At 44.4% G+C, this 254,687-nt stretch overlaps 15 protein-coding genes across 29 annotated transcripts; 8 read left to right on the top strand and 7 right to left on the bottom strand.

The window, feature by feature from the left end:
* The first annotated feature begins 27,431 nt into the window (after window positions 1-27,431).
* LOC143357679 (uncharacterized) lies at window positions 27,432-104,014 on the top strand. The gene is made up of 10 exons (XM_076794213.1): window positions 27,432-27,530; window positions 91,461-91,550; window positions 95,843-96,661; window positions 97,079-97,419; window positions 97,675-97,919; window positions 98,324-98,597; window positions 100,133-100,587; window positions 102,109-102,406; window positions 102,777-102,902; window positions 103,132-104,014. Exons 2-10 carry the CDS (start codon window positions 91,469-91,471, stop codon window positions 103,288-103,290), a joined length of 2,799 nt encoding a protein of 932 aa, XP_076650328.1. The 5' UTR covers window positions 27,432-27,530; window positions 91,461-91,468; the 3' UTR covers window positions 103,291-104,014.
* Window positions 104,015-104,281: 267 nt separating this feature from the next.
* Window positions 104,282-121,673, bottom strand: Ir93a (Ionotropic receptor 93a). The gene is made up of 22 exons (XM_076795058.1): window positions 121,495-121,673; window positions 121,261-121,419; window positions 121,081-121,176; window positions 120,623-120,772; window positions 120,308-120,531; window positions 119,548-119,712; window positions 119,231-119,398; window positions 118,926-119,141; window positions 118,622-118,801; window positions 118,311-118,541; window positions 117,817-117,964; window positions 116,799-117,150; window positions 116,574-116,705; window positions 116,136-116,296; window positions 115,802-115,895; window positions 113,501-113,610; window positions 112,209-112,510; window positions 110,646-111,675; window positions 110,095-110,300; window positions 109,587-109,772; window positions 108,413-108,626; window positions 104,282-105,752 (listed from the first exon to the last, which is right to left on the bottom strand). The coding sequence occupies exons 1-22, from the start codon at window positions 121,583-121,585 to the stop codon at window positions 105,613-105,615; spliced, it is 4,755 nt and encodes a 1,584-aa protein (XP_076651173.1). The 5' UTR covers window positions 121,586-121,673; the 3' UTR covers window positions 104,282-105,612.
* Window positions 121,674-123,155: 1,482 nt separating this feature from the next.
* Dok (docking protein homolog) lies at window positions 123,156-127,575 on the top strand. Its single transcript, XM_076794199.1, has 3 exons — window positions 123,156-123,966; window positions 124,620-124,793; window positions 124,870-127,575. The coding sequence occupies exons 1-3, from the start codon at window positions 123,895-123,897 to the stop codon at window positions 126,307-126,309; spliced, it is 1,686 nt and encodes a 561-aa protein (XP_076650314.1). The 5' UTR covers window positions 123,156-123,894; the 3' UTR covers window positions 126,310-127,575.
* Window positions 127,576-128,410: 835 nt separating this feature from the next.
* Eca (transmembrane p24 trafficking protein eclair) lies at window positions 128,411-129,753 on the bottom strand. The gene is made up of 4 exons (XM_076794208.1): window positions 129,499-129,753; window positions 129,192-129,412; window positions 128,904-129,050; window positions 128,411-128,830 (listed from the first exon to the last, which is right to left on the bottom strand). Exons 1-4 carry the CDS (start codon window positions 129,629-129,631, stop codon window positions 128,681-128,683), a joined length of 651 nt encoding a protein of 216 aa, XP_076650323.1. The 5' UTR covers window positions 129,632-129,753; the 3' UTR covers window positions 128,411-128,680.
* An 8-nt stretch (window positions 129,754-129,761) lies between these two features.
* Window positions 129,762-131,219, top strand: Ddrgk1 (DDRGK domain containing 1). The gene is made up of 2 exons (XM_076794200.1): window positions 129,762-129,914; window positions 130,240-131,219. Exons 1-2 carry the CDS (start codon window positions 129,830-129,832, stop codon window positions 131,028-131,030), a joined length of 876 nt encoding a protein of 291 aa, XP_076650315.1. The 5' UTR covers window positions 129,762-129,829; the 3' UTR covers window positions 131,031-131,219.
* Window positions 131,220-133,108: 1,889 nt separating this feature from the next.
* On the top strand, window positions 133,109-200,911 carry Rols (zinc-RING finger and ankyrin repeat domain-containing protein rolling pebbles). 2 transcript variants are annotated; one of them, XM_076794194.1, is made up of 19 exons: window positions 133,109-133,324; window positions 133,690-134,112; window positions 134,179-134,370; window positions 134,994-135,495; window positions 144,559-144,707; window positions 191,497-191,867; window positions 192,385-192,499; window positions 192,649-192,792; window positions 193,668-194,300; window positions 194,409-194,743; window positions 194,825-195,103; window positions 195,232-195,675; window positions 195,758-195,964; window positions 196,217-196,483; window positions 196,802-197,097; window positions 197,282-197,730; window positions 197,966-198,267; window positions 198,393-198,812; window positions 198,940-200,911. In XM_076794194.1, the coding sequence occupies exons 5-19, from the start codon at window positions 144,611-144,613 to the stop codon at window positions 199,240-199,242; spliced, it is 4,662 nt and encodes a 1,553-aa protein (XP_076650309.1). In that variant the 5' UTR covers window positions 133,109-133,324; window positions 133,690-134,112; window positions 134,179-134,370; window positions 134,994-135,495; window positions 144,559-144,610; the 3' UTR covers window positions 199,243-200,911. The 2 variants fall into 2 exon arrangements, with proteins under 2 accessions (XP_076650309.1, XP_076650310.1); XM_076794195.1 differs by lacking the exons at window positions 133,109-133,324; window positions 133,690-134,112; window positions 134,179-134,370; window positions 134,994-135,495; window positions 144,559-144,707 and adding an exon at window positions 165,149-165,704.
* Window positions 200,912-201,191: 280 nt separating this feature from the next.
* Window positions 201,192-210,965, bottom strand: Ringer (tubulin polymerization-promoting protein ringmaker). Of its 6 annotated transcripts, none has more exons than XM_076794205.1 (4): window positions 210,590-210,936; window positions 205,195-205,567; window positions 204,601-204,733; window positions 201,192-203,775 (listed from the first exon to the last, which is right to left on the bottom strand). In XM_076794205.1, exons 2-4 carry the CDS (start codon window positions 205,557-205,559, stop codon window positions 203,593-203,595), a joined length of 681 nt encoding a protein of 226 aa, XP_076650320.1. In that variant the 5' UTR covers window positions 205,560-205,567; window positions 210,590-210,936; the 3' UTR covers window positions 201,192-203,592. The 6 variants fall into 6 exon arrangements, with proteins under 6 accessions (XP_076650320.1, XP_076650317.1, XP_076650321.1 ...); XM_076794202.1 differs by having other exon boundaries at window positions 210,532-210,908; XM_076794206.1 differs by lacking the exon at window positions 210,590-210,936 and adding an exon at window positions 208,511-208,783.
* Window positions 210,966-213,273: 2,308 nt separating this feature from the next.
* P53 (p53) lies at window positions 213,274-214,890 on the top strand. 2 transcript variants are annotated; one of them, XM_076794940.1, is made up of 3 exons: window positions 213,274-213,412; window positions 213,701-213,968; window positions 214,048-214,890. In XM_076794940.1, the coding sequence occupies exons 1-3, from the start codon at window positions 213,330-213,332 to the stop codon at window positions 214,771-214,773; spliced, it is 1,077 nt and encodes a 358-aa protein (XP_076651055.1). In that variant the 5' UTR covers window positions 213,274-213,329; the 3' UTR covers window positions 214,774-214,890. The 2 variants fall into 2 exon arrangements, with proteins under 2 accessions (XP_076651055.1, XP_076651056.1); XM_076794941.1 differs by having other exon boundaries at window positions 213,277-213,412; window positions 213,730-213,968.
* A 284-nt stretch (window positions 214,891-215,174) lies between these two features.
* On the bottom strand, window positions 215,175-216,972 carry LOC143358067 (uncharacterized). The gene is made up of 4 exons (XM_076794939.1): window positions 216,728-216,972; window positions 216,443-216,659; window positions 215,492-216,355; window positions 215,175-215,421 (listed from the first exon to the last, which is right to left on the bottom strand). The coding sequence occupies exons 1-4, from the start codon at window positions 216,970-216,972 to the stop codon at window positions 215,185-215,187; spliced, it is 1,563 nt and encodes a 520-aa protein (XP_076651054.1). The 3' UTR covers window positions 215,175-215,184.
* A 52-nt stretch (window positions 216,973-217,024) lies between these two features.
* Window positions 217,025-218,853, bottom strand: LOC143358069 (oxysterol-binding protein-related protein 11). Its single transcript, XM_076794942.1, has 2 exons — window positions 218,450-218,853; window positions 217,025-218,271 (listed from the first exon to the last, which is right to left on the bottom strand). The coding sequence occupies exons 1-2, from the start codon at window positions 218,682-218,684 to the stop codon at window positions 217,919-217,921; spliced, it is 588 nt and encodes a 195-aa protein (XP_076651057.1). The 5' UTR covers window positions 218,685-218,853; the 3' UTR covers window positions 217,025-217,918.
* An 89-nt stretch (window positions 218,854-218,942) lies between these two features.
* On the bottom strand, window positions 218,943-224,890 carry Vret (vreteno). 2 transcript variants are annotated; one of them, XM_076794934.1, is made up of 15 exons: window positions 224,476-224,890; window positions 224,113-224,170; window positions 223,671-223,936; window positions 223,384-223,569; window positions 223,190-223,322; window positions 222,932-223,098; window positions 221,531-222,856; window positions 221,015-221,231; window positions 220,762-220,929; window positions 220,543-220,651; window positions 220,289-220,476; window positions 219,979-220,213; window positions 219,736-219,902; window positions 219,425-219,665; window positions 218,943-219,356 (listed from the first exon to the last, which is right to left on the bottom strand). In XM_076794934.1, exons 1-15 carry the CDS (start codon window positions 224,526-224,528, stop codon window positions 219,169-219,171), a joined length of 3,702 nt encoding a protein of 1,233 aa, XP_076651049.1. In that variant the 5' UTR covers window positions 224,529-224,890; the 3' UTR covers window positions 218,943-219,168. The 2 variants fall into 2 exon arrangements, with proteins under 2 accessions (XP_076651049.1, XP_076651050.1); XM_076794935.1 differs by having other exon boundaries at window positions 224,113-224,167.
* Window positions 224,891-224,990: 100 nt separating this feature from the next.
* On the top strand, window positions 224,991-238,988 carry Mbc (dedicator of cytokinesis protein myoblast city). Of its 6 annotated transcripts, none has more exons than XM_076794929.1 (22): window positions 224,995-225,443; window positions 225,989-226,230; window positions 226,395-227,140; window positions 227,554-227,710; window positions 227,795-227,965; window positions 228,237-228,617; window positions 228,812-229,027; window positions 229,101-229,423; window positions 229,595-229,943; window positions 230,912-231,010; window positions 231,270-231,460; window positions 231,538-231,888; window positions 231,956-232,232; window positions 232,305-232,552; window positions 232,635-232,766; window positions 232,845-233,124; window positions 233,360-233,583; window positions 233,688-234,294; window positions 234,777-234,886; window positions 235,423-235,530; window positions 236,214-236,472; window positions 237,037-238,988. In XM_076794929.1, the coding sequence occupies exons 1-22, from the start codon at window positions 225,395-225,397 to the stop codon at window positions 237,499-237,501; spliced, it is 5,985 nt and encodes a 1,994-aa protein (XP_076651044.1). In that variant the 5' UTR covers window positions 224,995-225,394; the 3' UTR covers window positions 237,502-238,988. The 6 variants fall into 6 exon arrangements, with proteins under 6 accessions (XP_076651048.1, XP_076651047.1, XP_076651044.1 ...); XM_076794927.1 differs by having other exon boundaries at window positions 235,405-235,530; XM_076794933.1 differs by lacking the exons at window positions 236,214-236,472; window positions 237,037-238,988 and adding an exon at window positions 235,706-235,957 and having other exon boundaries at window positions 224,991-225,443.
* A 260-nt stretch (window positions 238,989-239,248) lies between these two features.
* Window positions 239,249-241,432, bottom strand: LOC143358066 (uncharacterized). Of its 2 annotated transcripts, XM_076794936.1 has the most exons (6): window positions 241,207-241,429; window positions 240,637-241,006; window positions 239,945-240,556; window positions 239,694-239,762; window positions 239,527-239,610; window positions 239,249-239,389 (listed from the first exon to the last, which is right to left on the bottom strand). In XM_076794936.1, exons 2-6 carry the CDS (start codon window positions 240,991-240,993, stop codon window positions 239,387-239,389), a joined length of 1,125 nt encoding a protein of 374 aa, XP_076651051.1. In that variant the 5' UTR covers window positions 240,994-241,006; window positions 241,207-241,429; the 3' UTR covers window positions 239,249-239,386. The 2 variants fall into 2 exon arrangements, with proteins under 2 accessions (XP_076651051.1, XP_076651052.1); XM_076794937.1 differs by lacking the exon at window positions 239,694-239,762 and having other exon boundaries at window positions 241,207-241,432.
* Window positions 241,433-241,765: 333 nt separating this feature from the next.
* On the top strand, window positions 241,766-244,879 carry Nelf-a (Negative elongation factor A). The gene is made up of 6 exons (XM_076794134.1): window positions 241,766-242,014; window positions 242,372-242,804; window positions 242,876-243,292; window positions 243,366-243,562; window positions 243,855-243,954; window positions 244,033-244,879. Exons 1-6 carry the CDS (start codon window positions 241,781-241,783, stop codon window positions 244,263-244,265), a joined length of 1,614 nt encoding a protein of 537 aa, XP_076650249.1. The 5' UTR covers window positions 241,766-241,780; the 3' UTR covers window positions 244,266-244,879.
* Window positions 244,880-245,106: 227 nt separating this feature from the next.
* Tpx-3 (thioredoxin peroxidase 3) lies at window positions 245,107-246,546 on the top strand. Its single transcript, XM_076794135.1, has 3 exons — window positions 245,107-245,474; window positions 245,622-245,842; window positions 245,913-246,546. Exons 1-3 carry the CDS (start codon window positions 245,430-245,432, stop codon window positions 246,367-246,369), a joined length of 723 nt encoding a protein of 240 aa, XP_076650250.1. The 5' UTR covers window positions 245,107-245,429; the 3' UTR covers window positions 246,370-246,546.
* Window positions 246,547-254,687: the final 8,141 nt, after the last annotated feature.

The following is a 254,687-nucleotide window of genomic DNA, read 5'->3' as shown; positions in this document are numbered from 1 at the left end:
ATTTTTCGGTTTTATTGTATTGACCAAAAATCTGTATCGTAAAAAAACTGAGCTTCAGTAAATGAACCTTCACAAAATACTGCTCGCTGCCCCATATTTTTAAGAATAAAAATGATAACTCTGTGTCCAAGCTAATAAAAATTTCTCTACGCATCAGGCACATTTACAGTTGAAAACTGTTAAATCTTGTTGATCTTGTCCCGAGGCAAAGCCCATCCCAGTTGTCCGAATCGTTGAGCGCAGGTTTGCATCGTTTCTCTCCGGAGAGGGTGGGGTCCGCGAATAATAGTGATTTCAGAGAAAGTATCCGGCCGGTTTCCCGATCCAGAATCCCGCGGGTATTAAAGGAAGACATTGGGTCAGCCGATTGCCGGATCGAGGCCTCCTAATATTTCACGCGGCGCGATTCAATTTGCAGTGGATTCCGCTCGGCGTAACCAATTTGTAACGTTCCGCGAGGCGTGAGAAGGCGAAACCGCAGTCCAAGTGCAGTCCGGCGCAGCGCGTTGCAGCGCAGCGCATTAGCCAACGCCAAGGAGAAAAAGAATCTATTGATTATTACAAAACGACCGGGTAATCTCTCTCTCTCTCTCTCTCTCTCTCTCTCTCTCTCCCTCCCTCTCGCTCTCTCTCTCTCTTTCGCCGCCTACTTACCTACTTATCGGCCTCCGCGGATTTCGAGCCTGCCACGAAAAACTGCCAGCCCCCTCTTTTGTTCGAGCATCTTGTGCCAACGATGGGCTCTGTCTGCTTGGCTACGAGATAAAGAACATTAGGCGAGTCGCCCGGGGGCCATGGTTTTCGTTTAACCTGGAAAATTCGATTCGAACGAGCTTGTAACACGATGGAGATAATGGTGGCGGCATCCAGGTGACCTTGATGATGCAACTGTGGCCGACTTCTTCCCTGTTCGTCTTCGTGCCCCGGGGACCATTGTTAGTCCGCCATTGTTACTTAGGGCCACGAGTTCTACAGCAACGATTTCTTCTAGACGAATTTTAGAAAGCGTTTTTGCGTAAAATTTAGACAAAAATTCGAAGACCTTCCAGAACAAAAAGGGGAACAGAAGGTTTAATATTTGTAGGCGAGTGATTAAAAAATGTAGGAATTGTTGGTCCCACGAAAAGTCATTACCGCTTTGTATTTTTCAATAGCTTCCCGTCGACAGTACGATCGTTGTCGTGTTCGTAGTGGTTCGACGCAGAAAATGGCCACACACGGCCAATATTTTATAGATCGTTTATCGGCGGGTAAGCCTTTAGGCTCAAACCAAATCCCATTAAAAAGATGTTCGCGTTTCTCTCTCGGCGAATTGAGATCGGCACTAACTTTAAACCGAGGAAGTTTATGGCAGTGTTAAGGCTCAGGGATGGCTTTACAGCCTTGTCCACGGAATCGTCGGACAAGTTCTACGTCAATCGCGCATGGAACGGGGAATGACGAATGGCGCAGAGCGTTGCTTAATTAGATCGGTTAATAGTGAATCCTTGAACTCGGTGATTTGTATACGTAACACCGGTACGATTAAATTGTAAACCGGTGTTTATAGAATCGTGCAAAACGGCGACGAAAATTCCTTTCGATTGCATCGGTCACGTTGAAATGATACGGTGCAGACACCACGGTGCATGCTGCGCGAACCCGGTCGTTCTACGAGACATAGAAGATTAGGGTCAAGCATATTACATTTTGAACCTATCGGGAGAGCCGCGTCGAGCGCCAATCAACGATATGGGACACGCCGCGACTAGGCTCTTTGAGCCTGTGTACGATATGTTTGGGCCCTTTAATCTGAGACCCGGTCGGCTATTATTAGGCGAAAACGCATTGTCTCCGGCGAAGGTGGCCGTGTAATCGACCGCCGAGGTGAGCGCTAATGGAAACTCGAGAACGCCCACGAAATCGAACCCGTTCCCCGGGAACTCGGGATCCGCGAACATAACCTGTAACGGTAATTGATTGTCCGCCGAGGGTTGCAGTCACGCGATCTCCATCGATACTCAAAGCCGAACCGAGCCACTGGACAAGGATCGAATATGCTAATCGGGAACCAGCGGAATCGTCTGTTTGTCGTCTGGCGTCCGAGGACGCCATAGATCCCGGCAATCGGGTCGATCGGCGGCCTTTGAGGCCGCTCGATCGAGTGACGTGCTCGCTTTAATTTCCCGTTGAGTTTGAGAATAATTTTTCTTGTTTTTTTGCTATCCAAAAATTCTTTATGTACGCCATTATTCTAGTACATTAATAGTACGTGATATATTCAAATATATCATTTCCAAATTTCGCAGCGGATATTCCCTCAAGCCGCCCTCCAAGAAATTTCGTACAATGAATTGAGAGATAGAGATTACGAAAATAAAACAATTTCAAGACGCTTTGAAAAATGGGCGATTGTCCTGGAAGAAGAATTGAGCCGTTCAACGCTAGGTTTACGGAGCACTAAAGGTGACTATTTTGCATTACTTTACAAAAATAGCAAGGACGTGCTGCCCAGATTTTTAGCAATATTTTTAAAATAATATATTCCCAAAGAAATAAATTTGCTAAACAACTTCTCTTGCGTCCTTAGAATCTTAATAGATTTAAATTAAAAATATCCCGTAAACCTAGTGTTGATGTAAAAGTGGTGTAAATATTTCTTTAGTTGAGCAGTAGATGTCAAGGGTTCGAGTGGTAAAGCTGCCCATGCAAAGACAATTGAATGATAGGAGCTTGTACAATAGTTCTGAAATAATAGGGAGAAAGGGAGAACAGTTTGGACCGCAAGGGGTTAAACGGCTCAATTATCGTAGCAGATGAATTACTATGGCAGAACGACGATTGTGTTCTGGCTTTCTAAAGTCGGGGGGAGCACAGTGTGCCGGAGAGAAATCAAGTTCAAAATAATTACGAAAGCGTCGCAAGCTGAAGGAGTCGATCTTCGGGATCACGACAGCAGCCGATGTGCCGAACCAGACGATTTGCGGGAGTCGAGGCCCGGTAACCGCAAGGTTTCACTAAAATCAGTATGATTTCAGTGTATATATCAAGGTGCTCGCTCGGATCGCTTGACACGAATTACTCGGTCGCTCCGGGGCCGTTCAAGAAACCCAAATTTACTTAACTGTCGTCCCATTGACTTTGCGCGGCTCCCGTCGAGAAAGTTTTTACGGGCACCGCGGCCGCGCGCCCCGCGAAATTAGGTTCCTTTAGGAGCATAATTAACCGCCGGATAAATGATACGACTCGTGCACGAGAGGACGGTCGTGACACCTGGGAACGTCTCATTTCGCATCGCGTGCATCGGTAACGTAATTGGATTCCGCGTCGTGGCCGATTGAAACGTTTGGCAATCGGCGCCCCTGCTGGGCCGAGTTCCCAATCAGCTGAGTATGATAAAATTTCATGGGCTACAGATTTGACGCTATGACCGTGAGAACGCGAGGTCGCCCCTGCGAGACCGATTTAAGACGAAATAACCAGTTAATGAAACCTTAACGCTTTTAATCAGCCGGTGATTTATCGAAGCTCTTACTCGGTCCCGAAAGTGTATGTTTTCATAACTGTACAGGCGCGACATCGTGATGGTCGTGAATCTTCGACTGCGGATTTTATGCATTTATGAAAACATCGGGTAGATCGAGTAAAAACATTTTAAAATATGGGAAATTCTCGATATATGTCAACAACTCGGGTCTTGCCAGCGTCGTGTATCGTCCAGGAGACGTACCAGAGCTTCTCGAGCTTCGGGGCTCCTCACGGGCTACACCCCGCGGTAGTAGGGATAATTCCGCGACGTTTATCATCCAAGCCGTGGCGACATATACAGAGAAATCACTGTACTGCTGTATTATTTCAACCCATCATTATTACAGCCTCTGTACGTTGCAATTAATGTAGACAATTTTTATTTTGCATAAAACCCTGCCCAGTGGATTAAGAACTATCGCATAAAGACATTAAAACTCCACTGTTACAATTAGAATGGAGCGATTCTTCGTATCGCCATAAGCATCGAACGAGTCCAAATTATTCTCTAATTGCCAGAAAAATCTGTAGCGTCGATGAACCCTAAAAAAATTATGTCAATGTACAGAAAACTTGTGAGAAGCCTCTGTTTTAATAAATCTGTAAGGTGTCGATGTCTGCACTCGTAATCTTTTCGATCGACCTACGTTGCAGAGTTCCGCAGAAATAATTCTAAATTAGGAACGCGAGTGCATTCGAAGTTACTAATGATGATCCACCGAGTTCAATTAGATACGAGGCGACTGAAACGCGACGATCGAGAGAGCTCGTCTTCCAGCCCTCCGTCGACCGTCCGACGGTGTTTCCGAGATGAGAGGCTTAGATTGCCGAGCGCTCGCATCCGAAACGCATCGATTTTATGGAAATACGGCTGTTAGCGTATTCCATTGTTTGCGCCCGCTAATTTTCGAGCCGTGCACGGGCTAGCTTTGTTCGCTCGCGGACGTGTTAACAGCACGCCTCCATCGACCGTCCCCGTTTCGTTGCCACGCCGGCCACGAAATGTCGAACCTCCTCTCTTTATCTACGCCGAGGCTCTGTCTCGCCTACGCCACGGCCACAGCTCGCAGGTAGCAACATATATCCGAGCTGCCAAAGAGGAAAATAATGCGTTCCGCGCGACTTAACGCGCCGCGCATGCTTCCACCGATTCTGTGCGTCGTATATTCCGCGGACGCTGCGTGCGACCGTGAAAAATAACGCAGGATGCTCGGGGATTTCGGTCAGGATAGACAGTTCTTTCCTCGTTCGGCGCGCACAGAGAATTTTCTGTGTTCTTCCTCTTCCACGAGACTCTTCAATATTCGTCCGCGTCGCTGACCGGTCTCCAGCATTTTCAAATATTCAGTGAGAACCTTTGATATCGACTTTACGCTCGAAGATAAGCCAGCAACGGCAAACAGAAAGAAGGAAAAAGCTAAAAATCGGGCACGAGATCGAAAAGAAAAAAGATGTAGAGAAACCCGATACTCTGCTTTCACGGGCGCGCGGCAACGGGTTTAAAGAGTACTTAAATTTCTGTATCCGACAACGGTGTCATAAACATGGCGCGCGCGATTTCAGGTGTATCGTGCGTGCGAGAGCGTATCCGGTGCCAAAATATCGGTAAAAGGATACACGCCGGAGGTTCCCGAGCAGAATCTCCCGTCCCATCTCGAAGGCATCACCGCGTATTTCACGATCGAAGCCCGGATTTATCGCCCCGTGAGGATCGCGGCTCTCGGCGCCGCGTAGCTCGTAAGTTCTCGCCGAAAGCTCGCCTCGCAGCTAAACACGTACACGGACACGCAACACATACACAAACGCGTATACATACCGCGCACGCGCGCGCCCCTATACACGTACACAGGGACAACGGTGTATATTTCCCCCGTGTTGATCCCGTGACACGCTCACAATATACAGTTACGAAAGTTGCGTAACAGGAGGGTCCGGGAGAAGATCGGTCTCGGCGTAAATATAAAAAAATAACGGTACACCGGGTATATTGAGCGGCGGACACAATGTTCGGTTACCTACGGCCTCGTTATCGCCGGCCAAGCTGAGTCGATACTCTGGTTTGTGGTTAATTAACGGCCGGCTTTTCGGATTACCCGGCGACCCCCGTCCTCGTAAATCCCGATAGAGGCATCGGGACGCGAAGATTAATCCTTTAACGGGCGGACGCGTCGACGGGATACGTATCCGTTCCCCGCGGATAAAACCGACCCTGACGAGCCTTTGCTCTCGAGAATATGGATTTTGAGAAGCCCGAGGAGACGGGGACCCGATAAACGTCGTAGAACATTGATTACACGAATTTTTCTATTGGGGACGCGTTGGATTATTCGACGCGAGAGGGAAATTTAGCGGCGATGCACGCTGCTTCGGTCCCGTTCGAATGTGCTGGGGGAGACCGGGCTCGAAAGTAACAATTTCGCTTTGGATCACGCTAGAATATTTACGACGAAAGTTTTTTTCAGAAAATGTTACCTAATCTGACATTATTTCACCCTTTGCAATACTAATAAAATCTTAGGAGGAGAAAGTCTATATTTACAGTGATTTTTCGATATATGTCGCCGAGGCCTCGATGATAAACGTCGCAGAATTATCCCCACTACCGCGGGGTGTACCTCGTGTGGGGCCACGAAGCTCGAGAGTCCTCGAATGCCGAAGAGTGTCAACATAACACGGCTCGAGTATATCTCCTGCAAAGGAGATCTTCAAAGAATCTGAACAAATTTTGGAATGCGTATCGAAGTCACTATGTTGATATATAATCGTTGGAACGTCAAATTTTTAGAGCACTGATGAGAAAAAATGAATATTGCGTTGATAAACATTTTTAAAATTCAGTGTTCTGTTTCGTGAAGCTTCGCCTAACATTGTGTTCGGCGTTATGTGTTTCTCGGGAATAGTGGTGTACGAGATACTAGGATGCTACTCCTCAGAAAATGACGTCTTTACATTTCGTATTAGCGGATTGTGCTCACGTATATTACCCATTCATAATTCTATAGTGCAACACTTTCTCGAAAAAGATCGTTTTACCGGCACGAAATGGGCTGTTCCTCGGCTATAGCGTTTTCTACTCTCATTGAAAACCAGCATGTTTTCTCCAGGATATTCGAACCCGCCCCGAGACAAAGATTTTCGTTCTCAGCGCTCATCCGCGCGACGAATGCCAGCGCATCTCGTCTGCGTGCAAACTTTCACCACTGTCCATTGTCTCTATCATTATGCTAACTCGCACGCGCCGCGGACGCAACCGAGGCTTTCGTTTCGCCCGTGACAGTCTGTTCATTCAAGACCAAACAGAGCGAATTGCATCGTTGCATCGCGGCACGGGCCTGTTTAATTTCCTAAAAGATTCTAAAACAATGCTTAGCCTTCCAATATTCGTTGCGATTTTTTCCGGTATTTCTATTTCTAAAAATGCCAAAATATAAAATTCTAAAAATGCTGTTGTGTAGTTTCCATTTTCACACAATTATTGACATCATTCTCTGTGTTACAATTAATGCAGAAAATTTTTATTTTCCCTATAAATCCCCAAATTCTATTCACAGAATAATCCAGTGATTTGACTTCTCTTGACTTCTTTGTCTTCTCCGAACAATGGAAAGCTAGCTCGAGCACCTACCAATTTAATAATACAATTGTGACGAGAAAATATATCGAATCAGCAAAAATTGCTCGCAGAGAATGCAAATTCGGCGGTGTACGAGAAGGATCGTCCGATGTCAGAACTTTCTATTTCTAGCGTCTGTCGGTGAATATTCACGGTGCCGTCTGTCCAGGGACCGTAAAACGTCCAGACAGCGGTGCCGTTCTTTGAAACAATCGCTGCATCCGCGTAATTGGTGCCGTCGAAACGGCGAAAGCAGCGGAATCGAGAGAGCCCAGGTGTCTCCGCTCGCGTGCAACGATGCAATTTCGGGGATGACAGCGATAACTGCAGCTCGTTGAACGAAACCTCTCCTGGCCCCCGAAGGTGAGCAGTTACCATTCTCTCGGAAATGGCTAGCCGTTCGCGCGTGAGAAACGAGGCTGCCGCGTAGAAACGCTTCGGCTTTTGTCAGCGTGCACGAGATAAACCGAGACAGGGATCCTCGGAATCTTTTGGAATTCTCCGCAGGATCAAACTAGCGACCGGCCGGGATCTCTGGATTTTGAAATGCTAAGCAGCTCGCTCGAGATCCTGCCATTTTCTTGGCCCCCACAGTTGAAAATTCCTCTCGTTTCTTCTTCGCTAGGTACTGCGAAAGTTCCAGCTAGTTTTAACCCTAAGATTAAACTCGATTTTTACCATATGCGTGCAAGTAGACGAATTTATTTAATATATTTAGAGAAAGATACAACTTTTGTAATGGTAAAGTAAAAATTTAGAAATTTTGATTTCAACAAGAAAATTTAATCTCTTTGTGTGGGACGAGTGTACTCGCTGTGGAATAGAATTAACCTGCCATTTGCATTAAAATTTTTCGCGAAAATTAATGATTCCGAGTGAAAGAAGGTGTTGTTGTTCTGGATATTGTGGAACGTTTGATTTCTATCTATTTCTGTTGCAAAATCTATTTCTTCTTTCCCGAAAATTAAATCCGCCCTCGAACTAAGCTCGCGCGTTCTGCTACGACCTGCACGTGCATGGAAATGCAGATTGCATCGGACAGACGTAGATTGCAAACGACCGTTTAGACTTACCTCGAAAATTAAAAAAAAATGTAAATGGCACAGAGAAGCTTGATTGTCCGAGACGAACGTGGCTGCGATAACGAAAAACCTGGGTATCACGGTGCGGCAGGATTTATAGGCGGTAAATCATCGGGCAAAAACATTGTTTTGTCATCGGGCTGGTCCGCTGTCGTGTTTAACAATGCAGCAGAGCCGCGATTATATTCGAAGGGACCTCGAATAAATGAAAACTCCGCGGGAACACGTTGATGTACGATGCGTGGCGATGGATCTGCCAGCCTTAGGCCGCGTTTCCATCGGTGTACGACACGATTGGTGATTAAGTATTGTAGAGACTCGAATTGCAATAATATCTCGGACATACAATGTGAAAACTTTGGGACCGAAATGCCATTTGCTCTGTACGCGTTATTCTCTTGCCCTGGGGTTGAACCGATAAATAGAACTTTGTTTTCAAGGATTTTTTTCATGGAAATTTTACCAATATAATCGTGACATTGTTCTGAACGAAATGATACCAAACACGATGCAATTTGGATCATATTTACTCGTTCAATCCACGATTCGGTAGAACCTCGATTATCCGAACGTCCCCCACACGTATCGAGGCATTACTGTGAATCGTGGGCTCTGTCAAAAGAATATTATTTACGAGTGTTTGCGGAGACAGACGATGTACGGATGGATGAAATATTTTCCTCGGTCGTTTCGGTGAAAGGGCGGCTTTAAGACGCGATTATCCGGGGCCATTGAGGGCGAGGCGAGCCTCTTTAACCGAGAACCAGCCGGAACTTCGAGCAATCGGGTTCCAATTGCGACAAGCTTTCTCCGGTGGTTTTGAAATCAGCCAGTCCGATTTGAAGATGCTGCTCGGGTTAATGTAACAATTTTTGTACAGGGTGATAAACATCCGGCGGTCCATTCATAAAATTCTTTTATCGACCGTAGGGTTAACCGACCGTAGGGTCGTCAGAAAACTCGAGGTGAGTTGCTTATTGTCCGATCTGTACAGGCTGTTTCATATTCGCAGTATTCAGAAATCAAAAATGGAGAAAGTAACCTTTTTTTTCTGAAAAAAGGGAGAAATTTATTTATTTCGCAAATGCACAGGACGTTCCATATTCACAGCAGATCGAAAAACGAAAGACGGTGCTCCCTGCAAATGTTTATACATTTACGAGAGCTTGACCATTCGCACGTATAATTTATTCATTGCGCAATACCTACAGCAAGTGTCATGCTCGTAGTCTCATTTTGGGAACCAGAAACGACGGATTCGAGGTTACAGGTTCCCACAGAGAATCTTGTTTCACAAGTTCAACCTTTCCAACTCGGCACAACCTTCCAGAAGAAGGCCACGATTATCTCGGCACCGATTGCCATTGTTCTCTTCGTTCGAAAACACACGTTCGCACTTGCGCACAGTCTCGTAACATCGAGAGCGCTGCCCGTGACAAACAATGGCAACTATGGTTACGACTTCCTTCATACGTATCGTCTTTTCTCTTTTCTCTCTCTCTCTCTCTCTCTCTCTCTCTCTCTCTCTCTTTCTCTACACTTCCTTTTCTCGTGCCATTACGAAACCACGTTGTCGCGTCGAGAAACACTTTCATTTCTTTTTCGCGCTGGCGATCCCGTCGTTCGTGAAATTGCTGGGCTTTTACATAACGCCTCGTCGGCGACAATCGCGCGGAGGAAGTGACCGGCGCTATCCGTTCACAACGGAGACAATCAATTATCTCTCAATTATGTCCTCTAATAGATTCGTCGACGCGTTCGTTAGGAAAATAAAAGTCCCGAGCGAATAAGCCACTTAGAAGGACCGTCACCACCTTCGGGTGCTTGCGTGTGTTGATGATGTTCCGCTTCCGTGAGACTGTCCACATTGTTCTGCCGTTATACTCATTCTTTGTGAACCTCCTTACGGCAGTACTTTATCAAGAATTTATAGAAAACTGACAAGAAAATTTGGAGATTCTGAGGACGCATGTATCAGGAATTACGCAATACATTTCCCTAGACATATAAAACTTGCTAAAAATCCGAGTAAACACATGTTTATTATCTTCATCAAGTATTGTGAAATAATCAGTTTTAGCCCTTTGCACTCAGCACTCTATTTTCATTCTAAAACTAAATTTTTCATCCGTCTTGGAATATTTTCATTTTATTGATACGAAACTGATCCGATTTCCACATATAATATCTAAACGTTTAGTAATCTGTTGAATACAAATTTTGTAATGTAACAAATACATTGTAATATTTCTTGTAATTTCTTTGAAATAATGCGACAACAATTTCTTGTGGTGCTTCGGAGTCACCAGTCGAGTGCAAAGGGTGAGTATTTAAGGGGTCCGTATCACTGGAGAAGAAATACGTCATCGAGCCGGCGTAGTAGAAGCGCAGTTGCATCGCGGTGCCTCCGATATTGCATCAGCGCGTTACAGCTGTTTTCCCATGGTGTTTTGTTAAAACGGCGGTTAGGGGAAGAGGAGAAAAATGGTGGCTGGATTGTGTCCGGTTCCCCCGTATTTCAGCGGGACATCGAATCTGCGAGAGTTCGCGAATATATCAGGCTCGCTCGTTCTGAAGGCTTGCCAAAGGCAGGCTCTTGCTGGAAGCCGCGATAAATCCTCGGTTTTGTACGTGTGCGCGCGGGAACCAACAGAGAGAAAACGGATAAAGGCAGGAGAAAGAGGGAGCCAAGAGAGCACGGAACGAATGGTGATTTTACAGCCGAATGTTGCGCGGAGATCCTTACTGGGCCAATGCGGCTTTACAGAACGGAACGGAACGTTTTCTCGTTTCCCACTTTTTAATTGGCCGGCCGATGATAAATCCCGGCGTTGGCTTTAATTGCGGACAGGTCCTCTCCTCGCTCGTGCAGTTAACACTTAGTCCGGGCCCGGTGATATTATTTTCGAGACGGGCGGACGATCGGAAAAGAAAAGGTATGCGGCGTGCCCGTTCCGAAAAACCCAGCGGAGAAATTCGGATCAACACGTTTGGTCTGTTCAGTGCAGACTCATTTCACTTATATGACAAAGAGCACGATTATGTTCTCGTAATGTTGTACACGTGTACGTATGTGGTTTATTCGTGTACTGTTTCGTCTTGGGAACAGTTGTTGTCATTTTTCGAATGGGAGATACAGTCTGATTAATTCATTTCGGTCAATGTATGCAAGAAAGGTGTGGACTCTGCTGTCTTGTCCGTCTAATACAGACTTCTTTCACTTCCTTGTAGCAAAGTGCACAGCCATGTTCATTTTGTATCAGTTTTATTATACAGAATAAAAGATACAGCCCGGTTATTAATATTCTGTGAGATCTGAGTCGACGTGTGCAAGAAACGTGTGGACTCTGCTGAGACTTCCTTTACTTCTTCTGAACGAATTGCGCAACAATGATCATTTTGTACTTGTTTTGTTATATTCTGCTCTCGTTAAACTCTGTAAAAGGCCATTCCCATCAGAAAATGGGATGCGCAGGCTCATTAGTCTCGGAGTGATGGTAACGTGATATATTATACCCTGGCAGTCTCTCGGAAGAAATGGGACCAAGTGTCAGTGAAATATAGAGATAATAGGCTGCAATTAACATTAATGGATACGTTACGTTACAATCAAGCTAAAAATCTTTAAATGGACAAGGGAATCAAGAATAAGCTGTAAATGTAGATAATGTCTGAGTGATACAGCGTCGGAGTTATACCGTCCGCCCCGGTTAGTAGGTTAATTTCCCCATTAACTGATGATATCGTTAGGATTCTCATTAGTATGTACTTGGTCATTTTGTTAACGCTGCGTATCGCATTCCCGAGTGGCCCATTGATAGTCTACGACCATTAATCCATCGTTTGAAAAATTTCAACATTCTATTCAACATGTTGTCGGCCGTATCAATCATGCGTGGCTGACACTATTCTTTGTCCAGGCATAAAAGTTAATACCTAACGATCTATAATACGCGAAAAGAGTAAAACAAGTAGCCGCCGCTATAAATCACAATTTTTCAGTCGACGTTTCATTGAATAAATTGCTTTTAGATTGCTGCGAGATTTTATTTGTACTGACTCCGCTGTAAACATGTTGCAACCATACTTCGTCTCCCTCGTATCAACTTTTTATTCACAAAAATCAAAGAACAAATTGCAGCGATTTCTACAAATGATCCCTAACAATTCTAAAAAGGCCGTTTCAAAAACAGGGAGAACAACTCCGCCAATTTTTAATATTTTCTCCTGAAAAAAAATGGAGTACGAAGCTAAGAGCTATGTTGATGTCATTGTAAAAGACAAAAATTTTTCACTTATTCATTATGAGAAATAAATTCTCGAAGGCAGGACATTTTTTAGTCTTCTCCCATAATGAAGAAACTTTCCCGATTTTCAGCTTCTACGATAAACAGGTTCGATCACGGCAAAGAAAGATGGCGGGGGCCCGTTTTAATATCGGGCCCTGCAGCGGGCCCGTTTTTGTTCGACGTCGGACTCAGCACCGCCGAGACAAATTAATATCCCCGCTGGGAAATGTTGCTCGTCGTATTTATTATCATTCCGTTCCTCGGGGGGCCCCCCCTCTTGTTCAGGGGGCCCGTCCAAGGGGCCCGCTCATCGCAGGAGCGGGGGACCAGCAAAATGCCGCTAGAAAATGTGTATTGCGACCCAGTGACACCACGAAGAGATCCCGGCAACCGTTATCGCGTGCTGCCGCGACTTTTTCGCCGCGTACCCGCGACACGTTTCAGGAATGCGAGAATGTTATCGATGCCTGGATAGTGGTTCTTGATCCCAGAGCCCCCCTAACAGATGGCCAAGCGGCATGCTAGCCCCCGGGAAACAACCGCGAGAGTCTCCCGGAACAACGACTTCATTCCGAATCCGTGGGACCGTTCAACCTTGCCGTGGAATTTCTCATTGCTCCCTGATCCTGGTGTGCATCGGATTTGTCTATCGCTACCAATAATCTGGGACCATGGAACCTCGGGTTCTTTATCCATGGAAAATGGCCCTTTTGTTCCCGATTAAAGGGTCCTTAAAAAGATCCTGGAAGATTAATTCTTACGTTTTAGAAAGTGTCTTTGATCATGGTCTCCTTCGTTATCTGGTCGTATTTTCATATTGCAAGATATTTTGCGAAACCTGGAAAATGGCTCATTTCTTTCAGATTGAAGGTTTGCAAGAGGATCGAAGAATCGCATTTTTTGAATGTTTCCACTGATCTATTGCATTGTCAACTGCCTTTTTACGAGTCGCATTCTTTTGCATTGCGAACCAGGGAACGTTGAGAAGCAATAAACCGGGGGATCAAAAAATTCAGAGTTCTCGTCGAATTTACGAAGGACAGCGAAAGAAACGTCGGAGGAGGTCGTCTTCAGAGGAGGATCGCAACCGTGATGTCGATTTTCCGAGAAGCCCCGACGTCACTCGGCATTCCCAAACGTCGACGAATCGCATTCCCCGGACAGCGACCGCCGGTTCGAAAGAAAACGCTACGCCGTCACCGGCTAACTGTATTTTAATTGTATCAAAAGACGCCAAGGCGAAGGCGGTCATCGTTCCACCGGAGTTAATTAAAATTTATTGCCGAGTACGCCGGCCACGCGTACGTGTTTGTTGAGTTTAATGGAAATACAGGCGGGTGGAGACTGCCGAAGGGTGGCGGTGTATAGAACGCGGCCATAATTCTCGGAGAAATTAACAAGCATGCTAATTCAACCCTTGGTACCCATGACAAACGCGTTTCCGAATTAATTTACGTATCTACACTACCAAAAATATTCATTTTGTTTCATCCCTTAAATCGCGAACTTCCATTTTACAACTTATCTGTCAGGAAAAATTCCACCGTTTTTCAAAAATTGAAGATTGACAATATTGAGATCTTCTCAGTTCATTTTGACCCAGAATTACAATCTGTCTAAATTCTTCGTTGTAATAAATCCGTATTATAATAAATTTAATGAGAAAATCAACGTTCATCTGGAAGTAGTAGGTTGGAAAATATGCAGAAAAAGAAGAGCAGGATTAACATAAGTATTTGAATGGATCTAGGCATGAATGCCATGAATCATGTATCTGTTGAGCATTATTGGTGATGATGCAAAGCTATTAGTTGTGATACAGAAGCGAACTTGAATGGATCGATAGGAAAAATGAGGAGAGGGATTGCAGGGGGTTGAAGGTTTGATCGAGATCGATCGATGACGGTGCGCAGGAGTCTTCCGGAGTCTTCCCTGTCCTTGAGAAGCAATTAAACGCAAGTGCCTGACCGCGAAGGGACCGAAGACACAACCAGAAGCAGATGCTCCCGGCGACGTGGCCGATAATTAAGAAGAGAGAGTCCCCGGGCTCCGGTTCGCCGGCTATCCGGCATTATGCCCGCTCCACACTCACCGAAACCTCGATTCGAGTTACCTAACTGACTCACGGATACACCTTCCAACCATATTTTAGATCAAAAGCCACAAATTTTCTATATTCTTTTTTGCTCCTCTGAATTTGATTGTTCTGTTACAATTCACATATTTAATCAAAACACCTAGACTTTTGAAGTACAGAAGCACCTCGCTGCTTGAACCTCGTTGATCGCATACTAGCGGCTCCCATCACGAGGTGTTCAAAAGTAAAAGCTCCTGTATTCGATATTAAATAATTAAATCAAGAAAGAAATTCCCGTGGGGTCCAGTTCCCCACAACAGATGCACAAAAATTTTTATTCTGCGTACAGATCTACGGTGAAAGGTCATAAATCTGACCTTCTCAATTTTTATTTCCTATAAAAATTAATTGCTCCGATTTTACCTAATTTTTACGGTTACCGAATTAGCGAGGAACGGTCGAATTAGTTTCGTTTAATTCGGCTTTATTTTTCCGAGGGTTTTTTCTGATACGTAGAGTTATCCCAGGCTGGAATAATACTCTTCCAGTTAAAACACGAGCGCACCGGCGATGCATGGTCGCAGAATCAATCTCGCCGAATAACATCCTCGACGGTGTATAATGCAAGAAAAGCACGCGCGCTCTGGGATAGATCGATTAAAATTCACCGGGTTGACTCAGCTGCGGAACCGTTTTGCTATTAGTCTTTGGGAACGTCGGGGGGAGGGGGGAACAAGAAGATACCCTCGAGTTAGTTGTCTTTCTCTCGGCCTCACCAGTGGCAGACAGTTTTAATTGAATCGTCAAGAGCTTAATCCATATCGAGGATTCATTGCATCGACATAAACGACCGTGGCTCCGGGCGTTCGTTTGAACTCGTCTTCCGCGATTAAATCGACGCGACCGGTCATGGAACCGTGTGTAACAGTAAAACGCACTAAAAAATCTTTATGCAAATTCGCCGGCCCATTGACAGCCTTAAAAAAGACCCGGCGAGTCGTATTTCCAAACGTGATTCCCAGTAAAATACGCGCGATGCAGAGTGACTTTATTGCTCCGAGTATCGATCACGTCACTGATCCCATCAATATTCGAAAGTGCAATTAAGGTGGACAATTATTGGAAATCGTGTACAAATACTATCACATTATTCCTCACCGTTTACGTGCTATCGAGTAATGGAGAAATTAAATTTCGTCGGTTCGGATAAGCGAATATATCCTGGATTACACAGGCAAATATGCTCAGAATGATGTCGTGTTGGGTATCATTTTAATCAGAATAATGTCACGCATATGTACGTGCAAGTTTTACGAAACAATAATTAAAAATAAAGAAGTTAAAAAAAGACAAACATTGGTTGTTCAAACTTTTCAAACATTGCTCAAACACGTTCAAACGTTGTAAACCTTATAACAAAAATATACCATAATATTTAGGAGAGTCTGCAGAATCAATCTACGTAAGAATCATTCCTGTATTTATTTCGGTTGATGCGTCAAAAATTCTCAAAGTTGAAGATGTGCCTATCTCTTTCAAAATCAAAGTTTCACGAGAACCAAGTGTTTCAGCGCATCAAAAATTTATATGAGAATCGGCCGTCGGTTACGAAGAGGCGGGACCGATGTTTTGATGATGTTATATTCAATGTTTTGCTCGAGCAGTAGCGTATAAAACGGCGTCACCACCGGGCCCCGGCCCGAATTTTCGTGGTCGTCCGCGCGCCCCTAATTGACGCGGCCCCGATGGCAGCTTTACGGTCTCTTAAAGGAAGATTTCCACGTATAACGAACATCGTTGCGCCGAGGTTTATGGACGAGGCGCAGTTAAATCGCTCCCTGTACGAAACTCGCCGCGAAACGATTCCGATCTCCGGTTTTACGTCGCTGTGTTCTTCCCTTTCCTTCGAAGCCGCCTCGGACCCCTCCCCGTCGACATTTTCGTCTATCCTGCGGCTGTATCTTCCTCGTCCCTCGATTCACCGATGGAAGTGGGTTACTTGGACCATGGCCGAGGTGCAGGGACAACCTGAGTCTCGCAGGTGAATCGAATTTATTCGCAGCGTTGGCAATTGGGCCCGATATCGATCAGGCCCCACCCCATTTCACGAAATCCGCTCGAAAACCTGGACAGAATTGAAAGAAACATATTTTCGGTACCATCAAATTGTCTGACGAAACAGGGATAAGATTCAAATAAATTACGAATGGATTGCGGATTTTTATGCGAAATAAAAATTGTCTACAGAGATTGTCAGGGACAGAAATTGAGTAAAAATGTCCTTTTGCTTTGAATAATTTCAGTGGGCTGAGTACAGTGTAATAGTGCTTTAAAATCCTTTCTTTGAATGCATAAAAGATAGAGAAAGATAAATTAAAAAAATAATGGCAAATCCTCAGTCTTCGAAAACGAAGAGCTTTAAAGAGCTTTTTAAAAGAAGTGTATTTTCCTGTCCTGGTAAAAAGTAAATCCAGAATCATATTATAGGGACAAGGGAAGCCCTAGGACTGCGTTGTCCGTGGCAAGTAACGCGTAATTTGCAAATATATGAATTTGGCGCAGGTTTTTGTGCAAATTGGCCGCAGTGCCTCGTTACTTCATTCTTCTACGTCTGTCTGTCCGTTCGTTTTCCTTTCGCGTCCCCCTCCGAGCAGAATTCGTTCAAAGAGAGTCTGTTTATCGATTCCGGAGCGTCCGCCACCCCTCGAACGGCTCCGTTTGTCCTGTCCTTTTGCATCGGAGCCAAGAAAACGATGCACGCTCGTTTTCTGCGCTTTTACGTCCGTGGAAGATGGCCGACTCTCCTCGAACGTAATAAGTGGGCCGCTCATTCGGTGGGACAACGGCTCGTTCCGATTACCAATCCAATTTATTTGTCACTGGCAAGCTCGCCCGTAATACCGGCCCCACAGAGGAGCTGCATTCTTTTAATTAATTCGCGTGCCTGTCGTGGTCCTTGACCCTAATGTATAATAAAATATCGATATTCATTCCTTGATCTTTTATGAGATCATTTGTACACGGGTTCGAGCAATTTTTACAGAGTTCTTTAGGAGACGATGCTGGGCATTTTTTCTGTAGAAATTAGTGGACCTCCTTCTTCTTAATCAAGTACAGTAACGTTTCGATACATGCGATACGCGAACATCGTGTGAACAATTTGAACTCATAGGAATTTTTCCTGACGAAACGAACGGACCCTTTTTCTTTTTCAGCGAGCACAGTAATGCCTCGATATATGTGCAGGAGATGTGGAAAACGATTTTGACGACAGTGAATAATTTGTTCTCGAAAAACAAGAAGTTTGAATGTCAAAACATTTTTGTTTCTAATTATTTCATTACCGAATCTTTTACCGATGGGGCTAACGATTGCAATGTGATTGCACTTGGTAGAGAAATGTCGGCTACTGACACCAGGATTAAGAAAACGATCTGAGCAGAATATTTCAGGACCAGGTACACAAGGGTGAGCTCGAATCCGAGCGCGCGTGTCCTGCGCGAAGCCCGGCGCGATCCTGCGCTTCGTTTTTTATTTTTATCCGGCGGTCTTATAACGAGCTGCAATTAACGAGGCCAGGCGGACCAGCAATTTCGAGTATTCGTGTAACGAAAGTTGGCGGCCGTTCCAGAGGGAAGAGGAAGAGGGAAAAGAGGGAAGGGTCGTCTAAGTCATCGGACGTGGCGTGGTAAATTCCATGGCTAATCTAAAGTCCCTGGTGTATCTTAGATGAGCTCGGTCCCCCGCAGAGGTTTTTTGATATAGCAGCAGAAAAAGACGATATTTCATTTGCACGAATCGATAGCGTAACCCTCCATAGGCACACTTATCTATCGTAGGCAGTCGTTTATACAGTTATATTTTGGCTTTCAAACAATCCGTTATCAATAAAGAAATAAAAATGGACTAAATCCTGGAAATTGAAGGTCTCCCCTTCTCTACCGTTAAAAGAGCTCGAAATGGAAATTTTCCTCTAGATATAAACCCAACGTGCCCACTGATAAAAACCACTCGTACTGTTCAGTCTCTGTTAAATAATTGTAATCGACAGCAATTCCATCAGGATCGATAGAAAAATTATCCTATAAAAGCTACCGCGAAAACTACATGTCAGAGCATTAGCAAAGACCGCTGCAAATATTCTTGAAGAATATCAATTGTGTAGCTGTAAAACTGGTCCGTTGTCCGAGGGTGGAATCAATTCCGATGTTTACACAATCCGCAGCCCGTGGACTGTTAAATAACTGTTCCTCCGTGACGCACTGCTGCGTTAATACTCCTCGTGATTCATCTTCAGTATTCAAGCAATGAGCGCGCACTCGATCTCCCAAGCAGAAGAAGAAGCAGAAGAAGAGGAAGAGGAAGAAGAAGAAGAAGAAGAAGAAGAAGAAGAAGAAGAAGAAGAAGAAGAAGACGAAGAGTAAGAAGTTAGGCTGCATCTAGCCGGAGGAATGCAGGACGGTAATTGGATTCCGAGAAAGTGCATTTTGTCACGTAGGTAGTTTTCGGAAGGGATCAATTCTGGGAACAGCTGGGACCGATGCCAACGGGCGTTCAACGAATCAAAGAGTTCTCCCGGGCCGAACTGCGGCTCTCCGCCCGATGCATATGCGTACGTACTGTTATGAAACACGATCAGATAATGCCCTTAGAATGGAGGAAAAGATTAGAGCCGCGGGAGGGCCCGTAGGTTCGGGCCCCTCGACCAAATCTTTATCCTCATCGTTCACCGGGCCCCTCGGAGGCCGGCAATTGTTCACCGGATAAACCACCGGTGGTATCAATCATCCATCGACCCTAATTTTCACTCGTAGAGTGATAAGCGACGAACGAGGCCCGGGCCCCAATTACCCCGTAATTGTATCGCGCGAAATCCCCCGCGATATTAGAGCATAAATCGCGGGCCCAATCTCGGGTCGAGGCTTTGCATACGTTCTGCTGGAAATGAATGGTCCTTCGCGAATTTATCCTGGACAATGTATTGCGCCAATTTTATTCAAATTACGCAGACATTTTTTTATGCAAAATCAAACTTGTTTGCATTCATTAGAAGGTACAGGTGCTACATATACACGCAGCTCTTCTCTTAATCGTTTATAAGCATAACATTTTTAAGTAAAATTTTTTATGTTTGGAGAGTCCTTTAAGGAGTTTTATATTTCTGAACCTGGAAGAATTGTGAAAGGATTTTTGTTTGTCTTTGGTAGTTATTTTTGGACCATTTTTGGAGGTAATAAAAGGTGTAAAAATGCCCTTTGGGGGACTATGAAGGTCGAATTATGGCAGATTTCCTTAAAGAAGTCCTTAAAGGACTATAACTGTGAACTTTCTGAAACAAGAATATCGACCGCAGAAAATCGATGGGGATCAAAGATTAATCCTTGACTGGATCAGTTATCAGATGAAGTAGAAGAATGAGTGTACAAGTATGATGCGTGTTGCGTGTTGCGCAGGACACGTAATCCTTCCTCGACATCTTCGATATTGTCAAAGAGGTTTCCCTCTAATCCGACCTGTTCCACGAAACCGTTCGACAAAAGCCAGGCTCGATAACTTAGTGACAAAATACTGCGACGTCACGCGAGCGCAAGCGATGCATCGGGTATGCACCGAGACGCCGACTGCATCTCCGGCATTGATCGCGTGAGCTGGTCGGCGTCGAACGTACCAACGTACGAACGAACCAACGTACGAACGAACGAACGAACGAACGAACGAACGGACCACGGTAAAAAGAAAGCGATTGTCGACGCGAGGAGAAATTCCATTTTCAACGAGTCCTGTCGGGACCGCGCGCTGTCCGACTGGAAACAATAGAATCAACGGCGGCCGCGATGTATGCGGTGCAAGTGTACCGTGAAAAGAAAATCCATCTCGAACGCGGATTTCGTTCTCTTTCAATTTCATGCGCTCTGCCGTTCGCAGGATAAATGACACGGTTTCTTCCTAAACACCGACAAACCACCATGCATTCCTCTGTACAACAATGTTTTCTAGGTGCAAGGACATTCGGGACGAAATTTTAATATTCTACAAACCATCAATAAAACCATGATGCATTGTATTATTCTCGTAACATTTTCTAGATTCAAGGACATTCGGGACGAAATTTTAATATTCTACAAACCATCAATAAAACCATGATGCATTGTATTATCCTCGTAATATTTTCTAGATTCAAAGACATTCGGGACGAAATTTTAATATTCTACAAACTATCAATAAAACCATGATGCATTGTATTGTCCTCCTAATATTTTCTAGATTCAAGGATGTTCAGGACAAAATTTTCATATTTTTCTAAACACCAAGAAATCACCTCTGTCTACCAATTTGTTCTATAGTCAAGGACATTCGGGACGAAATTTTAATATTCTACAAACTATAAATAAAACCATGATGCATTGTATTGTCCTCCTAATATTTTCTAGATTCAAGGATGTTCAGTACAAAATTTTCATATTTTTCTAAACACCAAGAAATCACCTCTGTCTACCAATTTGTTCTATAGTCAAGGACATTCGGGACGAAATGTTCATATTTTCCTAAATATGATACCAAAAACTCTACAGTTATCTTATCGGCTAAAATTTAGAACGGACTTTCGAGTTTCGCGTCTCTGGTGAAGCCAACAGAATTTCCAACAAAACACATGTCGACACGTGCTCGAGGATCTCTGATCTTACAAGGTTCCCGAGTGCACGGGCAGCAGTGAATTTCAACACTTCCAGCTCGTGAATGCCCAATTTCTATTCCTCGAGATCCGTGCTTATTTAATCCAGCTAATTTACCGAGCGTCGGGTTTCTATAATAGAGAGATGATAATAGGAGATTGCAAGTGAAACTTCTCTTCGCGGGCTAAGCGGAAGGGAGAGACGGACTAGGTGGAAGCCGCTCGAAGAAGGACGGAAATTGGGTTAATTAATCGTGTCAATTACCCATTTACCACCCGGAGAAAAAAATCTCGGTTTCATTAGGCGTTTACGCGCATTTCCAGTCTGAATCGCCGGACTCTTGCACACGGCGGGATGCCATGCGAGCCTCTTATAACGCTTCCTTCTCTCTCCCTTTCTCTCTCTCTCTCTCTCTCTCTCCTTTCTTTCTTTCTCTCTTCTTCCGTATCTAGCTCATCGTAATATATCTCCCGGCTCACGCGTTCGCAATTAGTGGACGCGTTTAATACAAAAGCGGCTGCTTAATTAACAAGGCGATTTCCACCGGGCCGTGCCAACTTATCGGTAAACAAAGCTGCAACGCTTCTCGATGAAAAAGTCGAACACAACCCCACCCTCGCGACAAAATTCACGCGCCACACGCGGGTTTAACAGTTACCCGCGATAAAAATGCAACGATAACGGGCAACGGTATTAACGAATTGCCGGCGTGGCGTTCGTTATTTCAACCATTAAGCCGGCAACGTTTTGCCTGAACACTCGTAATTTCTTTTTTCGGCGAATTCGATTTTTCACGGAAACCGAAACAAAAATTTTATCAATACCATTATTTCGATTTCTGTAGGACAAACTTCTTCTTAATTGCATTTTTCTAAGGACATTTTTCTAAGGACAAGGAAAGATGATTTTGAACTTATTTAAATTATCGGGAAAATCAATCAATTTTTCAACGCTGCCAAGATCAATTCACTATATTATAGATTCCTGGAGCGCATAAAATATATTTCTAGCCTCGACGCATGTTTCGTGAGGCAAGAAGAGGAGCCAAAAAATTTCTCGACGAATCTGCCATCGAAACATCATCGGTCTACGCGGAATTGGCCATTATTCCTGCAGCGAGACGTACGCACCAGTTACGAGCTGAGAAAGGAAATGCACTTCGCGTCCGGCTGCGCTCGATACACACGATGCATTATCTCGTCGCGTCTGGTGTCCGTTGCATCGCGTCACCTTGTCACGTCGATCGTGTGGCATCGATCCTCCCCGTTGTCTAATTCTCTGGCAATCGGACTTGCTGCACAGTCATCTCCGGCTGGCCGTCTATTCAGCTGCTCGGGAACTCCGGCGATACTTGCTAATTCGCTAGTGCAAATTGTCTCTTTACCACTGTGTTTGCTCTCTCTCTTAGACAAACTCGGCTGTGAGTCACTCGGATAACACGGACGGGATTTATTTCGACCATGATCGCTGGACCTGTGGATTCAACGCTAAACCTGCTACAGTTCCCGATAATCGAAATTATAAAAATTCATTTCTGGAAAATAATGGAACACGTTTCCTTGTTCACGCATGTATTGGAAATTGGGGATAAGCTCAATAAATGTAGCTTTTAATGCTTGGTACGTGACTCTTTTACAAAAGTCTAAAAATGTCCGTGAATATCTAGAAATATCTATAAACGTCCAATAGTGTCTAAAAATGTTCAGAAATGGCTAAGAAATCCTTGAAATATATAAAAACTTGTAAAAAATGTCCAAGCCCAGAAATATCTAAAATATCAAGAGCCTGACTGCTTTCACAATACAGAAACGAGGTCTTTCTCGATATATGTCAACAACACGGATCTTGTCAGCGTAGTGTATCGTGTAGGAGACATACCCGAGCCGTGTTATGTTTACACTTCTCGGTGTCCGAGGCTTCTCGAGCTTGTGGCCCCTCACGTGGAATACCCCACAATAGTGTGGATAATACCTTGACGTTTAGCATGCAGGCCTTGGGGACATATATCGAGAAATCAGTGTACCGTGAATTACACGAGCAACTACGAACCGAACTACCGCGTGCGTGGTGTCGTTTCAGTCAGAAAAATGTCGGGAATCTGTCGATGAACGTTTCGAGGGTGCAAATGGATCGTGGAGGGGTCACGGTTGCGAATCGTCGGATCGAAGCGGGCCGTCCGCGTTTCGTTTTCGATGTCCCCGACGGACGAATTAGGATCCGAAAGTTCCGCGGGAAAGCGTAAAGTGCCGGGTTGACTTTCCTCTCTCGGTTGACGAGGAAACAAGGGGACGTTTGTTCTAGAGAGCTTCGAGAAATGCACTCTGTTGGGTGGATAAGTGGGACTGTAGGTGGGCGCTGGGAACACGGCACAAGCGTAGTTTGTTTAAGAAAGTAATTTGTCCGGCCTCCGCCGACTCACGAGATCGGGTAAGTGCCACGTATACTCGTTGTTAATTAACGTAATGACAAGCCGAAAGGAGCATTAACCACGCGGTCGTTACTAATAGCAGACTCTCCACTCGGACGGAGGTAGGAAAGGAGAGTTTCCGCGGAAAACGAAACCGAATAGAGATCATTGTTATTTCAGCGCGGCTGAAGATTTCGCACAATAGATTGTGTACACATATCGAAGTTTCGTGGTAACAGGCAACGGACCCGGTTGATCGTCGGGCCAGAGCTCTCGGCCAGCCACTCTCACCAGTTTTTGAAGTTTTCGCTCTAGTTCGCTGGTCTAACGAGCTACGTCTTCCGCCAACCGGCAAGGAGAAGAAAAATTCGATACGCCCCGCGCAAACACGTCCCCGTTTAATTGCCCCGTCGGTCGTCGTGCGATATCGGAGCTCTTTAAACGATTCGAAGACCCATCCTCCGATCATGCCTTTTACACGGCGAATCTCTCCGCCGTGTTTGTAGATCATTCCGTTTAACGGTCTTCTGTCTTCCAATTAATCCTTCATACTGTGTACAGCGGATCTTCGCGTGGATCTTCACGAAAACAGTTCTTCGGCCCAGAATCGTTACATTAATAATTAGACTGCGGTCTTTCGAACAGTAAACAACCCGAAAGAATTTAAGCATTATTTTCAACTAGTCGAAATTGTTAAAGATTAATAATTTTGCTATTTATCGAGAAACACGTGAAAGAAATTTTAACAAGAAACTGAAGGTGACGCGGGGGTTAACGAGATACTAATTTTTGTTATAAATGCGTCTGTTAGTTAATAATGGGGAACACAACGTTACCTCGTGGTTAAGTGTCGTAGGAGGTGACGGAGGAATCGTCAAGGAGGTAACGAAGTTCCACGGTGGCAGCGATGACCGCGCGACCTTCTCCGAAGGATGAGGATCGAGCGATCCCGTGTCAGCGGCTATTATAATCGGGCTAGGCAATGTCCACAGAGGGAGGAGACGCAGGACTAGACGTCGGACGAGAGGCAGGTTGCACGAGAGGAGGCCGTCGGCCTCGACTGTTCTCCGAGAGGTCGACCCACTTCGCCCAAAGGCGAGAGGGACCGTACTGGTAGGCAGTTACGTACGTGTACGTGCACCGTACATACGTAAACATATCTACGATCTTCTCTTTGCGTCGTATAACGGCCTCCCTCGCCCTCTCCCCGCCCCTCCCATCGTGCCGTTCGTTCTTTCTCCTCCAATCTTCTTTTTCCGCTTCTTTATCCGTCTTTGTTCGGCCACAGGAATACACCCCCGGCCATAAGTATTTCGCGCAACTCACCTGTCCGACGACTTTTCTCTCCAAACATCAATAAGAATTGTCACTTACCTTATCTACAGACAAGGATTTCTTGTCGCTACAAGTCAATGTAGAAACGGATAGAAAACACTGCGTCGATGCCCCAACATACAGCAACGGGACAATACTAAATCACGGAAACAACTTTGTGGTTTTTCAAGAGTTTGGTGATAAAGGCCTTCTTTTCATATTTCCTTATGATGTAAATGGGTTCATTTTCTTTATGGAACCGTTACTGCCACATTCGCGACACTTGTCTGATTGGAAAGACTCCAAACACGACACAATTTGGATCTTATTTACTCGTTTAATCCGCGATACAGTAGAGTCTCTGTTATCCGAACTAGTCTCCACTCGCTAATCACGGGAACCGTGTTCGGATAATGGAACACCTACCTACAGTGCTAGATTAAATTGTTACTGATTTTTACGTTGAATCGTGCTGTATGTATATTACTTTTGATCGAACTAATCTGCGCATTCAGGTAGCTACGGTTCGGATAATGGAGGTTCCACTAAAACGTCAATGCTTCGAAGCGTGTCGTGTTGGGTATCGTTTTAATCAGAAAAATGTTAGGAACATGTCCATGAAATTTTCATAAGAAAATTAGACAGAACAACAAAGTTTCGTCATCAAATTCGCATTGTACTCGAGGGAGACACGTCGCGGTAATGGATTTAAATTGTTCACACCGTGCAGGTCTCTTTCCCGCGTATCAAGGCGCACAGTCACGTTGCTACAGTACAAATGAATAATTGCCGCGAATTAGCAAGATGCTCGGATAGTTCTGGCGACGAGTGTACGTCTCGGAGGAAGCATTTCGCCCGCGTGTATCGAACAACTATGCCGTAACGCCGGCTTGATAAAGCGTTTCCTTATCGTCACGCTCGATCAACCCCGGGAAAACACGAACGCCACCGTTTTCCCGGTTCGGCCGGCAGCGGAACGTAATTATCCGGCGGTAATTTTCCTTTCTATCTGATTGAACTGCAGCGAAAAGATCCGTCGCGGTTAAGTTGATTATTCACGGGTGTTTCGTGCGGGTATATATGTGTGCGCCCGTACACACGTGGCTCGGCGAATTACTAACCCATTTTTCACGGCCGGTCCCATTTGGGGATTCCGCGCGGCTGCTCGGGCTCTGGAATTATTATGTGATGACGGTTGCCACTTTGCCGTGTAATTCTGGTGAGTGGACGCCCGCCGGCTTTGGGACACTTGTCTAATGCGAAATGGAGTAGCGGGGCAGTTTTTCTGCGCGGCCTGACAGTATGAGTGAACGGTGTTGCGCGACGCAAATGGGATTTAGCCGGCATCATTTGTCTATTTACTATTTTCAGGCTTTTAGGCAGTGGTGGCGCGCGAAGACCAAGCGCTAGAAGATGGGGACAGGGACGGGAAGCGAAACCGAATTTTATTTTGCTGCAGCAATAGTTTTTATCGCGTTTCGTCTTTTTATTATTTTCAGGCTTTTAGCAGTAGAGAAGCGGTAGCAGACGGGGACGGAGACAGGAAGTGAAACTGAATTTTATTTTCTACAGCAATATTTGTATCCAAGAAACTGATAAAAATTTCAATATTGTAAGTACGAGTAATAAACTGCACAAAAGGAGGTTTATCTTATAGACAATGCAGAGGGTTAAATAGAATACTTGGAATGAGTTGTCGGAAAGAATGGCGAAAAACTTGGTGGCGCAAAGGGGGCTGATCCTGATAGACGAAACGCAAGCCTAACACCCGAATTAGTCTCACCGTACCCCCACCCTGGAACAAGACAATAGTCCAGGTGGGTCGAGTGTCGGCCCGCGTGAAATTACTCCGGTATTCCTGGCGGGAGACGACACGTGGTTTCTGCAGTAGCGGCTGGCAGCACGCGGCTCCCTACTCTGCGCTGTTCGCCGAGTTCCTCGTCCACGCTGGACGCAATCAGCCGATCCTCAAAGCCCGACCGGTAGTCGAACCGCGTGCACGTGGAGCCCGACGTGGCCTCTGCCTCCGTGGATCTCTCGCGATCTAACATCGTCCCGATCAATCGATCGCCGGAGGACGCGTGCGCGCGCGCGACGTTATCCTCTCATCGAACCGTCAACCGCGCCGATCGAACCGTCCTCCTCCATTCAACCTTCTTCGCCGTGTAAACGATTGCAAACGCGGCGTCGATCCACGATCGATCTACACAGACACACACACACACACATATACATATAAATATCGGTTGTCCGAGCCGAGTGTCCTCGATCTGCGTTAACGAGTGTCCTCGATCGGTTACCAGAGAATTTCCCGGTGAATCGATCGGGTCCTTTTGGACAACGATCCGGGTGGAGTCTGGACGAGAAAAGAGGATTTCGATCTTCAGGAAGTTCAGTGGCACATGTGATCCTCCGGGGCAAGAAGAAGATCGACAGTGTCTCTAGTCGGCTTCTCGGTTGGGACCATCGCGGTTTTTTGCTTCCTGTGCGAGGACCCGGGTGTTCAGTGGTGAAGAATGAAGGAGGGGTGAACGGTCGACAGACAGTGAACGAGCTGCTTCAAATCGGTGAGTCGATTTTTGCACGGTGGCCTTGCTCCTTCGCTGCCCGACCGAGAATCGCGGGCTCTCCTCGATCGATCCTGCGGCTGCCGCTGCCATACCGTTGCCGTTGCTGCTGGCAGCCGCCGCCGCCGCCGCCAACCGACTTCTCTCTGCCAACAGGTTCTCGCTTGCTCGCGCGCACACGCTTTCTGTCGTTTTTGTTCGTCGAATGTGTTATTTTGCTCCGGGGCCCCTCTATCGCTCTTTCTGTTCTACCTGCGTGGAAATCCTGCCGCGAGCCTTCGAGAGATATTGTGAATTGAATTAGAGGCTCGCGCGCGCAGAGCAGACTCTTTTTGGAACGCTCGCTAGCTTGCTCGCATGATCGGTAAGTCGGGCGGAGGCTGGTCCCTCGATCTGCGGGATGTGCTTTGAGATTTTATACGATTCTCTACCATTTGGGTCAGTTCTCTTAGAGGTTAGGACCCGGGACCAGTGGAATTTTTGAGATTACGTGGTTGGGGAATTTAGAATTTAGGGGCGATCTTTTTCCTAGATCTTTCGCCTAGATCTGTTTTTTAGAACTAGGGACTTTTTGATAAAGGGAATTTAGTATTTGATCAAATCTTTAGTATGAGGGGGTTAATACTATACTGTCATATGTATCGGGTTGTTATACTCTAGTTTCTAGATTCAGAAGGCAGAAGTGTTAGGAAATTGTTTTGATCTTAAAGGTTCGTTCCGAGTCGATGCTGGAATCTGTTCCTGTAGGAATATTTAAATGTTCGAGGGCTTAAATTAAAGATGGAACCTGGCACTTTATGGTAGGTTCATTTAAGCTTATAGAAAAATTGGATATCACATTGGGAAATCGGGAAACCTCGTCTAATAGCTCGGGCAAAATTGAGTCGATTTTAAGAGGTCCCCTCGACGCGATTGTAGAAAGTATTCTCGTGGGAATTTTTAAATATTTGAGGGCTTAAATTAAGATCGAAAGAACGAACTTTGTGATAGAAATATTTTAATTCCGTGGAAAATCTAAAAAATAAACCATAAAAATTGTTAAATCCCGATCGGTCGGAGAGAAATGATTGTGTGTCCAAAGATTACTTTGGAATGTGTTCCCGTAGGAATGTTCAAACTGTTGAGGTCTCAAATTGATGCAGAAAGAATTTCCCAGGTGTTTACATAGAAACAGGTCTCAATATTTCGAGTGCCAATGAGAATCGTCACGTCCGAAGCGCGGCTTTATCGCGGAGCGGATTGAACTTCGCGGGAAGAGCAGTATGCCTGTGCGGCTCGCAATTAGAATGTTTATTAGCGGCGTTGTCCGCGGATACTTTTGAAGGAAGCCGACCTACTTGACTTCCGAATCGGCGACCTATTCTCCGCCAGAGAGGTCTCAGCCAGCAGAGTTTCGAAACGAGGTATCTTCGGATCCTCGGCTCCGGAGTTCGCGAACCCCAGGGCAATTTCCTCTCCGGCGTTTGACATGGATCGGGATGACTGTTATAAAACAAATTACACGTCCGGCGCGTCACTCGACGACTCGTGCATCTCCTCGGCCGGTCATTAGTATGCCGGTCGCCGGCCCGAAACGAAAGTGACTTAATTTCTGTGAATCGGTACACGGCGCGTCCCTCGAATAACAAAAAATCGGACGGTCTCAGCGTTAAGTAATGGGAATCGCGGGCCCTGACGAAGACGTGACCGACCATCGCGCATAATTACACGCCTATTCCGTGAAGCTGTTATTCGGATTCAATCACCCGGATCATTCGGACGGATTTCTCGCCGCTCGACTTTCGTTTGCTCCTGTTGCCGAGCTTGATCACCGATAATCCACTCGATCGGCTTTAGACAACTGTTTTCCCAAGCTTCTTTGTAAAAATTTCAGAAAATTTCAGAAGTTACTGACCCCTTGCAGACGACTGTCAATATTTTGCTATTTTTATCTATCCATTTTCGACCACAAATTCAGCGCGGTCGTGAGAAACAGTTATTTTTATAAATTATTCCAAGGTGACAGCCGGCTGTCTCATTGCCACGATTCGCGGAACGATAAAATTTTACGCGGATCCTTGAGGGAATTGTGGAGGATTGAGGATTGTAGATCGTGGATCGATGCTGATCGGCGACGGAAAAGTGTCGGGCGACTCGAGCCAGGTGATAAATCGCCGGCGATCGTTGTACCCGTCCATAAACGCGTCCAATGAATATCTATTGTCTCCGTTACTTTCTCCTGATCGCGACGGCGGAACATCGTGTACTCAGAGAGCCCCTCTGGCGAACGGAAGCCACGTGTTCACTGTAACTACATGCTGACACCTGTTCGATCGGTGGAATCGGTTCTCGGGGACGAATACCAATTTTTTCGGGATGCGTCGAGTACGTTGGAAAGTTCGATTTACGGACGGATTTCGGAATTTTAGAATTTTGTGGGAAAGTGGAGAAACGTAGAATCTCGTTTGCTTCGAGTCGATTTTAGAATGTGTTCCGGTTGGAATTTTTAAATGTTTGGGGGCTCAAATTGAAGGTAAATGATGGCACTCTATGATAAGACCCGGGAGATTTTTAAGGAATACGAGAAATCATCCCACCCTTCAGTTCGGACGAAATTGATCGGATTTTAAGGGTTTGCTTCGAGTCGATTTTGAAATGTATTCCCGTAGGTATTTTCGAACTCTTGAGGGCTTAAATCGAAGCTGAAAGAACGCGCTTTATGATAGATCCATTTCAGGTTGAAGGAAAATTCGATTGTTACTTCGACTTTTGAAGTGTGTCTAGACGTGGTAACGAAAACAGGCAATTCATTAAATCCCCACATCTGAAACGGTATCGAAAGGCACAAAAAGGTCCGAAGAGAATTTTACGATCCGAGGATCGAGCAAGCAGAGCGTAGGAGTAACAATGCCTAATAAATCCACCCGCCGTAGTTTCATCAACCGATGGAAACGGTTTTAACGCCGGCAACTTTATTAGCAGGACACCGGCGGCTAATTCAAGAACGTTGTTCAGCTTTCCGAGGGCTGTCGAGGGGGTAGGTTGGGGTTTGGGAAGTTGATGTAACAGGGCAAGAAGGAACGAAGGTAATCGAGGAAACGGAGGGAGAATTTAGTTGCGAGTCTTTCGCGGACAGTATTGTTGTAGCCGGGGCTCTTTTGTGCGTCACGTTGTGCGCCGGAGTGCTCTTCGGGGGAGAAACAGACTTTCGAAAGTTGTCCCGCCCCTCGGAGGCATTGTTGCGAAAGTCTTCTGAAAGTTTTCTGAGTGCCGGGGATAAAGGGGAGTCGCTGGATTTCCACCCCTTGCCAGCCGATGCGATCCTACGGGAAGCTAGATTGACTCCTGGCCTCCGGAAAAGTGGCCGTTGGAAATCGATTCGCGGCGAGAAGACTAGTTTTCAATTTTCGAGTCCCGCAGGATGCCGATGAAACCGGGAAACTCCGGTTGTATCGTGGCAAATTGAAATGGAATTTCGTTACGTTCTTTCTTACTATTGCTATAGGTACAACGAAACGAATTACAGTTGGGAGACTGTATTCTCAAAGACTAATATTCTCAAATTTTACTTCGAACTGCACAGTGTATAATAATTTAAGATATAAATACTGTATTTATTTCGAACTGCACAGTGTCTAATAATTTAAGATCTAAATACTGTATTTATTTCGAAGTGCGCAGTGTCTGATAATTTAAAATATAAAAATCGTATTTATTTTCAAAATGCACAGTAATAATTTACAGTAGACACGAAAAGATATAATAATATAACAGATATAACAGACCGGAACAGAGATGCGCACAAAATTAATCTGGTTAATGGTTCACAAAATTAATCTGGTTTCTCGGTCTGGCCAAGACAGACCGTTTTCACTAGCAATCTTCCGAGGAGAGTCGAATCGGAGCCAATAATGTTACACTCCGATTATTCGAGGTTGAAGCGGCGTCTCCGGAGTGGAGCCCAGTGTCCAATCTTCTTAACAGCATTCTCAAATGTCTCGCTGAGAAAGTGGCGTGTTACCGCAGTTAACTGTAAAATCATCGTCTCGCTAGCCAGATGGCAGGAACGATGCGACCGAGAGCCAGGCTGATCAGTGAAAGTGCCACACGTCCGGCCGGTCGCGTTCGTTTTGAAAATCGAATCGACCCGATTCGATGCATCCGCGCGACGCGACGTGCCACTGCATTGATTATGCTGGCTGTCTGCTGGCATAATCACGTGAGGCTACGTGTCGGTGACGATCCAAATACGGTCGTGTAATCATCAATTTTATTACTGAATTCTCGAAGGCAAACGGACGTCTGGCTTCTTTCATCGATCTTTCAGTTGTTTCGTGGTACTTCATTGAAAATAAATAAATAAATATATTCATCGATTTTATTGGAACAGTTAAAGGTTCGAAGCTTTTTAAAAAGTGCGAGGAATCGTTTTAATCGGTGAACTTAAAAAATAATTTGAGATACTTTATACCAAAGTGAAATAATGAATATGAAATAGTGAATATAACAAAGTTAAATTGAATTAAAGTGGAGCCGCAGGATGTTTGTGCAACTATTTTTGGGAAGCGTTCGAGAATTGCAAAAGGTCTGTTGCAAGAAGCAAAATCGGGGCACAGTGTATGGCAAATTAATGTCCGCCGAGCAGATTGAATGATAAATAATTGTATTGTGGGTCGAAAATGATCCGGGTACGCCTTTTATCAGGCTGTCAAGCAGTTTGCAATCAGATAATTGATCTCGATGTGCGTTGAATTAATATCCATCGCGTAGCCGCAACCTGAGACCATGTTTTTGTCATTTTACTGTCACGGTATTCTTAAGTAGGTTAGAGCAGCGTGTCCTTATTCTCCTCCCGATCGCCTACTTATCTTGTAATCGTTCCGAGATGCAATCAAGCAGACGATAATCGACGTATACCGCCGTGGATGCTTATGCAAATTCTTCTTTTATTAGGAAAAGAGAGAACACGGAGCAGAAATTTATTTTACACTTGATCGGATTATCTTGAACCGAATACATTAATTTGCTATTATGAACCTTGTCTTACGTGTGCAACCGGTGCTGCTGGGGTTTGCGAATATTATTGAATTTAGTGAGCAATAATGTGTATGCTGTAATGGCATACGAAGCCTGCGGCATTTACTGCATTCCATTAGCTAGTCGGAGCAACATTATACTTACTTTGAATTCAGTTGCAATATCTTGCGGAAGTATACATTGCACGGTAGTCAAGATTTAGACTTTAAGGGGTCACTTTGAATCGATTTTAAAATATGTTCTCGTGTAAATTTTTCAGCTGTTGAGGTCTCAAATTAAAGGCAGAGGTTCGCTCTTCGCGATAGGGGCACTTAGGTTTGAGAGGAAATGCGAAATCATATAGAAAAAATTGAGGAAGAATGTGTAGATCTTAAGGGTCAACGTGACCAACCCCTACCCATGATCTCATTTGTCATGTAACCTAAAGAAATCCAGAGTCGTAGATTTCCTAAAAAAAATCTAATTTCTCCAGCCCCGAGGATCCGGTCGTCAGACCCGCGTTTCGCTGTCCACTTTCGCTCATCCCACGATCGCGAGACGATAATCTCGGGCTTGTATTCTCATGTTTCCACGCGGGAGGAGATACCGATCGATTCCGTTTTCTAAATTTCACCGTGTCGCGTCTCGTCGCCGAGAAATCCTTTTGTTCGGGCGTAGAAAGAAGGCGAGCCGAGCTCTCCGATGGCGACCGAGAACGATCGGAAGAGATCGTCGATACCAATGTTTCGCGATGGATTTGCGATCGGATCGCCTCCCCCAGATATCATGCTCGAACTATTCGAGTTCCCTCTCATCGAAAGTTCCAGGTGTTAATTTCATCCTGACGCCTCCGCCGCGCCGCCCTCGCGACGACGCGACGCTTTCCTCGCGACCGTTCGTCGCGGTTTCCTTCCTCAAGTTCGCGGAACCGGCCTGAAATCGCCAGGGTCGCCTGAGCATCGCGATTCCGCTCCAGTTTCGCAAGGATTGCCGATTCGGAACAAATTAGAGCCACTTTTGCCAACACCACGCCGCCGCACGATGGATTTCCTTCCGTTTCTCTCTTTCTTTCTCGCGGCCCCTTTCGCCGGGACAATTCCCGACACAGCCGTTAGACCGTTTCGTCGTCATGGTACCACGGCCATAACAGATCCTGCGATCCGTCCTCCATGCACCGACGATCGACCCAAAATCGCGAATCGCGATCATCAACCGCAACTTATCGAGATCTGAAAGTGGCGTGCGTTACAAAAGTGGTAAAATTGGATTCATTTAGGTCTTGGGCTATTTTTCTTTTTGTTGTAGTGCGTGCTTGAATTAACAAATTTCTTCAATCATTTCCTGTGGGAAGTGGGTAAACTTATAGCCAGAACGTTTAGTGTTACGGGGTTGCATAGGTTCCAGTGAACGATTGAGAAATAGGGACAGTTCAACAATTTGTTTAATATACGAAATTATGCTCCTTTAAAAAATGAATATATACATATTATTGAATGATATTTCAATAGTATTTCCTGAAAATTCTAGCTAAATATCTTAAACCGAAAGGACATGGTAGCCATTTTCCCGGAACCATTTCTGCGAAATACCAACATACCCTGTAGCATGCTGATCTAAATTTTCATCCTCGTTCGTTTATAAAAAAAAGGGGGGGGGGGGATAATTGTGGGACTCAAAAATCGATTAAGAACCACCTTCCCAATTTCACTAAAGAACCAACGAAACGAAATCGTTTGTCGACATGTAAGAGCGCTTTCGACGGTCTGTTTATAACTGAAATTGATGTCATCTGACGATTAAAAAGGAAGTTTCGAGATTGATGATTGAAGATGTAGATCCTCGCGATCGCACCAGCGGAACCAGACTTGTCGTCTGGAGAATTCTCTCGAGTATTTTTCGCAGACCGTGTAAAATGAGTTTGTGAAATTGAGTGCCTCTTGTAATTAAGGATTTCACTGGGTGACCACCAATTTCACCGTAATCTCTGTCTTCGACCTTAATGCACGCGTTCGAGAGAATTTTGCTGTGGTCGTGACGCTGCTGTTTCGAATTATGATCGAATTCTGGATTGTTGGCGCTGATGCGAATACGTACGGTGGTTTTGAGAGATATGCTTATTACACATTATCCGTGAAAGGATCATTTGCTGCGATCGGTCATCGAGTTTGGACTCCGTGCTGTACCTGATCTTCTAAAGTTTATTTTAAAGAAGTACAATGTCAAAACGTTAAGAAGAGGCCACGAACGGCCGCCATATTGGCTTCGACATTTGGAATCAATTATTTCCCGAGGATTAGGGAGGAGCGGAATAAAATGTTAGAAAGTGGGCGTACAGGGAAAAACGGTGGTGCAGTTTACATTCAATTACATCGTTAGCCTAACGACCGTGCCGGCATCAACGTAAACAACGTAGAGACACGTCGCAACTGCAGGATGCAACGGTGGTGTGTGTAGTTTGTCACGTACAGTCGGAGTCCTGCGGCGTGTATATAGTAACGTCGTCAATTACACCGTGAAACGAGTAGATCCGCGAGGAATCGAGCGAAATTACAAGCGATTCGATTCCTCGATCAGAAACGATGTGTTTCTCCGTGGAAACATCCGGCGCGAGATTGAGATCGTTTGCGAGCACGGCCGACGCGACGGAAGCACGAAATTCCTCTCTGTTCGTTTCCCTGTTCCGTCGATATCCACGTTTTCTTCGAAGTTAATTAGATCGCCCCGTGGATCTATGCAGCGAGGTTTAACGCTCGGTCTGTAACGAAGTTTTAATAAAGTACGCCGAAGTTGTTGTTCAATTGCGGACTTAATGAAACTCCGGCGGAAGTCCGGAAACTTGCGTTACATATTAACCTGGAATATTATTAGAACCGGTAATAATCAAGTTGATAATGTTCCGAAATAATCCGCTAGGTTTTCACCGGTTTAATATTTATATTCCGGTGATTAGCGCTCCGTACTACGTTAATTAAATTGATCTTCCCCTTTACAATCTTAAGTCGGAAACAGGCGGGAAAGTGGCTCAAATTTAAGTTATTTTAGAGCGCTGTACGGACGATGTTGTTTTTTTTTTTTGCGAGGATAAATATTCGGTTACGGTTTGATCGATTTAACAATCAGGGTAATTAGGTTTCTGTACCGTAGTGAGAAAATTAGACACTGTTTTTCGCCGTCTTTACGATTACAAATCGGAAACTGGCGGGAAAGTAGTTCGAATTTAAATTACTCTGTGCCGAAGACTATGCGGTGGACGATGTTCTTTTGCCGTAATAAACAGTATGCTGGGTTTTGACCGATTTAATAACTACTTTCGGGTAATTAGACGCCGCTTTAATAAAGTTGGCCAGTGTGCTTCGCACATTCTTCGCGATGTTACAAATCAAAGTAGACGGGAAAGTCGTTTCAATTTAAATTAATTTACGTAAAACACTACGTGGACGGTGGTTTTTGCATCGATCAATGTTCTCCAACGGTTTTATAATTATTTCGAGATAGCGAGGCGTCCGTGTCGCATCAATAATGTCAGCTTTAATAGTTTTCACTTTGATAATTTTAGAAAAAGGCGAGAAAGTGGTTTGAATATAAATTACTTCGCGTGAAACACTACACGGATGATGTTTTTTGCATCGACAAACGTCGTGCAACATTATAAACGATTTTATTTCGCGGTAGTCGAACGTCCGCGTCGGTTAAATAATGAACATCACTAGTTTCTGTAAAATTAAATGCAGAAAAAAAGCGACAAAGTGGTATGAACTCCAATTATTTTACCTAAAATATTGCACTGATAATTATACTTTACACTCATATGATTAGGGGTCTATAGCTTCCATAAATGCCAGATTTACTAGTTCTCACTATTTTGAAATCAGAAAATGACAGGTTGGATTGAATTTAAACCACTTTGCGCAGGATATTACGTTAACGATATTATTCTTAACGATAAAAACTCGCTCACATTCTAACCGATTTATTAATCATTCTTAGACGATCGTACGACTTCGGCAACGTTAATTCCGAGGTATCTTCGACATATTAAAATAAAAGAAAGGCGGGAGAACGGTGCGCAAATTGGAATAACTTTTCTAATTTGCACAAAGCAGATTCGCAACAGTAAATGATTTTACTTCCCCGTAAAGACTTCAACCTACTTAACATTCGCTTTTAATTACTCGTTTCGCGGTCGTTGCGATAAAATCGGCGAATCTCGCTGTTTTTAAGTCGTAAAAAAGCCGGGAAAGTGGTTCGAGTTGAAACCGACTGGCGGAATGTCTAACAAACGGCGAATTACCGATTCGCGCAGCCGGATCCGCAAGGGGTTTAGCCAGCCATAATTCGCCGGGCACCGGCGATATTAACAGATGCACCGCTAATTGCACCGGTATTCAGCGTGCGGCGTGCAACGCGCAATTTCGAGCATCCGACGCGGAATTTCAATGCGGATTATCGGACGGGCTGGGTATCGATCGCTCGCTGGAACCAAACAGCCATACTCGTAGACCATAAACTGAGCAGCTGACACGGGCCAGCTACGCCCTCGAATCCGTGCAACAATCTTCGCATAACAAACCTCGTTTTTCACATAAAAAAAAACATTATATTGTGAAAATCTACACAGTAATCTATTATTTTATTATTTTTATTTTAACCTTCCCAGCCAAGAGAGGAGCTAACCGAGCAATATTGTATCGATTTTTCCGTCAACTCGAATAAATGATCACCGTCGATACGGTCAGTAGCGACCGCGACCCTGTTTCCCCGTGGCAATCGGTGAAATTTATCGATCAGCGAAACTCTCTTTTCCCTCGCGCCCCGCTGACAAGATCTAATAAATGGAGCCGGGGAATGATACTCTTTCCGATCGAATCGTAATATCACCGGGGACGGTCTTTCGACGCGTTTCCGCTCGTAAACCATGAAAAATGGCCGTGCGAAATGAGCCATCGGGTAACGTCCCCGTGAACTAATCCCGGGCACGAGCGAATGGGATTGCCGTGCCGGAGAGAAATTAAGAGATAAACGCGCCACTCGATGCCGGATATTAATCTGAACGGTGTTTCGTCGGTACGGAGCCTAATATTGGAAATTGAGGAGACGATGTTCTGAATGAAGAGTTTACGATCCAACTTGGATTGAATCCAACTTGAATGTTGGAGTAGTCTATTTTAGTTTCTCTATCAGACATGTTCCTCTATAATAATAACAGGATTGAATTTGTTCAGATTTCTCACGGAAATAGATGCGTATGGATTTGACTCTATCTAGCCATGCTGTAAATATTGCCAGACGACTTCCTATAATTTTCGCATGAATTTCCGTGGGACACATCGGTCGAAACAAGGTTGTAAACGAAGTGTTTCCAGACATTATCGCTGTAACCATAGCTCTCGATGATATAAGTGGCCACTGTCACGAACGAACGGAACAAGAGATAATTCAAGATTCAATTTCAGTCGTGCCGGTGGTCTCGGAAAAAAAGGAAAGTCCCGAGGCGCGAGGCGACGGAGAGAATTTCCCGCGGGGCCTCTCTTCAGCTACTTGTACACCTTGTTCACGCAACTGCCAATCAAGGAACGAGAAACGATCTCCGTCGCGATTCGAGTTCGGTTCACGATCGCGAAGGGATCGCGCGCTTAGGTGAAAATGCGAGGTTCGTTCGGGGCCGTGCCTTCCCACGAGTCCGATGTGTCTCTCTCTCTCTCTACCGTTTCACTTGGCACACACTATGCGATGCGATGCGATGCGATGCGATGCGACGCGACGCGATGGCAGCCCCGGCCAGACGAGATGTTAATTATTCACGATGATGCACGTGTTATTAGCCTGCGAGAGCAGAACGGGGCCCCCCGGAGCCCTCGGGCCCCACCTCTCCTCCCCCGGTTGAATATCCGTTTCATGGGAAATGGCCGAGTTCTAGGCCCCGGGGCGCCATTTCACGCTCCATTTTTAGTCGTTACAGTCACGCTCGTCCAGCCGACAAACCTTTTAGCATATAGGGCTTGGGTTAGGTCTGGGTCGACGGGACTCGGGACTGGGGACTCGGGTTTCCCTTGCAGAACAAGCTCGAATCGTTAACCGGATGATCTCGTTATCGGGGAATCTGATTGTGATCTACTGGGTCTGGAAAAATTAGGCTGAACAGTTCTGGTGGCTCCGACACGAGGATCTAGGTTGGGTTGAATCAGGCCGGACGGAATTTGTCCTTTCTATGTCACAGTCGTGTCACAAAAGGTTCCGAATTATAAACTTTTACTGTGGAATCTAACTCGAGCTAGATCTGGGTTAGCCTTAGCGATAGGATCGGAACATGTGTTAGGTCTCAGGTAGGTTCTAAAGGTCCCAAATTACAGACCCAACGACTTAGTTAACAGAAAATCGTATTACAACCATCTAAATTCGAAAAGACCAAAACCGGAAGTTGTCTCGTGCCTCGAAGAAATGTAACTTTTCTCTTGCGTAGTCAATATCTTCGTTAGCAGAAAATCAGGCCATCCTAATTGAAAAAGTCGATGTTAGTTGTAGCTGGGTACCACAGCAGATTGTTACTTTGAGTTAGGGCCGAATTAGGCTGAAAGCAGCCACGTGGTAGACTAGCTCGTTCAGTTTACCGAGCCTCGCCGCCGGTAACCCTGTTTTACGGTACACGCTGCACTGCCACCGGACTGGCTTTTATTTACAGTGTAACCAACCTGACAGAGGGACCGCAAAGGGTCAATGGTTGCAGCCCGTTAAAACCGACGCGGCAATAAATTCTGCTCGCCGATTTCACTGGGGACCTCTTCACAGAAAAAAAAAAATGGCGCCGCTTCGCCGTGGGGAAATGAATATCGTGGTTGCGACAGTGCTCGAACGAAACGGGGCCCGATCATTGAAAAATATATAATATCGTTCGCGTACTCCACTGCGATTCCTCTTAACGGTGACGGAATTATTTGTCCGGGTTCCGAAATGAATTTTTGCGTTAATATATTGAGCGTAGCAAATTTAATTGGGGTCTGCGAAACGCTGGAAGGACGAAAGAGCGTGTTCTTAGTATCACACATCTTAATTTTAGATTTCCCGAAGGAGTACTGGAAAACTAAAAATCAATAAGAAAACTATAACCGTTCGCCAGTAAAAGCATAGAACGGTGCCATAAAGTCCAAGCCCGAGCTGGCCCGCGGGGAAAAATGCTCGCGGACCAAACAAATTACGTCCGCCAGGCAACACGATTACAATTGTAGAAATTGGTAATAACTACATCCTTAATTAACAAGTTTACTATTTCAGTTTGTGTTTTATTTTTGCAATCGTCTAATGCAGCCCGATAATGTACGAGAAGAAAATATTAAATTTCCCTGAGAGACACGAGCGAACCGCTGGAAAACTAGAAATCAATAAGAAAACAATAACCGCTCGCCAGTAAAAGCGTACTATAAATGCCATAAAGACCAGGCCCGTGCGGGCCCGAGGAGAAAAATGCTCGCGGACCAAACAAATTGCGTCCGCCAGAGGACGCAATTACGAGGCATAATCACGCAGCTCGTCGCCCGAACGGCGTAATATTTCAACGCGTCTAACTGTAACGAATCGACTCGGCTCGAGCAAAGCGAGCAGGACAACAGAAAAGCGTAAAAGGCTGGCGCCAGCGAGCGCGCCGGGTTAATTAGACTAAACCAGCGATCCGGTGCGCGCACGGCCTGTGGAACACGAAAAAATCGAATCCGACGAACCGGTTGAATCTTCCGCGAGCTACTCCGAGTGTGCCGGGCCCCGATTGTAGTCCCGAAGGGGCCCACCGCCGAAAATCACCGCGATAAACCACGAGAGCGCACGATTACCCGACTCCGGGCCCCATCGGGCTTTACCACCGGATCGTTAATTTCGCGGCTCGCGCGTAAAATGTCCGGAATTGATAGTTAACGGCGCGGAATTTTTCCGAGTATACCGTTCCACCGATCCGAAAGCGTTGAACGAAGATAAGAATTTTCGGGAACGCGGATGCACGTGTCACTACGATTTTTTGGTTGACGAGCGTGTTTTCTCTTCGGGCCTGGTCGGGCCTGTCGAGCTCTTCAACCCGAATCTTTAACAGTTTGTAGTTTACAGCAAGTTTCTATGAAGTTGTTCAAGATTCTCTGGAATTTCCTGTATTAAATTCTTTCATTTTGGGATATTTCTGGACTTTTTTCCCCGCTAATTTTTCGAACTTCTCGAGCAAAGGCTGGTCCACTTTCGAACGAGTTCTCTGTGACGCTACCCACTGCGTGGGACACGGGACAGTGAATGTGTTAAATAAACAAGTAAGCATATTTTCGGTAAATAAGTGTAATTTTGGGTGGTTTCAGCGAGCGCCGTCACGCAGGAAACAATTAGCGAGCTCGGTTGCAGACGGGGTCCGAATGTGTGTCAATCGAAAGCCGGTTTCTAGGTGGCGTCCCCGGTCTCTCGACGGCCGAAGATTTTCAGCGTGGAATTAATGGCGGATCGTTAATGCCGCGGCGTAATTACGCGTTTTGCATGGGCCCCGATGTTAACGCACGGGCATTAATACGGCCGCGTGTAATAACGGGCCGAGCGCGTTCCATTGATTCATCGAGTCGTCGCCGATCGACCGGACCGTCCAGGGATTCTGATTTATGGTCTTCGGGGTTGTGCGAATGTTTGCCTCGGGGGTGGGGCAACAGTCTCTAAACAAATCGGCCGATCGTTCTAAATTACGATCTAAACGCCTTCGGTGATCCCGCGTGCGTTCTGCTTGTTAGAACCGTTGTTTCGCTCGTTTTCTACACGTGTGCAGAAATGCACGTGTAAGTCTTTGCAATGTGGGGGTGGCCGGTATCGATTCGACATTCCCGCGAAATTCTCGGTCTATGTTTAGAAATCGATCTTGTTTTTGCTCTTGCCCGTCGGGGATGTTTCTTTCGTTGTTCCGAGTACTGAAAAAAATACAAGCACAAAACACGAGCACAGTGATCTTCGATATGCATAAAAATCGTATTAAAACAAACGCAATGCTTTCAAAGCATTTATGCGCGCTGTCGGAAACATTAAAAAGTTGGCACGATGATTGATTTTTGTTCCAAGGTGTGCGATAAAATGTATCGCTAACACGGATGGCCAAATTGATAAAAGAAGATTAAATTGTCGCCTTGGAAACGATAGCCGAGAGGAATTTTTTTCAATGGGCGGTATGATCGATCGAAAATGAATTATCCGAGGAAAAAAGGGATTGAAATTTATGCAAAAAGGTTGAAACGTGGGCGAACGTACGCGGAACCCTGTAAAAATGAATGTAACGCGCGCATGCAGGCACGCCGGTCTCGTGCACGGACCAAAGTGGGTCACTTTTACCCCCCGTAGCAAGCTGGATCGCGAGATCGCGATCGAAGATCGGGATCAAGGCCCGTGTGATACGAGTCGATCGCTGCGGTGTTGCGTGGCGTCGAACGTGAGCTGCATCAACGATGCCACGCGTGCATACAGGTCGTTGCAGCCCATTTTCACGGTGCTATCCTAAATGTTCCTCCTATCTGTCTTGATCATCGAACGCAACGATCCATCCATTAGAAAATCGTTTCGAACCCTCCACTATACAGAATAACGTAATAGTGCTCTTCAATTCTTCTAATGTCTTCGCAATTTTGTATTGTGCAAAATGTTCGTCACGTCGATCTTATTTGTCTTACGCTACGTTTTATTTGTCGTGCTCCCTGAATGTTCACGACTGAAAAATCACAGGAGACATTACGGGATCTAATTTTTCAGATCGCAGTTAGCACGTAAACGGAAAAATCGAAAATCGTCAAGTATCGGTTCATCGAGCGACAACGTTGGACTCGAAATGAACGAAAAAGTAATGGCAACGTGTCGATAGCTTTCTCAAAAGCAGAGCTGAAAGATGTAGATGCCTATCTGGTCACAGTCCACCGCGTTGACACCGAACCCGCATTTAAACGGGTCCCGTAGAAAGGAACAGACCAAACAGTAAAATCATCGTTTCCGAGGCAGATCGATTCGTTCCGCGAGATCCCACGTCGACGATGGCGTGTCGAACGATTTACGACGGAGGTACCCGATCCCGATGGATCGAATGCAATCGTGATAAGTCCAATTATTATCGGCGTGCTACTTCATAAATTTGCGATCTAGCGGACGCGGTGCATTTGTCGCTATCGATCGTAGATCCGACCGCGAGATTCCCCGGTATCGTTTACATTGTCGCCGGGGACCCGTTCCTTGATCAAGATATCACCGATCCGTGTGGATCGGCGATCGTTGAAAAATACGAGATACGAGCACTATCCACGCGAGAACGATAATCAGAAGCTTGGTAAAAAGAGGAGCACTCTAATGATATAGTGGCCGACGTCCCTTCGACTGTAAATCAATGGGAAATTGTTAACCGATCCTCCCTTCCGAATGCAAACATATTCGAACCGTGTCCAAGTAGGAACATTCACAATTTATGATCCGCTTTTCTTATAAATATCCTTACAGTAATTCATAAAATTAATTACTTAAATAGGCAGGTCTGTATCATTCTAACTCATAGAATTTTTACTTTCTAAACATTGTACATTAACCCTTCGCACTCGAAGCCATTTTCATTCTAAAAACAAATTTATTTCTCTTCTGACCTGGACTACTATTTCCATTTTATGAAACCGATTCAATTTACACGTACAACACTTAAATGTTGAGTAATTTGTTACACACAAGTTTAATAATGTAAAAAATATTTCGAATAATTGTATGAACAAACAATACAGAGTGAACTCGGTGTCGAATTTTTGTTCGTGCCGCCGAACGAAAACGATCAATGAAGGGAGCAACTTCTCCAATTAATTCGCTACAGCGGAGTTTACACAACCATCCAATTTGCCGAACACAGCCGTTTCATCCTCCCGTTTTCAAAGGCCGTTCGCGCTCGCTGGAAATCAATTTCCATAATTCCGGGCAGCAGCAGCAGCAGCAGCAGTCGATGTCTTTCAAAGAACGCGCGGAATTAATTAATTTAATGGTTCTTCCGTGAATCCCGATAAACAATGCGAATTCGCTGCTGCCGTTTCTATTCGGAGTTTCTGTTCGAAAAGCGGATAGAAATTTCTCGCGAACGAGAGAGTGAGATGGATAGAAGAAAGAGGAAAAAAGATCCACGCAATCCGGGGGAATGAATTCAGCCGAATGGAGAGACTCACGGTGACGAATCATCGCATGATTCTCGCGGCGCGAGAAAACGCGGCGTGCCACTATAATTCTCGTGGCGTAACAGCGAGCCGAACCGGCCCCTGTCGCCATTAAAATGCATCGTACGTCGTGGAAACACCCTTTCTAACAGTTATAGACCGCCCGCCATAAATTTTACCGGTACGAGCAGCCTGCTCTAAATGGCCACGCGAGATTTCTACCGGGACAAAACGGTCGCCACTTAGGAGCCGGCCTTGCCAATCATCGATTCAAATACCCAATATCACTCCGCGATCCAATTCCCGGATGTTTTGCCTCGGAAACCACCTACGAAGCGGCGATCCGACCATTTTGCCCTTTTTTTTACCGACGATCTTGGATCTTGCCTTCCGTTTTATTCTCGCAATCCTCCCTTTTCCGACCCCTTTTCTTTCGCGTTGGTCCTTTTTTTCTTCCCGGTGGAGGTCTTTGATCTTTTTCCACCGATTTATCCTTCTCCCTTCACAATATTTGCCTTCTGGCCATTTTTCTGTTCTTTCTTCTCTCCATTCGACAATATTCCCTTTGCACCGGTGACCCTATTGATTTTTGTGATCTTATGATCTTTTAATTCTTGCTTTTCTGCGCTTCCAGAGCGGTTATGGCTCCCTCTCGCATTTTCCCGGTAAGTTTCCGAGTATTTTTTGCTATGCTAGGTGTTATCTATCCTACCGAGGATGCCGTCTCTGCTTTCTGCTGTTACCTTTTCTTTCAACCATCTATTCCTCGCTCCCGACGTTCACTTCGCTTTTTAACGTTGACTTCCTCTTCTTCCGGCGATTTATTATTTTCTTCCAACGATCGTTTTTGTTTCGCGGTCAATCTCCTCTATCTTTCCATCCATTGTTGCACTTCTTCCATTGTTTCTTTTCTACCGCCAGACTTTTTTCGTCTTCCGCTGGTCTTTCTTGCGAGGCAGAAATTACTTTGTGCACTAATTCGAAGCGGAGTTTCTTGCGAGCGTTTCTTATCGACGGCGAAACTCAAAATTGATATCTCCCATTCAGAGTATCGAAAAGAACAATCGAAAACTGCGATTCTCTCGCCTCACGTGTTGCAAATCGATACTCTTTTCTTGTCAGATATTTTTCCATCTCGTTCGCTAACGACTCTGTCTTTCCGGCTACGCTCTAAGACTTTTTACAAATCAATTTTCACAGACTTCAATTCCCCTGGCCCCTAAAAAGAACAATCAGAAACTACTCTGTCATCGTCGTTTCCGTGGCTACGTTCCCTTCGCAATAGTTTTTGTATTTCCTATCAGACACTTTCCTCGTCGGTTCCTTCTCTCTGGCGCATCAAATCGATTTTTTCCCCAACTATCCGTTCTTCTGCACAGCGATCACCGACGCCCATGTCGTGTGGCGTTCACCCGTCGACCTTCTTACGAGAGATCCGTCGACTTTTCCATCCGTCGTCCTCGATCTTGCTTGTCTAAACCGGCGAGGAACCGGGGGATCGGCCGATCGCGAGCCAAGCACCTCCAGGCCCCGTGATAGATGACACGCTTCCGATAACGAATGACACGCGATGATTCCCAGGCGATACCGGCGATTCCTCCTCCAATATCCTCGCCTATCCTCGCTATTCTCCTTTCTCTCTCTCTCTCTCTCTCTCTCTCTCTCTCTCTCTCTCTTTTCTATCTGCTCTCCTCTCCTCTCTACTCTCTGTGAGTCGGCGTCTCGGAATAGCCGGTTGTTCTCGAGCCTTGTAATCTTCACCGTTCGAACTGCTTCTCTGCCCGTGATCTTGATCGCGATTGAGCACTCGGACATTATCTTTCATCGCGTGCCGGAAATTAGCTCCGCGGTTTCGTTCCCCGGCCGATGAAAATCCGCCGATTTCCACACTGTTTTCTGTGTCACCTGTGACCGGTGTGACGGCCGACTCTGATTTTCTGATCCGTTGTGGGAGACACCGGGAGAAACTCGGCGCTTCGGACTTTCTACAGATAGTTCGTTAGGTCCGTCTGCTGTCCGGCTTCGAATCTTCCATCGTGACCCCGCAAATTGCAATTAACCCCCACGGAGAATCGCAAGTCGAGCCGTTTGTTTCGAAAGCCGCACAGTGTCGCTCTCTTTCGGTCCCCGCTCCTTTTTGGTAACAATAGGCAACGTTGATCAATTTTCCTTAAAAAAAGATCATCAATTTATGCCTGTTTGGAGACATCCAACCGAATATCACTTTATCGATTAACACCAATGCTAATTTAATGAAATAGCTCTGTTGCTAATAATTATATCTTTATGAAACTTTTGCCAACATATTCGTGACACTTTTCTGCTTGAAATGATACGCAACACGACCTCGTTCGGAGCATGTTTGCCCGTGTAATCCGCGAAACAGTAGAACCTCGCTTATCCGAACCGACGCTGAATTTCTTCGTTGTCGGAACACGGAGAAATCGCGGGGTCGAAGAATGGTCTTCGTACACGATATAAATGACAGTTCAGTCTTCGAGTACTCGCATGTATCAGGACATGATGGTAAACCTAGTCGCATTTTTATGGACCGTATACTGTTGTTGCCCCATGAATATCCCAAAAGGTGCTTACCATCGAATTCACTCCATCTGACGCAATTCTCGATGTCCTCGATGCACCTGCACTAGGGAATCATAGATTACAAGCCAATAGTATGCAACGATTGCGCGATTGTTCTTCGGGGAGTCGCTCTTACGAAAACGATCTCTGTTTGCGGTAATCAACGGCAATTATCTCGGTTGTCCAGCAACCTGGTAGCCAAGTGCAACGATGCGCCCAGTTAGAAAGGAGCCGGACGGCCGTTGAACGATTGACGATAAAGTGTCCACGGGCTTACGAATCGCTCGGCGAGGTCATAGGTGATCGATCCTATCCGTGGAAGCGGCCGTGCGCTGGAAACAGGTGTGGCGATACGCGGAAACACCTCCGTCGGTATTTTCTTTTCGCCATATACGTCGAGCCGGAATCGAGGCTCGCCATAAAAAGGTCGCGCGAATGCTCGCGCGCGCGTCACCTCGCGAAATGCATTTCTCCGGCAACCTTCTTGCTTCCGGTTGCGCGGAAAAATCGCTTCTCCGTCCAAGAAAAACGGACAAGTTGCACTGGAACTTTTCTGGCACCTGGAACTCTTATTTTTTAAGTACGTTTCTTATTTATAGCTTCCTCGCGCCATAAATAAAACAGTATCGCAACAATTGGCGGCGTCCTCTTGCTTCCGGTTGCTTAAACCAATTGCTTCCGCATTCGAGAAAACTTTTCTGGCGCCTGGAACTGTTATTTTTAAATGCGTTGTCGATTTATAAATTCCTTCTGTCTTAAATAAAACAATATAGTGCTCTTGCTTCCGGTTGCAAAATAAAAAAGCTGTTGTATTATTTTCGTCTGATTACAATTAGTAAGAGAAGAAATAAATTGAAGATGATCTTGAATTGATGACATTGAAGATGTTTGCGTACGTGTTGCGAGATTTCAGAGAATTGACAATGAAATATTGTTGGTCTGAAATGGTCTTTCACGACGCCTCCGATCGATCATCGAGTCGATTATGCAAACCAAGTATGTTTTCCGCTAATTGCGACCGGAGGACGTCGAAGATTTCTCCTTTTCCAGCTGGCCTCTAGTCTGAGCGCGATTATTCGACTCTCGTGAAAGCTCGCGTGCCTGCCGGAACGATTTTTCCAGCCGCGCGATGATATTTCGCATGCACACACGCCTCGGAATGCGATCCGCGGCGATCGCGATGAGAAAACGCGATAAAACGTTGACCGACCACCGTTTATTAATAATGTATTAATTTGTTACGCCGCGCGAGAAGAACAACCGAAACAACCAGATAAACAGGAAAAAACACGTAATTGGACTGGCAAAAACGGCTCTGATTCTGATTTCAACGGGTTCGAGAAACCTTTTTCGCTACCACAATTAAATAAGCGAGAAAATGATACACTCCAAAATTGTAACGGATTCAATTCAAATGGCTATTTTCCCTAATACGTTCATAATTAAACAAACTTGTCTGTTGCATCGACGATTTTAGTCATTTCATCTAAGGTACATACAAGGAAAATATAAAATCGACAACACGCTTAAAAAATATTCCAAGAGTCAAGAAAATTCAAATACAACTTGGCTATTTTCTTCTTCTCGTGATAAAATACACAAAGTTTAAAATACAAATATATTGTTGTCTTAAATACTTGTGACACTTGATGTACTCGCCGTGGCCGCGTATCTGTGAGATTTCCCATAAAGGTCCACGACCCTGTTCGGAGGACATGGAAACGTTCAGTTCGATGCGAGAGTGTCCCGCACGAAATCGCTTTCTTCTCGATCTTCGGAGGAAACTGGGTCGTTTGTGACCCCCGCCGATGTTCTTCCCTCTAACGGAAGCTTGAACGGTTCGCGTCGCGTGGTAATTCTGTAGAAAGTCGGCGGATACAACCACCATGGCACGCGACGTCTCGGGAATTTGTTGAACCACGATTATTTCTTAAATCTAGTACGTGTGCATACAGTGAAGCTCGCTTGCCATTCTGGTCAAACAGCTGGCATCGAGTAACATCGTATTTAATCGTCAACGGTGGTTGTCTAATCAAATGTTCGGTCTTGCGATTCTAAATGAAATTGCTGGGTGGTTTCTAATTACTCCGTTGAATGGCCGTGGAAAAAGACCGTGTATCTTGTGAAAATGATTTGCGAGAGTCCTGAAAGGGACGGCCCCGACGGTGGCGCCAAGGAGTATACTTTTCATTTCGACGATCACGAACAAAATATGTAGCCCGTCGGCTTCCGATCTTTCTCGAGACGGGCAATTTTCCGAGTCGGTTTTCCCCCGTGGCGTTTCCAGACACGCGAGCGTGTCTGGTCGTTTCCATGGCGCGTCTCCTCCCATCCAACAATAGGCACGAAAGTAAAAGGTAAACGGTGGCGGCAACCCTATCTAATGCGAGCCAGCGAGCAAGCGTCTGCCGGCGCGGCGTTCTGCGGCTAATTTGGAGAAAGTTGGAGGCATAACGGCGATTATCGGCGCTGAATGGACACACGGGGGCCGTGAACGACGAGCAGCGGCCGTGCGGCCTCCACTCGCGGGATTCCACTTTTTCGCTTGCGAAACGGCCCCGAAGGCTCGCTCGCCCGCGTATTAAGAGCAGATCGCTCGTTAGTTCCGTTTAGGCGATGGTATCGCGCGCGTGCACGCACGCCAACGCGCGTCCGCCAGCTTAGAGAGCGCGGAAAAAGGGCAGAGAGAGAGAGAAAGAGAGACACGGAGCGCAGAAAAATAAAGAAAGGGAGGCAAAGTGCGCAGAGTGAGGAAGAGAGAAAAAGAGCGCAGGGAAAGAGAGACAGAGAGAGAGTGGGGGGAGATAGGGGCTGCACCTTTCTTTAATTAGCGTCGAGAAGAGGGGGCAGAAGAGCCGCAATTAAATCCGCCTCGGCAACCCGCCGCGCCGCGATAAATTCGTTGGGCAAACAATTAGGGGCCGTGCAAAAGATTAATAATTTTAATCCGGCTCTCGGAGAGCGGTAAACGGGAGGGAACGATAACTACCACGACCTCGGCTATATTCCGTTGATTCCTTCCTGTTCCACGCTGATTGGGGGATCAGCGAGCACCGATCGAGGGCGTCGGTTATTTATGCGATTCGTCGGCACTACCGCTACGCTGTTGCGTGTTCTTGTCCCGACAAACCGAACCCAGACCAAGAACCCGACGACGTAATCATTCAGTGATCGGGGCGGATTGATCTATCGAGGCTTTTGCTCGGTTGGCTCTTCATATTCTATTCCGGCTCTTTTTAAAAGATCCTTCGGTTGGAAGAAGATCCACAATGAAAAGTATAATCATACGAGTGTCAAGGTGGTCCACAATGGACTTTACCGATCTCAAAAATTCTCTAGAGACACCGACCACCAAAAAATAATCCACAACGGATCCACTTACTCTCCAAAGATCCACACCATACCGTATCGGTTGCAAAGCCTTTGCCACGCATCCTATCAATTTCGAATCCATCCACACGTCGAATCGGTACTCGAAAAAATCGATCAATCGTTTCGACCCTCCTTTCGAGCACGTCTATATCGATTTACATCCCCCCGAAGGACTCGGTGTCCGCGCAACGGTGCGGCCACGCTCGGATCGGCACACGATCCTCGGATTTGCATAAAGCGTGGGCATACCCGTTCCCCGTTGGCGAGGACGCCGCTGGGCAGACGCACCGGGTCGCGACGAACAATGCAAGGAGAGAATGCGTGTACCGGTGCACCTGTCCGTCCCGCTTCGACGTAACTTTAATATGTAACTTCCGCCCACGCGTGCCCGAGTCGAACGATCGTTTCGCGCGCTCTGCTCGTTCTGGCTGCTCCTCTCAGTGAAAGTATCGCCGTTTCCGGCATGACACCACTGATTCACCGGTTTCCGCGATTTCTGACGAATCAGGGAGTCCCCGCCCCAATATACACGATGACGCGCACAGATCGAATAAAACAAAAGCATCTTACCGGAGGGAGTCTTTCTTCTTCTGGTCTAGAGCGTCAGTTTGCAGGGTTGGACATTTTTGTAGAAATATCGGATCATTGTTTTTTATCGAGGTTTTATTCGATAGAATTTTTTGAAGTAGAAATACTGAAAATTGTGAGAGTTCCTCGAAGTGGCGAATGAAGTAACATTTTGCCGAGTACCGAGGACCATTTTGTGATAGTTACAGTTTATATTACAAAATATAATGGATGGAAAATATATGTATTATTTCTCGATTGTTTAAATCATTGAATTAAAGATTTGCAGTTATCAGTGAATTTTTCATATGTTCCTGCAAAAACGGTACTTCCAGCCCTGCTCTGAAGGATTCTACGTGGCCCGATGCAACGATGGCCGCGCGATTGTTTAAACATGAGCAGGAAATTCTGAGATGAGCACAGATATCCTGTACAGTCGGTGAACGAAGTATAAACTACTGTTTCGTATGTCGTCTTTAGAAAACGGTAACGTTATTCTTCGCACTCGTTGCGTCTTGCTTTCCGAGACTGTGCGCCGTAGTCTGTAAATTTAGATTGTCTTCGGATAATTCACCGAAAGTAGCAATTTAATACAGAGTTGCTTATTTCAGTAACAATCTCGAGGAATTAGAAGCAAAATGAAAATTTTATGGGTGGCTCGTTAACATATCTCTCTCTTTCTCTCTCCGGGTTTCCGTGCGCACGCGGATTTATTATGATTGCGTACATAGAATCCAGCGGTCGGTTATTAAATTTAGTAGAATAATGTCCGTAATAAAGCTGAATACAAACTACTTATTTTCGTGTCCGGAGAAACTGCTTCTCCTCGTACATGATAAATTACAAATTGATTCATAAAAATGTCAGCGAACGGTAGCGCGGTCCGACAATTAATTCGCCCATTTACACTAATTGGCTATTACGGGCAATTTCAAAGACGGGGCGGACCGTATTTCAGTTTGTTACAAGTCTATGAACAATCAGGACGTATTAACGAGTACAATAGTGTGCTTCGCGGTGTTTTCACAAAAGTGTTGAGTAAAACGCTTTCTCTCGGGAAAGAAACGATTCGACGATTTGTCGGCTTTCTGCTGAATCGGGGCTGATGAACCAACGTACGTTCATTCTCATTATCTGGAAATATACAAAAAAAAAAAACTCTGACAAGGATATGTATCGAAACCGCTACGAGCAGGCTGACAAATTCAATATTTTCAAAGTGGCGAGTGAAAACTGCGATATTCTCAAAATGGCCCTCGAACTTGTTCCTCTGTAACTACAAACTCGATGAATTTAACGTGGTATAATTTTGTAGAGATACGTCTATTAAATGTCGATTGAATTAAAAACCGAATTCTATTTATTGGGACATTAGACATTTTTCTTTATAATCCGGACGCTGGGGGGTATTAGGATCGTGGAACAGCGACGCGAAACAACCGGAGAGGCTTGAAAGTAAACTGAAAACATGACAAACGCATTCGCTGTCAGCCCACCGGGGCGTCCCGCAGAAAGCTTCCGTTTAATGGCGTCTCCGGCGTGTTATTACGCGTGATTTCACCGTCGAGTGGCCATTAACCATCGAAGTCGGTCATGAACGCGACTGGCAGCGCGTCCTAAATCGTTCTCTCGACCGTCGAAAATACGGGTCGGAATCTTGACCGGGATGATTTTTCGGCGATCAACCATCCGGCGCACCCGGAGGGCTCTCGTAACCGCCGACAAAATGTCGGAGGAACCATATTCGAAATTTCATTCCCTCCCCGAGCGGTTCTAAAGCTGAGAAAGGGGCACTCGCGCGATAATTGCATCGAGATCGCCGGAAGCTCCGCGAACTGCCTCGCTTTTAATTAAAATCCCCGGCCGTTAGGCGCGGTTACTCTCTGACTCACCGGCGGATTATTTAGTCGCGAGTCGTTACCTCGAAATCGCGACACCCTCCCTCCCCCATCCCGCCCCCGTTCCGTTTCGTCCCCGTGGTCGGACGGTGAAACGTCGGGGAAAGTCTCCTGCGAACCTCTGTCTCTGAATGGCAGCTTTTCAGCCCGACGGAAAAGCTCGCGACGACTCGTTAGCCGCGATTTCGAGGGAACTCGGGTTAACCGGCGCTTCAAAGGCTCTTCGGGCCTAAGAGTTCCCCGGGATACTTCACTTGTTCATAACCGGAAGACGAGTTGACTCGTCCTTTACCGTGGACTCGTACCCCGCATTCGGAACTAATCGCTGGCATGGGCGACGTTTGTGCCAAGCAAACATTTCACGCGCTACGTACGCACCCGTGACGATCATGCGGATCTCTATGCAAAATAAAAATTGTGTGCATTAATTGCAGGACACTCGGTTTTCTAGTTTTTTACGATTGTAAAGAATGCGTTTATCTACTCAGATTCCTTCAATCTTTCCACTGCTTGAGGTTACCCATTCATTTCAGTCATAAAATCCGCACTGATCATTGTAATATTCTGCACGAATTACGAGAAGGAGAGATCACATAGACATTTCATTAATTCTTCAATAACTTCAATAAGCTAGACATAATTCATCGGTATTTTTAAATTGTTTTGATCGTGCCAATTTTTTAAATTATACCCACTCATTTTGTTCATAAAAGCGTGAAGTCCGCAGTCTATACATTACATTGGCACTCGTTCCAGAGGAAAATCCATTTCAGAAAATTGAAACATGCATACGTACTTCTTCTAGGCAGTTAATTCTTCAGCAGATCGAGGCGGAGTGAAATAAAACAAATGAAGAATCAGTGATGTATTAGTGCAACCATGGAACGTGCCCGATTTCACATTAAAAAAATGCAACAAGGAATCGGACGAGAACATTTGCAGAGATCTAATATTGACTAAAGAGTTTCAAACGAGGGAAATGGAACGTAATTACGACGGATGCAGCCACGATCGAGTCTCGTCCGATCTCGAGCGATCCGGATCGTTCTTGACTGAAAAGTTTCCAGCTTTCCTCGATCGTTTCCGTGTTCGATTTTAATTAGCCGGCGGTGGTTCGGGACGCGCGTGCGTGGGCGCTTTTCGATAATTAATTACGCGGGTCCGGGACGGGGCGCGGACGCTGAAAATCGATACTCGAGAGAGGCCGGAGCGTTCGAGAGAGCCTGTAGAACGCGCGCGAGATAGGAGTACGCGCTCGCTTGTAGAAATACCAACGGAGTAAGTCGTTTACCGTTACCGTTAATCGATGTCTCCGAGCATTACGTTTTACTCTTACTAATCCGCAACGAAAGTACGCGCGCAGCGCAGCTCAGCATCGCGCAGCACTGCGCAGCACTGCGCAGCACAGCGCAGCACTCTGTGCGCCGAGCGGGCAATTACCGGATCGAACGTCCTTTGCCGTCGAGTTAATAACTCACGTTTTAAGAGTCGAACGCACCCGAACGAGCCTAACATCGGTAAATCCCGTCGCGACCGATCTACAAACGATTTCCTGCTTCCGCTAGCCGGATAGCAATCCTTGATACTCCTGAGTAATCCAGTCTCTCGCACCTTGGCCAAATATTATTCGCCGTAGATTTTTCTTCGAGAAGAATAGACTGCGGATTTGTATGCGAAATAAAAGTTGTATTCATTGCAAGGCGCAGAAGACACACAACACAGACTCATCTCTCTTCTGAATAATTTCAAGTTGAAAATAGTATAACGGTGTCTGATGATTTGTTTTTGTCATTAATGCGATTAAATAACATCTCTGAATTCTTCAGAATTTTTGAAAATTGTAAAGATGTTAGAAGGATTTTGGGGTAATAATCTCAACTTATGAAAATTATTGTAAGAGGAAATGCAGTATCACCTCTGTTTGGACAATTTTTCAAAATTCCACAGTTTGGTTATTAAATTATTGTCGACTAATTAAAATTATTGGAAGTAGGCATACATTTTCACTTGACTGAGCTCTCTTACGGTTGACTTGGGAAATTTCATACAAATTCACAATCTGGACTAGCAACCAGGATTAGCAGTGTTCAGCGGGTTCTTTTGCTCGGATCGTTCGTGCAACGCGCATGAATTAAGAAGCTATCGACGAACAGCGAAGCAAAATGAGTAAAAGCGGTTCGGCCGGGCAGTTTCGTGGGAAAATTCGCACGATTCCGGTAGATTGTTGCGCGGAGAACGCGCTCAGCATAGGAATCGTTCTGCCGTGCTAGGAAACGTTTAATTTGTATCGACGCTTATCGCCGGCTTATCGGCACCTCTATCGAACCGGTGGCGAGGAACTTTAATTACGGAACAAGTGATACGCGGCGCTGCCGAGCTATGTGTCCGTGTGCTATGGCTTTTATCACCGTTTCCCTATGATATATCGTAATGCGATCTATATTTAAACCGCGATCGGGACTCCGGGAAAACGTTCGTTCCGCGATGGCCAGGGGCGTCGACACTATTAAAATCGGAATTCCATTGGCCTAACCGGCGATAAACTTTCCGCTGCTACCAGTTGACCGGCCACTTTTAACCGGTGCCCGATGGAAATCGTTGGTTGTTAATGGGAACCGGCGATCGCGCTTTTCGAATCGCTATAGTTCGCGCCGTTCCGCTGAATTATTGAACGTATTTAATCATGCCGTTGACTTACCGGCGAATTAATTTTTGCCGATTTATCCGCGAATCCGTTTCCCTGCTTATGCGCCAGAAACATTGCCAGGGAAATCGGTTTTATCGTGACTGAATTATGGACCGGTCGGCTGGGTCTCGCGTTAAATCAATATCTTGTGACTTTACCGATTAACGAGATTTTTCTGCAAATTGTTTATTAGCTGTACAACGACTGAATAAGTACAGGGAAGAATATGAATGGTGTGAAATCATTTTTGGATCGGTGTCTTCCGTGATGCACAATGGCTATAGGAAGCAGTCGAACCGATTTTTGGAAATCGTCGATGTTTAATCTATCGTTAAAATTTTTAAACAGGAATTGCACATATTTTGAAATATTTTTTCAGTGTTAATCACTTCGCAAAGTACCGATTTTGTCTACAGATAAGTGAAGCAACTTGAACATTTTCATCGCCATCCTTTAGACGGGAAATGCACTAAGATCTCCGAACAAGAGACTTTGGGACAAAATGAATTGTGGAGTGTGAAAGTAGAAGATTCGCCCTTTAAAATGAGCACAGATAGAATATTCTCGGATTTTTTTTACACAAAGTTACAGCAGTTCAAAGATCGCGGGACGATTCGTCGACTATAATTCGATGTTCTTCTTTCAATTCCTCGAATTAGAATTTTTTGGTGCTTCTAACGAATTCCTACGAACTCTAAAAGTGCATAAAAATGCACCACGGTCCAGTAATAATGATGCACACACTCGGGACGGTTTGATTCATGCAAATATATTTTAAGGCCCAAAAGGAACGCTCGTAGAGCAAACAAGCTCTTGTTCGAGAATTCCTCGGCCGGCCCCCTCGATCACATCAAATCGGGCCCGGCAGATTTACCGAGGAATCATGCAAATCACTCGTGGCCATCATCGCTTTCAGGTATTTTCTCACGAGGCTCGACGGGGGTCCCGAAAAAATTAATCGAAAACTAATTTCGCCCGCGTCTCTCGTTACTCGCCACTTTCACTCGATTAGACGAAGGAGCTGCTACGGGGAATAAAAAGAAAGAAATTAAACAAATCAAAAAGGGAAGGAGAAAAAACAGTTAACGGATCGTGGGCCCTTCTCTCTGTGTGTACATATACACTAAGGAGGTCCTTAGAGGGGGACCGAGCCCTACGAGGGGGGCCGAGGACCCACTTTGCGAGCCGTTTTGGGAAGAAGATTTAATTCGCGATAGCAACCAAGCTTTCGCTACGAACACCATAATCACTTCGACACGTTGATGTATGGAGCCTCTTGGCTGCGCATACTGCTTTAATTATGGGCCTGCCTTCGTACTTCCTGCGCAGTCATTGAAATTTCGGATCAGTACTTCACAGAACAGACCTAGCGCAGCGTTTTTGGAGATTCTTTGATCTAATGAGTAGATTGCAAATTTCTATGCAATTATGGTCAAAATGGGTAGATGAAATTTTGTGGCAACTCGCGAAGACACTTTTTATTTTGCGTGAAGAACCACAGTCTGGTAATAAGATGCGAAGTCCAAAAGTGGAAGTTATAGTGCTCGAAACGAAATGTAGCACAATTTCTCCATTCTTGTTCAAAGAAGGGGGCCAAACCTTTTTTATTTTGTATCTGCTGGCAGGACCGTCCCGGCATAAAAAGTTTGTGTCCTCAAAGAGCCCATCAAGCTGGGCTCCCGAGAAACCATCAGAGTGCCTGGTTTTTGGGGAGCGCAGCGCTAATTTTACGAGCACCTTCGCCGAGAATGGAAGCCTCAAAATTTTAGGGCTGCTAATTTGACTACCGATCGGCCCGAACGTGTTTCCACAATTTGCATCCATAAAACTCGAGCCGAGATGTTCCGCCATTAACATTCCGTCGTCTGTTATCTTCGAAGTCGCAAGAAATATCGACCCGCTGCACTTTTTCACCGGTAAAAATACCTAGCATGGTTTCAATCAGATTACAAAAATAAGGGCTAAGTTACACACGCTGTACGTTTGATTACAGAAGGAAAAAACTGAAGATCATCGGTGATTTCACCGAGCTGATTATACCTCGGTCCCGCATATCTAATTGAATCAGTTCGATTCACCGTTAATTGCGCGTCGGCGAGCAAGGATCGCGCTGCGATTTTCCGCGCAAGATGTAATTTAGGAAAAGATAGTGCACAGATCGAGGTGTATAAGTTGTCGGGGATGGATTTTAGTTCAATTATCCCCGAAGGCGGGACGCTCGGCTAACCTGGAAACCCGAACAGCTCGGCGTTTCGCCGAAACGAGACGATACAGAGAGATATAACAGATACAGAAGAGAAAGAGAGAAAGACAGACAGAGAGAGAGAGAGAGAGAGAGAGAGAGAAAAGTATACTGGAGGCAGTCGCCAGTATGTAAGCCACTCGGTTAACCCAGAATATCTCTTGTTCGGGCAATGACTAAGCGATCCGAGCAATTAGTCCTGAATCTTAACGATGCCCCGCGCGCATCAACCACGCCTAAGTTTCGCGGGCAGATTCCCCGATCGCCCTCGATAGCAATCGATTTTATTACCGCATACCGAACCACTGCGCAGATTACCATCGGCGATCGACGAGATTATCGATGCGAGATTGTTAACTCGCGCCTAGAACAAGAACTTACCGAGAAACAAGAAAGAACTCGAAAATATTAATTCGTAACTGCTTCAAAAATCGCTGCCAGATGAGACGCTTAACTGTAGCAAGCCGGATTGTTCCGAACATTTTCTTCGAGATTAAAATTGATTTTCTCAGTGGACCTGATACAAATGGCTGACTTGAACATGCTGCTGGAAAATTAGGATTTGGGTGGAATAACTCTGAGCCAATATGGATCCAAGTCTTGCCTAAACTATGGCTCATTCTGTTTTCTATTGCTTGGGAACTAATGGAGAATAAAAATTGTCCGAATAAGGTTTAACTATTTTCTATTGCTTTGTTTTTTTATCGAAGCATCGTTTTGAGATTTCCAAGCAGTGTTACCATAATTTTGGGCAACTTCTTTGGAACTCTCACCCCGCACACATCCTCTCTCTACTTCCGGGGGTTGAGCTCCTTCCTCACGTTCTTTTCCGACCACTCAACTCGATAAATTGCGCGAACAGCTTGTTAAACATTCTCGAGCCTCTTAAACAGCTCGACGCATCCATTCGACCGGATTAAATTCACATATTTAGCATTTAGGAGTCCTCGGATCGCATTTTAATGGTACCATACATCGAGCCAGAGTTAACAATAAATTTTTCCACGGTTTACGACCGGGTTTCGAAGCGATCGCAACAGCGTTTCCAGCGATCTCCTCGCGTAGATCGCGTATATCCGCCGCTTTCGGTGCTGGTACGCCTTTAATCAAAGATCATTATCATAGCCGCGATACTCCGCGCCGACCACTACTGGCTGCGGCCGTGGCCACGTGGTAGGGTGCCTTTCTTACATATTTACTATTACAGCAGTTGTGTACCGTACAGGATCATAACGCGGCCCCGGCGTAAATTATATCGGCCGTTTCATTTCGAGAGAACGGCCTCCTCTCGTCCCTGATGACGAGTCAATAGCGCCGGGATTTGTACCGTTAATCTCGATCCTACCGGTCGATCATTGGATCCGTCGTGCTGACAATGGACCACTGAACGATCGTTGGTTCTCGATGATCGATCACGCGGCGATCGCTTTCGAGAGACTTTGTTGCTATCGAAAAGATAGTGACACGTGCGCAGTTTTGTGCTCGTTACTTGTCGGAAGCGGTCGAATTGTTTCTCTTCGTGGTATCGATGACCAGTGTTAATCGGAAAATGGTTAATTGGCAGAGAGATAGCAGGTACATTCTATTTTGGCTGGGAGTGTACATATTCGCTATGCCGTACCCCGTGTAACTCGGTTAATTGGTTCCGAGTGAGTTCCACACTATAGAAACTCGGTGCATTAGGCAGAGAAAGTTGATACTTTATTATATACAATGAATTACTCTTTTTCTTTGTTCCGCTGAATGTATGCCTAATCGACTTTTAATCGCATTACCGGCGATTAACAGGGTGGAGCTGTTCCTGCTTTCCACTTTCACATTTGTTTCAGAATTATCGAACGGACGTTCGTTTTTCGCACGTTCTCGGACGATCACCATTGGCTGCTCCTAATCCTCCAGCCAACCCCTATCGATTCCTCATCGTCCCTTCTTGCTACCCTAAGTTCCGCTCGAGCACGACATCCCCCGAGATTAATGCGAATCCCGAATTCATTTCAAGTTCCTCGAGCTCGAAACTGTGTCGGAAGTGCGACCCCTTCGGCATAGTCAGCGTTTCAAGCTTACACTGTTTTTTAGCGTACTCAGGAAACGAGTAGTGTGAACATATCGAATACAAAACGGTAGAAACATAAAAAAAAATTCAAACCTGATCATTAGGTCATCCTATGTCTTAAAATGACGGGTTCTAATATATTTAATTTACAATTATTAAGGTTCTAAAGACACATCCACGAAGAATTATTCAACAAATTTATTTCTTTGGCTATATGTTATTAAAAAGAAAATGGCTAAAAATTTGGGCAGCAGATTCTTATTATTTCTATAAAGTAACGTAACGTAGTCACTTTTAGTGCTCCGTAAACCTGGTGGTAATAATTTCGAAGAACAATTTCAAACTTATTTCACATTATAAACCATGTAACGTGTTACTTGAAATAATATTTCATATAATGTTATTTCAATAGTGTTCACAGGCATGGAGGTAATTACTAACACGTTATTCGAGTGTTTCAAATAATTTCATTACGGTTTGACACATTCAATTTTCGTTTCTGAAAATCGTGCACCAGCACAACCATCCCGCGCATTCGAGCCGATAATTATTCGCGGTAGTTTCGCAACGAGCCTAATCGCACACTAGGATTTCGCACAGGCGTTTCCACGCGAGCCAGTGATTTCGCCCGGTGTATCCCACCGGAAGACCGCAGAAACGTTATTCGTACGGCGAGCTTCGGCAGTTAAAATATCGCGGACGGTTCCGCGGCGCTAAGCGGAACAAAAACAACGATTTCCTGCTGGCAGCCGTTTCTCACAGCGGCGGCAACGATCACGATCAGCCAGCCAGCCAGCCGATGCCAACGGAATGCGTCGATCGAGACAATCGACGAACGTGAAATCGTTTCGAGAACCGAGCCCGGTCATCGTTCGATCGGCTTGGCTCGATTCACAGCGGCCGTTACTCGAGAAATACCTCGGAACACGCGAGATGAGGCTACCCGAAGGAAAAACTCGACGGAAGACACAGCCCGGGACGATGCGATGATTGATCTATCGACAGGAACGGAATGCCATACCCCCCTCCCCTAAGCGACCGGCACGTACCCGCCACTCTCTAATGACAAGCCTCCATCTTTCCGCCTTCTCGCGCCTAAGATTGTCTAGGTGGCTTCTGAGATACAGCCACTACCTCCCTAGAGGATCTTAGGGACCATGATACGATCCAGGATCCATGTATCCTAACATTGATGAGACGTTGATGGTTCGGGAGAATTGGATAAAGACACTCTGGATCGCTGGCGAGCGCTATGATGATAGCGACGATCAGACTGCGGATTTGTGTGCAAAATAAAAATTGTCTGTATCAATTAAGAGACACGGGAGCTACATTTATTTCCTTTCTTCAGTTGGGAAAACTACAGTGCAGTGAATTCTCGTTACGAGTCAGTGCCAACCTTACAATTTGGAGTCAGTGGAACTACCCACACCACCGCGGTGAGGGGCCGAAACTCGCTTAGTAGTCATAGGCTTTTATGACTTGTAGACGGACATGACTCTTAGGTTTCCAGCGTGGCCTGTGTATTTCAAATGCGGCGCTCGGCGACAACCTCAGATTTTGTCTAAGAGTCAGTCACCAGAACGGCGCAACTGACTCGTAACGAGAATTCACTGTGGTATAATTGTTTAAATGTGTGTGCTTAAGATTGGTGTGCTTATTTTAATAAAATCCGCAGTCTAGGGGTAATGGACGATTTTTAGTTGAAGCGGAACAATTATGTAAGAATTATTGTGAAGTTAAGGAACATCTTTCTTTGTATCTTTAGGGTCCAGCACACAAGGAATGTCTTTCAATTCTGTTCCGCATAAAATACTGTGCACAATTTGCCTCGGTGCTGTTCCTTCTAAAATTCTCTATGCAGTTTCTCTCAGCGATTTCTCCCAATTCTGTTGTTCATGAAATACAGTGTCCCTCAACATTGAGCTCGACAAAGTGCTCTACAAAACCGGAAACCCGTCCGAAGATCTAATTATTGCCGACCCGTGGACCAAGAAAAGAAGACGGAGGTGCAAGGGTATAAGCGAGTTCCCTTTGGCGAGGCCATCTGCAGCGCGATCCGCTGAAAGCGTGTGCATCGTATGCACCGTATGCACCGCGCGCTCGCGCGAGCCAACGCCAGCTGAGCGCGAGTGCAGATTAGCGGTAACTCTCTCGCGGAGGAAGAGTCGTGGCCCATTGAAGTAAAGGCCAGTTTGCACGCGAGTTTCCTCGTCCGGCACGCCCGGTCATCTTCGTCCTGAACATGTGAACAGTGAACACTATACCTGCGGGAGGAACGAAGGGAACGAAGAGAGCAAAGAGAGAGAGAGAGAGAAGAACCGATAGGAGGAGAAGTTATCGAGAAAGTTATCGCTCGGAAAGACGAGTCGCATAATGAGATCGCGATCCTCTCATCGGCGCGGTACTCCCTTTTTTCTCTCTCTCTCTCTCTCTCTCTCTCTCTCCCTCTTTCTCCATCGTTAGAGGAAATAAAAAGGAAAGAAGAGGGGAAAAGGAGAGAAATAAAAAGGGAAAGAGGGGCGGGGGAGCTTGTTTCGTTCGTAGCTGGTCGAACGATACGGGCTATATTAATTAATTGGATGCGCATCGACGCGTGACGGTGATACGCCATCGAAACCGAGCCTATCGCCCGAGATCCGAGAGAACTTGAACGGTTTTCAACATCGGACTAATCATTCGGGGACAGCACGTGGGCGCAGCAGGTGCTGCACTAGTACCAGTCGTTTGTATAATTGTAGAATGGAACGCGGAGCTTTCGTTCGGTTTAATTAAAAACGGCGAGCGCTTTCGAGGACTAACTGGTCTCCTAATTGGATGAGTTTTAGACTGGCATATTATACTGGTGTGCTTGCAGACACACTGGTCTCTAAGAAATTGAAGTTACTCATTCTTTTAGCTACTGTCGATCCAAAACGTATCCGAACACTGCATTTCGGATTCTCGAAAAATTGTCGATATTTAAATTGTTACAATTTCGTGAAAACAAATAGTACTACCATCAGCCTAGCCTCGTTTTGAAGCTTGAGGCCTCTACTTTCGCGAAACAGTGGCGATTTTTGTCAAAGATATTTTCACATGATATAACGGATGGGGAAACTGGAGACCTTTTGGAAATGTCCCCAAAAACTTTCAAAAATTTTTCTCGAAAATGAAACTACCATAGATTTGAAGATTGAAGCCTCGTCTTTCCAACGACTCCTTAAAAATCGATGTACGACTTTTATTGACTGCTTCGTGGAATAAATTCGGTCGTGACGAGGTTCCCTCATTTTGTTTCAACTTTTCTAACTGGGCAAAATTAGCCAGCGACCTGGTGTATCAAATTTTGGAATCGGTACAGTGTACGGATGTTGTCTCTGTGGGGTCAAGAGTGTGTGTCATGACTTGTTCGGCTCGGTAGCCAAAAGTTAGGGTTCACGAGGTCCGCTCGTTTTGTTTCGTCGTTCTGTAGGGCGCAAAATTGGCCAGCGATTTTCGCCGCGTCTAAACGTTCCGTAGGAACAAGAAACGACCGCCATGCAACGATCCTTGCAATCTTAATCGTCGGCGGAAGCGTGTTCACTGCCGAGGTTACGTTCGGCCGAACAGTTATCGCGGCAATTCAGCGGTCGTTTCGAGCAACGAAAGCGCCGCTGTGCCACGGTCCGCGGGGCTGACTATGAGCCCGAATCAGACAGCGTGACTGGACAAAACGCTGTGCCATCGCTTGGCAGCGAGTCGGTTTCGCGGATTCTATGCACGTACCGAAAAACGGAACAGCGACCGGCACACGCGCGAAACGCGAAACTACGCTCGAGACAAGAGGATTCTCGAGTTCAGCCGGAACGAGGCCGAACGATTCTCATTGTGCCCGATGCGCACGTCTGCCCGGGGTAGCGTCTCTACGTTTCTCGCGAGAATTATTAACCCTTTCACGCCGGAATAATGCACCGAGGATGCGTCGTAAACTTTCTCTTCCGCTTGTCCTGTCCTCTCCTCGAGAGAGAAACACTGTTTTTCTCGGTTTCGCGATCTGTTTTGGGGTTCGAATTTTTCCACAATTTTTGCTATCCAAAACGAATATTTTAGCTGAATTTAGTTAGAAGAGACTGGCGCGGAGGGTTGTTTTTTCAAATTTGACAACGATTTTCCAATTTTTATCAGGATTTTGGATGTATCTTGTCTGTGAAAGAACGGTTTGCGAGTCAACGAGATTCGAACTCTGTCCATCCGCTTGGTAGTCGAGCATTCTACTGATTACTCCACTGAGGTCCCCCATTGTCCGAGAATCGTCAACTACTAAAGTGCAGCTACGCATTGCTATCTGTACAACCATGAAAGGCGTAAACGGAGATTCGCACAAAATTGTTGAGGAAGTATGTCTGAATTGTTAGAAAGCAATTCGAACCTAGCTTGCTCTTCCTATACTGGGTCGTTCATACAATATTAAATAATGATAATATCGCCCCCATTGTTCACGACGAAACAGAATATTGATAACACGAGGTGAAAGGAAAGTTCTGCCTAATAATCTGTTCTACAAACGAAAACCCAGAACAACGAGTTTCCGCGAACATGAAAGGAAGGGAAAAATTAAAATAAGGAAACAAGGGGAGCAGAGGCATGTTCACAAATCGATAACGAGTTCAGCAGGAAGATGAGATACGAAATAATGAATGAAGCAGCGCGCTACAAAATGAGAATACGACTAAATAAATGATAGCACAAGCGAAAATCAAGTACGAGAAATAAAGGTAGAAAAGAAATCAGAGGAAAAAGAACTGGAGCAGAAAAGTTCGAATCGACGACCATACGACCAGGATGGAAATTCAAGTAGGTGCGTGCAGGGATGCGAACGAAGGGAAGAGAAATTCGGCGGATCGTTCGAAGGGAACAAAAGCGCGAATAGAAGAAAATAAGTAAAAGCGAGTCGAATGAAAAACATTGTGAGAACTAACCCCGAAAGTACGTGATAAAACGAGGTCCTCTCGAGTGGCGACTCTTCTGGAAGCTCGCGAGCACGAACGGACAAGAAAGCGGATTGCGGGCGTGCGAGAGGACACGGAAGGAGGAGCGCGCGAGGCGAGAAGAAACGGAGAAAACACGGGGCCGCAGCCCGTGACGCAATTAACGACCAAATTATTTCCACTAATTGCGAGAGCCAGCGCCGGTGACGGTGTTCTGCCGTCGCGAGCACCACCGGTTCCTTCCTCGACGGACTTCGTCGTTGTTGCGCGTTTTGCACGCGAATTTTCCACGCGACCAATTTAGCCCCTTGCGCTATAACATCGAGACAGATTAATCATCCAACAGGATCAACTAAATATTATGATTTCTCTAAATATGTCGCCAAGGCCTAAACGTCTCGGAATTATCCCCACTACCGCGGGGTATACCCCGGGCCACGAAGTCTGTTCCGTCGTAAAAACCCTCTGCAAAGGGACGTCAGTACAACCGCGAAGGTCAGTTAAATTAACCACCCGCGGCATAATGACCATGACCGCCATGAAAAACCTACCGTAGTTTGGCGTAGTCAAAAATCCGAACAACCTCAGCTGACGATCACATGTTGACCTGCGAACCGTTAGCGTACCGAAATTTATAGTTTTATAGTCGTAGCCGCCTGTAACCAAATGTATCTTCCACTCCCACTCTTCCTAATTTTCCACCACTTCCAAACACATCCTTCAACCAATCATAGACAACTTCCTAAGACCACACCCACATCCGAGCCTACCTTATTCCAAAATATTGTAACAACAACAGAACTGTCTGATACACCAACCTGACTACTAGTACACCGAGTTGTCTAGAGCTATCGAGAATTCGAATTCCTTCGAGCACCGAGCTGCTTAGAAGCTACCGAAGGCAAGCCGAGTCTTGCATTTTAGAAATAAAGACTAGTTCTCCGGAGTTTGAATTTACAATCATTCGCCGTTAAACCATTACCCAGTCGCGAGCCGATTCTCCCCAATTCCGGGATCGACGCGACACCACAAAGTCTCCTGGACGATAAATGACGCTGGCGAGACCCGTGTTGTTGACATATATCGAGAACTCAGTGTAACTCGTTGGTATCGTTGAGGAAGTTCCTCTGAAATAGAAAATTCGAGAAAAAGTCCGGTTTATGTTCGACTGACCCTCGCGGCGTCTCTCGTTCGCAGTGGCGAAAGGGTTAAAATGGCGAGGGGGGCAAATCGTGTCACTGTGCCGTTGTTTCGCGTACCGGTACATCTCTCCGGGGCTTAAATTCCGAAAGAAGGAACGGGGCTGGCTCGTCTGTGTGTTGCGGCTTCGTCCCGTGCACCGTCCTGGAAAACCAGATCCGATATCGAGCTCTCGAGAGCTCGAGATCCCGAAAAAACCGCGAAATAGTCCCCGAGACCGAGCTAATCCTCTCCAGGCCTGGCGATAGAACCCGAAGAGAGGCATCCGCGTCGTTGATCGTGTCGTCCCGCGTACGTGGCATACCAATGCCGGCTTTTTAACTAGCGCCGGATAGGAACGATCGGCCGAGTGGAACAATAAATCAACCGGGGAAAACGCGAACGCCAGGATCGCAGAACTGGTCACGGGTTTTTCTGGCTCTGCCGACGCTGAAAAATCCCGGGATTCGAGCTTCTGCTCGCTTAGGTGAGTCATCCTGAACCGGTGGCTTATCTGGATCACACTGTCCGCAGGGCGTTTCCGGGACCTAACTAATTCCTGTGAATCGGACGTTGTTACGGTTCCATTTGTTTAGGAGAATAGCATTCTTATTATCGCCTCCCTCCGAGTAAACCTGCGAATTTTTTTGCTTTTTACTCTCTGGCCTTCGGGGTCTGATATCGTTTAATTTGCTTCAATAAATTACAACAAGAACTCATTCTTAAGTCCGGTCTGCCTACGTAAGACGAGCATAATAGTTAACGCGTTAAAAGATTGCTTTATGATTCGAAACTGCACGTCGCGCGTGTATTCTTTTATTTCAAACAGGTTGTAGGTAAGCGGCAGCTAAAAACAGTTAATTGGCTACGTTCTGGTTTCAAATGTTTTAATTTCGAGGTGGACGCGAACAGCAATTCGGTATAATCACTGTTATCATCGCTCATTCGTGATGCTATTTTTATAATATCGTAATATTACAAGAGCACCGCCGATGTTTATGGAAATTCCTATTTCTCGAAAAATCTCTATAAAATCGCGAACTGCCATAAACTACCGGGGTCTGGTCACACTCGGCACCCGATCGGACCTCGGTTGCAGGACAGTCGCGTCGTTGAGTACGGCAGCGCGTGCCAGGCCGGATTTTGACATATTTCCGCGCGATGACCTTGAATAGCCGAAGACGCAGCGTCGGATCGGAGCGGTAAGAAGGACGAGTGACGGTGGCGATAGTAGTTAGCGGTAGAAAAGAAGAGGGTGAACGAGAAACAGGAGAAGCGAACGCCGGGAGAAAGGGAGAAGGAGCGAAAGAGGAGTGAAGGAGAGAGAGAGAGAGAGAGAGAGAGGAGAGGAGAGGAGAGGGTCTAGCAAGGAAGAGAACACCAGGCCAAGAGAGAAGGAAGGAGACAAGGAGGGCCGGGTGATGGCTGCGATGGTGATGGTCAGTGGTTCTATACCGGTTAAGCCGTTCAGTGCCAGGCCGGCGTCCGTCACGGTTAAACCTCGACCACTTCGTCGGCTGACTCGAATCCTCCGCGTCACCAGGACACGTCGTGCTACCACCTGGATCCTGATACCTCCTCGGGTTCGTTCCCCGTCGTCGACGACACCTGGACATCCGCGGAGGACCGTGGCAAATCAGCGGTGACCCGATGGAAGGCCCACATTCAACGTCTTCCAGGTGTCGGGCTCCTCGATCAGCTGTTTAGAAACACAGTGAACTGACGAACCGAAGACACAGTTAGCTCCCAGGAAAGTGGATAAGCTGGATATTCCCAGAAACTGGAATCTCACGCGCCTACATCAGCTGTTCGGAAACTGTTTCGAAACACTTGACTAAATAGATCAGCTGAAGAGGTAGATAAGTCCCAGAAAAGTGGATAAGCCGAAGAATCTTCTCAGAAACTGGAGCCTCACGTGCCTACATCAGCTCTTCGGAAACAATTTCGCAAATGGATCAACTGAAGACGTAGTTAACTCCTAGGAAGTGGATAGGCTCGAGGATCTTACCTCGGAGCCCTACATCAACGTTGTTCAGAAGTTCTCTTGTGAGTTAATTGATCGAAGACGTAGTCCTCGGCAAGCGGATGGGATCCTGGTTGAGTCCTTGGTTAGGGGAGATCCTCTCAAAAATTGGAAGCTTCCAGTGCCGCGATCAGCTGTTCATCCGCACGCTGAGCTGAGTTACCGAAGGTAGATCCTGCCGATAGGTCCACGGGCAAGTGGATATAGTGACTCGCGCCGCTCCTCCGCGAGGAGGAAGCGATCCAAGGACGTCGATTAGGTCCCGTACACCTGGGGACCGTGTCGAGTGCCACGGTCTTCGGTGATCTAATTCGGGAGCGGTTAGGACTGTACAGACTAAGATGAACGAGTGATTAAAGGGTTTTTGGAGGTTCGCGTATCAGAATGGCGACCGAGCCTCTCGCGATCGCCACGGGCACCGGGAGCCGAACTAGCCAGCGAACGGGACATCAGGATTCGGAGCCAGCGAACAGGCGCCGATGAAGTAATCACGAGGACTGACCAGTCGCGGACCTGTCTGATCCCACGGGACATCCAGGTATTCCTTCCGCGTGGCTATCGCTCTATGGGATTTCTTCGGGAAACCCTGTCCGTCCTTCAATTTGTCATTCCTCTAGAGAAACCCTCTTTAACTTGGAGAACGTTTAAAGACACCATCAATCCTTAAGAGGAGGTCAAGGGTCGTGGCGGATTTTTACCGACTAAAATCCCATGGTGGTCCTACAACCTTCTACAATACCCACAGTAATCCTACAAACCAAACAGGGGTCCTACAACCCCCTATAGTCTCCAAGATGGTCGCACAACCCCCACGGTGGTGTTAGAACCTTCTGCAACCCCCACACTGATCCTAGAGTCTCCTACAAGTCCCACAGTCATCTTCTGCAACCCCCACGGTAGTCTTAGAACCCATTGTAGCCCCCACAGTGCTTCTAGAACCCCCTATAACCCCCCAACAGAAAATCGTCATAGTGTTATAAGAATAACAATCATATCACAGAATAATCCTGAATTTTCCTGATCTTTACATATTGCAATTTTCGACACTCCCTGAGGAATTTTGAAAATATTTTGAGAAAGTAACTTTCGAGTGAAGAGAATAAACATTGACGCGGTTGAAAATGATCTTGTTGCGACGTTATAACGTCATCCCGTAGACTCTATGGCGTGGGCAGGGGAACATAGCCGGCATTCCGGGAATCGGTGGCATGGTGGTTGCGACCTGTGGCTAGGGGGATGACATACGGGCTCGGTTTTCATGTATCGATGGCTTCTTGGTTCTTTTTCGATGCGACTCCGGGCTATATATTGTCGCTGTTCTTATTATTGTAGCTTTATTATTCCCTGGAAGATATACGGCTAGACTGAGCTCGTGGTGAGAGGAGAATAGGGTGGATTTATGGGGTTTGTGGAGAACGATCTTGGTTTGGAAATGTATAAAATATTTTACCGAGGGGGTTGTTGGGTTGAGTAGCTTTAAAACAATAAAAGTTTCGATGAACCGTTGAATAGTCTCGTCATTTAATGACCATGTCATCCACATTTGAATGGCGGAAGTGTTTACCTACACTTAAAAATTGTCGCGCCATCAAATTGAGTGCATCAAATTAGCGTACGATCTACAACATGCGGGAGAATTAAAAGAGTAATTAAGGTAATAAATCTCGACCTCTCGGTGTCCATTTTATTAAATAAATTGCCTCAATTCTAAACAATTATCGTGGTCGCTGGGTCCGCGTAGTGAACGTGTTAAAACAGCATATCTAATTGCTCCCTTATACTGACATTTATAAAATAATCCGTGAAAGTAGGACTTTAGCAGAAGTCCTTTCCAATGTACATAATTAAATTAGAACAAAATATTCCATTTCAAAAAAAAAATCCTCACTCTCGGAGGGTTGAAATTATTCCATGAAAGAAGTCAAGCACAATATCTTAATCCGTGGATCTAAATCGTTGAATTGATCGACGGTCAAAGAAAAGTAAGAGCAGTTCAAGAGGACAAACTCGCAATTCTTGTTCCTGAAGCGTTACGTTTCGGAGCTGAGGAAGGGGCAGGGAAGGAGAGAGAAGAAGAGGAGAGAAGCGAGAGAAGAGGAGAGGGTCGAATCTGCTTGGCGTGCACGCGCGATAAAGCGGCAATTCCGCTACCAGTTACGAGTCCTTGATGGCCGATCCTATGATTTCTCCACGTTAGCTCCCGGGGCCAGTTGAATACCGTAACGACGCCGAACGTGACTCCGATCGAAAAACCCGGCGCGATACGTCCCGTGCACGGGCGTCCCCGGCGTCGATGCTCGTTTCCAGTTATCTATTACCGTTGTCATACTTCCGTAATACTTCTTCGACGGCCGTTAATCGTGCCACCGGCCTTATGCCCGCTCCACACTCCAAACGCGTCCCGGGTCTCCTTTAACCCTTTCGATCACGAACCTCTCCGACGCGAGACACTTTTCGTGGCTCCGATCCACTCCACTTGCGAAACAGGTTCGTTGATCGTGATCTATGATCTCCGCAACGACGCTCTTCGCGAACACTTTCGTACGATGGTTGTTAGATTGCAAACTTTCATACCTCCGAGTACCTCATCTTTGCTCATTCGAAGGAGATTGAGAGGATTTCTGAGACTCCGTTAATGTTGATAGTTTGGCTTTATTCAATCTGTAGTTGGTTTTATTTCTTTGGGCCTGTGTGTGTGTGTAGATATACTTGGCCATTTTGATAGCAAAAGCACCATTCAGTACAGAGTGAGCAAGGGTTCCCAAGTGCTGAGATAGAAGTTCATAGTTTCTGGGGTTCTAGACAGTCCTGACACCGGGAGAAAGGATGTCAAAGTTTCTAGGACCCTCGGGGGTGTTAGATAGAAATGTTGAAACCTCGGAGAGCGGCTAGGATCAAAGCAACCATGTCCACCATGAGGTATTGTGCAACCTTGTCGGTCGTTCTCGCCGAGCTCCACTTCCGTCTTTCGTGTTCTACGGCGACGGAACTTGTTCTGTCCTTTGGAACGAGGTATTATTAATCTATAAACCATCTGTATACCTCTTACTTAAACTGCACACTACTGACGATATTTATTGTATAGTCAAACTTAATTATTTTCGGCGATATTTATCGTGTCGAACGATTTCGGATAAAATGATGCTAGCAAACGATGACAATAAAATGATAACAAGCTACTGTACAGTGGTTTGGCTGCCATAAAATTATCAAAACTATGTACAATTATTAGTCAATTGGAATTATTTACACAGCTTGAACCGATGAAGCAGACATGAATAATAGAGAAAGAAAGCGAAAGTAAATCTGACAAATGAAGCGGGGGAAATAGTTGTTAAATACCATTCCATACGGAACATACAATTTTCTGTGACGCTAACGAAGCTATGCGTGCACAGAGGCTAATTTCCGTGGTTCTCGCGCGGAAGTACTTTCTGCCTCAGAAACAGGACTGCGCAAAATAGATAAGAAATTTCACGTGTGCCGAGTTCACCGATTATTTCTACTGGACCGTGTCCCCCGGTCACTTTTCATTTCTCTGTTCGCGTGCCGATACAGAAATTCCATTTAGCAGAGATTATTCGATTCAAAGTGCAAATTACATCGCGTTCGTACTCATTCCGCGGCAAATTGCATCGGATCTCGCGTTTATCCCGCCGTAATCGCCACAACGTAGGCGTTTTACGATCGAAGAATCGGCCGATTAGCTGGCTAATATCATCCTCTCGCTAAATAAATAGCAATAACATCGCAATCTCGGGGGAAAAAAGCAGCCCCGACACGTGTTCCGGCGATAGAAAACGCGTACAGAGAAAAACAAGCCGCGAAAAGAATCTCATCCATCGGTCTCAATTAAATTTCCCCGGGCGACGACAGACGATCAGGTTCCGAAATACTTGTTCCCGACGGAGCGATCGTTTAGGCGATCGTTAGGCGACTTTCTAACCAATTATCGACAACTGGTTGCGCGTACACGTCGTTTTGTATCCGGCATTACGCACCGCGGTTGCATCTGCTCGTGTGCAGCGAAATCTGCAGGTGTCAAAACGTTCGTGTCGATTGCTATGCAGCATGGTCGAGAGTTGTGACCCTAGACTGCAAACATCTTTCGTTCTTTTAGCACTTCGACGATGGAGCCCATAGAAAGATATATTTCTCTATTTTCCCTTTTTTTAATAATTGAATAGGGATACATTATTCATTAATGTTATAATAGTTTTTGTATGAAATCACGTGATGCGAACTTCTAAACGATATTAAATATTTATTTATTATTTCGTCTGCACGTATCGCGAAAATTTTTTAACATATGTTCCGCTTAGAATTGGCTACAATTTTCTGTAGTAAGTCGTTTGTAAAAACACATTAGCCGTAGCATTATGAGTCGGGTGCATTGTCATCGGGTCCGTTCGACGCAATGAACGTGGCCGTTCCAGCATGCAATTACTTCAGTTACGATTATTGAGCAACCGTTAGCGTTCACGAAACAACGTTCGATATTACAAATCGGAAGCAAACGATATTCGATTACAGTGTTTCCATTATAAAACCAGAGGTTACGGTCTGTTTCGCTGGAGCGTGAACGCAACTCCGTCATTTTCAACAATCTTCATCTCTTACAAAAAGAATCAATAAAAGAAATAATTCAGGCAATTTTTACTTTGCATGAAAACCTTCTATCTATCGATCATCTGCTACATCTCCGCATAAAAATACTCTTTGTACAGCAGGTTAGTTGATGGCTGCCATTCAAATTTAATGCAGACAATTTTTATGCGAAATAAAAATGTTCTAAAGCGATGGGAATCATCGTTTTCAATCATTTTAACGAGTCGAAAATAATGTAACATTCTTCCAATATATTTATAGTTTTGTTTCATTCTCAGCCATTTTGCCTTCCATTAAAATAATAAAAATACCAAGTACCCTCCAACAAGAATAATACTAGTATAATCTCACCCTCGTTGTATACCAAATTCCACACACACACACACACACATACTCAGCACGCACTATTATGAAACAGCCTGTACAGTCTTCGACCTTAGAAATCATTCCGGAATCGGGTCGATAAACCTCACACGGCTGCACTTGCCGAGTCATCAACGATTCGAAGAAAAAGAGCGAGAGAGAAGGAGAGGTGGAAATGAGAAAAGCAAGAGAGAGAGAGAGAGAGAGAGAGAAAAAAGAGAGGAGAGACCAGCAGCCTGTCTCTCCGCGTTAGCGAAAGCTCGCAATCTCCTCTCCGCATCGAAGGACAACCGACCGCGCGTCCCCTTTTCACGGGCCGTCGTGCTCGATCATTTCTCAGCTCGGCCCCCCGTCCGCGTCATCGATCGGGCCCCGTGCTAGAATAAAGGGGGGCCCGATGATCGCGCCACGCCGCGCCGGGCCCTCTTCTTATCTTCGTGGCGTACTCTCGGGCACGGGCACGGGCACGGGCACGGTCTCTCTTCCTTTTCGCCGGGTTCCGCGTTTCACGCAACGGGATCCGAGCACGACAAGACTCGCATAGCCAAGTAATTATAATGATGATAATAACAACGAGTTTATTGCGTCACGGGCAACCACGAGTGACCGAGATATTTGACCGTGCTCATGCTGGCTGCTGTTGCTCCTGCTGCTGTGCCGTAACTGCTAACCGGAATAGATTGCAGATTAACGCGAATACCGGTCGAATAAAATCTGTCGTTTTTCTAGAAACTCGAGTCACAGATCAACAAGACCAGCGGAACTTATTTCTTTTCTAATAGGGAAATAATAATAATAACATCATGTCACGAATAACTTCTTCAAGCTATAAAGTAATTTGAAGACATTTTTTAATTTCCAAAAGCGTGACCGAAGAGTACAATCGAACAATGGACGCCGTCTTTGACACGTTTTCGTCCAGGTGATTGCTAAACCGCACAAAGAACTGCAACAAAGAACAATGTCTTGAAGTCCATTGAAACCGCTGGAGTTACTAACTTGAGAAGAACTGCAAGAGAGGCGACTTCGCTTGTTTTCTTGGTTCTGGCATTTTTTTGCGAGAACAGTGTTTGGACAACGAATTGACAGCGTGTTTGCCAGGTGGTTCGACGTGTCCCGCCCGCGGACAGGGCCAAACGAAGGCTCTCTTCTCGCGTCGCTGGAATTTATTGGCCAATAAAACGTCCACTCTCCGTCCCGCTAATGAACGTCACCCTCGTCGTGTAACCGCGTGAACCTCGCGTTCGTTGCACGCGGTGTTCGAGCGATTCCGCGCCGGGCTTTTTGCGACGGTTTAATAACTGGTTCTGTCGCGGAGTAATTATATTAGTCTGCGCGTAACGGGAACGGATCGAACGTTCCCGCGGAGAGCCTTTCGGTTTTGCTGTGCTTGCCTCGTCGTTCGGGTGTCTGTTGTATAGATGATGATTTAGATCGTGTTCGCAGTCGACGAAGCCCGCGTCACGGTTCTTTGCGGCAACATGTTTCCTTTGACAAGCTTGCCAACGTAGTCTTTCATTGCTTTAAATCACGAAATACTTGCCTGGAACGCGTAAATATCAATAACGATGGGAGAAGACACGCCTGAGTGTTGTATTGAATGAAGATGGCTGCCGTTGTCCACGAAATTTCTCACCTCGCGATTTTAATGAGCAATTAAAAATCCTAAAGTGGACGTATCATCGAAAATGGATAGGAAATGTTACGTTTAATTGTGAACAAGAAGAAATACAGGCTTGAAATATTTTTTAATTGAGGACGAACTATTCATTATAAAGAACATCTGAAGCTATTAGTTGGAAGAAAGATGGCTGCCGCTCGCGGCCATTGTTTCTGCTTCAACCTCGCGACTTTAATAAGCAAATACAGAGCTCTGAGCGAGCATGTCGTCGAAAATGAAAAATGAACGCGAAGCCCCAGAGTGAACAAGAAGAATTCTGTGCTTCCAATGGACTATACAACCTAGAAGAGCTCCCAGGTACTAAGAGCGGTTAGACCTTGCGTCGGTCAGCTTTGAATTCGAAAATCGTCGGGAAAAGTCATCGGATAGCTTCCGCAGGTCCCTTAACGGCAAGCGGAAGGTCAGAGATCGCGGAACAGTTTATTAGCCGTTCGTATTATCTGGTATCGGCTTGGCGAGTGTGCGCGGATACCGAGCTGTCAAGCAGAAAGCGCGTGCGTGCGCGCGCGTTGCATTCGTGTTCCGAACATGTACGGTGGAAACTGGTCGCCGCGGTTCGCTATGAATAGAATTAATGGACGGTCATTCTGCGCTTAATCGATGCCAAAGAGGATGGTAGAACCGTGAATGACGAGCCGAGATGTCCGATATCATTCCGCCGCAAGAATTTTAATTGTTGCCCGCATCGGAGCGTGGCGGTCCGATCGAATTAGCGCCGCGACTGTTGCCTTTGCTACGGCTCGAGTTTTCCGCGATAATCGAGGATTTATCGTTTCTGTGCTGTGGTCGATATCCGTCGCTGGCTCTCTCTCGAGAAGGAGGAGATAACGCGGTGTCGCAGACGGGCGACGAGTCGCGCGTCTTTCTTCAACGCGGTAGCTAACTGTACATGAACGAGCGAGCAGCCGGAAGATAGATGCACGTCGAATCGAACCAGAGCCGATCGCGAGAGCTGCGCCTCGAAAGACGGCCGTGTCTCTCTCCTCGGCTCGCCTTGCCTCGCGATTATAAATACGAGAAGAGTTTATTAAGAGGCATAAATCGCGCAAAAACCGGCGGCCAATTACGATTCGCTCCAGTTCGCCCGGCATTCGCACCCCTCGAGAGTCGATTAACCGGACTCGCGGCCGATCGAGGAGGGTACCGTTGTCGCGAGACCGACCGATATCTTCCTATCTATGCTCTTAACGATCTGGAACTCATCGAGCTCGAAACACACCTGCTGCTACCGAGCTGTCTGCGAATTTTCGTTACCGTGCATCCTCAAATTCACAAAAATTCAAACATCTATTATAACATTCTTCAGGCTCGTTGACCTTTTTCACGGATCACCGTGAGAATCGGCAATACCCGAGATATAATAATGAGAAATCGTTGGTCGCAGCACACTCGAAACACGGAGCAGGGGTTTTCCCATGGCAGCGGTAACAACCAAATTCCAGGCTGACGAACCACTGTTCCCCCTTAATCATCCTCCATTTCCTGCAAGCTCTGCTACGCCCGCTTGTTAAAGCGCTCCTGAACGCGCCAGGAAAGACATAAATTATATTACCGCGGGATCGGCATCCCGCCTATAGGAAATAATCCGCGAAACCATGGAAACCGATGATTTTCCCGAGGCGTCACGGAAGATTGCCGAGTGGGAGAAACTAGCGATTTGGATTAGTTTTAGAGGTTCCGAGAGGCTGAGGATCTATGGGAGCAACTGGAACGTCTGTATCGATCGCTGAAGAAGTCATTTCGATGGGTCTTCGAAGACAACAACACGTTCGCATTTGTTTCGCTAATTACAATTTGAAAACTATTCAGCAAAGAAAATTATACTACATTGTACGATTTTGAATAACACAAAATTAATTTTACTGGTTTCCTGTAGACGATGAGACTGTGGACGTCACTTATGTGTAGCGAATGTTTTAATCGTTGTCTCGAAAAATTGGCAGAGATGGAGGAAAACTGATGTTCCCGAATTATAATGAAATTTCTTTAATGCGCAACTCATTGCACTGGCAATGTGAGTTTAATTTACTTCGAATTGAGTATATTACGAGCAAAAAAGTAATCTAAAGTGTGCTTGAATTTCATGTGCAATTTTCAGAAAATGATTAAAGTTCTAGAAAGATGAAAGCCAACTCCCCGCAGGAATCTAACCTTATAAAAAAAATGATCTAAAATAAGTTTCCATCGCGGCTCAGCTAAAGCTCGGCAATTTTTCTTGATCACCGAAGTCTCCGTGATCCTGGAGCCAAGGTATCGCGCGAGATTGGATTAATCCAAAAAGAAAAACCGCCCGGAGAAGATCTGGGCCAATTTGGAAAAGTCGAACGGATCAAAGTGTCGCGTCGATATTTGATTGATAACGAGACATCGAACAGTTCGAGAAAATCAAGATGATAAACGGACGGGTAATCGCTAACGAGACGTATTTACTGTCCCACCGATTCCCGAAGGTGTTAGGGAACGATCGCGACTGATTAATGAAGCTTGAAATCGAATTAATGCGTAGCAGAAAATGCTCGAGGATAAACGGCTCGGTAAATTTCGCTCGAAGTTCGTCGATCACACGGGCCAGAGACCCTCGTAAAGAGTCTCAATCAAGGGTTAATTAATTTGACGACCGTGTCATGGGACACCTACGAGTTGCTCGATGTCAGCCGTCGCTAATTACAATCCGCCGCGGATTATTAGCTGCTGAATAATGGCGTTACACCGGGGAAAGTTGCAAGCGGGTTCGTGAACGATAATTCACTGGCCGATCCTTGGTCGAGACGCGGGATCGAACGATACTAACGATGCAAATTAACGTACCCATTATTCTCTCGATCGAATCTGTATTTACCGAACGGCTACCTGCAATCACGAGGATTCGATTGGTACGGAATACGAGCTTGATTCGATTTTACGCAACGATAAGACTGCACTCTTCATACTTCCATCTCTGGTCTTTCATGCAGATTGTAGAAATTGGAACTCTCTAGTTTTGGAAAGAAATAGAATTATTGTCCATCTGTGTACTTTATTCATTTCTACACTCAACCCCTTGTGCTAGAACAACGTTTCACGTTCGAAAATTTCGAAAAGTACACGGTTTGGTGTCCGCGTGTAAGTGCTTCAGTGAAAAGGGCAGTAGTAGTCAGACAAATTCTGCCGCAATAAGAGAACCCGCGAGGAGAAAAATAAATCACGGTACGATCATCACAGTATAATCGTGTAAACGAATAGAGATAATAATAATAACAATTTGAACAGACTACACAGCAACAATACTAGAAAAACATCAAAAAGAGCAATAATTGCCCTCGGGAAACAGCTTTACAAAACAGGCGAGACGATCGATAGCGCAAACAGGAAGAAATTCCGCATCTCCCTCAAATCTGACTGTGCGATATCCGCCAAAATTATCATATATATTAAAAATATGCAAATGAAGCGAAAAACTCCGGAAAAGCGACGCGCCACGGTCTCTGATAAAAATGCGGCGTAAATGCTAAACATTCTCGAAAAAATTCCCCGGTGCACGCGTTCGAGTGTCGAACCCCGGCGCTATGTCCGTCCCGTTATTCGAATTAAATAAATAAATTCGTCGGAGTCGTTTTGCCGCGCGTCTCGTCACCCCGCAAAGAAACGTTCCGCAACGGAGTAGCGGTTATCATAGCGACTCGTTCCCGTTCCAGCTTAATCGTTCCTCCTAAGCGAATATTTCTCGAGATCCCGTGCACGGGAAGTCGCAGAATTCGCGGAACGAAGCGTCGCAACTGCAACAGAGGCTGTGGCCAACTGCTGCTTTCCATTGTTGTGTCGAAGAGGTGTGCACCGGGGTCGGATTTCAGACCGCAAGTTAACCTCTTTACCACCCCGCAGGACACAGTGATACCGCGGCTGTTGATTAAGAGGAAAGAAGCCGTCGTCAATTAACCTACTAACCGACCGATTAACTGGCCCCTTGGCCGAACGGGGACAATGTCATTTCGAGGCCCGAGATAAACTTGAACGCCGATTGAACAGCCGCGCCGCGCCGCGCCGCGCCGGCCACTGGAAAACGCGACCGACGTTTCTCACGAGTCATTTCTCTGTCCCGTGTCCCATCATCGATCTAGGAATTCCTCTTGGTCATTAACCCTTGCTCACTGCTCCGGAAATCGCTGCACCGACTCTGGAAACTATCTTCTTCCACCGAATTCTTCGAAGTGGTCTTCTGGTCGAAAGCTTCATTTTGTAGACCTTGTTTGGACATTTTTTTTTAAAGCATCAGCTGACCCTTTTTGAATTGAGGTTTTGCGGACTTGTTTGCTATTACTTGAACTACACGGTATCATTTTTTCACGTCAAAATATTCAAAATTGTTCGAGTTATAGTTCCTTGAAGAGGGACGTGTAATCGGTCTAAAGCGTCATTTTGTAGGTCTTGCTCGGAAATTTTTCTAAAGAAACCAGACGACTGTTTCGTATTGAAATTTTGCAGACTTATTTTCTATTATTTGGACCAGACAGTATAATTTTTTGAAGGAAAAATACTCGAAATTGTAGGAGTTATAGTTCTTTGAAACAAGTGCCTCGTTGGTTGGTCCAGTTGTTCTATTGGTCTGAAACAAGAGTAACAGAATTTTGAATTTTGATTTGTTAGGCATTTTCTCCACAATTTGTTGAAGCTTTCCGTACGAAAATTCACAGTCTAATAATTAGTATTTCTAAAAAAATGTTCGGACGTTCGAGCTTCGCGGAAGAGCGTTTAATTATTATTTCCTGAGGCCCGGGTTCGGTAGCGCCGGAATAAATTAAAATCGAATATATCGGCGCGCGTATGAATAATGCATAGGGAAAATTCCCTATGAGTCTCGCGGGTTCGTGTTTGTTTACGTCAGCCACGGTGACCGAAAATGCGCGAGCATAAATTTTAATGGCCACGCAAGTCCCCTACACTCGTGGAACCTCGTCACGTAGAGATCCCGGCACGTGTTTAGGAAGTCGCCGGAGAGCGTAGACCCACGAGCATTATGAAACCACGTCGCGACTATGAATGTTAATGGAGGCTTACCCGCGGCGACGTTTACTATCGCCGTTGCAGAAAGTACAAACAACATCGGAGTGCATCCGCGCCTCTGCTTCTCGAGTCCCCGGGGGCTTCGGCCGGTCCGCCATCTTCTTTTTCACCTTGGACTGTCATTAAAATCACTACAAATTCATCCAGTACAATTCCTAATTTCCGTCCTCAGCCACCTGAATATATAATATCATAGTCTGAAAGAAGATTAAATGGAAACTCATTGAACCAGTTCTGAAATTCCTGGTCGTATACAGGGTGTCAGAGATATTTAGAGCGGATTGGAAACAGAGGTGACTAGTGCGTATTGCTCGTACAAACATAATAATAATATTCATTTGTTTCTATTTATGTTTATTTCTCACTCATTCCTATAACTCCTTCCATTTTCGTTCAATACTTTTTATTTTTAACTATTTCTTTATGAAACTGATATCAGCGTATTGGTGACATTCTGCTGATTAAAACGAGACCAAACACGATACAATTTGGATCATATTTACTTGTTTAATCCACTAAACAGGAGTACCTCGATTATCCGAACTGACCAGAGGGGTATGGACATTCGTGGATTACACGAGTAAATCTGATCCAAACTGTGTCGTGTTTGGTATCATATTAATCAGAAAAGTGTCGCGAATATGTTGCCAAAAGTATAAATGACTCGTGTATAGAATAATTAAGTTGTAAACGGTAGGTAAAGGATTCAGAAGTTAAATCGAGAATAAGGCGACTAGAAGCTGAATTTTTGAACTCAAAATTGTCCGAATGGTGACGCTCCGGGAATTTCCGAGGACAGGTTGCATTCTAACGGGGCGGGATTTAAAATCCGCGATCAGTAGGTCGTCGGTTGTGTCTGCTAGCGCAGGAAACGCCGTCCAGCGACAGTTTTATACTCTTTGCTTCTTGACCTTGCCCCAGAGAGGCCACCGATCGGAACACTATTCGAAGCATGTAGGGTAGAGCAGTAGTTTCTTTCTCGCCGCTGGACGCTTAACGGTCTCGGTCCAGGCCGATCGAATCGGCTCGGCCGTGTATCCTTGAGCTATCTTCGAGTGACCGCCGCGAGGACGAGGGAGGTGTACCTGTTCCCTCGAATACACCTGAGTCTCCGTGACCATTACGCCTTTTTCTGGCTCGTTGCAACACGTTCACGGCCTCAGCAGTCCCCATAAAAGTTACACGCAATCGGAGCAACTAATTTAATCATATAAAAATAAACAAGACCAGATTTATTACCACGACTATTTTTGTATCCTCCTTACACCTCGTAGACGCGAAACAAGCTTAATTTACTTAACTCTATCCCACTTCGAGCTATTTAATCTTTTTACAAGAATCCAGATATTTCTTCCTAGATTATTTAGTCTTAGTCTATATGTCTCTCAGTCTCATACGCATAAAATAACACTTACAATTATTAATTCAAGACATGTGGATTCACCAATGTAAAAATCATTCTAACGCGTCTGGAAGTTGTAGCGTTGATTAATTCACGTCGTTTTGCTGCAACAACGTTTCCTCGAAAATATCGACGAGTTCGTTAACGGTCAATCGAGGATATTGAAGCAGGGGACCGTGTCCGATCAGCTAATGATTCTTTTTTTAATCTTCGCTCGCGTGGCTGAGGCTTCACGGGTCGCCGGCTTTGCAAATAAAGGACATTTCAAATTCAGGATCTACGAAGTTGAGGATACCACCTCGGTTTTTATAGCTCCGAGTATTGCATTCTTTTTCTCATTCTTCCTTGAGCGTTACACTTTGCGAAGTTGGAATACGAACGCGAACCCTGAGGAATCTCGCAAAATCAAAATAAACTTGATCATAGCGATTGTTGCAACGTTCCAATTCTTCGGCATTCGAAAAATCTAGTAAAATTTATCCTTCTCGAATACCTCACGACGAAAATGAGTTTCTTGACTTAGCCAAAAAAGTCAAGACGGAGCTGAAGGAGTCAAAACAGAACCGAAGAAGTCAAGTCCAGTCAACGGTGTTAAACGTAATAATTTTGATAGTTGGACTTCAAGTACCCAATATTGCGAGAAATGTGCGGGAAGGGTCGAGGTTGTTTCCGAAGGATAAGAATAGGAGCAGATCGCAGGAAAGTCGCGTTCACAGCTCCGTTCTCAGATTCCTGGAGGAACTGGTCTGGCCTGGTTGAGGGACTCGGTCGCGATCGCGAAAATCGTCCGGCGGATATGTTCCGCGTGCTCGCGGTCAGCCGAGTTCTCGTTCCACGTCGTCCTGAAATATGTGTCACTTTTTGCGGGCGCTCGTGCGCCATAAGGGAGACGAGTAACGCGAGACCACGGCCCAGTTCCTCTGCAACCGCGGGGGACACACGCACCTCTATTCCTCGAGGTCTTCGCCTCGTCTTGCTTCCTTTTCTATTCGGTCCTCTTCCTCCACCGATCCCACCGTTTCTCGCTCTAGGACAGACTCTAGGTCGTCCGTCAATTCTCCACTCGAGGATCCTCTGGAACGTATTGATAAAACATTTTGTTCCTAAGCCAGACTGATTACTTGATCGCATAAAATGCATTTTATAGACATCCGTAAGATTTATGACGAAATTGAATAGGCAAAATTTAAGATGGTAAAAAGGATTTAAGAATACCAGTATATTGCGTGTTGAAATGATGAAGAAATGAAAGACTATTTGCTCCCGTCTCTCGCAGTCGGTGAAAACTATTTTTCTTTCGCGTCGAGATTCTATTAACTAGTCGCAGACGTTATCTGGTAGCATGAAAGATTAGAGGATCCACGGAGAGTCCGTTTCGAGATCTCGCGTCGCGTCCGCGTTGTCTAGAACACGTTCTCGCGGTTAGAAAGTTTCGATAGCAGTCGAAGCGTTCCGCAAACAAGAGGAGGAAGAAGACCGTAACTCGAAACAGCATCGCTCGGATCCGACGGATATTGTTCTTGTTTCCGACCGGGGTACGGTCCCGCGCGTACCGCATTAACCTTTGAACAACCTCGTGCCGTTGCTTTCCTTTCACCTGTGCCTTTCCTAGCACATATACACCGGTCTGTGTGAGTGTATGTGTGTGCTCCACCTCCCCACCCACGCACGACAACCTGGTCGCCCATCTTCGTCGTCGTCGACGTCGTCGTCGTCGTCGTCGTCGTCGCGGAATTTCGATTTCTATTTTTCTGCGCGGCGCTTATCAATCGAAACCGAAAGTCCCTCTGCACGAGAGAACCCGCTCCTCGAGCCCGGTTGCGTAACAGGATATAGAACGAAATTTGAATTTTTATGGGAAACATCTAGCGGAGGAGGGAATACTCCGCACGGAATACCAAATCTTGGACGAGCAAATGCGATTTCTTTGCATCTCGGCCACGCGAACGGAAAACCCGCGGGGAAAATCGTTGCGAAAAATGTTGGTGAAATATCTTCTGCTTTGGAAATTGGTACCAGTAGTGCACACTTAAGTGTCCGTCGCTGTCCCCCGCAGTTCTATTGTTGCGACAATAGATAATCGCAATAGATTAATCGCACTTGTTTTTAAGTATAAATTGATGTAGTACTCGCTGAAATATTCACCGAAACGTTTAACTGAAATATTGAGTAGATCGTTTTATCGGAGAACTCAATCTTCATATCATTAGTTCGTGTTAAGTAAATTATTAAATGCATCGTATTCTGGTGCAGTTAATCTAATATTTATTTATCTAAAAATACAAACCTTCTACTGCGGTTCCATTCATTCTCCGTTGTTCATAGAATTGATTCTAAATATTGCTAGATCGATATTCTATGGACATAATATCGTCTACCTAATTTCTAGACTGCGGATTTTATGCATTTATGGCAAAAATAAGTGGCTGCAAAAAAAACGAATAGCATCAATACATTATTGTCGACCTAGTAAAATTATTAGAAAAAGGAAAATGTTCTTAAGTGGCTCCCACATCTTATAACAAATGCAGAACATTTTTATTTCGCATAGAGATACAGCCCACAATGCTGTGGCTAAATTTTTCGCAAATATCGTGTACATCCTTGTCACGTACATCGAGGCATTACCGTACTGAAAACCCGACACCGCAACAGATCCTTCGCGCAGGACCCGCGCTGCAGACGACTTCCGGAAACGAAATTGATGTTTGCTTGCCACTCCTCCGGATGATCGAAACGTGTCCCTCCAGTGATGCAGCTCCTCTCCGTCAAGTGGAAGAGGAAGGATGCCGGTGTGCACGGTCACGGTGCATTTTCTCCTGCAAACAGGAACATCCTCGAACGTTAGCTCGCTCGCTCGCGTGACCTCGCGTACTCCGAGGCGTTACCGAGTCGGCTCGGATCGGGCAACGAGATTGCGAGTTTCAGAACGTGCCGGACCGCCTATCGGCCCGACCACCCACGCGCGCGAAACTCGCGAAATAAATTATCGGCGAGTCGCGCAACCCTGTCCCGCTAAGCCCATCGCGAAACGCGCGAATCCTCGCGGCTTCGACGCTAATTGAAACGGGAGCCGAACGGTTCCGATCGATGCTGTTCGAGATTTTACTGGATTCCTAGAGAGTGCATTTTTTCACATTTTTATCAAAAACGGTCTAAATTAATTTTTTAAGAATTTTAATCAGTAGAGTAAAGAGTGAAGTAGAGTAGAGCAGAGTGCGAGTGCGTATCTGAATTTATTGCAAGATAGAGGGACTGCTCATATATTTAACAATGCCATTATTTCCAATTAATTACGACTATTGAAGGAAGAATTTTGCATAAAGATCCGCAGTCTGCTGATGGTCATTTCGCGGATTCGCGTTGCACGCGACGAAATAGAACAATAACAATGCGAATCGATGCACCGGGAGCCCAGCAGCCCGCCGAGGAAAGAACTCGTCACACGGTAACGGTTTAATGAAATGTGCGATTGCACAGGACCGTTCAGCCGTGCCTTTGTACTAGAAAGCTTTCACGGGATTCATAATTTTTGCGCGTCCGCCTCTTATGAGTCCCCCCAGCGAGCTAACCTGAATTCAATGCGGCGTAATATTGCGCCAGCGAGAGGTCGCTATACTTCTACACATCTCTAGTAGAACTTCTCCCGTCGAGATCTCCTCGCGAGAGAGTTCTCCTCTCCTCGTACCGGAGTCTGTTGGACTTTTAATTAAGTTGCTCGTGAGTTGAATATCAACGCGACGCCGTTGTTTTGAATATTATTAACCCTCCACGGCTGCCATCTTTACGGGACGAGCACCGTGTTCCTGGAATATTTATTCTCTTATTAGACTGTCGCCCCGTGTTTTCTTCTTATATACAAATTCTTATTGGAATTCTATCTCGTGGAGAAATTTATTTTTAATCGGATGTGTTTGAAGAATTATTTTAAATTGGAAAAAAGGACAGTGAATTGCGGATTTTTATGCATTTTTGTCAAACAGCGAAAGATTAGAAAAACCTGAGAATGCTATTATGTTGTTCTGGACGTAAAAAAAATTATTAATCGATGAAATGAATTTTTATTTAGCTCCTGTTTCCGAAAATGTTTATTTTGTCTAGCTGTCACCTTTCTCCTTCGTCCCGCTGGAAGTCTAACCAAAAAATAAACACGTCGCGGGGAATGCCGGGAATTTGGCCAGGTCCTCGAAGAACGGTTCCCGAAGAAAATGGCGGCTGGAGGAGTGCTAATTGCGAAACCCGACGCCGGGTTTTCGGCACGCGGCGCGCGTATCGAGGCTTTCTTTTCGAACTCGAAACGATCCGTTGGAACGGGAATACGTGGGGAGCAAGTTGTTACTCTGACCTTGAACTTCAAGGTCCCGTAACGGCCACCTTTTTTACACCCCGGTTAAGAGAGAAAGAAAGAGCGCGAGAGCGGAAGGAGGCGCCATAAAACGAATACCAAACGGAATACCACCCGAAACGATCTACCGAAGCTCGTCTTAAATATCACTCCGTTATTAAATGAATTACCCTATAAACGCGATAAATGCTGCGCATTACGTGTAGCTCGGTGGTCGATCAAAAATCGAATGTCCGTCGGAAACCGACCGTACCGACGGAAAAAGAGTGCGGTCTGACATACAGTCCGGCCAAAAAGTTCTCCGGGCACGATTTCGAACGGGAATTTGCTTAAAAATTACTTCGAACGATTCTTTTCGAGATGTCAGGAAATTAGTTTACTAAGTGTGCAAAGGTTTGTGTGTTCGAAAATTTTCGAAAAAAATAGCTCGGTTTCCGCAACATTTTTATTTATGTCTCTAATGTAAAATTGAACAAATTTTCGGTTGTATCAGATTGGTCCAATTCGCGCCGCAACAACTCAAAAATCGGACAATTCGTAAAATTAAACTTTTTGATTTAATGCAAATGAAATCGATCGGATTCTCTCTCCTCCCGAAATTGTCCGCAATTGATTCGCAAGAGAACGGATTTGGTAATGTAAGAATTGCTGTGAATTGTATTTTCTAGGGGCGATTATGGTACGAAGGGTTGGCGGCGGGAGACTTTTTCGACAGACTGTAGGCATGAATGGGCGAGCGAACGGGAACCGGCGAATAGAAACGAGAGGAGAGGAGAGATTAAGGAGCGAGAGAGCCGTGTAAACGGTCCGCGTTGCTTTTACGACGGGTCATCAGCGACTATTATGCAAATAAAAGAAAGAACGCGGTTGTAAAACCGCGAGATATCGTGTAACGCTTCATCGCGGGCAGCTGCCCTAGACGCGCACGGGCATCGATGCTCCGGGCACCGATCATGCCCGGAATATTCATGGCTTTTTGCTCGTAAACGTGTTTGAAACTAGAATAAAAGAGTCGAGAGAAACTTAAGCTGAAATGTGTACATCATTCTTCCTAGTGAACCCGTCGAAGCTGATGAGTCAGAAACGGAAGGATAGACGGATACCGCTTTTTCGGGAAATCTGCAACATTTCTATAAACTTCAGCAACTCTCCGAATTATTCTTAGCATTTTTATCAGTAGCGACGTTCAGGATCACCGGATTAAATATTTCTTTTCCTTGACCAACTATTTTAGCGTAGGACACTAAGAATTTCTCTTGGCATTTTAATCAGTAGCGACGTTCAGTATCACCGGATTAAATATTTCTTTCTCTTGACAATTTTCGTGGTTCCCGTGCCAATTTTTTTCGGGACCTCCATGAAGATTCTATGGGACCTGGATATTCTGAAAATTTTCAAAGGATTCCTTTGTCTACCGTGTTTTGACTGGTGCTGCAATTTTTGCACCTTTTTCAGAACCTCGGTGAGGATTCTGCTACTCCGAGCATCGCATTTATCGTTTCCCGGTTTGCGGAATGGCGCACGGCAGTAGAACGGTGTAATTCAATTAGCGGGACAGGTGCAGGAGGGCCGATGAGAGAGAAAAACCTCGAGTCATCCAGTCACCGAATTCTGGTTTCGCATACCGGGTCATCGGGGAGACTATCGGGGCTTTCTCGGTCGTTTTTTCGGGCAATTTGTCGCGCTGGCACCGATTCCAGGCCCTGGGAATCCCCGTGGACACCTCTCGCGCTTTTTACATCGGCCAGACAGCTTTATCGGGGCCCAGTATTTCAACGACACCGGACAGGAGAGAGTGGACGGATCCGGTTGATTGCCACCGAGACAAAATCGATACCACGGTTTTGCAAAGTATCGCGCGACCAGACAGGAGATGATCCTTCCGTCCTTCTGTCTCCTGTCGAGCCGCCATCGATTTTTCCGACCCTTTCACGGACCTCCGCGATTCTATAGCAACTTCTGGCTAGCTGCGAATAAAGAGGACGACGGCGCACGCTGTTCGAATAACTTTGTCACAATGGACGTCGCTCGAACGGAACTGCCTTTGATATTCGATTGGAATACTTCCCGATGAAAAGGGAACGAGATTCTGGGATGGCGAGGGGCGAGCGGGCCGAGGGGAGGACCTGGAATAGTTTTCCACCGATTGGTTCCAATGTGTTTCGCGGAATGCTTCGAACAATTTTTTCGAATTTTTCCTTGGCAAAAGCAATGCAAGATTTCCAATGGACTTCCAGTTGTTTGTAACACGGAAGATTATTATTGAAGTTCTTCTGGGCGTCTGTGTCAATTTTCACATATTTTGATTCTTTCAAAAGTGTCATACTCAGCTTCTTCTGATCAATTACCAATTGAAGGCTCTGCAATTCGGTGCAATTGGAACATTAATGGTTGCTAAATAAAATACAACTGATAGCTAAAACTAGACTAAAGCTAAAACTTAACTAGACGGATAAAAAGTTTTACCTTGTCCAGGTGTTAATGGACCGACCCTTCTCCATTGTCAGCACCCTAACAGCCTTCGGAACGAGGGTCTCTATCAAAAAGCATTGTTCCGGAGGTGTTACCGTGGGTCAGAGAACGGTTTCGCTTAATTTCTCCCGTCGAGAGGGAAAATGTGACCTCTGGTTCGTAGTTTGGCACGGCACCAAGGCACGCGAGGAACGTGCGGCATTAGGCATGCTTATTAGTAACAGAAGCCGAGAGGCAGCGAACTCTGTTAGGCCGAAGGAAACGGGACGCGGGGCGAGCTGGCTGGAAATGTATCTGCAGCAGCACCTGTCTCTCTATCCGTGCATCAGAAATCACCGGCGTGGCGGAAAAGGCAATGTATAACCCGGAGGACGGCGCACAGGTGTAACCACGATACGCTGGACGCACGCGTGCCTCCGCGCTGATGGGATTAGGGGAGTTTTGTTACCGGTGGCTCGCGCGCAGCTATTTGCATGATTCGAGGAGATTAACCTTGGACAAGCAACAATACCCCGGCTCTGTTGCCCCGCGGAGGATTATGCGAGCGATTGAAACGTTCGGCTTACCCGGCGACTTGTGAATCGAGCGGATCAGGCGGTTAGGGTAAAGGAAGTACGTGCAACGAGATCGTTTTCGATTTTGGACGGGTACATTTCAGTGACGAGAACTCTGGGTCAAAGTGGACCCAGATCCCACCGTTCACGGGTTAAATGGTTCAATCTAAAACAATTTTTATACAACACAGTTTAGTATAGAGCAACCATTGAAAATCGAACACCAGACATAACAAAATATTTTAGATCCTGATCAAATTGTCGCAGGTTTTATTAACCGATGAACGATAAAAGAACCTCCTGATAGCCCACGATAGCACCATCATCATCCTCGCTTCCTATCCCGCGTCCCCATGAATTATGCGATCTGCTCGGATCGAGCACCATATAATATCGATCTCGAGCGGGTTTTACGATCCCGATGCGCCTCGTGATTTTTCCCCTGGATAAACCTAGTTTTCCCGCATAAACGAACGATCCGCATAAAAACAACAGCCATTCGAAAGAACGAACACGGAGAACACGGGATCGTTTCGAACGGGTTCCCCGGTGTCGGAGAAAGATCGTTGGAAAGCGGATCAGACAATTAAGTATTCGCCGGGACAAAAAGGGTATCAAGGCTACCCATAAGTCATTTAAGGTACTGCGGAACATCGGAGAAGCCGATTTCCCCCAACTTTCGGCGGCGCTGTCGAGGGAAGACGGATGTAAAGCAGTCAGGACGAAGACACGGGGGGGAACCGAGACCTGAATGCAGTTGACTTATTGCACGGTCCGAGCCTCTTTATAAGTCGATCTCGGTGTTACGACCTACATATCCACGCTTTTTCCGGATCGAAGAATCAACCGTGCTCGCCGAGCAAACGAGGGTACACGCGTTTTCGGTTAACCATAGGCTTCGGACGGTTTTCGAACCGTTCCGGGACTCTTACTTTCTTCCCCGACGCTCGAGCGCCAATTACGCCTCGAAAAATGTGACGAGGAACACTCTTCTTATTCGGCTCCACGTGAAATGTCCAATTTTTGACACTCTTCTCTGTACAGAAATATTCTGTCGTTGAGAACAGAACGGAAATATTCTTCTCTTCGTTTATAAGTAGACAGCGAATCTTTACGGGAAATAAAAATAGTCAACAAATTCATTTTTAATGTTTTCGATCTGCCGAAACTAACAGATCATAGAAAATGAGACCACGGCATTTTTAAATTCTTGAAATGTTCTTTCTATTTTATATAGAAATTCTATTTTATATTTTATATTTGACAGAGAGATAGATTTATAGCTCTATGTTTCGCAGTCACAGCGAATCTTTACGCAAAATAAAGATGGACAACAAATTCATTTTTCCTTTAATGTTTTCAATCAGCCGAAACTAACAGATCATAGAAACTGATACCACAGAATTTTTTAATTCTTTAGAAGTTTTTTCTATTTTATATAGAAATTCTATTTTAAATTTTATATTTGAGAGAGAGAGATAGATTTATAGCTCTACGTTTCGCAGGCAGGTCAAGTAGACAGCGAATCTTTACGCAAAATAAAGATGGACAACAAACTCATTTTTCCTTTAATGTTTTCAATCAGCCGAAACTAGCAGATCATAGAAAATGAGACCACGGCATTTTTGAATTCTTGAAATGTTCTTTCTATTTTATATAGAAATTCTATTTTATATTTGACAGAGAGATAGATTTATAGCTCTATGTTTCGCAGTCAGGTCAAGTAGACAGCGAATCTTTACGCAAAATAAAGATGGACAACAAATTCATTTTTCCTTTAATGTTTTCAATCAGCCGAAACTAACAGATCATAGAAACTGATACCACAGAATTTTTTAATTCTTTAGAAGTTTTTTCTATTTTATATAGAAATTCTATTTTAAATTTTATATTTGAGAGAGAGAGATAGATTTATAGCTCTACGTTTCGCAGGCAGGTCAAGTAGACAGCGAATCTTTACGCAAAATAAAGATGGACAACAAATTCATTTTTCCTTTAATGTTTTCAATCAGCCGAAACTAGCAGATCATAGAAAATGAGACCACGGCATTTTTAAATTCTCGAAATGTTCTTTCTATTTTATATAGAAATTCTATTTTATATTTCATATTTGAGAGAGAGATAGATTTATAGCACCACGTTTAGCAGTCTAATTATAATCTAATAATTATGGTAATGTCATTCGAAGTGTAGCAGGTGAACAACCGGATTATCTTAATCGGCTGAAGACACGGAGAGCCGGTCTCGACGGTCGCAGCTCGATCAGCATCGCGTTACAGTATTATACTTATTCTCCGAAGACGATCGCGCCGAACGGTGCCCGGTTGATTAACGTGGCGTGAAACGCGTCGACGTCGGTGCTCGGATCAATGTTTTCAGAGCAAACCCCATTCTCCGGGGGAATCAGAGCCGCGAGATCTTGATCGCGGGCTCCTGATCTGCTTAAAATGATAATGAGGCAACGGTCAACGCCGGAAAATATCGGTTTACGGGGTGCTTGTGGCCATTCGCGCGAGACCCAACGCGCGATCGGCAACAGGTGAGATTCTCTCTCGTTTCGACACGGCCGCGAATCGAATTCGGAACGAGATCGTCGAGGTTTCATTGTCCCCGGGACAATTCCGGGACTGGTTTCTTGCCGGCGACACGTACGCTCCGCCGTTTAGCTTCCATAAAATATCGTTTATGCTTGGGATTCATACTAAAGTCGCTATCAAAGTTGTACGACACGTTCGAAAGTGCCGCAAGTAGATCGGGACTCGTTTAATCTGTTCGTGGCGCTGTTAACTTCCAATAGAACGAGCGGAGACCTTTTAATGACGGGGGAATCGTTTATTATACTCGCGCGAGAGGGTAACATGTGTTCTCGGAGAACGGTCCGAGGCTCAGCTCGATCGGAGAGGTGTAAAAGTTCGAATTGATGAGGTAAAACTATGGTAAAACTCGGGGAAAAACGTAGTTCATGGCTTGTCGCGCGTGGTACTAAATTGCCATGCGAAGATAAATTATTAATGCATAAAACGTTTAGATTTACTGAATAGAATTGTGGTGAATAGATATGTTGGATAGCGTATCCTTAAGTCGGGAGCATTAAAAGACGTAAAAGTGCTGGAGACTATTACCATACTATCGGGGAAGAAGAATCTACTGAACACCTGTCTGTTGTAATAGAACATTTTTCTTTCGCACGAAGATCCACAGTCTAGCAATAAATTGTTATATATATATATATATATATATATATATATATATAAACATCGTCTTATTTCTCGGCTCGAGACTTAATTGGTCGATGCAGTTTAGTCTAAAGAAAAAATCTAAAAGACACGCATAATTTAATACATTCGCTATCGCAAGTCTATTAACGGGATATTCTGGTTTTCGAGGCGGTTTCTTCACGAATTGTTAGGAATTTTTTTTTCCTACAAACTATTAAACCTTTTGCACTGGGATTTTGCACACGTATTTACTGGCGTTCGAAGTACACGCGTGATTTTGTTCAACCAAAATTAATCAAAATTACGTGAGTTGGATATTTTTTTATAGAACATGTTTTGAAAAATGTTATTTAAATTCACAAAAGGGTAAGAAACCGTACCTATGCTTGAAGTATAGTCATCGTAGCTATATTCGAAGAACCACTCCCATCGGTGCGTGACTTCGAAGATTATGGGGGGCGGTAGAGGGTTAGGGGTTAACAGGAGGAACAGGATTCGGACGGTGGACTGACGGGTACTTTTCTGATTTCAGGGATCAGGATGCGGTGGATCGGTTACGTGGCCACAATCCTCTGGTGGTCGGGCATCGCCAGGTCCCTCAGCACGCTGAATCGAGGTCACAGTCAGTAATGCTCGTTTTGGTGGCTGGAAGCGCGAGTATTTCAGTAGCGACGTTCGCTCCCTCTCGCGCGAGAGCGTTCAATTTCCTTCTTTCGTACGGTGTCCTACGGTGTCCTACGGTGTCCCCGGGACACGGTGGACATTCTTCGGGTTCCCGGCGTTGATCCCGGCTGACCCTAGATGGATCTAAACACCGCGGCTCGCGACCGTGAAATCAAACAATCTTCGCATCGTCCCCGAAGGCAAATTTAATACGCGGATCCGCGAGAAGGCAGCTATAGCGCGGCCGGCCACAGGAAACACCATGGTCATTTATTATTTTCCAATCGGTTCCCCTTTCGATGTAACCATAGACGGCCAGAGGCGATCGATCCAATCGAATATCGCGCGCGCGAGCGCGAACGCGACCGCGAGCGGCTCACCGTCGAAAAGATGATTAACATTCAATGACCGGAGCGAACCAGGCCGCCTAATCGTCGAATAATGATCGCCGATAACGCTATCGGCTTCCCGTTACTCGTTCGCCGAGAAACGACGAATTATTCGAAATCATTGCTTCCGAGCAGCGCTTATTTATCGCGCGAAATAACAGTTATTTGACGATCCGGCCCGCTCGCGGATAATTATTTATCTCGGGGTTCGCGCGGGCTCTCCTCTCCTCTCCTCTCCTCTCTTCTCTTCACTTCTCTTCTTCTTCGAGGCTTTACTCTTTGTTCCACTGTGAAACGCGACCGGTTTCTCGGCTGTGTTAGGGGTTGGTCGAACTCGTTAGTTTTCCGACCTTTTTTCAACGATTTAAAAACAAATGAGTATTGATCTTTTGCGCAAGAGTACAGTAGATTCTCGTTATCGATAAAAATAAATGATTCAACTGAATGAGTAGCAGCTAGATGAAAAACCATAAGATTAATGTGTCTACAAGAATTACTCCCAAAAATATATTCAGAGAAATGATTACACGAAGCTGTGAACGGTCCTAAGCACTGTCAGTAGTATAATTGTGAAAAGGGTCAGCCCTTCGAGGCTCGAAACGTTCAATCTTGAGATACCAGTGTCAATCAGAAAGTAGGGTTTCGTGAACAAGCTTTTCTCTTCTCACCTCAAGAATTTTTTCACTTTTTTCAGTTCTCGTGCGGGTTCTCCTGAAACGCGTGAACACCTAATTGGCCCACATGTACGCGGTCAAGGTGCAATCGGTCGTGGGAAAAGAAAAGCAAGGTTCGAACGCAGGGGAACACGCCTCTTTTTCCAGCTACTAATCCCCTTACACGACCGCCGCTGGGGTATCAACTCTTCGAGAATTTATTTCTCGTTTAAGCCGTTAAGCGCCGCGCTATAGACTCCACCTGTTACGATCGCGCTCGAGCTGCGAAATTTATATCTTGTTTACGGTACCAATCGGAGTCGAAATGGATTTGAAATACTCGCCTTTCGGCCACCGCTACGGCTATATTTTCATCTAACTGTAACGCGGTTTCCAGCACTTTTCTTAGCGCTAACTGTACTATACACGGGAACCTAACGCACGCGTGTGCATATTCAGACACTCGGGCGATCGCGAGGGAAAGAGTTTTAGGAAAATGTTCGCCCTTGTCGAAGACATTTATATTTTTTTACGGACCACAATCGCTTGCTGTTGCACGCACCGAGAAACACATTCTCGAGTGAAATACAACGAATTCACTTGTGTATTCGCAAAGCGCAAGCTGTTGATCCTCAAGATCACTTTGCTAACCGGGCTCAGACCGTTTTAAAGAAGAGAAAAGGGGTTCAAAGGAGCAGACTACCCCCATAGACCCGTGAGAAACCCCTTTATTCTCGGATTAACAGAATTTCCTCTGAAAACGCTTCACCCTCTGGCACAGACGACGTGGTCCCGTCAAGTGGCGGACACCCAGGCGGCCGTTCTCGCAACCCCATTGTTCCCCCGGAGAGGTACGAACATCGGACGCGATAAAGTTTTTCTTTAATTAACGCGGTCGGGGCCCCGGGAACGCGATACGAGCATATTTCTAACGGAGAAAGCGAGACCGTGAAGGTAGACACACCGCGAACCGCAAGCAATTTACGTTGCAGTGGCCATACGCGGACTCGGTTAACGACCTGGCCCAGGTCTACGTACTCGTTCCGCGATTAAGTTTCGTTTTTCTCTTCTCCCATCTATCTCTTTCTCTCTCTTTCTCCACCAGTCAGAATTTTTCGTTTTTGCTTTGGCTACCTCGGGCCACCACTTTCACCAGGAACACGGGGAGCCGGTAGATCCGATCTGCAAACGCTAACGACGTCCCAATTACCGGACCTGGGCCGAGGAATCGTTCGGCGATCCCCTAATTAGCGGATCCACGAAAATCCCACAGACTCGCCTCGACGGCTATCGATCCGCTTCCACGGGAAACCGTTCGGAGGAAACAGCCTCCACGAGATGCGAAAGGATGCTAGCCGATTGGTCCATCCGGTGCCGAGTTAATCGCTGCAAAAAACCTAAAGCAGTTTTCAATCAGTTCCACTCCTATTAACCACTTAACTGACATGCATATATTCTGCACGCCATTTTTTACTTTTTTAAAATAAAAAACTATTATGTATTGGTTATATCTTAATAGACTTTTTGGACCACTTTCTCGATTTCCGTACATCACTTGACGGTTTATGAAACGAGTTTTAATAAATCTTCGCGAAACGTTGTGTCCATCTTCAAGGATCTTGAACTGACCATACCTACCTTCAGTTAACGGTTGATTGCGCTTAAGTGTAGACTAAAATTCAAATTTTCACTCAGATTCAATTTTCGACAAATTGTCGGTTCCCATAAAAGTAATTTACCGCAACTCGGTCAGTTACTTCAGGGTAACAGAGGCATCGAAGAGAGTAGCAGGCATACTCCATCCCGAAAGAACTCCAATAAAACCCGTTCATCACTCATATTTCAAATCGTCCCTCGGCAATCCGCGGACATTTAGCGGTCAGTGTGACAATCAGTGGAACACAGTTACCTTGACGTACAGCTGACATCATTGGCCGCGGTCGAGGTGTTAAAAACCGGACCGTAAAGCGAGCGTAAAAATCATCTACGGTGAATTTACGGGGGTCGACCTTCGGACGCCGCGGGTATTGTGAACAAGAAATACGGGGTACGTCGGACATTTATAGACCCATCAGGCAATCGGGCGATCGAATTAAGGGTCGAAATGTTAACTGGCAGCGAATAGAACGACACACGAGTCCCACAAATCACCTGGCGATGCGGCTCGCGGCAGCCACCGACTGCTCGGCTGATTGATTCCCCTTCTCTCTCTCTCTCTCTCTCTCTCTCTCTCTCTCTCTCTCTCTCTCTCTCTCTCTCTTCAGCGTCTCTGTTCTCTCTTACTCCCTGGCTTTTGCCGTTCGCCAAGTCCCCCGTGGCCGCGAGAGCTCCGGGCCCCGAAGTAGGCCAGCGAACATACAATTAAGCCTGCCGACTAATGGGAGCATTTACGTCTAGATTAGAATCGATTCTTAACGACGCCCGGCTGCGATCTCGGGGCCACGAGCAACAGGAAAATTGTTTCGCGCGGAATCGTCCGCCGCCGACTTACAATCTGCTATCTTACATGCTCGCCGCGGGAGAGAAACGCTTAGGCGAGCCGCGCTGACTATGTGTGACCCACATCGTCGTCAACGATAAGCTACCGGTCCTGGCCACCCTTTGAACGCGCGTAATTAACCCTACGGTCCACTCTCTTTGCTCGATCTTCGAGGAAACACGCTCTTCGTGGTCGCCCTTTTCAGAGATTTTGAACTTTCTAGCTTTGAGAGGCTTTTGGCCGCGAACTATCTTCTTTTGGAATTTTTGTCGCAGCGTTCCGTAAGCAGTGCTAGCTTCTTCGGGGGTCAGAAGACACGCTAAGGCTGTCTTTCAGTCTCAAAGATACCGATAGTTGAATTGCGGTGCACCAATTTTATGGATTGATGACAGAAACGGATAGGTCTTTTTCTTACGATGGACCTGGACAATTTTAATTTCGTATCACGATCCGCAGTCTATTCGTTAATATAGTAGACCTAGCTCCCAGTCCTTCTAATTGGTCAGATGAAGAATTAAAGAACTGAAGAGTTAATCAGGTTATCAGGTGGTTCATAGTCTCCAACGTTTCGTAGTATATTTTGGAAAAATACCCTTTGCAAGATGATCTTCAAGGAACAGCAACGCTTGAACACGAAAAAAGAGAATGACGCTAATCGGACTAATTTTCCAATAGCTAACCGCTCGGACATGTCTAAGCTATCGTACCATCATGGTTATTTGGTGCGCAGGTTACAAAATCACCCCGAAGCCCTGCCGAGTGCCAGGCCTTGAGACCAAGGAGGGCACGTGCATGTTCGTCTGGGAGTGCATCAAGTCGGAGGGTACGCACGTGGGCGTGTGCGTGGACACGTTCATGTTCGGCAGCTGCTGCGTGCACAACTCGACAACGAACTCGATCACCGCGTCTCATCAGCAACACCATCATCAGCAGCACACATCCTCCGACCCGCTGAGACCAACGTTAGCGGAAGCGTTGGGCAACGAGGCTACCAGACCAACGTTAACCTCGTTGTCCAGCTTCCTGGCGACGGATTCGACGACACCGAGGCCTAGTCATCATCAGCCGAGCTACGACTCTCCCGGAGGGTCTGGTAGACCCCATAAACCGCTCTCAGCAGGGTCCGGGAGGCCGTTGCAGAAGAGGCCGCACGCGAAACCGACTTCCGATCACAAGGACAGGGTGCAGGCGTCGTCCAGTTCGTCGAATTTCTGGGAGAAGGGCTCCCAGAGCACGAAGAGACCTGGGTCCACTGATCACTGGGAGAAGGGAGCTCAAAGTACCAGGAGACCAGGGTCAGACCTCTGGGAAAAGGGTTCGCAGACCACGAAGAGGCCATCTTCGACTAATCTCTGGGAGAAGGATGCTCAGACCACTAAGAGACCAGGGTCCAATCACTGGGAGAAGGGTCCACAAACCACGAAGAGGCCCTCTTCAACTAGTCTTTGGGACAAGAATGCTCAAAGCACCAAGAGACCAACGCACGATACCTGGGAGAAGGGATCTCAGAATACTAAGAGGCCTGGGACCATTGAGACGTGGGAGAAAGGTCCCCAGGGTACCAAGAGACCCTCTTCTACCTCTTCTTTTTCCTCGTCTACCCAAACTACCAAGAAACCCTCGTCCTCTTCATCTACTTCTTTTCTTTCTTCGTCTACCCAGACTACCAAGAAACCCACGTCCTCTTCATCTACTTCTTCTCTTTCTTCGTCTATCCAGACTACCAAGAGACCCTCTTACTCTTCTTCCTCTTTTTCCTCGTCTACCCAGACTACCAAGAGACCCTCTTACTCTTCTTCCTCTTTTTCCTCGTCTACCCAGACTACCAAGAGACCCTCTTACTCTTCTCCCTCTTTTTCCTCGTCTACCCAGACTACAAAGAGACCCTCTTCTACTTCTCATTCTACATCTTCTTCTTCTTCGTCTACCCACACCACAAGGAGACCCACTACTATTTCCTGGCAAGAAACTCAGAGTACCAAGAGACCAGACGGTCAAAGTCTTCAGCAGAAGACTAGGCCAGACGATAGTCAGCACACGGCTGTTAAGGAGAAAGAGACTATGCACGAAGGGTTCCAGGGGCATCACCAAGGATTCAAGGACAAGGTGGACGCTGGACATAATCCGTCGATTACAAGACTGCCTGGTAAGGAGCACGCGCCCAACGATGACGAAGGTATTAGGCCGAATAGGCCGAGCAACCAAAGACCGTTCGAGACGAGGCCGGATGAGGGGAAGACAGAGGACGCTGATCTGAATGTGGAGGAGTCCGTTCATCGACCTAGCGTTAATTCGGTTAATGAAAATGTACGGGATCGTCCTTCCCGCTTAATGAAAAACGTGGCTTGGTCATCTAGAAATATATTCTCAACGACAGGAGAAATGTAGAAAATCATTGCCTGGTTCGTCAAGATAAATAATACAGTAAGAAAATTGGCGTTCAAGGTCACTTTAAGGTCATCGGATCGATCTTTGCCAAATATAAACGAGATATTCAAGTTGGTCAAGTCACGTTCTTTTGACAATTTTTATGGTAGCTAATGGTGGTTTGTATTACTCCAGGCACCCGTCACGGAGCCTCTCTCGGACCTGAACTTCATCCACACGGAGCGTCCGCAATGGGCGACGAAGCCAGTGTCGTCGAAGCCGACAACAGATTTCTCGAAACCGTATTTCTCCATCAAGACGACTACCTACAGGCCGACGTCGATGAACGATTCAAGGCCGAATTTTATCTCGAAGCCGTCGAACACCTCGAACACGACTACGACATCAAGGCCAAGTCAGAGTGGCCAGTCTACCACCAGGTATTCGACTATGTCCTTATGTTCCATTTGTAATCGTAACGCAGCAATTCGTTTATAGCTTAAGTAGATGAGGAGTTCAGGCGTCGATCCTTCTATATTTTAAGTAGAAAAGGAGTCTAGGTACGGAGAGTCTAGGTACCAGGAGTCGAGGTATCAGGAGTCTAGGTATCAGGAGTTTAGGTCTGGCTTATCCAGCAGGGACTCCGATAAAGGATCAATTTTGCAATTAGCTTTAAAGAAAATTGTGAAGTTGAGAGCGAATAAAAAGTAAGTGTAGGTGACGATAGTTTATCGAGAAGGGACTCGGAGAAAAGACCAGCGTTAAAATGAATGGCGATGTCGGTGGACAGATAGGAGAAGGAGGCAGTTCCGGGCGACAGCTTCAATCTTTTCTTTCATTCTAGCGCAGCCGGATCCGTGCCACAGACCTCTCACTGGCAAGTGACCACAGAGCCGGCGTTCATCACCAAACAGAGGCCGTCGTCGTCCACGAAGCCGTCGGGCTCCTTGGAAACCGCTAAACCAATGCCAGCCAGCTCCCATTTCTGGTCGGACATCAGCTGGACGCCGCCTAGACCGTCCTTGAAACCGCACTGGACGGACAATCCTAGTCTCCTTCAGAACGGCCCTGAAGCGTTCCCCCCGCGACCCAGTTTCAAGCCCACGGAACCGCAGGAAGTATGTTCAGTCAATGACTTGTATCACTTGCTGAAAATAGCATCACTGGAACCATCATTTCGCCTCTCATTCGAGTATTCATTCGAGTATAATTACAGTAACACCCAAGTGTACTCTAATTGTACTCTTCGGTGTACTCCGAGTTCGAAGATTTTCGAAGTACTCGGTTGCCTCGATAGTAGTCTCGCCACAAGCCCGAAGTAATACTCTATAATGTCTCGTTGTCAATTTGCTAGGCTTGGATAGTGCTTAAAACGCATAATGAACAGGTGATCTACACGCCTCAATAATTGTCACTCTACGGTCCCACCTGAGAAGCAATTATAGAGGCAATGCGACACTATAGTACATTTCTAGCCAGTTTAACACTTGTTCATGGATCCTGGACACTAAAAACGTTCAACACATAGATGAATCTAGCTGGAACCGTCAAGTCTATAAAAATATATGCATGCCTCGATAATTGTCGCTCACCGGTCCCGCTTAAGGAGCAAGTACAGAGGTCTGACACCTCCGCAAGCCTGTCAATGATCCAAAAACGAGCAAGATACGGAAGATACAAGTTTTCTGTAGAATCGCACGTTTCAGTGCCCCAAGTATTTTCCGACACGTTTCCCTGCACCCTGTCGTGAATATTCGTAACTGTACACCGAACAACGCCGGCATCCGCATTATTCGAATAACACACGGTCCCCTGGCTCCGCTATAATTCACGCGGAGCCGGGGAATATTCGAATTTCAATTCGAACGAACGGACGCGGTCTCGATCCGGAACAGCCACGGAATCCGTAATCCTTGGGCGCCTCTTAACGCGCGGTTGCCCATAGCTCGCAAAAACCATCGTTGGTTCCCCTACTCCAAAACGGTCCGCGAGAAGGTATCTAATCGAGGGATCGATCCTGCGCGCGAGGGGAACAGCTTTATCGCAGTAACATCCTTCTTGATCGCCGAGTGATCCGGCCCGGTCGGGACGTTATTAGATCCGATCGGTATGTAAAAGGAAGGCCCAGGCTCGATCGAATCGAGTCGAATCGAATCGACACGATGCTGAGTCGAGCAGAGCCGCGGCTTCGAGATCTGCGTCAGGTGTTTCTGCCGCGGTTACCCGTGCATCGCGACAAAGAACGCGGGCCCCGATAAGGCCCGGCACTCGATTACACAGTCCATTGAGCACCGCGAACCACTACAAAGTAGAGGGAACGATCGGCGATTTATAGAATTAATATAAAACCGCCGATCCCTCGATCGGCTAGCCGGTAGCCAGCCTGTTCAACAGGGTTCGACGGTTTCGCTACGATTTTTCTGAGGTTGGATTTGTCGAATTGGAAAACCGGTCTGTCGACTTGAAAGACTCGGATGCTAGAATAACTATAGAAAAATTCGGTAATTGTTTAACACGTCCGATACCGACACTTTCTTTCTCTGCTCTACTTGAAATGGAAGCTTCCGCGTTTTGAACGGAATTTAGTGAAAATTTCTGCAACTCTTCGGATCCGTAATATTTATTGAAACCGTAATATTTACTCGTTCCGCAGAGCACGGAGTTCCACAAGCCGCTCGGCTCTGCCCACTACATCACGACGTCGCACTTCGAGACGTCCGCCCGGCCGAGACCCACGAAGAAGACCACGACCTCCACCACCACGACCTCCACCACCACGACCACCACCACCACCACGACCACCACCACCACGACCACCACGCCGAGACCAGACACGATCGTTACCAGCGGCGAGCTTACCAAGGCGACCGGATCGGTGCTGACGGTTTCCGCGGCCGACGAGAGCAAAGGCACCCAGTGCGGCGTGCCGCCCCTGTTCCCCAGGCCGGAAACCAGGATCGTCGGCGGCAAGGACGCGCCGTTCGGACGATGGCCTTGGCAGGTGTCCGTCAGACGGACATCCTTCTTCGGGTTCTCCAGCACTCACCGGTGCGGCGGCGCCGTCCTCAACGAGAACTGGATCGCCACCGCCGGACACTGCGTTGACGAGTGAGTGGGAGCAGTTAGTAGAACTAGCTTTAGCATGAAGAGACACTCTCCTCGTGATAGCCGCGAGCTGATTCTCTTCAAGAACTGAAGAAATTCTGGATACCGGGTGTGGCTTTAGATAGTCTTAGCGGGTGGTCTAGTTTAAATTGCTGTATTTTAGCTGTCTTTAGGATTTTTTTATATGAAAGTATGAGAGCTTTCGGTATGGGACCTGTGTTGCATTTTTCATTGATGTTTTAGCTAGGCACTTGAATTTTTAGACCACTGGAAAATCAAAACTGAGCTCCCTATGTACAATGAAAGAAGGGTACCATAGAGTAGTCCAGTCTAAAATCCTGAATTTTTGCTAGCTCCGTGATTTTTTTTTTTTTTTTAATGAAAGTACAATAGTTTTTGATATGGAATTGTCTCGTACTTCTTTATTTATGTTTTAACTAGATCCTAGAATTTTGACTGGAGGAATATTAGAATTGAGCTCACTATAAAAGAAGAATCCAAAACATAACGAAACAGTAAGCTTTTATACTTTATCCAGCTTCCCAATTTTTTTTTTTGCAAGCAAAATACAAAAGTACAAAGAGAAAACTCCCGATCAGTATTATGAACGTAAAGATTGCTCCACCGTTTGAAAATTTATCCGAATACCACCCATCGCGTTCAGAACCATCCTAATCACCGGCGTACGCGTGGAAGCGGCGCGAATCAGCTCGCCAGATCAAACAGTTGGTAATCGCCTAATCAAATAGGGCTGTAGTGAGTCATCAGAAGTGAGAAGCGGTCGGAAGAGAGGTGGTCGTGAAAAGTTGAATCGAAACCGACGACTGCGCATCAGCCGCGGTGGAAGTGTGAAGTTCCGCTGTCAGCCGAGCAGCGAAGTCCCTAAATAAGAGCAGGCAGACACGCGGAATGACTCGATAATAGTTTCCGTCGGCGGCGGAGCACGCGTGAAGCGCAAAAACCGATCCTGTTATCCGTATTACGCTCAGGCTACCCGGGATGTGTCTATTAATTAGCCTGGATGCTGAGACGATAGCGTATCGTGGCGTATCTCGCGTTTCACCTCCGTAGCGTCGCTCCGCGGGCCCGTATCGTGCGCCTATCGATATAAAATGAGACTCAACATGACGTCACTTTGATATTGTGGACTAAACAAACAAATACAAGTATAGAACCTCGATTACCATTGACATCTGAATTGTACAAATCAGTAACACGCACATTGCGGATTAAACGATTAAACACGATCCGAATTGTGTCGTGCTGGGTATCATTTTAATCAGAAAAATATCAGCGATATACAAGTTTCATTTAAAAAATCAGTAGAATTAAACAAGCTTTAACGTTCTTTGAGTTCAACGCTAGAGGAATCAAAGGGCGATGTCTGTAGAGGATGCAAGCAACATTTCGGTCCCGAAGTGATCAGATATGCTGAGACAAGTAGAGAGCGGAGCTGGCATCTTATTGCGACGGTCTGCTCGATCAGAATACAGGAGTCAGTTTATCGTTGATGGTGTGTTCCAGCCTGCTGACTTCGCAGATCCGGATCCGCGTGGGCGAGTACGATTTCTCGTCGGTCCAGGAACGGTTGCCCTACGTCGAGCGAGGTGTCGCGAAGAAGGTGGTCCACCCCAAGTACAACTTCTTCACGTACGAGTACGACCTGGCCCTGGTCCGGCTGGAGAGCTCGTTGACGTTCGCGCCGCACATCTCGCCGATCTGCTTGCCAGCCACCGACGACTTATTGGTCGGCGAGAACGCGACCGTCACCGGATGGGGACGGCTCAGCGAGGGTGGCACTCTGCCCTCCGTGCTGCAGGAGGTAAATTACCCTCGTAAATTGCGACCCCGACCGCTGACACTTGCCCCGGAATTACCCGAGAAATCTACCCGGCGCGTTCCGCGCCGCGGAATCTCGCCGCGCGAGACTCGGATTGCGGAATTGCTCGGAGACCGGCGACTGGGTCGGGGCACCTCAACCCGTTCGAGATTAGAAAATTTATTAGTATTCAGCTAACGCGTTGCGTTCCTGAAATTATAAACGGGTCAAGCATACATCCACGTCGGTCAGCTATGATGAAACTTGAAAATTAATTTTTTCTATTTTTACACTCGACACGGTAACGAGAAAGAAGAATCGTTTCGTATGCGAATTAATGGCTGCATTGTTTAACTGCCGATTGTTGTTCCAGGTTTCCGTGCCTATAGTGAGTAACGATAGATGTAAGTCAATGTTCCTGAAAGCTGGTAGACACGAATTTATACCAGACATATTCCTGTGCGCGGGATACGAGACTGGGGGTCAAGACTCCTGTCAGGTAATCCATGAAATTATCAATTGTCTACTGTGTCAATCTCTGTCTGTGGATCTGAATAAGTTTCGTAAAAAGAAATCACTCAAAAGTAGTAGGTTCGCGATTGAAATTGTTGTTGGTGTTGAAGGAGCTGTTAAAAAGTATTTAGCCCTGGACCGTAGATTTTGAATAATTAGTACTCTAGCTCGCTAGAGAGGGTAGCGAACTAAATGGAATTCTGTTTGGATAATAGGGAGACTCCGGAGGACCGCTTCAAGTCAGAGGCAAGGACGGCCGGTACTTTCTGGCCGGGATAATCTCCTGGGGGATAGGTTGCGCGGAGGCGAACCTGCCGGGCGTGTGCACGAGGATCTCGAAGTTCGTCCCGTGGATCCTGAAGAACGTGACCTGACCGATCCCCGTTCGGGTCCTCTCGAAATCTTGTTCACAGCTCGCCGAGACGGTACTCCTCGTAGCCTGAACATCGCGTTTCCTCGGTGCTCTGTCGACGGCCGACTCTCCCCGAGGACCCTTTCTCCTCCGGGAGAAAGCGAGCAGATCAGCTGGATCATGCGGATCGCTGGCAAACACACACGGGACTCGATCCTCGACGATAGAAATCGCGGATCGAGCGAGAGAGCCACGGAAAAACGATACAAGAAAAACGGATTCACTCGGATCCCGTCCTGAAGAGAGGTCTTCCTCTTCTTCTTCTCCTTCTTCTTCTTCTTCCTCTTCAAGGTCCTCTTCAGGGCTTTGAGCCGATGTCTCATGGAGCTTGCATCTCGAAGACTGTCGCTGAAAGCGAAGCCAATCAAACGCGAGACTGCGCCGAGTCTGGGATACGTACTTGCGGGACCAGGATAGTCGTCCTTGCTTCTGAAACGCAGGACTGTATTTATATATAAATATAAATATATATATAATATACATAGAGAGATTTTTAAGTAAGATAATAATATATTTGCTGTCACCCTGTACATGAGTAGAGAGAGGAGAGCTGGCTCGGCGTCGGAAACGTTGGATCTAGATCCACGTGGTTTTAGTTTGTTTTCTTAGATCAGGATCTTGGCTGTTTCGACGCCGAGCTTGCTCGATCGCGGTACGATCTCTGTAAAAATATGATTGCGAATCGCTGAGATCTGATTTTGTTGGGGATGGAGCTGTTGAGAGTGATCGTTTTGCTGAAATGATCGGAAAGATGTTAATCGATGATTAAAGTTGCGTGGACGATCAGTCTTTTATTTCGGTTTAATAGATTCTATTCACTGACGTTTCAATTGAATTCCGTTTAATGTGGAATGACGAGATGATGATGCATAGAGTGCGGATTGCATGCGTTTGTGATAACAAAAAGCAGGCGAAATATACGAAAGAGTATAGAGAATTTAAGAGCGCACAAAATGGTAGTATGGTTGTAGCATAGTCTATTAGTCTTTTATTGCAGATTTAAAAATTTTGCTGACTGACGTGTTTCGACTTGATTACATTAACTGTGAAGTCGGAAGTATTGAGAATGATTGATACCAGTGGTAAGAATGATGATAGGGTATGAGAGCCAGCAAGATAGCGATTTTATGATACAAAAACTGAAATATGATCACAGCATAGTTTATCAGTCTTGTATCTTAACGTGAAAAATCTTATTGAATGATGCTCCAATATAATTTTATTTCAAAATGGCGTGAGTACTCGGTGTGATTGATGGGGTATAGAAGCTAGCTTAACGATGATATGGCTATAGTATGAACGATAGTATAACAGTGATACCGTTCTAGTATGATCCATCAGTCTTTCATTTCAGTTTGACAAATTCTGCTGCGCTCGACGTAATATTAAAAATAGAATGAGAAAGACTAAGAGTGATTGATAGAGTATAAAGCAAGGCAGTGATATGACTGTAGTCGATCAATCTCCTATGTAAACCCGGCAGCCATCTTTGACTCGAAGAACCGTCCACAACGAAAGCTCCAACAGCTGCCAATCGTTTTAAGAAGACATTAAGGATTAGACGCTGTAAGAAAGCGTGAGCAAAAGTGTTTCTAGAGAGAGCTTACTGTACATTTATTCACCCGTTGTATAGCGAAGCCTGTAAAATGCTAAGTTCTTGCCCATCGCCCGTTAGTAATCGTCAATTAACAGGAGACTAATTTAAAGACACTGTCGCCTCTCCGTTCGTCTCTCTCCTTTATTTACAACATACGGATTTTTTGTACAGACATACATCGTGTACTTAAAGGTAGGTGTGTGCGAAATAGGAATGATCTAATAAATATAAATATATATAATTGTTTATAGATTATATCGATATTTATAAGTATGCCGAATAAACGTATATGTTTATTACTATCCCCGGACTTGTGTCCCTTGTGTCCCAGCCGTCGGTGGGTCTTCCCAGACCCGGAAAAACGGAGAAAGCAAATAACTAATGTCCTGTGAAAATCGAGATGCGGTTGCGTAAAATGCGTTTCAACGCGTTCAGTGTCTAATTACTATTGTAATTCTCTAAATACTATTGGTCCGAAGCTCTTTACACAGATTCCCATTTTCACAGTTGATTTGATAAACGCCAGAATAAAAATAAAAAGAGTTAAAATAGACTCTACTCTGCGGAATAAAATATACTCTCCTTTGGAACGCGGTATTAATTCGGACGTCAGGTTTTAATCAGCGGGCCTACGATGACACAGCGACGACTGATCCGGCACGTTCATCATCGTCGACCTTGCGGAGGCTAAAGAATCCGTGAATTCAGGGGGTCGTTCACGCGACCAGCGATTAAGGCCACCGAGGTTTCGGCGTCGACGATGAAGTAGAGGAACGGATGGACGGCTGTGAATAGCACTGGCCCGGCTCTTTCGAACAACCCGTTGCCTGCAAAGACAGAAACCTTAATGACGTTTCTTCTTTTCGGTTGGAACTTCGCAAGGTGCATAATTCTAGGTGGAGCGAAGGCGAAGTTCGAAAAACGCCTGTGGAGCTTCTCCTTTTACTTCGCGAGTTTTACGGAACATGGCCAGGCTCTGTACCTTGAATTAATGAACACCCTCTGCAGTATCATTAGGTATACCAATGAGCTCACTGTTATATTTTAATCAATTCAAGAAATTACAATTGTTTAGTTGGGGGAGCTCTTGAAGGGTTGCAAGTTCGTTCTCTTCGAAAATAACGGAATGAAATACAGTGGAGCTTATTAGCATACTTGTTCGAATTAACAGATTGACCACTGGAGCTTGCAAAGTTACGAAATTTACAATAATCATGAAGTTAGAAAATCGTACTTTGAATAGTCCAAGCGAACTCTTTACCTAGCAGTAATAATTTTAATAATTCAGTAATAATCAGTAATTGAAGAATTTCTTATCACCGTGATTTTTTAACAATTGTTAAGCCATCACCGGTAGCCAAAGCGTTAATTCATCAAACACGTTGACTGACATGAATGTCCAATTTCCACACTATGCCAAAGTCTGAAAAATTCCACAAAAATGCATTAAAAACGACAGAGAATGCACCGAGGTCAGTTAACTTTGTTAAAAAGCTGAACAGTCAACTTGTTTCGTTAATACACCGAACAAGTGCGAATGACGAAGGAAGACTGAGTCAGGGGAACAAAGAGAGGATAGACAGAGCGACAGAAATTAGTAAGTAGCAGAGTAATTAAGTTCCAGAGCGGCGATAGAGGTCGGAGTCATCGGAACGGGAACATTAACGAGGAGCATTCCTCTCTCGCAGTGATTCAAGAGTTTCCTAGTAGACTCGGAGATCGACCGCAAGGTCTTTTTATTTATTTCCCTCGGTGAGTCAGTCTGCAGGATATCAGCGATTAAATCCAGCGAACTTTATAACAATACTGAGAATATTCCCCGATCGTGGACCGGCGTCAATTACAATAAGCCGGAAACAGCTCCTCGGTGTGCAAACAACGACTCGAGGAGAATTCGACATTTACCGATCGAGGAAAAAATCGCCATTATGCAACCCATTGCTGCGGGCTCGAATAAGCATGAATGAGAACGAGATTCGCGACGATTACCCTCGGAATCTGGACAGATCGTGACCAGATTTATCCAAATTCTCAATATTAAAAAAAGCTCTAACACGAAGAAGGAAATATTTCGGTGAATCAAGAATATTCAGAGAAGGTTGTACAAGTTTTCAATGAGTTTTCAGCGGACGTTCAATTAACAATCGAGCTTCAGGAACAAAGTGATAAAATTTCGAAGACGATGGGATTGCGTAAATTTTTAAGAGAGACGACGATGAAACCATCGTTTCGAGTCCAGGCAGAAATTCACGGCAGAACGCGTTTCGACAGCAAGTTGCAAGTCAGAAAGGCAACAAAATGCCTCGGCGACGGGTTGCCCAACGTCCCCGAAGCCGAAGATCAACCGGAAGTGACAACATCCCCTTGAAGAATCGATTGAATCCGACGGGACTCGACCTTCGCCGAGATTTCTAATCCAGCGTGAGTCCTCGAGGAAGGGAGCCGGAGCATTTCCGACCTTCGTATTCGCTGTTGGAGCGTGGAATTTCGTGTCGGGAACCACGCGTCAAGCTCCTTCCGACGTGACGAAGCGTGTTCGTTCGCAGAGCACCGTCATTAACGACGCTAATGAGGAGACAGGAGTGGGGGAACCCGCGAGAACGTGACCGAAGAAAAAGAGGGATGATACGCGCCAGCAGTAATGGACGACCGTCATCGGACGGATGGTGCACTATCACTTTGTCGTTCGCCTGCACCAATCGTAATTTCGCTCGGTTGCGTCAGGCCGATCGTCGATAGTTGCGATCGTTTCCTCCCCCCCCCCCCCGGAACGGCTCGAATGATCCGTGAAATCCTTTTTTCAGGTGCTGAAGGATTCGAGGATTTCCGAGAAAATTCAAGCAAGGTTCCTGCTGATTCGACGACACTCGTGAAATTGAGCCTTGAAGCTGCTAACCTGCATTCGTCGATTTTAACGCTGAAACTACCGAGCGCTAAATGACATTGACTAATGCGAACACAAGCTATAGTTTGTACTATAGGTACGATTAAGTGAAAGAATCATTAATCGAATTAGAAAGGAAATTGAAAGTTGGTGAGAGTCGACAGGGAACGCTATGAATTTAACCTTACAATGCGCTCGCAGTAGAATAAGACAACCTACGATGCTAGTCAGACAGAGGATACAGGAATAATTAAGAGACACTGCATAGAAGGACTTAAAAGTGGAAATATATTCAACCACCAATGTTCTTTCAGCTATAAATTAACAATTAATTAAATCTATGTCTCATGCTTAGATTTTGAGCATTTTTAGAAAAATGCGGAGAAATTTGAAACAGTAGAAAATTTCTATTTTGTTCCTACGGTGGAGATTTTTATTTTGCATAACAGTATGCAATCTACCGACGAGTGTTAGCTTCGAGATGCCTTCAAGACGGTAATAGGAAATGACAAGGATGACCTGAAGCAAGAGGAAGTGACTTTTGGATGCTGAAGGCAGGAGAGGACACAGTGCGCTAGTACGTAGAAAGACTAGAGTAGAAACCTGGATGATAGTATCGATAATAGTCCCGTCGAGGTGGAACGGTCAAGGGAGGATCGGAATTGGGCGACTCACGAGAGTGGGTTCGATCTGGCTTCATGTAATTCCTGATGTTCACGCCGATGCTTTGCTGCACGTCCCTCGCGTATACTCCCAGATCCGGGGTCATCAACGACAGGTCGGCAGCCCTTGGCTCGAAAACGTCCACGATACCTAGCTGTGAATCAAATGAACATCGTTCAACCACTATCGGATCAACTTTCAACTTGTGATAACAATGGACACATCTATGTCTGTGACACAATGGTAGTCTACTAACATCGAAGCATTAAATTCAGACAGTATTCGATTTTATGTTTCTACTGCACTGCTTCGCAATCAATGAAATAAAGTTTAATCGTGGATATCGATAAATAATCAATTGAGAAAGATAATGTAAAAATCAAGTAGAATAAAACCGAGTCAAGTAAATTCACGTCGTAGAATAAATTCATTTAGGTCTCTGCTGCGGAAACTTTTTTAATAAAGTAAATTGTGGCATCACAGGGGATCAGTTGCACAGCTGTTCCATCAAACTGAAGTCCCATGGAGGTGAAGCCTGCTATTTCAGCAGTCGTCTCATCAGCATTCGAGTTCAGAGTCGGCCAGGGAGCCTCCTCGCGAAGACAAAGAATGCTTATTGCCGCCGGAATCGTCCGGCGTGGCATCGTAAAACTGGCTCGAATGGTACCCCTGAATTACGACGATTAGAACAATTCCCCTGTTGTCTGTTGTTGTTCTTTTCTTTCCTCTTTTTGTCTCATTGTCTCTCCGGTTGTTCTTTTCGCGTTGCTCGGACCGCGAAGCTTTCAAGCTTGCTTCGGAATTATCGTCAATTACGTGTCGTCAAGGAAACCACCTATACCGATATCTTTGTTCGTGGAACGGCAGCCGTGACGAGAGAAGCGGAAAGTGCACTCAAGATCTCGACTAACGCGATTAAGTAATTAGGAGCTTAATGCCCGAGACTAATGGCGAAATATCGAGCGTCGCTCGGAAACGCGATTCGACTGCCGCGCTTAGGGGACCGTTCGCGTTCGCCAGGCCGGATCGAATTGATCCACGGGTGAATTATGGCAAGGTGCTGGGACTAATTGGGGACTGACGAGGGACCCGAAGGCGTGAACCTGCTCCGTACCCTTTGCAGGAAGGACGTCAAGGTGACGAAACCGCGCAACATGAACGACGGAATCGTGGCCGTGACCCAAGTCGCCTGTAACTGCTTCCTCAACAGCCTCAACGACTTCCCGCCGAGATCTTGAGACAGCCGATACGTGTCTCGACGGTCCGTCGACATCACCAGCAGAATGTTGTACCTGGGATCCTGCAACGTCCATGGGGAAATGGGGTTAGACACAGACACGAGCAAGATTTGCAAAATGTGAGGAAGGTAACTACGTCAAAGAGATGTGCACATTACTTGTGAACAAATTAATGAAATTGGCATACGCTATTTTCACAGAAAGTTTGCCCCCATGGTAACAAATGGCTGTGCTATCTGATTGTGCATGACAGAGAATGAAAGAAAAAGAATTGCTATTCTTCAACTGAGTGGGAAAGAGTAAAGAATTCGTAAAAAAGGTTTTTGCTTCGAAACGAAATATATCTTGATAGTTATTCGTAGAAATACTTGTTGTTCGTCTTACGTCCAAAGGAAACTCAAGGGCGACAGCGTGCAGCGACGGAAAATGCGCGAAAGGTAGAACGGCGAAGTATCTGGACGCTGTGACGGAGGACACGTCGCAGCCGTTCACCAGGAACGATATCTCCGTCGAGTCCCTGACGGAAGCTTCGCTTAAACTCGTCGGATAAGGATTCCAAATGCCCAGATCCTGCATCCAGATTCCCTCGTCTGCAATCCAACAATGCTACAGTGAGAAAAATCAACGAAACCCTGTGCGATCGCAGATCTTTTCAATCGCATTTACAAGACTCTCGTTTATCGAATTCTATCAGAAGTCAGATTGTGTAACTCAAACGTACTCGAGACAAGATCAATCGATTAAAAATCTAATTTTCGAAGTATCGACACGAGGCACAAGCGAACGTTAAGAACCTCGTAAAACGCATTCTTGACCTCTCTAAAAAAGGAACATTCCAAAAAAAAAACCACCGTTATCCTCAATTATTCAACTCCGCCAAATCGATCAATCAATCAGCTAGACCAACATCTAAAGCTAAAAAACTGGTTCGAAACCTGGGTAGCTCGAGAAGAATCCCCTGGGGCTCCTGGCGGCGCGTTTCCTCCTCGTCATCGAGTCAGTGACAGTGGTCGGTGGAGTGGTTGGCTGTCCATCGGACCCGGTTTCGCTTGCCGCGGTTGTAGCTGGCGAATCTGTAGATCCCATCTCGCTGGTCTGATTCTTCATCGCCTCCGTTGAAACGGTATTCTCCTCGGGTGGTCCACTGCTGGAACTAGCCTGCAGATTCGCTGGGACAGGGATCGTTGTTGCCTGAGCAATGTTACTGGCTGCTGGAGTAACCTCTGTCGCAATCATCGTTGCAATCGTAGTGGCGATGGTGGACTCTGTAGCGGTGGTGTCAGGACTAGCATCCTGGAGGACGGTCGTCGATCCAGTTGTCGTTGGCTCTGTCGCTGCTTCCGTTAACACGGTAGTGTCTGTTGCAGCTGGTAAATCGGTGACAGGGCTGATAGAAGCTGTCGTGGTAGCTAAACTCTCCGTCCCTGCGCTCTGAGTGGCAGTATCAACCATAGTTGCTGGAGGAACAGAAGCAGTAGTAGCAGCAGAGGTAGATGCATCAGTGACAGGGGTAGATGCATCGGTGGCAGAGGCTATCGTGGTGGCAATCTCGGACACAGTAGACGTCGACACGGTTGTAATCTCGCTGGGCATGGTAGCAGGTTTGGTAGCCTCTGTTAGGATCGTAGAAGCTGAAGTTGTCTGCGTTAATCTGCTCGAAGCTTCGCCAGCTGTCATCGTCATTCCTAGCAGCTCCACGGGAGGAGTTGTCGGTGGCGTTGATTCGGTGCTGGTTTCTTGCGCCGGTTGCATAGTGGTTGCATCGTCTGGAAGTGGAGTCTTAGCCTCCGTTGTTGGTTGATTTGTGGTAGATTCCGGAGCACTGGTGGTTGCGTTTGTCTCCTCTTCAGGGACCGTTAGGTCGAATCCGTAGAACCTCAGGATGTCCTCGTACTCGGGACGAAGCTTGGTGTCCTCCTGATTGAGAATTAGACCTCCGAGGAACCCGTCGGCGTTTAGGTATGTCTGGAAATGCGAAGGCGATTGACTAGAAGAAGTGGATGGAAGGAGGGTAGGTAGAACGACGTATTGAACGATGTGAGAATAGGAAACACAAGATTACAGGTGCCAAGAAAATTCGATGTTCTGAATAAATCGTAATAGAAATTGATTATTAAAATTGACGAAGCTTAAATCTCCAATGAATTACAACATTAAGCAACGGTTTTAGCCAGAGTCTTAACAGCTACGATGATCGATGAACTCTCCCCATTTTCCCATAAATTCTCTGAAACCCTTTTCCTAAACAACATCACCCTGCCCAATGACTCCAGAGGCGTCACGGTTTGGATCTAAAACAGTCTACGAGAATTTTTAGAAAGATCGATCGACCGAGAGAGAAACTGGCACTTAGGGAAGAGAAATTGCGCGTTCAAGCTGCAAATTAGCTGCTCGGACCGCGTCCGCGGCAAATTCTCCGTGTCCCTTTCGTTAATCTCTGTCAGAATTGCGTAATATTTCCGAGGTTTCGTCATTCCTCCGATTTGCCAGGTGCTTACCCTTAGTCTGCGATGGACGTCGCGAAAACCGAGCCTGGTGATGTCTCGGTCCCGAGGCAGGCCTAAAGCATCGGAGATCTGTTGCCTTCCTCTGCCGGCTGAGCCCTCGTACAACGCTGTCAGGACGAAGCCAACCATTGCCGGCGAGAATGCCACGTTCCCGGGAACCGTGTACTGCTGCAGAATCCGCACGCCCAGGTCGTTAATAACGTCCGTGATGATGTCGACCGGCTTATGCGGAACCGGTTGATACCAGCCGTCGAACCCCACGTTGTCGTAGCCTCGCACTAGCGTGGGCAACACTGTTGGAAAATTTCAGGGAAGATGCATCACTGACCATTGCAAACATCGGCCGGGTGCAATCGTACTACGCTGCTCCACAAAAATAAGTAGATAATTCGGGACCTTGATGCGACAACCGGGAAAGTCCATTTTTCAATAAAATGGTACTTGGTGTTGAAATATTTTCAAAATCTGGACTCAGTCGGTTTTTCCGCCGAGGTCTTCAATTTTTGAACCGCCAGGCAGATGATTCCTCGATTTTAAATACTTCTAAGAATGCGAGGCGAAGCAAATGGAACGTTCTATTCAGAAAAATCTTACTTCAGTCTTCTAATTTATTTTCTCACGAGAAACTGTCCAGTTAAATAGTAATATTAACACCGGTAATAAATAATTCTGTACACACACCACAGTATATTATCACATTTACGAGCAACGGCGTGTGCTCCTTTTAAATTTCTCTAAATTTCAAAGCACAGTGCAAATCATTCTTTGATTCCTCAAAAATTTTCATGAAGCTGTATCAAACGAATAATAAAAATGCTCTGCATCGCAGCAGCGGAAAACCTCTCTAAATCTAGAATCAACAACATCAATGAATTACAAACAAAAATGTGTAATACAAAGAGATGCCTTTACATGCTCCAGTTCCTTAAACAATAAAATAAGAAAAACAAATACAATCCTTATTAGAAACCGTTTAGAGTCGTCATCCAGAAACGTCACTTGACTGAAATGAAATGCCTAACGAAATCAGATGCCTAACAAAAGAGAAGAAAATTGCCTGAACACTGAAAACCCTCCAAAAACAGTTTCGCAGACTGAAAGATGGATCAATGAAGAATGCAGCAAGTTCGTTGAATTTTTCGCAGGACTATGGTACGTACAGTGAAGCAGAATGGTCCAGGACACGGTCGTCCCCATGTTGATCTATAGATCGCTGTCAGAGGTTGGAGGCCGGCCGACGTGCATGGAAACCACTCGCGGACTGTTTCGAGCACGGTGTGTACGCGGTTTTCCGACGCTATTAGGACTAGTTAGTCCTAGTCGTCCGCGCTCCACGTCGGAACTGGCTCGTGGATGGTGCACGCCGCCCGCTCGAGGCCCAGCCTCGACCACTCTTGGATTTTTTGAACGGCAAGGTCGTCAGGTAGATAAACCCGTGTCTATGTACGCCGTCATATCGCCCTTCCACTTCCAGCGGCCGCGGGATCCTCCTCGGCGGGGTTAGGTTCCCTGGAGAACGGGAACCACCGCGGAGAACGAGCCTCCGGAGATGAATTATTCAGAAGATCGCCGGGAATTCGTTTCGCGAGGAACACGATCGCAATTTAACGCTACCCGGTCTGCATCCGCATTAAACAGCCATTCCTTCAGTCGCCTCTCGAATTTTCGGCTACGCGAACCCAATTACAACCTTGCGATCTTTCAAACTCTTCGGCACGGTAGTTAACGAATCAAATTAATATTACACACGCTGCCATGCCAAAAGAACATAGCATAATATTTAGGAACTTACCGGCTTTACCATGCTAAATTGTTTTAATATTTTCCGAAGAAAATTGCATTCAATAAGATATTTTGAAACAAATGGTGGTAGAAAATGTGTTACTCGCCGCGAAGATGCTTTTAACGATTTTTATTGTAGAAATAAAGTACTCGATATCCGAGAATTGTGTAAAAGAATCGAATTTGTTACGGCCTGATTTACGCAGATCGGATCACGTCTTTATAATTAATACCTACGAGCCCAGGATCGAGATGCAACGTCTCGACCTTTCTACACTCGCGTTCGCACACATGCAACTCCCATTCTTCTTAAGACTGTGATCTTAATAAAGTACCTAGTTGTGGCAACTTCCACCGCAACGTAACAAGCAGAGTTATACGTGTCATAAGCGTTGCTCAATGTTCACGGTCGCAGTTCTTCGCGGAGGATAATCGCACGACGAAATTTTCCGATCGATTAGAATAACAAGGCACCGTTAACGTCGATTCTCTTCATTTTCCGGGATTGATTTCTGCATTGCGGGATACACGATCATGATTTCAAGTCTCGTTTGTTGTGGCATAGATACCTGATTCCTTTCATTATGTAACACTCGTGACTTTTACCGCGAGATGCTTCCACAGATCGTTGCCAAACACGTCGGGGATTAACATTCAACAATGAACAGCTTCCTCTTTCTTCCAGATGATGGTTCGTCACTTAATGCTGGAATTAGCGAGCATGAAAAGCGACTGATCGTACAATCTTATAAAACTGGTCAAATTGCGTTAGTTGAGATGTGTAATCGGGTAATGGTGCAAGACGTGTAATTAGAGATGCATATTTCAGTGGTAAATTCACATAATCGTTACTGGACTGCAGATTTTAAGCATTTATGACGCAAATGTAGAGATGTGATTTAAAACATTAAGAGAATTTGAGAACGTCCATACATTATTTTCGATTTATTAAAATGTTTAAATATAGAACGAAATTTTTATATGGTTGCTGCGACTTGTAATTGACTGAGAAAATTTTTATTTCGCATAAAAATCCGTAGTTTAATCGTCACCCTCGAAGTTGCCTTTTACTAAAAAGGAACAGAAAAATGGTTAAATCAGCTATTTTTTATTGTCTGGTCCATTTTGTGCCGTGTTAATTCAACCTCGTCATTTTTATAAGATAATACGTACCCATTAGTCGTCTTTACTGCTCGACAGGTCTACCGTTAATTAATTCTACGAAGGAGGCCCACCGAAGATTCCCATCCCCGTGTCTCATCTTCACTCACGAACTGACTGACACTTTGCCAGCGGGCAGGCATCGCTCGGAAGGATCGCTCGCTGTCCGAGGTTGCGTGGATATCCGCGCAATATCCGGTGCCGTCCGCAAATTAGACGTTCGTGATGGTAATTGTAAACGGCCGGTGGACGTCCGTAAGCTATCGTCTTGTCTCCCGTTCGGCGAGAATCGTTTCACGCCTATCTCCCCGAGCCAATTAACACCGAGAAAACAGGCCGCTTACTACCGTTTCGTCGTTTTCTCGTGCCATTCACCGGCCGTCATTCCGACGGATAATGAAGGAAAGGTACGAGAACGAGTTAGGATTGTGCAACGTGATCTTTTGGGGGCTTCCGGTGGCAATGTTTTGCCAAAGCGAATATCGGACAGGGGGAGGAAGGGAAGAAATTGCAGCCGGCAAGGTGCGGGAGTAGTTTGTTTATTCGCGAGGAGAAATCGTCGTTTGTACAGTGAAGAGCTGGCGTGAAGAGCGAAAGCAATTTGCATGGGCTACGGAACGTGTCCTAGGAGCTCCGTTTACGAGACGAACGGACGGATCAGCTTCCGCTCCTTGGACACCTTGCGCCTGTGCCAGTAGAACTCGCAGAACAGGAAGAAGAAGGATAGCGTCACGCCTGAAACGCGAGACACTTTGTTAATCCCTGAATTATACAGTGAAACTCTGTAGAACTGAAATTGCAAACTGTACGTTTCACAGTTTACGCTTGATGTATTGGGTTGGCCCACAAGTTCGTGCGGTTTTGTCAAATCAGGAAAGTTCCGTGTTTTTCAAATGTTTAACACGAATTAATATATATTTAAACAAACTTACGAACCAACCCAATAGAAACGATAATAGTAAATAACAATTCTACCCATGAAGAGGACGAAGAAAATCCCTTGCATATCGCCTACGTTCACTTTCCGCTCGTTCACCACCTGATTGTTGCCGGCGATCTCCCAGCACTTGTCTCTGATCGGCATCCTCTCCGTGATCCATTTATGCATCAGTCCTGACTCCAGCATGCGACGCAATCTATTCCCCAATTAAGAAATCTCGGTATTAATCTCGCTGTTAACTTCCTGGTGGTGAGAATTCGCCCATTTTCTCTCTTAGACTCCGTAAAACCTGCTTTTCTTGTAGGATATATATTTCAGTCAAACGTGGCATTATAAATGAGGCGTAATTCGTTGATGTAAAGCGCACAGCAAATGAATGAAGAGTATTATCCTAGAATCTTCTATGCAACTGTTCCCGAGGAGAAGATGCGAGGGGTTAATACACTCTGAAATTAGCTCGGCATGTAACTTACTCAGCGTTGATTACAGACAGATAGGGGCTGTCTTGTGGGATGATCATCGCGATCGGTTCGTTCAGGAACTCGTCCTGGCTCAGGGAAAAATGGCAGCCTCCGGTCAGCAGTAAATCTTTCCTCATCAAGAACCTATTTTCGCAAACACCATCTTCCGATAGAGACTCTTTTCCTTTTCTCTTGTACGAAAGTTGAAAAACCGCGAAGAACATCAAGAAGAAATACCTGAGAGAACTTCTCCAGTCGATCAGTGCGTGTTTCCCTTCCTTCACGCGTCCGATCATTTTCTCGTCTTCCGTGTTGTTGTACTTCTCCGCGCGAGCCAGTAGAATGTGATACTTCGTCTCTTCTGCGTTCTGCAGGTATACCTCGAGGAAACTACCGTTCAGAAAACCCCATGTCATCCTGTCCTTGCGGCTGATCAAGTCCTCCACTGTTAGGATCGACGCGTCCATTCTTGGAAATGTTAGGAAGGCTACCAAACTTCCGGAATATGTCGCCACGATCACCATGACGATCAACCACCAGACGCCAATCAGGAAACGGGCGCTGTCTGACTGCGGTAAATACAATCCGCCTGGAATTTGAAAACCTTGACAGTTTCTCGGATCCGAATTCAGCTTTTCCTTGGCTGGCTTAATTGTTAACTACAGGGTTACTTCGATTGTTCACTTTCTTGAGTGTTAATTCTACTGCTTGGTTCCTAATGTTGTTTCTGTTAGGCTGTTAAACTTCTTAAAGTTCCCAATATTAATATTACTTCTTACTATTCTTAATAATTTCCTCCTTGACACCATCAACTGTTAAACAATTTGTTGTCTCTTGTCCTGTTAACTTGTTTCAAGTCATTGATAACACTCTGTCAATGTTATTCCTAACATTATATTGTTACTACGTGAAAGAACATCTGCTACCACAACACGGTCACCCATCTTAACCCATGTCGTGACCAACGTTGCTTAACTTAAATACTCAATGCTAACATCCTTCGCGTCTGAACCCACCAGTGTCCCAACAATCAACACCATCATTTCTCCCATATCGCTTACCCTGATTGCCCAGTGAACGATGCCCAAACGCTTTTAAATTCCGCCATTAAAAGGCGAAACATTCGCAAATGGGCACGAGCCATTAATTCAGCGAAGTCACTGCCGAGAAGAAGAAGGGGATTCCGGATCGCGTGATCGTTTTACACGAGAAGAGAAAGAAGAATAGGGTCGAGGAAGGGCCAATGAAATCGTACCTTGTTGAAGCAGAGCCCCGTACACGTACCACACACACTGGAACGACGAGTTCAGGCCCGAGGTCGGCGTGCTGTACGGACTGCACTTGTGAATCATGTACAAGATCGGACCCATTATGATAGTGGACACGGCCAGGCAGGCCCACGTCTAAAAGCCAGGCCTGGGTTAGAGGTATGCCAGCTCGGAGGATGCCGAGCTAAACGACCGCGATCTTTACAGTTCTGTCATCAGAAGCTATTACACCTTCGGTATGTCGGAACGTTAAGGGACGAAATACTTTGCTCTTAGCATGACGACATCGATTCGCTCCTTCTTTGCTTCTCGATGAGTAAAATCAAAAGGTCGTTAACCACTTAAGCTGCAATGCTTACGTTGGAAAATGATTGCAAAGGGACTTATAGCCGAAAGCCTCAACAGTAAAACTCGAATGACGTCTAGCTATGAAAGGCTCTCTGTAAAGATGAAGGAAATGGTGGATTCCGACTTAGCAAACCTGTTCGGTGAACGGCGAGGCGAATAATAGGGCCCTGGACAGTTGTCTGGGCCTGGCAGTTAGAAAACTATACGTCTGCACGTATATTGGGACCGTGAAATTGATCGCATTCTTGCTATCCTCGTTCACGGTGTAAGCACACGCTGCTAACAGGACCTTCTTCTGACGGACCAGCTCGATCACCTCCTGCGGCATCTGTCTCGTGTTCGACATCGTCATTCCCTTAACTTTCTGCGCAAGACAGTAGCCCCACAATTATTTAGGAACATTGTAAAGAGAACAGAGGGAAAAAGGGATCAGTGTGTCCTTACGTCTCCGAGCTTGTCGAAACGAGAAACGACCCAGGAATTCGCGCTCTTGTTCAATTCGGGTGCGATCACCGTGTAGGTGAAGTTCAGCTTCTTGCCTAGATGCTTCACCACGTCGAAGACCAGGCCTTCGTACGTTTTCTCGCCCGTGCTGCTGATTGTGATCACCTGCCACGGTGGATTCTGAAAGGATTCCTTGATGATCCACAAGCGGTTTAATCCTTCACCCACCTACAATTACTTAATCGTCTTCTAAAAATTAATTAAGCTGCATTTAATTGTAACGACATTCTGGTCGTCTACGCACAGGATAAGTCGCGATGGGCAAGGAGATGCCACGGAATCCATGAGCAATGTGAGGGAAAAGTATGTCCGTCAAATTAACACTGTATCCTGGCGTCCACATCCCGATATCTAGCAAGTGACCTTGATTCCTGCCACTGGAGAAGAAATTGCCCCAGGTGATCGCAGTGGTGAACTTCCATGAGAGACATTCCTTGTTCTTATCCTCGGCAGCGTAGATCTGATGGTATAAATAAATTGATGAAACAGATACTTTCAATCTCCTCATATGAAAGATACATATTGATCGATTGACCAAAAACTACTGACCCTGACGTTCTTCAGGACCTCGTGACGCCTCTCACGCTTCGTCAGCCTGACGATCTCGAAATCCTCGTCGCCGATCCTCTTTAGCAGCTCGATCTCCGTCTTCACGGAGCCCTCTAACGCTCTAGCTACAGCCCTGACCAGTCTCTTAATGTATCGCGTCAGTGTCAGCTAATAGAAATGTCAAACCAAAGGGAATACTAATTTAGAAATGTCCGATTTTAGAATTCAAATGACGATGTCCAAATGAATAAAATATCGACTCGAATGAATAAAATGAGTCTGATTCCGTTAATTATCGACGAGCATTCGATCATTACTTCGCAGAAGCCGTCGGTATCGGTCGTGTTGTACACGAAGGCCACGTTTCCACCTTCCGCCAATAGATCGACGAACGCTGTCATGTTCGTCGTGTTTTGAGCAGCGCTGTCCGTGATAACGTACAACCACTGGCTCCCAGGATGCACCATCTTCAAGGACCTCGCCTTTAAAACGAAAGAAAGTTGTGTAATCGGCTCTGCCTTCTCGCTTGTACCGGCCCTGCCACCTCAATTACGCTTTTAAGTGGACTTAAATCATTAAAACGCAATTTGTGGCAGGATGTGTCCTCGACAAGAAGCTTCGAACAAGATTGCTGAAGAGGCTGAAAACGATCCGTTTCTTCCTATTAACACCTTCTTCGATCGTTTTGTCATACTCTGCGAATTACGTTCTCTATTCGAAGAAGAGGTAGAAAAATATTTCGTAATAAATTCAGGACGTGGAGATCTGTTTTACATATTTTTTGATCGACTCCATTGATATCGACATTAATCCTCTGGTTGAAACTAGCTAAGCTGCACGAATAGTTAATAAGTTAACTCTACTGTGTTCTCCAGGGCTATATGGCCCACTCACAGTTTTTCATTTACAATTTTTCAGCTAGCCAAGTCTGCATTTCGTTAACGTTGATGCTGTACCTTAGACAAATGTGAGAAATTGTTATTAGCTGTTAGGAATTCAAAATTTCGACGGAACGTTTGCAACCATGGATCAAAATGGACCTAGGTCCCGGCATCCAATGATCCAACGAATCCTCACCACTTCCATGACATCCGGGACGATGTCAATAGTCGCAATCACCAAAAAGCAGTGTCCCAGCTGGTCCACGTGAAAGTCGCTCAAAGTGTTATGCACCAGAGCCTTCCTAGCCCTGTCCGTCTCGTTCTGTTTCAGAGTGAAGATCGACCTGGAGATCAGATTTACGTGCTTGGTGGGCAGCTTGTCCGAGATGGCCTTCATCACTCTGCTGACCATGTCTCTGTCTGAAACGATCCGCGAGCAAAACACCGGCCCGGTTAGATAATGGGGAATAGATGAACACGGTGTCGAAGACTGGTATGCTCGTCTTATCACCGAAGGACTCGTCGTGGAGAATGTTGATCGCGTTCCAGGGCAGGATGTCCATCATCCTCAGGTCGAGGAAGATCTGGGAAAGTTCCTCGCCGGGCTTCATCACCGGGACGGTGATGCCGTCGGTGTTCGTGAGTCTGGGACAGTCTGCATCTTTCCGCGAAGAACATTTTACAATGAATTACTCAAGATGTCAGAAACATCGATTAAATAAGAAGGTACGATCTAGTACAAGAGAGGGTCTAGAGCAGCAATGACGACGTTGTGCGACGAATAATGGCTGAGACAGTCCGCATCTTTTAGAAAAGGACATTTAACAATGAATAGTCCAGGACGCCAGAAGCATGGATAAAATTTTAAAAAAATTGTCTAGCGGAGTGTCGTCAATCGATCGATTTGTCTAGTTGCCCCCGGTCCAGTCGGACTTCAAACAAAAGGATGCCTGCTGAATGATCTCTTACCGGTTATCGCGAAATGCATGATATCCTCGTTGCGCGCAGCCTCGTGCAGCCGCCAAGTTAGGTAGCAAGTCGCGACAGACAGAAGTATCGTGTAATCTTGGTGCATGCATCGAGCATTTGTAATCAGAAGGTTGAATGACGACGATTAATTAACCTATTGATCGGACCTCGCGCGCTTACCTTGCCGCAGATTGACGTTCGTGTCCTGGAAAAGATGAACCACGATTCCGCCCACGTGCATCTCCTTTTTCACGATGTGTGTGATCAGATCGCGGATCGACACGACCGCGCTTTGGTGTTCTCCTTTGTTGCCGAAGAAGCTTTTATCGATCACGACCGCTACCGAAGGTAGTAACTATTCTTTTCGAGTGTTTTCGGTATTGTTTGATATTTTTTGGAGAATTTGAATCGTACCCATGGAGGCGTTAGCGGTCGTCAAGGACGGAAAATCGTTGTAGCCGCTCCCGTAGTTGACGCACGAGAGTAGGAACAGGACCGGTAACATTTTTATTGGGAATAACACCGGGACGGTATCGCCCGGCCGATATATAAGCCGAGGACACCGGTGAATAATGTATCACTTCATTAGTTTCGCCAATCCGTTATTACAAGCCCGGTCAGAACGCAATCATCGAGCCGTGCGCCGGTCAGGCCTAATGTAAACTGGATGCACCGCGAATCGCAGGAAAGGTCAGCTATTCAATAACTTATGGCAGACCGATCGAATCCCCGCGGAATTGGAACAGGACATTGTTCGGTCTAGTTACGTGTGCCTCTTCGCTGATCTTGAATTTAAGCTGCACGTAGGACTCGTACCTTTCCAAACTTAGAGGATCTCGCCTGAGCGCAGAACATATTCAGCCATCGGTAGGATTCTAACCGATCTAAGTTTTTACTTACCTTTTTATTAATAGTACAATAGTATAATTAGACTGAAGAAGAATTCTTCATGGAATCTACCTGCATCTGTTCAGGAAATTTTGCGATGGTTAGTCCAGAATGTCAAAAGTCTTGATAAAATAAAAAGGTTGTGAATAATTTAATAGAAAAAGAGGAACTAGAACTAGAGCCTGGGACATTGAAGAGATATAATCAGAATGGAATGCTGCTGACAAATGTCGGATGTTGGTATGACTAACTGAAAAGAAAAATTTGATTTAGTACAAGGAGGAATGTAACATGCTCGCATGCTAAATATTTCGGTTAAAATTCTGTCTGTAGCGTATACAATAGATTGCTTTCGATCGCCGTGCATGTAAGACATCAACAGTTAGTGTCGCTGTCTGTCAACGGAAGAGACAATTGTATTGTTTCATATCGGCCGGTGGAACGCAGCGGTATACCACTTCCGTGTAGCGAAATCAGAGATAAAGCCGATGGCGTTGCATTATTACAACCTACGCGCGGTCGTCGTCGTTAGAAAAATCAGACATTGTTACATTTTTTAATCGTTCGAATCTCTTGTTGTTTGTTATCATTGTTCAGGATTTCTTTCATTGGTTGACTATCGATCCGTATTATTAACTGATCAATACAACTCTGCGAGTAAAGTAAAAGCTAATTCTAGTTGAAAATAATAATTTATTAAATATACGTTGTACTAAACTAGAGCTTCTGTGTTTATTCAGCTATTGCATTTTGTCCTGGTTTATGTCACTTTTACGATGTGTACGTGGACATGGTAATCTTTAGCAAATGTACAAACGTTTAACACTTCTGTATGCAGTCATTCTTTATCTTTTATATTGCTCTTTTATTCTACTTTTTATTTGCTAATTGTTGTATCGTTTTTTATGTTCGTGTGGCATTGTTTGCAAGTATATAGTGTGTATAAACAGCCCAACACTTCCTAGCACTGTTGTGTGTAGTCGTTCTCTATGACTATGTAATCTTCTCTATGACTATTTTATTGTGTTTCTAATCTGCTCATTTTTGTCTAGCTTTGTATTCCCTTATGATATTATTTATAGGTCCATTTTCATTTCTACTACTTCGCAGAATCGATAAGAATATAAGAAAACGTTGACAAATTCAACAAAAACACCTGAAAACGAAGAAAATGCTAGGGAAAGGTTTGAATTTCGAATCCACCGAACACCCCGTAGTTCAATGTGGTCCCACCACTTCCGGTTGAATGGAACCTGAAGAACATCCACCGAAAAAGGCGGAACAAAATTCGAACGGTGCGGACGTGCGGTATTCAAGACGTGTTAATCGCGAGCGCGATTCCTGTTGGGTCTGTGCAAGAATAACAATGAACGATAACAAATTCGAGGCGGACGATGTTCGCCCGGGAATAACAGTGTGCGCGAGTTATCTTGCGGGGCTATTCTAGTTCGTGACGATTCGGGTGACATCGTGCGGTGCGCGGCTCGTACGTGCACGGCTCTATTACAGTCTCGGAACAGTTGGCTCCGAATGTGTCCGAGAACCATGCAGCGACTGTACGCATGCATGTGTAGATCTCGTGGTACACGTAATACAGGCATCGTCGGACGATATATCCAGCGGAGGTCCGGCCGAAGTTGAACTCTCTCGCGAGAAGACCGCCGAAAAATCATTCCCCGTGCAATGTCAAGCAACGTACAATATGATGGGCTAACCGTCTCCGGGAAAACTGACAGAAGCAACGCGTACGAGCGAGCCGCACGGTTAACGAGCCTAGGCGAACCACCAGTGAGAGGAATCGCGCCCTGGGGGAAAAGTGGGAGTGAAAGTGGAAAAATCCCGTTTTTCGAAATTGCACGGGGCACGGGGCCGCGCACCTAGTGCAACAACCCACACGGGGTACTCTGCTGATGCTCCGCGGAAACGATGGAGCCCGAGGAACCGTTGCTGCAAGGGATTCTGCTGTTACCGCCGCAAGGAATGCTAGGCCAACTCAAGGTTGGTTCACGTCCCGCACAGATTTACGATCCCAACAACCGTGCATTCTATCCCGCGACGTTCGTTTCGTGCCCATTGTCTTCATCGCCGGATGCAAATGATCCATCTCTCGTTATCAGTCATCGTCACCGAGGAATAACCTACAAAGCGATCGAGTTACAGGACGTTTCACGGGCTCGCGCTCGATGCAACGTGATACACGTCACTCTTGATTCACGGCAATATTTTCGTCGAAATTTCAATGCTACGCCACGGCGTTCCTCAACATTTTTGCAGAAATATGTTCGTTTGAAATTGTTTGTTTCCGATTGTTTATAATATAATGTTTTTATGAACCTGCTACAACAGTATCAGTATTGAATATAATCAGTTTATGCATATTTGACAATAACGTTTACGTGTGAGAAGTAATATTCGTTATTATGCTTCAAATTTTATGTATTTGTGACGAAAAGGATTAGCTGCAATTTAGAGTACGCAAGATTTAAGAATATCAGTATCAATATCATTAGAATTATTAAAATAAGATTGGAACTTCTATTTGTCTTTGTTTTAACAATAAAACTGGCTGTTTCAAAGTTGTGAAATTGATTAAAATCACTTTGACAGAGCCTGTATACTTCTACATGTTATGCCTTGTTGCTCCATTACAGAAAACCTGGCACAAAAGGTTTTGCCAACTGTTCAGAACCAGCAACTATGGGATCAAGCGTGTGGAGATCTACGACAACCAAGAAGAAGCTATTCTACAGTTGCACACACCACGCATCATCACCTTGGATGCATGCATCAAAATTGCGCCTAGCAACCAATCCCATGTATTTACTGTAAGTAATGCATCGTTGCGTTTAAAATGAATCATACCGAGGTGGGTTAATACTTTGTCTTTATTGTTTCATGTAGGTAGTAACCAAATCAGGAATCCACTATTTTGGATGTTACTCCGAATCAGATATGAGCCATTGGATTACTGCTTTCCAGTTGGTAGCGTTCAAAGACAGCGTTTCTAACCAGACGATAGAAGAAAACAATGATCTGTATTGTACCAGTGGAGAAGGTGTATTTTCAGTCAGAGTTGTAGAAACAGACGCATCCAAACGATGTGGTCTTGAGACTAGAAATTATACTCTCGTGGTGGCTACAGCTGATATTAAATTAATGGATGGTGATATGGTTCTGTTCACTTGGCCGTACAGATATATTAGAAGATACGGCTATAAAGATGGCAAGTTTATCTTCGAAGCAGGCAGAAAATGTGAGTCCGGAGAAGGCTCTTTTCGCATGGAGCACAGCAGCCAACAAGAGATATTCAGGTGCATGTACTCCAAGATGAAGTCTATGAAGAAATTAATGAACGAAGAAGGTAATCCAGCGATCGAGTGCAACGATGCTCAATATCACGCAGCCTTGTCTATGGAAGCAGGCTCCAGAGCAGCGTTACCTCCCTCCCCAAATAGTTCTGGTAATTTAATTGACATTGACTTTTCAACTCCACAAAATTCCCAAAAGCAATCAAACTCGTCTACAAATACGGACGCTAATTTATCTAGTAAACCTTCCTCTTCTCTTCTCAAGTCTAAACCGGCGAAACCGCCACGGAAATACGCGTTCCAAGGTTTGCCGGATAAGAAGAACGCAGACTCTGAATTATCAGACCTGTCTGCGTGCGGGGAATACAAGACATTGAATCGCGACAATTCCCCGGAATTGTCCCAAAAGACGATAGGGAGTTCGATATTTGACGACGAAGAAAGACACTCATACGATTTAGTGGAAGTAAGAAACGACGCGTGGAAAACGCACGGTATCGATACCATACATCACACAGAGCGAGCTAACTCGTTGTTGCACAGCGACAAAAGTAAAGAGAACGAGGACGACTTCCAATACGAAACTGTGATGCCTCTTATATCATCCCAAAACTCATCTAAAAGTAAGTCTAGTATTTCTGATAATCCGATAACGACGTCGACAATTAATGCGTCGAGTAAACCCATTGACGAATCTGATTACGATAAGTTAGAGCATTTCGGATCTGCGAGCAAAATCAATCAAAAAGGTACATTTAAATTCGGGAACTTTAGCAACGCCTCTCAGAATTCACATTCCAACGTTTCGTTAAATAGTTCCGTAGTCGACACAACCACTGCCTGGTCTAATTATGATATCGTGGAGGATATGTCTGCTGTTAGATTGGCGGATGATAGTCATCTCGGGTACGGTGTTATTAGAAAGAAAACGAACCATTCCGATTCTGGTTCTACCAGCAGCACAGTGGGTCCAAAGCATAAAGTCTTTAATAATAGTGAATATGCAATTGTGTCAAAACCAAAAAGGGTATAAAAGATCCAAAAGAACTTCCGTTTCGTAAATATATTAATTATTCTTCATTCAGAGATTCTCAGTTCTCCGAAACGATTAAAATAACACTAGTCTGCATTATGACTAGAATAAGCTCATTCCTACCATTTTCTGTATAACGAAACAGTTGTGTTGATATTTTACAATTTTGTTTATATAAATATATATATGCGCGGAAATGAAACGTCATTCGTCTTCTGCAAAGATTAGTTTAAGAAATACTAGTCTTTTTAATCATTGTCAATTATCTAGGAATAGTTAATTATATTAGAAACGAAATGAAATCATTTTTACAAAAAATCGAATTTTTTTTAAATGTACAACTGACTGATTGCAACGAAAAGATATAGGTGCCTTATATCGTGAAATTAGATAGGAAAGTCGAGATAAATTTTAGTAAAATCTCTGCAAAGTTTTAGAGTTAAATTTGCATGTTATTCGAATATCTGGTGTACTTAGAGATATTTAATTATTGTTATTCTCATACTACCATTAGTTCTATATATTACAGTGCTACAGCAACATCGATTAGAGTTGTGCCTTCAGTAAGATGTTTAAATGTTTATGATAACACAAAGTCTTCAAGATACAGAGTTTATATATTTATAGATATATATACGTGATAAGTGAAAAACAATAAGTCATTCCCCATGTTTCTAGTACATATATTTTATAGATTTATGTACTATATATACACACTTATAAAGGATTTAACTATGTACCATATTATTAAGTGAAACATAGTTTTATAAGCAGTGTATCATACACATGCATACTTGATAGTTATTTATACAAATATTCATATTTTGTCAATTAGAATTTGCCATAATACGGTAACTTCTACTTCATGTGCCAAGGTCTGCCATTCAAATTTATTGATATTAAATCGTATAATAGTAATAAGCCATTTGCACACAAAAGAAAGAGTTCAATTGCATAAAGAGGCAAATCTCATCAAATTTTTATACGATCTGAGAAATGTTTTTTAAACCTGTGTATTGTCTACCAAATTGTACATATTAGTAGTATTATTTACATTTAATACAATCTTAAAAAAACGTTCGAAGTATGCATAACATGGAAAGAACATTGTTCGTTCTAGTATTTTTAATTTAAAGGATCAAAAAACAAATCTTTAAGTCTTTCGATACCGACCAAACTTCCGATATTATTTTTTACGTATATGATAAGTTACACGTAATATAAGAACTATAAGTGGTATACAATAAATTTCGAAACATTTACATCAGCCTAAATATATTTTTTTCTCTATTTGTCCTCTGAGGTTCCTGTTATTTTCTTATCACTATTCGTTTCGCCTTGTTCTTTAAGTAATCGTTCCTTATTCCTTCTATTGTGCTCCAATAAATCGAATTCCGCTTTGGCCATGACTTCGATGTAGCCATCGACGTCATTTGTAATTCTTAAAACATTCTCTCCTTTCGACAATAGAAATTTCTCTATATTCTTTGTGTTCTTCATTTCCTCAAACCATCCTAGATTGTCAGCGATCAAATGATTATTTTTGCAGCCGTCGCATCGAACTATAACTAGTCCTTTCTCGTACGCAACTTTTGAAATAAGTTTGCTGTTCCTATGGTTACACTTTTTACATGTAAACATCAGCTTTAACTTTCCCTGAAGCTTGCCGAGTGGCTGCTTGATATCTTCATGATTGTCTTGCGGTGAATTAGAGAGATTCGTTTGCGTCCTTGCAAAGAATTTTTTGTCAAAATTCATATTAAAATCATTTTTAGACGTCAATAATACCCGATGTAATTTTGTAGACTGTTTTGTCAAAGCAAATCTACTTGCACACCGGATTGCGTGACGAAACATGACGACTTTTTATAGGTGTTCTTCTATATGAATTTTAATCACGCATTATGACTTTTTAGCAATTAAAAATGATTTTTTTCTAATAATTATTTCGAATATACTCGCTGTGTCACTGCTAAGAATCTTTTTCTGACACTTCACGTGGTCGAGCACAACCGTCTGAAGGTGAGTTCACATGTATCCGGACGCCATTTTGTTCAACATTGGTATCGTCATATAACCTGTTATATAAATTTACAGGAAGTTTTTTAAAAATCATGACAGAGTTTATTTCTATGGAAAATCGCATCATACATCGTTTTTGTTACACTATAGAATCGTTCATTTTGAATGAATATATGCTTGATAGAGGAACATCTGTGGACACGCCCACATTGTTGTTGAAAACAAACCATCATTCTATGCTTACAATCTTTGACTTCTTTTTTTTTTTTAAATAAATTAAATCGAGTTTCATACGATGACGAAGGATAATTTAAAATGCCTAATACCCTAGGAATAACTCAATCTTATTTTATACTAGTTTCTTTGCTTCGAAGAAGTTCTTCAAATGTTTCATTTGCCATATACCCAAGGATAACAAAACCACAGACTGTGCGAGGGACCACCAGAACACACGTCTGTGCGTGCTCTCAGATGTTTGCCTAAAACGTTCCTCTCGGTACTGAAACAGAAATGATTCAAAGATAATTCAAACACAAATGGAAAATAAAAAAATGCAAAAGAAAACCGGTTACCCTTTGATAATTTTGTTCCTTGGTGATCTGTTCCACTTGGTCAAGAAGCTGACGTATTCTCAGTTGCAATTCAGTGAACTTTTCCTTCTGCGCTATGTTGGCATAGTCAATGGCATGTTCACCCACTTGGATGTCCAGATGAACTCGCTGGACATTCAAAGAAACAAGTCACATCGGATAAATAAAACAATTTGCGGTCAAAGAAATAGAAATAATCATTGGTAATCAAAATCTTTTGATCCTGTGTATAATTAGCTAGAAGTGCTTGCACAGCTGTGGTTCACGTACCAGCTGAGTACCACTGAACCAAGCGCTGCTGTTAGAATAAAGGCAAATGATATGTTCGCCAGGTGTGTGAGAGGTGAAAGAAATTCGTCCCTCTGAACTGTACACTCTTGAAAGAATTGTTTTAAAATCTGGATCGTTGACTTCCACATGCATCCCCATTCCAGGACTGCTGGGCATGAACCCATTTGTTCGGGGGTCGAATATTTCGACCTTGTAATTTACTAGAAAGAAAAACGAGAATATAAAACTCAGCATGGCGAAAGATGAATAAACAGTATTTTTATTAATTTATTAATTTCATACACACCTAAGACTGTTGTTTCATCTGGAATTTCCTCGAGGAAACACTTTCGCTCTGTTTCGCCGATGTGAAAGTATAATCCGGTCCCATACTCGAGGATGCATAAAAATACGAGGAATACACCTCCGTGTTTTAACATGATTATCTACGGTGCGGTGCTTCTGATAGCACGCCGAAATTATGAAATTGCGAACAAAATCCTGCGAACGACAGTACACAGCACACGTCACCTATGTACGAAAACAATTTGTGAAATTCACGCGAGCGGCGCCACTGTGTCTCGTCGATATACACCTTGCCACCTTGCCGATAATGTGTAGTGTATGAAAAATAAAAAATGGATGTCACCGTGTTAGCTTTCCTGGCAATTGTAATATTGCTTTTGATCGTAGTATGCATGATATTCCTGAACAGAAGATCCGGTACGTCCTTCACCAGTCAATCATACTTTTTTTCACACATTCCGATAAGACAGTCCCTGCTCCAAAATTTGACACGTTCCTAACCTCTTGGTTTATTTTGAAACGGTTGCTTTGACAGTTTTTCTTGAGATTATTATGCTAACTTTTTTTGGAATGACACGGAATGCTAATGAAGTTAGCTATTTGTATTATTTATTGATTTATTACTCAAAAACACGATAATAGGTTAATTGTAATATTCAGAAATTGAAGGTAGTATCTAGAAATCGTAAATTGTAAGGATAAATATTAATTCAAACTGTTCGCTACTTTGGACCGATTATAGTTGCTAAGAAGAGGCCATCCGATGCACAGGGTGTTCAGGAGAAGAGGATAAGGAGGGCAGCGGGTCAACGAACAGTCAGGCGTCGTCTCCAAGCAACTGCCATTGCTGCACAGAGTCAGGAAGATGAGGATGCATCGGGGAACGAAGCCAATGATGAAGCAGATGAGAAGCCAGATGTGTCCGATCAGAAAATGGGAGCCAAGAAGAAGGCGAAGCTAGCAGCTAAAGCAGAGAAGAAGATGCAAAGAGAAGTAGCTGAGAGGGATAGAGAAGAGCGCAGGAAGAGGGATCAGTTGATTCAAGAACAGAGGGACAAACAGTATGAAAAGGAACGTGAAGAGGAACAGAAGCAGGAAGAAGCTGAGAGGAAAGCCAGAGAAGAGAAAGAGAAGAAGGAGTACGAAGAATACTTGAGGATGAAGGAAGCATTTAGCGTAGAGGAAGAAGGCTACGATCAGGACAAGGAAGAGGACGAAGAAGATCTATTAGAAACATTTGTACAGTATATTAAAGATAACAAAGTAGTAGTATTAGAAGACTTGGCTGCAATCTTCAACCTGAAGGCTGCAAGCGTTGTCGACAGGATAAACGAGTTACAATCGAATGGAAATTTAACAGGGGTAATCGATGATAGAGGGAAATTCATTTACATCTCTCCGAATGAGTTCGAAGCTGTAGCAAAGTTCGTAAAACAGCGAGGTAGAGTCAGCATCACCGAACTGGCCGAGAATTCGAATCGTTTAATAAATCTAACACCAGAAAACAAAGTCAACATGGTGGAGGCAAGATAGATTCTATCTGAACTGTAAAATACACTGCAATAAATTGATATATTACTGTAAATGTGATACAAGTATCCATGCGATATGAAGGACAAACGGAAGAATTATATACATGTTATATTATACATATAGAATTATAGACAATTTATTTAATTGTACATCAGAACTTTTTTAAATATAGTACCTATTTACATTACACGTTATTGCGTTCATTCAGGATTACCAGAAGCAAATCTAGACAATTGAAACGGTATCGATTATTAATTTATGGAAATACACGTATTTTTTATGTTGAAATTAATATTTTATGAAGCGGATTATCTTTCGAAGAATATGGTAATTTTAGTGGAATCTTTCATCAGGAAGGGGAAGGGGGTTCGCAAGGATCGCTATAGCGATTTAAAATCATTAGCATTTCCGCGGATAATCAAGAAAATTGCATAAAAAATGTTTCTTTATATATTATTGCGAAAAAAATGTTGCTCTTGGCCGGCTTTTTCTCAGATAAAACGTCTTGTTTGCTTGAAAGCAACACCTGATGACACCTGGGAGCGATGTTGCGTCAGATTCTAGTTTGTAGTTGGTTGTCAGCTGGTCGGTTTATTCTTTATTCGTCCCGGGATGCATAATTTACACGTTTGGGCACGGCTCGCGTTATTATGCGATTGAGAGAGAGCGTAAAAAACGAAGAACTAGATAAACCTAATTACTCCCCGTAATCAAGATCACGTGAGAATCCCGAAAAAAGATTGATGCGCCGTTGATTTACGCGGAGGCCGAGGCGAGGCCCTTTACGACCATTAGGTGTCCCATTCCTCACCCTAAAGTTAGTTCAGCAGCCACGGGGACTCCGAAATTTTCGGTGCCGAGAACAAACGCGCAGTTTGTTTTAGCCCGAATGATAATAGTCCTCCCTATTGGCTCGCACCGAAAGAATTATAGCTGCCGGCGCTATATTCGATGTTTCTTCTCGCCGATCATTCTCCAAGAAACAGTGTAATACACCGAACAATCATCCAAGAAACCTAAGGAAAATTTCTGAAATCTATTTTTCCCGGAGTAGCAGGTCACCTTCATTAATTCATCGTCTGACGCGACGATTCGATTTTTGCAAACAAACAAGTTTGGAGGGACGCATCGAGGTGACACATCGGCGATCTAGCTAATCATTCAGAGATCGGAGTGACCTAGTAGATCTAGAAATAAGTCTTCATTGGCTCGCCCCTAATCTGCCGCGATCATTCGAGACGCTTCTATGAAAATTCAGATCGATACTCCACCCAACCTGCGATCAAGTCACGTTTCCGAATCGCTGGATCGGTTAAAAATTCCGCCGACCGATCAAGGGAATCGTGATCGGTCCCCACTCGATTTCGCGAGAAGAAGGGGACACGCAGAGCCTATGTAAGAGCCACGGGATCGCCTGGACCCTGCAGTCTTCCTGAAGAGCTAGCTTGTGCGACGTTCATTTGCTAACTTGCAGTTCATCGTCTCAACATTCGATTCACGACCATAGGATTTGAGATCAAGACTACCGGTTCAATCCTCTGAGAACTTTACGACCAGTGTGTTCGTGCTGATCGAGAAGATCTATGTGTCGATGAGGTGCAAAGTCTTAGATTGCCAAGGCAACACCCCGACCTTCTTGCCCAGTGTCAGGTAAATAAAAACTGGTTTCTACTTTGCTCCCTGGTCCTCTCCGAAGATCAGGGAGGGCCAACGCGAATAATTGATCTGAAATGATCACTCGATCGGTTTCACTACCGGTGCGTTAGCATATCAATCTCTGATGACGTGGAGCAACCGCGCAGCGGTGCAATAAACGGTTCTGAAACCTGTTCGCGGAGACCGAAAGATCTCGATCAATGTCTAGCAATCGCATAAGTCAGTCTGATCATTTTTCTCGATTTTCGATGTACAGACTCGCTAAAAACCTTCGGACTCGCAAGGGCAGCCGACGTGGTAACACTGCAAACCGATTAGAACTCCTTGTTCTGGTCCATCTGCATCACGTACCATAGAGTGAGTATATCGCTAGACCTTGAATAATGGAATAGGTGGTTAATGAACGTGATTGTTCGCTTTAGCGATAAATCGAAGCGACCTCTTCATTTTGGTGGTGCCTCATCGCATCGGAAAACAAATTCTGGGAATCTTCTTGGAGTTTGCGCTCATTCATTCGAATCCGTAGAGGGAGAGTGAAGGTCGAAGTTCGAGGAAGGAAGAGGAGACTCGAAGAGAATCAAGATGGTCTACACTAAAATCGCCAGCTCGACTATCAAGGCTGCTTACCCGGACATCAAGTATGATACTTATTGCTTTGAGTTATTAATCCCTTACCGTATTGTTTCTTCTCTTCACAGTTCTGATTCGAATATCGTTCTTAATGATTTCCTAGGAAAGGAAAATTTGTATTTTTTGAATGTCGACGTTCATTTTATTTGTAGACGAGGATTTTTGAAAATACTAAAAATATTTTCCTTTTTCTTCTTCGACTGTTCTCAAAAGGTTATTGCTTAAATATTGATAGCAGAAGAATCAAATTTTAGTTCGATCGAAATGTATATTACTACGTTAGTAGGCGTTATACAGGAACGGGTTAAATTCGAGCTTCTCTGAAGACAAAATTGGGTTAATCCTAGCATTTTTTATTCTGTTTGCTCCACAGGAAGGACAAGAATGCCCAGGCATCGTCCGTGTACCACCAGCAGACGCAGCAGTCGCCGAAAAACGACAAGTATGGCTCCTGGGGTCCGATTTACAAGAACAAGCAGAACTTCGTGGACATGCATATCTGCTAACAGCCACGCACCTCGCAATATCATAAGCTAATAACAGTTCCAGCCGCATCTTCAGGCACACTCTAAAATAATCACGCATCCGGAAATCGCGATCATTCCCACACATTGGAATTTCGGCAAAACTGGCGGCTGGAGCTCGGGCCATCAAATGCCAGACAGCTTCGAACATTTTATAATGTATGAATAAAAGTATGCACCACCACGTTTGGACCATGTTGAACCTCCACTAATGATAAGAAAATATTCCTATTTGAACAGCAAGATGATAGGACGAAGTTCCAAGTCCTTCTGTAAGTCACAGTTACGCCAGAATAAATTTTTCTTTCTTTAAATTAATGTTACACTTATAATGATAGAGCTTGGAAGAGGGTTAGGCCGCGGTTGAACCAGATGCCGAAAAAAGTGCATCGAGGTCTAGTTCCGGCGGATACGACGAACACAAAGAACTTGGTGGAAAAAATAGCCGGCGCTGTTCCCTAAAGACTGGATGTCTGAGATGACGCGTCGGAATGGAACACATACCACCGATTTCTACATCATTGGATAAAGTACCAGCACCGCATCCTAATTCCATAAACATATCCTGTATATTTTCCTATAATAAGCGGTGTATATTTTCCTTTCGGCCGTTTCGAAACTGTAACGCGGTCTTCGGACGCTTAAGTAGATACTTCCGTCTTGGTCAGACGTTCCGACTGTTGCTACGCGTCACAAAGACTTGGAGCTCCACTATGGTCACTGGTGACTGACACTGTCCAAGTAATTACAGTATAATTAATCATTCCATGGACAACAGGGGCAGTTGCACAAAAGTTCTACACTCTTGTGGAAATTCCAAAATTTATTCGAATTTACATTTGAACATATTGGGTTCTTTAGAACTCTTTAGAATTGAGTAACTATTTAAATTATTCTATTACTCTGTTTCAAATGGTGTATTTATTTGTTGTAAACATCCGACTAATACTTCTAAAATCTCAGGACAAGCTCAAATCGTTTGAAATTATCTTCAAAAAGTTATTGTACGCAGTTTTAAACGGTGTACTTTTACATCGTGATTATTTTGACTGACTGTAAGCCGCATAAGGAAAATATACAAAACTTGTCCAAAAATACCCGCACAAAATCTGCAATCTGTTCAAGGCTCGATAAAAATTTCCCCCTACTCCAGGAAAAAGCTGCGAGGAACTTCATCGAAATCCCATCTTCCACTCCGGTTTCTTGAAAATAGTAGGGGGAAAGCCCGGGCTGGTTAGGTGGGGAAAGCGAGGTCGAAAAAAAGAATGCTCCTGGACAAACGGGAGGTTCGTGTCTCGGGGAGGACGAGTGCAACGTGGTGCAGTCGTTGAAAGCGCGTCGACTGGTTCGGTCTTCCTCTGAATGGAGGGTCGGGGGAGGAACCAGCCTACGAAGCCCGCGTATCTGCCCACCCTTTAATTTATTTATTTATTCATATATATATATAAAATACCGTAAAGAAGTAAGGTGTGTCAAAACCGGAGGACTCCTCGCGAGAAATTGAATTTTTGCGCGTGGTTGTGCAAGTCGAAGACGACGGAGAGGACGACGAGACAGAAGAGGAGAAAGAAGGAAAAGTGTCGTTGCTCTGTGGAACGCGAGATACCCGAGAGTCGACGTCCCGACGCTGCTATTTCGAGGCTGAAACACAACCGGTAAGCTTTTGTCCGATAGTCTCGCGGCCGGCTGCTCTCTTTTCGCCGGCGAATTTCAAGTGCATGACTCGCGACCTTTCGTTTGACTTTGCAACCCCATTGCTGAGGAAAACTGGCTCCTTTTTCGGGGCTCCAAGCCGTTCAATATCCCTGGTAGTTCTTCAGGGTGGTGATCGTAATTTTTCCTTAGAAGCTCACCACAAACCCGAAAACCCCCTATTTTTTCGATAAAAATTTTTGCCCCGCGGTTTCATCTGATAACAATTTTTATCTCTATATTATCGAGACCATCGAAAAACCATTATTTTATTTAGAAAGAATTTTCGCACCACGGTTTTTAATTTTGAGATTGTTGATAATCCCTTGTTTTTTCAACATTGAATAATTGAATTTTAATTTTTGGTGCAATACTATGCACCGAAGAAATGAGTAATAACTACTTGAATATTGCACAAGAGTTCGAAATGATGTCCTGACATCTGGGAAACATAAATCTATTTTCTTCTTAAAACGATACTTAACGATCGAACAAAAAGTATCACGTTCTGAAGATCGTTTCAAGTTGAACGCCCTTAAGTGTTCTCTTGTGAGTTGGAGAGTTGCATAGTCCGCAAAGAACACTGTCAAAAAATGTTTCTCATCGTGATCAATTCAATCAGACGCTTTTATAGCATCTCGCACTACAATCAAAAACTTAAAAAATTTTTTAAACAAAATTTCCACTGCATTTTCAACTAATTCAATATTCAAGTTAGCAAAGTACTATCGAAGTCTATAATTAGAATGTCTCTCTCATTATGATAAGTTCCACTAGTTGCTATTGCAATATATTATACTACAACCGGAAACTTTGATGATAAAGTTTCTGTTTCAATGTATCTTCATCTAATTCAATTCTAAAATTAGTGTAGCAGTTTCCGCGGCTCCGACTGTCTTCTTATTAGTAGGATACTCATACGGTTCACATAAAACAGGAAAGTCTCTCTCGCCACGACAAGCTTAACTAGCAGTTCTTGAAAAATATTGCTACAAGAAAACGACCACATGTAGCACAATACTCTTAAACAAGGTGTTTGTTTAAAAAGAAACTCCAGCAATCTTTCGCAGAAAAAATTGTCAAAACAGATTGCTCAAACCAGTTTTCTCTTATCACTTCGCATTGAACATTGATTACATTATTGAAACTAAAAAAGCAATGCGCAAAGTTCGAAAGCGATACAGATCTTTGTAAGAGATCAGAAGAAAGTTAAAATCAATAATAAATATCCAAAAATAACAACGATCTGTGCATAAATGAAATACGAGTCTGTGCTTTTATCTCTGAAGTCTATTTATGTTCGATGTCTGAACGCTTGAAACCGCTTTATTAATTTCTCGAAAACAAAGGGCCACGCATTAAAATGTTCTGCTGCTTTAATCGATGTCGCATTAATACTCGTCGGTATTTCCAAAAAAGGGGTCGCGTGCCTAGGAATTCGAGCGAATCAGGAAGCCAGAGTCGGAAATCGGGTCGCCGTTGTTCCCGAAAGGCTTCGGTCGGGTTCGCTCGTATTCTTATCGGTCCATTCATCATTTTTCCACGAGGACACGGGCTAATGAGGTTCCGGGCACGCGCCGAGTGCCAAGCAAGAGGGTATATCTCGACAGATATCTGCTGTCCCGTCTCCGGCTGCTCGCAAGAGGGTGTCTACCAGCAACTGTTCGGCCCGCCCGACAAAAATAGCGGGCTCCGGAGAGAGTGCGTGGTACCTACGGATGCAACGAGCATTACCATCGACAGGGAGGAAAAGGAAAGGGAGAGAACACGTCGGGATTTAGACGTGACGGTCGCCCTTCGGCACGCGAAGGGACGAGGCGTTTGTTCCACGTTCGAGGGATCATCTCGAAGGAAGCTCTATTTCCGGTCTGCGCGGACCCGTCGATTATCGCGATAAAAAACACCACCGAGACTCCATCTCGAGAACGGATCTACGTTTCTGCCGAGAGTTTTACCAAGACCGACACGGCAATTAGGCGACGAACGACACGCGAGACACCGGCTTCTGAGTTTCATAATAGCTGGACTCCCGATATCGGACATTTAAATCCCACTCTCAGCTGACTGCCGCCGGATTTCCTTCGGGATACCAGCTCTTCCAGCAATTCGATGCTGGCAAAAAATAGATTGCGGGATGTTAGAACACGGTTAATTTGCTTCGCGTTAGACGAAACTTCGAGACAATACGAATCTGGAGAATGTAGAGGGTTGTACGAGGAATGCTTCGATGCTTATCTTTGTCGTTGAAATGTTTGACTAGCATGTTAGATTATAGAAGGATTGTTGTTGATTCAATTTCTTCACTTCTATACATTCGAAAAGTTCGTACACGTTCCTCGAGACAAGCTGTCCTAAAAGTCTCGGAGCGAACCGCTGCAGAATTTCTCAAAAAGAACATGAAAGGGCCGCAAAAGTCGCGTTATTTTTAGCGTTGTAAATCTAGAACACCCCGTTTACGTTGATCACCGGATACAGGGCCGATACATCGGATCCATCGGTTGTCGCGGATTCCAAGGGTCGTAGACGTCGGAAATTCGATCCTCTTCGGGGACTAAATATAACCAGGAAGTACTGTGTCGGTGGCAATTCACGGGTACGTTCTCGTCACCTTGTGGGCCCGGGCCTCGCATAAACCACGTGGCAACAGGCCTCGGCCCTCTTTGGTTATTGCATTAGCCCCGGGGCCACGTGGACGCGTGGGTGCCAAAAGGGCAGAGGTACATCGTGGGCAAAGTGGCGTCGAGGTGGCGTCGAGTTCGTTCAACTCCACCGAGGGGTCGTCGAGGTGACACGGGACACCCATCGCACCGGGATTCCGGAAATTTATTGGACTTTGTTAATCGGAGCGCGGTGGGTCCTTGTTCCTCCTAAATACTTCCGGTCGATGACGAGTCTTTCCGAGCCGCGCCGAGCCGTTTCGTAAATCCTTGCGGCGCAGTTTATGCGTCGTCTATTTTCTTTAATGGCCCGCCTGGCTTGCAGCAATCTCCTCAACGCGAAACGCATGGTGGAACGAAATAAACGACTTGGATATTGAAAATCGTCGATGTTTTGTACTGTAGACTCGTTAAATCTTTGTTACTCGATCTTTTCCTATTAAAGCTTGTCGCCGGCGACGAAGCTGAAAAGGATAACAGGTAAAAAATGAATCGATATTGGTGCACCGCTGAGACAAATTCAGTTATAACTTTTTTATTTTTAATTATTTTTTAATGAAACTTTTACTAGCGCGTTCGTGACACTTTTCCGGTTAAAATTATACCCGACACGACGCCATTCTGATCCTATTTGCTCCCTTAATCCACGCTAAAGTAGAACCTCGATTATACGAACGGATCAGTGGAGAATCACTGTTTGGATAATAATATAGTTGCTTAGCTACGGTGCTAGATTAAAATATTATAAGTTTTATACAGTGCATATGGACCCATTGAAATAAGAAATAATTGGTTTTTTGAAGATGGAACCTAGGCTTTCTGCCTTGAAACATTGGCCCGCTTTTAGAGAACAAATATAGACCGAGTTCAGGTGTCCCTAGCACTCCGGGGACTTTTTCACCGAAGTTCCTCTCTCTCTCTTTCTCTCTCTCTCTCTTTGGCCGACCCTGCTCTTTTTGTCTTCTTGCTCTTCTTCTTCTGGGTTCGTAGCTCCCTAAACTCGGCTTCCCCCGTCTTAAGCTCCCCCAAGCCCCGGTGACTTGAACGCGGGGCACGCGCGGCTCCGGGATGACGGACACGTGCGCGGCTGTGTACGCAATTGTCAAACTTTACTTACGCCCCCGCGGGGAACACGGAACATCCGTCTGCATGCTGCGCTTCTCGTCTAGCACGTGATCAATCCTAACACCCTGAAACGAGACGCGTGCTCCGGCAAGAACGAGCGAGAACGGGCAAGAACGACTACTATACTTTTTTGTTCAGGAGGAAGTTTGCGTCCTCCTAATGGCAGAGACGCCTCGGGGACGCTAAACTTCCGGCTAAGTGAATTAAATGCGCGTCCGTATCAGGATGTCGGAAAAAGCGTCTTGCTATTAGGCTTCAGCCCCTTGATATTTATTTACGGTCGGTAATGTCCACGTATAAAATCTTATTCAATCGGTATTGAATTTTTTTGTTGTCATTTTTATCGAGGGCTTCATTCCTAGACAATTCCTAACGACCGTAGATCGTCGCTGTCTATTTGGAATGCTCGGGACGTGATGTCGTTTTAGTGGAAGACGTTAATGGACATCTCGGAGATGAACTATGAAGATCTTCTCCTCGTGCTATAGATTGATATTTGCGAATGAAGCTATAAAAATCGCGTAATTTTTATCGCTGACGGAATAACTGCGTCTCGTGAGAACTCGTTGACAGGATGCTGACATATCCTGTCGTTAACTTTCCCGGTTATACGTCAATTATACCGAAACGCGTGCGATCGCATGAATTATTTCGTTCCCTGAGCTCTGTCGCTCTGGTCGCATAATAAAGACTGTCCATACTCCCTCAATTTATAACAATTTCCCCCAATCCTTCTTTAACACTTTGACGCCAGAGTCTGGGTCCACTTTGACCCGGTATTTCAATAGCTTGCACTTTCTGCTCTGTTTTATGAACTTTTCGAGATTTCTAATCAAAGTATTAAGTTTGGAAATAGACGTTTACCCAAGTGGAGCTAATAATTGAAATCTATAATAATTGTCGACAGTGTTCACAGATGTCCTATTTGGAAAAATAATTTTCTGCGTGTACCGCTAGAAACATAGACAAAATCGTTCAGACCTTGGACTCACAAACCTTGGTTCTCTCTGCCAGACCAGACCTCACCCCTTCCGCCGACATAGTGAATGGAAAACACGTGAGTCAGAGGGAATCGTTCGATAAACGTGCACCAGTTTATGATCGAACCGTACAATTTTTCGACGCCCTCACGAAAATAGACTCCGTGACTTGACGGACACCCTGTATTTACACTCGGCCCCCGGGCTACGTTTTCGGGGCTACGTACCGATCGCTTCCGTCGTTTAATTTTAGCAACAAATCTCCCGTAAACGTCCTATATTTACCCTTGTTCTGGAACAGAGGGACCAAAGAATTTCCGCGATGCCCTTTTCGCGGCGAGAATCGCGCCTGTTTTGAAACGGAACGCGACACTATGCGACAACTATTTTTCGAACGCTCCGAGAAAACCTCCGACAATTTTTAGAACAAGAATTCGGTAAACTTTTTGGTAGAGAAAGTTGCTAGACTTAATACACAGTGCAAACATTTTTATACAGTGCAGGAAAGTACTTTTGGCGAGAGCAGAATTTTCCGTCATTTTGACTTTTATTCAATAAACTATGGGTACGGAAATTTGTGTAAAGATGTGCACAGCGTGCTAAGAACAATTATTGGTCGACGAGACTGGGAAAACGACTCTGGACAAAGAAGACAATTTGTAATAATAGATTTCTAAGCGGAGCGCAACGCCGACGTCCCAACACGATTCCGTTTCACCGGGCGCCGCTAATGCAACAGAAACAGAGACCCCAAAAAGACGAGAAAAAAGAGGAAAGCACAACGGACACCGACAAGAGAAGAGGAAAGAAAGTGCCGGCGGAGGAGATGGAAAAAGAAACACAGCGAAATCGATGATTTCCTCCCGTGAAACGTAACCGAGAGCAAAGAAACGGTGGGGCGAAGTGTCGCCTAAGAATAGAAGAACTGTTTTCTCTGTTCTTCCGCTACACAGTGGTCAGTTTGCCCGAAAATCTGAAGAAAATCGAACATAAGAAGCCCCTAATTCATGGAATTTAATTTATTACTGTGTAGGCTAGAATATGTTCATTAAGCACTGGTTTCTTGAAATCGTATTCTAACTGAACTAAGTGTTACGAGAGGATCGTTACAGAAAATATGAATTTTCTTCGCGTCTGTAGAAAAAACTGACTGCGCGTCTTTGTCGATTGTTGAAGAGCCGCGGTTGTCTGTGTTGGACATGGAAAATTTGCTCGAGGAAGTTGTTTTCCGGGCGAGTTTGCGGCCGAACGAGGATTTTGGCTCGAGACGAGACTGCGCTCTCTTGGATGCAACAGTTTAAAAATATCGGTTCCTGGAACGGATCGCAGAAATCGAGCACCGAGATATTCGGTCCTCTTCCTCCTCTTTGTTCCATGTATAACGCCGCCAGACCCCCCGCGAAACCTAAAGGCGTGGTTACAACCACGGAGACGCGCGTTTATACGCACGCATCCGCCTGGCTCGTCGCGAAAGCGCCCCGGCTGAATTATACGACTCGAATTAACTTTCCAAAGGAAGCCCAAAGGATACTTTGCGCTAGCTTTATCTAGGAATTCGGGAATACATTCGATTTCCCCCACCAACGTGTTAAATCGTCTTTGACAAACGTGTCGTTGTTCGAACGTGCTTCAATGATTTTTCCGTTCATTTCTCTGTAGACATTTCGCATTAACTTTGAATAGAATTAACCAGCTTAAAATTTCGGAACCGAAATGTCTACAAAGACAATGCTAATTCAATAATACACTTTTATATTTTTGATGATTTCTCTATGAAATGTTTTTCCCAACATATTCGTGACATTTTTCTGATTAGAATGATACCAAACACGACACGATTTGCATCGTATTTACTCGTTTAATCCACGATAAAGTAGAACCTCTATTATCCGTACTCATCAGTTCGAATAATCGCGGTTATACTGAACTGTTAATTGCGTAAGCTAATGTACTCCGAATTAGGTCGTGTTTGGACTCATTTTAATCGGGAAAACGTCGCAAATTCTATAGTAACAGTGTCATGAACGAATAATTAAAATTGTTCAGCTGCTAAGTCTCTCTTTTGATTGATATAGGAACTAACTTCACTACGTAGTGTACTAGGACGATAAAATAGAGTGTTGATCTAGAGAGGCGTCTAGATTTTCATAGTCTATTGGTAAGGTAAATTGTTTGAACGTTCGAGGAAAGCATTTGGCAAGTTCATATTTTGCGGTCGGGAATGGCAAAGCAGCGATACCCGATGGGTAAATTATATTCCCGTTCGTCGGAAAGTCATGTACCGACAGCTGGTAGCGGATTCTCAGACACGAGCTCGTTCCTCCGGTGATCGCATCTCGGAAGAATGACGTCTACCGGTGCGTCGAGACGGCGGCGGTCGTCTCACCCGAAAATAGATCCTTGGATCCTGAACGTGGATCTAAAGACGCGAGGCGAATCCGGCTGCGAGGCGTCGCGACGCCAGGGGAACCGGTTGCTAGGGGAAAAACGAATCCCTCGTTTCAATCAGTTTCCCAACGATTAAATTACCGAGATACCGTAACGCTCATAACGCCTCGCGATGCAACTCGAATACACCTAGATCCAGCGGAAGATCTACAGATCGCGGAGAATGCGGTCACGCTTGTGAAAATCGAGATTTGTTGCTTCTGTTTCCTGAAAGGATTCGCATTTTATGAAAATTATGTTCCCTGTTCTGTTTCCTGAAAAGATTAAGCACTTTATGGCACGATGTTGAATAATTCACGATCTTCCACTTTGTAAATGTAGATCATTGTCTGGTCATGGGAGTTGTGCAAGTAACTGTTTGTTGTAATTACTAGACTGTGAATAACGCATTTATGGTGTGTATCTGATGAAGTACAAGGAAACACTTTTATGATTCGCTTGAGCGAAATTTAAGTTGTTTTAGCAAATAGTGTTTCATGCCTGTGTGATTTCTGTGGTAAATCGAGATATAGTAAGAATTGATTTTTTAGCGTTCGAAGCGGGTGTTTCGGGCCAGAGGGAGCAGAGACTCGGTAGCCGGCTTGTTTGACTTAAATTCGAGAGGGGTCGCCATTTCGGGTACAAGGCCGCACATGTCGGCCCGTGGGGAGTACAGGAAAGACATATGGGACAAGGGGCATACGAGCAAATAAACTAGACCTTTATTACCTGAAGACATTTTCAAGCAATCACCCGCAACCGCTCCGCTTCCGCTCGGCTCCGCTCGCTCGTCGGGTATCTGTTACGCTCGAGCGGCGGAACGTTCGATTTTAACCATACAATCATCATCTAGCATGCAAACGATCACTGGCTCGGCGCAACGAGAGAAATTCTTCGGGGTTAAATATCGCTACGAGCGCGAATCGAATATGTTTGCTTAACGCGCATCCCATTATGCGAGCTAACGGGACCGGTAAAATCTCAGCGATCCGTTTCTGCAAAAGGGATTTCGAGTTTACGGTAACCGCCGCGAATTATGCTCCATTTCGCGTCATCGGTACTCGTAGCATTGCCGAGTATCATCGAGTATCATTCGCGATACGAAATACCGAACGGAACCCCGGCGATTTCGGTAAATGGCCGAAGCCACTTAGCAATATGGCGACGGTAGAACGATTTTTAATAGCATTAGAAGTGTTCGCCTGTTCCATTCGCAATTGTAGAAGTATTCCAGGCGGGATGTGGTTTGCTCAAAAATCCAGAGAAATCCCGACGATCACTATATTTGGCCTTCTGACTCATGGCGTGGTTGCGCGGCCGACGCGCAAGCTTTGAATTCTACCGCGCCATTTTGTCTTCTGCAGCATCAGATTCTTCGAGCGCCTTCCCGTTTTTTCTTCTATGTATCTTCCACCGCCTCTCGGGAAGTGGAGTTTCTGCCCGAGGCTATTTATTCGAATCGAGCCGGGGCAACAAATAAACTTACGTCTGGTCTGAATGTTTCTGGTTGCGGTACTGTTCGATGAAATGATCGGTGCTAGCCTGAACTCGATATGCCGAGCGAAAATTCTGTTTAGCGTTAAGCTAGTGGACCGTAGAGATATAAAATAAATGTTTAGATTATTTTCAGACTGAAGAGCAATTTATGTCTTTACTGTTTAAAAACTGGTACAACGTAGAACAATTTAAAAAACATAAAAGCACAGGTTGGCTGTCATAAAATCGATGGTCCGTTGGTTCAACGCCATCAATACGACATCGTGCGAGAAACATAGAAAGTCAAACACTTAATTTCCTTCGCCATGGTAAAATATTAATTAGTTAATGATTTTTTCAGCTGACCGGCGAATGCACCGTCAGGAGCCATCGTCAATTTAGAAACTAACAAAATGAGGGCGCGAGATTCCATGGTTTACACCCCAGTGTCCCTAGGACCGGACACAGACGACGAGGAAACACTAGTCAACGCAGAAGTTTACATCAATGGTGAGTCCCAATCCATGCATGTTCCAATAACATCTATATTTTCTTAAATTACAACTCTCTGATAAATACATCCTGATAAATTAGATCTCTCGAAACGATTTTACCAACGAACGGTAAGTCAGTTCTCTGTCACTGCGATTAGGGTTACTGGCCTCCGAGAGCCACATAGTGAATCTTTCTCGTGAAAGATTCTTCTTATCTGCTTAATGTTGCCTGACGACATTAATAGCGTTTTGTGGCGAATTTTTATGGGACTCGCTTGAATTCGTAGGGGAATGACTGAGATGGGAAATGATCGATTAAATGATCTATGAGATATTCTTTGTATCATATCGTTAAACAGTTCTTTTGAATACAAAAGTGTTGAAATATAATTATTTAAAGAAGAGTGTTCACTTGTTAAATAGTTCTTTTGGATGGAAAACTGATAAAATATAATTACTTAAAGAAAATTATTAAAATAAAGAGTCCAGTTTACACTGGCTGATAGAAGATGGTAAAATGTTCAATCAATAATAAGGTGCGACCGGTACGACTTCATAATAATACGATTGCTAGGCGTTACGTCTCGTTTCTGAAGATGAAAAGAACAAGATGGCAGACATTGTGATGGGCCCCGATGCCATCCAACATTTTTCCCAATTGAAATTCCGATTGTTCTCCGAGACAAGGGTATTCCTGACCAAGTCAAGCCGGATACGATTGGAAAACGAAGACAGTCGGTTCTCTGAGTCAGAGGAACACCTACACGACTTCCGAATTCGAAGTTCGCGGTTATGTGGCTTATGTAGGATAGAGGCGGGGGCGTGGCGTATGTACGCAATAACCGGCGAGAGAGCCGGCCGCGTCAGGCTCCGTTTTTGGCAATGATAATACGCTCACCTGGAAGAGCATTGTTTAATAGCTTATCTTCCTCTCCGGAGAAGTGACGGAGTCATGGGAAACAGACACGCGATAATCCTCCACAAATATTGGACGCGCTTCCCAGAATCCTAAACGTAGCTCGACAACTTCGGTCACGCCACGTGTAGATATGCAGAAACAATCGAACACCCTGGTGCAAAAAATCGGGCAAAAAAAATTCATTTTTTAGTCAGAGTTTACTCGTCGAAATTTTATATACTTTTAGGAACTTTTTCGTTAAAAGTCTGAATCTCTCCCGGTTCGATCCTTGTCGTATTCCAATGATAGAACATTTTTCTTTATAATTATATTTTCGTGAAACTTCTACCAGCACATTCGTCGCATTTTCCTGATTAACATGATACCAAGCGTGGCACAGTTTGGATCCTATTTACTCGTTTAATCCACGATATAGTGGAGCCTCGATTATCCGAACTGGTCAGTGGAGGATAAATGTTTGGGTAATAGAAATTATATGGTACAATGGGTATCATCTCAACTAGAAAAAAAGCCACAATCTAACATACTGCCAAACAAAAAATTATGTTGAAATTTGTTAATAAAATACATTCAAGTCCAAAGGAAGCAGACTCGGTGACCAGTCTGGTGACTCATTCGATTTCATTTTTCAAGGAAACGAGGGGGCACGCGTGGAAAAAAAATCGTATCCCACGTAATCGATACACATTCGCGACAATGATCGTCTGGCCAGGTACGTCAAGGTGTTATCGCGATTTTTCAAGTGACGATTCTAATCTGCGTCGCGTCAGAGGTTCGGCTAAATATACAGGAAACCGACGACGCATCCAGCGCGAGCAAAATGACATCCTGATTTATACGGGGCTATTGTTGCCGGTCTCGAGATTCCACGGTGTTTCGCCTGGTGAACTCGACTCGGGAAAGATAATCGGTATTTGTGCGCCGTGCGATAACAGCTCGCGAAGGAGGAGGAGCACACCCTGAGGATTGTCCACTCGGTACTTCGATAAGTATTATCTGGGTCTGGCGCCGTCTGGCAATTTCCGTTTTAATTTCCCAATCCGTGAGAGAGGAAAACTCTGACCGGCTACCTTTCCGCCGCTGAGGAAACATAAATTGATCGTCGGATGGCCGCCGATTGGCAGCCTTCGGGGCCTTTACGATCGATTTCCTGCGAGCCGCGGAGAAAGTCGCCCGTAGAAAACTGCGGTTTAGTTTAATTATGTGCCCCGTTAAGTGTGGGCAGCGCAAACATTCATTTCTTCCACATACCGTTCTCCATGAAACCCGACGGAGTCGCGTTTATGGTGTATCGCCGTGTGTCTGGAAATTAATATCGATCCCCCACGATAATAATCCTGTTCATTCTAGACTACGTCTGTCTGAATCCCAAAATTATTGTTCTTCCGATCTGGTTTACCTTTCGCGGAAATTAATTAGTTAAGCGAATGCTTCCTTGACTCGCATTCTTACGGAAATCGTATGATAAAGTATCGGTTTTATTGTGACCGTAGAGCGCTGCATTAATTAATTCGTGAACGGAAGATTGGGTCGCGGTTTCTAATGGGAATGAAATTCTGCTTTGTACGAGTGGGTTAAGTTTCATGTGGCTTGTATATTTTTATTATAATTTAGTCGGTTCTGTTTATACTCGTATGGAATTATCGGGTTTAATGTTGATAGCTGGCGCTGATGTTGACTTCCTCTTTAAAGTAAAAGTAACCCAGTCTAATGATCTTCGTTGTATAAATACACGGCGATTTCTGCGTGACAGTATAAAGTAAATAACGGTTACTTTACTAAATAAATTTCTTGATACTATATTTACCTAACCCTCCAGTAGTACAGTATTTGCTCAGATTACCAGTTATCGTACTAGCACCTTCCTGAAATTCTGTACAAATTTTCTCAGGCACCTTCGAGTACACGATTTAAGACGAAATAATCCAAATGTTCTGCAGAAGTTAAAGAAACTTGATATTTGCAATAAAGTAGATTTATTGTACAGAAATTTTGTACCACGGTATAACCAGTTAACATTTAATTTGAATCAAGCCCCAATTGAACTAAACGAGAATTTCTTTTGTCTACGTATGCCTGTACATTCTATCGTCGTATCGCGTTACATTGCGATTTTCCCGAAGATCTCCGTGAAACAAAACAATTCATTGAGACCTACCAACCGCCAGATAGACCGCATTCTGTATGCACTGACCTCCGCCAAAAAGATAACGGAAACCGAGTCGATATCGGCGTAACGGGAAGACAGGAAACGAGTCAAGATATTACGAGAAAAAGGTGGTGCGTAACTTAATTACAATTATCCACGAAAGCTCGTAAACGGTCGGCAGCGGATCGTTCCGTTTATTGCTTTGTTATCTGCGTCCGGATGACCGCGGATTCGGATTACTTGGGAACAAGCCTCGCACCCACCGGCCCAATGAAGAGATCATTGTGACGCACGTACGGAGATAAACGTACGCTGAAACGCGATGAAAGACGACACGGAGAAAGCTCTGCTCGAAGATCGACAAGAGGATCAGCCTCGAGTCTGAAAAGCGTCTTGCTCCAATCGAGAGTCCGATCAGCAACCTCGTGTAGTAAAAGTGAACCTTTGGGCAGGGTACGGGATGATTGTTAACCTAATCGAAGTGGTCATTGTCGTTAAAAATTCACATTTACAATGCTCTGTAGAGGATGAGCTTTTTATCCGAGTGAATTCAAAACGCAGTTGTGTCGAGCGGATTAATTAAATCTTCCAAACTGTCATTGTCATTTTCACACTTTCCCAGTTACTAGTCGGTCAAGCGCCTCCTCTTTCCGTCGGAAATTTTGCCCACAATGGTGCGATTTTCGTTGTGAAAAATTCGGTAAGGGCCAGAAACGAGCGTCCCCAAATAAACATCGGTATGAAAGGACGCGGTTGCGCAACGAGAACGGAACTGACTCGAAACAAGGCCGCGTTACTCAATGAAGGTAGAGGGTCATCCGAAACGGTGGACGTTTCGCGGACGTTTCGCGACGTCCAGACGCAATCTCGCGATCTATCGGGCCCCCGGTTTTCCCGGCGCGTTATGCCGGACACGTAGCGGACGCATGCCACGTACGTATCGTGGCCGCATAAAATAAAACGGCGAGGCCGTGCCTTTCAGCGCCCTCGTGAGATCCACGATCTCGGGCACGTATAATCCCCCGGCGAAAAAACCGTACGGAGCCTAGGAGCGGCTATACGTGCAGCCAGAGGATATACATGTAGAAGCTTGTAGCCAGGCGGCGGAGATGGTAATCTTGGGGGAGCTTGGAACGGTGGTCGGTGTGTGCCCGTCGTGCACCGGCGACCACCGATCGTAACGAGCCGATCCCAGGGGTTTTTCTTCTTCCGTGGGAATAAGGGCCGATACGCCTTCTCGCTCCCGCAATTGCGGTGAAACGCCGCCGAACACGGGACATCCTGCCGGATCGGGTTTTGTCTTCTACAATGCCGAATGTCCAGCGAAATTTTCACTCCGTTTCGCCTTGCTGGCCACCTTATGCCTTCAATTCGACGTTGTCTCCATTGTACTGGACCTCTGAGCATTTTTCTACAATTTTAGTGTACCGTCAGTGTCAATCTTCTTTGGACTTGTAGGGCGTTAGGAGTTGTAGCATCCTTCTATTACTTTTCTGTGTCTTGATCAAAAAGGATAATAACTTTTTTATGAAACTTTTACCAACACATTCCTGACACTTTTCCGATTAAAACGATACCCAACACGGCACAATTTGGATCGCACGAAGTGTCACCTCTATTATCCGAACCGAGCAACCCGGACTTCACAGTGTGATAAATCACAGTTGAAATATGGAACGGTATCGTGTTTGGTGTCATTTTCATCGGGAAACTGTCGGGAATATGTTGGTAAAAAGATCATAGAAAAATGATTATAAATAAAAGAGGGATTACCAGATTCGTTTCAACGATACTATCGATCAACGACCTTAGTCGATCAAGTGTTGGCAGAAAAATGTGCGAAAACTTGAAACGCGGTTAATCGATTTAGTGAACGGCTTATACATATATCGAGGCATTACTGTATTCACGTATCAGTGCACGACTTTCAAATTGCGCGAAGCTATAGTGGGTCAAGCCGACCATAGAATCGACCAATTTACGTTGACGTAAGGGTGGAGTAGTGGATGCAAAATTTACGCGTATCCTTTCTTCGCTGTTTTCCATTGGACAAGCCAGGGTTAATTGTCGGGGAAGGTTTCTCTCGGTTAATTGGGTCGCAGCGAGCGCAACGAGAACCGTGAAAGTAACTTCCACTGTTTCAAGGCGAACGATATTTAATCTCGAGGAGTGCGCGAAAAGATTGCAACCCGAAGTTACGCGACGGAGAAAGAGAGAGTAGCAGAGAGAGAGAGAAAGAGAGAGAGAAGAGTCGGGCAAGAAAGATTTCGGGCAAGTATTCGAAAAAGAAAAAACACGAGCGAGTCCCTCCCGACGAATAAATGGAAGATGCATAATAAAAATCTGCTGGTACGAGTTTAAAACATAACGCGTGAGTTGCAAGCGGTTTGAGCTCGATTGCACCACTTGTTGTCGAGCTGCTTGTGCAAATTATCCTGGTCAGGTGTATCCTTTGTGCCGGTTTTCGAGTATAGCGATCGAGCAGAGGCACACCGAACGAAAATTGCCAGAACAAGTTCTGTTCATTAGACCATCAATAAATTTAATTAACATAGCTCGTGAACGTGTTGCGTGAAGGCGCCGAGGTTACCGTAGAATTTAGTTCAACGTAAAACTGAAATTAAAATTCAATCAACGAATGAAGGATGAATGAAGCTTCAATTTCTTATCGTTTCGTGTTTCAACCACTCGCTTTCCCCATAAACGCATGAAATCCACACTCTAGTGAAAAATCGCAAAAAATGGGGATAAACGAGGACGATGTGATGCTTGCACGTGGACGCTTTCCGAGTGCTTAAGTGCATAAAAATCGGCAGTCAATAATTTGATGGAAAGCACCGCAAGCAAGAAGCAGGCCGAAATTTACTGGCAGCGCGAGGTGGAGGGGGCGGTTAGGCGGAATCGTTCGAATTAATTAAGGAACACAAGCGACGCGCACTATGACGAGGACCGGGGTCCGGTAATGGATGGCCGTCGGCCGACTAATTACGCGAAAATTATATACCGTTCGGCCGGTTAATTCGCCTGAATGGCATTAACGGTCTCACCTCGGGGCCCCGACTCTCGCTTTTCTACGGCGTCGTCGTACCCTTCGAGAGAGAGAGGTTGCACCAATCGTTCGGAGCCCGGGGCAACGATCCGTGGTGTGTTGCCCAACTTGGAACGTGTGCATTTATCTGAGAGGACCTGTAACCCGGCGCGGCGACACCTTCGCCGACCGATAATACGGGTACACGTGTCGTAAAATGTAATCGAGACCGTTATTGTTACAGATCGTCGCGCGATATTAACGGAAAGCAATTTGTTCGGTGCGCCGCGCCGTGTCACGTTCGACCGATGCTTTACAGGCTGGCCCGGTTTTTGTCTTGTTCTCTCTCTCTCTCTCTCTCTCCCTCTTTCTCTCTTTCTTTCTACATCCTTCTCTGTTGGTGTAACACGCCGCACGATCACGCTGTCGATCGCTTCAATTCAAATCGGTCGACGCCGCGAGCGCGTACGTGAGCCCGATTTTATCGAAACCCGAAAAATACGGCAAACCCAGCAGATTGCGTGTGCCGCTGTTCTCGCCAACACCAATGAGTAACCCGTTCTATTCAATACCAGAACCACCGGGGTCTGTCTCTCTATTCTAACTTGCTGTTGCAATTATAATATTTGCCATTAGGCAAAATGAGTTGCAAGATTGAAATGATTATCAACAGATCCGTGACATTTTTCCGATCAAAATGAGACCAGACACGACGCCATTCGAAGCGTATTCGCCTCTGCAAGTGACGATTTAGTGGAACCTCGACCATCCGAACTGATATCGTCGGTTCTAATCTTCGATAATCAATGGTACAGCAGCTAATGTTTATCCGCAGTCTAGCAATTACGGTATTGCAAACAGTTAATCGGTCGATGGAACTGGACCAGTCGATCCACACGCTCGGCGCGCGAGTTTCCCACTTTCCGCGCGGTGTTAATTAATCGCCGCGAGCGAACAGTGCAGTAATTATCGGCGTTAATTTACGCGAGCGTGTGGTTCCCCTCCCGAGGAACCGTGAGAACCGCGATGCTTTCGGGACACCGGTTAACCGCGGTTGCACAAGGGACGCCGCGTAAGTTTCGCCTCCGATAATGCGACTCGCATACTCGTTCGCTCGTGTACACTCGCTCGCGTGGCTATCTACGAGTCGCTCGTACACGCCGCTGCGATCGAAGTGTATCGGGCCTTGAATGAAAGAAGGATTCGAACGACTGAATGAACCGAAGAACGGCCGAGAGTGTCGCGCCGCGTGCGTGCAACTTGCAACCAGAGACAGAGCGTGTAGGAGCGGAGCGTGGGCGAGAACGCGCGCGCGCACGCGCGAGAGAGAACTCGTTGCACCGACATATGCATCCCCGACACATGCACCGGCGACACTTGTGCACGAGCGCACGAGCTCTCGCGATTTTATGGCCGACGATGCGCCGGAGCCTCTCGCAGTTAACCCCTTGCGGTCTCTGCAACTTTTCCCGTTTCGTTCCGGCTAGTCCGCGTTCATTCGACCGTTTTCGGACTGCATCGTACGGTTTCACTGCGTTTCAACAATACAGTGTATTATTTTCACGGCACAGTATATTCGCTTGACGTGAACACATCAATTATTTCTGTCAGTGATCAAAATTGATTTTATCAAAGATGATACGATGTGGTCATACGTGATGAAAAACATAGCAACTGTACCCTGTAATTAATATAATTTTTATTGTGCACGAAAATCCGCAGTCTATTTCTTTGACGGCCCGGGTTCGGATAGCAGAGGTTCCACTCTATCATGGATTATACGAGTAAATACGAACCAAATGGAACCGTGTTTGGTATCATTTTAATCAGAAAGGTGTGCCGAATGTTCCAATAAAAGTTTCATACAAAATTAATTATAAACAAAGTTCTGTTACTAAACGTCTCCACTCCCACTCTTTCTCATCTCTCCGAGCTTTTCCCTCGTCTTCTCAGTACCACAGATCAAAAATTCCTGCAAATTCGCGACTTGAATGCAACCATTCGTATTCTCAGCTTTAAAAATCCTTCCGCCCACTCCAAGAGGAACGGGCCCCTCGGAGCCTATAGGGCCCATCGTATCGATCGGCGTGGATCCTCGGCGTCAGCCGGGGACCATTGAAAAGCGAACGTTGCTCTCGCACACTTCCTCGTGCATTGTGTTGCAAATGAGTCGCCGGCGACGGGGCACGGGCGTGAAAGTCGCATTCACGGGACCCCGTGAAACACTGAGGGGACTCGGGGACCGAGGGACCTAGCTTTCACGGGGCCCCGGGACGCGTCGTTCCGTGAAATTAAACGGGGGACGAGCGAGTCGCAGCACCGCGCCGGGGCGTCACGCTCATCGATTCATCCCGATCGGCACCGTCCAACCGATTACACCCACGTGACGGGCCCATTCACCGTAAATCGCGACCCGACACGGGGCCCGACGACACTCGCGTGTCGTACGTTGTCGCATGGTGTTCTTACAATACCGTACAAAATTTTCCCGGACCCTCACTCTGTCGCTCAAATTAATATTTCGAACACGGTAACTTCTTTAAAACCGTATCAAACGCCATGGACATTTTTGAAGATTTAAAGGCATTACAGATGAAATACAGGGTGACCCAAAAGTGATCCGATCATTCCGCACGCTCGGATCATTCAAAGATTTTCCGTTCGCACTATTTGATGTTTTAATGATTGACTATAATACAACAGTATTTCTAAATTCTTTTAATATTTTAAACATTAATGTGTTCTTTAACATATTAATCTTTTAATGTTTTAAAACTGTATATTTTGGAGGGAAAAAATCATGAAAAATTGGGATTTTCATAGCAGATGAAATTTTCAGGGAGTGTATAAGCGACACGTATCCGCGTCTAAAATACTTCTGCACGGTAGTGTACATACTCACGGCCGGAGACAGGCTTAATTCGTGGTCGCGCGCGACTCGCGTTCAGCTCGACTCGACTCGACTCGACTCGTTCATTCGGGCTCATGAATGCAGCCCGCTGGAAAACCGGTGTCTCGTTTCCTTCTTCGTACCCTGCCCCCTTTGTTCCCGCACGCTCGCGAAATTACGTGCCCGTGTGTATGCTCGTCCAGGGACCGGTACCACGTGGGCGGACTAGGTATCCGCGTTATTGGTCTGCCGATTCGACGGTATGTGTTTCACCGGGTCGAGGGGACCGGTGGCTGTAAACTGCAGGTAGACTGCCGTTCCCCGTTTCGCGAAGGTTCGCCGAACACCGAGGATAATTCGAGGATCCTTTTACCCGCTGATCCGTCTGTCTGATCCGTTTATTAACCCTAGACGACTCGAGCCACTCTATCATTTAGGCAATGTTAAAAAGTTGACCACAGTAACGCTTCGATCGAGATTTCCAATGCAAAACATTCCTGTTTTTGATTATACTTTTATGAAACCTTTACCAACTAATCCGTGTTTTCTCTATATATGTCGCCAAGGCATGGACGATAAACGTCGTGGAATTATCCCCACTACCGCGGGGTATACCCCGCGAGGGACCACGAAGCTCGAGAGGCCTCGGACGCCGAGGAGTGCATGTGTCCTAGACGATATACGACGCTGGCAAGACCCGCGTTGGTGACATATATCGAGAATTCACTATACAATGATATCGAACTCAGTCGTTTAATCCACAATACAGCGCAGCCTTGACTATCTGAACGGATGAGAAGGGAAGATAGTCGTTCGTAAGAGAATCTAGAGATTTTTCTGCATGGAACCTTTGTCCATTTACCACGCTGGTTCTCTCGCAAAAGTAAGTGCTAATTACAAGAATACCGAGACCCGCGTCGCAGTCAGGCAACAATCACTTTCACGAAGTTCAACTCGTTTCCCCTAGACCTCGCGCAGTAATATCGGTGTAATTACTATAATCGTTACGATCCAACGATGCACACAATGCAGCTATGTGCGCGGGTATACACAACGCACAAAAGTATATAGGCACACCATCAATTGCACTTTCGAGGCTCGAATTCCGAGCATCGTTCGCTCTCGAGTTGGATGCATCTTTTACGGTGCAGATTTTTCGAAGCGTTTTCCCCGTTCGCTTTCACATTTATTAACGACCAGGCGACGCAGAAAAACGGGACGGGAATCGCGCGAATCCTCCGAGAGGAAACTCTCTCCTCCTCTCTCTTTTCCTCTCTGTGGCTGGGCCCGAGCGGACCGTTTATTAGGAACTCGTGAAACGCTTCGACGTACCTATTCATTTCGTTGTTACCGCGATTTATGCAGTCACGAGGCACGATGATGAACGACGATTAAGCCCGGCACTTTTGTCAAGGTAATACACGGTGCCCCAGCCCCGCAGATGATTATGATCGCAATTAATTAAGCGTTTCTCGACGATAGATTATTGATTCTGGCGGATTGGCGCATGCGATGCTCCAATGAAACAATTGTTTCCTTCGTTGAGAACCTCTGAAGTGAGTTAATATCAGTCGACGGTTGCTAGGGAATTATGTTTGATACATGAAAATTCTGACGAGTTAACACATTACACATTATTCTTAATAGCTTTTTACTGGTCGAAATTCTTCTTATTAAATATAATTAAAAAACTGGTGATTTTTCCCCCTAACCACCGTTCAAAAGCTGCCTACTACCATCCCATCCCCTAAACACATCCCCCAAGATCCTGTACTCACTATCCATCATCGGTTACCATACAGTAATTATCGAGCGTTCCGGCTCGTAAACTCTCTCCTCCTTGATACACGGATACTTTTATCGATCTCGCTGGAAAAAGGATCCAAGGGGGATCGTTTAACGATCGAGCGCCGCGAGGGTCTAAATAAATTTTCGGCCGAGGTACATGTTCCTGCCCGTTCGAATCCGCTCGGCGTTCACGCGCGTGCACGCGCGCCGGTTGTAATTCACTCGCCCGCGAGCATATCCGTATAGTGGCCTCGAGAGAACGATGAGGTGTTATTTCTTCCTGAAACACGGTCGCGCGCGCGCGCGCACTCGCGCTCACGCTCGCGTCCGCGTTCGGCAATCGTAATTAGTATCTTAGCCGCTCCGGGGATATTAAATGCGGCACACGTTCGACGCCGATACCGTACCGCTGCGCGCACGCCTCGTATTTTCGACTCGGTTTTAGCGCGTTTTATACTCCGCGAACGCCAGTTTATCTCCCGCTGTTCCGCGGCCGTTTGTCCGGGCTCGTTAAGAGCTTTATGCCTCGGACACCGAGACTGTCGCTTGTCCAGTCTGAATTATTCCCGATGATATGTTTAACAGCATTTCACTCCTTTCTTCCTGATCCGGTGGTTAAACGGAAAACAATGAAGAACGAGAATTTTAGACGAATGTATCAAGTTTCTGTGGAATCATTCGATTTGATGAGTTTATGACAATAATCGGTGCGTAACATTCAAGGCAGCAGACGTATTAAACATATTTAAAGACATCATTGGATTCAGCTTAATAAGATAATTTCTGTTTAGTCTAAAATTTGTGAAACTGGTGGTTGTTTGTGCACAAGGGCACAAAGAAGCGATCGACAAGGCCTTGAAACTTCGCAGGGAAACCGACGGAGTCTGGTTTCTTTCTTCGATGATACCACGACAGAAAATGATTCTGCGAGAAAAACCGAGTGCTCGGAGGGCATCATGGTCTCCGGTAGCGGCTGAATCGGTGCGGCCAGACGTGAGGGGGTTAATGACGCGAAAGGGGAGCGAAAAAATGCGGCTAGGCCACGTCATTCGACAGGTAGTTGCCCCGGTGAGATCGTAGACGCTCAGGAATCCTCCTCGGCGCTCATGGAAACCCTCTCCGAGCTGAGGTTCTCAGTCGTCGGGCTCATCGAATCGGTTTCACGAGCTTGAGGTCGGCGGACCGAGTCCGTGGAGATTCGTTTCGGAAGATAGAGGAGACTGCGAGAGACTGGGAGCGGGAACCGGCCGTAAATTTCCGTAAATTTCGTGGCCCGAAATTATTATCTTGCTGTCACGTTGCATCGCGTTGCGGCGCGTTGCAGCGCGTTGCACCGGCGACGTAGAGAAATGCGACCGGCCCCCGAGATTTAAATGAAAATGCCCCGAATGCCTGGGGATATCTCGGGACCGAGGATCTTGCCATAAATTAGCCCCATGGCGGCCCAGAATTGTCGAATTTATGGCTCGTTCGATTGCAACGGTGTCAACCATGCAACGGCTGTTATCATTCTGTAACAAAGAAACGCACGGCTGTAAACCTGGACTTATTTCCATCTTCGAAACTTCTATCTTGATACTACATTATATATTATCTTTTAGGATGACACTTTTTTGATCCAAAGTGTCACAGCTTGAAACGTCTGTGAAAACATTGAAAAATTTTTCTCGGGGTCGAAACCACCGCAGATTTAAAGATCGAAGCTTCCCCTTTACAATGAATGTTTACAACTTCGTCTGCGAATTTTTCTAATCGAGTTATTACGACTCGTCGCTCAGACAAATGCGCATGTGTGTGCATTAAACGACAGTTTAATTGATTCGCCGGTGTTCTTTGATGGTCCAGGCCCAGGTCCCGCTGGCCGAAACAGCCATAAGCTCGTCGCCGTGCGCAGGAAACTCGTGCGTGGGCGGGCAATCTCGTCGCATCGTCTTCTATCGCGACGAACGATTTAACGTTTAACATTGCCCACGCAACCAATTGCGCGTAATGCGTCGGTAGAGGTTCAAGTAACGCGAATAATTTCCTCCCATCGGCCCTTCGGAATGTCGGCCGGCATCGCTATAAATAGTCCCGAACACTTTTGTTTCGGCGCGCTTTTCGGCTACTCGACCGGTCACGTACAAGACGAGTCGCATTCTTTCTACCGGCCGGCGATCAGGCCGCTCGATTTCTGCGTGTTCTGATCTCGAAAACGCCGGAGAGCGTGAGACCTTATGCGCGCGGGGCTCTCCTGAGAAATCACTTTGCTGCTCCAGATGACTAACAGCTCGAGCATGCTCGCAGAAATTTGCATTTCCAAGACCAAAGAGCGAGCATTGGGAAAGAATCTATTTTTAATGTACAACGAATCCTCTATCCTCTAGGTTAACAATTTTATTCTCACGCGTATCGATTTTAACGCTTAAACGGTACATGGGGGTCTCTTGTGACCCAACAGACATTTCTGCTAACTTTTGCTATATAATATGAGACAATATATACGGAATGTTAGAGGTAAGTAAACAGCTGAGTAAACACTGTATCGCTTAACGGGTTGAATATACCGTATAAATTTTCAAAGTAACAATCGTCTCGGTCTGGTCCCAAGCTGGCAGACAAGCCTACAGGAACACCTCGATAAAAACCGATTCGGAGAACGGCAACGGCGCCGTGGTCGAACCACCTCTGGTCCAAGGGTACCCCGGTGAACATCCCATAATTATTTACCAGTGGGATCCTCTCTGGCTTCTATCCGGCATAGAACTCTGCAGAGAGCCAGCCAGGAAGTTAGTGCACTCGTCTTCGGAACGGAAAATCTCAACCCTTTACGAACGACGATTTTCCATTTCCGAAATCCGAATTTTATACGCTTCCGAGGAATATGAGTAGATCAAATGCGACACAGTAAAACAATTCAACCAACTCGTACAAAATTATTAAGGGAAAAAAGAAGAAATTCGCAATCTAACGATGTCGAGTGACTAAATGATTTATTGGCGACTCGATAAATCGGAATCGCATACACACTAGCCTGTTATTATCGATACGGCGAGGTTGATCCGCAAAGGATCGATGCAGAAGAACTTCTAGGCAACTTTTTGACTGTCTCTCGTACCTGCGTTTTACCTCACCACTTTCGACGGCGGTTCGCGTCCGGCAGCCGGTGCAAAAACGCGGAATATTCAATTACCCGTGGTTCCCCGTGTAATGGAACCGCGGAGGACGGTACGGTATCGTGCGTACCGGTCCGCGGGTACCGTCCGAAACCGTCCTGGCCGGACATCGCGGCGCAGGGGGTTCTTTTTGTTGGGCCCAGAGGCTGGAACCTTGTGTCGGGGGCCCGTATAAGGACCGAATTGCACGGTACAACACGCCAGGGCCCTGGGCCCCCTGCCTTCCCAGTACATACGATCCGCTATACCCGTGTGGTGTACCGATATCCGGCTATCTCCTCGCAGGATCATGCGTAGTTAATTTGTCGTAGCTCCCTCGGCCGGCTGCTGCCGGCTCATTTCGCCAAGTGAAATACTGGCCGGGTTTCTGAAATTAAAGAATGGACCCATCGGTAGCCGCTGAGAAAAACGCGGTGACCATCCGGACCCTGGAAACCGTGAACCGTTCTCCTCTTTCATCGGAAACAAACTTGCAGATCTCGATCTGGCTCGCAGATTCATTTAGTTGGCTAACTAATATGCTTTTACATCCATTTTATTCGTGACATTTTTCTGGCTACAACGAGCCCAAACACGACACGATTCGGTGTACATTTGCCTGTTCAATCCGCGATTCAATAGCACCTCCGTTATCCGAACCGTTTACGTCCGAATTCTCCATGTTTCGATCAATGGTGTCGTGTTCATAAAGAAATTTTCATAAAAAAATCTTTGTAAATGTTCGTTTGAAGAATCACTTGTTCCTTGAAAACGACGTAGTTCACGGACAAGAACGTGTCCATCATGGACTGTGTTTTAAATCACTATCCCGAACCTGAGACCTCTCAGAACGTTGAACGCCGAGCAGTGTACCGTGTGCAGTAGCAACAGTAAAAGACAAAGAGCACATAGATTCGCATATCCGGCAGTTAACGTGCTCATGCTAACGTCTTGGTCTCTTTGACGACACCGGCGAACCAGGGAAAGTCCGATTAACCGTGAGCCTGGGACAGCGTTGCTCCAGATGTCGCTCAGCTAAGAGAATCCTCCAGAGATCTCTGTATCATTTGCCAGTCGATGATCTTCTATTTACCAACGATCTATCCATATTTCTTTCCCCGATGTACCGAGCACAGTCACTCGAGAAAACGGTTCAGACCGACATCAAAGAAAGTTAGAGATCAGGCGAAAACCCATCTCGTTCCAGATAGTTAATTGCTATTCCTCGGATCGAGGCTGTCTGTCCAAAAAAATGCGATAAACTATCGAAACACGCGGTTGGGTTAATTGAATTGTAGGTACATTACGAATCGAAAAGCAGCCGAGTTTGCAAGGGTTGATTTCACCCCCTTAACGTGAATTTTGGCCGCAAAAAAAGTCATGTGATATATACTTTCATATGCACTGTATGTCCCCAAAGTTTCACAATTTTTTGAATTTCCGGAACCAGTGTGACAACTACAACTTCTCAATTTGGTTCCCTCTTAATTCGTCATTTTAATTCGATTACTCGGTAGCAATTGGACGATCCAGAAATTGCAATTTGAGTAAGTTGCGATTGAATGACTTTGGAAGAGTTATTGTTGAAGCTGTTTGACGGTAATTATGCAGAATTGTGGCGAGGGAAGGGGCAGAGATTCGTGGTTGAAAATGACGAGACCGTCGGGCGAGGTGCTCGTTTAATTACCGATGCTCGTTGCAGCGTGGGCTCCCTGCACACTGCACTCCGTTGCACTGCCACGGGCCCGAGCCCGGTCCGCCCACCCGCATCCGCCACACTGCACTGGCCTACGTGGAAAGGTGCAATATACACCTATGTGCTCATACATATGCTCATATGTAACGACCGACCTGAAGCGGGCCCGTCCACCGATCCGCGCCGGTCTTTGCCTGCGCATTTTTCCAGCCGATCTTTTTACTTTCTATCTTACGCATTTCGCACCGTTTCGTTCGAACGGCCAAAGAAAGCTGACACTGTCGATTACACCGTTCAACACGCGCATGATCACCCAAAGTTACTTGGATCTAGCTGCCATACAATCTTAAAAAGTATCGATCCTCCATCAATGGATTATCCTAATCGTCTAGCAGTCAGTTTCACCAGTGGATTAAAAATGACAAGAAAAGGAAATTTGACTGGATCGAAAAGTTGCCATAAAATTTTCAAAAGCGCCCAGCATCCAAGAGTTAAACAAGAAAAGTCTCAAAATTAGTTCCTTCGGCTTCAGATAAAATTTTTCTAAAAATTGGTGCAGCTTCCATTGCCGTTCATCTCTGCAATTGCTGCAGAGTTTCTGCGTCTTCAGGTTGCTAAAATGGAGCGGCAGCGCGTCGCAGTGCAGCGCTCGAGGGAAAAAGGCCGTGAGGAGACGTTGTTCCAGGAAAGCTGGCTCTTGCTCGGAGCGTTTTATCCTTGGTCTAGCTGCCGATCACGATCCACGTCGATCCTTTCCCGCTCGGCTCTGTTCCTCGAGCAAGACCGATGCCCCTCTCCGGGGTGACCCGATCTCGAGCGCGACGAACAGGTTAAGGTAGCTAACTCCTCCTGTGCCGCACAGCACCGAGCACACACAGCCTGCCTTACTACCTTACAGCCTACCGGTCGTATTATTACGCGTCGGTTTACAGGTCCACGACTGCCAGTTGTCCGGGCGCAGCGTGTAACAGGTTCCCAACACGAAAGGATACGCCATTCGCGCGGGAAAACCGAATCGTGAACAGGACCTCGCCGATCTGCAGTAATGCCTCGAAACATGTCGAAATTAGGGGACCGAAATGTCGCTTTGTACAGACTTTACTCATTGATCCCTTACCGGTAGCGTCGGGCGTTGAAGAGAATAGCGAGCAAACAAAGAATCGACACCGGTGTATCCTTGAGACATATCCAGTAATAACTCTGTTATTTTTAACTGTTTTTTCATTCAACTTTTCTCAGAATATTCGTGACATTTTTCTGATTAAAACGATATCCAACACGACACAATTTGGACCGCATTTGCACTTTTAATCCACGATAGAGTGGAACCTCGACTATCCGAACCGAATTACCCATTTAGGATGAAAAATCCTAACAATATTGTTTTAATGAATCTCTCGGAAGAACACCTGCGCGCAAAGAGGACATCTGGTCTCTTCTGTGAATTCGTTGACCGTTCCAGGGTTCTCTTCGGTCATTTCAACCATTCTTTGACATCTACCTGACGCGGAAATTGCAAACACGTGTTGGGTTTACCTTGAATCCTTCAAGTAACACGCCGAAAGACACCTGGAGGGCTTTTCGAACGTTCCTCGAGGACAATGATGGGAATCTTCAACGGAACCGGGGTTCCACTATCATGCAGATCGACCGGAAACGGTCAGCTGCGTCTTTTCGCACAGGGTCTCCCGTCGGGTCAGCGTTCGGCGAAATGTGGGAGACGCTGTGTGAAAAGTTGCCTAAGAAAAGAATTGACTCAACAATCCGCAAACCATTTCCCTCGACCCTCTTCAGGTTCTTCAGGTTGTAGAGTCGCTCATCTTCTGTTTGTAGATAAACTTCCTAATGGTGTCTTCACGAAAAAATACCACTGAATCAACAACGGAAGAAAGATCTGAAATCCTATCAAAGCTTACTCAATCGTATTCATTAGCAGAAATTAATTGCAAGGCACAGTAGCTACGTAGACATTTATTTATCTTTGAATGACTTTACCGAGTTATAAAAGTTGCCTGAATTGATTGCAAGACAGAGGACCTACTTAGACATTCATTTCTTCTTTCGATAATTTTAGTGGGTCGTAAAAATTGTCTGAATTAATTGCAAGACGCAGGAGCTACGAAGACATTTATTTCTTTTCCGAATGACTTTAGTCGGTTATAAAAATTGTCCGAGTTCGTTGCAAGACGCAGGACGTACTTTAGACATTGATTTCTTCTCTCAACGATTCTAACAGAAATATATTTGATCTAGCCATTTTTACCATAAATGACGAACGATTCTCCGTCTCGCCACAAACTAATCCACGAGGAGGAACAAACCGTCGACAATCAATGTTCAAGTTTTGACCTATTTTTACAAAACGGAGCACTCTGCGACGTCTTCATCGACTGAAACCCTTCAGGTTGAACCCGATCAGGCACCGCAGACATTGTGCACGCCGATGTGAAAGTAGAAAGTGCTGCGGGCAGGATTCTAAACGTCGAATCGTCCGTTCGAGGTGTACGTAGGTCTACACCTGCTCCGTAGCAGTCGAACGGTTCACAGGAGCGGCGTCGTCTTCTCGAAGCTTTTGCGCGGCCTCGATTTCGGCGCGCGAACGGAACGGCGTGGATATCGTCGATCGAGGATCGAGGATCGTGGGCACACCGTGGATCGCAGACTTCGCGGCTCCGTCCGCTTTGTTTCGCGAGCGAGTTACGCGTCGGGGCTGGGTGGGCGTACGCGCGTTGCACGCGTGGGTCGCATAACGTCACGCTGCGAGTACGCGTCCTTTCAACGCTACTTCCTCGGAATAATCGCGTGGCTGACACCTTGAGCGCTGTGGGCGCTGCTGGGCTCGTTATTGAGCCTTGCTTTAGGACTCTTGGGCCTTTTCGTGCTGCCCCGAGTAGGTGGTGTACGCAAAAATTGGCGATGTATAACAAGCTAGCTGGAGAGCCAGGACCGAAAAGTTTACAGGATCACCGGAATCATGGTTGAACCAAAAGTTCACCGATGTGCTTTCAGGACTCTCCTGGTCACCTTGATTGAAATAGTGACCACGCGGTTTAGGTGTAGCATAAAGTAGAATTAAGTTAATCTTCCCACAGTTTTAGAATAAACCCACTCATTTTTATCATGAATCATATAGACTTGCGTCAATGTAAAATCAGTATTCAATGAATCCTTTTAGACCTACAGGATCGAATAACTATTTAAAGTAGCACCGAGTCCAACCTGTTGGCCAGAGTCAGTGTCATCCTGCTCCAGTGATCAGTACCAAAGAACCCTCATCTACTAGGCCCATATAGCCAGTCGTAACACAGGACAGGTATTTAAAGTGTCCCCTTGAAGGCACATCGGCAGGATCAAATGGCACTTAAAACATCACACGGCACCACTTTTTGTCTGCACTCAATATCATCCTGCTTCGCTGATCAATGCCAGGTAGCCTCCATCTAGACTCACACAGTTCCACATTAACACAAAATCATCATCCAAAAGAATTCCCTCGAGCCTCTTTAACCGGGATCGAATAACGTTTGAAGTAGCACATAGTCGAACCTGTTGGCCAGAGTCAGTGTCATCCTGCTCCAGTGATCGGTGCTAGCTAACCCCCATCTACTAGACCCATATAACCTGCCATAACACAGGATAGCTATTCGAAGTGTCCTCTCGTTTCATTGGGATCGGATGACGCTCAAAGTGGTAGAATCGGCCGTCGACTTGGGACAGTGTCATCCCGTTTCACTGATCGGTAGCAGGTAGCCTACACCCTGCGGACCTAGGGTAACGGTAAGAATCGCAGAGCCTTGGGATTAGCGTACGCCGGATCGAATAACACCGGCTGGTTTGCAAATCCTCCGCTTAGGGAGGAGGGGGGGGGGGATTAGTCTCTCCCGGTGTCCTGGTTGTTGATGCGTGCCGTGCAAGGACTCCGAGGGGAGAACTTTGCATGCACACGTGCTATCTAAATGCATTCACGCCTCGCGGACAAACTGGCTTGCTGGCCGCGTCAACTTCTCTCTCTCGGACAGCTGAACAACAGTAGCGTTCCCCCGGAGCGCGCTATTACCCGCTCTCGATCTACATACACTGTACATGCACGGGCGTAACTTTGTTTTATTAAATAAGCGGGCTTGCATAACCCGGTTGTGCACACTTTCTGCGCCGCGGACTCCGCCGTGTCTCACCGACCACTTTCAGAAACCTCGAGACGCAATTTTCGCGCTGCGCAAAACGACCATTTTCTTGCCGTTTGACCTCAATCGGGACAACCGGAGCCTCTAAACGATGATTGAAGCGATCCGGATCGGAGCCGCCGGCCGTAATACGCGTGACGCGATCGAAAGTCCCCGCTCCTGTTGCTCGTCGGGATCGAAAACAGGTGGGACCGCCACAGGTGCCCTAATTCGGAAGGACTACCACCTGACGGAACGGTGTCGTTTGTCACGGGGGCTGGGGTCAACCGTTCCGATGACCACAGGGACCAATCTTTACACTTCATCTACCGAAAGCCTGTCAACACGCTCACTGCCCCATCAATTTTCGGTGTCGTACGAATCTTGCTTATTTTGTTCGTATAAACCGCCAGAGTTATTATTTGCACCTCATAATTTAGTTGATGTCGAAGGAGGACGTAAAAGAGCTTTGGAAAAGGACTCGAGAACATTCAAAAACATAGTCCTGTTAGTCGGTTTCCTGAAAGGGATCAGAAGAGTGCTGGAACAGGCTCGGAAGGGACTCGAAGGACTCCGAGGGCGTATGTCTCCCTCGGTTCCCACCGCGGCGGCAGAGGACTATGGTCCTTCAGCGCGCATGCGTCCGCGCTGGCGACCGGCCCGACCAGACAGAAAACCAGCGAGGAAGAACGACCGTGAGGCTCGGAGGTTCGTGTGGAGAGCCGAGGCGAGCGGAGTCGAGTCGTCTTGTCGAGTAACCAGCGTCTATCCAGTCGAGCCAGTCGACCCGACCGGTCGGCCAATCAGCCAATCAGGCGTCACGCGAGTCGACCGGTGCCGAGGTGGCGGGTACGCCTGGCAGTCAGTGCTCGAGCGGCGTCCGCGAAGAGCGCGCGTGTGCAGTCTCCGCTCGTAAAGAAACGCTTCCCCCTCGCGATCTGCTACGCTCCGCGATCGACGCTTCGCGAATTCGTGAAGATGACGAGCCTATACCGCGTGCCCGTCGCGCATCTTCTGAAAATCACCGGAAGCCCGCACGATCCCCGAGGACCGTGAGACCCCCGAAGAACAACCACTGTCATCGAGAACCAGTGACAAACCGCGCGTGACTTGTGAGTGAGACAGAGACAGTGCGATGAGAGAACCCGACTGCAGCCTGCTGGATTAAATCAACCTGCACCTATGGCGCCCCCAGACAGGCACAGGCCGCCCAGGCCTGGATCCGGACTCAGCCTATCCGTGCTCGGTGAGTCCTCTCGCAGGATCCTCTCTCGATCTTCTCTCCTGACGAGTCACTCAGCCCGGCAACCTTTCACGGAGGTGTCGGCTAGATCTTCTCGAGATCGGCTGGATTTTTCTCGACCAGTTTTCCCAGGCTCCGGAGATCGTTGATAGCGTCGTTGCGCGTGCGATCATCCGGCTAGGGTTTAGGGGATCACGCGAGATCTGTTCGAGAGCAGTCTACTGGCACTGATCGGATCTCGCGGCGTCTAGCTGGGGACAAGGGATGTTAGTTGTCGTTTGAAAGAGGAGCTTTTTCTTGACTCTGGCGGAGTCTGTGAACGTGTGTGCTGGGGCTAGGTCCGAGTCTTCTTCAGGAATTTTGGATCTCTGTGAGGATGCGGAGGCATTTGTCTGTTGATTCTGGTTGCTAGTCCTGGATCTATTTTAATGTAGGGTTCTAAGCCGTCTAAAAGTTCGTTGGCCATTTAACAGTATAACGCTTCGGTGGCATCGTAAAAGCATCGTATTCACATTATTTATGTTTGTTTTAGTAAAGGTTGGTCCATTTGACGGCAGCACACCATCGATATTCCTCTTGCTTCCTTTTTGCTTTTTTCAGACGATACTGGCCGATGCTGTTCAGGTGCTACGCTGTTAAATGCGCGACGACCTAAATTTTAACATTCTAATAGCCAATTCAACTGTTCTGTAGCTTACTAGGTACACCGAAGTAGCCATTTGATTGCAAAGTAGCGACTTCCTTTAACATTTCTCTCTTTTGTATCACATACTAAAAGATCTTAAATAGCAAAACTTTGCAATTTTGATTACAGTAGAATCTCCCTGTTTCGAACCAAGTAGTCTGAATAAGTACCAGGTTCTGATAATAGATGGTCCCCAGCTATTACTATCATCAGCTGGTCCCAGTAGCTCAACCTAAGCACTCAGTTTCCCGTAGAAATCAATTTACGTGTGCCTGTGTTCGTATAATAGAATGCAATTCAAATAATAGAGGCTAGACCGTAGCTTGAATGATAGAGACTCAATTGCTGTGTGTATATTAGATTCAATAAGAGTATCCTCATTGATCTCGAAGAAGTAGGTTCAAAAACCGAATCAAAGAAACCCGTATACGTTCGACAAGCTAATAAATTAGTTGAATGCCCAGCATAAAATTGTCGAAAGCCTCGCGAAGATCAACAGGACGCGATCTCGCCCGAGCAACTGCCATAGATGACTTATCTCCTTCTGGATCATCCTCCGCCATGGGAGTAGAGATTAAGTCTAGCCGCTCGGGAGACTTTTCAAGAGCTCCCGGATCGCGAGTAGTTTTAATTAGTCGGGAATGCAGGGAGATTCGACGACCGCAGGAATGCAGGGCGTATCGCGTGTCCACATACGCGAACTGGTTGATCCAATGGCGCTTAGATTGCGTCCGTTATCAGCGCAGCCGCGATTATCGCGAGGCGAGTTTCTTCAAATCGAGCAAGGTCGCCATTAACGCGTCCCTCGCTCCCGATAATCGCTCCAGATGAAGCGAACCAGGCCCCGAAGTATAATTATTATCGTGTTCCTTCGTCTCGGTGCTTGTCGAATGGCAGGAGCAGCAGGAAGCCTTATTTCGAGGGAGGAATACCAAAATGGCGGCGCCGGGCTGTTGTAATGAGGGGTTGCTGCACTCGATTTTCTCAGATCACTGTAATCTTTCCGTCTGGCGTCCTCGTCCCGGTTTAATTTGCTTGCCGAGACTTCGGTGCGTTCAGTTCGCAGAACTTTGGAAACTCTGGCAGGTTGTTCTTTCGCGAGATCGAGCTGCTTTAAGATTCGTTGAACGCACCGCATGAATCTTCTGGTTGACATTAATTGCTGAAAGTTTTAGCGTCGAGCAGATGAGAGCTCTACAATTGTGATGCCAGTTGTTTTTCTTTGGAATAGCTTGTTTAGAAGGTGTCCAATCATATTTCTGAGATTAGATTAGAGCTATCAGTTCGAAGCGTCGAAAAAGTGCAGTCCAGCTTCCACCAGCGTTTCACCAGTGAAAAAGTAAAAGTAGTGAAAATAGTGAACACAGTGGGTTGTGTCTATGGGTTGTAGTTCGAAACGAGTTCTTTTCGACCGGAAGTGGTTCAAGCCTGGTTGCAACAGAACACCCGGTTACGTGTTTATTCGATTCCCATACTGCGGGACGCGATTACTCGTGCGTTACGTCATGGCGGCAGCATTTCGGTGGCGTTATCGCGACAAAATCATCCCGCGAACGCGACAAGTGAGTCATTCGAGGGACGAACTGTGCACGAAGTGGGACCGTATGCTACGCAGACTGCAACATTGCCCCTGAATGCGAGGGAACGGTGTTGCGTCGCAACATCCGACGAGTTGGCCACCGGCATACGATTATTTTCCAAACGACACTGTAGAACTTCCGATAGAAACGCAAGGAAGATCAACTTCAATAAATACTATACACTTCCGCTACAATTTGAACAAAGTTTCACCGCTCAAAAAGTTCTACGACTTCGTCACGGAAATGGTCAAATGGTCCTGTTACGTGGTTATCATCTCGTTCAATCCAAACTCCGTTGTTTCTAGACAAATTCTGTGACCAGATTCAGATTCAGCGTGTCAAAATCTATAAGAAGAGGTTTGTAGCATGTTAAGAAAAAAGTTTTTATTTTTTACTCGACCGTGTTTATCTTACTGTTTGTTTTTCCCTTGTACTCGAACAGTTCCACTACAATTTAAAGAAAGTTTCGACCTTCTAGCTCGGTTTTATCAAAAGTTCTGCGACGTTGCGACGAAAATGGCCCCGGCGTGCGCAATGGCGGAAAACTGGTCGCGTAGACAAGGAGTCGCGCGCCTCAGCGACGAAGTGGAACCGGCCGCTTCCGTTTTCGGAGCGCGCGCGTCCGACAGGTTCCCAGGAAACTTATTATTTCGAAAAAGGGGCAGCCGCATGAAACGCTGCCGCAGTCAGCTAGCCAGCCAGCCAGCCAGCCGGCAGGCCACCTGTTGCACCCAATTAAATGGCGTAATTGACGCTTGCTTTTTGGAGCGTGACAGAACGCTCGCCGATAGGCGATCATTATTTTCGTGACCGATCGGACTTCCTTTTTTCTGATCGATTTCTAAGCGACAGCAGATCTTCGCGGCCTACTTTACTCATGCCGATTCGAAACGGTTCGTTCGATACTTAGTGAGATTTTTTTTTCAAATTAGCAAGTTTTCGTATGGTTTTTTGGGAGTGGTCTTTTTGGCGGCCGTTTCGAGGCCTTTAGACTGATTTTTAGCACGTCACAAGTATGAAAGACCACTTTATACTGTTTTATAACGAAAATGAGTAAGAGAAACATACAACAATACAGTCATTAGTCGTTAGTGTAATATTCACAGACTGCATCATTTTCTCCTAATAAATTGTTTTAATATTTTGTGAAGTAGGTGAGCTGCATTTCAAATAAAACATTTGACAGTGAAGGCAAGCAACGAAACAAAAGAAAGGAAATAAATTTCTGCGTTGCTGCAGTTTATTGAGACTGTACTTTGTTTTTTGGTGATTTTTAGAATAAACTTTATTCTGAAAACACAATACGGAAAATATCTTCTGAATCGTAATTGATAGCAAAGCAAGCAGGAAAGCAAGTTTACAATCGTATTCAATTTATCCACGGTATCATTGGATAAGCCCGGACAATCGCGGCTCGAATTGCAAAATGGCGACCGGTTGCCGATCGACAACCGACCCACACGTATTTTTAATGGATGCGTTCACGGCGCGCGTCATCGACAGGAACTAACCGGGAGAGCTTCATTGAAAATACAACGTTACGGTACTAGTCGGGCCTGTTCGGGCCTCGGTGCTCGTCGATGAATCAAGGCCCGAGGATCGACAAGCGTTGTCGATCGCGAGAAGCGTTCACCGCGCTCTCTGGAAAGGATTCCCGGACGATCGTGAAACCCACGTGTCCTATTGCAAGACAATGAGACCCGGGCTGTCTCTTGGCACATCGGTTCATCCTGTTCTCACCTTCGACGTCCGGTTACACCTCCGTTCGGTGACCGGGCGTCGCGGATGAAAGACGGAATCGGGTCATCATCGATCGGCATCCGATTTCTCGTTTATCCGTCTCGGATTTTTCAACTGTTTACCCAGCTCAGATTCTTATCGGCACCCTTCGCGATACGGAATCGTTCGACTCTCTCGTTCGAACTCTGTTATCGCCGGTATGTGCATTGTCGATTTTTGCATCGGTGCACATTTTTACGGGTTGTCATGAAGGCGGTGACACATCGGTTTATTTTTGTCGCTAAGGAAAAGCGTTCGTTCGAGGAACTGTGGTTTCTCTATTTCAAAATAATTTACTCGCCACTAGACTGAGCACTTTTATAAAAATTGTCTGCCTCGTGTAGAAGACATTAGTCTGCAGCAGCTGCATAGACAGTTGTCCTTTTTTTAAATGGTAAGACTAGTTAATAATAATTTATTCGCAGTTATACAATTTGGATTGCCCCTGGCGGCGTGCAGCTTGTAGCATAAATCAATAACGTGCGACGTTAAAATCGATATCGTAAATTTTCACGTCGCCCCCTTCTCTTACACACGTTTCATTTTCAAACATTCTCATTTAAATCAGGGAAATTCCACGCATTCTCTGTTCCAAAGAACGAGCCCTTGAACCTTAAATTCGCATAAAGATGTAAACGAACCTGATCATCAATTTTTGGACGCTGCGGACAAAATTCCTTTCGATCTTCCTTTTCAATGGACTCAAAGACGTCCTGCTGGCTGAACATCAGGTAGCACGGTTCAAACCGGAGCCATTCGTGCGTTTGTATAACGGAGAGTCTCGGTTTTGTTTGCCGAGGATCCACGGCCCCTTGCGAGGATCTATTCAAACAACGTTGTCCTGCGCGGAGGAACCTGTTGTTCGGACAGAAATACGTGTCCGGCGAGATTTATGTCGCAATCAATGGGACCGGACAGCCCGTGACAGATTGCGAATCGAGCGTGGACCAGTCGTACAAATTAAATCATTCAGCTCGGTCTTTCTCCGAAGTCAGGGAGCCAGTTACCGTAACTCGCTCGAAACGCTCGCCATCATTCATCGCGCGCAGATTTTCTTTCGCGTAACCGCGAACCGGGATCCTGTTTCTCCGACTTCCTGCTTGGACTGTTTCTCTTTTGGCTGTGTCCCCTGTTCTTTCTTTTTCCGCCACCCCTCGGCGTTATTTAAGACTGTACGGGTCCTCTTGGACCGGGGAGTCAGCTTTCTTTCAGCCATTTTCTTCCTTTATCCTTTGTGGCGTTAAAGTGTCACTTGTAATTTACCGTCGGTCGTGTTGCCACGTTGTTTTTGAAACACGAGTATTGGGTTGGACTGTGTTGTGAAAAATATTGGACAATTGTTTGAGCTAATCGTGTTCTCAGAAACAAATCAGATATTAGATGAACTAATGTATACATTGGCCCAATGTCTTTACTTTACGTTTCCTAGCGTGAAATCGTATAAAAATTCTTTCAAGAACAGAATGGAAATGGCACTAGTTTTGTAAAATTATGAATACAAAAGTTCTCTAAAAGAGACAGGGAGGCAGGTATGCTTTAAATGTTTAAATCCAGGATAAGTGTCTGGAAAGCAAAGGGCACAGAATGGAGTTTTGAATGCCACATTGACAAGGTGTGAGCCTAAAAAGGCTCGACGACGGCCGATCGCGTAACGGCACGAGCTGCGAGTGTTAATTGCCATTCGACCGAGCGGGGATCATGAATGAAACGATTAGGGGAACGTGGAAATTTCAGCGAGCGTTTCGTAAGGAGGCTCGCAGACACGCTCGACGTGTTCCAGCCGGGTTACATAACCGCCACGAACGTTTGGAAGTTCGATATTCCGGCTGGCTCCGGCGTCGATTCGAGGTCCCACGCGATCTCCGTTGCGATACCGATACTTCGCGGCTGTTATTATAGGTCACCGTTATCGATCTATGAATCTCGATAACTGCGCGCCGATAAAGGCCCGCCGAGGCCGCGAATCCGCCTGCCTTTGATAATCGTGCGCCTCGAGATCCATTTAAATCTCGGAAATCCATCATTCCTCTCCAAAGTTCATAACTGGAACTGATTCTTTAACGAAACTTATGAAAACAGGGTCTGGGGCAATTGTGGGCCCTGGGAGCTCTGGATTGCCCCGTGGGGCAGCGGTCTGGGGCACTTGATTTTGTCTGTAGGTGTCGAAAATTGGACATTATCTGCGATAGAAGAAGATGTAGTGTATTTTCTGTGAGTGGGCGTGGATAGAGTGCTCTGAGCGGGCGTGGCTTTGTTGCGGACTTCTGTGGAAGGAGCAGGATTGGCTCTAAATCATTCACACTTGACAATGTCAGGCTCCGAAGAATATATTTTGTTTGACATTTTAATTTAACATTGCTTGTGGTAAAAGAAGATATATGTGTTTTGTGTTCTGTGAGTGGGCGTGGTTAGAATGCTCAGAGTAGGCGTGGCTGTGTTGTATACTTGTGTGGAAGGTGCAGGAGTAACTCTAAATCTTTCAAACTTGACAATGTCGACGACAGAGGAAGGGATACTTTATTTTCTCTGAGTAGGCGTGGTTAGAATGCTCTAAGTGGGCGTGGACTCGCCGTCCACTTCTGTGGAGAGAGCCGCCAGGTCATTGTCTCATAGGGCAAACTATATTCACGCCAGTGCTTGCCAAGTCATTGATTTTCCTGAAATGGGACAAATCATTTCACTTTCCTTAAGGTAAAGTACTTTCGGCGGGCGTGTATAGTTCAGAATATGTCCGTGATTGGTTCAGAGTGTTGATTTTCATGCTCAAGTTGCAATAAACGTAAAGAACTGTGAAACGACATAAAATAGTTAAAAGAGCCATCTATTTTGTTTTCTCTTTGCGAAGAGAGCTCTGAGTGGGCGTGGCTCGTTTGCTCCCGCTATCTTAGAAGCCAATGTTCTTTCAGGCAGTCTATTTTGAATCAGAATCGTTAAAAAACAGAGCCTCGCTTTAAAGTGTAGCTCAAGGGTTTTGCAAACACGAGGTATAATCTACAATTTGCACCCAGTGTAATTCCAAAACCAATTACCGCGTCTCGAGGCTCCTTTAAAGAGCCCGAAGAGAACAGCCTTGGAACGATAATTGTGCCGAGCTGTTTCGAGGTCTGTTCAAACTTCCGTGGGTGGGTATTCCAGTCTCTTTGGTTTCTTCTTGAATGTTGAAAGAACGTTGGAAAGTTTGCGAAGTCGCCAGCTTCAGATAAAAACTCGCGAACTCACGGTTCAACCGTGTGAGATAAGTGGAGATGTAGAAATTCGGAGACGAGCGAACGAACGGGGCGGAGAATGATGAAATTCAGAAACCGAGGATGATGAGGAAATTGGAACCGCAACGAGAATGGCGTTGTTGCTCCTTATCTAGGTGCACGGTCTGTTGCAGCGTGTTTATAGACAGAGGTGTATCGGATTTCATTGGCTGGCTGTTCTTAACAGTCGTCGCCACGACTGAGAAGTATCGGGAGAGATTGATAGCATGAGAGGGAGCGGGACGTGAATGCGATCATGACATTCCATGTGAAACGGTTCGAGTGCTATGCGTCTTGCTCGGACTATGCTGTGCGGCGGTTTCTCTCCCCCCAGTATACTTTTGAATCGCGCGACAATTCCGTCACTGTCATCTGCGCGTTCCTGCCGACTTTATCACTGTTACTGGAAGAATTTATTCCCTGCAAACGTTTCATAGAATTGCAAATCGAGTTTACATTAGAAGGACGGGGCCTATGGAAAGGGAAGAAGCTACTCGAATTTTATATTTTATATGAAATTTAGGGTATAGAAATTGAACCTGTTATCGTGCTTATTAATGTACGGGTTCACCGTCACTGCGTAAAAAATGGCCCAAGCGATGGTCATGCAATTAAAAGACTCGAGGTCCTTAAATTCTCGTTTTTATGGGAGTTGCGTACCAACCCCCTGCAGCGTCTCGAATAGTACCCTGTCATTTGAACTCACGGTGTTCCTGTTTCGCTAAAAATTAACTGCCTGTGTTTGTTATTAACGACACCCTCGAACGAACATCTGTGTAACAGTAATTTACGATGTTTTTCGTTTAATCCTCGTGTTCCACTTGCAGGCCTTGTTTGCAAATTTTTCTAAAGAAATCGGACGACTGTTTTGCATTGAGGTTTTGCATACATGTTTTCTATCATTTAGACTGTACGATCAAATTTTTTGAAGTCAAATCACCTAAAATTGTAGGAGTTATAATTTAGACTTCGTCGGGTGCTTATTCTAATGTGTGCATCTTGATGATTTAAAGAATTGTAAAAGAATTGAAAGGTTTCCATTATCCGAAAATGTTTCGTATGGAACAGCCTAATACAGTAGAATTCCAGTATTTCGAGTGCTGTGGTCCGGGAATCCTTGAAAGCCGAGCTGAAACCGATGCGTGCCGGATAGGGGCCGTGCGTTGCCCTTCAGTTTCCCATTTCAGCGAAGCGGGAGCAGATCCGTGGATCTCGCGAGCGTCTCGCCAGAAGATGCCAGATGAGCTCCGGCGATAATGCTCGGAATTAAAGAGTCCGCGGGCGCGCGTGAAACGCGTCCGCCGCAAAAACTGGTTTAATCGGGACGGAACCGAGAGAGCCGAGAGAAGAGAGCGCCGAGATATCCGGCGCACACGGGGAATTAGGGAGGCCGGGATTCGCGGGGCCATTCTCGAGAGAAGAGAGGCCAACGGTCGGACTTCCTACTCCGGCGGGTAGATCGGCTATTAACTCGGCAGGTTTCTCAGAATGGATGTCCCAGACGAGACTGGTAGGACTGGTGTTCGTCTCGCGCTCCACCCTCCGCCTCTATTCTCGTGTACCAGCGTGACAAGACAGGCCCCAACAGGCCCCTCGCTGCTCCGTTCGATGTATTTAGCCCTGGCGCGAGGGTCAAGGAAAGCTGCGGAGCACGGGGTGACAATTCCCAACTATTATTGCCAGTTAGAATAATGTCTTGACAGGTGCGAAAGAGATGTAAACGGTATCCGTGAACAATTTATCCCCACTACTGCAAAACGCACCCCCACAAAAGCAAGGAGAAATAATATGACACAAAATTAGCTGTATGAAATGTTTGCCAACGTATTCGTTACACTTTTCTGAGTAATACGAGTCCAAACATGACGTGAATCCGAGGATGTCTCAATTTTCCATTATTGAAACAATCCATGAACATTCTGTATAGTAACAATGTAATCTAACCTTGCGTAGCTAATTCGTATGTTATTAACCGAACACTTGTAACTCCACTCGATCAGTTCGGATAACAGAGGTTCCACTGTATCGTGGATTGAACGAGCAAATGCGCACCGAATTGTGTCACGTTTGGACTCATTTTAATCGGAAAAGTGTCAGGAATGTGCTGGTAAAAGTTTCATAAAAGATTCATTTTGACAAACAAAAAAGTTTTATCATTGCATTGCAGTCAACAGGTTAATTGTCTTTGCTCGGGACGTTGGGTCTGGTTTAGCTACGTATTTTGGAGAAGAATAATGTTTGCAGTGTCACTGGTGGAATTAATTGGCTGTGTGTTGCGAATTAGGTCCAATTTAGCCACCAATCGGAATTCGGCGAATCTCGAGTAACGCACCCGCTCGAAATCGCTTGAATGGCGTGACACGAGCTCGTTCCTGTCCAACGTCACGCAATAATAGAGCTCATTGACGCTACGAGCTGCGTAATTGATTGGTTAGGCGACTTTATTTGACGCGACTTGATTAGGCGCGTTGGGGATCTCTGTTCAGATTCACGGTTTTTTTTTTCGGGTAGCAAAGATTTCTCTCTTTTTTTGCCGAGCATCTGGAGCCTTGTGCAAGATGTAGCAACTTGTCCGGAAAAAAGATATAAAAATTATAAATTGATACGATCACGGAACATAAAAATTCATATCGAATCAAGGTGCGTAAAAGTTGGCAGAATTTAAGTAATAGCAACCTGATCATTTTTAATTGATTTCGAGGCAGTACAAATTATTTTATTCTGCATCGATGAGTATTTGGAGCACCAGACGAGAATAATGCGCTTCGATCAGAGAAGTCGTGAAATGAAATCGTAAGGCAAGGGGTTAAAAGAAAAAGTTGGTATTCATGAAACGACTGTGTCTCGCAACTGCCACAGAAAAATTTTTATTGTGCATAAAGATCAGCGGTGTAGTAATTACATTTTATTAGAGCCAGAAGTATTACAGGTCATCGCATCAGCGGCGCACAAGTCACGATCCTACCGTGTCCCGGTCGTTCGATAAATTACAACGTCCACAAGCTTAAGTTGTAAAGCATTGATCCGCCGACAGAGACAGAGAGAAAGTTCTTCTCGGAGGTCGGAGAAAAATTGTGGTCGATAAAGATTCGCCGGAGGAAACTGCCGGTTGCGCAACATCAATTATTGAATAACAAAGCGGTCGGAGGAGTCCGATCACCTTGCTTGTTGTGTGCACGGGTCGCATCGAGGCTGATTTAAAACTGTTATCGGACGCCTCATCGCCCCCTAGATCCATTACACTTTCAAATTAATTAACGTAATTGATTGTTCTTGCTCGCCAGCCCCGGCAGTCGATTTAATGCTCTTAGGATCGAGCCGGCGAGATCTTCCATCATATATCACTTCGCAACGTTCGCATGCGTGTATGCACACTAACCGTAGAAAGTTCGGCGCCAATTAAGCACGGGAACTTTTGGAAAACTCGTTAACCGATTGCGCTCGGATAATCTAATAGTTGCGGTGTGAAGTATGACTGGATGTTTCAAATGGCAAGCGAGTCCTAAAATTCTTCTACAATTTTTATACAAATGACATTATTCATTTACGGCATTATTTGCTTTAGAACATATTTTTCTCGGCACAATTAAAATTGCTTCGCTAAGAAAACAGCATTTTAGTTTTACTGTAACTTCTTTCAAAAATAAAATAATAATTCTTGCTGATTGTTAATCTTGTTAGACGCCCTTTTTACTTAAAGATTGCAAAAAGTACCAAAAAGTAGTACGATTGCAGAAGATATTTCTACAGTTTGCTCATTAAGCAGTAGTTAATAAAAATGTCCAAAGAGTGAGTGCAACCCAAGAAATGGCACCTCTCTGCCTGAAATCCAGTTACTGTAGCCGAACTTTCGGCGGCCACAGTGTATAGCAGCTAATGAACCGTGCGTCTTGATTGAAATTCTATGAACTCGCCGCCACCGTTGTCGACCAACACGTCCACCATGATATTAATGAGTCCTGACGCCAGATAACGATCTCGAAGAGGTCCCGAAAGGGAAGACGAGTTTCCCTTTGACCCTTTTCCCAAACGCGTGGGGTCTGTATAAAATTCTCATCAATTCGGAGCGGGAACGGGACGTTTTCGGAGGAGGGACACGAGAAAGTGAGTCACACAGGTGACGTTGTGCGATCACTGTGTGTGTATGGTTTTTGGGGTCAGAGGATGCAGTATGCATACGTAGACTGTCGATATTTATGCATTTCTACTATGTACGGATTCGCAAAATACACAGAAGTCAAATAGAAGTTCCATTATTCTTTTTATAATTTTAACAAGCTGACCGTAGCACATTAAAATTCTCAGATTCTTTTAATTGCATAAAATTCACAATCTACTAATATTCTTTAGCATGCCTTCAGCACGCTATACAACTAAGAACATTTCCTTTGTAGTAGAGGCTGCTGGATTGTTGCATGATTATTTATTGGTTCTGGGAAGCTAATAGACATAATTGTCTTGAGAATTATCTTTCGTTACTTCTTTGTGGAGATATTACGATGCTCCGTATTACGTGCTGTTCCATATTAGCCGCATTTAGGTACTCCACTCGTTCAGAATGCATCACGGGACCCTAGGGGATCGTGTTCTCAGCCGCTTCTTCTTTCCCGTGGCGAACAGAAGCGGCCTGAGGCCCCGCTGGGCCAGGGACAAGGGGCCCAGTTGCTTTTCAATCGGTCTGGCCCCCACCGCCCGAACGACAGGTTTCGGGCCGGTTCGGGCCTAGTCGGGCCAGACTTCTCGCTCTTGTGGTCCGAACCTGGGCCAGGAACACTTGCGGTGCCCTGGCAGGATGCTCGCAGGTGTGTCCTACTGTTTCGCAATGGTAGCTTCACTCTTTCAGACTGCCAATTGGGTTTTCCTGTCCTAAACCCCCTCGTGACCCTTTTCACTAGGTCCTTTTCACTTTGTGGCTTTTGACAAGCTCTCTGAACATCTCCAAACACGCTGTCTATAAAATCTTCACTACTGAAAAGATATAAGGTTTCTGCTCTAACACGAGAATTATATGTTTAGACTTGAAAATTAATTTTTCTACTGGCAAATCGATAGAATAATATAATACCGAATTTAAAAATAGAAATTAACGCCTCCGTATTTGTTTTATCAAATAAATTGTGTGAGGTCTACATAATTAGTTAAGTACCAGTATGTTTAAAAAGAGAAGGGTGAATAAATATTTTAGTGTCGTAAGCATAAACGTAAACGTACATAGCAGACACACGTATCGACAATTAAAAACCGATATGCCTCGAATGGCATTCTCAGTTGCATCAGCGGGAATAAAATAAAGAGCCAGACTATAATTGGATTACGTCAAATCCTGTTGATTCTTCAGCGTCTGCTTCTCGTTAAATAAGAAATGACGCGTATTATTACCATCGCGATCTGATCGCCCGAGTCACCGAAAAATCGAAAACGTCGACGAACGGCGAACTCCATTTAAAGAGGGAAATATGCTAATGGAAAGATCGTTTCCTTCAAGGCGAACGGTTACGAGCTCTTGAACTCATCGGTGCGTTTTTAATTAGTGTGTTTAAGCGCCGGAATTCCGAGCATTCGCGTTAAACGTCATCCGCAGACGAATTTAATGGAGTCTGTCTGCTCGATACCCGGTTGGCCAACTTATGCGAAAAAAGGAGCAACTGTGCTCGAAACGTGGCACGATAAATCGGCATTTCATAAAATTTACTGGCCCAAAACTATGGCAAAAATCATTTCTATTTTATCGCATTTTCTTAAAGTATATCCATTTTCAAAAGGGTTTCTCTCAATTTGTGAAAAAGATCTTTCGTTTATGCAACTGTAATTCACACATTTTCAAGTATTTTGGCTTGAAAAAAATTTACTATATGCTGAAAAAAATAGGAACCATGTGTGCAAAAAGGCAATTCGAAACAGTCTCCTGAATTCTCTAAAAAAAAAAATCACAAATAGTGTCGTGTCAGACACTTTTTGAAAGAGCCTTGTTCAAGGAAGTATAACTCACACATTTTTAAGTATTTTGGCTTGAAAAAAAATTTACTATACGCTCAAAATAGTAGGAACCATGTGTGCAAAAGATCAATGCGAAACAGTTTCCTGATTTCTTGCAGAAAAAAAATCGCGATCAGACCCAAAGACCAGAATAGCCCCTCGGATCGTCAGCCTCTTGTTTACCAACGGTTTACTAACGGGTCTCCGGCGTCGTCAGATTGTGCAATCTATTGTTGCAAAAGAACGACCGCATCATGGATCGTCGCGTTAAAAAGATCGCGTTCTAAAAGCGGATCGCGGTATCCACAAGCGGATCGAAAGAAGCGCCGTGGAATCATGGTAGAAGTCTTTTCTTAGCCGTTCTCCCCGGTTAATTCCGTCCGCTGATAACAGTTCACCGCTTATCAGCGTCTCGGTTGCTCCTCTGTGTGGTCCAGCTAATCGGACCAAACGTAATGGACGCCGTTCAATTTCCACGTGCCGGAAATTGGAAACCTCTTTTCGAGAGCTGTTATACTCCGTCGATGCTCCTTTTCTTTTTCTTTCTTTTTTTTTTCGATCGACACGTAACGGAGCCCAATAATGGGCTGCCTGGACCAGCCGCGGCTGTCATCTCGCTCGACCTCTTCGATGATGGAATTATTCGCGCGAAACAAAACCGCTTGTAGGCTCTCGGTTACGCGCGATTGGAGACGACGCTTCATACTTCGGCCTCGGCGGAGAATGAATCGCGTGCGAACGGTACAGGCCGTTTCTAGTCACGCGAACCGATGAGGAACGCGAGGATGAGGTTCGCTTCTTAATCATAATCGAACGATCGCTGGACGATGTTCTCTTCTTCTACATTTCACAAAACAGTCTTCGAGAACGTGCATAGAAATTCTCCAGTGACGACGCTTGAATAAAAATCCACTAGTCACAGCATTTGCATAAAAATCGTCCGCTCTCTCTAGTGGCAACGTTTGAATAAAATTCTTCTGCCAGCAACATCGTGAAAATCGTCTACGGCACATTTGAATAAAACTGCTCGAGAGCGACGACACTGTTTCACCATCGGAAACAGTGCATCTACGCGCCCCAGTGACTTTTAATTAGCCGACAAGATACCGAGCGGTTCGAGCTTGTAGACTTTCGAATCCGGGGCCATTCTGTTGGTCCGTTGAACTGATATAAGCGCCATTTTCTCCGACGCAAGGTGTTCCGGAGCCGTATAGACACCAGAGCCGGTCCGCCTCGGATTATAATCCGGGAAACGGTCCGGCCCGATAAACAGGAGATAACCCGTGCTCGAGTTTTCCCCGCTCGTCTACGATTTAATCAGTCGTAGCTTGGCTCGCTTATCTAGCGTCTGTTATCGCTTTGGCCGCGGTCGGTGCCGGCTGCTATCTCTTTGAAACGGACAGGTAAGCTCTAATTCCGGGCTCCGGTGCCGGCGTCGGCGTCGATCTGCCGAGCTGGGAAAAGCGCACGCTGCTCCCAAACCAGAACTTAGCCGTTCATAATTACTGTCAGCCACGTTTGTTTGTAAAGCAATATCCTCGAGGCTGTCTGAATGTTAATAAAATCGAAGAGATCGATTTCTTGAACTGCTGCTACTAGCGTTGAACGTAGAGTCACTAGAAATAAATAATAAACTTATTGCGACGTTACAGATGATCGTCGTCGATCGGATCAACAGTGACCGTGACGATTGCTAATTAAGATCGCGCGCGGGCGAGCTTGCCACACAATGCTCGCTCGCGATTTACATACTTGAACAACGTCGCGATTTCGACATGACGCTCGTCCTCGGATCAACGACATTCACGGGGTTATTAATCGCGCTCGACGGAGGGGGAGGGGGAGGCTTGCCAGGGAAATTATCGGGCAAGATGGCCGTGTTCGATCGAACTTTTCATGCTGAACGCAGGTTTGCAAACCTGAACTCCCTAGTTTTTTGTGACCTGAAGAAATTGCTACTTTTATCCATCTGGTTTGCCGCGTTCGTGGCACTCTCAGATTTTCTTTGAGCCCGGAGTTGCCAGCGTTATCTCCCGTTTGTTTTTCGAAACAGTGCGCCGAGATAGCTGTTTCTATTGACCAAAATCGGTTTGTTGCGAGAACCCTGTACACAAATCCCGGTTGAACCGAGAGAGGCACAGCGTGGGCGTTGTTCCACGAGATTTGGAGAACGGTGTACACATTTGAGCGGATCTACTTTCCCAAGAGTTTTCCAATTACCACTCCCGGTGCTCAGACCCCATTCTTTCTCTATCGGTTGATATTCGAGGAATTCCTTTTGGTATCCGATCTCGAGTCACTCGAGAAAGTCGCGGTCCTTTTTATTGGCCAGCCACCTCTCGAGACGTGGCTCCTTCGTTGTTACCGATCGATTCCGGCTGATTTATTCTTCTTCTTCGTCGCGGGGACACCTTGTACTGTTGCTGGAAGAGATATAGTGCGCTCGTAAAATCAACCGGGAGCTACGGTACTCAGGTTTCAGACGCTCAACGAAAAAAAAAAGAGAAGTCGAAAGGATGAGGTGCAGGGTTCTTGGCCTCCCTCCGGGTCACGAGCACTGGCCAAATTATCTTTTGGTCGAATTACAATCTTCATTAGCTCCAGAAATACCTATTTCCCTTATTGAGACACCGGTCACAATTTCTATAATTCGCTTTAAGTACTAGCTTGAGAGTAAGCTAAACGTCTCAATGATCGAGACTCCGCCGCAGCGCCAGCCGCCATTTTGTCAGGTCGCGAGAAAACCACGCAGGCGATGAAATCATTGATTTTAGAAAATTGTAGGTAATGTTGAAGTATACGGACAATTTTTGTACACAAGAAATTATGTTCTTACATTAACGATAATTAATAATGTATTTTTATTTCATTTTTTGAAGGGGAAATACATTTTTATTGAACTTCGGTTTCCTATAATTGACCAAGATTATTTTTATTTTGCTTGAAGATCCGCAGTCCAGCGATAATTTTGCGGAGGCTGCACCGTTCGATCGCGGTGCATCCGCTGCACCGACCGTACTGCAATTCTCGATCGTGATCGAGGCGTTTCGTTGCCTCCCGGTATAGCAGGAGGCGTCGATTTAAATACGACAGCCGTAGGCGAGACTCGGCAGGGTAACTTTCTCTCACTCTTCAGGGTACCGAACAACGATTATTACGCGTGACTCGTCGAAACCAAAACGGTCACCGGATGGCTGGTGTGTTCTCCATTCCCTCGGACGTCTATATTTTTGTACGTCTCTTTTTTTTTCTTCGTCTTCTTCTTCTTCTTCGTCATCTCCGCCTTCTTCTTTCCCGCGACAGCCATTACACGAAAGTGCTCTTTTTTTTTCCGAATCACCGACAGCGACACTGCCTTTCACGATGATAGATCCTTCGCCGAATAAAGTTGTCGATTGCAGTCGGGCTGGATGGTATTACTGTCAACGCTGCTCACCACTTTGCTCGGCGTATAAAGGACGAAAAGGAACGAGGACCTTCATTAATTCGATCGGGCCTGTCAAACTTTCGAATAAATTCATTAATACCGCGCTGCGTTAGGTAATCTCCCAAACAAATGGCTTCGAGCTTCGTTAATGGCAGACTGGGTCGGTTAATTTAATTATTATCTGATCTTTTGAACTATATTTTCTATGAAAATTGTTTATCTGCTCGACTTACATTCTGAGGATTTTACGAATTTTATTTTTCTAATGCACCATACGCTCGAACTTTTAAACTTCAAAATCTTTAGTTTAATGGTATTTCTACTTCTTCGTTGGTTTATTTGTTGTTTTACTTTAATTTTTTTTTTGTTAGAGATGCCTGTTTGCAATGTACAGTTATGTTTTAAACATTGTATGCATTAACCAATTTATTAAATTTATTTAATTTATTCAATTTACTACATTTATTACATCCCGTTCAAAGTTATTACTTGGATCTTGCTCAAGAATTCGAAACACCTTGTCGACCTATTTATGTTGAGCCAATAATATATTGCCTATATAAATATGCCAACTAAGATGTTCTACTCTAATGATGGTCGATAAATATCAGACGAACCATTAAATTCCGAGCGCAGGCTGTTTTATTTGTTCTTAAATTTATTTGATCGTATAGGGAAAGGGACCCAGTTACTGTGGAGGTGCCAATTACTGTGCCTACATTCATTATAATTACCTTTAAAGAATAATAAAAAAGACATATTGAATTTTTTCCTTTAAAATCAGTTGATATGTATATGTGTTCATATCTATGTTAATAAAAATTAAATATTTCTCACGGAATGTGTCTTATCAAAAGCAAACTTCACGATCATGTCTCACCAGGAACACACTCCAAAACTTACAAGTCTCAGTCCCCTAACACAGTTTGTTAATTAACAAACAGGCCCGTTCATCACCAGCAGGCTCCAGCCACAAGAGGCCAAGAAAAACATCGTTTCATCCCACATAAAATCCTCTGGGCCCATTCGACGTGTTCTTTATCAGCATAGGGCCCAAGAGAAACAGTTTCAGGCCCGAAGCAACAGTTTCGGAACCGGAGAAGCAGTTTCTGGCCCCCGAAGATGACCCACGGATCGAACGAGGTGCCGCAACGAGACCGAAAGCGGCGTAAATGAAAAACAATGTCCCAGCGACTCGGGGCCCCCGTGGATTCGGGTCAGATCAGCGATTTACGAGGCCGCGGTGTCGGGCCCCGCGAGCAAGAGTCTCCGACAACGGGCGAAAACGGGCGACGGGGCACGTTGGGACAGGTGGGACGTTCCCCGGGGCCCGAGACTCGTGAACCGGGGCCTTAATCGCGGCCGTTCTCGCTCCGACGTCGTATTTTATCGGTGGGCCCGAACCCGCTCGAACGGACCCGACGGGAAACGAGCAGAGGGGAGGCTCAGAACGAGGCCGATTTAACGAGGTTTTACGATCCTTTTCGGATCGGGGCCCAGGGGCCCGGGGGGAGGCGATCCTGGATTTCCATGCACCCAGCATCCGGATTTATACTTCGCTCTTTCGTTCGGGTTCAATTAGCGGGCCTTATGGCCGAATGTAGGTCCTGCTTGGTTAATGGACGATCTTTTTCTTTTTTATTTGAAAGGGCCCGATGCTCCCGGGGCCTCACGGATTTACGAGCTTGATGCGTGTTGCTGAAAGATCGACAGTTATAGCGATCCTTGGGGATCTGGAGCAGGATGTTGCAGGGGAATTGCTCTGGGATAGTTTAAGGGTGTAAGTTGTGTTTGGTGGATGACGTTTAGGGGATGTTTGAGAGGGTTGTATGTTGAGAGAGTTTTTTGGTTGTTTTGAATTGAGATGAATAGCTGCAATTTAAACGAAAACATCGATTATTTCCTGCTTATTAAAGTCACTAAAAAAGAATACAATTTTTACATGGCCCCTGCTTCTTGTAATTTATGCAGACAATTTCTATTTTGCATAAAGATCCGCAGTCTAGTAATTACAGAAGCAAAGTTACTAGCGTATTCGTATAAATTCTACTTCCTCCTACAAACTACTCGAAGTCAATCCAGCTTTTCCTGCACCGTTTGAAAAATTGGATCTCACACGCCTCGCCGATGCTGAAAAAGACCAAAAAACGCCACTGGCGACTACACTAATTAACAGATCGGAATGCTCGCAGCAACGTTCACCCGTCCCCTAAGTCCTCAATTTTATTACAACCGCCTCGAACTGAGAATGCAGATACATTGCGCTAAATAGAACGTGATCGGTGACGATTGGTTCCCGAGTGAACGTCGATGCCAGAGACACGTTACCCAGCCGAGGAGCCAACAACAACTAGACAAAATCGAGTTCTGTTTTCCTTGTTTTCTGAACGGCCGAACCTTTCCTATGGGAAAGTCGACGGCTCTCCGGCTCTCGATACTCGTTCACGGTCCATCGATGCTCGTCGGTTTTGCACGAAGACGTCTCCGTTTGCATCCCTCTTTCTCCACCTCGATCCACGGTCATAACATCGTGAAATATTTCGATTGGCTGAGAACTGTTTCTTCATTAAGCGAAAACTGTCGGCGAACTGGTTCGTAGGATCCCCGAAGGGTGAAGAATGCGGAACCGTCGGCTACCGCGGCATCGACCGTTGATCGTCGATGTATCTGGCACCCAGGCTACCTCGGGAATCCTGATGGTAAACAAATTAAAAGGTAGCGAAACGGAGCGGCTAAAACGGCCCAGTGAAAGGTCAATCGACCGCTTGATCGAAAGCTAAGCGCACACCTTCACTGCGATCGTGGAAACGCGTCGCGATCCGTGCAAATGTTACTGCACGATGCAGCTTTGCAAATTTTCTCCGGAGAGCACGTTCAATTAGAACATTATAGCAAGGATTTCGGGGCCGAGACGTCACTTGTACCGTGTAACATCCGTGCTCTTCCTTTATCTCCTGTTGTTATCCTCGGCTGTGGCAAACGATAGCGAGTAAACTTGTTTTGTTTCTTAAAAAGACCTTGTTGATTTTAGCTATTCTTTTGTGAAACTTCTACTGGCGTATTCCGGGCATTTTTCTGATTAAAATGATACCCAACACGACGCAATTCTGTTCGCAGTTGCCCGTTTAATCCACGAGAAAGTAGAACCTCGATTATCCGAACTGATCATTGGAGCGTCATTGTTCGGATGATAACACTGTTACTTAGCTACGGTCCTGGATCGAAACTCTTTTATTTCATACAGGTGCTCCATATGGAACGCTTTAAATCGAACTGTTTACACATAATGTGTGTTCGAACGAATACTTTTCCATCGCCAATGAAAGATTCCAAAGTGAAAGTGATTTTTTGCGATTTCAATAATTGCGACATAAACGACACGAATCCATTCATTTGACAGGCCATTGACACAGCTTGTAGCTTCTTCGTTTCACTTGCAGTGCATTTATGCATTGAACGCAGTGCATTTGTGCGCTCATTGGACCAGTTCAAGAATATCACACGCTGAATGGAGTGATTTGCAAAGCTGGTTCCGATGGGAACGACTTCTGTCACCTGCTCCAGATGACAACGCGATCCATTCAGACTGTGCACACGGTTGCGACCGGCAGGCTGCATCGATAAGAAATCGGGTCATTTTCCAGCGAGTCGGTTGCCGGTTCATTCTCGCCTTCGGAATAATTGGAGAAAGTTGAGAATGGCGGGCTCGGTGCCCTATGATCCTCTTTCTCTCTTTCTCTCTCTCTCTCTCTCTCTCTCTCCCAGAGAGATCAGAAGAAAAACGGAACGAGAAGAAGTTCAGAGAGCCTCCCACTCGATCGACTCGGCTTTGATGTTGCGAACCGTCACGGTCTAGGAAACGTGGGAATAATAGACGCCGGATTTACACGGTTCGCGGCTCACGGGCTCTCCTGGTTCGTTCTCACCTTGTTAGATCGACGATCGCCCCAAAAAATCCTGCAACCCCGTGGAACACCGTTAAATCACAATAGGGAACCGAGCGAACTCTCTGGGTCGTGACCACCTCGCACGGCGGAACTGAAATTTATTTGTTTGCTGGAAAATCGATTTTTATCGATATTTGTCGAGTACGTTGCTCTCCCTAAACGTTCAACACTTTGGTGGTAGCTACAATTTGCAACAGTGACAAGTTTAAAAGAACCGATACTTATTGCTTTCGACCTAAAATTATTGAAAACAAAGAAAACTTCTAAGTGGTCCCCGTTTCTTGCGAGAGCCGCAGAACATTTTTATTTTGTAGTTCAGTGATAACATGTTTCCGATGATCGAGCAATTGTGGGAAAGCAGCTCATTGGTTTCGAGGATTACGGATCTCTCTGTGTAAAAACCTAAAGAGTCAAGGTTTAGCTCGGGATCGCTAAACAGCGCCGCGCAAAAAAGAATCGCGCAATTTGGTCGGCCGAGAGCAGCGGTTAGTCTCTTCCGTTAGTTGTAAAAACGAGCGTTCTCACTTCGTTTAGAGCGATAAACGGCCAGAAAAAGATCGGCCGATGAGCATCCGTTGCGTCGCGTCTGAAAATACCCGGCGAGAGGAAAGTTGTGGGCGTGTTTGTCTGCCGAGAATTATTAGACTGTCGATTTCTGCGCTTTTGCAACGTTTACACGCTGCTGGTTCAACGCTGTCGGATGCTTGCGTCGAGCGTAGAGAACCATAGCGAGTAAACTAGCTTCCTTTTCAAAAAAATCCTTGGTTCTTTCTAATGATTCTTTTACGAACCTTTTACTGACATATTCGCGACTCTCTTCCGATTAAAAGGACACCCAACACGATACAATTCCGATCATATTTACTCGTTTAATACACGATAAAGTGGAACCTCGATTATCCGAACTGGTCGGCGAAATGTACGTGCTGGAAGCTTTTCGAATGCGACTTCTTCGTTTGATTTCCAATGAATTCAATCACTCCTCTCAGTCTCATAGCACGTTGAACGTCCAACGATTTTCCGCGCAAAAAGAGCGCTCGATCGCGAACGTCTCGGCCCGCGACATCCGGGCGATGTCGAGTCGCCGATGGTTGAGGATGGAAACTGGATGCGCGGCGGAAACGCGTGAGTCAGTGATGCCTCCGGAGAAAACGACATCGGGTTGTATGTATGTATGTATGTATGTATGTATGTATGTATGTTGTATGTTGTTGTATGTTGTACGAGTTTACCGTGGAAGCGAGGTCTCTCGGCGTCGGGTGCGTTGACCCAGCTTACGGTAACGCAGCGAGAGCCCGAGTTGCACCTGCCTCGCACGGACTTACCGGGATAAAGGGTCGTGCGACCCGAATTACTTCCTTCTGCCTCTTCTCTTTTCTTTCGTTCGGTTTTGTTCCTTTTCTTTCCTTTCTTTCGCGAGTCGCGTTTTTCTTGCCCACGGCCGCGGGCGCACGCGAGTTCGCGCCGACACCGTTTCGGACGATTGCCCGGCCGGATCGATGACACAGAGAGTGCATCGCAACTCGGCGATGCGTGAACTCGCGAAAATTGCACGGTTCTGCTCGATACCGCACGCGAAACTCGTGGGAGACTCGGGATCGCGGACAGCTGAGCGATTTTCGGATTGATCGACGAGCCGGCGGGATTGCCGGGAAACTTGTTGCTTCGGAAAATATTCCGATCCGGTGAAAGAATGTTCAGAGTAATTTGAAGATTGTTACTTATTTTGTTTTGTTAGAATCCAGTGGCATCAGCCTTTATAAAATAGAATGATCCCGAGGCCTGCGCAAATATTTCTTCGGTTGCAAAACCGATAAGCGGAGGCTAAAGAAGCAGTACATTTCTTAACCGACTACTTTGTATATTTAAAAAATATTTATGATGGTAAATAACAGCCCTGAAACTCCGCCGCTCCCATTATTCATAGCATTACTTACGCAGGTGCGCGATTTCAAGATTGATTAATGAACACTGGGCTCGCACGAAAATTTACCGTATCGAAAACTTTTTTGCTTGAGCAAAGAACATAATTCAATACAGTTCTTTGTAAACTTTCCATTTTGTCGCAGGTTGTACTTATTTACAGATCGCGATTCCTATAGATACGCGAGACAAATAAGTTCTTCAGCACATTCTACAACACTTCTAGAACACGATTATGAGTTTAGATTTATAGCCTCGGTAAACAACCGTTGCTATTCGTAGCATCATTTTTATGATACGATAATTACGGATGTTTAAGCATCTTCCTGAAACGTGACTGCGGTTCGCGTAAAAGTTTCAATCGAGTTTCACACGGTGTAATATATCTGCAATACATCCGCCCGTAAAACGATACCTGCTTCTTCATTTTAGCATTAAATGCCTATAATTATGGGTTTGCAACGGCATCGCGCGCTGTCTATCGATACCTGTTAAATTAGACACTTTGAGAGTGTTCAATCGATCGATTCAATTATATTGAGAAAACGTATTTGTACTTTAAATCCAAAAGTCAATAAAAGTCTCTTCCTAAAAGTCAATATCAAAATCTTTTCTTCAAGTGAAATTAAACATTAAAAGAATGCGTTACCAATTTTAATTAAACTCCTTGGTATTTCTCAACGGATCTAATAATCTATATAACTTATTTATATATCGCATTTTCATCGCAAATACATAAAATCCACAGTCTAATCAGAACACGGAGATCATGTCGCAATCTTGAAGAAGATTTTGTCAGAACCAATCGTCCCAGCGCAAATTGCATCGAGATGACGTCGATAGTCGAGCAAAACGCGTCGCGCCAATTTAATCGGTTTTTAATTGGCCCCGTCCGAGCGTGCCGAAGCGAGATATAGGCTCGCAAACAGTTAACGGATCGGAAGACAGAGAGTCCACTGTTCCGCCAAATATCAGAATACTAATGCGTCGTTTAATGGCCGGCGACCGGTCGCGCATCCTCGCCCGGAGCGCATCAATTGCACAAAGTGATCGTTGAAGCAGCGCCCACGACCGAACCCGCCACGACCACTCATCGTGATCGTATTAATCCGCAATTTGCATACCTCGAGCCATTCAGTTCCTCTCCGCGATCCTTCCTGCGCGAGCGTTGAACTCCCGTCGCCGGTAATTACGGCATTAGGCGACCGGCGAAACGAAGAGGATCGAGGAGCTCGCCGCGCCGGTCACCCGTGACCGACACCTGACTCGGAACTCACTGTACACGATCCCACAAAATTGTTGAAAAATTCCCAGCGACGAATCGCTACGAGCAAAACATGCTAAACGATGCACATAAATTTCGAAGACGTCGCGTACACAAATGACAGAATACACGGCAGTGTATTATGTGACAGTTTTATCAATCATTTCTATGCTCGAAACGAGACGAGTTAATTCTCGGAAGGAGAACATTGGGAACATTTCTGTAGACAAATTTTTCTAGACAGAATTTGAGAAGCTGTTCCGAAACTGTTGATTAAAATTGAAATACAATTGTATCAAATTGATGTGTATTGACTCTGCGCGATCGACTGTCTAAGGCACCACTAAAAATCAGTATACATCTCCAAAGCCATAAACGGTACCGACACAGAATCTGCACGACGTGATAAACCGAAAATAAAACGACGCATGTACACGCCGCGGACGCATAAATCTAATTTTTCCCGGGGAGTGTTAATTAAGCAGCAGAACAGAATGTCACTTCCTCTAATAACGATCTCCGAGAGTCAAGGAAGAGATAAAATCCACGGAACCTATAAAATCGGCCAGTCTATCGATTCCTTCGAATTTTTACGTGTCGTCAACGGGACAAGACGATGTTTGGGAAATACAATTCGAAAATTCAGATGGCTCGTAAAGCGCATACGATATTTCCCGACGGGCGAATCGCGGGCCGATTGCCTCTCGCGTCGTAAATATCGAAAGATGAGGAACGCGCGCCGGCGCGGCGCGGAAAGGTGGAATCGATCGAGAAAGGATCACGGCCCTTGATCACAGAAATAGAAGCTCGCAGACAACGAACGAACGAACGAACGGGCACGACGACGACGACGACGACGACGACGCCGATGGAAGAGAGGCAGGTTCTCTCTCGTGTTCGTTCCGCGTTTTGCCTCGTACGTGAGGACGACCGACGACGCGGCGCAACACGTGAGGCTCTCCTCTTGACCTCACTTTCTAGAATCCTTTAAGTATATGGCGCCTTCGACTCCACGGCTCGTTTATCCATTATCGATGAACGAACGGCGCTTCCCTGACACACGACGTGTCTCTACTAACCGAGATACCGGGGCCCCGTACAGATTGTTCGTGACAGATGGTCCACGCTGTCAAACGAACCTCCGCGGGCCTCGTTAAAGTGGAACGTCCCCTTGATTCGATTCACGGAAGTCGTGGCTCGTGGCCCGTGCACCGACGATCCTGATCCTGCAACGTGCATGCTAAATGCACGAGATCGGGCGCCATCGTTTCAGGTCCTGATGCCTGCACAATGCTCTCTTCCGTGGCTCTTGCTGCAGAGCTGATCATTCATGTTATTAGACCGCGAATCTTCATGCGGAATAAAAATCGGCGACACGGGAGAAACTGTAGTCAGAACTTTCTTTTTTTCTTTAACCATTTTAACCCTTCGCGCCTCGAATGGCGACTCCAAGGTGCCACTATACTGGAACCTCGATAACCGAAATAAAAAAGGACACGTTCGACGATGTAAGAATTGATAGACGATTGCTATTTTAATGGTTCCTAGATGTTCTCGTGAACCCAGATTTTTATATATCATATATTGAACTTTCTTCAGCATTCTGAGTGTCCCATTCTAATCGTTGCTTTTGAGTTCTATGGTTCAGCAGTGGAGGATCACTTCCGACATCGAAATGTCTGAAGTCCAAGTCTCGGCTTTCTTGGATGACAAATCTCTCTACGGCGTCCCAACTCCCTGAAATACTAAATTTCTCCGGCGTTTCTAATCCTCAAGCTTCCGAGTGTCTTCGTACACTTGAATTCGACGAGCGGAGAAACTCACCCTCGATATATGCTCGTTCGAGGAACCCAACCGCGCAGCATATAACGAGGTTGATACGTTTAACGTATACTGCATGAACCGTGCCGTATACCTCCATAAACAAGAACAGCCCTTAACTAGAGACGGAATTGTTGAATTGTTGCAGACCTGGCGCAGATCCGAGCGCTGGTGGAGTCGACGGGGATGCTGGGCGGGTCGACGTGCCCTTCCTGCGAGATGCCCTTCGACAAAGGGAAGAAGCGTCGGCTGATCGACTCCTGCGGCCACGAACGTTGCTACTCGTGCCTGTTCAGGAGCGAGGCTTGCCCCCTGTGTCTGCGAGCGGACTACAACGACGAGGACGCCCTCGAGGGCCCGTTCAGGGACGGGTTCGCCGGCTCCTCGGGCCCCATGTCCATCCTCGCGCCCACGGACGACTGGGTCGATGAGTCATCGACGGTGAACTCTCTCTGCGGCAGCCCCAGACCACGCACGAAAGTCACCACGAGAGCAAACCTACCGTCACGAGTCATGCACGTAAGCATCATCATCGTCGTCGTCGGCCACGCGTCCTCCAGCACTTGCTGCCGCCGAAGTACCTCCGGAGTTCCTCTCGCGAGCGAAACAGGAGACACGATGGAATGTCTAGAACGTTTGCGAACTATTGTTCAACCAGACCTTCGTTTGATTGTTAGCCCGAGTCGGAGCCTCTCGAGTCTGGATGCTGATTGTCGTTGATGAGCTCTTGGAAGAAAGTAGAAAGGATAGAGGCTCGTTAAACTGTTAGAATTTCTGCTCTCTCTCTTAGGGTAGACAGTAATGTGTATAGAAAACATTTTTTGGAACGTAGAAAAGATACCGACCGCACTTTTTAGAATTTAAAGATAGCTAGGGAAAATATCAAGAAGTCTAAATCGTCAAGAGATTATTGTAACCTCGATTATACAGAAGCAAACTGACAATCCGTCGTCGTCCCCGAAGGGTGAACTCCACTCTGTCATTAAATAGTAGCAATCTCGTAAAAAAGCTTGTTGTTTCCATTGCATTGCTTCAGCAACGAGACGCGGACGAGTCCTCCTTGGTGGTTAAAGGCCTGAAGAGCAAACCATCAGCGTTGCCAGAGTCCTCAGGGTCTCAAGGGCGGCAGAAGCTGCAGATGATGTCGCAGAGTACGTAAACACTGACCAGTCTATTAATTTCCAACCCTGTCAGATGTCTTTAAATTACGAAAACAAAGAAAATGCAAACCCGAAAGAGCAAGACGAATCATGTAGGTAGCTGAAAGATCAAATTTATACAACGGAAAATTTGTTCCCAGGTTGTCCCACGCCTCCGAATCAAAGGAAAAGGTTCTTCCTGAACCCGAAGGTGTTGAGGAGCTCGTTCGTCCCCCAAAGGTCGTCCAGAAGAGGCGCTTCATCCCCCGAGCCCGCTTCCAACGACAACCCCTCCGCCCTCTCAGGTAAGTCGTCTCCTAACGTCTCGTCGAGCTAGAGTCTCGGTTAGCGCACTATGCCACGACACCACGGGATAGCTCCGAATCGTATTAACCTTGAAACCACGCACGCACACGCAGTTTGGATGACCTCGTCTTGGGAGGGGAAGTCAAGATGGCCGGGTGTAGTGCTGGGGAAAATCAAATCTTTGTGGAGCAACAGTCAAGGGACGGCGAGCGACGGTCTGAACCAGCTGATCGAGCCGAGGAGCAAACTCACAGGCATGGAGACACTTTAGACTCGAGTGTGCATTGATTTTCGAGTTGATCGCAGGCTGCTTGATGGTTGAGGATGAACGAGGCGCACCTGTCTTTCTATTCCCGACGATGATCCCCCCGCCTCATCCACTCTGTCACACACACACACATACCTGGTGCAGCTTCTTTCCTTCTTGCTGCACCTCTCGTAGAGCACTGTGCGATTAGGTCATCTTGTGGATCGCGTTGTCTTCTGACGCTAACTTTCCATTGTTTAAAAACATCAATTATTTCTTCACTAGACTGATAGTTAGACTGATTTTTGTGTATTGTCGATACAAGGGTCAAAGACACTGCACAGAGGGTGCAATCATTGAGCACACCAAGTACAAGAAGAATCAACGCGATCAACGAGTTTGCCTAATAGTTTGATGCATGCTGAGTCGCCTGTGAGCACGAACTCCGTTCCAGCAAGGTGGACACGTAGCTGAAGGGTAGCTGAACACCTTGAACTGTTTAGGTAGATGCTTGAGACGTCCTTGAGCTCTGCAACGGAGATTGCATCGTGATCTGTGTTTTGTTCTGTGTGCGTTCACCCTGCGAGTCCCTTACAGCCTTCTTGACCTTCAACATTTGATCCGCAGACGACGAGGGTGGTTGCGTGAAGCCTCTGACCTCGAAGACCCGGAAATCCTCGCAGTCGGACCTGTACATGAGACTGGGACTCCTCCTGGGCAGCAATCATGCTCGGGCCAACAGCAGCGTGGACACCAGCGACCTTCCAGGAGGCTCGAATCGCTCCGGGGCTGGTGCCTGTCAGTCCAGGGTGCCGATTCAAGGCCACGACAGCTCGGCAGCTTCGTTCAGCAGTCTGACGAGCTTCGAGACGCAGACTCTCGCTTCTACGAACACCAGTCCAGTCTCCACGTTGACCGGAACCTCCAGCGAAGCTGAAGCTGCCGCGGCCTTGAGATGTCCTATCAAACCGAAGTCGAAGGCCAAAGGGAAGAGCAAGTCCAGAGACTGCGACAGCGCCGGGAGTCTGGCTTCGATTTCCACGTCGGTCTCCGCGTCCACTTCCATGTCCATGTCGATGTCTGTCTCTGTATCCGGGCTTTCGAATGGCAGTTCCAGCCCCCTGACTCCCAGAAGACATTCCGTGAACGCCTCGCAAGCTGGACAGTCCGACGAGGCCGGGCAGTCCTTCAAGAACCGAAGGTCCTGCGCCAGGAGGTCGGCCAGGACCGGGAACGTGAAGGGAGCTGTCGATGCTAAGTGTAAGTTGTGATTCAAAATTCTGACGAGCTCTGATTTCTCGTGTAGCTAAAGGTGTAACCGAACGTAATTATACAGGCTGGTAATTATATCGGCTGATCATTTTGCAGTGCGCTTTATGCAACACCACGCGACGCAGCTGACCCTGAAGCCCCTCTTCTTCGAGGTACCGCTTCTAGAAACAGACCCGCTGTTCACCGGCCGCCAATGGCTGCTGCAGGAGATAGACTCCGTGGTGAACGGGTCCAGTCCCGGGGTCCTGATCTCGGGATCCCCTGGGACAGGCAAAACCGCGCTGGTCCTGCAACTGGTGGAGCACAGTTGCTTCGGAAGAAGGAGGGAACAATCTCTTCCATCGGACATCACCGAGGAGCCCAAGGAGAAGGAGTGGCCTGGCTGCGCTACTACTGCTCTGCATGCTGGAATCCGCAACACTAATGAAAAGGTAAGTCTCGAGGTTCTCTGAATCCTCCTCCATGTACCAAATGGACCATGTTCTTCCTAAAGTGGGACAATTATTGATCAGGTTAGAGAACTGGCTACCCACGTAGTCGCCTACCACTTCTGCCAAGCGGACAACAACAGCACCTGCCTGGTACCTGATTTGATACACTCTCTGGCAGCTCAGCTCTGTCAAGCTCCTCAGCTGATCTCCTACCGGGAGTACCTACTCTCCGAACCGCATATTCAAGGATCGTTGTCGCAGAGGGAGTGCACCGTGGATCCTGATCTGGCGTTGTCCAGGGGCATCATCGAGCCTCTGTCCACCCTGAAGAAGATGAACAGGCTGCCGGACACGAATATGGTACGCGAGATATATTTTGCTATGATCCTAATAATGACGACGAGTCCAGAAAGTTGGTAGCGAACGTGTTCACAAAGATTGCAGTTCAGGATCTGAAAACAAATCGAACGTTAATTCCCGTCATTCAGGTGATACTGATCGACGCAGTCTGCGAGGCTGAGTACCACAGACCCGACAGGGGCGACACGATAGCGTCCTTCCTAACCAGGCACGCGCCCAACTTCCCCAGCTGGCTGAAGATCATCTGTACAGTTCGAACCCAGCTGTTGGAGTGCGCGAAACAGCTCCCTTACACCCGAGTCTCCCTGGACAAGGTCCCGAACGACAGCACCGGGAACAACGTCACTCGTGACCTGTCCGATTACATCGGCTACAGGTTGGCCCAGAGTCCAGCGATCCAGACGAACGTCACAGCGTCTGTCAACGGCAAAGCAGAGTCGTCTTGCAGCGCGAATCAGACTCGATTCTCCTCGCATCTGCTGGCGCTAGCCAGGGGCAGCTTTCTCTTCGCGAAGCTGACGCTCGATCTTATCGAGAGCGGACACTTGGTAGCTAAATCCGCCAGCTACAAGGTGAGGGCACCGCTATCTTGCAATGAATCTTGCTTTCACACGCATGAAGGTAGACGCGTGTAACGTTGTCTTGGTGTTCTAGGTACTTCCGGTGTCCCTGGCGCAGATATTCCAACTGCACTTCAATCTGAGGTTCCCAACCGCTACGTCCTTCGACAGGGTGCAACCTCTTCTTGGTGTTTGCTTGGCTGCATTGTATCCGCTCACGTTGCCGGAGATTTTCTACTCGGTCAACTCGCTGAACACCGACAGATTCGTTTCATGGGAGGATTTTCTGCAGAGATTCAAAGTGAGTAGCTTTTTTAATTTAACTATTTTAGTTCGCAACTATGCAGCTCTGCGTCCTTCCACCAATAACCTTGAGAGCCCGTTCTAATCGTTTCCTTTGTCCTCTACCGCTGCCGAACGGATCAAGTAAGTCTCACGCAGTACGTGGACTCTGAAATGCATGTATCCTCTATCCCGGCCCAGTTCGTTTCGCAACGCTCGAATCCGCCCATTCGATGTTCAAAAACGGGTTCCCGTGTATTGTTCTTATCAGATGCTCTCTGGATTCCTCGTGAAACGGCTGGACAACACGTACATGTTCTTCCATCCGTCGTTCAGGGAGTGGTTGATGAGAAGGGATGAGGGAGAATCGACGAAATTCCTCTGCGATCTGAGGCTTGGTCACGCGGCGATCGCGTACAGACTGTCTCGGCTCCAGGCACCGTTAGACGGCGACAAAGCGTTGGAACTGGGTCACCACATACTGAAGGCGCACGTTTACAGAGGCGTCGCCCCGTGCTGGCCTTCGCGTGATCTACAGGTAAGCTCACCTGCTCTTGCTATGCGCTTAAACGATAGATCAGGTGTGGTCGGTAAGCGAAATGCCTTGGGAGAACTTTGAATTGCTCCTCAGGGCGTGGTCAGTGAGCGCTTTGCCCTGAGAGTACTACGAATTGCCCTTAGAGGCGTGGCCAGTATTTGGAAGCGTTTGTCTTCCTCGCTCAGCTCAAAGGAGGCGTGGCTCTCCGAGTGGGCGTGGCTTGGTGGCCCTCGCCTGCAGTGAAACTACTCCTAAGCAATCTCTACCGCCTATGGAACGAAGAATTAGAAGAATTGAAACGTTTGTGTCTTTCAATAGGCGATCTGGTTGGCGTCCTCCACGGAATGCGTCTCGTCGGCGCTCTGCACCCTGAGGAACATCTACAGTCCGAACGTGAAGGTGTCGAGGTTGCTTTTGCTGGCAGGAGCATCCCCAAACCACATCACCGAGTACCTGGGCAACGCCCCTGCCCTTTGTATGTATGCCCACGAGGGTTCTGTGGAAATGGTGTCACTGTTGTTGGAGTTCGGTGCCGATGTTGAGCTGACGAACAGCCAGGGTTGCACCGCGCTGTCATTGGCTGCTGCTCGTGGACACTGCGACGTTGTCAGGAGGTAAAGAAAGATTCGCCTTGTTCTGACCTCGGAGCAAAGAATTTCGTAATCCTTAAAAGTTTCTGGTCCGTGGTATTTTTAATAGATCCTTCGACAGGAATAGCTTCGATCTTCGAGTTTGCTTTCAGCGCAACTACTGAAAATCTTTGTTCAAGAATTAACCAATGGAATTGTTAAACATCAGGTTGGCCGCCGCTGGAGCGTCGTTAGGCCACGCAGACATGGCAGGTCAGTGTCCCCTGGTGCACGCAGCGAGGCACGGAAGACTATCAGTGGTCGGCTACCTGCTGGCCTGCGACTGGTTGGTTCCGACAGGTGAGAACGAGCCCGAGACCTCGCAGGAGATGAGCAGGGAGGAGGCAGCTCAGCAAGCTGTGGTAGCAGCCGCTGCTCAAGGCCACGAGTCCATCGTCGAGTACCTCCTGGACATGGCCGAGGTCATCGTAGACCGTCCCGACACCCTAATCGGCGAGACTGCGCTGACTATCGCGGCTGCCAACGGATCCACAGCCACGGTCTCCGCTTTGCTAGCTCGAGGAGCCAGGCCGACAGCTGTCAACGCCAAGGGCCTGTCTCCTCTGATGCTTGCTGCTAGGGAGGGACATTGGGGAACTGCTGAGAGGTTCCTGCAAGGTCAGTAGACCCTTCGTCACGTTCTAAAGTGATCACCAGACTGCTAGGCTACCCTTTCAAGGTTTTCTGACATTCTTGACCCTGAAATCCGTCATTTCGACGGGCTCGGTGGGTCTAGTGTTAGTTATAAAATTTTTATTTTGCATGCAGATTTGCAGTTTTAGTGATCCACTCTCAGTGGAAGAATTGAAAGAGCTAGTGTTTCATGGTGGTCTTGTGATTTTGTTCTTTCCAGGGACACTGTCCAGTAGTACCGATACTATTCTGGACGATGCGGTGACTCTTCTGGATCAGAGAGACCTCGCAGGACGTACCGCACTCATGCTAGCCGCATCCGAGGGTCATACGAACCTGATAGAATTGTTCCTAGATAAGGGCTCCAAGTTAGAGAGCAGGGACAAAGAAGGACTGACTGCTTTATGCTGGGCCTGCGTTAGGGGCAGACTCACAGCTGTCCAGAATCTGATTGACAGGGGCGCGGATGTCAACACTAGCGACAACACTGGCAGAACTCCCTTGGACTTGGCTGCGTTCCAGGTATTACGCGTTTCAATACAGTGTACATTTTCGAGCAAACTTGAAGAATGTACAGGGTGAACAATTCATAGTTGGTCACTTATCGTTTGAACAACTTGTTCATTTTGGTTCTCGTATTTTCACAGGGCAATCCCAAATTGGTGCAACTGTTGCTCGAGAAGGGGGCAGCGGTGGAGCACGTGGACCTGCACGGTATGCGACCATTGGACCGAGCCATAGGATGTCGAAACATCCCTGTGGTGCAGTGTTTCTTGCGACGAGGTGCTAAGTTGGGTCCAGCCACCTGGGCAATGGCCGCCGGAAAGCCCGACGTGCTTCTGATCCTCTTGAACAAGCTCCTCGAGGACGGGAACGTCCTATACCGGAAGAACAGGCTGAAGGAGGCGTCGCACAGGTACGCCTACGCCCTGAGAAAGTTCCCCGTGTCGCCGGAAGAAGACTGCCAGGGTCAGGAGCACGACCACATGATGCTGCAGTTGCAGACGTTCGCGCAACTGCGACTGAACTTCTTGCTCAACCTCAGTCGATGCAAGCGCAAGATGAATGTAAGTTGGTTCGTCAATTCTTCCGGATTTTGATGCTTGTCTTCGTGAACCCTTAAAAGTCCATTTTATACTTCTGGATGCTGGTGCACCTGTTGGAAGATTTAATCCTTATCATTCATAACTCCAGGAATGTGCGGAAGCAATCGAGCTCGCTGACGAGGCACTAAAGGTTCGGCCAGTGTCCTACGAGGCCTTCTACGCGAGGGCCAAGGCTCGTGTGGACTCAGGATTGCTGGAAGACGCCCTGTCCGACGTCCAAGAGGCTCTGCAAATCGCACCACCCCAAAACAGGCAGGATCGTCGAGTCCTCGTCGCTCTGAGGGATGAGATCATCTCCAGATTGGACGGTTTGGGGACCAGCAAGGGATTCTGCGACAATGCCAGCAGGTCCAGGCTTCGAGCATCGGTGGACACTCTCACGGAACTGTAAAACTCGGTTTCGTTCGAGGAACCGCTCGAATTGTTTCAGACAACCCCTCTTTTCTAGGGGAAACGCTTAATAAATCGCCCCCGTGCGATTATCGACTGCAAACGAAAGGAAATCGCGATCTCGCGACATCCGGTCCTTCAGGATTCCCTGTCCTTGGTTCGAGGACGCATCGAAATAGTTCCTGAAGCGACCCACTGAATTTTTATTGGATTTTTTAGTCGCGTTTTGTACGTACTCGAAGAGATTCCTCTTGTTGCCGCTTCCGGAATGAGAAGCGGACTTATCCGTACTTCCGGTTGAATATCTAGAGCACCGTTTCTCCGGGCCTCGAAAATGTTTCGAAGATGAATCGTTTTTTGGAAACTGTTCTGCAAGGTATTATCGCGATTTATATGTTAAGTTCTCTGTTGAATATTCTTGATGTTCGTGAAACGGTTTCGTCGAATCGATGACGCGAACGGTGCTCTAGGGAACACGTCGTAGACACGCCCCTTTTTGTGCAATTGCATTGCATGACCGTGTAGGGTTTTGTTTTTCTTTTTGTACGATGATCTCGGTCTCGGATCGAGCACAGAGTTTAATATATTGTAAGATCCTAGGAAAAAGTGGGACCGGGCGAGCGGGACTCGAACCTGCGATCTCGAGATTCGTCGACTGGCCTAATCGAGTGCTCCGAGTGGGTGTCCTAGCCTAAATCGCAATATTTTAAACGAATCTTCCTTACCTGAAACTAAAAAGCTAGCCTTGCGTACACGCTCTTATTCGAGTTTTAGCAAAATCCAATTTTTAGGTAATAGATTCACAGAATTGGAACTACGATTAAAGTATTCAAAATGGCTGTCATGCTTCCGGTACCACAATTAAAGAAAATGAAATGAGAAAGCTTGCTCTCCAAGAGACTGCAAGGAAAAGAAATTTATTTGTTCAAGCAACTTGTTGTAGGTAAACGAGCTCCCAGGCATTTTCATATAAATGAAGAGTTACAATAATTATTAATTACGCTAATAATTGGCTAGAACACCCCCTAAACTACCACGGCCACGGAACCCTCCGACTTTTCCCAATCTGAAACGTTCTTAAAGGTCTGGGGGGGGGGGGTCCTGATCCCACGGTACACACGTTTTTCTAAATATATATAAATAGTAAATATATATATATATATATAAATATAAATATTTGTATTATATCACGCGTATGATGATTGGTTTCTAGTGTCGTTGTAATTTAATGAACGTTATTTAATTCTCTTTCTCTATCACTTTGTTTCTCACAGTATTCTTTTCATTTTTTTTTTAACGAACCGTGAACCACGTTGTGTGCACGAAACGAATGAAAATGACGAAAAAAAGAGAACGCACGACGAGCGCATACCCGTCGGTGAACAGGTTCTCAACTGCGTATTCCACTGTTAGGAAATTGTCCGATCGCTGATGAGTCGATCAATGTACGTAGAAACGGACTAGCTTGCCAAGCATTTAATTACACCTATTCCTCTGTAACCGATACCTGATCGCGATCCGCCGATACTTGGATCCGATCGAGATCACGTAGGCCACGATGACCTTCCTCCGATTTGTATTTTCATAGACAGAGTCGCATCCATTTCCACGATGTTGTTTGTCTCTGCACTGGAGCACAGAGGTCCGAAATAAACGAACTTTTCAACGGAGCCGCTAATCGTTCATTCATTCTCACCTTACAGTCATCGTTATCTGTTGCGGTCGGCGTTGAGGGACTGAGGAAGAGGCTGACGAAGGTAATGCGGCCTTGAAAGGTCCAGGACATTTGGTATTGCTGTACAAAACTCGCGGTTTAAGCGTAACATACGAGACAGGCTTTGTGCATACGATCTGCAATTGAAAATTTAGGACTTGAAATTGTTCGGACAACGTGTACTCTGCTTATCTCAGCACAAAGGGGAGGAGAACGACTGAAAATCGACAGCGAGGTTCCGTTCAAATCTTCTTTATTACCCCGAATAAAGACGACTTGTGTTCGTTCGAGAGAAACGCTGTTTCTCGTCCCCTAAATAGTGTACATCGATTAGAGAATTCGTAGAGTGCATTACGGGTAGAATAAAGAATGTACATAGACAATCCCCCGGAGAAAATTGTTGAGAAGTATTGCAATAACGCATGACACCGGAAGCTCGGAATCGGCGACAATTTGTGTGTATCTCGAAACGACGCTCGTAGAAAATAGGCTAAGAGGATCACACCCACGTTCAAACATTCTTCTGACCTCCGTCTTGCCAGCTCGGCGGTTCCAAAGCAAGACCACCGTGTCCATTTTCTTTTTTTTTTTTTTATATTACAGAATAATATCCACCGAGAGTTTAGTACCAAGTCACGGATTTTGGTCTCGAACCCGTCGCTACCCGCGCCGGTAGCCACGTTTTAAGTACACTTTAATCGGTTACGTATACATATATATATAATATATATAATCACATATTATGTATAATGCAGATGCCGCGGGAACAATCACAAGATTCGATTTTCCATACACCCGAAACGGATCCATCGACTGTACATTATTGCGATCGAGCTGAAACGGTCGCGAGAACCTCGACCGCCATCTTTCAGTGTACAAAAGATTAAATTAAAAAGAGAACTCAACGGAAACCAACCTGGTCGAAATCTTATTGTACAACAAATAAAAACGGACATAAAATAAGAGTGCTTTGACCGACGCGACGATGACAGACTTCAGAAGACACCCGAAAACTTCTCAAGTCGTCGTCGTGGCAAACGAAGGAATAATAATAATATTAATAATAAGAATAATAATAATAATCGGTAACAACGGAACATTTATCACCTGGCTTTTAGTTCTTAATTCGTACCATTATCTGTTAAGTCGATGCCGGCCTGTCGCTTATGTTTAAAGCGCACTTTTCCTGCTCTTTCTCTTCCTCGCTCATTTTTAATCCAGCTAAAAGTTTCTTCCGTTTTCAAGTAAAAAGAAGAATAAGAACTTCAAGATGATTCGCTCGACTGAAATCGTTTCGATCTGCAGCAGAAAATGTTCCCATCGTAATTGTTCGTTTTCTTCGATTTTACGTTGCACGGTTTGCAGCTCGGGAAACTTTCAACCAAATTAAACAATTCCAGAGATGCGTTCGGAAGAGGAAAAGCACAACTTCGGACCGATAGAAAAATGCATACACAAGACAAGTTTACTTTTCAAGACAAAACCGCATTTAAATCATACGCGACTCGTGCATCGACCCAACAATTTGTCATCTCCGCCGCACCATGATCCGCAAGGGAAACACGGTTGCGAAGAGTCTGAAGCTGCGTTGAAGCGATCGTATAGGGTTTAGACAATCGGGACAATCGTCTCCGGAAACTGAGAGACATAATCACAGCATTCCGTCGTGCCCCTGGGTTTACCCTCGGAAACCATCGCGTTAGCAAGGTCTACGATAGTAACCAGCGCAAGGACAGCTAGGATAAGCCCCTGTCTAGCGTTCCGAAGCCCCAGGACACCGGAGTCTCGTTCGATGTCCTTTCCCGCATTTTTATTTCACTGGGACTATCGATAGATCCAGTTGTCCGAGTACTCCAAAGGTTTACCATAGAGGTCAGCGCAAGGACAATTAGGATAAGCCCCTGTCTAGCGTTCCGAAGCCCCAGGACACCGGAGTCCCGTTTTATGTCCTTTCCCGCATTTTTATTTCACTGAGACTATCGATAGATCCAGTTGTCCGAATACTCCAAATGCCTACCATAGTGGTCAGCGCAAGGACAACTAGGATAAGCCCCAGGACACCGGAGTCTCGTTCGATGTCCTTTCCCGCATTTTTATTTCACTGGGACTATCGATAGATCCAGTTGTCCGAGTACTCCAAAGGTCTACCATAGTGGTCAGCGCAAGGACAATTAGGATAAGCCCCTGTCTAGCGTTCCGAAGCCCCAGGACACCGGAGACACATTCGATGTCGTTTCCCGCATTTTTATTTCACTGGGACTATCGATAGATCCAGTTGTCCGAGTACTCCAAAGGTCTACCATAGAGGTCAGCGCAAGGACAACTAGGATGTCTAGCGTTCCGAAGCCCCAGGACACCGGAGTCCCATTTCAACGGAGAAAATCGCTTTCGACGTCTTTCCTTGAGTGTCTTCCTTCCCAGGACCGTGGATAGATGGTCAGCCAGTTGTCCGTGTGATCGACGCATTCGGTGTCCTCGAATCCCCGGTTGTCAGCAGTGCTAATTGGCAAGCTGCCAGTGCGAGCTCCTCAGGGCGAGCAGCAACGAGACAACGCGACGGAGACGAGGTGCGATCGCGTCGCGCGGTTTACATGGACGGGACGACGGAGTGTCGAAGACATCGTTGGAGATCAAGGGTTAATGGGCCTTGTTGTAGGTGTCCTTGTTCTGGTAGCCCTGCACGTAGCCGGACTCGTCCGGCAAATCCTTCCGACCTGCGATTCCCTTGCCCTTTCCTGTCTGGTCGAAACGCTGCTTGTGCGAGCCGGTGTACTTGCTGACGTCCGTCAGCCTGTCCACCGCGGACGCTGCCTTTCCGGCCTGGAAATTGTCGAAATGGTTGCCTACTATAGTTGAAATATTTGTCAAGTCGGTATCTTACCGCTGGAACTACCGTGCCCGTCGGACTTCAGATTTTTCCTTTTTACCTCTTGAGAAATTGTGTAGTATACTTTTTTAGATTAGAAATCCTATGAAATTTGGATATAAACAATCCTGTGATTATCCTGAAGGAATATGCATCAGTCTCGTTTAGGGCTCGGTAGTTCTATTGTTAACAGTCTACCTACCGAAGGGCCTTAAAAATGCTATTAATTATGACGAAATGCCGATAAATAAAACTTTACGCAAAATATAAATGCAGGGTCTGAAATAGGATGGAACAGCAGGGAAATAAGGTCGCAGAGGAATGGGGGGGGGGGGAAATAATAGGATAATTATTTATTAGACACTTGCGAAGGACTTTGCCGCCCAGTGGGAACATCGTCATTGACCAGGTTAAAAATGGGGATCGTCGAAGATTCTCTTAACGAGCGCGCGTTTGAAAAATGTTAAGCTGATTAGGCTAAAGATTGCGAGTCGTGGGCGTCGCAGCTCGTCCGTTTAAGATTTATTAGTGTCGGCCATGTCTTTGTAAAGTCAAGTCGCGATGACATCGTAAATCGTCGTTATCGACAGCAAGACAGACAAGGCCGTGAAAGGTAATAGGCGCGCTACCTTTGCCTAGATTAATTTATAAAATCTCTAGCTGGCTTATGGATATCGATTAACGTTTACATAATGGCTCCTCCACGACGTACGTGTACATTGGCAACATCGAAGTTGAGAAAGGATTTGTTCAATTCAGTTTTCATTTGAAATACTTACTGCAGTGCTGCTGGTCACGCCGGGTGGCCCGCAGGTCGCCATTTTCTTCTTCATCTCAGCTAAGTCGACCTTCTTCGCTTTGGCCAGCTCGTCCAAATATGCTTTGTAATGTTCTATAGCCAGTTTCATCGATCTGTGAATAAACAATTAGCAGAATATGAGATATAAACCCTGTTCTACAACATACCGTGGATAAAATTATATAACATTATGAAAATAATAGATTATTCAACGGATTCGTTGAGAATTGCTTCCAGTGGTCTTCAAATGAGGTTTTGTATAGAAAATTGTCTAGAAAATTATTAGTAAATTATTTCTAGAGAATAATTTTAATAAATTGCTAATAATTCCGCATTATTTCCAAATTCTTTTGATGCTCCTCTTTGTTATAAATGCACAACGTCTACGGTCTGGTTACTAGTACAATAATTTCGGTCTAGCACGTCCTTGAAACGTTTTGCACAAATTCAGCATACAATATTCTATTGCGAAGTTGAAGTTTTATTCTGTCGGGAACACTATCGATTTGAACGAATGTCATTACCCGTTATGACAACCCGCTGCGAATATTCCCAGCAAACAAAGGATACTTGCTTGTGCTTTTTGAAGTAAATCCCCGTGTCGGTGGTGGTGATCTTCTTCCCGTCGATCACCTTCGCCTGTTTCATCCATTTGTCGCTTTGGCTCAGCGTGATCAGCTTCCCGTCGCTTTTTGGGTCACCGAATTTCGAGAAAGCTTTGAAATTCCCCAAAAAGCTTCCCGGCTGAGCGGCGCCGGGACTGCTCGGCGCCGAGCTTCCTGTATCATCTTCGATCTTCAAGCTTGCTGTCTTATTGGCGACCGTCTCCTCTGCTGACTCTTTGTCAACGTCATTTTTCTCCGCCTTGGCCTCGTTCTTCTCCTCGACGTGGTTCTTCTCGACCTTCTCGGTCTCGGTGTCGGTTTTCTCTGCTTGCATCCTTGCTCCTGGAAGTTCAAGGATCAAAACATCAGCTCTCGTATTTTCCTACATATTACCACCATTTTTAGGGACTGACAAATTTCTGTTTCTTGCAATTCATGCAGACAATTTTTATTTTGCATAAAAATCCGCTACTCGGTGACCCAAACCTTTATCTTTAATTTAGTCGTTTACGGTGAGGATGTATAAAATAATTTCATTCTAACATTTTATTTACGTTACGATCGAGTAATACCACCCTTAAAACGTTTTTTAATACTCTGAACGATGAAGATGACTCAATATCGAATTTTCTTGTTTCGTAAAATTACAAAAGCAAATGTAGAACAAGTTTTATCGTTTTATTCTTTGCCAGGGGCGTGTAGCGTTACTTTTAATTAGGGGCGCAGCTACAAATTGCCATTTAGCTCAAGAAAAACATGAAGAGGAGGGAAGATAGGATGATCGTCGTCGTAGACACGCTTCGTATCCGTCAATAAACGTCCGATAAGATTACTGCGAAGGCTGAAGGGTAAATTAGCGCTCCAGCTGGTGCGGTACACTTTGTATTAATTATGGAAATTAGGTGTGCACAGGCTCGGATCAAGGTGTTTGTGTAATCCAGCAGTCGATCAGAAGAGAGCATCGATGACCCTCGATTCCTCATTAAACCGTCAGCGTGAATTTTCACGTAGGGAGGCGCCTACGGGAATTATGTTAAATCGACAGCCAGCGTTACTTGACCCGAAAACGTCATCGAGGTGTCAAACTCTAATAGCGTGAACGGTGCTACTACACGATTCACATTGTAATAAATCGTATGCTTACACTTGACCGTGACACGCGATCCACCCTGTGTGCACTGTCCGTCATAAAAGACGTTGAAGCGTTTACAAAACCTCTTAAAAATACTACTAAAATAATTAGAAGACGCCCGAACGACGAAAGATAATTGCCAGAGTGCCCCTTGTCGATTCGAACGATCTCCGCAATTTTTTCGTGAAAAAATTAACCAAATTTCCATTCGATCAAGCATCTTATTTGAAAGTACATATATTTTACTAGTTGTAGTAATTTTTTACTGAGAGGTCTTACAAAATAACTGAGCTATTAAAAAATGAATAGAGACTCTGTTAGTATGTGATTTCCTACAGTGGATGAACGAAAGATTTCCTTTTCAATGAAAACAAATCCTTCAATTCTACTAGATAAATTTAAATAGAAAATGACGTGATCATGCTTGTATCTCTCGGATCGATCACGGATCACTTCCGGGTGTCTAACATCGAATGCACGAGGATCTAATCAGCTGCTATAAATCTGATTCACTGACTAGATTGCAGGTGTTACTTTTCGCATGACAATACCAGCCGCGGGAACCAGTGCAGCGATGCACTTCGAAATGATTACACTCTATCTGTCAGACCGTGGTATCGCGCAGATAGCTTCTTCGTACCGGAAACATCGTGTCATCGGTATACGGAAAGAACAAAATTTATCATGTCCACTGTCCAAACCCGTCATTTTAAGCTATTACCGAAATTCCCTGCTGACTGTTATTACTACCGAAAAATTCACGAAGATAAATCCTTGGAAGCATAAATTTTTAATGGACTTCTCAAGAGCTGGAAATTATTTCCTTCAAGACCTACGCAGTGTCGTTCCAGCGATTTCAAAATATAGGTTAAAAATACTCACAGCAAATACTAACTCGGAGACATGTTTGCTAAGTCATCAATGCCGAGTAACTAAGTATAATTTACAAGAACTTAGAAGTGCTTTAGCCATTTCGAGAAATGTTAATTTGCATCTAGGGAAAGTTGGCCGCGTGATCCTCTCGAAAATCTCGAAAATCCTCTGATTGAACTTCTTTAAGCCAATATGGATCTTTATAAACATACTTTTTTAGAGAGGTGCTTCGTGTTGATTGATAACCAACTTTTGTCGTTCAGTAGGTCGTTTTATTCCAATGGCGAGTGAATGTGTAAAAAAAAAGTAGAAAGCAGCTGCAGAAGAATATGATTTTCTAGGACACCTTGAAGTTAGACTTTGCTCAGGGGATTTCGTCGGCGCTGGAACCGATTTTAAATGCCACGGACCGTGGTACAGACTATGGACACGAGCTACGTTATTTCATGACTATAAATAGAGATTACGGCGGCCGCGAGTTAGCGCAATTATCGGGGAACAGGAAGCGGGGGGCCTGATTAAGTAATACCGATCAGGTGTCGACGTGCCTTAATGCACGCTGAGAACCATCGGCTTAGAGACGATCAGCGTTACCGCGACACTGACCCCGTTTCTGAAAGTTTGTCTCAGTTAATAAACAAACATCGCCCGTGTAAATAAAAAATGCAGAAGCGGCTTCGTACGGGACGCGACTGAACTTTCAACATTACCGTCAAGGCTCCGAGAGAATTCAACACGGATCTTGGAAAATAAATCTTTTTCCTATATTCCGCAGCGACTGGACCAGCTGATATATGCAATCCAAATGGCTAAAAATTTGGATAGCTACATTTTAGTTATTTCATTTGTAAACCTAGTGTTAAATCCGTCAATTTTTTCTGAAAAAATTCCACACAACCACAAGCGAAATATTGCCAATACAATAATTACAGAAGAAGGTTACTTTAAAAATTACATTATACATTGCAACATGCACAACACGCACACACTGTCAAATAAGATGCTGTTAAACGAAGAAAATGGATGAATCTTTTCAGAAAAAATTCCGGATGTTCTTTTCGAATTGGAAACTAAACAGAACAACTGGGGCTGGAACCGAAGCAACCCTGGCGACAGGACTATACACACAGAGACAGCCACAATGTTGCCAAACACTCGAGAATCCCCAGGTTGCAGTTAACTCACCGAACGGAAAAGTATGCAAGTTTTATGCGAAAGTGGTAAACCCGAATCGCGTCCGGCGGAAGAACAATAATGCGAAACGGAATTCGCGAGCGAACCTCGGACGGTTTTCAGCAGATCGAACGTGATCGGTCGGTGGAAGCAGGAAACTGGCTTTGTGTACAACTCTCGGAAAGCTGTTGAACGCTTCTGTCTCGGGACGGAATCTGTGCCGCAAGGCGCATGTGTTCTATCGATCCACGCAGTCACCCTCTCTCAATATATCTTCAGCGCTGCGTTTCACCCCTCGCTGCAGCCGAAATGAGAGCGATAGGGGGTCCTTGCTAACTACCCGCTCGCCTAGACGTCCAACGATTCAAATAAAATCACCATCCTACCGAGCCCTTCGTGTCCTTTCGCTCGGGGAACTCGGGACACTCGATTATGGCTCGATTTCGATCAGCATCCCTTCAGAAACACCTTTTTCGGCATTGAAATTATAGCCGTCCAAGTTTTGCATACTGATTTTGCGAAATCTGGGCAAGTCCATTCTGCAATGGCAATTCGTGGTCACGAAATTTTTACTTTACTTGTTATCTGAATACTGAGTGATTTTTTCAACAGTGGTTATTGGGACGTGGATCTTCAATCTCTTAGTAATTTTATGAAAAAAGATGAAATAGAAATTCGTGTTTGCTGTATTGATCTTTTTGCATCTTAAGTTTGCACGTATTGTAAATATGCATCAAGGTATTAATTATTACGGACCTGGCATGGGTGGACTATTTCAGCTTCGCCGAAAAATCCGTAATCGTAACAAATTCGATGGAGGGCTTTAAAAAATTGCTTTTAAACTGCACGAACTTGCGAACTATTTGCCGAGAGAATGTGCAAAAATATCAGGCTCTCGGCCAGACGAAATTCGTCGCGTGCGACCGCGTCGTTACGTCTGATGATAAACCACCGTCTATTGGAACAACGTCGATCATGCTTATCAGCAGCCAGTGAACGTTGCTTTACGAATGTTATTCATAGCGAAGCCTGGACGAGCTTCTGGGCTCGCGACACTCGTTATCGTCGGCTCCGTTCAGTTTTATTTGGACATTACGTCAACGGCGTTACGACGCGCATCGAAATAGACGAGTTTCGTCACGAAGAGTCCGCGGAGCCCTCGCAAATGAATGAAATGAATGAAAACCGCGGCGAAGATCGTAACACCGCAACGTTGACAATGATGGGCGCCCGATAGTGCGCAGGTAGAAACCGGGGACACGCCTCTGTAACTGATAACGCGGAGATATCGGAACGGAATCTAGATGCTCGACTACCTGTCCCGAAAAATTACAGTGTTTATCGCATACGCCGTTCGATTCTGGAAATGAAAATTGATACTGGGTCGTAGACCTGGATACGTGTCATGTCCAGACTCGGGACTAATAATCCATTTAATTTCAGTTACTATTGCGTTGCGATTGATTTGTTTAAATTGTGGGATTATGAGCAAAACACGATTCCAACGTTTGCAGTCTTCCCCCATAAAAATGGGGGATTACATTGTAACATAGTAAACACTTCTGAGAATGTTATCAAATACTTGCAATCTTTTCTATGAAAATACCACTTTCAACTAAGAAGGAAACCAGCTTTTCATGAAAAGAGTGCTGACTGCGTTTAGTAACGTTGCGATATTTTTTAATCGTGCGTGGTAGTTGATTGATTGTCGGAATCGAGGTTGGAACATTATAAAACAATTTTTAAAGAATCGTACTCTTGCTCCTGAGATTTCGAGATCTTAATTATCCGTTTAGCCCTCGTTACACCTCGTTAGGTCCGTTCTGACTCGAACACAAACCTTGAAAAATACATACTACTGAAAGTAGGAAAATGATCGATAGCAGAAACTTCGGTAACAAGTTCGCACGCTATAGCAGAAGTGTCAGTGTCAAACGGAGGTCTGCCCGAGCGAATTCCCATCAGTTTTAATTCATAGGACGTTGCGAAAGTTTTCGCAACCTGTCGTCGCCTCTGCGAATAATTGAATCGTTTATGCGGAGAAGCAGCGTTATCGGGTCGCATGATAATTAGCCGTGATGATGCATACGTTGAAAAGGCGGTAGCAACTTGTATAGCGATTGTTCACCTGTCAGTCAACCGTCTGGCCGAGTTAATCACTTGGCTTCGCGATATATTCCACGCACCCGTGTATCGATCTTCCGGTTCGTTGCACCAAAACGCGACTTTCCGATGGATTTCGGGGCGCGTGCGACACCGAGGTTCCAGCCCGGATGAGACTGAGAACGAAACTGAGCTTCCTCAGCTACCAACGCCGCCATCATCCCCACCTTCGCTGGCTACACCTCCGACTCTGTCATAGCTATCACCTACTTTCTTCACCCACGTGGGGAAAATCATTATTTTTCTCTCGCCACTGCAGCTTTACTCGATACGTACCCGCTGATAAGAGAGCTCCGAGGAGTAATCGGAACACGCGAAAATATACTTGCGTTTGGCAACTGAAACACTTCGCCGTTTCAGCACCTCCCTTTCTTGGTCAACGAAATCCATCGAAACGTTCGTTCCGTCAAACACGTTCGACGAATACGAACTTCGCTGAACACTGACTCTGAAACATGAACACCTCTAGGTTTGAAACGATTGTTCCAGAAAAAATGCTACAGAAGCATTTCCTTGAAACTATAGCAGCATCTGACTCTTCGAGAGAAACAAGCACGAAAAGACTAAGGCTTTTTCTTTGGTACTGTACAAGATTCTTTGTGGTCGACGTAAGATAAAAATGTTATTAAATTATCTATATTTAAGAAGTCATCAATGGCCGCCGGAAGCGATCTTCTTGAAAATAGCCCTGTTAGAACTGGAATCAACTTTCGGGGATATCCTTGACCCCGTTCCGAAACCAGTCGGAAGGTTCACAGGTTGACTTTCCTACGGTTAGAAGTAGTATGACTCAACGGTGTGTCATACGAGCCCGGTGGTTTATACCTTCGCCACTTATATCCACCCCATTTAGCTCGAAAGTAAAAGTTAGTTTGTGTTCGATCGGGGCTGTAGGCGACGTTGAATAGACAGTCAATCTATTTCCGATTGTCAACACCGCGGCGACTATGTATCACCTTCCTGCATAAATTACATAACGTTTCGAATAATGTGTACCATAAACATAATCAGAAATATGTACGTAGTATCGTAAATAACAAAGGTGTGTCAGCTTTACACGGTAAATGTTTACACAGAGACGATTCACCTAATCAACGAATTAAATATCAAATGTTAGTTGTTTGACTATCAATTAAAGCATTAACGAGCGTTTATCGAGGTGTTTACATCTTCATAGTTTGGGAATGATTACGTAGTATGACGATGAAGGTATTAAGCAAAATGGTATCGTATTTATTTATAAACGATGGCGTAATTATCTTATAAGAAAATAGGCGCGGGAGCAATTAACTCGACGGCACTCGTTCCGCAATTTATTAAGTGTGCGGCAATTAAAGGCGCGCGCGCGAGAGTCTTTAAATAAATGTGGCAGGTGCATAATGTTGCGGTGAACCTTTTGTCGAGTGAAATATTCACGTCGAGCTGTGCGCACCCGATCGGTAACCGTTTCACTCGATGAAGGACTTGTTGCACGATGCATATAAACGATATCGCTTGTTGCACGACAATGCGCGCAGTAGAATGAGACGTTCGCGATCAGACAATCAATGGACAACGTGATCGATCAACCCACTCGGACCCACTGCCAACGAAACGTCCCACGTTCGGTTATTGAAAGCAATTGTTGAATATTACGCGAGCGAAAGAATTACAACAAAAACGAATTACTGCTAAATTAGGGCAAACATAAAAACAATCAATAATCGCAGAAGGCGGGTCTGCGTAAACGCTATAGAAACGCGTGCAGCTCGACACTTACTGATTAATAATAATCACAACCAACTTTGACGAATGTAATATAAAAATTAAAATAGATGTAATGTATAAATTGAAATAGATATAATATAAGAGATGAATAAATCATGGGCAAAGGGAACGTTGAACGAAAGCTTTATTTATTTAAGTACGTTTTCTTGGAGCTTTCTTTAAGATAAAAAAATGCAGATTAGACTCCACACAGCTTTAATGGCTCATTTAACAAGGAAATTAAATTAAAACTAAAAGTTTAGTGTCTGGAATTATTGCAAAAGTATCGCACAGGTAATTTTTTCCGCGAACGCCATAAGATCCCGTGTAAAATCCGGCACGAATTATCTGCTTCATAAAATCTGAAATTAGCGCCACTACACGTAGCGGCAAAACGCTCAAACTTGTCGTCAAATGTTACCGACTGACAAATGTTGTTTTTTTTACGCTTTAGGCCGGAACTGGCTTATCAGCGGGAATACATAGAGTGAAACATAATAATGATATTACTTAATTCGAATACGTTCGTGGGAGAATGTAACATTTGATAATCGATATGGTTCCGTGATGATTCACCTTCTCACCGACGAGAATTTCCTTAGTGGTCTTCTGCACCGACGAGATACCGTCGTTGGCCTTCTGTTTCTTACTCCAGCCAAAATCTATCCTAGAGGGCGGTAGAAAACACCGTATTTTTCGAGCGACACATTCTCCCGTAAGGCGGTATAGTATTCGTTACATGTAAATCCACTTTGTTGGTTTCGTGCTTATAATAAAAATTTCTTAACAAAAATTTGGATTTATTTTATAAATTCATCGTACGTAAGTAATATTAGTTTAATCTTATAAAAAGAACGTGTGCGTCGTACTATATGAAATGATTTCAAATACATTGTAAACAGCCTTGTTACCGAGGAAAATTATCCTTTATTTGAACAAAGGATTTTCCCGCGAATACAAATGGCGCCGCTGCTGCGGAACTTAGTGCATGGTGACTGGTAAACATTGTGATACATCATGACTAATACAAACGGATTTTCAGACTCACAAGAATCTGCATTACTCGACGACGAAGCATTTTCGGAGTTGCAGAGAGAAATGTAAGAAACCATTTTGTTATGATACTTTCGTTCTCATTTTCATGTCAATTTTTCTCGGCTTTCAGAGTAAACGCAATTCTGACTCGAAATTTTTATTCATTTTTGTCGGTATCGATCTAAAATAATTGACGTTTATCTTATGAAGATATAATAGAATTTACAAACATATTTAGTGCGGTAATTACAGTTCTAGTAATGATCGAGCGTGACGTGAACGAAATCTTTAACTAATCTCTAAAAAGAACACCGTTCTCATTATACATGATTTCTTTTTGTCACTTGATACAGCGGAAGCAATACTTTGCCATTATTAACAGGGACTATGATAGAAGACGATATCGATGTAAAATTCGACATTGTAGAAACATACAACGAAGAAAAATATGATATAAACAATTTAACACAAAAATACATAGAAGGGAAACAAATGAAGACTGAAGAATCTCCGGAATATTATCCGGCATCGGAACCGACAACTCCAGTAAGGGAAGAATTTCCTGGGTGTTACAATTTCCAGTTTTCATTAGCCAATCAGGAATCTACCAAACATCGGGTTGTAAGTATTCTCTTTAGTTTATGGACTCTTTGTAAAATAAAAGCTCAAGTTTAATATATTTCTCTCGTTTTGTTAATAGTATTCTCCATCATTGAGAAAAGTATTCATCAACATGGATGAAACACTGCCATTACGTTTTTTTTGGGATCCATCTGATGATGGTTTATATTTGCGCACTACTATGGTTTTCAGTTTAGATCAATATGCGAGCGATCCAGTCAGAAGGTGTCATAATCATATGGCATTAAACAATACAAACAATCGAGATTATGATCCAAGAGTAATCAAACATGTCGTTCGTTGTCTGGATCTTTCGAGCATGTACGAAGAAAGAAATGAGCATTTGTCTGTACTGACTCCTCTTCGTACACCTCAACCCGGGTCACAATATGTCCCAATGAATTTTAAATTTTTATGTAAGAACAGTTGTCCATCCGGCATGAATCGCAGACCGACAGATTTAATTTTTACTTTGGAGGACCATAAGAGAACAGTACTGGGCAGGCGCATACTTTCTGTCAGGGTTTGCAGTTGTCCAAAAAGAGACAAAAAGAAGGAGGAATCAGAGATTACAGACTCACAACCTGACATTAAAAAAAGGAAGCTTTGTTTACCTGTTGCTAAAAAGGTAATGCCATCTTGTGATACGCATGTCTTTAATGTTCAATTAAAAATAATTGGAAAAGAGAACTATTTAGCGGTATTAAAGTATGCGTATGACATCATGGCCGGCCAAGCCGCGCGAACTGGCCAGTACGAATTTTTTAAACCATATATGGATGACATATTGCACGAAACTCCATAATTATAAAAATCAAATACATGCCACTATATCTGTGCCTTATAGATATCAAATAAACATGATCTATTGTTAACTATTTGTATACTTTACAAATATAATGGATACGTATTTTTAAAATTATACTTATTCGTTAATTTTAACATCAAAATATAAATTTTACTTTTTTTTTAAATCTGTTGGTTATAAGACGAAACAACAAGCGTCCAGCGGACTATTGCTGTTGTATCCGAAGTAGTCTTACAGCCAGTGAAATATAATTTTATACGTATATAGATATAAATACATTAGCATTGTGATAATCGTGTATCAAATTTTTATATCGAATTGTAATCTAGTTTTTAATTTTTTATTATGACTATAATAAATAGTTTTGTTACTTTCTTACATTATGCACACACATATACATATAAGTTGTTACACGCCTAACTGTTCACGCGTGCCGTACTCATTCAATTGAATGCCTAATGTGCGCAATGATAATGAGTTTGGTAGCGGTGCAATATGTTGTGGCGACACGATGGTGGGAATTTCGAGGCTTGCTACACTTCGTCGCATCCTTATTTCGGTACTGTTTTCTCCTTGAGCATGCAGAACCCATTCCCAGGAATTTGATCCCGTCGCGCACGAGATCCAGAGAGCTTCCTCTTCGTACTGTACATTGGCAATTCATAGTACCGTTTCCTTATAACAGCGGGTTAAATAACAATAGAAAAGAATATACCTGCAAGAAAAAAAGTTCGCCAGCATAATGTAATATGTAAACAGCATTAGTACCAAATGGAAGTGGCAACGGAATCTGTACAGGAACAGAATAGAAATGAACGTGTGGAACTTCGTGAACTCTACTCAAGTGTTCCAACACCAAGTCAGGTGTAATAACATCTCTACAGCCACTTTGCCTTCGGAAAGGACATACTATTTGTGTAGAAGACACAGACTCCACGGAATCTTTCCAAACGGGTCTCGGAGGCATGCTGGACATTAAACTGGCAGTACTAGACATTCTGCCGGCAGCGCTTGATATTCTATCCGTAGCATCGGTTTGCAAAGACTCGTTGATGACATCTTTCATCGTTTCTTTCGATAATTCTCCTGTGCTCGCAGACTTTGTACGATCGCACAATCTCAAACGATCCTTGAATTTCAAACTGTTGGTCGACGCTTCGGTTGTGTTGAATACTTCTTTGGAAACTGTTGCCAAATTGTCCGCCGAAGCAGCTTTCTCTACTCCGCCAAAGAATAATTTAGACAATAGCGTGTGACGCGCTTTCAAAATCGCGCCATTACTCTTCGATTTGTCCGTTGACCCAATTTTTCTGTTACTTTTGCCAAAGAGCCGATCTTGAAGGGTCCAACCTTGGTATTCTATATTATTGCAGGGATCGTCTGTTATCTGAAAAGCGTCTCGAAATACCTTGTGAAGTTTGTCCGCGAGCAAGCATCTACCTTGACCTAATCTGACTCGGCAAACTGGGCAACGAGATGTCCTTGGCCTGCATCCTACACAAATAATATGCCCGTGAACGCATTGAGAGACTGGGGGCGTTGAACTCTCCAAACAAATTGGACATTCTAGAGCCTTCACCTGAGCATATATAATGATTTCATTAAGAGCAGCATAACGTTATGATACTTAAACGAAGAAGTTATATATTTGAAGATATTTATTTACAACTCCAGACACTGCATTTACGAGTTTATTTGCTATGTCAGGCAGAGGTCCCTTTATAGCTACTCCTGCTTCTGCTTTTTCGTCTTCTTCGTTAATATATCTCCAAACAAACAGATTTATATTTTGTTTTTGATGCTGGTGAATGAATGTTGCAACGTCTTTTATTTTTAATCCTATTAAATCCTGCCCATCGATATTCACTAAACAATCACCAGCTCTGAAACAGAACAAGCAGACTCGTTTAAATTAACTAACTTTCTTTATTTCAATTTCATTCAGTCTTACCTAAGACCGCCTGCATCCGCGAGGCTTCCGGTATCGACGCAGCTCACCCAAGGATAAGGATCCCATTTTGATTTTGTGAGATGGAATCCACAAGCTTTGGCTTCCTTAACATTTTGTAACTTCACACAAATTTTTCTCGTGATCGACGCTACGTTTGATCGACATTTTTCGTCTAATAAAGGTGTTACGAATACTTGTACACCTGCTGCTTCGGTCAACAATTCTGGACTAGGTGTAATAGACATATTTGTTTCAAAATCGTTTTTATTTTAAGAGTATTTTTTCACTTAATTTTAGGTAACATTTCGAATAATCGTTGACATTACATATAATGTTAACTTAGAACACAGAACACCGTTTTCCAAAGTAAGATAGAAATGTTTTTGTGCCATTTTGCATATCTCTATCTGTAGTCATAATTATGCTAACGAGGACACTAGCTGGAGTTCGATATTAGAAGAGTGATTAACTGTGATCTTTCCATGGACCATGCCATGTTCAAACTGATCAAATCTGGTCTTTGAGTAAAGTAAAAGTCAAGCTGCTGCTACTTGTTCACCTTCACCTAATTCCATGACCTTGACACTTGTCGTGAGATGAGAAACTGTAGCTTCTGTAGCTTCTCTTACATTTTAAAGATATCAACACTATATCAAAGAAACTAATTTTTCAGTGAACAATACAAATGTGTTTCACTTTTCAATACCTATATTTTAATAACAAATTTTTCTTGGCAGCAATGACCAGTGAATGCATATAAACATATGTTCGTTTGTCTTTATTAGTACACCTACTTGCATGGAATAATTACAATTATCCATTCGAGTTTCATCAAAATTCCAAAAAATGGAATTATACCAGTTTCTATATTTATTGCAAATTCGCTCTTTGCATTAATACGAAGGCTATGAATTCTCGTATGTTTAAAGTATAAAGTTCCTTAGAGATCTTCAATATGGTAAATGTATTATGCTTAAGTCTTAGAAATAACATGATAATTCTTTATCTATGTACTATTTGGTAAGAAGGCAAACTCTCCCATAACTTCGAATTGGAAGAACATACAGTTGGATTGTCGATATAAGAAGTTTAAAATATATTATGCTGGAAATAATTGAAATGCATCTGATACGTATAGATAACATGTCGCTAGGAGTCTTTGTTCGATGATAATAACATTCTCAGTAGAAGCTACTGATACAGTATATTCAAGCATTGACTCAATGTGTGTAACGTGGTATGTGCTGTGGCTTTAAGAACTAGTAGGTCAGGGTCCAGGTTTAAGCTCGAATTCTCGATAGTTTGTGCTAACGCGTGATTATGTTTCTCTACTTTGCTCAATTGTTCCTGACAATTAGCGAAAGCATCTAAAACTTCTAACTTAGCCACTGGATTCCTATTAGTGTTGGTCGAGTGTTCTCTGGGAGGCAGAGGAGGATGACTGCTGGCTATCGCCCTGGTATACATTTCTGTGACAGCCCGTAATTTGTCTACCCACTCTTGACGAGCACGGGCATCGGTAGCTCTCAATTTGATCATGTCACCTAAATTCGTTACAGAGATATTTATATTGCAAGAATGTAAAATGAAAGAAATATACATAATTTATTAACAGTATCCAAGCAGCAATTATTAACAGTGAAGATACGAATCTTTCATACGTTTGTACAAGTACTTTTGCATATAAACAATGACACGACACGAATTAATATATTAACATACCTGTGGCGGAATTGACAGTGAATGTATTGGAATCTTCGTCACTCGGTGCAATCACTGCACCCGCTAAGTATATTGAGCATCTTGGTCGTTGATTCTTTTCGGATTCACTAAGAAAATAATGCAGTTCACCCGTTTCGGGACTTAGGATAAACCAACGGTACTGCCAGCCTTTCATGGCATTAGTATATTTATGTAATAAACCCTCGTAAGGGTGCCTTATTTGAACGTTCATCATTTATTGTTTCTATTGTTTGGAAGCCTCGTAGTGTTTAAATTCGACAGTTGCGTATAGCAATCTGTCACATCGAAACTGTCATATCAAGAAAGGTTAGTCAGGTGTCTTTACATTAGGTTAGAATGAAACGTAAATAACGCGCGGCGATAATGGGGAATACATACATACATATGCAGTACAGGATAAAACGAAATATATTCAATCATATAAACATTTATTGTGTTTTATTACAGTTATAGTACTTCGATGGTAACAAAGTTCTATGAAGTATAATAAAATATATATTTAGAACGGTAATTAAAAGACTTAAAAAAATAAATTTGTTCCATGTAGCTAATGAAAATGTTCCCTTCATAGTGTTAAATCTTTAGGAGAACAAAACTACATTCGTAAAATACTAACTGAACATTTTAAATGATACTTTTCATGACTTTAGTCTTTTTCTTTTTCCAAGGAGCCGAACCCCCGAACAGCGTAGTATCTTTTATTGCGGTACTAGACCTTCTTGAATTAATTGATCTCGAACCGATGGTATCTCCACGGTATAATATCCATCGTCTTCGTCGCATTCAACGACCTTTAATTTAACGCGAGTATTGACCTGAATCAATTCCGAAAGCCTCTTCTCAATTTCCGGTGAATATTCTTTTTTGTCGTTGGTAGGAGCTAAATCTAGATAAGAGTGAGTTGTTATTGCAGAGTATTTTCAATGAATGCACATACATGTACCATATACTTACTGACGACATTGCAAATGTTTGCAATTGCATTAGGAGTTATAAAATCTTTTGGCATAAGCCGTATATTCTTATGAGGAACTAGTTCGAGATTTCCATAGTCAACGAAAAAAATGGAACTCGACCCAGCCGTTTCGGTACGACGATAACAAATAGCACGATTCCACGCATTATCAAAATGAGCTAAGCACAGTTCATTGTCACGAGGAATATAATACTCGGATTTTTCGCAATATTCAGCCATCTAGAATGCACGTAAAAATTAATGTACAATATTACTATAACAAAATTGAATGAATTCTTATAAAAGTTACCATTTTGGGCATCACATCAAATATATGAGACATTAGCTCATAATCCATAGGACACATAGAATAAGTGTAACCATCTTGAATAGCATATAATACAATTGCGTCCACAACATCGCCTACTGCTCCTATGGTCGCAATATTTAAATCGGTTTTCATGTAACACTTTGTATCTGTAATAAATTGCAGTTTTATACTACAGTGGCACGACGATCGTTTTGAAATTGATTGACATTCTTTTATAATTACCTTCCTTCTCTGATTTATTCCAAGTTGGTACCAGCATTTCGCTTATGGTTTTATTAATACACTCCCCGCTAAGTGTTGTAAGGTAAACACCATCTTTCGACGGTATACCTTCAAAGACGCAGGTCAAAGCAATTTCTGCACTTACTAAGTGGCCGAGGTATTCGTTTATCTCTTTAGTCATAGGAACATCTTGAGGTACATTTTTCAAAACGACCTTGCTCGTACAAGATCGTAGCTTGTAAAATATTTCCCGTATTAATATGTTTCACTGAATATGATACTGTTATACAAGTATTAGATCGTAACAAACCTGTTTCAACTCGTCGCTCAGGATCTTAAGTTTTTTTAAATTTGTAACCTCCGTGTTACCAAAATCAACATATGAAATCGCAATTTTGTTGCCCTCTACTTTCGTAACAATCGCACGGTAGTAATTGTCATCTGCATAATGTGCTATTACCATTTGTCCAACAACTGGTGGCTCACTTAACGGCGAACCTAACACAACAACGCAATGTATTAATTTGTTACAAGGGGAAAGTTATTATGAAATATTTCGTATACCGGATTGTGCATGTTTTGCAACACTTTGCATAACATGATGGTAGTGCTTTGTGTCTTCGCTAGATCGAACAAACATAGCCACATGGCTTCGGTAAGCAGTCAGGAACACCTATTGCAACCATCAGAGATTTTAACAGCGCAATGCACCGTGAAACATATTGAACGATAAGTTTCCATAATTGTCATTCATGTTACTTAAACAGATATTAACGTTCGCACCTCAGACTTATTATTTAATGTAGCGTATTGCAGCCCTTTTTGTTCAGGCGCTGGCGTCCATGGCTTCACAACAGCCATCACTTCTCCAGCCTCCTCATCGTTGATTTTTATTTCAATTTCGTTTTGATTTTTGCGTGCCAACACTTCGAACTCGGGATGCATTTTCTCCTATAAATAACATTGAAAGATTCGACACAAAATAACGTGCAAACGATATTTCATAGAGTCATACAACATATGTCCATAAACTTACAGCAAACTTTTTTTTGGAATCAATTATCTTGCACTTGGCACCAAAAGCACAAATGTCCAAGAAATTGTCAGGACATGGCACGATTTCAACAACTTCTGTAATACTAGCATCATCTATTACAGCTATTTTTCGGGGTTCTTCCAGCGATAAAACATATCCCCTAACCCACTCTTCGTAGTTGACCGTCTTACCACATACTAAATCTCCTATCTGTGGTCTACAAATACAACAATTTTATTAATCAACTTACTCTACCATATGCTGTGATGCCGCGAATATTATTAACTATTTGCACTTGGAACTATTTTAACTCGAAATCAAACATTTCTTCTGACCTAGAATATTTTCATTCTATACATATGAAACTGATGCAGTTTACTCATACAATACTTAAACGTTTAGTAATTTATTAAATGTAAATCAATTTAATAATGTAAAAAATATTTTTAATAATGATATAGCAATTTTTAGTGACCACTGTAAGTTGCCACTCGAGTGCTAAGGGTTAATACTGACCTGTGATTGGAATTTTTTCCTGCCTGGTTACACACATCAGTCAAATGCTGGAAAAGTTTTTCATAGTTGGAAATCGCCTTATTTGGTAATAATGTGACGCTATAAACGTGACTGCTCAACTCTGCGTGTATCTCGATAACACCTGAATCCCCAACAGATAAAGTTTTCACTACGCTTTCTGGTTTTTGAGTAGTTGCAGTCTTTTTGGAGTCATTTCCCACAGGACTTGCTGTTCTTTTAGACTGCAACGCTTTTAACACTGCAGTGGGAACTCCTTTGTGTGCTAAGTTTTGAACTTCTGGCATTGCAATTCCATTTTTTTCAGACTGTACTGTAGGTGCATCATTCTCTCCTTGAACTTCCACGTTGATCACTTTATTCTCATCAATGGATATCATTTTGACGCTTATTACATCTTCGTAATCGAGATTTCTATGCTTTTTAAGTGCTTTCTCAGATAAACGAATTCTAACAGCATAACTCGGAATATCTATCAGTTGAGGAATTTTCCGGAAATCCGGTTCATTCACGACTTCGTCGTTACCAAAATCGATGTAATGCACAGTTACAGGATCTAATGATTTTACTAATGCTCTGTGCCATAAGCATTCATACTGGACTGCATAGATTTCTCCGACAATTGGTTTTATTTTCTTCGCATCTTCCACCACACGCTGCAAATTGGTCATTAATTCAATGATCTCGTCATTGTCTTCTAATTTCTGAACCCAATATTCACGTCCATCGTTTATAATTATTTTTACGTCGGTAAACTTTGACTTTGACAACAAAATTTGGTTCGAGAAAGCAATATCTTTTTCCATTTTAGTCACATCTTTTACGCCGAAATTTTGTCGTTTCTTAGCTTCGAAACTGTCCGACTTTTTGTGATCTATTGTTTTATCAGAAGATGGAAGAGAATCATGGGATTTTTTAAACGATGTGTTAATATAATCATTAATAGCTTGGTTACCGTGGTTTTTGTTACCACGTAATTTATTCATTCTATCATTTGTACTTTGTATGGGAGTACTTTTAAACTTATCCGTTTGGTTCAGAGGTATATTACATTGATCAGTACTCTCAAAAACGTCTGATTGGTTCGAATATTTTATATCATTCATTTTAGGTTTTGCAGTTGTGTCAATTATGTCTTGTTTGTTTGGATCACAGCTTGACACATCATTATTTTGTGATGCTGTAGTAAATTGTGATTTTTTCGGTCGACGAAGAGGTAATTGAACAGAAGAAATACTTCTACTGTGGGTTTGTTCTTCATTATGGTTTTGTGACATATGCACAGACTTCACTGCAGCTACCAAAGCTCTGAAAATAACGTTAAAATAAATAAATAAAGCTCATTAAATATTAACAACGATCGATATCTTTGAACATACTTACGGAACAGATTGACATTCTATTTTATGTTGTGGCCAATCAGCAACTTGGCAGTTCTTACTACAGTAAAAAGTGTGACATGTCTCGCAACTGAACTTCGTTATTTTTCCACATTCTTTGCATTTACCAACTACATTTTCCAGGGTGTCATTACCGTATTCATAGAAACCCTATTAAATTAAACACCTATGACTCGTATCTCTTATTTTATTTATTAATACTAAAGTTACTATGGGTGTTTCTATCAATATTTCTACTCACTGAGGCCCGTTTTTCATAGACATTACTAATATAATTTGAAATTTTAGGATTTGGTTGAGGAATCTCGTACATTGTATAGCCACGTCCAAGGGACACGTGTCTTTTACCATTTTGTGATGTGGTCAACTGACCTCTACAATGTTTTTATGAAAATTATTACCTGTGCATACATAGTATAAATGTTTCAATAATACCTTGTCCATAATGAATTTGTATTTTGGTAGGGCCCTGGATTTTCGTATGGATTATAAGTGTAATGATCAGTAGGATAATTGTATAATAAATCATTATCTACTGTGTAATTGTAGCTGGGTAATCCCACATTCGGTTCTATGGTTTTGAATACATCCATAGGACGTCCACGTCCGATTGTTTGTATGCTGTACCTAATTTGTATCAATGTATTGTACATAATTTATTTATTTAATTTGTATGTTACTATTACACATGTACTAATGAAAAAACATAAACAGATACTTACAAAGGTCTGCCCATACAATTATTTTCTTGTTTGATACTGTATCTATTGTCTTCGTGAACAGGGGCTTTTATGAACTTCATATCCTTAGATCCTCTTTCTCTGCTTAACGATACTTTCAAACGCAAAGGGGGTACATTGTTCAAATCTTTGATGGCATTTTGAGCTTCATGGCACGTGCCATATGTAATATAACCCCAGGCAACATTTGATCGATAAAAATGTCCAATGACTTTACCATAGTGATTAAAAATTTGCAAGAAACCATGCTTGAAAGGTAAAAATACAAAGTAAATGTTATTTATTAAACTCTACATAAGAAGTACTGTTTGCAATATATTTTAATAAATTATGTAGAGTGAAATTTTTAAGCTTATACGGATTTAACAATAATCAATTGACACAAAGCATTACAAAATTTATTTGAACAATCGCGCTTACATACCTCGTCCAATTCTTCAGGTAAATTCGTCACATACAGTGTGAACTCTGCGCTAGTACTGCTTTCCAAACAAAAATATTTTTACGTATAGAAACATGCTAATGATAATAACAATAACAATATATATATAAATATGTTAACTTCATTCGAAAAAAGCTGAGAATAACAAGCTAACAATTATAGAAACGAAAATTGTTTACTCGAGCAACACGTTACTGAAAGACAACACGTTTTGAATTATGTATGTATAATGAAAGTAAGATGTGGAAGTAAGAAACAACTAAAACCGAAAAACGTTTAAATGGATATTAAAATAACATTATGCTTTTAAATTGATTGGTGATAACAATTTACTTTGATTCTTACCTGCCGTTTGCCGGTGAATCTTCTGTTAGTACACTGGGCTCGTAATACGCCATCCTGTATTCTACGAAGACCAGTCAATTGCGAACAAAAGCTTTAAAAGGACTATAAAAATATGTATTTCGACCAGCAGTAAGCGTTACGTTTATTACACACTAAAAGAGATTCGAAACAATTGAATTCACAACAGAAAGCTAAGTTGGTTACCACTATTCAGGTTCAAACCAAAAGCACACCTCGTTTGCCCTGTCGTCAATGAAGTGTACTTTCCGTACTAGGTTTATACTGTGTATAGTTTACGATACCTAAGGCGGATATGTAAGTATGAATTGTGAAGAAAGAAAAGAATGCGATAAAAAACCGGTGACATTCTGAATAGAAACAAGTATCAATAGAATTGCGTCTTATTTAGTAGTAAGAGACGTACGTACAAAAACATGTTGCCATTACAAAGGGGAAATATATATTAAGGACATGTTTGTAATTTTTATTTTATTCGATAAAAAATATATAAAGACTACGCGTATTATATACAATGATAAATTATGCTTTTGGTAGCGATTGGAAATATATTTATTGATTGTGTAAATACGTTCATGTAATATATGTATTTTGTTCATTCCAGTGAAACAAAATTAATTTAAAAGATACACGAAGTATACCATATTCATTCTTCCCGGTTTTTCGCAAAGAAAAATGCATGCAACGCTGGAGCATCTATGTATAAGCAGAGATATGGTTTATGGTGTATTTAGCTTCATCCGTGTTTCCATCACTGTGATAATATTCAGACAGTAGCATCGTGTTTCGCTGCGTATAGTTGTATTAGATGTCAAGATAAAAAGTATCGTATTTTACTCGCACGACAAACGTGCCCATCGAAATGTAATTAGTGTACATACATTGTTATAGTTAATTACCCATGAGAATGACAATGGCATGGGCGAAGGTTAAAGGACATTTCGGAGTGGGTAAGTAATAATTCGTAGAATATTATTAATTTCGCCTTTGTAAGCTCGAACATCCTGGGAGGTGCCCGAGTCTGATAAAATTTTAGCTCTTGTTTAACGCGTCAATCAATGGCTTTTAAGAATTTTCCCATCAGTGTTTCATTGTTCTTTTGTTCGAATCGAGATATAGTCAGTTTATTTCCTCCGTTGGAAATTGTTTAATTGACTCATGGGTATCGTCGGAACGATTTATAACGTCAGTAATATTATCGTTTGCATAATAATTACATGACATGTATACCGCCTTTGTTAGTCGTTTATTCTCTTAGTAATCCTTTTATCATATCAACGGATTCGTTGAACGTTAATTTTTCTTATTTATATACGATAAAATGGTTAGCAGTCTGTATTATCTTGTTTGTTAGCCATAATCGATAACATTTTATTTTGTGTTGCACATCTGTGTTAGTGTTATCATTCTTGTCGTTCGAATATGTTCAAGTATTAAAATCTGACACACATTAAATGTGATATTTAAGTGTACCTAATTATCTATTATTACACAGCCATTGATAACTTTGCGTACGAGTCCCCCCATGTTATACAATTAACAGTTGGGGAAGTGGTACATATATCGGGGGAGTGCGGAGACTGGTACTGTGGACGAAGCAGAATTAATGGGACATGTGGGATCTTCCCAAAATCCTACGTACATATCGTAGAAGAATCAAAGACTAAAGATTGTCTCATAGATGAAATCACTAATGTTTTGAGAGAATGGGGGCATCATTGGAAGCATCTATATGTGGTATGTGCAATAAAATGAAATACTAGTAAGCAGCACGATCGTACTGTTTTCTGAACTGTTTTTGAATTGTTCAACATGAAATCTGAACAGCAAGATTGCACTGTGTATTACTAAAATGTTTAATAAAAGGGATTTTATGAATAATTGTCCATATATGTTTATAGACTCATTCGGACCACTTCTTATACATGAAACAGCAACTTTTAGAATTGATAGAATACAGAAGCAAAATTTTAAGTGGCACATTGACAGTGGATGAGTTGAAAGATATGAAAAGATTGGCAACAGCTAGGATCGATACTGGCAATCAATTATTGGGCCTAGATATGGTTGTTCGGGATGATCAGGGAAATGTCCTTAATCCTGAAGAAACAAGTACGATTCAGTTGTATTATCATCACGAAACAGCTGCTGAAAGAATAAGAAAGGCAGCTAACGATATGAAAAAGAAATCTTCAAAGCCACAAGCACCTGTCTATTCACATATCTTCTTTGTCAGCGTAAGAAATTTTGTATGTAAAATGACCGAAGATGTAGAGTTATTATTGACACTTTACGACGGTCGTGAAATGAAAGCAATTACCGAGAACTATGTGGTTTCATGGAGCAAGGAAGGATTAGCCAGGGACATAGATCAGCTTCACAATCTTCGAGTTCTATTTACTGACCTGGGTTCTCGTGACCTGGCCAGGGATAAAGTTTATTTAGTTTGTTATGTAATTAGGGTGGGTGGTATGGAAGCTAAAGATATTGACCACAGACGCTCGAGCGTTTCACAGGCCAATCAGAAAACCAAAAGCACTGAAAATATGAGAAGACCTTTTGGTGTAGCAGCGATGGATATCACTTCGTACATTACTGGCAAACTTGAAGGTGATTCAGATCATCATCACTTCATTCCATTTGTACAGTAAGCATAAAATTTTATTCTAAGACAAAGTTCCAGTTGTTAAAGTGTTAAAGGGCTATTCTGATTTTTCAAAAAGCTCTGTAATTTGACTTCAAAATACGGCTATTTTGTGAATAATCAAGGATTTTTATTTCTTTTGGTTTGGACTATAACTACTCATAACTTCATAATAATTAATAAACAACTTCATTTTTTTGTTTTGGATCAGTGAAAAGACCAGTAAATGTAAATACAAAATCTCAATACAACAGGATCAATAGTTCCTCCGAAAAAGGTTTCCTACAATTTCCTGCAAAAACGACCTTGGAAACCAGAATACTCTCTTTATTCAAATTTTAAATGTATTTGTAGGAACTTCCTTATGAATACAACTTGGTTAGATCTGTTTTGTTGGTGTTGCTTGTTTCTTTCAGATGTTGTGAGAAAGAGAGCTTAGATGGCACGTTACGAAGAATCCTTTCCCAAAAAGAAGTGAGCATTCAAAAAAGTGCTAATGGCAATAGTGGCAGCTTTACTGGTGGTCAGGGATTGTGGGCTAGCTTGAAGTTACTCAAAGGAGATCCGAAACAAGTAAATAGGACTTCAAGTACTACAAATTATGATTCCATCGCACACTTTTCGAAAATGCTTACATAAAGTTTTAATATAATATAGGTGCGAGATGAAAATCCTCATTTAGTACTCGGTAACGTTGCTATTGCGAGGAAGATGGGCTTTCCAGAAGTTATCTTACCGGGTGACGTGAGAAACGACTTGTATCTCACCTTGATTAGTGGCGAATTCAATAAAGGGTCGAAGTCTACCGACAAGAATGTGGAAGTAACGGTTAGTATTATTTTGCAACAATTATGACTAAACTGCGGATTTATAAGCAGAATAAAAATTGTCTGATTCTGTTGCAAGAAACAGGAGTCACTGTGAAATTGCCTCCTTTTTTTAATTATTTTGAAAGGTCAAAGGTGGATGTATCCCCATTCATCAATTCTTTTAATCTTTGCGCTGTTTAAAACTATAGCTGTTCAATTTTGTTATAAATGCATAAAATCCGCAGTCTAATCTGCACTTTCTCATCTATTATCATTTTATATTTTGGTAGGTTAAAGTATGCAATGAATATGGTACTCCAATACCAGGTGTTATGACTTTGGGTGGCGGAGCATCACCAATTGACGAGTATCGTAGTGTTATTTATTATCACGAAGATAAGCCAAGATGGTGTGAAACATTCAAAATTGCTATACCCATTGAAGAATTCAAACAAGCCCATTTGAAATTCACATTCAAGCATCGCAGTTCGAACGAGGCGAAAGATAAAACTGAGAAACCTTTCGCCTTAAGTTACGTGAAACTGATGCAACGTAATGGGACCACATTGCAAGACACACAGCACGAATTGCTAGTGTATAAACTAGACCAAAAGAAATATGAGGATGTTGATACCTCGTATTTAAAGCTCCCATCGACTAGGGGTGAATTGGTAAGAAAACTTTCAATTTAACGTTTAAATACCAATTAGAAAAACATTTAACACTAAGTTTACGGAACGCGCTTTAATACTTTTTTAATTTATGATTACTGGGATTGTAAAGATTTGGCTAAAAATTTGGATAAACACATTCCTGTTATTTTTATAAAGTAATGTAAAATTTTATAAAGTATCGTATCTTTCAGGTTGAACTAAATGTTGAAAAGAAACCAACGATAGGGGCTCTTAGTTTAAGTACTAAGGACAGTTTTCTCATAGCGACTAATATTTGTTCAACGAAACTAACGCAAAATGTAGATTTGCTAGGTTTATTGAATTGGGCATCGCATAACACGGATTTAAAAGAATCTTTGGCTGCCTTGATGAAAGTCGACGGTGAAGAAGTCGTTAAGTTTTTACAGGTATACAAATTCGGTACGATACTTGGCTAAAATTTATACTCGTCATTTCATGTTGCATTACGTCTTTTTACAGGATGTTTTGGATGCTTTATTTAATATACTGATGAGTAATTCGGACAGCGATGTGTATGACGATATGGTGTTCGAATGTTTGTTGTACATTATCGGTTTAGTGTCTGATAGAAAGTATCAACACTTCCAACCAGTATTAGATTTATACATTTCTGAGAGCTTCTCCGCGACACTCGCTTATAAAAAGTTAATTGCAGTATTACGTAAGCGTATAGATAATGCCAATAATAATGATGGCCAAGGGCGTGATATACTTCTTAAAACGATGAAAAGTCTTCAATATTGTATGAGATTCGTGGTTGAATCTCGTCTTCTATTTACCGAGTATGTTCTCCTCTTCGTTGATATTGTAAATTCTTTTAATTAGGTCTGTTACTATCCGGATATCCGAGCATCCGGATTTCGAGTTATAATGAGTAATCCGAATACTCTATCCAGATAGTAAGAGCGCTACTTTTAATCATTTCATTCATTGAAGCATTATTATTGTGATAGATTGAACCAAGACGAAGAAGAATTTTCTCAGACCTTAACGGAGCTATTGAAATCGATAGTTGAGCTCATGAGACACGAAACTGATAGTACCTTATTGGTACAAGGGGCGTGTCTTAAATATTTACCAACTACCATACCTCATTTATTGCGAGTATACAGTGGCAAACAGTTGAGCACAATATTAAGCGATTTACTGGTTACTCTGCCAACTGGGAGACTGACCAAACAGAAAATGATGACAGTGAACGATATCGTTCACAGTCCTCTCTTTTTAAATGCAGAATGTAGAGCAATTTTATTGCCTAGGATTACTATTTTGGTTCGAGATTTACTGGAATCTAAAGAGGAGGTAAGATCTACTGTGAAATTTTGTTAAATTGTACATTATGAAGATCCATTACTGAAAAAAAAAAATGGAATATTCATGTTACTCATTAAAGTGCATTGCGTATCGTGTATCGATTATTACTATACAATGGGGAATGTTTTCGAGTACAGAACACTTTTCTGAGTAACGTGATATATTCTTGTTGAAGTTTCGTTCATGTTAATACCAGTGTGATGTAACAACGCTTAGAGCCAGGTATGCGTGTCTTGTGTTCGAGGCAATTGCGATTTCTTCGTGTCGCCTGTATGTCGATTGTCGTAATGAAAATGTGAGCGGAGCTTTTTCACTTGCATTTCAAACTTTCCTATGTAACTCGTGATAATTAATCGGTACCACTATTCGTGCTTTCCGTGCAGCCTGACCATCCTCTCGCCACGCATCTTTCTTGTGAACCTTATATCATTCTTCAAAACACATTCTCCATAATGACAACTCGTCTAAGAGCATGAGGAACGAAGCATTCATCTCTGTTCTTGACATAGCATGAGCTCATCGAATAAAATGACACCAGAGTTACTGCTTACTCAAAAACCTTCACGAAATGTCTTGATCTTTGTACATCTTCTCTTTTCATTTTGTTCTGATCAGATGTCACGAAAAGAAAAAACACACACAAACACATGTATCATCGGGAGTAATGATCACGAGTGTTGGACTCATCGAATGGACATCGCAAAGACAACCTTTATATTGTTTCTTACATTTAGTGTAGTGCGATTCCCCTACAACTGTTCTATTGCTTTTGGGGGCACTGCGGTTTTATTTGCATGCTGTCTATGATACAACTCATCTCTTAGGTGGTGGTTAGACATTGAAGTTATAATTGTAATATTATTTTTCCCGTGTAAACTGGCATTATATTCTGACTAACATAGGGTTGTTTCATTTTTTTTGTGTTTGGTTTGGTTTTGGTTATTGGCCTAAAAAAGGGGCTGTCAAGTACAACTGGAAAAAGCGTGGCGAAGGTAGCCAGGCTGCTTGGTGAGAATCGACATCGACTCGAACAGCACCGCGGCTACTCCGAAGAGGTAATTGCTGAGATATATACGTGGCGAGTTAAAAAGTGCGACATTTATTTTGGATTATTGGCACGATGATTGCTAAATGACATGAGAACTGTACTGATAACTACGTAGGATAAGTATTTCATGTTAGACCTTCCAGGATTGCTGATTATCGGTTACATTTAATTCTACCTTTTATCTCATGATTAAGTTTTCGCAAGAGTATTTCGGATGTAACCGCCAAAGGATGCTAAGGGCACGTTTCTGTCTTGTGTTTCTGTAGGTTGAATTGTGTGTCAGGATTTTATCTGACATATTGGAATTAACATTTAGGAAAGATATAGGAAGCACGATGCAGGATGTAAAAGACATCATGCTCACAGCCATGCGAACTATTATACAATCAGTTATATCCATGGACAGAGAAAATTCGCTAGTTGGAAATCTGGTTTCGGTCATGCTGGCAATATTCAGGTAAAAAAGAAAACAAATCACGTAATATAATATGAAATATACCTACATATATAATTAATTAACATAATGTATTCTAGACAAATGACTCAACATCATTACGAGATTTATATAAAACACTTTGGGTACAAGTGCGACATGCTCGATTTCCTCATGGAGATATTGTTGGTGTTCAAAGATTTAGTTTCAAGGAGCGTGTTCCCGAGCGATTGGTGCGACATGATCATGCTTCAAAACAGCATAATTTTGAAGTCGCTACGTTTCTTCTCCGGCACTATCAGAGACTATTTCTTCACTGATTTCGAGCAGCAGGCTTGGTCGAATTTTTTCCATTGTGCAATCGCGTTTTTGACCCAGCCTGCTCTGCAGCTCGAAACGTTCACATCGACGAAACTCAATCGCATTGTCTTGCGTTACAATGATATGCGCAGGTAAACGCGTACACCACGCTTTATTTACTTCAACGCGATTGTCGAGATTCTAATACTCCTATTGCAGAGAGACAGCTTTCGAGATACGCTCGATGTGGTTCAATTTGGGGCAATATAAAATATTGTTCGTTCCTGCGCTGGTAGGAGCGATACTAGAAATGGCGTTAATTCCAGAGAGCGAGTTAAGGAAGGCAACTATACCCATATTTTTTGATATGATGCAGTGCGAGTATTATAGTTCACGCATTGTCGAAGGGTACGGCGACACGAAAAGGGACGCTACTCATATAAAAGCAAATTTTACAGACTACGAAAACGAAATGATTGCGAAATTGGATATATTGGTAGGATCTGATAAATATAACTTTTTATTCTGTCAGTCGACTGTGCACCACATTCTCACAATATTCCCATAGGTCGAGGGTGGAAGAGGGGATGAACAGTTTCAAACCCTTTGGACACAAGTGATGAGCGATCTTTGCGAGAATCATTCGACCCTGCGGGAGCAAGGTTTACGTTTCGTCGACACGATATATAAACTGATGGAGCGATTGTTGCAGTACCGCGACGTCATCCACTCGGAGTCTCAGGAACATAGAATGTTGTGTATCGTGAATCTTCTCGAATTTTACTCGGACATAAATAGGAAAGAGATGTATATCAGGTACGAACGGTGTCAATATTTTGTTGGTAATCAGTAGTGCTAACGCTTTTACCACTAAAAAAATGTACATTTTATCTCGCAGGTATGTAAATAAGCTTTGCGAATTGCACCTGGAGTGTGATAATTACACTGAAGCAGCGTACTCGTTGAAACTGCACAGTCAATTATTAGCGTGGAGCGATCAATCGTTGCCGCCTCTATTAAGATCGCACAGGTACTAACATCGAATCAACAAGTTCATAGCATCGTTTCGAATTCTTCAGCTATTAAAGAACATAATCTTTCTAAACAGATATTTGGCTTGTCAAACGCATCGTGAATTGAAAGAAGCATTGTATAACGACATGATCCATTACTTTGATAAGGGCAAGATGTGGGAGTGCGCGCTGGCCGTGTGCAAAGAGCTAGTCGCGCAATACGAGGAAGAAACGTTCGATTACTTACAGCTTTCTATGTTGTTGCAACGTATGGCTAAGTTTTACGATGCTATAGTGAAACAACTGCGACCCGAACCGGAATATTTTAGGGTTGCATATTATGGTCGCGGCCATCCTGCGTTTTTACAAAACAAGGTAATGTAATGGATATCGCTTAGGGTTGAAAGTCAATTGGCGTAGTGAGTTACAGTGACTCACAATAACATTCGGACACTATTTAAAGGAGAATAAATCTTTTATAAGTGAACGGAAACGTCTTGAATTTTTAAAAAAAGTTAGAACAATTAGTTCACTACATAACGTGAAAAAGAAATTTTGAAAAAATTGCAATTGGTCTTTTATTTGAATTATATCTCGATATTTGTTTCAGGTATTCATTTACCGTGGAAGAGAGTACGAGAGATTAAGTGATTTCTGCTCGCGAACGTTAAATCAGCTGCCGAACGCGGAACAAATGAACAGACTGTCTCCACCCACCCCAGAGATACTGCAGTCTAAACATCAGTATGTGCAAATAAATAAAGTGGATCCCCTAATGGATGAGAAGAGGCATCGACTCAGTGGGAAGCCCATAACAGCGGAAGCCGTTCTCAGGTATAGACGTTAGTTTCGATAAAGGGATTCCAAACAAATTGAACGTCCGATTTATTCATATCATTTCTACAGAATAATGCATAATGATTTTACTTGCGCACCAGGTACCACAGGGTGAACGACGTCCAACGTTTTCGATTTTCAAGGCCGGCGCCGAAAAAGGACATACTCTCAGCTATGTCGAACTCCGGTGACAAAGAGAAGGAGACCACTACTAACAATGAATTCGCTTCGCTATGGTTGGAAAGGACGGTGTTAGTTACAAGCTATCCCTTGCCAGGCATTCTGAGATGCTTCCCTGTTACATCCAGCGAGACTTATTATGTCAGCCCCCTTCGTAACGCAATAGAAACGATGGAAGCTACGAACACTGTGCTGAGAGATTTAATTATAGCGCACAAAGCGGACCGCACTCTTCCACTGAACCCTCTCAGTTTGAAATTGAACGGAATACTGGACCCAGCGGTAATGGGTGGCATAGATAACTATGAGAAAGCTTTCCTCAACCCTGAGTATCGTGATTCTCATCCAGAAGAGAATTCCGATCTTCACAAGTTAGAAGGATTAATTGCCGATCAGATACCGTTGTTGAACATTGGTGTGCAGTTGCACAAAACACGCGCTCCCCCTGAATTGTCACTGCTCCATCAACATCTGGAACATTGTTTCGCAGCCATGCGAAGCCAAGTTGAAGCCAAATACGGAAAGAGGGTAAGTCCAGGGAATTACCTGCAAAACAGTCAGCTACCCTCCGAATTCCGATATTTTGAACAACTTTTTCCTGTACACATTAACGGTTGTCTCGCTTAGTTTCCGAGATATTCGCGAAAAACTATCGGTACCACTACAGTGAATTCTGCCTATACTTATGCGTCTGTACCACCGCATGTGTTAATATTGGTGGCCGGTTGCTGGCCACTTCAAAACCAAGGATACAGCTTAAAGGTGCCGTGTACAACTACAAAAAATGTCAGTCATTACAGCAGACTATGTGTAAGCAGACGATACATACTAACGCGTCCGCTGTCCCAGATGAACAAGTATAGGCAAAATTCACTGTAGTGGTACCGATTGTTTTTCGCCATTATCTATACAAAGGAAAAAGTTGTTGAAAATGTTTCAAAATCGGAGGGTAGGTAACTGTTCTGCAGGTTTTCTTGGTTCTTTTTTCAATGTACATATTATTATTGCAGACTTGCGACTTACAACTCGAGAATTTGTCTCAAATTGTTACCATGCGAAGGCCGCAGACGTCAAGGGGAGACAATCATCGTCTATCCGAGTCGAACATAACAAATTCAGAGTGAGTAATATTCGCGACTTGATTCTCGCAGCCGTCATTCGCTGTTACATATCGCAACTATTCGTACTAACACTAATTTCGTTTAATGTGCTATCGTGATCATTAGCTTTGGTACGGGTTTATGAACAATATGTGTTTTTAAAATCAATTCTTGTATTATATTGTGAATACTCATACGCATGTAAATACGAGGAAATTCGAGTACATTCATCATACAGGAATGAAGGAGGACGCATTGTATAGAGTAAATCTCGAGACACAGTCGTTTAAATATTTTCAATGTGGATTTTAAAGTAAAAAGAAATGTATGTAAGCAAAATTGCATAGTGACAAGACGAGCCATTTTGTTCATCGTGGTTATTTTCTAAATTACAAGTATTGACCAATTAATTCTGTTAATGTTTTTCCCATTTTTAAATGTTGATATTTTTGCGAGGGCGTTGTACTTCTCTTTTTATTAGGGTTTCTTTATTTCTCGTTATAACGTTATGTGGTTACTTTGTAATTATCTCGTTCAGCTGTGGAACTCACTCCAGGGTATCCTCTCTTACAAGATCCCAAGTTGCAACGTTCAAGTCGCTCGCAACATTCAATTTTAACAACAGTACACCGTCATCCGGTGCTCAGAACGTCAGTTTATCAAGGTAAAGACACCACAACACGTGATAGAGTTGTTCTAATGACGATTATGATATACTTTCTATTACTTTCTGCTGTCTCTAATACTTCTCTGTCACATTTCCTATTAACATCTTTCAAAGTTATATACATATATTTATTACAAGAATGAATATTAGAACGATGTATATATGATTTCAGGAATTTTGCTGTTGGGCCTGATAAACACAATCTCCTACTATCCTTCCTTCGCACTTAGCATTTTTTTATGTACACACTCACGTGAATATGCATGTTCTAATTTCTTTTAACTTATTGCTTAATTATTTTCACATATTGTGGCTAACATATATATTGTATGTATGCATTCAATTGCTTTGTTTTTACTATACTATTTGAATTTGGTAGTAGAAATAAGAAATAAGTACTGAAAGCCACATATGTACATATATGTTCAGTTCACTTCTACTTTCCTACTACTCTATTTTCTACTTGCATGGTACTTTTTGGTATAATTTGTTTTTGTCATCATTTTTTGTCCCTGGATTAAGCACCTTCGATACAGACTGGTTATACCCGCTAAATAGGTAAATAGTAAATTATTCGTGAAGACACTAACACTAGTGCTGATACCAATCATTTGATCTTCCTACTAGTAAGCAATTAACGTACCAATGTTTTGTATGTGACACGTGTCATTGTTACACAGAAACGCATCGATACGTTCACACATCTTGTCTACGGCCTCTCTGCAGAAGGCACTCGGAAGCCCAAGTCCAGGGACAAATAAGAAAAAGGATTCGAAGCGTAGAAGCTCACGGAAAAGTGATTCTTCCACCGCGACGAAAAACGATCAACCAACCAGTCAGTGGTATACTACACCGGAAGTGTCGCAAAGTACATCAACCCCTATCACACCATTAATATCCAGTTTTCCCACGACACCAATATTCGAACTTCGTCAAGAGGTAATACAAGCGTTACGTTACTTACACAAATAACAGAGTTAGGCATCGTTCAATATAAATCGTTTATTCGACTAACTGATTAACGCTTGCAATACAAATTAGTTTATAGTTCTGGGCCCTAATGTTAGCTCGCGGCGAAGAGAATCGCAATTGTTAATTGTTGATTGCATTATACAGGATGAGTCATTTAACTGTACCACCTAAATTTAGTCATTACCTACTCGTTACATACAAAAAAGTTTCAAACGAAAGATATTCGACATCGAATGAGTCATACAATGTGATACTTAATTTTATTGATGTTCTAGCCTTTCATAGAGACATAAAGGTGACCTTGAGTTTTCCTCTAATAAAAAAATTAAAATATAAACAGACTAATTATTACGTTGTATGTATCGGTTAATGTCTAACAACTTTTGTTTGAAACATTTTTTTAAGAAACAAGTAGGTTACGAGTAAATTTTTAGGCGACACAGTTAAGTATACTTACCTAGTATACTGCTCAACTCTAAACGATAAACTGACCTGCTGTAGTGGCTAAAATAGAGTTTTTTTTTTATGCAGCTAACACCTAAACGTCCCTTGAGATCGGAGATAGAGAAAGAGAGGAGAATAAGTAATCGGTTGTCCGGCCAATCTCAACATTACTTAAGAAACATAAATAACGGGATGGACTCGAGTAGTTTAGGAAAAGGAAATAGGGATAGCGTCGGCACGACAGATAGCACGGCGTCCGAGGACGATCCGCCGCCGCCATTGCCCGTGAAAATGCGTGAAGCCGATTATTGTAATCTTCCGGACGAGTTGCCTGCTTCCCATTGTGGAACGGGTAGTTTGAATAACTTGAACAGACCTTTAGGGCATTGGTCGAAGAACAAACTACCAACGCCAACAGACGATCTTGACGTTCAGACGAAACCGCCTACACCGCCACCGAAACCAAAAAGACCGCCTTACAATTTTAACAAGTCCATGCTTTCTACCGGTGATACAGATAATAACTTTAGTCAAGATCCGTCCGTAACTTGACATAGATTCTTCTCATGATCATTATTCTTGCCAGTAATACTGAGCACCGTGGTGTAATAATAATAATAATATTTATAGGATCGTTTTATCCCGAACAGCGTATCGAACAACGTCGAAGCTGAGTGTATGTTCTGTGTTCCACAGAGTATTGTTATCGATACAGAACGAAAGAGGATTTAGAATGCTATTAATTGATAAGAATTCAAATAGCACGCGGTAAAATTAATTTGTTCATTCGGTCAGGAGTTATAGAAAATTGATTCGACAGTTTTCCTACGAGATCGGTATATCAGAGTACGTTGGAGAAACTTCCATATAATGCTAGGTCTATCCTATACCTGCTCTCTGTGATTTCACAGTGGATAGGTAGAAAGTTACCATTTCTGTTTCTTGTATAAATAAGAAAGCGTTTACTAATGCCGCCAGTAACCAACAAATTACGTAAAGTTATAATGCTCTTTATATATGAATGTTAGTTGAGCTTTGCCTTTATTCCATCCAAGTGAGGAACTTTCGAACAAATTATGTACATCACTGATAGGTTCGTGACAAAAATATGCGATTGTTCGTGGAAGCATATTTCTAGCATCTGTACAATTTGGTCACTTTACAAACATATCTATAAAGCGAAAGATTAAGATATTCTCCTTAATTTGAGTGTTAAATTACGTAGTGCACGTATTTAAAGAATCAATGCCATCGATATGAAAATTGTTTCATTCGTGAAAAACTTCATCCTTCGTAAAATATACATATAAAATATGCATAATACAATAATTAGAGGCTGATATTACCATTTTTACTGCGTATTTTTATAAATTTTGATATTAGGCGTTTACACTATCTCTTCCCCACAGTAACACCTTTTTAGAACAAATTTTACTGTTACTGTTGTTAGTATTTTCTACTGTTTTACTATATCGAATATGGAAAATTCGAAAGAGCTATTTTTAAAGTGCAAAAATATTTTTGGCGTCTACCGGCTTTTGATGCTCAACTGTATATCGGAAATCCGTTTCATCCATATTTATATAAAACTAAATGTTGTCAATACATAACTACGACCTAAGCATTACCGATTTATTGTGATTTAGTAATATAAGATAAGAATTCATGTTTTTTTATATCGATTGACGACAAGATATTCATAGTCTTGCAAATGTTGAATTATTTAATATATTGGAATATAATTTTATAGCTCTTAAGTATAAAAATCATTGAAGCATCGATTCTGTACGTGGGAGATAATTGATTGATCATGATTGAATTTATAATGTTTATTTATTGTACTGCTGTACGATACCATTAGAAACAAGAATAACAAATTTTAATAGAACTATACGAACAAGTTATGAAGCACTATGTTATGTAATAGGAGAAATGTAATACCACAGTTTTAATTGCAATTCTCGTGTGAGTCTCATGCCAAAGAGATTAGTGCTTTATTTATGTAATTTGTTAATAAATGGTATGTATCAGTTGAACAATGTTATACAACAGTATCTGCTTAAAACGTGAACAATAAATGTATTCAGTAGTTTAATCCTTAATTGATAATGAGCAAAAACGTTACAGCTGTATACATATAGATTTAAATGATTTTTTGAATTTACTTTACATGAAGCAAAAGACAGTAATATACATTTAATGTGCCATTTCGTTCTTTTAATGTTTGTAGCAATCGATTTTAATTTAATTTAGGGACCAATGTAACGGCGTTGTATATCAAAGTTGAAATTTATTTACTGTTGCTCATAATACATAATTCTATACATAAATTGTTTTTTTATTACTAATGAATAGTTCGCTATATAGAAACGCTATAATTCGTCGGTGTCGCTGTTGACACGGTCATCACGGAGATCAGTCTATTTTATGAACTCATTTACTGAAATAAAAAAAAACATTATTATGCATTAGTTTTAAACTATTACCAATGTTAATGTAAAATATTACCAATTATTTTTATTGGAAACTTGCTGAAGGCTATAAAATTGTAGAAACAATAGACATGTAAATGCTTACCGTATACCTTTCTGAACTTCGCAAGTAACTTAAATTTGGATATAATGTATTATCCACTTCAAAGGCAGGCGGAGCACTGGGATTCTAAAAAAAATATAAGCATTTAATTTCTTTTAAAACGTTATAAAATAAAATATTAACATTTGAAATGTTCTAAAATATTTTACCATGTTCGAAGGTGTGTTACGAGAAAAGTCATAGGCTATCCTTATGTCGTTTGGAATTTCGTAAGAGGGCTAACATTAAAAAGTAAAGAGTATAAGAACCAGAGACAAATGAATGAATGTTATAAACATTAATTTCTTTACTTTCTACTTTAATTTTATTTCTCTGTCGATTGATATTGCACAAAATACAGACAAATCAAATATTTGCTGTTATTTAGTGATGTAATAGAAAAGACATTGTATACATTTACCTTTTTCTCTGCATCATTTGGAATCTTCATTTTACAACAATGGGTAAAATGGTTGCGGTCACCACACTTTTCACATTTGTGTCCAAAAGCAGGACAACATCTGATTTGATGCCTCTGATCACACTTCCAACAATTTCGATTGAATTTTACAGGTTGTATCTGATCCTTTTGGCTAGCTGTTTTGTTAATATCACTGCCATCAGTTCTGTTATCAATTTTAGCTTCCTCTGTATTAAAATTTTTTTTCTTAACCTTCTCAGTTTTTTTACCTAACTCGGCAATTTTAGCCTTTTCAACTTGTTCAGCTTTTTTAGCTAACTCAGCAATTTTAGCTTTTTCAACTTGTTCAGCTTTTTTAGCTAACTCAGCAGTTTTAGCCTTTTTAAATTGTTCATCTAACTCGGCCCTTTTAGCTATCTGAGCTTTCTGAGCTTTTTCTTTCAATATTTTAACCATCTCATATTCAGAACAAATCTTACATAACATAGACAAATCGAGGTACTTCATTTTGAACAATTTTGACAAAAGATGTTTGTCTTTTATGTCTGTAATTACTTTATCTCTAATTAAATTGTCCATCATGTTTCCGAAATTACAATATTTTGCTTTCTCCTAAAACAGGAAACAATAGTATAAATATATAAGTTCGATGACATAAGAAAAATATAGCAAACCTTGTAGGTATACGTTACCTTCAATCTATCAATATATTTATCAATATATTCATCCTTTTCACGAGAACAAGTGAAAAAGTTGTACCGTGCTTCAATTTCGCCGGGAGGAACTTTGAAGGCAATGTCAAGTTTTGCTAATAATCTTTGTAAATTATTCAACTGGTTTTCATCGCATTCTTTACTAACTATGTCTATAAAATATATACCAAGCGGTCCAATGTGTTCCTTTAGTTTACGGATTTTTAAGTCTTCTGATGTTTTAATGTAATTATTTACTGTCAAATATCTAATAAAATTGTCTCTCCATTCTTGCCAATTCTGTCCCAAATCTCCAGTACCAGATAACGGTAACATAGCATTCTGTTGTATTTCCATATTACTTCTGTAACTATTTATGTTACATTATTATATATACCAAAAATAATAATAAGTCAGAAGCGTACGAGAAACCAAATATGCTCAGAAATCCCGATATATTCAAGATCCCGATCCCGAAAACAATTTTCGAACCGTACCGAACCGTGATTTTCAGGCTCTCGCACACTTTTAATGGTAATGACTTATGTAATTTAGAAATATTCTACTTACTTATATTCCACCAAATGTATTTTCTTCTAATGTTTATGATCGCTACCTGCGTGGCGGAAAATGAAAGAGAATGAATCCTATTTATATCTGGCATATGTTTTCTGTATACGTCATAGAATTCGGGTTTTCCCCGAATAAGACACCACAGAACAAAAATCCTCTGAGACTCGATAATACACGGCTTTTACATTTATTATTAAATGATCGCAATATAAACAATGTAAGTATTGATATTTAAACTGTCTCAGTTTTGATTTCTTACAAAATTAAAAATTTTCTAAAAGCATCATCTCGATATCAGTATCAGTCACTATCAGTTAGTATTCAGTGAAATAAAACAAGATAGTACCTATCCTCTCTGATAGTACTCTTTGGTAAAAGTCTGAAGTAAGTGAGTTTTAGTTGAATACTGTTGGTAAAATAAATTCATCAGAGTTACCAAAGTTGGATGTCATGAATATCAAAATTTCCGACAGGAGTTTCGCTTCTTTAATATCGTACATATTCTATGGGTGCGTGTCACGTTATTTTATGGCGGGAATAACATGTGGCGCGCCACGGCAATGTACGTCAAATGCATGAAGCAAACGACTCCAATATGGCGAATGTAAGGGATAGTGATACGTCGTTGTGGCTTCATAACAAGCTTGGAACGTCAAATGATAGCTGGACAGGAAGTTCAATTTGTTCGCAACTCAACGCAGAGGTGTTGCGGAACATTAAAGATTGTTTTCCAGACCTCCAGACGCAAGTTAAACTCAAGTTACTGCTTTCGTTCTTCCACATACCGAGGCGAAATGTCGAGGAGGTGAGGATAGTTTACTTGTTGCAAACACCAAACATGTGCGTAAAACGAAACGATACTTCGCCTGTATAGAAACCACGTAATTCTCGACAACGTGCCCGATGCGATGAATATTTGGTTATATTCGCGCATACACCGTAGACCTGCTACCTATTTAATTTTATTTAAGCGCCAGATGTTTTTGAAACGTGTAGTAAACAACCATGTTCCATATACGACTAAAGCTTTCTTGAAAAATTAACGGTGGTTTCAATTCACGAGTACCGATTGATAGCATTTGCAAAAAGATGTAATGGATGTTTAAGATATTCTAACTTGTTTCACTTTATTCGTGTTTATAATTACCATTGAATTGTACAGTGGCGTGTTGAACTCGAAGAAATTATCGAGGTGGCATCCCTCGACAGCGAGCTGTGGGTATCAATGTTATCCGAAGCGATGAAGACTTTCCCATCTACGGGTTCTTTGAACACAGACATCACAGATTTAGATGAGCATAGACCTATTTTTGGAGAGCTAGTCAACGACCTTAGAAAACTTTTGAAGAAACAAAATGATCCAGCAATGCTTCCATTAGAATGTCACTATCTGAATAAGACTGCGCTTACCTCTGTGGTTGGTCAACAGCCAGCACCAGTTAAGCATTTTACGTTGAAGAGGAAACCAAAAAGTGCTGCTCTAAGAGCAGAGTTGCTTCAAAAGAGTACAGACGCAGCTAACAATCTGAAGAAAAGTACTGCGCCCACGGTGCCTGTGAGGAGTAGAGGAATGCCTAGAAAAATGACTGACACAAGTAAGTTTATACATCTGATTCTAATTACCATCAAAAACAATAAAAAAACTAACATATTCTTGTATTTCCAGCACCGCTAAAAGGAATTCCTAGCAGAGTCCCAACGAGTGGTTTTCGGTCTCCTTCTATCACAAGCTCTTCGATGTCTAATAGAACACCTCTCAGCAGTAGAATCCGCAAAGATGGTGGCATTAAATTACTGGACATTAACGAGCAACCGATTGGATATGCTCAGGCAAAGAAACGGAAGAGAATGTTGGAGATGGAGGAACAGCAGAAAAAAGTCGCGGAAGCTCAAGCAGCTGCAGCTGCTGCAGCGTCAACGGCGACGACGACGACGACAGAAACGTCGACCACTCCGGAGTATGCTCAGGGTCTAGCTTCTATCAATCCACCAGCCACACCAATTACCCCCGTGGCATCTGTACAGACTTATGCAACGCCTACTACTCTAAGCGGAACGTCGACAGTAACTACTCCACAAACACGTATGTTTTCATGTTATGATACCGTGAATTTCTGCTAATTTCACAGACAATTAACGAAGTTATTATTGTATAGCCACAACTCCGACAACGCCCACTACTCCAACTACAGCACTACCTGTTACAACACCGACGGTCATTACACCTGTGGAAAGCACACCAGTTGGGGTGCAAACTGTTAGACCGGCTCAAACTGTTACGCAGATTCGCATACAAACTACCGCACAACCGGCCAACGCAGCTGCAAATACAAGAAAGGGTCTATCTCTTACGGTAAGAACAAATAGCACGTTCACAGTGGGTCAAAACAGCACATAGTCACAACCCGACGCTGATTTGACTCTCGTTCTTTTCGTGATAATGTTAATTCAACAGGCGGTATATACAAAGTACAATCTGAACTTTTGAGGTCTTTATTGCACAGGGAAATAGTACAATACGCCGGTTTAGAAACGTTAATAATGCACCACTAAATCTATCTTTAATTGAAAATTTGATCCACTGTACACTACGTTAAAATGACTAGGGTATTGTCTCTTAATGACAAGAGGTTTTATGTTATTAGCGAGAACAAATGTTGGAAGCACAAGAAATGTTTAGAACAGCTAACAAAGTTACCAGACCAGAGAAAGCTCTTATCTTAGGCTTTATGGCTGGCTCCAGAGGTATGTATCTGGTACATACTATAAAATAAACGTCTTGCGGGGGTTTGAGCATTGATTTTTCGTCGATTATTTTTTTAGATAATCCATGTCCGAAACTGGGAAATATAGTCACGGTGATGCTGTCAGAAAATGTCGAGGAGGTAACGCAACCGGATGGGACAACAGTGCCAATGCTGGTAGAAACGCATTTCCAAATGAATTACACGAACGGCGAATGGAAGAGGATAAAAAAGAATCGACGAATTGTTACGGAGGAATCTACGTCTACTGCGACACCAACTCCCAGTGCAACTGCTACTGCTTCCAATTAAAAAGAAAAAGAGAGAATAAGTTGAAACCAAAAAAATTGTGGTCAGAGGAAGGTTACATAGGTTGATCATTTTGTTGTTTTCAATGTAAAAAGTCTGTCTTTATGTATAGTAAAGAAAGAATTATGCCCGGGAAGTACACGGCCTACGTGTAAGTGGACTCGTGTATTACATTTCTGTAGTAAAACAGCAAGACATATACACGTTGAAGTAATAACATGAACAAACAGTTGTGTTAAACCAAGACGCTCCGTTTTCCATTCGACTAATTGAAGAGGCGACTAGGTATGAGACACGAATTTCATTTTCAAAGCAAAAAAGCTTATCTCCGATTGTGTGTGTGTGTGTGTCTGGTTTTGCCAACGACAAGCCAATTCTTCAAATAGTTATCATTCGATTAGAAAGTCAAATGCTATTCATCGATAAATAGTGTGATATGTCTCATTGCGGGAAAACCTAGGCGCATTTAATTTAAATGCAATGATTACCGTTCGCAATTTAAATTTATATATATTACTATATATATATATATATAAATATATGTTTCCCCATTTAATAAGAACGAACTAAAAGGTTATAATATTGTTACTTGAATAAAATATGATTATATTGATTAATTAATATTTATTTACTTAAGTAATTTTCTCTGTAACGTTACGGTTTAACGAGTTCCCTAGCGTCACGTTTCTATCCCCATCACTTCATAGTGCAACCAATCCCGAGGTGTCAGCAAATGTCCAGCCAATAGGGGCTGATATGAAATCGCTTTTACTGCTCTTCAATGTCGTACGACGCAACGGAGGGGTTAACTGTACATATTTATCCCGATTGATGCTGCCCTCTGTGTTATATTCGACATAAGATGAATTTAACCATTTTTCAAAAAGATGATACAAATTATTTAAATAATTTCTTAACGAGCAATCCGTTGAGTCAGACGAAAATTGCATTGATTCCAAGCAGTTTCACGATCTCCTTCGATGCCCTTGATTAAAATGCACCGTGCGTATGAAAAGTGAGTTATATAACCTTTCCAAATTCCAGACCGACTTTTCTACGTCCGGCTTTCTGTTGAGTACAGTGTTTTCGTAATTAACGGAATTAACAATTCCACTTCCTCACATAAACATTTTGGTACTGAGGTAATCAGTAATTCGTGTATTCGTAATGTTACGATTATTAACGTCTTTGCGTCCTCAAGTTTACAAAGCGGTAAGTTACCTAACCTATCGAGGATAAGAGTTTCACGTTATTCAGTTGCTGAAAGTTGTCTTGGCATTTACAAAATGATTTTGATCTGTTCAACGTAATTAACGACAGAATAATAAAATCATAAGAATATGTTTCTAATGTTTGCAGGCGAGCACTGTGTTAACCGTGACAAAATCTAAGAATCCAACACTAGTTGAGAATGCACGAAGTCTCTGCGTCAGCTCTAAGCTTCTCTCTTGTCGGCCACAGGTGCAAAAGTCTGCCCCCGACTTTGCTGGAACAGCTGTAGTCGATGGAGCGTTCAAAGAGATAAAACTGAGCGACTATAAGGGCAAATACGTTGTCCTTTTCTTTTACCCCTTAGATTTGTAAGTTTCTATTCCAGAATCTAAGACAATTGAATCATTTCGAAAATCATATCAATGAATTTATTTGTAGCACATTCGTATGCCCCACCGAGTTAATAGCATTCAGTGAAAGGATCTCAGAATTCAAAGCTTTAAATGCTCAGGTAATCGGAGTCTCAACGGACTCCCATTTCAGTCACCTGGCTTGGATTAATACTCCACGAAAACAGGGTGGACTGGGTGGTAATTTGGGTTATCCCCTCCTTAGCGATTTTAAGAAAGAAATATCGTCTAAGTACGATGTTCTGCTTGAAGATGGAATAGCCTTGCGAGGGTTATTCATTATAGACAGAGAATGTGTACTGAGACATCTTAGCGTGAATGATTTACCAGTTGGCAGGAGCGTTGACGAAACATTGAGGCTCATCAAGGCATTCCAATTCGTCGAAAAACATGGCGAAGTTTGTCCCGCCAACTGGCAGCCAGACTCTAAGACCATCAAACCGAATCCAAAGGACAGTAAAGAGTACTTTGAAACAGTAAACTAGATACTTCAATCTCGAACACAATGTACTGAAATATAAAATAATATATACACATACTGCAACACCGAAACCAACACTTATCATTGGTGGTTGGATCTAGAGTATTCATGCATTTTTCGATCTAGAGTTTAACGAAGCTTTTCTATATTGTATTTGACGAAATAAAGACTTTAAGAGCGACATTTTATTTCGTTCCTGGTCGTTATTTGCAACACTGTACAGGCATTTTTTTCACCCTCTCTGTTAATAAAATGTTTCAAGAGAGGGAGAGAAGGAGAGATGTAAATAAGCGACAGCATGCACGGTTTCTATAATCATGTTGCCGGCAGCTAGAGTTTCTTTCGACTAGGGTGTACTCTGTCGTTTCAATTGGAAGTAAAGGGCACGAGGGCTCGCGATGCTCAAATAGAAAGTAAGAGGGGAAGAGAAAGGTGCGTGAAACGCTCGTACATATGCGTGCGATGAGGAGGATTCAGGGGTGGAATCCGAAGAGCCGCCGTGGGGAGGGAGAACAGCAATCTTGTGCTGGTTAATTTGATTCTTTGTGGCGATGGAAGTAATAGCGACGGGTCAAATCTTTCAAAGTCAGTCCAGGATTATCCTCACCGTTCCGGGTTTGTGCTATAAAAGTGCCAAACCTTGAATTTACACGAAAAGAGGAGCGACGATGAACTGATTCCTTCACAATACCATTGTCATTTTATACCACAATCATTTTCTACGGCAATCATTGCGACATAATTGAAATTGACGCGTTGTTACGTTCAACCCTTAACTACCAAGCTCCTGGAAAATTAAATACATCTAAAAGTCGAATTGTTAAATAATTGAAGCCAGAAAAGGCCTGTATTATTAACTTTTTGTTATTGACGTTTCACCTTGTGCAGAATATTTTCGTTGATCCCGCATTTATCTGAGTGTATTTTATCGAGTGTGTTTACTCGTATCGCACTTGACAGTTTAGCGATTTATTAAACACAAAAACATTTAGTAATGTATAATAGGAATTGTTTTGAAGTATAATACAGTCTTTTTCTTCTAACAGATTATGAGCGAAGAGGAAATCCTAAGCGTTGTAGATAGTACAGAAAATTGTAGCGCAAAGTGTTAAGAAGAAAACGGACATTTAGAAAGGCAGTGGTAGCAATGGATAACGAGCGAACTCGTCGTATTCGTTTGAAAGTTCAAAGCGCTCGGAACGTAGATTTAGCTACGGTGTCCGGACGTTAAAGCACCGATTAAAATCTAATTACGTCGGATCAGGTACCGAGTACTGGGCCGGCTCCTGGGTTCCCGATAAATTTATGAGAGAGAGCTTATTATTCCGTGAAGATGCCGGCGACGACGCCCCTGAGGAAGGGATAAAGTAACCGGAGAAGAGGGTTGGTGGAAGAAGGCGACGCAAGATCGACGGGAAGCGGGGAAAAACTGAAAAGCGACGCCTGAGATAAACGGCTCATCCGCTCTCGCCCCATAAAATCCAATCCTGTCCTTTGCGAGCCGAAATCTCGAGATTAAACATATTCGAGCGAGCAGACACGGTTCCCCGTGCCCTCTGAACGAACCTTCAGAGACTTCTTCAACGTCCAACAGTCGGCGGAAGTGTTCTTCATCAACCAAACATTTGACTAGCATGAATTACTGAGTTTTTTTTATAGATTGCTTTTTTGCATCAACAATCTTAAGTATCGTGTCAAAGAATTGAAATACAATCAGTAGAGACTTTAAAATTTTAATTACTCGAACATTCAACGCCCTTCGTTCAATGGCCCCCAGCGTTTTCAAACAATTGATCGAGGAATTCTCAACTGGTGATCTTCGATTTCAGGAAGGCTATTAGAAAATTGCCGGTAAACAAAGTGTAGCCGAGCATCAAGTTGGAAAACGAAGTTCGGTTGTCCGCTGAACCGGCTGCCACGGTAGCAAATGTAAAGGTCGTTTAAGCGTTAGTTACGAAACAACAAGAGGAGCAATTAGAACGAGAAGCCGTACACCGACACCCTCAACAATCACGGGGGTGGAACAAACTGACGGCGATAGACGACTAGGAAGTCGATTAGACCGGGAAAATCCCCCCGGACGGGCGACGACATAATCCACGCTCACTCTTAATCGGACGAACATTACGACGAATTGGCCGAGCGTCAAAAGGAAAATCGATAACCGGCCGGCATCGGATGGTCGAGGCAAAACGCCAGGAATAAAATCGAAAAAAGAAAAGAAAGACCGAGGGGAAGAAAAAGCGAAGAGAGAAAGAAGAAGAGTCGCGTGTAATTCAATTCACAAACTTTCCAGAAGGGATGAGACGCGAATCAATGGAAAAATCTAGCCGGGCTATTGTGGCAGCGGTTTAATCCGCAAGCTTCTTTCCACTGGTGTGCCGCGATTTCTGCCGGTTATTCAGCGTTTGCTGCACCCGGGTCCCATATTTCCGTTTTCCACCGATCAAGAGGAAAATATCGGCCGCAAACTTTCGACAAAGACAACAGGAGTACTATCACATTCTTAGACTCTCGGCGAAGTAGACTGCGGATTCTTGCGCGAATAACAATTTACCGCAGCAATTAAAAGGTACAGGAGCTACATAGATGTTCATTTCTTTTTCAAATAATTTTGTACAATTGGAATATGTTCTTTGTGTCTTTACTGTATAGGAGCATTTAAGGAGGAGGGTGCACAATGGCGTGGAGTACTATTGCTGTTGAGAGGCCTATTAAAAAGTCTTCACCGACGAACAATATCTCAAAAATTTTTAAACGACCGCCGGTGGATAATAAGTTACTTTCGTGGTAATTTTGGGGATAGGCATTCGTCACTCTCGGTGTCCGCTAATTCAGTCACCCCAAGGAGGATTTCTCATCCCTGTTTCGGTGGTGTAGAATGGCGTCCCGGCTCAAACTCGTCGGTTTATTGTCAGGCGGGCGATCGAAGCGAGAGCGCGCGCGTCAAAGAGGATCCTCTATCGTTTCTGGTGAAATAGAACTCGCATCGTTTGAGCCTCTTTGGCCCCCTCGAGCCTCGCCCCGTTCCTCTCTTCGTCTGCTCTCAGTCTCTCTCTCCCTCTCTTTGCTGTTCCTTTTTTTACCCTCTCGCGGAGCCGTCTAATAACCTCTCCGGGGCTCTCGCGACTGCTCGCGAAAAGGAACATTTTCTTAAAGGAGCATTCAGAGCGCGGCTTGATAGGTGGATATTATAGTAGCTGGAGGTGGGGGGCGGGGGAGGGTTACCCTTGGTGGTACGACGCCGGTATGGGTGGGGTGGGGGTGAAACGGGGTTTGCGAGGGGGTAAATGTGGCGCGGCGGCCACGAAAACGAGGAGACAGAAACGCTCGCCGCGCGCGCGGGGGTTGTGCTCTCGGGGGTTGGTGATGCCGGAGAGGGTAGCAGGCGGAGGAGGGAAGGGATGCATCCATCCATATCCATCCCGGGGTGGCTACCCGGGGCTTTGATTACTTGTTTTAATCTTCCGACTGCCGACTGGGCGAGCATCTGTCACTCAAAATCCGTAATTGCGCGCGGTAGTCCTCCACCCCCGCGTCCTCACAGCCCCGCCCGGGATACCAAAACCCCGGGCTAGGGATACCCTCTTGCTGATTTTGAGCATCGCCATTACTTTCTTATTGCTCGTTTAGCACTTTCACACTGGTTTGCCGGTTACCGGCTCCGCGAGCGCATTCGTAGGCGATCGGGTAATCGGATTACCGCTCCTGAAATCCCCGCTCCCCTCCATTCCCCGTCGAACCGATCTACGCACCAACTACCCGGTTCGGGTTCGATCATGCTCTCCACCGGTGATGCTACCTTGTGTAACCTTTGGCATCGTTAGGTTCAAGTAGGAAAAGACGGGCCTGCACCGAGGCCTCCACGGCTCGATCGTTGCGCTGCTGGTTGGAACGTGAAATTCGAGGTGCGGTGGGAAAATTTGTTCTGATTAACCATACGCATTCGGAACTATTTTAACTCGAACATCAATTATTTCTTCCGACCTAGAATGTTTTCACTCCATGTATATGATTTTTTTATTTTCTGCCTTATGAAACTGATGCAATTTACTCATACAATAACTATTGAATTTCTTTTTTCTCAGTCCAACTTAAAGAATATTCAGTAAAATATGGGTGAAAATATAAAAGTTTTTTCAGTAGAAACAGATAAATGTACTACAATAATCCATTCTTAATTGGCAAATATTCACTTTGCGATATAGTAACGTGGTACTAAGACTCGAAACGCTTCAAGAGACTTGAATTTGATTATTATTTGTTTCACGTACGAGATCAGATATCAGTCTGTGCGCCGTTCGGTTCATCTCAATCAAGTATTAGCTTACGAAGAGACCCAATTTGCATCTATTTCACGGCATGAAATTTTTTTAACTAATTTTTCTAACTTTATGGAAACGGCCCACTGTGCGGGCGTGGGGTAAAAAAACGTCCGGGCCGGTATTAAATGAACGAACCTACCCCTGTAGCTGGCTCTCCGACAAGGCACCGTCCACCCCCGTCCGCCCTATCCACTTACCGCACGAATGGACGAGGTGGTCATCAGATCGATGAAAAGAGATTCGCGACACGCCACCGCCGCGCTCTGCACCGACGCTAAAACCGTGAACCATCATCCCCAAACCCTCCTCTGGAACCGGTGTTTGTGCGCCTACAACGATGCCAATCGGCCCCCCGGAACCGGCTCTCTGGATAGGAGCGGGGGTGGTATTCAGGGGGGTCGCCACGGCGAACCTCTCGTAGCCGTGATCTAATTGTGCTCACTCAAACCGGATCAAAACAATACAGGGCGCACCGGGGCTCGCCGCGTTGCATTTAGCTAAATGTGTCTTTTGTAACCGGCCATTGCCCGTCCACGTTCCCCCGGCATTGTTCGCGTTGGTTAACGGCCGTCATCAAAGTCCACTTAATGGCACCTTTAATTACAAGTGTCCCGGGCAAAATGATGCCCGGCTCCTGCGGAATCCGCCAGGCGGAATCCTATGGAAATATATCCGGTTGACGAACCAGCCTTCCGAACGCTCCGCTAATTAGTTGCTAATCAATTAAGCGCCATCCGCTCTCGTCACTGTCTTTTGAAACGTGCCCTTTAATGCAATAGTGGTGTAAGTCAATATTTGTCTGTTTGGTTTAACACCACATTTTAAAGCTAGTTTACAGAATCACGGATTAATTTGCGTTTAAGGCATAAAGTCCAATACCATTGGATATCGTAGAAAATTTTGGTTATTCATACAAGGGTTAAACAATTGAGTCACACTTGCGACACAAACATATGCGGTCGTTGAAGATTGTATTAAATTTGGTTATTGATATACGGAGTAATCTCACGCCTTGGGATTAATATGTAAGGAAAGGAGCTAATATTTTAAATTGCTACGTAAATTTTCTTAATAGAACGTGCAAATACCGAACGATAATTCTTTGCAGATCGCCTCTCAGGATCGCAGATTAGCCGTAGGAGCGAAGCCGAGTCCTCCTCGTGGCTGACAAAGAGTCCGAAAGGATTCGAAACCGGAATTTCAATCGCACGGGCGAATCAATACAGCCCCCGGACGAAAAGTCGAGCATTCAACGAGTCAACGAGAAACCGCCCCTCGCGTTAAATCCACTATCTTTGTGAAAACGCGGCGTAATCGTTCCTTCGGTCGGGATTTAATCTTCCCGATTCGGGGTCCCCCAGAGCTCGCCAGGGGGGTGGTGTGCAATCTCCGTGAGCAAGAAAAGAAGGAAGCACCGCGTGCACGCGACCGATTCGCCGGGATTTCTGCTCGGTGCTCTCTCCCTCTCCATCTCTCTCCTCTTTTCTAATTGTCGGAGTCATTCGTTCCTTTCAAAACGGAACAGATGCACCGACCTGTATTCGTCGGGAACGAACCAAGGGGGTGGCCCTGTCCCGGTCCGCTGTCTCTTGGGGTTATTTTCAGTCGATTATCCGGCGATAGTAGGGTCAACGCCGCTAGTTCATCCTAGGCCGAAGCAACAGAGTATAGAGGACCGGTCTATTAGTGGGCAGTAACGGGGGATGGCTTAATTTTCGGGACCCGATGCAACGCGCCGATTTAGCGTACGATTGCTTCCGGGGGTGGTTTCGTGCTCGCGGTCCGGACAAATTGACGGGGCGGTCCTTTCTGTAAGATCGCGCCGATTGCTTTCGCAAATCGACGATCCAACCGGGAGAATTAATTGTGAGAGCCGAAGGCATCGTGCGTTTTGTTGCGAACGATACCAATTTCAATTGAATAATCCATTGTTCGCTACTGCTGTTCAATTCTGATGCAATTTGTGCACAGCCAATAATGACTTCCCTTGTTACAGCTGATTTAGTTGTATAACTTAACAGCGTAGTTTATAAAGATTATAAAAGAATTTAGAAACATCAATATATTATTTTCATCTTGCTGAGATTATTAAGGGAAACATTTCTATGTGGCTACAAATAATTAAATTAAAATTGCATACATAATTAATCTAATTAGTCCTCTATGATTCGTTAAGTCAAGATTCATAGTGGTCGGATGTTAGGGGATGGTTTTATTTGTTTCGATTAATTTTCATGACGATTGTGGTTGGGTCACTTCCGGAACACCCAGTAGAGACAGCTTGTAGTCCGATAAGAGAATACCAGGCCGATTAACGGAATATTGTCGGAGCACGAGGAGAGCTAGACTCCGCGTCGCACGAACCGTGCAAAGGTGGAGCAGTTGTATCTTATCTCACGTTTAATCAACATCGCTGACCCCAACTGCGACGCTCCTAAGCTTCAGTAATTACTTAGATGGATGTGTCCAAACCTTTGACACGGGGCTGCCCTTAGCCAGCGGGGGAATAAAATGCGCCCATACTGTCGGTGCTCGCGATAAAAAGAAGCTTAAGAGTCATTTAATTCCCTGAAAAATTAAAACGCCTTCCCCTATCCCTCCTCCATTTCCTGACAATTACGAACGTGCTTCAGACAATCTCACTATTAAATATACAATCCTTTCTACTTTTTTCCCTCTTATCGTCTTTCTTTCGAAAATACTCGATCAATATTTTCCCCGAAATATTTCCTTTTAACCCCCCCATTCGCTTCTCAAAAGTTATGTAAAATTAGGTAAATGGCTGAATTTTCACCGTGAGTAACGTGTCAGGGCTAAACTCATCATGTCGATTTTATGTCGATCAAGTACGAGTCAGTTTTAGTGCTTTTTCATTTTGTTGTCTCACAAAACTGATGTATTTAATTGTTCCCAGTTCTTCCTAGTGATTTCCTAGTTGGAAACGGTGGTCCGACTATGGCAGGTCTAGCGTTAATTAAAATGTCGAGCACACTGTGCAGACCGATGTCGCGAATCGGCAATATTTAACGAAATCGAGCGAAGCCGCAAGAGTGCCGATTGAAGTTTCGTCGAAAGGGTTGATTAGTGCCGTTTCCCCCGCATTAGATCCCGGCGGCGCGGCGCATTGTGAATTGTAATACGATCGCGACGAGCATTGTGCACCGGCCCAACATATGCGACCGAGAGCCGGCTGCTATGCTGGTGCACGTATGTATGCCCGCTGCATGCGAGAAACCGGCTGAACGATGTACTTTTCGAAGGACGGAGCAGAAAGCGCGCCGCTTGTTATTTCGAACAATGCCTTCGCCCCGCGACAAAACGGGAGGGGAAATCGCGGAATTGGGAAAAAAATTTTTTCAACCGCGATTCCGAATTACCCGCAGACAAAGAGGATACTTGAAAAAGAAAATGGCTATTAGAAACGGGTAAATGTGAAGGGGGTGGAAAAAGATTTAATGTAGTAGATTTCTCGAATGAAAATTGTCTATCGGACGATCCGTTTACCGATGGAGGCTGAGTCAGGCTAGAAACATTGTGTAGAATGGTGGAAGTAAATACGCCGTGTTGTTCCGGCCGATAAACATTTGCTGCGAGTCCTTCTCTCTTTCTCGTGTCCGTTTCCCTTTTTCCACGGTAACTATAATTATCTGGTCCGTCGTTGTCTCCCGCGTTCATCCTGATACGAGGCGGCAAGAGATCGCACGCAGCAAGTAAATGGATGGATGAACCGGGGCGAAAAAGGGTGCCTTTGAGCCGGCGAGTCTCGTTGCTGCCAGATTAATTAACGAAGCACTCGCCCGGGGTCCAGAAAAGGATCAACAACTCCGATACCGGGGATACTGTAGGCTAATAGACAGGTGCCCCCCCCTCCCACCCCCTATCTACTTGGCCATCAGTCTGTTTCTCGATCATCCGTCGATCCTTAGCAATCGTGAATTAATCGCGCCACCGTTCAATAGCTGTTCTGCTGTTTCAGAGTTGTTTGTACCCGAACTGC

This window comes from Halictus rubicundus, chromosome 10, assembly GCF_050948215.1.
Source record: "Halictus rubicundus isolate RS-2024b chromosome 10, iyHalRubi1_principal, whole genome shotgun sequence".
Lineage (NCBI taxonomy): Eukaryota > Metazoa > Arthropoda > Insecta > Hymenoptera > Halictidae > Halictus > Halictus rubicundus.
This window is presented reverse-complemented; position numbering and strand designations above follow the sequence as displayed.

Bases quoted from the DNA above. Each gene is read 5' to 3' on its own strand.
- LOC143357679 (XM_076794213.1), top strand. From the start codon at position 91,469: ATGCGGTGGATCGGTTACGTGGCCACAATCCTCTGGTGGTCGGGCATC. The intron at 97,420-97,674 runs GTACGGGATCGT...GTATTACTCCAG, and splicing joins TTAATTCGGTTAATGAAAAT to GCACCCGTCACGGAGCCTCT. The intron at 100,588-102,108 runs GTGAGTGGGAGC...GGTGTGTTCCAG, and splicing joins GCCGGACACTGCGTTGACGA to CCTGCTGACTTCGCAGATCC.
- Ir93a (XM_076795058.1), bottom strand. From the start codon at position 121,585: ATGTTACCGGTCCTGTTCCTACTCTCGTGCGTCAACTACGGGAGCGGC. The intron at 121,177-121,260 runs GTAAGCGCGCGA...GCATGCACCAAG, and splicing joins GAACGTCAATCTGCGGCAAG to ATTACACGATACTTCTGTCT. The intron at 105,753-108,412 runs GTTTCTACTCTA...CTGTCTTTGCAG, and splicing joins TTATCGATACTATCATCCAG to GCAACGGGTTGTTCGAAAGA.
- Dok (XM_076794199.1), top strand. From the start codon at position 123,895: ATGGAGCCCGAGGAACCGTTGCTGCAAGGGATTCTGCTGTTACCGCCG. The intron at 123,967-124,619 runs GTTGGTTCACGT...GCTCCATTACAG, and splicing joins GAATGCTAGGCCAACTCAAG to AAAACCTGGCACAAAAGGTT. The intron at 124,794-124,869 runs GTAAGTAATGCA...TGTTTCATGTAG, and splicing joins ACCAATCCCATGTATTTACT to GTAGTAACCAAATCAGGAAT.
- Eca (XM_076794208.1), bottom strand. From the start codon at position 129,631: ATGTTAAAACACGGAGGTGTATTCCTCGTATTTTTATGCATCCTCGAG. The intron at 129,051-129,191 runs GTACGTGAACCA...TTGAATGTCCAG, and splicing joins GGTTCAGTGGTACTCAGCTG to CGAGTTCATCTGGACATCCA. The intron at 128,831-128,903 runs GTAACCGGTTTT...TTTCTGTTTCAG, and splicing joins AGGAACAAAATTATCAAAGG to TACCGAGAGGAACGTTTTAG.
- Ddrgk1 (XM_076794200.1), top strand. From the start codon at position 129,830: ATGGATGTCACCGTGTTAGCTTTCCTGGCAATTGTAATATTGCTTTTG. The intron at 129,915-130,239 runs GTACGTCCTTCA...GACCGATTATAG, and splicing joins ATTCCTGAACAGAAGATCCG to TTGCTAAGAAGAGGCCATCC.
- Rols (XM_076794194.1), top strand. From the start codon at position 144,611: ATGAGGGCGCGAGATTCCATGGTTTACACCCCAGTGTCCCTAGGACCG. The intron at 194,744-194,824 runs GTAAGTCTCGAG...ATTATTGATCAG, and splicing joins TCCGCAACACTAATGAAAAG to GTTAGAGAACTGGCTACCCA. The intron at 195,104-195,231 runs GTACGCGAGATA...CCCGTCATTCAG, and splicing joins GGCTGCCGGACACGAATATG to GTGATACTGATCGACGCAGT.
- Ringer (XM_076794205.1), bottom strand. From the start codon at position 205,559: ATGCAAGCAGAGAAAACCGACACCGAGACCGAGAAGGTCGAGAAGAAC. The intron at 204,734-205,194 runs GCAAGTATCCTT...GTTTATTCACAG, and splicing joins ATTTACTTCAAAAAGCACAA to ATCGATGAAACTGGCTATAG. The intron at 203,776-204,600 runs GTAAGTATTTCA...GACAATTTCCAG, and splicing joins GCGTGACCAGCAGCACTGCA to GCCGGAAAGGCAGCGTCCGC.
- P53 (XM_076794940.1), top strand. From the start codon at position 213,330: ATGACTAATACAAACGGATTTTCAGACTCACAAGAATCTGCATTACTC. The intron at 213,413-213,700 runs GTAAGAAACCAT...CACTTGATACAG, and splicing joins TCGGAGTTGCAGAGAGAAAT to CGGAAGCAATACTTTGCCAT. The intron at 213,969-214,047 runs GTAAGTATTCTC...TTTTGTTAATAG, and splicing joins AATCTACCAAACATCGGGTT to TATTCTCCATCATTGAGAAA.
- LOC143358067 (XM_076794939.1), bottom strand. From the start codon at position 216,972: ATGTCTATTACACCTAGTCCAGAATTGTTGACCGAAGCAGCAGGTGTA. The intron at 216,356-216,442 runs GTAAATAAATAT...ATATATGCTCAG, and splicing joins TAAATGCAGTGTCTGGAGTT to GTGAAGGCTCTAGAATGTCC. The intron at 215,422-215,491 runs GTATATTCTTTT...GCCAATGTACAG, and splicing joins GCGAACTTTTTTTCTTGCAG to TACGAAGAGGAAGCTCTCTG.
- LOC143358069 (XM_076794942.1), bottom strand. From the start codon at position 218,684: ATGATGAACGTTCAAATAAGGCACCCTTACGAGGGTTTATTACATAAA. The intron at 218,272-218,449 runs GTATGTTAATAT...TAACGAATTTAG, and splicing joins CACTGTCAATTCCGCCACAG to GTGACATGATCAAATTGAGA.
- Vret (XM_076794934.1), bottom strand. From the start codon at position 224,528: ATGGCGTATTACGAGCCCAGTGTACTAACAGAAGATTCACCGGCAAAC. The intron at 223,570-223,670 runs GTAAGTATCTGT...AATTAGGTACAG, and splicing joins AATTGTATGGGCAGACCTTT to CATACAAACAATCGGACGTG. The intron at 220,930-221,014 runs GTAAGTTTATGG...TGTTATTTATAG, and splicing joins ATTCCAAAAAAAAGTTTGCT to GAGAAAATGCATCCCGAGTT.
- Mbc (XM_076794927.1), top strand. From the start codon at position 225,395: ATGAGAATGACAATGGCATGGGCGAAGGTTAAAGGACATTTCGGAGTG. The intron at 231,011-231,269 runs GTAATTGCTGAG...GTGTTTCTGTAG, and splicing joins ACCGCGGCTACTCCGAAGAG to GTTGAATTGTGTGTCAGGAT. The intron at 232,553-232,634 runs GTACGAACGGTG...TTTATCTCGCAG, and splicing joins AGGAAAGAGATGTATATCAG to GTATGTAAATAAGCTTTGCG.
- LOC143358066 (XM_076794936.1), bottom strand. From the start codon at position 240,993: ATGGAAATACAACAGAATGCTATGTTACCGTTATCTGGTACTGGAGAT. The intron at 240,557-240,636 runs GTAACGTATACC...TTCCTGTTTTAG, and splicing joins AATATATTGATAGATTGAAG to GAGAAAGCAAAATATTGTAA. The intron at 239,763-239,944 runs GTAAATGTATAC...TTTTAATGTTAG, and splicing joins CAAATGATGCAGAGAAAAAG to CCCTCTTACGAAATTCCAAA.
- Nelf-a (XM_076794134.1), top strand. From the start codon at position 241,781: ATGCATGAAGCAAACGACTCCAATATGGCGAATGTAAGGGATAGTGAT. The intron at 243,293-243,365 runs GTATGTTTTCAT...ATTATTGTATAG, and splicing joins AGTAACTACTCCACAAACAC to CCACAACTCCGACAACGCCC. The intron at 243,563-243,854 runs GTAAGAACAAAT...TTATGTTATTAG, and splicing joins GAAAGGGTCTATCTCTTACG to CGAGAACAAATGTTGGAAGC.
- Tpx-3 (XM_076794135.1), top strand. From the start codon at position 245,430: ATGTTACGATTATTAACGTCTTTGCGTCCTCAAGTTTACAAAGCG. The intron at 245,475-245,621 runs GTAAGTTACCTA...TAATGTTTGCAG, and splicing joins GTCCTCAAGTTTACAAAGCG to GCGAGCACTGTGTTAACCGT. The intron at 245,843-245,912 runs GTAAGTTTCTAT...ATTTATTTGTAG, and splicing joins TTCTTTTACCCCTTAGATTT to CACATTCGTATGCCCCACCG.